This window comes from Heloderma suspectum, chromosome 3, assembly GCF_057233095.1.
Source record: "Heloderma suspectum isolate Gila_16-S chromosome 3, 16-S_ref, whole genome shotgun sequence".
Classification (NCBI taxonomy): domain Eukaryota; kingdom Metazoa; phylum Chordata; class Lepidosauria; order Squamata; family Helodermatidae; genus Heloderma; species Heloderma suspectum.
In genome coordinates, this window is record NC_139460.1 from 238,917,409 (window position 1) to 239,205,475 (window position 288,067).

The 288,067-nt window shown below is 43.2% G+C and overlaps 1 protein-coding gene across 4 annotated transcripts; it reads left to right on the forward strand.

Annotated features, from left to right (window-relative positions):
• Positions 1-121,853: 121,853 nt before the first annotated feature.
• CHST15 (carbohydrate sulfotransferase 15) lies at positions 121,854-243,430 on the forward strand. 4 transcript variants are annotated; one of them, XM_084845969.1, is made up of 9 exons: positions 121,854-122,230; positions 137,747-137,988; positions 211,177-212,235; positions 213,726-214,065; positions 219,733-219,867; positions 223,736-223,892; positions 236,936-237,092; positions 239,106-239,253; positions 242,800-243,430. In XM_084845969.1, exons 3-9 carry the CDS (start codon positions 211,693-211,695, stop codon positions 242,988-242,990), a joined length of 1,671 nt encoding a protein of 556 aa, XP_084702095.1. In that variant the 5' UTR covers positions 121,854-122,230; positions 137,747-137,988; positions 211,177-211,692; the 3' UTR covers positions 242,991-243,430. The 4 variants fall into 4 exon arrangements, with proteins under 4 accessions (XP_084702095.1, XP_084702094.1, XP_084702093.1 ...); XM_084845968.1 differs by having other exon boundaries at positions 137,747-137,866; XM_084845967.1 differs by lacking the exon at positions 137,747-137,988 and having other exon boundaries at positions 121,854-122,323.
• The last annotated feature ends 44,637 nt before the right edge of the window (positions 243,431-288,067 follow it).

Here is a 288,067-nt window from a genome sequence, read left to right on the forward strand (position 1 = left end):
GCTCAGTGTCCACCCTGACATTCCCCTTGCTCGTGACCCCCTTCTATTCCCCTCCCACACTCCTGTTGTGTGCACCTTATCTCCCCATCTGTAGGAGTGCAGCAGGAGGGAAGGAAAGTGGTGGTGGAGATAGGAAGGAAGGAAAGGCAGTGGCGGCAGGGGTGAGGAAAGGTTGCGGTGCGGGGGGGAGAGGAAAGGCAAAGAAAGGAAAGACTGCAGTGGTATTGGCAGTGGCTGGGGGTAAGTAAGGAAGGGGTCAAGGAGGCGCTGGTGGGTGCACTTGAGGGTCTTGGTGGGTGCCAGTGCGTCCACAGTTAGCGGTGTTGCTGACCCTGGGCCTACCTGCTTCCCGTAGGCTCCCCTTTACAAATCCTCCCCCCGCAATGAATAGCGTGGGGAGGTGAACAGAGAATGTGACAGGAGGTTCAGGGGTAGGAGGCATGATGCCATTCTTCCCCACCATACAATTACGTGGAGGGGAACATCTGAATAGGGTACTCAGTGTCTCAGTGACTTCAGTAAGACTGAATTTGCTGAAGTATAAACATACCTGCTTAAGTAATTCGTAGATGACACATGCTGTGGTTCTCAAATTACTTGCCTCCATTGTAATCACCAGTTGAGATGATGAAGTACCAATAGGTTTCTGTTCTTTTGGCCGAGGTGCCAGTGGAAAGTTTATGTTATTTCATCCTGTGAGGTTAATGGGGCTGTAAGAAGACTAAGTTAGAATTGCAAACTACACCCCAGTTTGACTGTGGCCCCCTAACACTTGGAGAACACATTTATGGAATTCCTCCAGGCACAGTGAATGATGTGCTATCTTTGCTGGCGGACAGTGAGGACTCACAGGTGCTCTGAACGTTTATTTTTATTGGCAGCTGCACTCTAAAACAGCTGGAACAAATGTAGCACTGTTGCATCCAGTCTCAGAGCTGATTCTGCACTGTTAAATAAAAAGGATTTGAAACCTCACCAGGAGGCTTTCTCCAAGCATTTGTTTTATGGTTGTTAATTGATTCGGTGGTGTATGGCCAGAAGCAGAGCTTATTTTTTGGACATAATCCCATTAACAATAATAATATGTTCTTGTTAATATTCTGACGGGAGGGAAATCTGCAATAATTTATTTCTGTAATGGACAGATACTCTAGTATCAGCAAAGTGGCCATTATTATGATGGATTGGTTGTATGGCAGGGGGGCTTGTATACTGTAAGGACCTTTGGGGGATGCAATGTGCATCTCCAAATAGGGCTGGGAAGGACCCTTGTCTGGAACCCAGTCAGTTTAGACAATGCTTAGCAATAGACCAAAAGTCTGACTGCGTAGAAGGCAGCTTCCTATGTTTCTGTGCTTTTGTGTTTTCTGCAGACTTGCTCATTTCTGCTCCTCAGGTGACATATCTCTCAGCGAACACTGCAGTGTGTTGCTCTCACTGCAACATGATCCCAAGCACAGTGCTTCTGTTGTTTCCCATAGGAGTAAGTGGCAATAATGACCAAAAATAAAAGTGTGCACCCAGGGGCACCATTTGGGTGGAGATAAAGAGAGCTGTTGGCTATTGGACAGTATAGAAATGTAATAAAAAACTAAATATAAAATAAAATAAACCAAGGGTGGGGTTCCTCTTTTAGCCAGAGGGCCAAATTAAATTTCAGAAAAGTTCTTTGGGGCATTAACTAAGCCTTAAGAGAGGAATTGCAACCTTTTAGAATGGGAGGGAAAACTGCACAACAGCCAGGAAACCACTAAATAATTGGTGGTTGGGGGAAAGGCGGTGGGGCCAGGGGAAGGGGGCATGCCCATCTGGGGAACCCCAGAAAGGCGGATTTGGCACCTGAGCCTGAGGTCCCCCCAGTAGTGTAGTGGCAAATTGAGAAGTACAGAGTCTCTTCATGATAGTCACAGCCACGCCCCCTCACAGCCACGCCCCCTTCTAAGATTATACAACTTTTTAAGATTATACAATAAAAGTAAGCTTTCAGTAATTTCGGAGTTCTGTTCTGTTGAGTGATGAATGCAGGATGAGGGCATGTCTTTTTGAGATTCAGCAAGAAGGCAGTAATAGCTGCCAGAAGTTCCAGTTGATCACCCAGAGTGCCAGAAACACAACTTGTTATATTCTCCGTAGAGCAGCAGTTTGGATTATTGATCACTGTTTTGGTTTCTTTCAACATTCTGTGGGCTCTGTGACCACTGACTTCATAACGTTTTTTCTTTCTTTCATGAGTACAGAATCCATAGGCCAGTCATCTCTTATGGTATTTTAGTTGGATCCAGACTTAGTCATGCTTAGAATAGACTCAATGAAATCAGAGGACCTTAAGATAGTCATAAGTCGTGACTAACTTTTCCCATTGATTTCAGTGAGTCTATTCTAAGTAAGACTAAGTCTGGATCCAACCCTTTATGTGGCCTTCTGAGCAATGTCTCAAACTTGGGGAAAGCACAGTATACAAAAACACCCCTCTGGACCCACATTCTCTTGTTTGAGAAACAACGGCTACTGCCGCTGCAAACGTAGGGCATGCTCTCCATGCAGACAGCCAAGACAAAAGAGGGAAACAAGCCCCCAACTCCCTTGCTCCTTCCCACAGCGATGATGGCTCCCTCGCCTCATAACTTTCTGCTAATCTGGTGCTCACGGCCACAGGGAGCTGCTCCGGCTGCCATTGGATAACAATGCTCTGGCTGCCATTGCTGCTCCGGCTGCCATTGCACAACAGCATCTCTGGCTCTTCCAGCTGCCTACCCCACACAGCAGTAGGCCAGGAGTGGGAGGGGCCCGGCTGAGACCCGGCTCCAAAAAAAGTCCTGGGTTTTTGTCCTGGTGAGATCCCCCACCACTGCACCCCTGGGTCCCCACCCTTAGTCTAAAGCTAGTCCCAAACCTGTTGACCCCAGTTTTTGAAAGTCAGTTCTGCTCCCATGTATAAGCTCTGCCCTTTCATTTGCATAGTCGTATCTGTAGTTCTGTTCCTTGGTCACACTTGAGTGTGACAAAATGTTTCAGAATTGGTACATATATAAAATGCTTGGTCCTGACTGATGGGCTCATTTACTGGGATAATGAAATTGTTAGGGTCTTTTCCAATGAACTACAGTCTGGAAATTTGGCCCACGCATGGATGAAGGACCTCTCTTCCCTAGGAATGGCTTCACTTCTTAAGGCCATCCAAAAAGCTGAACTCTGGTACACACATAGCCTAAGTCATACTGATTACTAGATGAGGCTGAAAATGGAAACTTTTAACACAGGGGTAAGGAACCTGTGGCCATCCAATTCCCATAATCACTGACCACTGGCCATGCTGGCTGGGGCTGATGGGAGTTGGAGTCCAACATATGATTTGGGGTTGATGGGAGTTGGAGTCCAATATCTGATGGGGTTGATGGGAATTGGAGTCCAACAACATCTGGTGTATAAATTTTACCTTGCAATGTAGGTCAGCATTCTAATACAGAATAAGAAAGAGGTTAGTTTCTTCTTCAGGTTTGGACTTGGAGGATGGAACACTTCCACATACAGTAAGCAACATATATCAATGCTTGCAGGCTACAAGTTTCTTTTACTAGTATGCACATGTGTGAATTACAATGGATGCCCTGAAATGGAAGAATCTTGATATTCACATGTGGAAGTTGGCACTCCCAGGTAAAGTGTGTGAATATTAGCACTCAGTAGTATATGCCCCCACTAGTCAGACATACACGATTGAATTCTGACAATCTCATATATGTGGCTGTCAACATTCTCTGCAGCATGCCTGAGTTTCTGGACATTCACAAAATTGGTCTGGAAAAAGTTTGGACATTTTTCTATATATCTATCAATCATCTCTTCTTTTCAAAATGGGGACACCAACAGACAATGGAGAACTTTCAGCATAGTAGGGGGACTTCTAAGGAATGCAGAAGTATCAGCCTGTACATTAAACAAAAGGGGGAAGAAAAATAAACTCCTCAAAACAGCCAAAATGGACTGAGCATGCTCAGGGCCTCCAAGAGCTTTGGAACGTTGAGGCTGTCAGTTTAATTATTTTTTTTAGAAAGGGTGGAGCGGTTGGAGAAAGAATTTATCTGTTTAACCCCTAGAAACATGTCTATGGAGGGAGGATTAGCATAAGGTGGATGTACTTGATAAAGTTAAACATCTCCTCTCTCCAAACTATATGAGGAGGTTTCAGGAAAGAGGAAAGGAAAAGGGCGACCTTTTCTCTTCTTCACTCTTCAGAATCCTCCCCTGCCCTACTACGTAGTCATATAATGCTTAGTTCAGGGCTGGCTGCCAGCCCCAAATTTGAGACCTTTTCACAGGGACGGTATATAGCACAGACGGTGAGAAAAATGAGTATTTTTTTCTACCATCACCCCCTGCTGAAATCTCCTGCTCCCCTCTGTGAGCCCTGAGGGGCACTATGAATCTTTTGTTCCAAGCTGACTTGAGCCCTGAACAGGGGGAATTCTGTTAGACTCTGAGGATACAATACCGCATTCTGTAATGTATCGTACTTGTATATATGAGTTGTGAAGGCCAAAGTATACACACCCACGAAACACAAGCTTTTATTTCTCTTCGATAATAACAGCTACGGCCAGGAAAACATAGAATGTATTGGCATTTTGAAATTCAGCTTGCCAATTGCTGACACTCAAGCTCTGGTCAGTTTCAGTCATGGTTTTCAGAGAGGAATGAAGAGCAGAATAAGATGTCTTCATCAAAACTGTTCCATGTGAGAAGTACGTGGACTAAATAAAATGGTAATAGTTTCCAGATGGGGCCTATTCTTCTGTGCCTGCTTGTACCTGTACATCCGTGGGCTGGCTTAAGCCTTGCATCACATTCACATCATCTTCATCTTCATCTTCATCTTCCCTATGGTCCACCAACATGTTTTCAATTTACAAAGCAAGAGCACATACTCTTAACTGTTAAGGCATCACTAATCTGTGTTAAGCAAGTATATATTCCTCTTGCTCAAGAAATGAAATAATGTCTTGCTGGATCAGGTACTAGCTGGTCCATGAGAGTGCCCCATGATCTGATTGCCATAGTAATGAGCCTTATATTAATACAATGTTTTGAAGATGTATGGTTAGTCAATAGGAAAAAAGTGCCTGGTTTAGGTGAAGGAATGTGTCAGATACAAGAGTCAGACAAAAGGAAGCAAAAGTCTGACATGGATTCACAAAGTGACTTTGTAGTGCTAATCACTGTCTCTCAGCTTCAGTTTTCCATTTACGAAATGTTAAGGGCACAATCTTATGCATGTTTAGATAGAAAAAAAAGTCCTACAGTTCTAGCATGCCCCAGACAGCTATGCTGGCGGGAGCATGCTGGGAGTTGTAGGACCTTTTTCTGTCTAAACATGCATAGGATTGCACCCTAAGCCATCTCACAGGCAGTGGTGCAGCTAGGTAATTTTAGAGCCTGGACATACGGTTTTATAGGGGACGGGGGCTGGCTTTAGACGGCCATGCTTGTGTTACTTCACCTGTGGAGCTCACAACTAACACTTCTCTGTCTCCCCTCAGCCATAGGGTAGCCACTTATGAATTACCAAAACAGAGGACGTAAATGTGCAACCCCCCCTGCATATGCTAATTTGTATGTATAGATGCAAATTATAAATAATTACTCTAATTTAAATAGAAATACAGCACATCTCACCATTGTCCAGAAGACTGTGCCTGCGTGACTTGTGTGCCTGCCTGTTCAATCTGCTGTCTCAGTCCTAAATGCTGATGGGCATTTAACATTTCTTCTGGTTCTTTATCTTTAGACTGGAATTGGACAGGGCAGCTCTTGAAATATAGGAGCCCTTCAAATGGAAGACTGTCCTCTAGCAGTCTTTCAAATAGAGGATTGCCTTCTGTAAAAGAAGACACATGATTACTTCTACGTCAACTAGAGTTGTGCACAAATGGCCTCTTGAAATTCTCCACCTTATTTGTGGGCAGAGAAATTTGGAGGATAATTTCATCAAATTTCTCCAGGGAAAGGAGAAATTCTCAAAAGTTTCTCACAGGTAGGGCTCCCCATTGGCAGGGCTTATAGCACAGCTTCTTTCTTTCTTTCTTTCTTTCTTTCTTTCTTTCTTTCTTTCTTTGTTAAGGGTTTTGGGGATTTTTGTGCTGCAGCAACATCAACTGTGTTGGCAGGCTGGCCCCCATTTTGCATCCACCACTGGGCGGGCAGTGTTCTGAAAGCTCCAGGGATGAGGTGGAGTTAGTACTCTGTCAAAATCTATCCTCCAATTTCCTGGAAATTTTCTTCCCCCATGAAAGGGATTTCCATTGTTCTGCCCCATTTTGGGGTGTTTTATAATTTGTTTTTGAGCTTACCTAATCACAGCTAGCCTCCCAGACTGCCTGCATGTCCTGATCTGAAAAATCCCCACAGGAGGAATTACCACATGATGCCTTCCACTGGGTTTTAATTGAAGTGAAGGAAGCTGAGCGGGCTACAGGCTGCCAGACGGACAACTGTTAGGGATGTACGAATCCTATTCACCCGTTCGTTCTGGGGCATCGGCGGTGGGGGGGAGGCACTCTGTCCCTCCCCCTGGAATCCTCCCTGGACCAGATCCACTCTGCGGCAACTCTGCGGAGCCACCAGCCGGGGCTGGCCGCAGCTGGAGCTCCGGTCGTGGCCAGGCTTCTGCGGCTGCAAATGGCAGCTGTCGTAGCGGCCACCATTTGCGTGCTTGCAGTCAGCTGTGATAGGCTATGTAAATATGTAGCCTACCATGGCTGACTGCAAGCACGCAAATGGCAGCTGCTACAACGGCCGCCATTTGTGGCCGCAGCAGCCCGGCAGCGGCCTGCTGGGAGACCAGCCGGAGCTGCCGCCGCCGCATCCGCCGCATCTGCCTCTGCTGCATCCGCTGCCAGATAAGCTCTCTCTCTCTGTCCCAAGGGGATTCTACGGGGTGGCGTGGGGGGGGGAGGCCATTCCGCCACAGATTCCAGGTCCGGCCTCACTGGACTCCATGGCGGAATTCTCTGACATCCCTAATGATTGACTGTACAATAAAAAAACAGGACACTTATGCTCACTCCTAAGTAAGGTAAGCCCAAGAAACCCAAACCCAACCCATGAGAATTTCTCAGAAATTTCTTCACCATTGGATTTCTTTTCGAAAGCAAATTCTCTTCTATCAAATTGAATGAGAATTTGAAAAAAAACGTGGGAGAAATTTTTGGCACAACACTAACATCAACCACCATCCTGTGCTTTACAACTGCTTCTGCATTTCGTATAGGTTAGAACATCACCACCACCACCATTCATATATATATATGAACTTAAGAACATAAGCAGAGCGGAACTTCCGGTCAGAGCCAATGTCGCCCTCGCAGCATCCCGTGGAGTCTCTGCGGGACGCTATCTCAAACAGCTTTTTAAAAGGTTGAAAAACCTTTTCATCTCCCCCCTGGAATTAAAAGGGGGGGCCAAGGCAGCATCTGAATAACATCTTGGAGAAAAGTACTCCCCAAGAGGCAATGGGGGGGGGGGCTGGATTCCAGGATTATCTTCCCAGAGCTTAACCATCGCAAAAAGCTGAGCTGAAACTCCTATTTCATAGGAGAAAACAGGGCTGATGTGTTCCATTGTAATATATGGATTAAGAAATATCAACAACACTTGAAGGATGGTTTAAGAATATCAACAATATTTGAGAATATTTGAGGACCTCCAAGATTTGTTTGAAGAGAAACATGGCTACACCAAGGAGAAGGAAGGGGATTGCATCACCGCCCACTCCTCCCATACCTCCTTTGCCAAAAGCTCAGAGAACAGAAGATATAGGGGAATTATTTACTTTGATAAAAACTTTATCTTCGCAATTTGTGGAGCAAGCCAAGAGATTGGATTTAATCCAAAATTCCATCACCGCCCTGCAAGGAGCTGTGGATTTAATTAATGCTTCCTGGCAAAAAATGGAGACGAAAGTTAATGAGTTACAAGATAGGCTGACAATGAATGAAACTATGACACAAGCTTTTTTCAAAAATATCTCTGCCAGAATTTCTCAACTGCAGGCCTTCACGCACAGATCCAAATGTACATATTATTGGGATTAAAAATCTGCCTAGTGATGTAAATTTGCCTACCTTTGTGGACAAGCTTTTTCATGAGATACTCCCTGTGCCATCTGATTATTTACTTGATATTGAGCAGGCATTTTGTGTGCCAAATGCTAAAGGGACTGACCATACGATTATAGTCCAATTTGCAAGAGTCTCCACAAAGAATTATATCCTGCGTTTGGCAAGAGAGGTTGGAAGTCTTTTTTGGAAACACGATAAACTTATGTTGTTTCCAGATTACATCAAAGAGGTGGCGAATAAAAGAAGGCAATTCATCAAGGCAAAGAATATGGCAAAACAAATGAACTTACAATATTATGTAAAATATCCTGCTACATTTAGCATTGTTTCTGAAGGTCAGATGAAGAAATTCCTAAGTCATGGAATGGCGGAGGCATGGCTGAACGTAAAAATGCGTGAGATTTCTGTTCCAGTCCCATGAACTGGAATTTTTAAATAAGCTTTGTTAACTGTTTATGTTTAATCTACATGATTCAGGCTAGGCCAGAAGATATCTGATTATACATATATTAGTTTACCTTCTTTCATGTTTCTTCTCTTTTTCATTTTTCTTTAAATTCTCTTTTTCCAAAATATATATATGATATGATGTATTTAAATATATTATTTTAGGGTGTATTGTGCACACTTAATTATATATCTAGTATAAAATATATCACTGATTGTTGTAAGGTTGCTTTTAAGCTTTATTATTATATAACATCATAATTTCATATTTTTTAAAAATCACTATTATTATCATCATCATCATCATCATCATTACTATAAGATTACTCAGTAAGATTTTTGGTTGGTTGTATTGTTAAGCTTTATTATTACTATTATATTTTAACTTAAGGGCAATATATGGTTACTGGGAATGAATTGTAGGCCTGCTTTCTTGTTATAAGATTGATGATATGATATTGAAATGTAAGGTTGATTATTAAATTGTAATACTGCTGGTGATATAGGTATAGTTTTTAAAATAGAATGGCATCTGAAGCCCCTGGGTACTGGAGTTTAAATTTAATCCTTTAAAAGAGGAGAGGGAAGAAAAAAAGGAAAAAGGAAAATTTCTTTACTTTGCTTTGCTTTCTCTTTCTTTCTTTCTTTTCTTTTTCTTTTTGTTATTGTTGCATCCTCATAAGAATATTGCATTGTTGGGAAACTGTAGTTATTGATCAGGTTGTTGGTATTGTTTATTTCATTTATAAAGACAAAATAAATAAAAAGTGTGGTTTTTTTTTTTTTTTAAAGAACATAAGCAGAGCCGTGCTGGATCAGATCGAGGGTCCATGTAGTCCAGCATTCTGCTTACACAGTTGCCAGTCAGCTGCCCAAGGGGAACCCACAAGCAGGACATGAGTGCAACAGCACCCTACTGCCCATGATCCCCAGCAACTGGGATACATAGGGATACTGCCTCTGATACTGGAGGTAGCATATAGCCATCAGGACTAGTAGCCATTCTTTGATATATTCTGAACATGTGCAGTTTTGTATTTGAAACTCACTCATAGCACCATCATGGCTACAAGAATGAAATAGAATTTGCTTTGGCTGCCCTGATGCCCTCATCATCTGCCACTGTCTGGGTGGTCATCTGGGGCTCCAGCGGTCTGTAGGGCACTGGTCTTTGGCCCAAAACTCCAGCCCTAGTTGCACCACTGTTCAGAGGGTAGTTTTGAGGCAGGGCTAGCTCATGATAGGGCCGCTTAGGGATTATTAAAAGTATGACAAAATAAATAAATAAATAAATAAAGATATTTTGCTGCCTGAAATGTAGCCCAAATTGTGCCCCTACCTTTAAAAGTTTTATTTATTATGCACAGTCAGTTTCTGCCTTCATCTCCCCCATTGTGTTGCGGGTCCTTTCATCCTGCTACATGGCAGGACCGGCCTTGTGTTGAGGCTACATTAGTAAATGACTGGGAACACAGTCTATGAATAAATAAGAGCTGAATGTTATGCCGTATTACTATTTTAACATGGTATACCTTGCTTCTCTGTTGATACTTTATCTTTTTAATGCTTGTTATTATCATTTTAATACAAATATACAATAAAGGCAAAGACCGTAAAGCCCTTATCACCTAACATCACAATTCTCTCAGGCCGTTTTAATTAGGGATGTCAGAGAATTTCACCACGAATCTCAGGAAGGCCGGATGCCAGCGCATTCGGCCCCCCGAAATCGGTGGCGAAATGGTCTGCCCCCCCACCCCCCCGGGACGGGACTTACCTTTGGCAAATCTTCCTGGCGGCGGCGGCTCTGGCAGCAGCTCCGGCGGCGGTTCAGCGGCGGCTGCGGCGGCCAGTCTTCCGACCGGCTGCCGCTGCTGCCATTTCCAAGTTAAAAAACAAAACAAAACAAAAAAAGTGATAGGCTACGTAAAGATTTATGTAGCCTATCACGGCTAAATTTTAAAAAACACCGTGACAGGCTATGTAAATGTTTACGTAGCCTATCACAGCTGAGTAAAAAAACAAAACAAAAGCACGTATGCAAATGGCGGCGCCCATGGGCACCGCAATTTGTGTTGCTTATTTTGGCACGTCTTAGTCTACGTAAACATTTACGTAGACTACGGCGAAAATAAGGGGAACGCAAATAGCGTAGACGCTATTTGCGTACACGCGTTTTGTTTTGTTTTTTTACTCAGCCATGATAGGCTACATAAAGATTTACGTAGCCTATCACGGCTGACTGCAGGGATGCAAACGGCGGCGGCTATGGCCGCCGCCATTTGTGGACCCAGCCGGACAGGATTCGGGGGGGAGGGGCGGAGCGCCTCCCCCCCGGCCAGAATTTCAGGGGGAGGGACGGAGCGCCTCCCCCCCACCTCGAATCAATTTCGTTAAAAGGTAAGTGACTTTCGTACATCCCTAGTTTTAATGGCAGTGGTGAAGGAAGTTGTGGTTGATTGCCATTTAAACAATTACTAGGTGTAGCTAAAATTTCCCTGGCTTTCCCTGACTTATAATGGACGATGACACTGCTCCGTTTTCTTATTGTCGCTCTTGTAATGCTTGTAATTATTTATTATTTTATATTGTTCTTAACTGTTTTTATAGAATCATACAATAGTAGGGTTGGAAGGGGCCTACAAGGCCATCGAGTCCAACCCCCTGCTCAATGCAGGAATCCAAGTCAGAGCATCCCTGACAGATGGCTGTCCAGCCTCATCTTGAATGCCTCCAGCGTGGGAGAGCCCACCACCTCCCTAGGTCAATGGTTCCATTGCTGTATTGCTCGGTCAGGATGTTTTTCCTGATGTTCAGCCGGAATCTGGCTTCCTGTAACTTGAGCCCATTGTTCCGTGTCCTGCACTCTGGGATGATCGAGAAGAGATCCTGGCCTTCCTGTCTGTGACAACCTTTCAAGTACTTGAAGAGCGCTATCATATCTCCCCTCAGTCTTCTCTTCTCAAGGCTAAATATGCCCAGTTCTTTTAGTCTCTCTTTATAGGGCTTTGTTTCTGGTCCCCTGATCATCTTTGTTGCCCTCCTCTGAACCCTCTCCAGTTTGTCTGCATCCTTCTTAAAGTGTGGTGCCCAGAACTGGACACAGTACTCCAGATGAGGTCTAACCAGTGCTGAGTAGAGGGGAACTAGTACTTCCCAGAATTTGGAAGCTATGCTTCTATTTTGGAAGCTATGTGCATGCACTGCAATGGAGAGAACAGCTCTGATAGCGCCCAATAATAGTCTTCAGACACATGTAGGAAGAAAGCCAGACTATGAAGCACATGGTCTTCAATGTCTATATACTAATGCCCAGAGTATGGGAAACAAACAGAACGAACTTGAACTCTTAATACAAGAGGGAAATTATGACCTGATAGGTATAACTGAGACTTGGTGGGATGACTCTCATGACTGGAATACAGCAATTGAAGGATATAACTTGTTCAAAAAGAACAGGAGGAACAGAAAGGGAGGTGGGGTTGCACTATATGTGAAAAATACATATCTCTGCACAGAAATACAGGAGGAGGAGCTTGGTAGCCCCATCGAGAGCATCTGGGTTGAAATAAATGGAGCAAAGAATAAAAGGAACCTGGTGGTCGGAGTCTGCTGCCAGCCACCCAATCATGGAGAAGACAAGGATGAAACTTTTGAAAAGCAAATAGCCAATGTTTTAAGGAAGCATGATGTAGTAGTAATGGAGGACTTCAATTTCCCCGATATTTGTTGGGAGACAAATTCTGCAAAACATGGCCCCTCCAGGAAATTCCTGACTTGTGTGGCGAATAACTTCCTCCTACAGAAAGTAGAGGAAGGAACTAGAAGATTGGCTATCCTTGACTTGATCCTAACCAACAGAGATGACTTAGTGGATCAAGTAGCAGTTACAGGAACTCTGGGGGAAAGCGACCATGTTGTACTTGAGTTCTTGGTTCTAAGGGAAGCAAAAGCCGAGTGTAGTCAAACGCGTACCCTGGATTTTAGGAAAGCTGATTTTCATAAACTCAGAACAATGATCAGTAAGGTCCCATGGCAAGCGATGCTAGTGAGAAAAGGAGTCCAAGATGGGTGGGAGCTTTTAAAAAAGGAAATTCTCAAGGCACAATCACAAGCAATTCCAACAAGAAGAAAAGGTGGAAGACAACAGAAGAAGCCAATGTGGCTTCACAAAAAGCTTAGGGATGACCTGAAAACAAAAAAGGACACATATAGGAAGTGGAAAGAAGGCCAAGTAACAAAGGAAGAGTACAGGCAGGTAGCACAGAATTGCAGGGATGGCGTCAGGAAGGCTAAAGCTGAGAATGAGCTGAGGTTAGCAAGGGATGTTAAAAACAACAAAAAGGCTTTCTTCAGCTACGTGCATAGTAAAAGGCAGAGGAAAGAAATGGTGGTTCAGCTATTAAATAAGGATGGCAAAACGATAACAGATGACAAAGAAAAGGCAGAGGTGCTCAATTCCTACTTTGGCTCAGTCTTCTCCCAAAAGAGGGTCTATGACCCCCCTGGCAAAGGCGAAGTACAGGCTGAAGGGGCAGGATTGCAGCTAGAGATCGATAGGCATATGGTCAAGGAACACCTCATTACTTTGAATGAGTTCACATCTCCAGGGCCAGATGAACTGCATCCTAGAGTCATAAAGGAACTGGCAGAAGAACTCTCAGAACCGCTGTCTATTCTCTTTGAGAAATCATGGAGGACGGGGGAAGTGCCAGCTGACTGGAGGAGGGCTAACGTTGTCCCTATCTTCAAAAAGGGTAAAAAGGAGGAACCTGGGAACTACAGACCAGTCAGTCTGACATCAATCCCTGGGAAAATTCTGGAGCAGATCGTAAAGCAATCCATCTGGAAGCACCTTGACAACAATGCCGTGATTACTCGAAGCCAACATGGATTTGTCAAAAACAAGTCCTGCCAGACAAATCTGATCTCATTTTTTGATCAAGTAACCTCCCTTGTAGACCGTGGGAATGCTGTAGACATAATATACCTCGACTTCAGCAAAGCTTTTGACAAAATGCCCCATGATATCCTGATGAGCAAACTAGCTCAAAGTGGGCTAGATGAAACAACGATCCGGTGGATCCACAGTTGGCTACAGAATCGGAATCAAAGAGTGCTTATCAATGGGACCTTCTCAAACTGGGGAGAGGTAACGAGTGGGGTACCGCAGGGCTCAGTCCTGGGCCCAGTGCTCTTCAACATTTTTATTAATGACTTGGAGGAGGAGGTGCAGGGAATGCTGATCAAATTTGCAGATGACACAAAATTGGGAGGGATAGCTAATACTTTGGAAGACAGAAACAAAATTCAAGTGATCTGGATAGACTGGAGCACTGGGCAGAAAAAAACAGAATGACATTTAATAGGGATAAATGCCCATTTCTGCACCTAGGAAAAAGAAACCAAATGCACAGTTACAAGATGGGGCTCAACAAGATGTTGATGGCTCAACAACACTACAAGCGAGAAGAATCTTGGAATTGTTGTCAATCACAAGCCGAATATGAGCCAACAATGTGATGTGGCTGCAAAAAAGGCAAATGCACTTTTGGGCTGCATTAATAGAACCATAGAATAGTCATAGAATCATAGAATAGTAGGGTTGGAAGGGGCCTACAAGGCCATCGAGTCCAACCCCCTGCTCAATGCAGGAATCCAAGTCAGAGCATCTCTGACAAATGGCTGTCCAGCCTCGTCTTGAAGGCCTCCAGTGTGGAGCCCACCACCTCCCCAGGTAATTGGTTCCCACCAAGTATCAGTTATACCTAGCAAGTCATAATTTCCCTGTTGTATTAAGAGTTCAAGTTCGTTCTGTTTGTTTCCCATACTCTGGGCATTAGTATACAGACATCGAAGACCATGTGCCTCATAGTCTGGCTTTCTTCCTACATGTGTCTGAAGACTATTTTTGGGCGCTATTAGAACTGTTCTCTCTGTTGCGGTGCATGAGCCTTCATCCACTGTTACCCCCAACATTACATCTCCCTTCCCTGTAGGATTCAGTTTAAAGCCCTCCTGATGAAGTTCTTCATGCTGTGGCCAAACACATTCTTCCCATCCTTTGTGAGGTGCAACCTGTCCCTTGCCAACAGCTCATCTTCCAGGAAGTATGGCCCATGATCCCAGAATCCAAATCTCTCTCGTTGGCACCACCTTTGTAGCCAGTCATTCACCCGGAGTATTTTTTGTTCTCTTTCTATCCCTCTTCTAACTACTGGAAGGATGGATGAGAAAACTAACTGGGCCCCAAATTTCTTGAGTTTCCTTTCCAAAACTTCAAAGTCTGACATGATTTCTTCGTAGCTCCGCTTGGCGGTATCATTTGGTGGCCACTATGCCATTTGCATCTCTGACTTTTGCCGTGATAGGCTACATAAATATATACATAGCCTATCACAGCCTCCGCAGGGACGCAAATGGCATAGCAGCAGCCATTTGCTGCTATGCCATTTGCGTCCCTGCCAAGAAGTGATAGGCTACATAAGTATCTACGTAGCCTATCATGGCAAAAGGCAGGGACGCAAATGGCGTAGCGGCCACCATTTGTGTCCCTGCCTTTTGCCGTGATAGGCTACGTAGATACTTACGTAGCCTATCATGGCTTGGCAGGGACGCAAATGGCGGCCAGCGTAGCAGCTGCCATTTGTGGCCGCAGCCCGGCAGCAGCCGGAAGACCACCTGGAGCCGCCGCCAGAGCCACTGCCAGATCCGTTGCTGGAGCCACCGCTGCCAGGCAGGCTCCGTCCCGGCGGGATTCTGCAGGGTGGTGGTGGGGATTGCCCTGTTCCGCCATGGATTCTGGGGAGCTGGATTCCGTGGCGTAATTCTCCAACATCCCTAATCCCAATAGGATTGCGCTCTAAGTGAAAAGTGGTGCACATTCAGGCAACCCCCCTTAACTTCACATATACGCTAATGGAGCCTGAGCTGATGGTAACTGACCAAGAAAGAGATCTTGTAGTTTTGGTGTACAGCTTGATGAAAATGTCAGCCCAGTGAAAAAGGCAACTTTCGTGTTGGGGATCATTAGGAAAGGAATCAAAAAGAAAACTGCCAATATCTTAAAGCCCTTATGCAAACCTATTGTTCGACCACATGTGGAATAGTGTGTATAGTTCTGGTCACCACACCACAAAAGGATATTGTAGAGCTGGAAAAGGTGCATAAAAGGGCAACCAAAATGGTCAAAGGACTGGAGCCATTCCTTTATGGAGAAAGATTATAACATCTAGGGCTTTTTAGCTAAAAAAAACGTAATGGGAATAAGGGGGACATGACAGAGCTGTATAAAATTATGCATGGTGTGGAGAAAATGGATAGGGAGACATTTATTTTCCATCTCTCAGAATACTAGAACCCAGGAACAATCCATGAAACTGAATGGTGTGAGATTCAGAACAGATAAAAGGAAGTATTTTTTCACACAGCACATAGTTAAACTATGGCATTCACTATGTAGCGATGTAGCGATGGCCACCTACTTGGATGGCTGTAAAAGATGATTAGATATATTTATGGAGGATAAAAGCTATCAATGGCCACTAGTCCTGATAGCTATAAGCTACCTTCATTTATACTAGTTGCTGGGGAACCCTAGCAGGAAGATGCTGTTGCACTCAGGTCCTGCTTGTGAGCTATGGGTTTCCTATCAGATTTCTGTGATCAGTGTGGGCTATCAGTGTGCGCTTTCAGCATGGATTGCCCTGAGGCAAAACTTGGCCAGTGTCTCAGATTTGGTAAAAGAGTGCCAGTAGCTTGGCAATGTATTTCCATGGGATTGTTGGTCTAATTGTTAGACCATTTCTTTTACGTTTTTTGAATGAATAGAAAAAATCAATCAGAGAAGGGGGTAGACCTTTCCCTCTCCCTGTTAAGGACTCAGTAAGCTAACACCATTTTGGAGGGCTGGCTGTCTCCCTGGAGATTTGATATGGTGGCAGTGGACTCTGGCCATCTATTGCAATGTTTAAGGGCACAATCCTGTACATGGTTAGACAGAAAAAATGCCTACAACTCCCAGTATGCCCCAGCCAGCCATGATGGCTGGGGCACGCTGGGAGTTGTACACAGTTTTTTTCTGTCTAAACATACATAGGATTGTGCCTTAAGCTGTGCTTCCCCCCTGTGTCTTGGAGGTGTAGTAGAATGCTTGAAAAATTCATGACAATTGGATATAAAAATCAATGGAAAATACCAAATTTGCAAGCAGAAAAAGAGCCACTGGGCTTCCCCTTAACATAAATGAAAAAGAAAAATCAATGAAAATGATGACAACAGACAATTCATTATGAAATGAATGCAAGTCTTTAAAATGAACAATGACACAAATGCAGTTTTTAATAATGAAAAAAAAATGACTTTTTTTTCTTGGGCACCCCTAGTTGGCCACTGCTGGATACTGGACTAGAGATACCTTTGCTGTGATCCAGCAGGGCTCTTCCTAGGTTCTTATGTGCCTCTGGATATGTACCCAGTTTACCTCTGGATATGTACCCAATGTTCATCCAGCCCTCACTGAACTCTCTTGATATGCTGTTGATATGAATGTGGATACTTACCCCATCCAGAGCCATCAGATGTTACAGAAAACTAGTTGTGCATGACTAGAACTGGATTGGGGCCAGGCTTGACTCCCTTAGATAAATCACAACAGTGGCAAGAATTTGATTGGAAGATGTATAATGCTGTGTTCTGAAGGATCAGACTAGGCAACTTATTTAAGAAGTAGTATAAAAAAATCAGAATTGCCAACCAAAAGAATTTTCTAATGTCTTGGCTTAACCATTTAGCCACAAGGCAACAGGGAGAAGATAAAACTTCATTGCATCAGCAAACCAGGTAGCCATTGGGATGCTCAGGATACTTTCTGTCAGAGGGCTCCTTCACCCTGGGCTTTTATCCTGCGATTGAGATTGCTCCTTCATGGAAGTTTGTGGGCTCTTTACATGATGCAGCGATCATCCCAGGCATCTCCTGCACTAAATGCCCTTTGTTCCATTTTTAAATAGATCACAGATAATGAGCTATCAAATTACCCCATTGTGTTCCGCTTCAGTTCCCTCTGTCAGAAGAGTTAAAGCAGCAAGAAGAGGAGTGAGATCAATGAAAGATAATGGAAGACTTGGATATGGGGAGAAGGGGGAGGGGGGAAGGAAGCATGTATAAAGGGAGTCAGTTGTGAACCTGCATTTAAAACAGAATCAGAAAGCCCCGTTTTAAATGCAGGATTTTAGGCTGGTGTAGAGATGCTCAGAGCCTTATTTAATCCAAAGTGACCTACTAAATTTCCCAAGAAACAGTTCCATAGTAGTAATGGCAAAGGGCATTGTAGTGCTCTTGAGCACTTTCCATTCACTACAATGGCGGTTGCACGATTGTGCTCATAGGCTACTGGCAGCTGGCTACTGTTTCTACACTGTTATTTAGTGGCAGTAGCGTTGCAGGATACTCCTGGGTTTACTGAAAGCTTGAATTTACAACTGGCTAGGCTTAGCAATTATTGTAAATACAGCTTTTCAGTGCAGAATCCTTTCCACTAATGCCAATTTCTGCGTTTGGAATAGAATCACAGCATTCTTCTTTTATTAATTTTTATGGTGCCATTGGGAAAATTTTAAAAGACCTATAAAGCCTAGTTTAGAAACTCTCCAATTATGTTATCTGTTTAAGTAAATTCATACTCTGGGAATTTGTAATATGCTGTAGACTTGAATGAGCTGGATAGGGCAATTACTGTGCATAATGTCAGCCTTGCAAAAATCCTGGCTCCTAGCACAACGGACGCCATGGTTCTTCTGAGGGCTGATTACGCCAAAGCTCACTCAAAGGATTTTTTTGTTCATTGACTCGCTTGGACTGCTAAGAGCTCCCTTTGAGCTGCCACAAATACAGAGTCAATTGCAAGGCACACCAACATCTTTTCAAAGGTGGTGCTGCAGTTTTAACAAAGTGTTAACTTTGGTAGCTAATTTCATGCTGGGAAGAACCTGTTCAAAATGACATGGCTGTTTAGGATGGAGGGAGTGGGCTTATTCCAAGAGGAAAGGGGAGATGCCCTTCTGTTTATCAAGGGCCCTACTGCTCTTTCTGCTGAGTGTCCCAAGGTCCTGTCCCGATGGCACCACAGGCTTGGCCTATAGTAGGCAATGCTGCAGTTGTTGCTTGTTTCGAACTGTCCAGGTAACCCATGCAACCCCACCCACACAGAGTAATTTAGGCTGGTAAAAGTGGCAGTGCAGTAAACATAGGAATTTTCCTTCCAGCTCATCAGAGGTATCCTTACCGCTAGGGATTGATGGACTCATTGGAGTCCATACTCAGCGGGTGCTTGGCCTGCGTGAGCACACCACAGCTCCCCGCTCCTCTATGTGAACCACCATCTTTTACGCAAGATGGGGCTCTATATTTTCGTAGATCTTTTGTTGTGCGCAATGGTGGCCAGAAAGGGCCATTTCCACAACATTAGAGGCCTCTAATGTTGTAGAACTAGCCCTTTCTGGCCACCGTTGTGCGCAACAATAAATATATGAAATAGAGCCCCATCTTGCATAAAGGGGGCTCTATATTTGTACTGGGTAGCTGGGATGGGAGGGGGAGAAAGGATCATTCCTTTCTCCCCCTCCCATCCTGGGTCAGCTATGTGGGGGCAGCAGCTTGATGGGAAGAGGGTGGCAAGAGGGGCTTCCTCCTTTCCTCAAGGCACTGCCTTTGCAGTAGCTGGAATGGGAGGGGGAGAAAGGATCGTGCCCCCCCCCCAGCCGAGCTGTGCCTCACATGGTGGGAACACTGCACCAAAAGCCCCCCCCCCAACTCCTTGAGAGTTTGCAGGAACAGGACGAAATTCAATATACTGGTTCCCCTTATGCGGAGGCGCAAGATGCACTACTGGATAATTGTGTGGCTTTGCTTTTCTATGGAAAAGTGAGGATTTAATTGCAGGTGAAACTGTTTAGGAACCATGCAGGAAGGGGGGATGCTTTGGAGTCGGAGACACAGCTGAATATGGTAGAAAAACAGCTTTGCTCAAGGTCATAAGAACATAAGAACATAAGAAGAGCCATGCTGGGTCCATGTAGTCCAGCATTCTGTTCACACAGTGGCCAAACAGCTGTCAACTGGGAACCCACAAGCAGGGCATGAGCGCAACAGCACCCTCCCACCCATGTTCCCCAGCAACTGGTGTACAAAAGCATACTGCCTCTGGTACTGGAGGTAGTACATAGCCATCAGGACCAGTAGCCAGTGATAGCTTTTTTCCTCCAGGAATTTGTCTAACCCACTTTTAAAGCCATCGAAATTGGTGGCCATCACTACATGCTGTGGTAGTGAATTCCATAACTATGCATTGTGTGAAGAAGTACTTCCTTTTATCTGTCCTGTATCCCACTAGTCAGCTTCATGTGGTGACCAGAACTGTATACAGTATTCCAAGTGTGGCCACACCATAGATTTGTATAGGGGCAGTATGATATTGGCAGTTTTAATCTCAATCCCTTTTCTAATTATGCCTAACATGGAGTTTGCCTTTTTTACAGCATCTGCACACTGGGTTGACATCTTCGTTGAGCTGTCCACCAGAACCCCAAGATCTCTTTCCTGGTCAGTCACTGCTAGCTCAGATCCCATCAGGCTATACTTGAAGATGAGATTTGTTGCCCCAAAGCGCATCACTTTACACTTGCTTACATTGAACCACATTTTCCATTTAGATGCCCACTCTCCCAGTTTGGAGAGATCCTTTTGGGGCTCTTCACAATCCCTTTTTGTTTTAACCACCCTAAAAAATTTGGTGTCATCCTCAAACTTGGCCACTTCACTGCTCACTCCTAATTCCAGATAATTTATGAACAGGTTGAAAAGCATTGCTCCCAGTACAGATCCCTGTGGGACCCCACTATTTACTCCATTGGAGTAATCCCCATTTCCCTCCATTGGGAGAATTTACCATTTATTCCTACTCTCTGCTTTCTGTTCTTTAACCAGTTACTGATCCATAAGAGGTCCTGTCCTCTTATTCCATGACTGCTAAGTTTACTCAGGAGGAGTCTTTGATGAGGGACTTTGTCAAAAGCCTTTTGGAAGCCCAAGTAAACAATGACTACTGGATCACCCCTGTCTACATGTTTATTGACACTCTCAAAGAACTCTAAAAGGTTATTTTAGGAAAACAAGCCACTGTGGGTGGGAAAAACACCTCATAGATGACACGCTAACCCATCATGGGTTGTTCCAGAAAACAGCCCATCATGGGTTAGCATGGCATGTGAACCTAGTCCAGGCAAGAGGAGGCAGCTGCCACAGTCAGCACATTCTGGATTCCTTTAAAGGCAGCAAGTGAGAGCCACAGAGAGATAACCTATAGTCAGCACATACTAGGAACTTCTCCTTCACCAAACCACACTGAAATGAACAGGAGCTGTGCAAAAAGCACAGGAACACTCTTACACTGCTTCTGTCCATCTCAGTGGAGCTTGTGCAGGAGAACCTCCTAGTGAATTGAGACCCCTGATAAATTAGTTGGGTGCTGTTTGGATTTTCCACCTCAAATCCCAATATGTCTTGGGCTGCCCCTGAATCCTTTTGACTTTGATCTACTCAATAATCTGGTTTAAATAGATTGTTAATGAGGCTGTTAGATATGACACGCTGAGGATTATTCAGACAATACATGTAAAGTTAAGCCACTGTTTCCCATTGCTCTTGAAATGAGCTCAGCATAATTTAAAGAAGCAGATTGCTGTGGAATATGCTAAGGAATCTCAGATCTGATCAGAGCAGAAGAAAGTGATGTCTTCGTTACAGACTCTCATCCTTTTAAGTTATTCATAGTTCATCTTTCCAATAATACTTTACACTTTTCCCCAAGGTGGGGAGGATCTTTGAGGTATTGGTATGTAACGGGGATCTTTGTATTTCTGTTGCCTTTGGGGATCGTACCATGTTCCCGACAAAAGCGGCATGAGGGACGTGCAAGTGCTGTGCTGTTATGTGCTGGAATGAAAACGCAGAAGGCGAAGCAGAGTGCCAGGGATGAATGGCAGCTGCGTCTTGCTTTGAGGAAGCTGATCAAAAAGCTTTCTAAGCATCATGCTCTCTTGTCAGGCTTCAGATCGGCAGGGATACAGGCACACAGATGAGGACTGGTTTTCAAGACTTCCAGGGAATACCTCACTTCCACAACCAGCCCCAGAACATCTAGGATTAGGGGGATTTCCAGACAGTTTTTGGACCAAGGCCCATTGGCTGTGTTCCTCAGGGGAGAAGAGAGTAGTGCAAGCACAAAGCTCCCTGTGGTAGGTTCTGAAGTAAGGGTGTGAAACTATGCATTGCCTTGGTAAATGTGTATTCCCAAACTTGTGTTTGCTGAAGTAATGAAAATGCAAGGGCATGGGCATTTGTGGGAATGAATGAATGCGGGGGGGGGGGAAGAGTGATTAACCCCTCCGTGTCTGCTATATTCCACCTGTAACTTTTCTCTATGCTAGTGATGCTCAAGAGAGTAGGAATAAATGGGACACTGGTAAATGGTAAATTCTCACAATGAAGGAATGTAAACAGTGGGGTTCTGCAAGGATGTGTAGTGGGATCAATCTTAACTTGAGAGCCAGTGTGGTGTAGTGGCAAGAGTGTTGGACTAGGAGCTGGGAGATCCGGGTTCTAATTCCCATTCGGCCATGGAAGCTCACTGGTTGACTTTGGGCCAATCACAGACTCTCAGCCCAACCCACCTCACAGGGTTGTTGTTGTGAGGATAAAATGGAGAGGAGGAGGATAAAAAGGTAAGCCGTCTTGGGTTCCTTGCAAGAGGGAAAAAAAGGCGGGGCATAAATGCAATAAATAAACAAACAAACAAACAAATAAATAAACTTGTTCATAAATGATCTGGAATTAGAGGTGAGGTGGCCAGGTTGGCTGATGACACCAAATTATCTAGTGGTTAAAACAAAAAGGGATTCCAAAGAGCTCCAAAAGGATTTTTCCATACTAGGAGAATGGGTGTTAAAATGGCAAATGTGGTTCAATGAAAGCAAGCATTAAGGGATGCATTTTGGGGCACAAAATCCCAACTTCACATATACGCTGGTAAATTCTGAGCTAGCAGTGACTGACCAAGAAAAAGATCTTGGAGTTGTGGCGGACAGCTTGATGAAAATGTGGACCCAGTGTATGGCTGCTGTGAAAAGGGCAAATTCCATGTTAGGAATTAGGAAAGGAATAGAAAAATAGAAAACAATACTGCCAATATCATGCTACCCTTATACAAATCTATTGTGCAGCCACACTTGGAATACTGTATACAGTTCTGGTCATCAGGGGGAATAGAAATTGAGGTGGCTGCTTTTACTGGGGCATGCTTGTTTTTGTGTGTCCATGTGTGTTTTAGTTTATTCCCATATGTAGATCTGAGGTAAGTCTATAAACAAGAACTCTGCTACAGGGCCTTTTAGGACCCATTATGGATGTACTGTCTGAGGGCTCCTTCACACCCGGCTTTTATTGTGCAATTGAGATTGCTCCTTCATGGAAGTTTGCGGGCTCTTTACATGATGCAGTGATCATCCCAGGCATCTCCTGCACTAAATGCCCTTTGCTCCATTTTTAAATAGATCACAGATAATGAGCTATCAAATTACCCCATTGTGCTCCGCTTCAGTTTCCTCCGTGAAAAGAGGAAAAGCGGCAAGAAGAAGAACAAGATCAATGAAAGGAAGACTCAGATATGGGAGGAAGGAGGGGGAAGGGGGTGGAGGAAAGGGAAGCACCTGAAAAAGGGAGTCCATTGTGATCCTGCATTTAAAATGGAAGCAGAAAGCCCTCTTTTAAATGCAGGATTTTAGGCTGGTGTAGAGATGCTCAGCATGGTAGTTTGCCTCTGAGGGCATCTTAAAGACAGGCCTAGGCTGAAAGGTCAAAAGTTGAACTTTCACCAAATTGGGAAGGGAGTTGGAGGCAAAAGAGGAAGAAAACTGTCTCTTTCATGTTTGGGGTGGTAGTGGTGGGGCTTCAGAGGCTGACAGCAACACTCCAGGAGTAATCACCAAAGAAAGAAACAAGCTGCAGTCATCAGAATCAAAGCAGTTATATAGGAAACGCATCTTCCTGTTTATGCCTGACTATTTCTTTGCTTCCCGGAATCAGTTCCTGTGTGTCAGCAACCCAGGACCTCTCAGCTGGGGAGCCATTCTCAAAAGCATGACTCAATAAAGTGTCACAAGATAGTCCACTGCAATCAATGGTTGCTTCTCAAAATAGCCTGGAACTGTTGCTGCCTCGGGCTAATGGAAGTTGTGCATAGATGAAGCAGCAGTTTTAGGATGTGGTGACAGTCACCCCACCAGCACCCACATGCAGGCAACCTGGTGAAATGTTCAGTGTTTGTCTAATCAATTAGCCCTCCCTCCTAAAGTGTGCTCAGCACATGTCTTCCAGATAATTGAACTTTAATTTATTTAAATGTAATGGGAAACTATATGAACAGGAACGGGAAGCTAATTTAAAATTGTGCGAAAAGCAATCAATATGTTTAACAGATTCCTTCATCTTTTCACACTCTGTTGGTGAGAGGAAAAAAATATTTGAAATGTAAGCATTTCTCCTAGTATTACAGAAACACAGAGCTTCTGGTATCTTACATTTAATCCTCAAGAGCCCAAACGAAGCTATGCTGTAAAAAGGAAAGTGTCCTTTGAAAATACAAATAATCTTATTCAGAATGCATAGGGGGTGGGGGAAATGATAACTCAGCCATCTTTCACCGGCAATGTACATTTCGGGATTCTTTAGGGAACCCAAATGTAAATGCCTCTGGATTTTATATGTTGGCTTTGGTAAGGTCAGGAAATAAAGTCACACTGTTGCTCTAGAATTGGTATAATGACTAAATTCAATTTGTGAAAGGCAATGAGAACTCCTCCATTGCAAACTAATGCCTTCTTTAAATACTGGAGCAGAACTGTGTAACAGTGTCATGTGGCTTGGATTCTAAGATAGGTAAACTTAAGTAAGCTCTTGGAAGGAAAGTTTCTTCCCCCATCTTCTGCCCTGCAGCAATCTGCTCCCCGAAAAAGCCTCGCTGGGGTCAATGTGGGATGGGGTGTGGAGGGTTGTTCCTGAAAGCCTCCTGAACAATGTGGGATGCAGTGTGTGGGGGCTGCTGAGAGATGGGGAAATCTCTCCAAATCAGGCTTGGATCCAAAGATAAGTCAAAATATTAATGGAGGATAGTTTCCTATTTCCTGCTCCCTGCAGCACCCCTTGGCACCCCATTCTGTATTCAGGAGGGCCATTCCAATCATATAGAGTACCATTTCGGAGGGTGCTGCTGGCTGCAGGGGCGAGGATAGGATGAGAAACTTTCCTTCCATTAATTTTCTTAAGTTAACTTCTTTAGGACCCAAGCCAGTGTCTTTAGCTAGATAGACAAAGCTTTACCTGTCTAGAAACCTCTCTTATATCACAGTGCAACTCAAGGTCAATTCTTTCCATATTGAAATGTTTGAAAGGGAAAACAAAACAAAAAACACCCACTTCCAGACTCTCTCTGAATAACGAATGTCATACTTCTGCTCTCAAGTGTTGATCTCCTATTATAGACCTTCCAAGTTTCATCTATTAAAATGCATATACTTTCCTTTTCTTGGCTCACAGCCAAATACAAATAGATCTAATTTGGTTATGTATTTCTAAAGCTGCAGGCTAGTTTGAAAACCCAGTGCACAGTCAAACATCTAATTGCATTTGATCCAATGAAGAGGAGAATGTTAATGTATATAGTTAACCTAACTGAACAATGGGGAAAAGTTGGGTTTTCATTTTTTTTTATGTTTTCCATTTTCACATATTCTTTTTCAAAAAATCCATACCACTGTGAAAATCTCAGCAACCAAGAAGTAGTCTGTGTTTTGTTAGTTCTATTTATGTTAGTCCACTAAGAGATTTGTGGCTAAAACACACACATTACCAGAAAAAAGGACAAAAGACGACACTGATTTGCATAAAATTGCATATGCTAATTTATATGTCTACATGCACATTTAGAAATAATTACTATAATTTAAATAGAAGTACAAGGCAACTCGCCATAGTGGGGAAGACCGTGACCCGTGTTCCTGCTCAGTCTGTTGTCCAGCTGTTGAGGGGCCCAGCTCTTCCTCCTGATGGTGCTTTATCTTTAAACCAGGCTTGGACAGCAGAGCCCTTCAAATAGAGGACTGTCCTCTGTAAAACAGGGCACATGGCCACCTAAATCGTTTCAATAAGGGTATGGTTTAACCTTTCTGGGGCCATGCATGCCTGACTTCTCTGGCTGATTCAAAGTACTTTTGGGGTAAATGTCATAAGACGTTTATAATACATCTTTCTTCTATTCCTCTGAGGCCTGTATGGATCAGGGAAAGCATTGGCTGCTATCTCAGTGCAACATTCTGAAGCATGTAACTACTCACTCTTCTGCTATCAGTGGCGTCTCATTGGCATGGCACACAAAACGGAAGGTTGCAGACGCCCAAGGATGAGGCAGGTCATAGCGTTCTTTGCGAGGACTATGTGAAAAGAAGTGCTGAGCCAGACATTTCTTTGTTTTGTTTTGTTTTGTGTTCAAGGGCACCTCATGGAAGTATGGAAGATTTCGCTTTGGGGGATGTTGAACAGTGTCATTCTGGCATGGGGCGAGAATCCTCTCCCCCTGCCCCAGAATGGCACCTACCGCTGATCCCTGGCACCCAGGGGTCATTCATACAGTATGCCACAGTGCAATGACAATGAAAATAGGGAAAGGTTAAAAAAGAGCCAAACGCACACTACGTTAAGCATGCATTTTTAAAAAGTGTGACTAGCACTGCTCACATCCCTCCACCCCCACCCCAGGAACCTTGATGGCATACAGGAAGGAGTGGGGGGGGAGTTAACCTTTTCCTCTTCATATACATTTTTCATAGAAAACTGTGCTCCCCTGTGTAACTGTGTAATGATGCTTTTACAGCAGATAGTATCTTTGGGGGGCGGGGAATAACAGCGGGGAGGGGGTTATTACTTTTGGCAGGGAAAAGGCATGCAGAGGAACAAGTTAAAAACTCAGTTCTTCATGTGCCATGGTCCTGATCCAGATTGGGAAACTCGATGGCTGCTATTTCTGGGGAAAAAAGGAAGTGGACGGTGCTAAGCACGCTTTTAGAAATGCATGTGTAATATAATGTGATGTATGGTTGGCCTGCAGTAATAATGTTATGTTAGACTTCTGTGCTTGCTTTTAAAGAATAATGGTTTAATATGGGGTGGGCAACATATGGCCCTTTGCAGCCCTCCCTGACCCCCAAATTCAAGGGAATTTTTTTTAAAAATATGAAAAATGGTGCCTGTAGCACCAAAAGGATCAAATCTGGCTTGTTTGCCACCTAATTTTACCCTTGGAGAGCACTAAATGGTAGGGTCACCAGAGGCAGAGCCAAGCAATCACACCATCCATCCATCCATCCATGCACATACACCCACCCCGTATCCATCTATATGTCCAAACACTTTCATGTGCTGGAGATGCCCCAATTTCTTATTCCAATAAGCATTCATTGTGGGCAATGTATGCTGCTCAAGACTGACTGAGGAAGTTTCGTAGGTGGTGCAAGGGTTGGGAGCTTAGATTTCAAAGTGGGTCTCAGATGCTTATCTGTACACATGGAAGCTTTCTGTACTTTCTGTCCAGGATGTAGTAACTAAATAATTCAATCTCAGAAGAAATATTCTATATCTCCCTTACACACAACATATATACAAGAAGATGTAAATGTTTGTATGAGTATGTACCGGGGAGAGGAAATGAGGCAAATTCCTGCTTACACATTCTATCTTGTATCTCGTGTACATCAGCATTTGTTTGGAACTGGGTAGCAAGATTACCTATATCTGGCCAAGAGCATTCTGTAAAAGCCACAAAAATCTTTTGGGTAAGGAAAAAAACAACCCTGAGGTTTCCTTTTGACTCATAAGAAAGGTATGAAATGACATCAGCTCAGGCTACTCTGATTTAGCTGCTGCAGCGATGACAAAAATGCCACTGCTAGGCCACTGCTGCACTTGCAAATTCCATTTACAAATTGAGATAATTGCACTAGTCTTCCTTTCATGCAGCTAAAGAGGGCTGAAAGTTGTTTAATTCAAGCTGAGGACAGCTGAAAACATAGGAGAACGATTAAGTGATCCCACACAAACCTGCGTCTTTAGCCCAGTTCCTTCTTGTGGATTAACATAACTAAAAGCAAGGAAGTGTACAGCACATAGTTGGTAACAGTAAGGAAGGTTTGGCCTCCTTGTTAGAGCAGTCCACTCTCTTATTTAAAAAGAGGAAGTTTGCTTTTTAAGTAATTTGCACTTTTAAACTATTCACTGTTTCTCATTCCTTTGGTGTGGTCCAAGAAGGACTTGATCTTTCACAAGTTGCAATTTGAGTCACATAATTCATATCCTGGAGTAAGAATTAAAATAATTGCTGGCTAGAACAAGAGCTGTTGTCTGATGTGTTGACCTCAGAACTGTAATTATCTCAAGAGAGTTGTGTGCTGAATTTTTTTGCAGCCTGATCTGTCCTAGAATTTCGGCATTGTGACCTTCAGTCAATTAACTTCTGTAAGGTCTCTGCCCCAGTAATAACCTTATTCCCCTGATTGTTCTACTTAGACCTCACTCCCACCACTTTTCTCAGCACATTTTAATACCACTCGTTACCTCTCCTATCTCAGCAGTTCCCTTACCTACAAAACTGAAAATATTGCTGGCTCTCCATTCTACCTAGAGCATCTCTGCACCACCCTTAAATCCTGCATTTACAATGGGCTTTTTGCTTCTGTTTTAAATGCAGTATCACAACGGACTCCCTTTACACATGCTTCCTTTCCCCCCTCTCCTTTCCCCCTCCTTCTCCCCCTTATCTGAGTCTTCCATATGTTTCATTGATCTAGTGTCATGAGCGCCCTGGCGGCCTCTTTCAGTAGACTCCAATAGCCAACTCAAGACACAGATGAAAGGATTCTTTTCAAGGCTTTAATCCTTTTACAACTTAATGACTCTTTCAGATGCTAATCACCAGCGACTAAACAAGGAACAGCAGAGTGGCCTATGCGCCGAGTAGGCAGTTGGAGAGTCACTTGAAGACCCTGAACTTATGGGCTAGGGAGAGATCCTCCCTCTTTCCCTTGGGTCCATGGGAGGTGGCCATTGCTTGCGCGCCAAACGGGCGCTATGCCTCCTTTCCATGCCCTCCATCGCTCATCGCTCCCTGCATCTGCGTCGAGCATCTAGCAAGCCTCGTTCCTGCACTTTCTCACTGCTAGGATCACTATCTATCTCAGGAATGCCGGCAGGAGGAATCTCTGCCAGCTGCTGTGCCTGTCAGGGATGAGCTGGCTCCTCTTCCACGGATTGCTGATCCTCCTCAGAATCAGAACTGCTCTGAGGTTCTATCAGCTCAGTTTCCACCCTGACATCTAGCCCCTCTTTTTGAGGCTTTCCCTTTTTCACGGAGGGAACTCAAGAGGAACACAAGTGGGGTAATTTGATAGCTCATTATCTCCGATCTGTTTAAAAATGGAATAAAGGTCATTTAGTGCAGGAGATGCACTGGAGGTTAATGATGTCATCTAAAAGGCCGGCAAACTTCCCTGAGTGAGCTAGCAGGATAAAAGCTCCATCCGAAGAAGCCCCTGGTGTCAGCCTAATTCGTTAAGTCTTGCTCTTCCATCCTCTAGATATTGTGGAAACCTGGAATGACAGTTGCATCAAGTGCACAGGAAATGGTTGAGGCCCCTTGAAACAGACACATGCTGTGAAGATTATTGGGTAGAAGCAAATGTACTACTTTGAAGGAAGGAAAACATCATTTAGGCATTTCAGAACAAATGGAAAAATAACTCTTTCTGACTGAATGGTAGGTGGATGAACTTACAAAACAATCCTAAAAGGGAAGTAGTAGATCACCCACCACTTCCAAAGCCCTCCTGGCTCATGTCACAGTTCTTAAAGATTTCCCTCCCATTGCTTCCAGCTGGAGGGGAAATACCTATGCCAGCCTGAGGCTGACATGGGCAAAGGACGTGATCCTACAGACTCATGGGAACCTAGGAAACTGCCTTATATTGAGTCAAATCATTGGTCCATCTAGCCCAGTATTGTCAACATTAACTGGCAGAGACTCTCCAGGTCTTTAGGCAGGAGGTTTTTTTTCCAGCTCTACCTAGAAATGCCAGGGATTGAACTAGTGGTAGGGCAAAGCCCATGCCCTACCACTGAGCCATACCCTCTGCCCAACTCAGAGATGGGTTCCTCTAGGGGAGCTGATTCCCAGCAAACCTTGTTTTGGGGCCTACCACCAGGGGGAACTCCCCCTGCAGTAAATTTATACCCATGGAGTTTTCTGGGGGCACAACGGGGGCCTCTGCATCAGACTTCCCTGAGGGATTTCTCATTGGAAGAAGAGCTTGAAGTTTTGAAGCAAGATGTCTCCAGGGAACAGGTTGCCTCAGAGGACCCTAGCACTACCCAAGATGTTCCTGGCCCTGCAGGGCTGATGCCTTCAGGTCTACCTCCATGAGAGGCAGAGAATTCAGCTTCTGAGGCAGGGAGGGATACTGAGTGACCACCTAGCCCCCAAGAGTGTTGTTTCCTCAAGAGGCAGGATAGTTGGCCTCCTTTAAGAAGAAGTGCTGAGCTACAAAAGAGGAGGGATGGATTCCTCGGGAGCAAGGCCTGTAATGACCTGCAGCTGAGCCCTGGGTGGGGCTCAGGAGAATCTGGTAGTATAAGTCTGAAGTATCAGGTTAGTCTTTGCTGGAAACAATCCTTTCTTTCTGCTCTTAGTATCCTGTTTTGTCCTGGCCTTGCCATGTGCTTGAACATCTCTGCTGCTGACTCTGGACTCCTGCCTGACTCTGCTTTTTATATTGTGTTTATACTTGAATGCTCTCCTGTATTTTGACCTCGGCTGGGCCTCAGACCTCTCTTCTGGACAACACTTACTGGCTTGGTGAAACTGAGCTTTGACCACTGTCTGTATCTTGACCACTCCTGACTTAGCCTGTTCCCTTTCTGGACTCAAACCTTTGTGCTTGGCTATTTGCCTGCTTAGTTGACTTCCATATTTGGATTTATACCTGTATTTGCATAGCTTTGAGCCTGATCCCGCTACAGCAGGGCACAGACATTCCCCTGCCCAAACTGGTGAAGTTCTTTACTGACAGAGGGGCACTTCTGCCCCATCCTGGCCCCTCTCAGGTGGCTGTCTGAGGGGATCTGATTGCAATCTTAGATAGAAGCATAGGTTGAGAAATGTAGGTAATGTCTGTTGAAAACCATAACAACCTTGGTAAACACAACCTTGGTAAACACAACCTTGGTAAACACAACCTTGGTAAACACAACCTTGGTAAACACAGTTTGAGGAAAAAATTCCAGGGTACAGGTGTACAACAAACTCCTTAGTTTGATTTCTGTAGTTTGAAGAGGTATAACTGTTTATGTAGGCATGTATATATTCTTTGTTTATGAGAAACACCTATATCCCACCTTTCTATGTTTAGGGGGAAAAATCCAAGGTGTCTCACACAATATCGTAAAACACAAACACGTGCGCACACACAGCAAAAAGTGACAGATAAAATCCAGTTAAAACAAAACTCTAATGCATAATCATGAGCATAACAAATCCATAATATATCCAGCAAACAAAATGCTTGCAGAATAAAATTATTCTTACATTTTTCTGGGATGACATCAGAGTGGATGGATCTTCCTGGACAGGGATTTCTACATCCTTTCAAATTGAAAGTCAATCAGCCCAATTCCACCCCTCCCACAAGCGTGTCTACTCCTTTGCCTTCTCTGCCAGTCTTACCTGAGAGAAGGTAGAGGGTTGCCAGGTAGCCGGCAGGACAGAGGGCTATGGGAAGCCCTGCAGGTCAAATTAAACACTCCTCATATCTGCTGGATGATGCATTGTCTCGAATGGCAAATGACACTGTCTGTGCATAATTTCCTGCTGGATCATGGGGCTTAACTACAATGCTTCTGGAGACATACTCGATTCTGTTTCCCAAATAACCAAGGGCTCCTTCACATGGAGCTTTTATCCTGCGAGATTGCTCCTTCATGGAAGTTTGTGGGCTCTTTACATGATGCTGTGATCATTCAAGGTGTCTCCTGCACTAAATGCCCTTTGTTCTGTTTTTAAATAGATCGCAGATAATGAGCTATCAAAATTACCCCGTTATGTTCTGCTTCAGTTTCCTCTATGAAAAGAGAGAAAGTGGCAAGAAGGGGAGTGAGATCAATGAAAGATAATGGAAGACTCAGATACAGGGAGAAAGAAGGGGTGGGGGAAAAGGAAGCACGTGAAAAAGGGAGTTGTTGTGATCCTGCATTTAAAATGGAAGCATAAAGCCACATTTTAAATGCAGGATTTTAGGCTGGTGTAGAGATGCCCGAAGTGTTTTTGTAACCAGACAATCCTCCAGGTTTTTATTTCAATGCAGCTACTCAGTCCTAGAACATCTGAAGTATCTCTTGTTTCACCAGTGTGTAGCCAAACATTTGTGACTAGTTAGCAGGGCTCCAGTTTTGACAGCATGGCTTCCATGTTTGCTTTAAAATGGAAGCAGAAAGCCACATTTTAAATGCAGGATTTTAGGCTGGTGTAGAGATGCCCGAAGTGTTTTTGTAACCAGACAATCCTCCAGGTTTTTCTTTCAATGCAGCTACTCAGTCCTAGAACATCTGAAGTATCTCTTGTTTCACCAGTGTGTAGCCAAACATTTGTGACTAGTTAGCAGGGCTCCAGTTTTGACAGCATGGCTTCCATGTTTGCTTGTGCTCTTTCACCAAATAAACATTGGTGATCACTAGTTCAGCCTCAGACACTCATGAAACAAGCATTAAAATGGACCTGTATATCTCCTTAGCGATAGAATTCTCTACTGTTCAGTAATGAATTAAGGCCCAGAACACATAACTCAACTATGGTTAGTGCTGACCTTGGTTTATTGCTTTAAGCCTTATTAAATTCTAAACATATAATGGAATTTGAGTGTGAATAGGGAGAGGAGGTAACACCTGCTCATCTGCTTGCAAGCAAGATTAATGGACAAAAGGCCTTACTCATGGTTTGATCAGTGTAGATTCAATGTTTAACTGTGGCTAATACATACCATTTAAAGAACTCAAATGCAAGAATATGTCACTGCTCCCTCTGTACCTGAGGACTGGAAACTGGCCAACTTAACACCAATTGTTAAAAAGGGATCTAGGGGAGATCCAGGAAAATATAGGCTGAGAAGCTTAACATACATTCCAAATAAATTTATGGAAAGCACTACTGAAGATAGAATTATCAAGCATATAGAAGAATAAGTCTTGCTGAAGAAGAACCAACATGGTTTCTGTGAAGGTAAGTCCTGTCTCGCTAAGCTTTTAGTGTTTTTCAAGGATGCCAGCAGCATGTAGATTGAGGTATTCTTAGGGCCAGCCCTAAGATAAATGGTGCCCTGGGTGAGGAGTGCCTTTGGTGCCCCTGCTCCCCCCCAGTAGTCAGTTTTGCAGGGCCACACAGAGGGTCAATGGGGTCTGGTGTAGGTATGATGTCCATCAAGAATGACATTGCTCAAAACCTAGGTCTCTTAGCCACTGTGCTACAATTTGCACAAGCCAAAGTTTGAAGCCCCAGGGAAATGTATTAAGAATGCTGCTTTAAAAATTATTCATAAATGATCTTGAGTTATGGGGTGAGTAGTGAGATGAGAAAGTTTGCTGATGACACCAAACTATTCAGGGTAGTAAAAACATAATGGGATTGCATAGCGCTCTCAAAAGACCTCCCTGAATTGGGTGAATGGCTAATAAAATGGCAAATATGGCTCAATGTAAGTAAATGTGAAGTGATGCACATTGGGCCCCCCAAATCCTAACTTCTCATATACACAGATGGCTTCTGAGCTCTCTCAATAGTAGAATCTGGGATCATCCAATGAAGCTCAATGTTAGGAGATTCAAGACACATAAAAGGAAGTAGTTCTTGACACTGCACATAGTTAACCTATGGAATTTGCTAGCACAGGATGTTGTGATAGCCACAATTTTAGATGGCTATAAAAGACGATAACACAAATTAATGGAGAATAAGGCTATCAATGGCTACTAGTCATGTTGGTTATCTGCTACCTCAAGGATCAGAGGTAGCATGCCTCTGAATACCAATATTTGGGCAGCAACAGTGGGAAAAGGTGTTTGCCCTCATGCCCTTCTTTGGGGCTTTCCACAGGCATATGTTTGCTAGTCTAGATAGGCATTTGGTCTGATCCAACAGGGCTCTTATGTTCTTTTAATGTTCTCGATGTCAGGGGTGTTTATGAGTGCAGGGAGTGGGATAGCAGTTCAGATTCTGAAGGAGAACCATCAGACATGGGGGAGGTGTTTTTCCAGGCTAGTCCAGATATGAGTAGGCCTGCTTCTCAGGCTATAAATGTACAGATGGCTGAGCTTGAGGCCTCTCCTCACCGCCCTGCCCTGTGAGAGGCAGCGAACAGGAGTATGACCTAATAGATGCCAGATACAGGTGCAGAGCAAAGAGAGAGAAGGCAGGGGTGGAACTTAGACAGTCTACCCAATTGGCCTTGCATGAAAAGCTGGGCTTAGAGGCCTCATGGCAAGAGAGGGACCTCCCCCACTTAAGTTAGGCTAGCGAGACCGCCTCCCTCTTCAAATGGTGGGCAACTCTCGTAAATTCCATTTGAATCCCCTGAAGGCATTCCTTTGTAGATGGAGAGTCTCTGAGAATTTGCATCTGTATGAACTTGTGAAGTAATGGATTAAAAGCTGTAGACTGAAGGCTCTTGTCTGTGTATGTTTGGGCGTTGAAGTGAAGTGGGGGCTAAGGGAATCCTAACACTCATTATGGTATGAAAACCAACTGTGGTTAGGTATCCATATGAAATGTATAACCATGATATAGGAAAGCAAACCATATATAGGTATAATGCCTGCATAGGGCCAAAGTATAGACTTCCTTTTTTTCCTTTCTTCACCGTCATTGTACAGCAAGACCAATTTTTGTCCTTCTGTATGAAAAAAATAGTTTTTTTGGTGTCATTTGAAATACTAGTCTATATGGACAACGTGGTATGCCAATATTCTTTACCACTGCCAATTCGAGAATCATGTAATAGTTTCAGGTAAATCATGTCATAGTTTCAGGTAAATAGTTGTGAAAAGAACTAAAGGGTGGGGTGGGGGGATGAAATTGCAACTGAACTGGACAGTTTAGTTTCATACAATAGTGTAGTGGCAAATTCAGAAGTGCAGGTTCCCTTTCGTGACAGTCACAGCCATGCCCCCTCACAGCCATGCCCCCTTCAAGATTACACAACCTTGTAAGATATACAGCCTTCAATTGGGATCCCAAAACAGTGCAGCTGAGAGTAAGGCAGGAGTATTTCAACTGGACATCTGAGAAAAAATGCAGGGGTGTTAAAATCTTTTCCACCCACCCACTCATTCACTCAGTCAAACACAAATATTTTAGGTTTTCAAAATATGATACTCTATGGATGCTTCACTTTCTCAACTCAGCCCTCATGGACAGATCCCTTGCACACTTCCTTAGTGCCCCAACATTACTCATTAGCTTTCCCTTAGCTCCTTCATTATATCTCCCTCCTCCCCCTTCAGCAGAAATGTCCACACACCCAGCTGGATTGAACTACACACACACACACACACACACACACAGTGGTGTAGTGGTACATTTGGAAATGCAGGATCTCATTGTGACAGTCTTCAGGGGCAGTCCAAAAATTTCAGGCAGCTGTGTCGATCCATATCAACAAACCAGTTCTAGGAATTTTCATCTCCACCAGGAGCATGTCTTTGGTAAAGCGAATAGGACTTAACTGCCCATTCCAGACCAAGTCATCCCAAATACTTTGCATTCCAACATGGAACAATATATTGTTGCTTGGAAAATTCATTCCCCCCACAGCTACAGTGAGGATCCCAGCTAAGCTCAGAGGGAACAGGGAATTCTGAGGCGGGTGGCAGATGACATCAGAGTCCCTGCTAATGAAAAAGTGCCGGGGCTGTGTCCCTGCGAGCCCTGCCTCCACTACGCCACTGGTTTCATAGTTAGCAATCATAGTCTGCTCTGAGATAATTGAACCTCACAGTCAAAAGAATGGAGACAGATGTTTTCAAACCTGTACATCAGAGATTTTGCCTTTGATTGTAACAGTTTTGCATATGAAAAGAAACTGTCTATAGTGTGTGATAGGATTTAATTTTTGAGGTAAAAATACGTGTTTCACATGAAAGAGTAATCTTGAAAAGGAACAGAGCTTGCAGAAACTAGCAAGATTAAAGATACTTTTAAGTAAAAAATTAATGAGTTTTTCACTTTGTAGAGTTTAAATTCAGGCTACAACACAAAGGTTGTTAGGGTGTGTGATGAACTATTAATACTCACAGTTTTTTTGTTCTTTAAAAAAGAATCAATTATTTAGATTTTTAAAATCTTTTTCAGTAATAATAATGCTCAGAAATGAATGAACTGAATGGACCTAAGAAACACCCACATGTGCAAATAGTTTTAAACAGCCATCTAGAATTTAAATGTTGTGCGACTTCTTTTGTTTTATATCAAACACAGAGAAATCTTAGGCACACCTTCTGAAAGGAGGCTGTTCATAATCATTCCCTCTAAGACTAATCTTGTGTGGTGAGTACTGACATGATTGAAGCCAAAATGGGGACACCGAAAAACAAGAGGGAGATATCAGTATGCTCAGAGAAATCCCAAGGTTTGTAGAAATAAAACAAACACACACACACACACACACGCAACCTTAAATGGGCAGCCCCATCCCAAAACAACTCCATGAGGAGCAAGCATGCTCAGTAGCTATGGGATATTAAAAGTCAGTTGGAAAAGGAAGAAGAAAAACTGGGGTGGAGGGAAGAGGAAGTAGAGTGCTATGCTTGAGCTCCTTACAGCTCATAGGACCTGCAGGTTGGAGTGGCTATCTGGGAGCATTCCTGCTATGAGGTGAGGACATATTGTAACATTTTTGCTGAACTACTGATACCTTTGAAGGTTAATGTGTTACCGCTCCAGCATCCGCTTTCCTGGTTCAGCTGAACTCTGAGACTGGAAAGACCCTCTTGACAATGCTCCATATCACTCTTCATCCAAAATATTTGGGTTATCCACACTTTGAGCCCGCATCTTGTGTCCATCAGTGTCCACAGTTAATTCACAGACTCATCCGGTAGTAGCAAAACCACTAAATGGGTATGGATGCTAAATGGGTATTCATTTGGCCCATTCAATCATATCACAGGGGTTCATATTTCTGTATATTTACTGAAGCCTTTGATGTTTCCACTCCATTGGAAAGAGTGCTCATTACAGCGTACTTACTAATATGTGAACTGGTAATCAAGAAGCAATAAGACAATTCTTAGGAAGGATGAGGGAAAGCAAATGGAAATATATAAGCCAATTAAGACCCAAGAAATTGAGCAATCATCCATCATTCCATTATGGCTATGGTAAGACGGGGGAATTGTCAATAGCCAAATGGGATTTTAATTAAACTTTTTAAAAGAAGTCACCTTGGAGGAAAAGAAAGCAATTTGTACCCCAGAGGCAATTCTCTACAGAAGGTTATATATTTCTCCCCAAGAATTCGATTTATTTTAAATTAGTGTTTTCTACTCTAACTGAAGTTATCTTTAGAATGAAAAACTACAGAGAGAGCAACTGAAGTGCTTCTTGATCTAGCTACTAAAATAGAAACTTGTAAATATTTGACCTTAGTGGTTATTTTGCAATTTTTCATGCCTATGTCAAAGTTAAATCTATTTTCACACAAAAATGTTATTCATAAACTACACCATGAGTGACCTTTTGTTTTTCAGTGTTATAACCCAGTAAGGACATTTTCCTTAGGGATGGAGAAGAATTTCTAGAATGAGCTACTCCATTTCAAAGTGCTCTAGTGCTTACAAGTTGAGTCCATCCATCCATATTTTGTTTCTTCTCCATAAAGGGTCAGTGCTGGCCATAATATAAGCCAGTCCTCACTTTCCCAAACTTTCTAAATTGTGAGAAGGTGTGGGAGGAGGAGGGTCAACTGCAGCCAAAGATGAAGGCTGCTTCTAAATTGTTCTTGCTGCCATGAACTCTAGTGAATGTAGAGTGTGTCTCTTGACTCATCAACCAGGACTGTGTCTCTATGACAATGGAAGGAAAAGCAAATGGAGGAGTACTGGATTCTTTAAAAGGGATCAGCTTTGCTGCGATTTGGTCCATGCAGGGCTCCACAGGGAGTGTTCAGCACCAGTAAAAATACTTCAATCACAGGACATATTTGCTGGTGGGGCTGGGGGTTGGAGTGAACATCATCTGACTGGCAGGGGCTGCTCATCCAATAAGACAGTCTTCCCCATCTCTCCCCCCTCCTTTCTTCTTTCCTCTGAAGGTCCAGATGCATCTGCATTTCAGGAGCAAGCCTCATTGACCACAATGGGAGTTACTTCTTAGTAGACACACATATGCTTGTGCTGGGAAAGATGGGGGAGGGGGAGGACACAGGGATGGGAAACCATCCTCCATTCTAACTGCAGGAACTCTATAAGGACAGTGTGAAGTAGTTACTTCCTCAGGCAGTAAACCAAACAACCGAGAATTGGAGCCTCGAGCTTGTGCTTTAGAGCATTTAGGGAATGTGCTTTAAACTGTGCCATTTCAATTGAGGGGGATCTCTGTAAATTCTGCTGTGTGCATTCAGGGGACAAGCCACATTGAGCACAATGGGAGTTACTTCTGCGTAGACACTAATTGGTTTGTGCAGGGATGGGAAACACATAGGAAGCACTGCTTGACCGAGGTCAAGGTGAAAGGCGGATTCCTGGGCAGGGCTAGCATACCAGAGGGAAATGAGAGGATTGGGGCACACAGCAACTATACCACTGAGAACCCAACTTGAGGAAAAGAATTGGACTTTAAGCAATCTCAGGAAATCTGATTTTCCCCTGATAAGCTCTGGGGTGGCTGCTGGATGGCCACGATGTCAGGTATCCCTAACGACCTCAATATGCAGCCAGCTGAGAGTAAATCACTGGTGGAGACACCCCCCCCCCCACCCCAGAGGAATAAAAACATACACAGTTCCCAGAGATCCTATCAATAATGGAGTATTCCAGCAAGCTCAGAAATCTTCATTATCTGGACACTCAGGGCCAGCACTTGGCTTTTGCAAGCCCATTCCACTGCTGTTCTACCTTCTCCCCCTCAACTTGTAGTTGAGAAAGGGAGGAAGGAGGGGAAACTGGCAGACAAGATGGCTGATGAAACTTCAGTCCACCAGTTTGTTGCACCATCTTTATCCAAACATGGACACCAGCAAAGGAAGAACAACCTGACCCCTGAATAGAAATGTCTGGCTAGCTGAACATGAATGCCTGCTTACAACTCAGAATGTGTTGAGCATTACAACACTGTCAAACCGCTCTCCCTCCTCTGCCTTTACAAACGACCCTTGCCTTTGCTTGTGAATCTCTTGACCTTTTCTTTGTATGCCTGTCTCTTATTTCTGATCGATGGGAGCCACTTTTTGGGACATAATGTACTGTATGTCCGGAAAGTGAGGGAAAAAAATATAGACTTGGACTCTAAGGCTGCAATCCTATACACACTTACCTGGGTGTAAGTCCCATTGAACTTAGTGGGGCGTACTTCAGAGTACACCTGTATAGTCTTGCTTTGTAAGATCAGTTAAGTTGAGGGAATTCATAGAAGTTCAGCTTGCCATCCCCTCCTCTTGTGTGTCCCCCCTGTGTAGGGCAGAGATGCAGAGGCTCAGGGCCAAATACAGTCCTCTGGGGCTCCCCAGATGGTCATGGCCCCTTGCCCTTTCCCCCAACCCCAGTTGGGGGTTTCTTGACATTTGCAGTTTTTCTCCCATATTGAAAGGTTGAAATGCTCTCTGGGAAGTAACAACTTTAAGCTAAAATATGCTGGTATTTTTTGGTATTTTCTTCCTGCCCTTTTTGCCATCAGCCCCACCTACCCCTGAGCTTCTTCCAGATGGAATTCAGCCTTTGGGCTAAAAGAGGTTCAGCATTCCTGCTATAGGGTCAGGGGCCCTCCTGAACCAGGTGGGATGGATCACTGGGGGCAGCTGGGGGAGAGGGGACTCACCCCAAATTGGGCTTGGATCCTAAGATCAGTTAACTTAAGGAAGCTCACAGAAGGAAAGTTTCCCATTCCCTACCCCGCCCATCAGCCCACCTCTGGCCCTATGCAGTATTGTTCAGGAGGGCCCTCTAACCCTCAGGAGGGTGAAAGTGGTTGGTGAGGTTTTCAGGGATGGAGTTCCTTCTACAATACTTCCTACAGCCTCCCCCCAACCTCCATGCACACACATAAGGATCTTCCCCCATCCAATCCAGAATTTCATCAGGTGCTTCAAAGCAGGCCCACAGCAGGATCAGATCTGGAAATCTTCTGGAGATGTCCCCACAAGGATTGGGAATAGGATCATATGCTCTTATCGTTTCACTCAAAAGGCAATGATTGAATTCTTAGGGGTATGGGGGCTATCTTCTGGGATGGGCCGTCTTAGCCACTGTTTCAGAAGGCTCCGAGCAGTGCTGAGGGAGAGACATGATTTACCCCCCACCCTTATATCTACTTGAGAAAAGGGTTTTATAATCTCTTCGTTCCCGCTGAAATCATTAAAAACATCCTCAGGCATGGTGGAATCAACCTGGGATTGTTCCTTGAATGTCCCCACAAGGAACGCCAGTAAAAACATCTTGTTTCTTCTCTTACCACCTAATACGCCTTTGGATGCTTATCAAGGCAAATATTTATGGATGAACAATTTTTTTTTTTTTAGTAAATCAGGACACTGATCTATTTACTGTCTTCTAAAATATGTCCTTTTCTTTCTGAACTGGCAATTAAGGGTTCTTCTTTCCCAGGCTTTAATGTCTGTCACTGCACTTCCATCATTGCTGCCTTTCATGTCAGCCCCTTTAGCCGGATCCCCTTATGTCTGCTTGAAACTCTGCCACTAGAATAATTGCCAGAGCTCCTTGCTCCAGCTGCATCAACGTCTTCTTTGCTTCGCTCATCTGCCACTTCAAACAGGCTATTTATAGTCACCTTCTGGACTTCTCACATTGCTGCCACTCGGCCCCATATATCAGATGTAGGCGTTTGCTGAACTCTCGCATCTTGAGTCTCGGCTCTGCTGGGCAGGCACCAGTTAAGGATGCCACCACTCAGTGCAAGAAGAACTGAACTTGAGACCTACCGCCTGTACTCCATGCCAGGACTTGGCTCTTGAATATACGTTGCACAACACAAATGCATAATGGTAACTTCCTCACTCTTGCAACTCCCAGCTGCTTACTATTCTATAGACAGGGGCATGCAAGGAGCAGTACAGACTTTATGACAGCTCATTTATAGGCCCGTCTTCACTCAGAAAAACATATTATAGCCTGCTAGATCAGCCTCCTTCAACCTGGTGCCCTCCAGATGTGTTGGAATGCAACCCCCATAATTCCCAGATAGTCTGTAATACCCATGCTGGCTGGGAATTATGGGAGTTGCAGTCCAACAAACTTGGAGAGCATCAGGTTGGGAAAGACTGGTCTAGATCATTTTCAAATCGAAAAGAGTGTCAGAAGCAAGTCCATTTGAGCTAAAGCTGTTAACATGTGAGCATGCCTCTGATCATTCCTCTTTTCCTACCCTTCTACTTTAGAGGCAAAGTATATCTAAGTGGGGTTAGGGGATACAGCTTCCATGCAGGCTTCAGTTGTGGGACCTCTCCATAGACAGTGTAAGGAAGGACGGAGGTGGGGAGTGGGAGTCAAGTTGAGAAGTAAAATATGCCAATTAGGAGGTTTATGGTGGGGAAGCTCCCTTAGGGCGCAATCCTGTGCATCTTTAGACAGAAAAAAGGCCTACAACTCCCAGCATGCCCCATCCTGCTATGCTGGGGCATGCTGGGAGTTGTAGGCCCTTTTTTCTAAACATGTATAGGATTACGCCTTTAATCTAGGAAGTTGCCCGACACAACTGGCTGGTTCATGCATCATGATGGCTCCTGTGCAATCACCTTGGGAGCACACTGGCTTGCCACACCTGCATAGTGGAGCTGTTTGTATGAATCACCAGCGCCTTCACATCTGCTTTATACATGCAGCCTCCACAGTGTCCAAGATGATCCCATGGGCTGGGGTGTTGGGTGAGATTGGGTTGGATTTATTTATTTAATTACTACATTTTTATGCTACCCAACAGCCAAAGCTCTCTGGGCGGTTCACATAATTAAAACCCTAAAATGCAACATGATCAAGCATAATATAAAATCCTATCAATTGCACCTTCAGTGATCGGAAGTCCCCAAACTTGGTGTCCTCCAATCATCCAATCCAGGGTAGGAGAAGCAGCGGAGGTGATCATTGCCTCCTTGTCGTCCCGTTCTGCAGATTTCATTAGACGGGCTTTTTAGCCCATCTAGCGAGGGCACTTTGGAGGGAGAAGGAAGGAAGCTGGAAGAGGTTCAGGATAATTTGTATCTTGGCCTCTCTCCTGCCCTTCCTGCCCACTGGAACTCCCCCTTTCCTCCTCTTCCTCCTCCTCCTCCTCCTCCTCTGAGCTCACTTTTCCGACCTTGGAGGGCAGCCAGTGTAGGGGAGGAGGGTTCTCTGACTCCCCTTTCTCAGCTTGGAGAACTGTCTCTGCCCTTGGAAGGAGGAATCCAAACAATCCTATGGTCCCTGGGACTCTCGCTTAGGATTGTTAGGATAAGATTGCTCTCTTGGGGCATAATCCCAAGTTCCTACAACTCCCAGCTTTCCCCAGCCACTGTGGCTGCGGAGTTGTAGGATTTTTTTCTGTCTAAAAATGCATAGGATTGTGCCTTTAAAGGTTTAAAACAGAATAAAACCATGTAAAAACCAGGGTAAACGCCAGCAGATTTAAAAACACAGTGACACATTTAAAAACAAAATGTATGGAATCAAAAGCCTGGGAAAAGACAAAGGTCCTCAGCTGGTGCTGACAAGTAGGTGCCAGGTGAGCCTCTCTAGTGCTATGAAGAAAACTGGACTAGGCAGACTTTGGCATCTTGAACAAGAAACATGGGAGTCTAATTAATTGTGACACCCTCTTCTTCTAAGTGCCAAACTACACATTCTGCTAATCACATACGTGTCGCTGAGCCTTATTTTTTCTTTACTCCAGTGTAACTGCACATGGTCCCAATTCAGTTTGTGACCAGACCAGCACACTCTGAGGGCATTTCTACATGGGCTTTTGTTGTGCACTCGTGATTGGTCTCTCATGGAAGTTTGTGGGTCCTTTACATGACGTCGTCAACCTCCAGGGTGTCTCCCATGCTTTCTGACCTTTATCCTGGTTTTAAAAAGATCGGGAATTGTGGTAATAAATTAATCTGCTTTAATGGTCATGTGTAATTGTGCAGTTCTGTTATACCAGAGAGCCATCTAGTGGCTGTATAATGAAATATGAAGAACTTGCAGCCAAAGGATGTTCCTGAAAAAAGCCTGTGTTAGCCCATGTAAGGAGCTGTTCTTAATCCCACAAGGAATGTGGAAGCAGAAGCCCTGCTAAGTTGACGGATAAAAAAGCCTGGTGTGGAAAAGCCCCAAGAGGGAAGGATTAAACCTTACCCCCAGCTGAAATTCCACTATTTCACTCGGTTGGAGTCAATGGAAGCTTTTTTCTTTTTTTTAACCTCCCCTACCTGGGGTTGGGTGGGGACAGATTTGCAGGGGGGAATGTGGGGGAAGCTTTAATCCTTCTCTCCTGGATCATGCTGGTTCCAGTCTGAATTGGGGCCACATGCAGTTTCACTGGGGTAAAGAAAAGTATCAGGCTCAGCTATGCCTATGTGATTAGCAGAATATGTAGTTTGGCCCTAATCAGGGGTGTTCAGAGTCCTGGTCTTATGAGGCCCTGGTGCTGGATCTGTTCCTCAGAACCCTTAGTGTCTACTGGTGCCAATGGAAGAGGTTTTTTCACAGCTTAATTGCCACGCAGGAGGCAATTTTCAAGGGGGAGTGGTGCACATGCTGCAACGCTCCCTCCCTCCCCCCCGCAAGGCAATTATGGTTAGAAAAAAATCTTCCTGTTGGTGTGAATGGCAGGTTTTTCCAAAGCTTAGCAGCAATGTAAGGAATCAAGGTTAGGGGAAAAAAAACTTCCCTTGATGCCAATGGAAAGATTGTGCTGGAACCTTTTAAGTGCCTTACAACGCCTCTGGCCGTAACTTTCTCCCATTCCCGAAGAATCCTCGCTGCAATTTCCTTGCAGGTTTCAACTTGTGATACTGATTTGCGAACGTGATGCTTCAGAAGGCTGAAAACAGGGAGCCCGCTGGCAGGCTGTGCATAGGGTGGCCCAGTGGCACATGGAGAACTTGGGAGTGATGAAGTGTTTGAGCTAGTTGGCCTGTAATTAGGTTCATGTGAGTCAAAATGTTGTGGCTTTCTTTCAGGCTTGTGATGCCAGGTCCGGTGGTTTGTAAACGGGCTTGAAATGCCAGGCTACACTAATTCTGTATCATCAAACTATTCCAGGTATTTGGCTGAGCTAATCTTGTACAAAGAAAGAAAGAAAGAAAGAAAGAAAGAAAGAAAGAGAACAATTTGTGCCATAAGCCAAGATCCTGCTGCTTCTGGAATGCAAAAGGCACATCCACACATCTTGCAGCAATCTGCAGATTAGAGATTATTAGATAAACATTGCTGGATGCTTCTTATTTCTTTTTATGTAACTGAAAGAAACCACATCAATAGAAACCACTTACTTTTCAGCAGCAACGGATAAGCCTTTTCATGTACAGTATATGGAAATAACAACTGTCTGCAATTGATTTTTTTCTTTTTTTGGTCAGACCCTTAAAAGAGCATTTGGCTCAATCATGTCATCTCATTTAATGTACAGGCTCAGGTTTCTATGGTTTTACCAACAGAAGCTTCCTTTAATTTCTGTGAGGAATGTTCAGAAAGTAAGAGATGGAGGAATGTATTTCGGGCTTTAAAACATTCTGGAAGGGGTGGGGGCTGGCATCATATGCTTCACTGTAACCGCAAACTGGATTTGTCACTTATTGCAGAGCCCGGACCAAATCTGGAAGCTGTTATAATAACAAGCTAAGTTATCGCTGTTAAGTAATCTGTTACTCTGATTACTTCACACACCTTCCAGATCTAATGGAAATAGTGGCACCTATGTGGAATGTCTCCATGAACAGCTATGTAGAGGGTGTGACCTACACTTGATTTGGTGGGACCACTTTGATAGATGCACCTTCCCAGTAGCAACTCACAGGAGCATGGAAGTTTTTTAAAAAAGGGGGGGCACCGAACCCACATAAACCATGCCTGGGAACAGCACCTGTCAACACTCACACCAGATCAGATGTTATGACTTCCATGCGGTTGTGTTCAGCGAGATGCTGAAATCTATATGGAAGGTTTCAGAGCATGTGTACTAGGCTTATCTCTTAGTATGCCTCTGCTAGCTTCTTCTAATTGTTTTTCCACAAAGTAAGTCAGATACATTTCTCTCTTGTACCTGAAGCTGGTCTGCTGCCATGGCCAAGCTGACTTTCCTCCACCTGAATTTTTCCAGCTGAAGCTGCTGAACCCAACGCAGAGGCAACCATTTCAGATTTTGTGCTGGGGAGGTAAGATTCACACAGCAAGGTTCAAAGGCTGACTGTATTCAACGTTAAATTGTGAAGAATTTGTTACATTAAGAGCATCTATTGCCTTTGCTTTATTATAGGTATGGGGTAGGGAAACTTTTTTGTCCCAAGGGGTGGGGTGCATTGACATTTCAGAAGCATGTCTGGGTGTGTGTGGGGCATTCCAGCAGTGGGTGGGCCATAGGGATGGCAGAGAATTTCTCCACGAATCTCCGGGAGGCCGAATGCCAACGCATTCGGCCCCCCGAAATTGGTGGTGAAATTCTCTGCTGGCCCCCCGCCCCCCCCCCCCGGGATGGGACTTACCTCATACGAATGTCCCTCTCACGGCGGGTCCCGGCGGTGGTTCGGCAGTGTTTTGGCGGGGGCGGCTGGTCTTCTGACTGGCCGCCGCCGCCACCATTGCAAAATAAAAAAGGAAAGTTAAAAAAAAAAACACGCACCCGTGATAGGCTACGTAACGATTTACGTAGCCTATCACGGCTAGATTTCCAAAGTCAGCCGTGATAGGCTACGTAAATCGTCACGTAGCCTATCACAGGTGACTTTGAAAAAAAAAAAAGTGCATACGCAAATGGCGGCGCACATGGGGCGCCGCCATTTGCATTCCTTAGTTTGGCACATCTAGTCTACGTAAAGATTTATGTAGACTACGGCGAAAATAAGGGCAACGCAAATAGCGTTGCCTTATTTTCGCTGTAGTCTACGTAAATCTTTACATAGCCTAGACGTGCCAAACTAAGGAACGCAAATGGTGGCGCCCCATGGGCGCCGCCATTTGCGTACGCGCTTTTTTTTTTTTCCAAAGTCACCCGTGATAGGCTATGTGACGATTTTCATAGCCTATCACGGCTGACTTTGGAAATCTAGCCGTGATAGGCTACATAAACCGTTACGTAGCCTATCACGGGTGTGTGTGTGTGTGTTTTTTACTTTACTTTTTTTTTCGCGGCCGGGTAGACGGGGCGCTCCTCCCCGGCCTGAATTTCGGCGGCGAGGGATGGAGCGCCTCCCCCCTGGCCTGAATTTCGGCCAGGCGAGGCGGGGTGCCTCCCCCCCTCGCCTGAACTTTGGGGGGAGAACCGAAGCGCCTCCCCCCCACCGCGAAGCAAGCTGCGGGACCAGGTAAGTTCCTTTCGTCCATCCCTAGACTGGGCCACAACCCAAAGTGGGTGGGAGCAGTCCCACTCTCTCTCATGCATTGCCCACCATTTATGCACCCCATTCATACACACATCCCATCCATGGCAAAATGTGTCATAAAAATATGAAGTGTTATCAATACAAATAAAACAGTTATGTTTTTTAAAAGAGGCATAACTCTTTAACCATGGGAAAGGTATAATGGTGTGCCTTTACCATGCATATCTAACACAGAGACCCACTGAATTGTTTTAATTTAATCAGTCTTTAGAGCACTGACTTGGCTCCCGAGGATGAATAATCACGTGTGTTCTGAAAAACAGATGGGGTGACTGCCCTCCTCTTCTGTCCCTGATCACTTTAATCTGAGAGTGTTTTCCCCTCTCATCCCATGACTTCAGGGATAGAGGCCCCTAGCTCAACATGGCATTCTCAGCAAGTGAGGCTTAAGAGGCCTAGGTAGCATCCTATATGAATGTGTTCTAGATTGCACCCTAGAATGCCAGTCTGATGTGATGTCTAATAGGGTGGTCACAGGCATTGCCAAAAAAGAGGACAAAAGAGGACATACGCTCATATACACACACACTCACAGAGAGAGTAGATACCAATGTAGAAATAGATACTGTAATTTAAATAGAAATACAGTACATTTCTCCATGGTGGAGAAATCTGACTAGGTGACCTCCATGCCTGCTCAGTCTGCTGTCCAGATGCTTACTGTGGAAGGGCAACTTCAAGGATCCTGCTTTCCCTCCTTATGGTTCTTTGACTTTAAACCAGACTTGCCCTAGACACCTCTTCAAATAGATGATGCCTTCAGATAGAGGACTGCCCTCTGCCAGCTCTTCAAATAGAGGATTGCCCTTTGTAAATTAGAACACCTGGCCAACCTAAACTCCCATTCCTGTTCTCTTCCTTCTGTCTAGGAAATGCATTGCTGAGAGGAGATGCCAGATTCTCCATCTGTCCTGCCTGCCCACCCTTGCGGACAAGTGCAGTCAATGATGTTGTGTACAGTTGCAACTGACTGGGAACACTGATCATCACTTCACCTATAGTGAAATGCATCTGTGAATGACAAGGCTTGTGTGCCCTCAAAGTGTGTGTACAGCAGAGCAAATAACAGAGCCCTTATAGCTTATCCCAGCCTTCCCATAGCTGGCGCTGTCTAGATGCTTTGGACTACAACTCCCAGCATTCCTGCCCATTTCCCATGCTGGCTGGGGCTGATGGAAGTTGAAGTCAAAAACGTCTGGAAGGCACCAGCTTAGGGAAGGCTGATTTACCCAAATGAATCCCTTTTCTCTGACTTAGCTACATCTTGAACTTCCCTTTCTAAGAATAAGGACATAGAATAAGATGAAGGAAAGGACATAATCAGCTTGATGTCAGAAAGGTCTTCTCTGTTATTGGCACTAACTGCTAATGATAATATTTTGACACAAAATGCATATTGTGCTGATATATGGGCTGTTCTTAAAATAGTGGCAGCCTTCAAGTACAGATGGAATTTAATAAGATGACTTTGACTAATTTACAAAAAAAGTCAATTCCCCTCTATGATATGTGTATAGATATTTATATAGATATAGATACACACACACTCTAGTTTTCAGAACCTCAGGGAAAATAGCAAGTGATGCATAATACCTTATTAACATAGTACTTATGCTCATAAGGGTTTTTAAACACCTACTCAGTTTTATATTCCAACCATCTGCTTCTTAGCCAAAAACTGATGGTTTGAAGAAATGTCTGAGTTTTGCAAAAAAGAAATCATCGAATGCCAATGTCACCTGGGTTTAGTAGCTTTGAAGTGAGAGTCTGTTTATATTTAATAAGAGGCTGTTGTTGAAATGTTAAGAGGCACTAAACTCATGTGTAGAAGAGGGTGGTGGCCTTGCATCTGGTGTCCCAAATGTTTCCTGTGAAACGTGTTTCCTTTATATCCTGCTAATGACAGACTTTGGCAAAATGTTTTTGCTGTGGTTAGGAGAACTTAACAGAAATTCAGGGAATTTCTTGGGCCAGATTATCTTTGGGTTACCCTAACAACACCCTGCTATTTTCAGTGGCAATTCTCATGCTGCTAGTTTCATATATCTATATATCTATATGTTTTACCATATATATCCCAGGTTTTACTAGACCAGAACTTGTGACTCCCTCACCCACCGAAGCTGAATGCAACCCAGCACCTGCCCATCAAGGACTCAATAAACCTCCTGTTCTGGCTGTCTACTCCAGATTTCAAAACAAGGAGAGTTTGTCAAGCACCTCTCAGGTCTGGCGAGCTGCGTTCAGTTCGTTGGGTTGCAAGTTGTGCAGGCCTGGACTCGATCTACCCAAGTTACCTCCCCCCACATACTAAAGCACTAGTATAATCATTTCTGGTTTTTCTGCACAAACATACTTATATCCTCTCAACTGGCTGATAGCAGTCACATCTGGTTTTCCTAGAGCAGCCTTTGCCCAACCAAGTGCCCTCCAGATGTTTTGGTCTACCACTCCCAGTACTCTTGTCCATTGGTCATGTGAGCTAGGGCTGACTGGAGTTGTAATCCAAAACATTTGGAGGGCACCAGGTTGGGGAAGGCTGCTCTGGAGTAACCCAAGTTCAGATGTCAACGGTGGAGGCCGGTGGCGCCAATTTCGGTGGAGCTGTAAATCCATTCCAGTCAGAACCACCCAGAACTCTGAAGGAGCTATCCAAGGTACTGAACCATATCCCTAAGCTAGGTTCGGCACCTTGGATAGCTTCTTTAGAGTTTTGGGTGGTTCTGACTGGAATGGATTTACAGTTTTAGTTCTGTCTAAAACCTAGAATGGATTCATGGCCATCAAAATTAGAGCCACCAGCCTCTACTGGATCTCAACACTTTGGGTCATACTGCATCCCATGGCCAAGCAGCTGAGGCAGAGAAGCAAATGGCACTCTCCTCCCTCCCTCCCTCCCCATGTCATGGTGCATAGTACCTGAAACTAATCAAGTTATTCTGGCACCTCAGCTGAAAATATGACCAGTGCCTCTCTCCCTACCTGTTATGGAAAAGCGTGACAATAATAAATAACTAATAATTGGCTGACCTTTTATGACACCCCAAATCAGCTGTCTGAGGTTGCTGCCTCACTCCGCCTAGTTTTTTGCGTGTTTCTGCCCATTGCAAGAGCTTGAAATTCCTGCCCTAAGGCTTAGTTAATGGCAGTATGAGCTTTAAGCTAAAACCTGCTGGTGTTCTTGGGCCCACTTCTTTTGCCTTCAGCCCCCCTTGGGGTTTCTCACCCTTAGCCTAATGCAAGGGCTGGCCCCACAGGAAATAGATATACCAGGGCAATTTTGTGAGGAGAAATGCAAACAAACTCTTTGCTGTCTGGGAGAACAGGGATAGAAATATGCAGATGACGTAGCAGAAATTCCAAGGCTGGTCAGCCACACTGGATATTCCAGATGATGAAGCATCTAGAGACACGGTCACTACTGTGTTTTTCCTCACAGTCTAGTTATTTTGACAGTAACCCTATCTGGTAATGGAAAGAGCAACCCAACATGAAACCCTCACATTGCCAGCATCATCTCCTGAAAAAGTGTCTGTTTTCTGACGCTGAGTTTGGTGGGTCTGGGAAAGAGTGAGAGATACAGTCTCTCAGATACAGAGATACAGCAAGATACAGTCACTGTGTTATACTTGTGGGTGCTCTAGAACATGCATGAACACCTGAATTTTATTTATTTTGCACAAACTCCTAGCCCAGGGTATAGGATGCCCGAGCCTGTACGGCAGTTGACATTGCCACCACTGGTGATATCGGTCTCCCCAGAAGGAGTGTGATGCTGGGCCAAAGTGATTTCTAGATCCCATGGACTTGAAAGGAGCAGAGTGCATATTTGTGGCTGTGCACACAGCCCCTTGCAGTATTGCATGGCACAGTGCTATGGACTAAGGGGCTAAGATCGTGGGCTAAGATTAAAAAAGCTAATGTTGGATAGATAATTCATGGATAATAAACCTAATTAAGAAGACTTCCTGTTATCTTGACAGCCTCCTCCTTCCTGTCTATATCTGGGTCCACAGAGATGTGGTTTTTCTGATGCTGAGAAGGACTCAGTCATTTTACATTCAACACAGTTCCTTTATAAATAGATGCTCATAGACTATATTTTAAACATTCATTAACAACAAACACGTGTATTTAAGACAACTATAGAAAGAAATTGATACCTTGGTATTTGCTGACAAAGGTTACAACAGGAAAGAAAACAAGACAAAGCACAGTGCATATATTAGCAATACAGATTTCTGCCAGCAGAGATTACTCCTTCCCGGGAGCAACCTCACCCAGAATCTTCTCTTTACTTCTTTAGTTTTACACTTGAACATGATATGTAATATGATTGCTCACTGTTCTCTGATTGGCTATTGCACTCTTTTAATCTCTTTTAATCTCTTTTACTTCATATTTATTCATATTGGGTGACAATTCATTTTTACTTGTACGGTTCTCTATAGTAATTTCCCAACTTGTCCTTTGTGGTTTTGACTTAACTGAAGCATGAACCTTATAGAGCAAGAATGTTGCTTGTAATGTTCTCTTTTCCCCAGATCAAGCTTCCTGCCAGTAATATGTCAAAAACAAACTTTGATTCAGACATGTCTCTTTGATATGCCTGAAATGACCATTGCCTTAAAATTGCCTACACAAAATAGAGAGTGAAAAGCTTGAAAAATTTGGTGTTTGGAGCAATGAAATGCGGGTGAGTTGGAATATGAATATTTTGAGGATAAAAATGGATAAAATCAAGGTGATCAGAACACATAGACAACAAGAAAGGAGGAGTCTAGTACTGTTGAAATAAAGAAGAATACCTTGAAAACAGTTACTACAAATGGATGTATAGAACTGAGATGGAAAGAGCCAATGAAGATGTGGGTATCAGAGGTAATAACTGATATGATAAAATAAAGGAGAAGCTTTAAAAAGTTGCAAGATAACGAAAGGCAACTAAAGAATCAAAGTATTAGGAAAGCCAAAGAAAGATGGTTCAAAGATGCAACACCTTTATGAATTCATTATTACAGGACAGGTAGATAAGGCCTATCAAACTATTTTTAAAATAAGTGGTAAAAAGAAGACAAGTCTAACTATTAGAAATGAATGAGAAGCACTGTTGACAGAAGATAAAAGGATTGCAGAAAAATGGAAAGAGTATGTAGAAAAGTAGTCCTGAGGACTGTGTTTAAATATGTCCATGAACATTGCTTAGGGAAGCTTGTGTGTATATATATTTCTCTGCAAAGATGCATTTGTTATTCAGCTGAGCATGCATCTTTGCAGTGAAACAGATTTGTGTAACCATTTTAAAGTGATGTTATTAACAACTCTCATGCTGGAAGAAAAAAGCTTGAGCCTTGAGGAGTGTGTGTGATGACATAGTATATTACTCAATTTTGTACTATTTGCAAGCTGGTTATATTGTTTAGGGCATAGTAGGTTAGCCAGATATGAAATGCGTGATGCCAGGATTAACAAAATAGCATACAGACGGTAAACACTGTAGTATCCTGTCTTCCCTTTTCGTTCGTTCTCTCTCTCTCCACCCTTTTCTGTTTGTTTTTGTCTTCCATCTTTCTTTTTTGCAGCTCCCTTTTCACCTTTTCTGAGCTATTATCTTCCTCTTCTTTTTTCTTTCCCAAATCTCTTCCCTCACCTCTGGCTGTGCTTCATTTGACCAAGATGATGACTCCAAGCAGCCTTTCTGCAGTTATCCCTGGTTTGTAAAGCTGATTCCTTCTTCATACTGCCTGTTTCCCAGCGTAGGCACACTGCGGACTGGGAAAAATGTCCCTAACAGCTTCTAGGGTGCCCAGGTATCCCACCTTACAGAGGATATTCCTCTGTTTTGGAGAGCTAGCAGAGGACAGTTCTCTATTTGAAGGTGATTCTTGAAAGGCTGTCCAGTCCAAGTCTGATTTAAAGTCAGGAACCCTAAGGAGGGAGAGCAGCAGAGGCCTTGAAGTTGCCCATCCAGTTAGCACCTGGACAGCAAACTAAACAGGCATGCAGGTCACCTGGTCAGTCTTCCCCATGATGGTGAGATGTATGGTATTTCTCCTTAAATTATAGTTATTATTCCTACATTTGCATCTATACATATAAATTAGCTTATGCAAATTTATATACATTTGTATTATGTTTTCCCTCTTTTTTGATACTGTATTTCCTCTTTTGGGACAATGCATAAGTGGTCACCTTACCTTAGACAGGCCCTCTAGAGATCTGTAGTTTTCTTTCTCCAGTGATGTGACCAGTCACAGAAGTAGAATGCCTCGACTGGCAAATCTGATCACTCAGTGCCCAAGTCATCCCACAACCCTCTGCCATTTTAAGTTTTGACGGTCAGCTTCATCTGAAAGCTGGGGCTCCTCAAGTAAGTGGTCGATGCTTCCATCTTGCAAAACAATAGCTTTACAGAACCAGGCACCCTTACTATATTGTATTTAACAAACAATAACAATGTAATGCTGCAAATGGTGGATCTAAACTAGGCTATCCACCAGTGTTGGGAGATGATCAAAAACTGGGGCCTGAATCTACCCTACAAGGTCGATTTCATGCTGGGTCTGCTGTATGCCAATTGCCAAAGCATATTGCAATGTTGTGATAGGGAAGATGGCAAAGTTTTCACTCTGAATTTTTGAACCATGATGATACATATTTGCATTTTCTTGGGGTACGATGCAGGCAAAATTAAGCACTTTCCCCATTGATTTATTTCTTGGGGTACAATCCTATGCATGTTTAGATGAAAAAAAAAAGGCCTACAATTTCCAGCATTCCCCAGCCAGCATGGGTGGGGAATACTGGGAGTTGTAGGACTTTTTTCCATTTAAATATGCATAGGATTGTGCCCTTCAACTTGTATCCTGCCTGTCATTCAGCAGGTCTTTAGTTCAGTGGGAGAGATTTAAGCTTGTGCTGAACTCTTCTGCTGAAGTCAATGTGCTTAATTTTGCCTTCCCCGACCTGGTGCCCTCCAGGTTCCTGACCCAGGGATAGCATTCCTGACCATTGGCCATGCAAGATGGGGCTGATAGAAGTTGAAGTCCCAGACATCTGGAGGGTACCAAGTTGGAAAAGCCTGGGCTACAGCAGGGCCTTTCCTTTTAAACCCTTCAGTAGAACAGCTGAATTTGGGGAAGATTAAACAGGAGTGCCTTATGGGGAATGATTCACTTTCAGTGGTAGAGTCAGGTTGGTCCAAGCCATGGAAATCTTTAAATGCTTTTAACTTCCCCAGACTACAGGACTGGGTGGGGTGTAAATTCAAATTGGTAAACATGCATATAAAATATTGCCTTGGTGGGTGTTTGCAGAACTCCCGTGGCATGATCTCAGTGCTCACTTGCACTGCGTTGGATTGATCTAAGCCAGCTACAGCTCCCATCATCCCCAGCCAGCAGTTGTAGTCCAATACATCTGGAGGGCGCCAGATTGTGGAATACATCTGGGCATGTATCCTCTGTGCAAAAACACCCTAATGGTACAATGTGAAAGGAAAACAACTCAACCTGGAACTGTGAAAGACCCTTGTAAAACAATTCAGGTCTTTCAGCCTCCTTGATTTAGTACTTTAATCCTCTTTTCCAGTTTGGAAATTCCCCCACATGGGAACATTACCTCAGCCATAAAATAGTTCCCAACAAGCTCTGCCTAAGTGCAAGCTATGCAGAGGGTAAAAAACAAGTACAGACTGCTAACCTCTAGTTCATCCAAAAATTAGATTCCATCCCTTTTTGGACACACTCAGGCTTTTGAGCTGCACAAACATTGTGTGTGTGTGTTGGCAGAAGCAAAATAACTTCTGCAAAATAGATATATTGCACTCAATCCTCTGTTTATAAAAGACCGATGCCTCCATAAAGTGTGGAATAGAAGAGAGGAGAAACTAAAAACAATGAGATGCATCCCATTCTTTCCAGACAGATGGAAAGTTACACATTGGGCATGAGGCTTCATGTTGATATTTCATACCACTGAGGGTTGAGTCATACCATGCTGATAATGGAATGTATGTACAGTAGTTACAAGTATATATGTAATTGGCTCCTTAACCAACTTCGTCTGGAAATGATCCTGATCTTCCAGTTGACAAAAACCACTAAAGAACAAAACAATTCACCATTTTATATTGCTACATACTGCTGGAGAAAGTTAAGAGACAGCATTCAAATTTAATTAGATCACAACTTTATTAAGCATTACATCATCAGCAAAACATAGTGTAAGGTCACATTATTTGTTTTCTTTTTTGAGTTTTTTTTTAATATGCATCCATAAATGTGTGTATATCCATAGCAATGAATACACGTGAAATGCAGTTTGTTTATTTATTTATTCCATTTCTGTACCACCCAATAGCAGAAGCTCTCTGTGCAGTTCACAATTTATATTTTCACAATAAATGAAAATACAACTTACCAGCAATGATACATAGGCATCAACAGAAGTGGACCAGATATCCAAATAAATATCCATTTGAAAATGGTGTATAAATGTCACCTGTTCACATGTTGAAAGTGTTATAAGGTCCATTGTGTTATAGGGGGTGAGTGTTTATCCTTCCAGGGTTGTAATATCAGTCCTTTAGCTGTCAAGAGGGCATGGAGAATCCATTTTTGCTGACCATTTGTTAATCTCCATGAAGCAGGTAAATAATTTAAAAGAGCATGTACATTAGTGAAGATTAAAGATTATTCCAGTCAAAATGTATCTGTATAATAACCTCTTCCTCCCCAAAAGAAGGGGCCGCGGTGGCTTAGTAGTTAAGACGCTGAACTGCAGACCGGAAGGTCAGCAGGTCAGCAGTTCGAGACCCGAGTGCTGCGTGACGGAGTGAGCTCCTGTCTTCAGTCCCAGCTCCTGCCAACCTAGCAGTTCGAAAGCAAGAAATTGCAAGTAGATAAATAGGTGCCGCTTCGGCGGGAAAGGTAACAGCGTTCCGTGCACCTCAGTGTTGAGTCATGCTGGCCACATGACCACGGAAGCGTCTTCGGACAGCGCTGGCTCTTCGGCTTAGAAATGGAGATGAGCACCACACCCTAGAGTTGGACATGACTGGTTGGGGACACCTTTTACCCCAAAAGAAACTACTGGACATTGCCAAAGCATATGTTTAAAAGAAGCATTACCTGTATTGCTGGCTTAATCCTTACTGTGTATTAGATAGGCAGTAAAAACTGCACTATTTCACTGGGTCTTCGATGGATTTTAATGTTCTTGGTTGTTTAAAAAATGTTTTGTTTTGGCTTTTATTCTGCTGTGATTTTATTTATAGTATTGTTTTAAATTGTTCATCAATTTGAGGGCTTTGGTAGACAGAAAAGTGATTTATAAATACTAATACTAATAAATAGGGGATAGATGTGGTGTGTTGCAATGTGGCTTCTCTCCATTTTCTCACTAAACCATTAATGGTTTAGGTCCTAAAAGTGTATAAAGTACAAATCAGCTTGTTCTGAGGTTCATCAAAAGCAGTAAAAACTGGGATATGGATGTAGGGACGCTGATCAAAAATGCCCACTGGGATAATTGTTTTACTGCAGGATCATAAATCAATTCACGCTTAACATTTGTTTTTATCATTGGCTTTTATACGTGTCCTGTATATACTTTTGTTAGCTGCCTAAAATATTTAATCTAAGCAGAAAGGCAACATATAAATGTGTTAAAATAGATAAAATGAAGTAAATAAATACAAGAGCTAGCTTTGAGAGTGACCTTCCAATAGTGTTTGGACCTGCAGAATACATTAAAAAAGGAGACAAATGCTAACATGTGCAGAAGAGAGGAAACAGGCTTATATTTGGAGGAAAAAGGAAACTCTTATAATGTGACCATGTCCCCAGGTAAGAAAATTTGGGAACTTGGTTTCTACAGAATCAGCAACCTAACAAGACACACCCAACATCTTACTGCTTGCAATTCTGGGTATTTCCCCACCACATTGTCTTCAGAAGCCCTGCCCTGTCTTTCAACATCAAGGGAGGCATACTTAGAATCATAGAATCATAGAATAGTAGGGTTGGAAGGAGACTATAAGACTATCAAGTCCAACCCCCTGCTCAGTGCAGGAATCCAAGTCAGAGCATCCCTGACAGATGGCTGTCCAGCCTCGCCTTGAATGCCTCCAGTGTGGGAGAGCCCACTACTTCCCTGGGCAATTGGTTCCATTGTCGTATTGCTCTAACAGTCAGGAAGTTTTTCCTGATGTTCAGCCGGAATCTGGCTTCCTGTAACTTGAACCCATTACTCCATGTCCTGAATTCTGGGATGATCGAGAAGAGATCCTGGCCTACCTCTCTGTGACAACCTTTCAAGTATTTGAAGAGCTCTATCATGTCTCCCCTCAGTCTTCTCTTCTCAAGGTTAAACATGCCCAGTTCTTTCAGTCTCTCTTCATAGGGCTTTGTTTCCAGTCCCCTGCTCATCTTTGCTGCCCTCCTCTGAACCCTCTCCAGTTTGTCTGCATCCTTCTTAAAGTGCGGTGCCGAGAACTGGACACAGTACTCCAGATGAGGCCTAGCCAGTGCTGAGTAGAGGGAACTAGTACTTCCCGGGATTTGGAAGCTATGCTTCTATTAATGCAGCCCAAAACAGCATTTGCCTTTTTTTGCAGCCACATGACATTGTTGGCTCATATTCAGCTTGTGATTGACCACAATTCTAAGATCCTTTTCTCTTGTAGTGTTGTTGAGCCAAGTATCCCCCATCTTGTAACTGTGCATTTGGTTTCTTTTTCCTAGGTGCAGAACTTGGCATTTATCCCTATTAAATCTCATTCTGTTGTTTTCTGCCCAGTGCTCCAGTCTATCAAGATCACTTTGAATTTTGTTTCTGTCTTCCAGGGTATTTGCTATCCTGCCCAATTTTGTGTCATCTGCAAATTTGATCAGCATTCCATGCATCTCCTCCTCCAAGTGATTAATAAAAATGTTGAAGAGCACTGGGCCCAGGACTGAGCCCTGCGGTACCCCGCTCGTTACCTCTCCCCAGTTTGAGAAGGTCCCATTGATAAGCAGTCTTTGAGTCCGATTCTGTAGCCAACTGTGGATCCACCTGATAGTTTTTTCATCTAGCCCACTTTGAGCCTACTTGGCAGATATAAGGTTTTTCTTATGCCACCACCCCAGCTGTGAAACCCTCTCCGTAGGGAAGTTCAGTTAGCCTTGCCTTTGAATGCTGTTAGGCAGGCAATGGAGACTTCTTTTTTTCTGCCAAGCTTTTAATGGCTTTTAAAACGGTTGTTAATGCTCCTCTTTTGATGCAGGATTTCAAGGAAAGTTGATCCTGGATCCAAAGTCTGTGTTGTTGTTGTTTTTAAATTGTATTGTTCACAGTTATTATTGTGTTGAGATGTATATTTAGTGTTGAAAACCACCATGACACCCTTTTGAGGGCCAAAAGGTGGTGTGTGTGTGTGTGTGTGTGTGTGTATATATATATATATATATATATATATATATATATATTCCCCATGCTGGCTGGGGAATGCTAGGAGTTGTAGGACTTTTTCTGTCTAAACATGCATAGGATTGTACCCTAGATCTTGCAGAGAGGGTCCTATTTTCAACCAACTGCAAACATCACTCAAAACCACAGTTCTTGGTTTAAACACTTTCACTTTAGATAAAGATGGTGCAAGACCACACTAAGCCCAAAGTCATCTTCTGGAGCTGGTACCGCTTCTTGTGTTACATGGAACATTCATCTCAGACTTAAACACCTCCTGCCTATTATTTGACCATTGCTGGCCTATTCTAAAGAAATGAAATGTGATGGGCTAATAATCTATTGTCGTTTAGATCTCTACTTCGGGATATATATTCTCTCCAGTTATAAGACATTTGTTTATGGACTGGATAGAATTTTATCTTGAAAATGTCTAAAAAACCAAATAAACACCAATTTAGGGAGCAATCCTATGTATGTTTAGGGAGAAAACAGTTGTACACGCCCAGCATTATTCAGCCAGCATGGCTGGCTGGGGAATCCTGGGAGTTGTATGACATTTTTCTGTCCAAACATGCATAGGATTGTGCCTTAAAAAGAGGATCCGTTTTACCTATGTTGGTAACATTGCTCTAGCTATTTGGTATTGAAAATAACCAGAACAAATTATCTTAAATGGACGGCTTTTAAAATGTTGAATATCTAAGAGGCCTTTAAACCTTCCTGAGATTCCTGGCTTCCCTCCGCCCCTACCAACTTCTTTAAAATGGCATCTCTAATAATCTTCTCAGTTAGTACTGTACAAATAATGGAGGTGTGGTTACACAACTGGGCCTACAATTCTATCCTAAATAAGAGTCTCTCTGTGTGTTTGTGTGCCTGTGTGTGGTTCCTAAATGTGACTCTTACAAACATTTTACAAGGGTGGTTCGGTAAAATTATGAAAAGACATTCTCAGGCCTATACAGGCCTTTTTTTAAAGATGCTGAGACTCCCTGGGGGGCAATATCATTTCGCTCCTCAGCTAGAAAAAATATAAATATGTGTGAGCCACTCCTTGTGAGAGGCCTAGGGCAGTAACCCCCATTGCACCCCTCCACCAAAGTTGTATGGACCTATAGGGAAATTGAAGATCTTAAGAAAATTATGGGGTCTAATTGTTCTAAGCAGCAGATGAGGTGGTAAACCCACATCTCAAGCGTAGTGGTTCCAACGGCAAGTGGGTATTCAGATAGGGGAATATTCCCACATGGGAAAAAATTCCTACCTATAGAAACTAGCATATCAGGGAGAAACCTAGGCTAGAATCATTTTCCTTGACAACTAGCTTTTTATGTACAGGGACTTTTTTCCATGGTGACGTCTTCAATCATGTTGAGTCCCTATCTATAGTCTTCCATATGTTTTGGCCTACATATCCCATCATCTCTGGACATTGGCCATGCTGGCTTGAACTGCTGGAGGTTGTAGTTCACAACATCTGGGGCACCAGGTTGGGCAAGGCTGGTCTAGACACAGGTTTACCTTCTCATTTCCTGTTTTGGAGAACTAGGACTGTAGAAACAATTATAATAACATATTGTTTCAGATTCTCCAAAAGATAATCCAATAGGTCATGACACCATATCACAATCAGAAGAAAAAGGCAGTGAAAGGACATCATTTACTCATAGTCATAGCAAACATATTATGAAGGAAACTGAAACAAGTTTAAACTGCTGATTCAATCTCTGTCCTTCATAAGGGAACGAATAAACAGGAAATAGGGTGTAGGCAGATTATTATTGTTGTTGTTGTTGTTGTTATTTATATAGGGCCATCAATGCACATGACACTGTACAGAATATTAGATTGGAGAGGGTAAAAATAAAAAGAGAGAAGAGTAAACAAACAAAATACTTTCAAGCATTTTAAGAGTTCAAGTATGAGTGTTTCCAGGCAGCCTCTCTTGGATTTGGATAAAAGATGCAGATCTCTTTTAAGGCCCATCACAAGGACTTTGTTTTGAAAGATTTTATTTATTTATTTATTTATTTCATTTCTATACCGCCCAATAGCCGAAGCTCTCTGGGCGGTTCACAAAAACTAAAACCAAACAACACACAATAAAACAATTTAAAATATTGTTGTTGTTGTTGTTGTTGTTCAGTCGTTCAGTCGTGTCCGACTCTTCGTGACCCCATGGACCATAGCACGCCAGGCCTTCCTGTCCTGCACTCTCTCCCGGAGCGTGCTCAAGTTAATTTAAAATATATAGAACATTAAAACTACAATATAACAATACAACCACAATAAAACCTAGCAGCAGTACAGGAGTTTAAAATACAGATTTAAAACAGCAAAGATAAAAATTTAGAAAGCTAAAATGCCTGGGAAAATAAAAAGGTCTTCACCTGGCGCCGAAAGGAGTACAATGTAGGCGCCAGGCGAACCTCACTAGGGAGCTCATTCCAGAGCCGGGGTGCCACAACAGAAAAAGCCCTCCTCCTAGTAGCCACCCGCCTTACTTCCTTCGGCAGGGGCTCACGGAGAAGGGCCGCTGATGATGATCTTAAGGTCCGGGCAGGCACATATGGGAGGAGGCGATCCTTCAGGTAACCTGGCCCCAAGCCGTTAAGGGCTTTGAATGTTAACACCAGCACTTTGAATCGGGCCTGGAAATGGACTGGCAGCCAGTGCAGCTGGAAAAGTACTGGCGTAATATGAGCTCGCAGGCCAGTCCCTGTTAACAATCTTGCTGCCCTATTTTGGACCAGCTGAAGTTTCCGGACCGTTTTCAAAGGCAGCCCCACGTATAACGCATTGCAGTAATCCAGACGAGAAGTTATCAGAGCATGGATAACTGTAGCTAGGCTATCTCTGTCCAGATAAGGGCGTAGTTAGTATACCAGCCTAAGCTGATAAAAAGTGCTCCGTGCCACTGAGTTCACCTGTGCCTCAAGTGACAGTTCTGGATCCAAGAGCACCCCCAAACTATGAACCTGATCCTTTAGGGGGAGTGCAACCCCCTCCAGAACAGGTTGAATATCACCTAGCCGGGCAGACGAACCACCCACTAACAGTACCTCCGTCTTGTCTGGATTGAGTTTCAGTTTATTAGCCCTCATCCAGTCCATTACCGTGCCCAGGCACTGGTTCAGAACAGCCACTGCCTCACCTGGTTTTGATGAGAAAGAGAGGTAGAGCTGGGTGTCATCCGCATATTGATGGCACCTCAGCCCACACCTCCGGATAACCTCCCCCAGTGGTTTCATGTAGATGTTAAACAGCATGGGGGATAGAATAGAGCCCTGTGGAACCCCATGGCACAATTGCCATGGCACAGAGCAATAATCCCCCAGCACCACCTTCTGGAATCGGCCATCCAAGTAGGAGCGGAACCACTGTAGTGCAGTGCCTCCAACTCCCAACCCAGACAACCTATCCAGAAGGATACCATGGTCGATGGTATCGAAAGCCGCTGAGAGGTCCAGGAGAATCAACAGGGTCGCACTCCCCCTGTCCCTCTCCCGGCAGAGGTCATCCCACAGGGCAACCAAGGCAGTTTCCGTTCCAAAACCAGGCCTGAAGCCCGATTGAAATGGATCTAGATAATCCGTTTCATTCAAGAGTGCCTGGAGCTGTCCTACAACCACCCGCTCAAGCACCTTGCCCAGGAAGGGGATGTTGGCCACTGGCCTATAATTGTTAACATCCTCTGGGTCCAGGTTAGGCTTTTTCAGGAGTGGTCTAATTACTGCCTCTTTTAAAGCAGCAGGCACCACTCCCTCTCTCAAGGAGGAATTTACAACCTCCTGGACCCAGCCGGACAACCCCTCCTTGTTTGATTTAATAAGCCATGAAGGGCAAGGGTCAAGCACACAAGTGGTCGATCGGACTTGGCCAAGCACCTTGTCCGCATCCTCAGGCCTCAGTAACTGAAACTCATCCAATAAAACTGGACCAGACGGTGCTCTGAACGCCTCTACCAATGGAACTGCATTAATGGTTGTGTCCAATTCATGACAAATCTGAGCGACTTTATCCTCAAAGTGCCGCGCAAACTCGTCACAGCGTGCTACCGAGGGTTCCACCATCTCTCTCCCTGGCCCAGAATGTAACAGGCCGTGAACCACTCGGAAAAGCTCTGCCGGACGACACTGAGAAGATGCAATGCTGGTGGAAAAGAACTGCCTCTTTGCCACCCTCACCGCCACAGAGTAGGCTCGATAGTGGGCTCTTACCTGTGTTCGGTCAGACTCAGCACAAGTTTTCCTTCACCTGCGTTCTAGCCGTCTCCCCTCTTGCTTCATTGCCCTCAGCACAGGTGTATACCAAGGAGCTGGCCGGGCTCTGCTCAGAGGGAGAGGGCGCTTGGGTGCGATCGTGTCAACCGCCCGAGTCATCTCTGCATTCCACAGAGCGACCTGGGCTTCGACAGGAGCACCAGCCATACCAGCAGGAAAATCCCCCAGAGCCCTCTGGAATCCATCGGAATCCATTAATCTCCGGGGGCGGACCATTTTAATAGGTCCCTCACCCTTGCAGAGGGGAAAGGCCGCCAGAAGTCTAAACCTCAGCAGGAAGTGATCTGACCATGACAAAGGGACAGATGTTAATTCCTCTACTTTCAGATCACCATCCTCCTGCCCAGTCGAGAAAACCAGATCAAGCGTGTGTCCTTTTATATGCGTTGGGCCGATGACATGTTGGGACAGCCCCATGGTTGTCATGGCGGCCATGAAGTCCTGAGCCGCCCCGGATACAGCGGCCTCGGCATGGAAGTTGAGATCCCCCAGGACCATCATCCTGGGGGTCCTCAACACCAAGTCCGAGACCACCTCCGGCAGCTCAGGCAGGGAGTCTGATGGGCAGCGGGGTGGGCGGTACACCAACAGAATCCCTAATCTGTCCCGGGTACCCAACACAAGGTACAGACACTCAAGATCTGCACTCGAATGAGCAGGAAGCCTGGAGAGGGAGATTGAATTCCTATAGACCATGGCAACCCCCCCTCCCCGACCCTCAAGTCGGTGTTGGTGCTGCACTGAGTACCCAGGAGGGCACAGCTGGGAGAGAGTGACCCCTCCCAGTTCCCCCACCCAGGTCTCAGTAATACATGCCAGGTCAGCCCCCTCATCCACAATCAAATCATGGATGAGGGAGGTCTTATTTTGGGCCGACCTGGCATTCAGCAGCATTATATTGTAAGATTAAGAATTATAAGATTAAGATTAAGAATGGCATTATATAAAATACTTTAACCTGCAACAATATGACTTCCAAAACCTGATGTTTCTGCCTCTTTGTCTCAGAAATGTATTGCCATCTCACTAATCCAGCATATATTGAAGTCATTTTTTTCCCAAATAAAATGAAGGATAAATGGTGTATCCTTCAGTGAATGAGTATCTATGACTTAGACCAGTATTTCTGCACAGGGTTACTGGTTTTTAAAGCTGGGGCCTACTTTTAATAATGGGTGTTTTTGGCTAGTTCTATGAGAATAATAATTTTAAAAAAGCACAGTACCCCTTGTTAGCATGATTAAATATTTTTGTGGACCTTTCTTTTTCAACTTGAAGCAGGAATTTGTAGTTAACAGTGATCGCTGCCATACCCTGAGGAGCAAACGCGCCTTCTCTCCTGTAGACCAGCCTGGATGTTAAAATCAGCAGGGGAGGTCCTGTTATCACTATCACTGCCCTTGGAGGATTGTCAGGCAGTGGTGCATGAAAGGGGCTTCTCTGTCGTGGCCCTGAGACTGTAGAATTCCCTCCTCTCTGAGGTGTGCGGCACCTTAATTGTATGCACTTTGTTGGCAAGTAAAGATGAACCTCTCCTTACCCAGGCCTTTGGAAGTGGATGAAGCTTTCGGATTTTGATTTGAATGAAGCTTTTAATGGTAGTTTCAAGTTGTTTTAGATTGTTTTATCCATATGTATGTACCCTGCCTTGGGACTGTAAGGTGAATGGCGGGCTATAAATTTAAATACCGGAGTCCAACTTCTTGCCCTCACGACATTTTCCTGGACTGCTACTTTAGGGCTTTACCAATATCCAAACTAAAGTAAGTACTGCACTGCTCAAACGTTTGCATACCATTCCTCTGTTTACTCCGTGAGGACCTCACACAGACTTGCTTGTGATGCACTTCATTTGCTTGGGAGTTGCAAAAAGATCTATAGAGTTTCTGTGTAAACTGATAGGATGGGAGGGGAGGGCACCTACAGGATCAAATTGAATTTGGTAAAATGGAAACCAAGACAACATGTTTGTATTTCATGGACAGTGTTCACAGTTCCAAGCAGAGTGGACAACATGTCTGAGAGGATACTGTAATGGAGCAGCAGTGACAGGCACTGGCCCAGTTTGATAAACCTCCAGAGGCTCTTAACTAGGAATGCAATAATTTTTTCAACTGCTAATGCAGTTTCCATTTTTCTCTAGATTCTAACATACTGGCAGTGGCCTGGAGTGAATGCCGAGGTTAGGTCAGCGGGGAGGAATGAGTGACTACATAGGAGTTTGCTGACGGTGGCAGGTCAAGGAGTTTGAGTAGGACAAATGAATTCAAGGGGGTTGCTCCATTTCTTCCCCATCACTACAGATGCCTTCTGCTGCTCTCCTGTTTGTCCTCCCTACAGCTCTCCATCTTGTCTCCAGATTCCTTCCTTTTCCTTCCTAGGTCAATCCCTTATATGGTAGGTATTTTGGGGGGTGGGATGGGAAGGAAGCTTTTGCAGCCAGATGACTGGTAGTTCTGCATCACCTCACAGACAAACACAGAACGTCCTTTTCAGCAAGAATGTATAATGTGCATATGACATTTTGATTTTACAATACTCTATAAAATTTAAAACAAGTATATTGAACTTTGGATATATTGTTAGTACTGAAGGATTTTTGTCTAGGTGCTAAATGAATAAGAAAAATCTGTTTTGATTTGCCATCGGGATTCCTTGTCTTTAGAGAACATAGCCATGCGGAGTGTGATTTACTCAAGCTGCCCATCTCATGTGGCACTAAGGACTGCTTCTCACTTTCTTTTATTTTGTCATTCTGTTGTACATGTTGTATTCAGGCAGAGACGCCATGTTGTAGTGCCATGTTATCATGCTACAATATGCAGTTTTAGCCCTCCATTCTGCTAACTCTGACACATGTATATAAGAAGTCTGTGGCTAGTCATAATTTTATTTGCTGCACTGCAGGTTTATGCAAATTAAATGTCTAGCATTCGCCTTTGGACAGCCTTAGTCTGATTTGTTATACATTATTGGTAATTACATAGCAAAGACAACAGATGATAATCAGTGGTAGATGACTAGAGGCCTTTGCTTCTGAAAAAACAAACAAAACCCAGCCTCTGTGCCTTTGTGCATCTGTCATCTATTTTCCATCTTATAAATGGCCTTCCTGTGTTCGGTGAATACAAACAGAATGAAATCAGAGCAGAGTGGGTCACTATTTGCCCACATGGAATCAGAGTCAAACTCTAGATTCCACACACACACACACACACCCCTGCTCCACTTTTCCTAGATAGCAATAAGGTATCCCTGCTTATTATACTTGTAGAGTCTTTGGCATAGCAAGAAATGATGCATCTAGGCCAAGTCATAAAACAGAAAGTAAAAGCACTGGCATTGTTGTAAGATCTCCAGCAGACAATGCTCTCCAGTGTTTAACATCCTTTGGCAACAGACAGCATGTTCAGATGACTCCGCTCAGGACTATAAACCACTTGTAAACACCTACTACAGGACTGGATTTCGTTCCCATTTGGCACACAAGTTTGTATCATTAAAGAAACAATATATTAGTGGGTGCTGGAAAGGTGACTGAAAGTCATGTTCACATCTCATTTATGGAGAATTATTTTTCTAGCCTAAAATTTTTAATCCTTGCTAAGCATAAGCTAAAATCTAGGATCTGAATCCAAACATTTCAGTTTCTAAGGCTAGATCTACACTAGTGCTTTTTGTTGGTATTGAAGCTCACTGATGTTGAGGCACATTGCACATTGCACATTGCACATACTGCTTTTCTAGCATTATTTCCCACTTTTTATTCCATATTATCCAAAATACCGCAACAGATGTTATTGTATGTGCTACAAGGTATAAATGTGCAAGAGAGATATAGCATTACCATGATGGGATCATATTGATATAGCATTACCATGATGGGGTCGTATTGACGTGAGGTGTAGATCTGGCCCGGGAGCACTCCATTTCAGATCTAGGTATAATCTGGGTTGAAATAAATATTTGAAAAGAATATCACATTTGAGAACTTCATAGTGCAATCCTATACATTTCTATTCATATCTTACTCCCAGGTAAATCTGTATAAGATTGCAGCTTCAGTAAATTCACATGCTTGAATCTGAATGCAGAGCCATTAACTGACTTGATATATTCTAATTACCACTTTGACCAGAATTCGTGCATTTCAAATCCAAATTATAATTTGTTTTAACAACAGTGCATGGAAGTCGATTTTAAATTTCTTGAAATATAAGAATATGGACATGCCCCTCCTCCCCCCAATACAGGAAAATAAGACCCTGTCTTAACAGTGATGGATCAAACTTTAATTTTAAGTGATAAAATAAAAAAAAAACAGAGTTATAAACATGGAAGGAATTGATATGTCCTATAACTGCAGGCCCACAAGAGGAATCAGCAAGTCAACACACTACAGAGGGTCTGGCATCTCTGAAGTAGGGGATAAGCTGATAACATTTTATTGGGAAAAGAAGCATTGTTATATTAACCAGTGTGAGCCACTGTGGTGTAGTGGCAAGAGTGTTGGACTGGGAGTCGGGAGATCCGGGTTCTAGTCTCCACTCGGCCATGGAGGCTCACTGGGTGACTTTGAGCCAGTCACAGACTCTCAGCCCAACCTACCTCACAGGGTTGTTGTTGTGAGGATAAAATGGAGGAGGAGGAGGAGGACAATTATGTACACTGCCTTGGGTTCCTTAAGGAGGAAAAAAGGCAGGATAGAAATGTAGTAAATAAATAAATAATATTAAAAGAATTCAGATTGGACACAGACTGGAAATACACAGATTTGGCCATCCCTACCTTTGGTGGATGAGATTTATTTATTTATTTATTTATTTATTTTCTAGCCCACCCTTCATCCTAATAGATTCCAGAATGGTGTGCAGTAATAAAAGTACATTATAATAAAAATAATAAATCCTTTATTACATTGTTGTTGTTCAGTCGTTCAGTCGTGTCCGACTCTTCGTGACCCCATGGACCATAGCACGCCAGGCCTTCCTGTCCTGCGCTCTCTCCCGGAGCGTGCTCAAGTTATTACATTACCTTCCCTATAACATAAAACCGAGAGATGTAACAAAAACCATAAAACTGCAGACAGAGGCAATAAAACCATTTTAAAATGCCCTGGCAAATAAAAGTGCCATAACCTGGTGCCAGAAATATTGTAATGTCAGCCCCAATCAAATGTCCTTTGCAGGGCCAGCCCTACCATTAGGGAGAGTGAAGCAGTCACCTCAGGCAGCAATTTTGGGTGTTATGAAAGGGTAGCAAATGGTTATTTTGTTGTTATTGTCCTTTTATTGCCAGGGATGGGAGAAGTGCTTGTAGGATTTTCTGCCTCATTTTCTAGCTTTGGGTATTAGGCACCTTGATTTAGGTGAGTGGCGGATCTCATTTGCTGCTCTGCCTCAGGCAGCAAAATATTTTGGACCAGCCGAGGTGCTTAGGGAGGATGTTCCAAAGTCAGGGAGCCAGCACAGGAAAGGCCCTCTCCTTTGTAACATACTGATGGTACTCAGAGAAGGGACTTATCTGCAGATACGGAAGAAAGATGATATGGCAGGAAGGTCTTGTTTTCTTCATTTTAACCCAATTATACTTTTGAGGAGAAAGAAAACCAAACTAATTATGTGAGCAATCCTATGCTCCATGGGAAGGCAACTGAGGGGCCATTCGATATGGCAGAAGTGCTGCTCTTGTCGGTGGAGAGAGGGGCCTGCTTGCAGGATGGCATATCCACTGATGGAGGTGCCCCTTGGGTAGCAGGTTGAATGCTACACTGTAGGCTAGGGGTGAGAAATTTCTTCCAGCCTGAGGGATAAATTCAATTTTGGAGAAGCTCTCGGGGGCCACATTCCAGTGGTGGGCAGGGCCAAAGGCAAAAGGGGTGGGGCCAAAAATTCCAGCACATTCCAGTAAAGCTCTAACTGCCAGTAACTCAGCCTGAGGCACTTCCACCTTTTAGAATGGGAGAAAACTGCACAAAATCCAGGAAGCCACCCACCAATCAGTGGTTTAGAGAAAGGGGGTGGGGCCAGGGCAAAGGGACGTGGCCATCAGGGAACCCTGGAGGGCCAGAGTGGATTTGGGCTTTGGATGTGGCAGTTGTTCTGCCATGGAATTTCCCATCCAACCACACAAACACCATAGGATTGCCCATAGGAGTTTGATAAAATCACATAAAATCCTTTGGAGAACATAGTCCTAAAATGCATCTTATCTGCAAGCCTTTTTACTGTTGCATTTGGTCATAATGTGCAGGTGTGACCCGCTGGTATATTTTTCTTTAAAAATCCTGAGTGGGAATATTCCTGCACATGCTCAGTAAAGGAGTGAGATAGGGAGTGGCCACCATTTTAGGCAGTTACCAAAATGCAGGTGGAAGAAGCTTGCTTTCTTCTCTCTGTAAGACCCTGAACCCTTGAGACAGGTTAGTAGGGAGGTTTCCTTTTGGATCTTTTTTTAAAGAGTCTTTTTTTTTTTTAATAAACAGTATGCATTCCTTGTCGTTTTATGTTCTTTTATATTATATAAAGGGCTGTTTACAAAGTTGTTCCTGTGTTGCTGGATCCTGGTCCACTTTGAGAAGATTGCTGCGGAGACTGTTTTCGTTCTTTGGCCAGCAGAAAAATCAAGCTTCAGAGAGAAGTTTTATTTATATTTTTGTTGTGAGCTTAAGCTGAAAGACAGAACTTTGGGAGATCTGTGTTCTGTTTTATTGTTTTGGTGATAAGTGAATTGTTATGCATGTAAGATTATTGCATGTGCATTATTATTGTTTTTAATTAAGAAATTAAAATGATATATGTTAATTGTCCCTGTACAAGGCCTTTGCTGTGAGTCCCTTTAGAGACCCTGAAGAAAAGTGTTACACATGCACAAACATATACACGTTTCATAGGATGTCTGTCCATGGTTCCCCATTTGAGACCTCAGAGACAGCTCCATATAGGAACTTTTTCCAACAAAAGGTTTTTTGCACTAGCTTTCCAATATGTCCCCAAACTGGCTCTTATGCATGTTTCGCACAATATGGTATGCATGTGTAAGAAACATGTTATGTGAAATTGCTCAGAGGCAATTTACTGAAGTCAGAGTAGAAGCTAAGGCATCCTTACTTTATTTGTATGTATTACATAGATTTCTGATACTCTGTATAGGCATGGATTGTTTGATATACTAATACAATATGGGTTCCTCTTACCCAAATGACATTGAGAAGGCAAACTAATTTGTATCAGCAACACAGTAATAAAAATAAATTGTGCCCTTTTTGAAAATTAGCCTCTTTCTCTAGCCTGGTCTACAGAGCAATTTTTGTCAACAGTTATATTACTGTTAGCACACTACCATGGTTACTAATGCCTGTCAAGAGAGTTTATATGAATAAGCACAATGGAAGATATTAGTAATGTTAATAATGGCTGTTGTCTCTTGGCATGTACTTCCACAGCCAAAGGGTAAGTATATATATCATAGGAGTAAGGAAACAGTATAACAAGCAAATGCTGACACATCTATTAACTTGCTTCAGAGTAATGATTATTACAAGGGAAATCAGAAAATAATGACTGAGGCTTTGCAAAACTAAAACAAAAATCGGAACCCATATTTATTCACTCCTGTCCTTAGCTGAAGGCTATGCTAGGAAAGCACTTTGGCTGTAGCAGCAGATAAAAGGGACTTCTTAAATTCAGCATCAGTAAACTTTATAGTTAACTGCAGGTTCTTGCAATTCATGAGGAAGAGTGGGAAGAGCGACTGAAAAGAGAGACCTGGACCAAGGTGTGAGTGGAGAGAAGCGGCATGCCATAAAATGGTAGGCACTGGGCTCACTGAGAGGCATGGATGGCGCAAGTTGAGGGACCTTAGTAAGGACTGGTGATCCAATGGATGGAAAGGAATGTGTGCAGGGGAAGGAAGCTCAGCAAGTCACAGGGCCACCTTGCCTTCCTATTGAATTGGACTCCGTCCTATCTTCTCACTATGTATACAACTGGCTGGCACGTCCCAAGGTTTTAGCCAGTGCTAGAATTTACCCAATCCTTGCATGTGTTTGGGTGTGTGCATCTGAATTTACCTTGATTTGCAGACTAGGGGCGGTATCCAATGCTGCTGTCGTGCTCCTGCTGTTTCTGTTGTGCCAGGAGCACCCAGAAGAAATTTTGGAGAAATTCTCATGGGTTGGGTTTGGGATTCTTGTGCTTACTTTACTTATGAGGTGGCCAGGGAGCTTAATTGCTTATAGGGTGGCCATGTACAGAGATTCATTGTACAATAATCTCTGTGGCAGCCTGCAGCCTCTTCAGCTTTCCACACTTTAGTTAAAGCCATCATGAGGAAGACACCATGAGGCAATTCCTCCCATGGGGCTTTTTCAGTTCAGGACAGCAAGTGGCCTGGGAGGCTGCAGAGCAATGGAAAGATGTGTAATAGAGAGAGAAACCACACACAGCACCCTCGGCCAGCTCGTACTATTTTGTTGTTGTTGTTGTTCAGTCGTTCAGTCGTATCCGACTCTTCGTGACCCCATGGACCACGAAGAGTGGCCTTCCTGTCCTGCGCTCTCTCCTGGAGCGTGCTCAAGTTCATATTCATTGCATCCGTGACGCTATCTAGCCATCTCATCCTCTGCCGTCCCCTTCTCCTTTTGCCTTCAGTCTTTCCCAGCATCAGGGTCTTTTCCAGAGAGTTTTCTCTTCGCATTAGGTGGCCAAAGTATTGGAGCTTCAGCTTCATTATCTGTCCTTCCAATGAGCACTCAGGGTTGATTTCCTTTAGGATGGACTGATTTGACCTCCTTGCAGTCCAGGGGACTCGTAAGAGTCTTCTCCAGCACCACAGTTCGAAAGCATCAATTCTTCGGCGCTCAGCCTTCCTTATAGTCCAGCTCTCACAGCCATACATTACTACTGGGAAAACCATAGCTTTGATTAGACGGACCTTTGTCGGCAAGGTGATGTCTCTGCTTCTTACTCTGCTGTCTAGGTTGGCCATAGCTTTCCTCCCAAGGAGCAAGCGTCTTTTAATTTCATGGCTACAGTCACCGTCTGCGGTGATCTTGGAGCCCAAGAAAGTAAAATCTGTCACTGCTTCCATTTCTTCCCCTTCTATATGCCAGGAAGTGATGGGGCCAGATGCCATGATCTTCGTTTTTTTAATGTTGAGTTTCAAACCAGCTTTTGCACTCTCCTCTTTCACCCTCAACAAGAGGCTCTTGAGATCCTCTTCGCTTTCTGCCATTAGGGTGGTATCGTCCGCATATCGGAGGTTGTTGATAATTCTCCCGGCAATCTTAATTCCGACCTGTGATTCATCCAACCCGGCATTTCTCATGATGTACTCTGCATATAAGTTAAATAAGCAGGGTGACAATATGCAGCCTTGTCGTACTCCTTTCCCAATTTTGAACCAATCGGTTGTTCCATGTCTGGTTCTTAGTGTTGCTTCTTGACCCTCGTACAGGTTTCTCAGGAGACGGGTAAGGTGGTCTGGTACTCCCATCACTTTCAGAATTTGCCACAGTTTGTTGTGATCCACACAATCAAAGGCTTTAGCGTAGTCAATGAAGCAGAAATAGACGTTTTTCTGGAATTCTCTTGCTTTCTCCATGATGCAGCGAATGTTGGCGATTTGATCTCTAGTTCCTCTGCCTCTTTGAAACCCAGCTTGTACTTCTGGTAGTTCTCGGTTCGCATACTGCTGAAGCCTAGCTTGTAGGATTTTGAGCATCACCTTGCTGGCATGTGAAATGAGCGCAATTGTGCGGTAGTTTGAACACTCTTTGGCGTTGCCCTTCTTTGGAATTGGAATGTAAACTGACCTTTTCCAGTCTTGTGGCCACTGTTGAGTGTTCCAGATTTGTTGGCATATTGAATGCAGCACTTTAACAGCATCATCTTTTAGGATTTTAAATAGCTCGGCTGGAATACTGTCATCTCCGCTAGCTTTGTTGTTACTAATGCTTCCTAAGGCCCACTTGACTTCACTCTCGAGGATGTCCGGCTCAAGTTCAGTGACCGCACTATCATGGCTATCAGGGACATTCAGATCTTTCCTGTATAGTTCTTCTGTGTATTCTTGCCACCTCTTCTTAATCTCATCTGCTTCTGTTAGGTCCCTGCCTTCTTTGTCCTTTATCATGCCCGTCTTTGCACAAAACGTTCCCTTGAGATCTCCAATTTTCTTGAAGAGATCTCTAGTCTTTCCCATTCTGTTGTTTTCCTCGATTTCTTTGCATTGTTCATTTAAGAAGGCCTTCTGGTCTCTCCTTGCTATTCTCTGGAACTCTGCATTCAGTTGGGTATATCTTCCCCTTTCTCCCTTGCTTTTCGCTTCCCTTCTTTCGTGAGCTACTTGTAAAGCCTCATCAAACAGCCACTTGGCTTTCTTGCATTTCTTTTTCTTTGGGACGGATTTTGTTGCTGCCTCCTGAACAATGTTACGGACCTCCGTCCATAGTTCCTCAGGCACTCTGTCTATCAGGTTTAATCCCTGAAATCTATTCCTCACCTCCACTGTATATTCAGAAGGGATATGACTGAGGTCATACCTGAACGGTTTAGTGGTTTTCCCGACATTCTTCAATTTAAGCCGAAATTTTGCAAGAAGCAGCTCATGATCTGAGCCACAGTCAGCTCCAGGTCTTGTTTTTACTGACTGTATGGAGCTTCTCCATCTTTGGCTGCAAAGGACATAATCAATCTGATTTCGATATTGACCATCTGGTGACGTCCATGTGTAGAGTCGCCTCTTGTGCTGTTGGAAAAGAGTGTTTGCTATGATCAGCATGTTCTCTTGGCAAAACTCTATTAGCTTTTGTCCTGCTTCATTTTGTACACCAAGGCCATGCCTGCCTGTTATCCCGGTGATTTCTTGACTTCCTGCTTTAGCATTCCAATCCCCTATGATGAAGAGGACATCTTTTTTTGGTGTTAGTTCTAGAAGGTGTTGTAGGTCTTCATAGAACCGATCAACCTCAGCTTCTTCGGCATCAGTGGTTGGGGCATAGACTTGAATTACTGTGATGTTGAATGGTTTGCCTTGGATTCGTACTGAGATCATTCTATCATTTTTAAGATTGTACCCCAGTACTGCTTTTCCCACCCTTTTGTTGACTATGAGTGCTACTCCATTTCGTCTAAGGGATTCTTGCCCACAATAGTAGATATGATGGTCACCTGAATTAAATTCGCCCATGCCTGTCCATTTTAGTTCGCTGATTCCCAAGATGTCGATGTTCAATCTTGCCATCTCATGTTTGACCACCTCCAGCTTACCTTGATTCATTGATCTGATATTCCAGGTTCCTAAACAATATTGTTCTTTACAGCATCGGATTTTCTTTTCACCGCCAGACACATCCACAGCTGAGTGTCCTTTCGGGTTTGGCCCAGCCGCTTCACTCTTTCTGGCGCTACTTGGAAATACCCTCTGCTCTTCCCCAGTAGCATATTGGACACCTTCCGACCTGAGGGGCTCATCTTCCGGCGTCATATCTTTTAGCCTTGTGATACATTCCATGGGGTTTTCTTGGCAAGAATACTGGAGTGGGTTGCCATTTCCTTCTCCAGTGGACCACATTTTGTCAGAACCCTCTGCCATGACCTGTCCGTCTTGGGTGGCCCTGCACCCAAGCCAGCTTATGGCTTCACTGAGTTACGCAAGCCCCTTCGCCACAACAAGGCAGTGATCTATGAAGGGGTCGTACTATTTAGGTAAGTTCAAAAACCAAAAGAAAAGCAAAATTCTGCTCAGAAAAGTGGAAGCCTCAACATAGTTGATGCTGTTGTTATTTGCAGGAGCAGTGCAACAAACCAAAAACCCTTAGGAAAAAACAAAGAACCTGTGCTACAACCCCTGCCAATAGTGAGCTCTATCTATGAGACACTGTTGGAGAATGTATCCTCCCCTAGGAGAAATTCGGTGAAATTGTTCCCCCAATTTCTCTGCCCACAAATACACTGGAGAATTTTGAGAGGCCATTTGCACACAGCTCTAGTTTTAATATTTCACATGGGGTTCCAAAATGGCTGACAACAGCAGCCTTATCTTTTCCACTGTTTGATTGACAGGATGCTTCCTCTAACTTCACAAATCCATTGGTAGGCAAATACCCCAAAATCTGACCTTGTCTCTGATTAAGCACCTGGGAAATGTAGAAGAGTTTGCAGTGGGCTGAGTAACAATGGCTCCCTAAAATTCTCCACACTACTTGCAGGTAGAAAAATGGAGTACCCAGCATTTTGCACAATATTTTCCAGATGCGTGTGGAATTCCTTTACAGTTGCTGGGAAGAGAAAATGCTCAGAAACTTATTTTCTGAGAAATTTTGGCCCAGCGTTAAGTAGGCAGTAATGAAGATCAAGAAGAATAGGTAGTATCTGACAAGTTCACTGGACTGTGGCTTCTATGGAAAAATGCTTTGTGGTTTATTCCGGGCAGAGTCAGAAATGTTTGAGAACATCTTGAAAAACTTACCATCTTGTCTCTGTCGGCATCTTGGTGCTTTGGACATGCCTGAGCAAAACGATTTTGTTTTCTTAGTATTAGAAAATTGCTTATTGTATAAGACAACATGGAAAAAGGTATTGACTCCACATTTATGGAATATCATTTTCTGTTGTAATACACTTTGACTGGGAAAGGGGGAATTATTTTACAGCATTCTCTATGTCGCTGAGTGGCGTGTATAAACATGATGCAGCTAGAAAATCAAAATTAGATATATGGGGAGATTAAAGTACTCCCCATCAAAAGCAAGCAACTACCAGTGACTACAAGATAGTGATTAGAGTATCCCCAGCTGCTATGGCTGTAGAGTAGATAACACCCATGCTGCCTTCCCATTATTGATACTACAGATATGCTGTTATAGTCGTCTTTTTTGCTTCCCCATTCCCAAATGGTGGGATGTTCAGGTATGGGCATCAAGCTCATGGATTGAAAGTGTCAAATTTCTTATCCAGCAGATGCCAAGGACTATTCCTATAACTTTGCACCAAAATCTGCACAACCTGATTTGAACAACAGACCAGAACTTTTACTTCAGGCGAAGCTGTTTCTGCGGATCTAGTAAATTAATTTGTTTTATCTATCTGATTTTTACCCCACCCTTCCTCCAGTTAGCATAGGGCAGCATACATTGTCCCCTCTCCCCGATGATCATCACAACATCCTGATTAGGCTATGAGATAGTGACTAGCCCAACAGGTTGTCTGGTGAGCTTCATGGCCAATGAAGGGATTGAACCCATGTTTCCCCAGTCAAAGGCCTACATTCTAACCACTGTGTCACACTGGCTCTTTAGGCCAGCCAGCCTTTCCCCAGCTGGTGCCCGCCAGTTGTTTTGGAGTTCAGTTCCCAGCATTCCTGCCTACGGTCCATGATGTCTGGGGTTGATGGGAGTTGAAGTCCAATATATCTGCAGGGTGCCAGGTTGGGGAAAGCAGCTCTAGGTCCTTAATGAGTTGTTACTTGAATATGATGTCATATTTTCTCCTGGCTTGCTATGTGTGCTATGCATGCACACATTTTTATTGTACGCATCCCTTCCTCACATCACAGGCGGAAGGTAATGCTAAGGCACACAGAAAATGGGCCTGTAGCAGGGTGGGGTGGGGAGCTAGGGCTGCCCTATCCCCCTAAATTTTCTCTGCCCCCTCCTAATTTTTTAAAAAGACAAAGAAATACTGTATTACAGAATAAATACAGAAATGGTACAAATTCTTTTATAATTGGGCAGTGCCACAGTCGAATCTGCCCACAGATTCCTAATAGTATATGCAACTGAGGCTCCACCTGAGATGAAGGAATGTTTGACTTATGTGAACAGTTGTACATATTTTTTTTAAGATGGGGCATGTTGCTCAGATTGGTAAAGGCAGTTATTTAAAACTCCTGTTGGTTCAATGATGGACTGGACACTTGGATTCAGTTATGGTTATACGTTTAGAAGCAGAATTCATTCTTTCCACACTCAAAAATTGTAAAAATTCAAATTTCATCAGCTCTGGTGGTGGAGGCTGATAATTAACAGGGTCAGAGCAGGCATGGACAGCAAAGTTAACCCTTTGCTCCTCTGAATCAGTCCTAAAAAAAAGTCTCTTCTGAAGCTGGTATTAGCTTTGGGGGGAAGTCTCACTTTGACACCTATAGGGGGGATTTTCTCCCAGTGCAAATGCCACCTTCAGAGGAGGAATTTTCCTCCGGACTGCAGCAGAAGATGAAATGTTTCAATTCCTTCTCCATGTCTGCTCTGATCTCATTAGTTATCTCCCACTCCCCAGCTGATGCAATTTGCAATTTTTTTTTAATTTGCATGTTAGCCAAATCTAGTTTGGCCCTAAGCCTATACCTATATAGCAGCCTTTCCCCACCTGGTGCACTCCATACTGTGAGGGTTGGGTATAATTTTATTTATTTATTTATTTCATTTCTATACCGCCCAATAGCCGAAGCTCTCTGGGCGGTAATGAGAGTTGTGGTCTAACAAAACTTGTAGGAAGGCAGTTGGGAAAGGCAGGTTAGTCACATTCTAGTTCTGCCATAAAATAGTTTTAGGGTGCAATCCTATGCAGGTTTAGATTTAAAAAGTCCTACAACTCCCAGCATTCCCCAGCTAGCTATGCTGGGAGTTGTAGGCCTTTTTTTCTGTCTAAACCTTGCATAGGATTGTACCTTTAGTGAAAATAATGTGAAAATAATGTCTACAAAAGATTTCTGTTTGGGAGGATGAAAGCCATACCTGCAGTATGAAAGCAGAATGGAATTCAGAAGGCTAGGAAAAGGTAAAGCCATCTGGGACAAACAATGCAGGTCTTTAAAAAAGTTCTTCACCTGTATTACCTATCCCATTCTTAATATCATCTAAATGTGAATCAGCATTTCAAAGAAGATACTGCATTAAAATAGCTTTTAAATAGCTTTCCCAAAAGTATCATTCAGAAAGAGTTTAGGGAAAGTCATACCTTTGACATGTCTTTGGAAAAAAACACCATTTAAAATGTTTGCAAATTAAAAAGAGATTTCACTTCCCTGCCTATGTGTTCCATAAACAAGAGCTGAATGCAAGAAATTATGGAAATAAATGTGCCATGAAAGTTGGCTTTTTTATTATAAGGCTAAGAATAATCATCCAAGATGTTACATCTTTTACTGATCTGAAATGTTGCAATGTTGAAAAGGCTAACTTGCAATCGGTTTATTGTAAATAATTAGTTATTAATTAATTATTAATTATATCCAAGTAATTATTCATAATTACTTATGAACAATGGCATTCATAAGTAAACAATATTAGGCATAGTTTTTAGACCTTTAAAAATATATCTGCCTTTGTCAACATTATAGGAAAGGATACTGCATCTGCTTGATTTCGGAAGTGTATTAGATTCCATATAGATCTCCCCCAAGACCAGGGGAAGTGGCTGTTGAATGACTTACATCACTGGGAGTGTCATATGGAGGCCCTTTTAATGAGGGAGCAAGTGATGCAGGAACTCCTTTCCCTTGCTTTCATCTGTTGTGACTTCATAAAGGCCAAGCACCACATGCCTCTGGTCCTGGTTGGGCAATGATTGCATGGGCAAGAGCCATGCGATCAGTACCAGGCCTTTAAACGTTGCAGCACTGCCATGGGACAAAGGCACAGAAACGCAAACTCCCACACCGCTGCTGGAATGGACAAAGGGCATTTTTAATAGCCTAGTCCATATAGCAGATAGCACATTTAAACCGATGTGGCCTGACTGTAATCCCAAGCATTCAGCTATAACTATGTTTTGGATTGAGCTGCCTCAATAGACATTTAATCCTGTTTGATCACATGCGCAAGAAACAGCCACCCATGTCACAGATGTACCGTTTGTGCACCATCCATTATAAAAGATAATGTCACAAATGGCCATAAAGCAGATGTTCAAAAATATATATCTAGAGAATAAAAAGCCATTAGTTTTAAAATAGAGCTGGATAATGTATGTAGCTTATTGTTAGGTAGATTTTAATCTGATGTCCCAGTAATGGCACTTAGTAATGGTAAGTATTTCCTTCCAAAAGACTTCCCCATCAATCCCCCTCTCTTCCTCTGAACTGAATGAAATTAAGTTCCCTGTGCATAGCCCTAGGCTGATGGGTTTAGTGAATTTTCCTCTGTGGGAGTTCAGAGGCAAATGCCTCAAGCCAGACTTGCACATTGTGGCCACTTCCTTGCCCTGTGGCTGCTCATCTAGCAGATGTCTGACTTAGTTGCTACAAGCAAAAGCTGTGATTTTTGCACATCATTGCTCATCTCTCACATGTGTGCAAAACCTCAGCTTCTATTTATGGAGAATGAGTCAAGGGTCCTAATTCACTACAATCAACAATGCATTTTTTAAATAAATGGCTGTTGCATGAAACAAGCAAGAGGTGTCCTTGCATGTGCAGTGTTTTAAGACTGCTGGATTGATTAGGAAGTATTCCCTTAAAATGATGGTGGGAAACATGAGGCTCTCCAGATATTTTAGTCTACAATTTCCATCAGCCCTAACCAGCATAGCCTTGCCTTCCTGGGCAAAGTACTTGAGCGGGGGATTGCCAGTCAACTCCAGAAACTCTTGAATGAAACTGATTACGTAGATCCATTTCAATTGGGCTTCAGGCCTAGTTTTGGAATGGAAACTGCCTTGGTTGCCTTGTGGGATGACCAAGAGAATAATAGAGAGAGTGTGACACTGTTGATTCTCTTGGACCTCTCGGTGGCTTTCGGTACCATCAGCCATAGTATCCTTCTGGATAGGCTGTCTGGGTTGGGTGTGCTGCATTGCAGTGGCTCCACTCCTCCTTGGATGGCCAATTCCAGAAAGTGGTGCTAGGAGATTATTACACCGTGCTTTGGCCACTATGCTATGGGGTTCCACAGGGCTCTATCTTATCCGTCATGCAATTTAACATCTACATGAAACTGCTGGGGGAGGTTATCCAGAGATGTGGGCTGAGGTGTCACCAATATGCAGATGACACATAGCTCTGTCTTTCTTTTTCATCAAATCCATGCAAGGGAGTTGGTGTTCTGAACCAGTGCCTGAACGCAGTAAAGGACTGGATGAGGTCCAATAAACTGAGACTCAATCCAGACAAGAAGGAGGTACCGTTAGTGGATGGTTCATCTGCCCGGCTAAGTGATGTTCAACCTGTTCTGAAGCATTGCACTCCCCCTAAATGTTCAGGTTTGTAGTTTGGGAGTGCTCTTGGATCCAGTATTGTCACTAGAGGCACAGCTGGACTTGGTGGCACAGAGCACCTTTTATCAGCTTAGGCTGATATACCAACTACGTCTTTATCTGGACAGAGATAGCCTAGCTACAGTTATCCATGCTCTGATAACCTTTCATCTGGATTACTGCAATATGTTATATATGGGTGGGACTGCTTTTGAAAACAGTCTGGATACTTCAGCTTGTCCAAAACAGGGCAGTGAGACTGTTAATGGGGATTAGTCCCAATTCAAAGTGCTGGTTTGATCTGTCTCCCAGGTTACCCGAAGGATCATCCCCTCCCGTGTATACCTGCCCAGACCCTAAGATTGTCTACAGAGGCCCTCCTCCGGGTTCCCCCATCAAATGAGGAGAGATGGGTGGCTCAATGGTAGCACCGCAGTTGTGGCATGCCTTCCCCAGAGAGATGTGTCTGGTGCCTATGTTGTGGTCTTTTTAGTGCCAGGTGAAGACCTTCTTATTCTCCCAGGCATTTTAGTTCTTCAGTTTTTGTTACTTCTAAGCATGTTATTGTATTTTTATTTCTTTACACTGCTGTTAGTTTTTTTCTTCAGTCTTATACTGTAGTTTTAAACTTTGAGAAGTTTTATATTATGTTTTATCATGCTGTACTTTATAGCTTTGATTGTTGTGAACCACCCAGAGAGCTTCAGCTATTGGATTTTATAGAAATGTAACAAAAAAATACAAAAAAATATTTTAACTATTTATTTATTACATTTCTATACCACCCAATTGCTGAAATGATTTGTAGGCCAAAACATCTGGAGGGCCACAAGTTGCCTGCCTCTGACTTAAATACCAAATAGATCCTGTACTTTTCAAACTAAGTTTTATCTCAAGCTGCAGATCTGTACAGAGCTTCCTCTGTTGCATCTCTCCTCCCAGACCAGAGGGAGTGGCAGTTACTCTTATCTGTTTAATCCTAGAATATGCAATTTGTGTGTATCTAGAAGCACACATATCTTTACACACAGAGCCTATTAAATGCGGGTAGCCTAGGAAGTTGGCAGCATGGCAATGTGAAAAGTCTTACAGCATAACATAGATGCACCAAGGGTTACTAACAAGATGATGGTGGCTGGCTGGCACTGTTATATTTTTCAGCAGGTTCAAGGCTAAACGATGTGCTAAGTTACATACATAGCATGCAGCTGATCCTCACTATTTTTTTTTTTTAACCTTGAAGTAAGCATGCCAGACCCTGATCTGGACTGGGACCACTACACACAGGTAGGTGAGGTTTAAACCAGTGGTGTTAAACCACTTTCAGCTCGAGGGCCAAATTCAATTTTGGAGAAGCTGTCGGGGGCTGCATTCCAGTGGTGGGAGGGGCCAAAGGCAAAAGGGCCATGAGGGACCATGTGGTATGAGAGACCAATACTGTGACATCTTTTTAAATCCTTCATGTCAACCAAAGTTAACCCTGAGGGACTTTTTAAAATTTTTCCGGGCCCATTCTTCTGGTAATATAGAACTGTCTGTTTTTTATCTAGCTTTTTTATTTTTAGTCTCAATTTGCTTTAGAGTAAGAATGGCCAACCTGATAATGTGGTTGCATTATAAAACATTTTTTTTAGGCTGAAATGCCTTATCCAGAATTAATACTACAGTGTCACTCTGTCCATTGGAATCTGAATGTGATTAAAAAGAGAAGTGGGCCAAACTCCTGCTGAAATTGTAGATGGTGGCAATGTTTCCACATAAGAAGCCAGGCTTTCTGGCTTATCCTTGTTTACTGTGAAAGAGCAGCCAGTTGTCAGTAAACGAATCCTGGCTTGTTTGGGAGCAACAAACCAGGATCTCATGTTCAGACATCACAATAACTTATCCCTTCCTGGTTTGATTTACTGGCAAGAAGGGTGGAGTGAAGCAGGAGTGAATGGACTTCATGGAATCCTGGTTTATCATTACATGCAAATGCGTCCTGTGAATATGATGGAGCATATCTAGCTGTATATATGCTTAAGAATCCATAGTTCCTACATTTGTTGGCAGGCAATGGCATTTTTAATTAAATAAAACTGCAGGACAGATTCTTGTTAAGAGTCAAGGAAGTCACTGACTCCTAGAAAAGGAATCTTTCTACTCAGGTCTTTTTCAGAACGCTTGCAAATTCTGTTGAGTTTAGCTCTTCAGTGTTATCTTGCAAGGCTCCTTTGAAGCCACTGAAAAGAATGAGAAATCCATATTATTTTTTCCTAGAGGATCCTTTGCATTGTACCTTGCAATGTTCCATCAACTTACCAATTTACAGTGTGCATGCTCTCAGTGAATATGCATTGTTGAAAGAGATAGTAAAGCTCTTATCTCATTAATGACTTGGCAACAGTATAAATGAAAATGAATACTAATACAGTCAGAAGTAACCTTGATGCCAAAGTGAATTCAGTGTTGGGAGGATTGTTCATATTCAAATAGAATTTGTGGCCTTTTTTCTCCCTATCTTCAGTGTTTGCACTGCATGTGAAAATTCAGGTAAAGATAATTTCACTAGCTTTAAAAAGAATACAGTGGGTATCTATTTGTAATAATTTCATGTGCATAATAAAATAAATTGCCTTGGGACAAGTTCTCTTTTGGAGTAATTCCATTACCTGTCAGTGCTTCTTTTAATATATTAGAATCAAAAATGAAGTTGAACAGATGGAGTTCTTAATGGGAAAATGCAGGTCCACTGAAACATTTGGTATATGGTCATGATGCTATTACGTTTATGTAAAAGGTGGGGAAATTAAATTTTAAATTTTCCCTTTACATGTGATAGCATCTAGCTCTTTATAAATACCAGCACTATCTTAATATTATCAGGTTTTCTGTGAATAGACAGTAGAAACATTTCTTGCAATTTGTACATCAGCAAACTCTTTAGTTGTCTCCAAAGAGCAAATGTCCTTGGGGGCATGAGAATTGTATTGTTAAAGTTTACAGCAAATTTTATAAGGTATGAATTTAACAGCATAAACAAATGCAAACAGAATAATACTCTAAGTACAGTCTGGGTGCACTGTGGTTCTAACAGAAGGCAACCATTTGGTGTTTTTTTCAAGCATTTGCAGTTAAGATTTGGTACAGCATCACTATAAGTGTATGTGGTATGTTTCTTGTTTGTACTGTTTTCACAAAAAAAAAAGGAAATTGGCAAGATAGTAAGCACAGAAGCACATGCTAAGTTCACCTTATTCAACGTGTAGCAAAATTTGTCTGATTTACTTTGAGGGATGTCTGGAACCTGAAATGGTGGTGACTAGATTTCCAACTCACAGAGCTGATAGAGAAGGATACCATGGTTGATAGGATCAAAAGCTGCCAAGAAGTCAAGGAGAGATCAGCTATGTTATTCTCCACCAGCCTCTTTCCTGACAGAAGTCAGCCATTAGGCTGACCAAACTAATGCCAGGCCTGAACCTGAATTGAAATGGGTCTTCTTCAAGAGAGCTTGGAGTGGAATGCCACCATCTACTTGAACACCTTGCCCAAGCTGGGGGTATTTGTGACTGGGCTACAGTTGTTACTATCACCTGGGTCCAAGGATACCTTTTTCAGGCATGGTCACACTACCACCTTCTTCAGTGAAGCTGGGACAACTCCCACTCTCAAAGAGGCATGAATGAATCCTGGACCCATCCAGTCAATCCCTCTGTGAGATGTAACCAGTCATAATGGGCCAGGACTGAGGTTGGCTGAAACCATCCCAAGCAGCTTGACAACTACAGCAACAAACTGAAATCTATCCCATAAACTTAGAGCTGATGGTACTCTGAATACATCCATGGAGACTATCTCAATTACAGCATCCAGATTGGATCAGATATGAGTGCTTTTATCCTGGAAATGTCTAGCAAATTTATCACAGCAGGCTTCTGAAGATTCTTGCATTTCTCCCATTGGGCCTAACTGAAGGAGACCCAGAACATGACCTGGAACAGTTCTGCTGGATGACTGCCCAGTGATGCAATGGTGTTGGGTGGTTCTGGTGCCTCCATCACTGCCAAACAGTAGGCTCAGTAATGAACTCTCATTTGTTCTCTGTCATACTCTCACTATGAGTCTTTCACCACTTGCAATCAAGCCATCTTCCAACCTGCTTCATTTTCCCCAACTCACTGGTAAACCAGGGAACCAGACAGGCTCTGCATCAGGGGGGAGGACACTTTGGAACATGTGGGGTCAACTGCCTGTTTCATCTCTCTAGTCCAGCCTTTCCCAACCTGGGGCTCTCCAGATGAGTTGGACTGCAACTCCCATGATTTTGGGAGTTGTAGTTCCAACATATCTGGAGGGCACCAGGTTGGGGAAGGCTGCACAATTCCATAGTGATGCCACATGCCAGCACTTTGACAGGGGTATCAGCCATGCCATCCAGGAACTCTCCAAGGATTACGGATTGTTATGAATTTGGGTCTTTGCTGATCGTTCCAGTATTTAGGAAGTATAGTTCCAGTATTTTGGCTGCCAGTTAACTACCTATACACTTCAAACAAAGTGTACACCAAAAATTGTTTTAGGTGGATTCAGTTTTGGTTTTGTACTAACAAGAATTAGTAAAAGAAAATCTTTTTGATCCATTTTTCATATTTATTAGAATATGCTTATAACATCACATCAAAATATATTGTGTATATAAAAACACTTTTTGTTGTTAAACAGAGCATTGCTAAAAAAATCTTTAGATCTTAATAGCTTAAAAAGGAGAGATCTCATTTTAAGTACCAAGTTCCCCATTCAATACTGAATAGGCTATTCAGCTGACAGGTACACAGGCCTGTTGAGCTTCTAATAAGAAGCTCTCGCATTCTAAAATCAGCACATTTTAATACCTTTTTGTGTAGAAATTACCTCAAAACTAATATCTACTGTCCCAAAGATTAAGGCTCACACTCTTAATTATTTCATTGTTATTAAACATTCTTTAAAAATTAGAACATAGATACAAGGCCTACATGTACACCTTTCAGGCTAGATAAGCTCAATTTTGAATGATACATTTGAGAAGATAACTGCTTACTCAAAATTTTCCAATTAAACTTAAGTCTACAATTTTTTCTAGACATCTGTAGATCAGGTTTTTTGATGTTCATACCTTACACAATATTTTTTGCTCATTCATAGACAAGCAAAAACTTTAAGTACACTTTTGACCTGGAATAATGCAGTCTCACACTGTTCATTACTCAAATATTTTTTGGCTTTAACTCAGCATTTTCTCTTTGGATACCATCCAGGTCAACTTGACCGTTATTTTTTATTTCAGTTGCCTAGAATTCATTGTGCACCTTGTTTTCCGGTGTAAATCTTCCATTTAATACAATTACTGCTTTTTACTTATTTACATTTTCAGTGTCTTAATTATTTATCATTAACATTTGGTATTTACATTTCATAATAAGACATCTTACATTGTTTTAAGAAAATGGATTTGCGTTTTTTCAATAGTTTTCCCAGCAAGTCCAATAAAGCAAAACCAGCTACTTCCTAAAAATCCAGGACACCTTCAGGATTCCATAAGCCTCTGGGACCAGAAAAGCCTAACTGATCGCCTCTGTGATGTGGAAGATGTGGGTTATGGCAATGGCATGTCAGCAAGTGCAGCTTTTTATGCAGGGATGAGAAAAACAACATCTGCTAAAACTCTCACTACAGAACTATAAAGCATGCAGGGGACTTGCCCTTTTTTTGGTATGTGGTCACCCTAGCTTCCAGCAGAACAGAAATTCCCCTGGGAAGTCCCTGGTTCTGCGAAGATGTTATTGCTACTGCATAGCCTGGGAATTAGAGAACATGCAGCACAAAACAATACCTTTGGCTGCAGGTCAGCTAACACAGTAGAAGTTATCTGATGCAACCATAATGTCTTGCTCAAGATTAGAAAATGATTTTGTGCCTTTGAAAGCTCTTATGTATCCACCTGAATTGTACGTTTGTATATGCTTTAGGAATAGCGGGATAAAAATAGTCCCGTGTAGCACATTGTGGAGTTTTTGTTGCTAAGGGCTCTGTTGCTTAGAAATCCAGTTAACTACAGTCCTTGAAATGCAAAGTAAACTTGCATTGGCTTAAACTTCACAGTGCCATTAGTCTTTATTTACTACTGTTGCAATTTTTCTCCATATTGTGTCTGAGAGAGGCAACCACTTCCTCCAGCATAAATGAGACAAATGCATGTTAAGATGTCCTCTTGCCACCCTGATTCTTGGACACGGGGAATGAGTCAGATCAATTTTCAAGACACGGAGGTCCTGTTTGATGTTCAAAAACTAAGCCCCATCAATAATAGATAATGGCCCCAAATGAAAATTGCAGTACATTTTTTTAAAATAAAGGAATTAGGTGACTACATACAGAGGTGGCTTGATCTTTTATTTTGTGGCATCATAGCTGGTTTGACCCTGTGATCTGCACTTAAGAACAGACTTTCCGTCTTCAGATCATGTTCAGACCCCGATGGACTGACTGCTGGTGTGTGTGTGTGCATGTATGTGTGCCACAGTCTTTTGTTAAGGAAGGCAAATGAATGGTAGTTATATATAGATGTTTGCAGGTCTTAAAATAATACAAGTTCCGTGTTTTCATGGCACAAATGTCTAAAAGGAACCTCAGATTTCTTCTGTATTAACCAGTGGCAGACCTCCACACACAAAAATCTTATAAAACACCACAGGGATAGAGGTATGTATGTATGTATGTATGTATGTATGTATTTGATTTTTACCTTGCCTTTCTACCAACAAATGGTACTCAAGGTGACTGAGCAGCAGATGACCAGCAAAGCTCCTGTATTTTTAATACAGAAGAGTAAATGTCAGCCGGTGTAGCTTTTTATGTAGAGCTACATAAAAAGCTGTGGGCAACTTCAGGGGGCCTGGGGGCGACTTTCCACCCCTGGACCCCACATGGGCTGCGCTCCTGCCACTGCCACAGTGCCAAATTTGACAGCACAGCAGCAGCCCCAAAACAGCAGTTTGCCACCAAATTTCAGCAGCCAACCACTATGCAGCCTTAGAAAGGAAAAATTAGCCTGAAAACAAGTAGTTTGCCACTGATATGTGCCAGTTTTATCTGCCACCACTTTAATGAATTTGGCAATATGCGAGTGGCACACATCGGGAGGAGGGGTGCATGTAGTCTGCATGTTGCCCACTCTTTATGTAGATGTAGAATAAAGGAAAAACTCCTAATACCTTCTCCTACTCAGCTGTAACAGAAAACAAACTTTTGTCATTATATAAGTCAATCTCTGGCTTCTATCCCATCGTCATCCATCCTGAATTTTTGGTGAGTTTTTAGAGGTCCGCCTGTCTTTAAAGCTGGGGTAAGCAGTAGGTAGTTTGGGATCTACTGGTAGATCTCTGGCTGATTTGCAGTAGATTGATAAGGATTTCTGGATTCTAGTTGTTTAGCAACAGAAGCAACAGAATGATTCCCCACCATAAACTATACACTGGAACCCGTGGAGCTGGTGGCTCTGATGTCAGTGGGGCAGTGAATTCGTTCTGGGTTTCAGTCAGAACTCTAAAGGAGCTTCACACCTTGGATAGCTCCTTTAGAGTTCTGACTGGTTCTGACTGAAACCTGGATCGGCTTTATCACCTCGCTGACATTGGAGCCACCAGGCTCCACCGGCTGGAATGAATAAAGAAAACCTTGGAGTATTTTTGTCTGGAAGGCCTGTGAGTTCCATTCATTTCTGTGACTCCAAATACAATTATTTAATTCTAAGTGTATTTCTTTTGCACCAAGCTTTGGTTGGTGGATCTAGGGGTTCTAGTAAAGAAACAAAGTAAATCCCGCAAGCCTGAAGTCTGTTCACCTCTGCTTTATAAGGTATGTCCATCCTTCATGAGCAAGATTAGGCCAGTGCACAAGAGAGGGAGGAGACACACTAGACGTCTTGTGTGTGAACAAGTATCCCAGCCTCCATCTTCTTTTATGCCTAGTTTGCCTTTCCAGAGACAAGACAGCAACCAAGGAACAGGCTGGGCCATAGAAGATGGGCAGGTGGGTGTGGGGCAGGTGAAGCCAGGCCTCTATCTAACTTCTTCCACTATCCCCATTTCCCTGTTTGCATTGCTCAAGGGAACAAGGAAGAATTGGGCCTGGCTGACCATTTGCCAAGTCCAGACAAGCAAGAAAGCATATTATGATTTGAGGGTAAATTGAAAGCACATCCTGTGGTTGCTTAGCAACCACAGCTCAGATTTCCTCCTCCTCTGGATGACCAAATATCTGGCTCAGCTGAATGGGAGCTGGAGAGGCAGGCAGCTTAATATCTGGACTAAATATCCCATCTGTCTATTAGGCAGAGTATCCCAGCATTCAAAGTTCAACCATTGCCATTTTTCATGCAAGGTTGAGAAATTACAGAAATTGGATCTATACCAAGCTGCCTGAATCAGCAAGAAATTAGCCAGTGTGCAGAAGCCCTGCAATTCTCCTTTGTTCTTTCAGTCACTAAGTTCATATTAGCCCATGAACCTGTGGTATACTGAGGCAGGCCCATGAACCATCTATCCCAGTACTTACTACTCTACATGGCTATGGCTTGCCAGGTCCTCAGACAGAGCAAACGTCCCCCCTCCCCTTTTTAGCAGGAATCTCCTCCCCCTTATAAGGAGGCACCCTCTTCCCCTTGACAGGCCTTGTCCCAGGTTTGAATCAGGAGCTCTTGCACTCTGCATGAGTATCATAACCCTAGACCAACAAGCCAGTCAAAGGTACAAGTGCCTTATATCCCTGAGCAGTGATTTTCCAGAATTTGAACCCACACCCCTGTTTTGATTTGTAATTGGGCCAAACAAACTGAGCTATTTCCTATTTTCTCCCCAAATCAGGAAATAGCTCAATTTAATGTGAACCCAATTACAGGTCAAATTGTCATGCTCAAAATGACTTCATTGGTAGAGCAACAGGGTCCAATCTGCCCCCTGCAGGCTGCCTCAGTAACCCTCCAAAGCACCTCTCACTCCATTCTACCCACATAGCTGGCTATTTCCCCAGTGGCAGTCAGTGGTGCAGCTGGGCCTGGACCTTGGGGCCGAAATCCAGGGCCACCCCCAAGTGACCATCCAGAGAGTGGCAGGAGATGGGGGCATCAGCAAACACGCCCAGCATCAGCACCTAGGCTGGCATGGGTATTCCTGGACCCACTGGGGCTGATGCTGTACCGCAGCATCCTTTTGTTCTTATTTTTAAAAATATTGCATAGTCAGGCATATGCATGGTTACAGAGCCTCAGTGTATTATTTTTATTTTAAAAATATACATAATCCCTTCCTACAACAAAATAGTGCTTTTTCCCAAGTAAATGTATTTAGCATCAGGGCAGCACACCAAACACCATGTTGCCCCAATCTGAGTTTAAAAAGAGAAGCTGCACCTGCTCAGAGATTTCTCATTTAGAAGAGTTGGCAAACTCTCTCTCTCTCTCTTTTTTTTTGCTGTAATATGTCAGGAATATAGAAGCATTTGTAAAGCATGGAATAGCAGGTGCGGCGGGGAGGAAAGGAGAAATGGTAGTGGTGTGCTTCACAACTGTAGTAATATACATGACTGACTAAAGCTCCCCCTGCCACCCCCATTGTTCAGCCCAGTATGTAAAATTACCTAGCTGTACCCCTGGTTGCAGGGTCAAGAGGGAGGAAGGGAGGGTGATCTCCCCCCCCAACTCCTGGAACACTACTATAGCAGTGAGCTACTTACCAACAATAGCCCTGGGAAATGTAGTTGTCCCAGAGCAACTGATGTCCATAGAATGGCGGTAGCCCTGGAAAACTGCATTTCGCAAGACTGCTGCTGCTGTAGCTGTGCTTTGTACACCAGAGTGGGTAGAGAAATCTTCTTGCCTTCTTCTTTCCACCACTGGAGTTGCATGTAAGCTTGGGGATCTGGAATTCAGATAGTGGAGAAAGGGTTGGAGAAGGGAGAGTTCGAAGGAGAGAGGGCAGGAGAGGAAAATAATTCGATTCATCTCTGGCTTGGATTAAAACTCTAGCCGGAGAAGAAATCAGAAGACCTCACACTCACCTTGCATTTAAGGAGAGCATTCCAAATCAAGTTCACATTCTGACCAAGGAAGAACAGTTTTCAGCAACATCTCTAATTTGAATTCTGGACCTTTAACAGCCTAAATTAGAATCACATTCCTGTTTAAGCACATTATCAATATGAGGAATTTGAAGAATTACAAAACACATATAATAGCAGAGCTGCCAATATTTTCCAGGATACTGACGGAAAGATAGCAGCCCCTGTCCCCATCTGTAGAGCAACAACAAAGAATGAGACCTTTATGGTTTAATTAATTCTTCCACAGTCAACCAAACCAAAGCCCACACATGCCTAAATTCCATTTCAATCCCATTTTGCAGTTCTCTGTGAGAGAGGTGAATTTTACAGAGCCTGCTTTCCCATGTTTCTATTAATATTCTTAACCTACACATTTTATTACAGCTAGAGGAGGTGTTCAAAATGACTATGTGATTGAAAATATGTGCCAAAAATTAATAGGTATTCAATAAGTTTATCCTTGAAATTGTACTCAAGGAACTGTTGCAAAACGAAACTATTTCATCAAAGCTCCTCTTGCGTCAATCTGCTGTCTTGCAGGACAGGGCTGGGCAGGCATTAATTTCAGGGGATCTATTTTATTCTTTAATAGAATCCTGAGGTCTAAGGATGGGTGCGAATTTGGTTTCAGTTCAGTTTTTGATTAGAATTTATCAAAATTCATGAAATTCCCCATATTCAGGACAAGAACTTCTGAATTTAAACAAGTATGACATGGGAGAAACTGAAACTGGCAGGTTTGTCCTTTTGGGCCCAGAACTTTGAGTGCTTGGCTCTTTAAAATATGGGTTAGAATTCCTGTGTCTTCAACCATGTTAATGCTTAATAATGGTTGCCACCTTTTTTTCTGACAGGCTCCTCATCTTAAATAGCTGTAGTGCAGGCAGGTCCTCTCCATGCTGGGAATACCTGCTGCACCTATTGAATGTAGGTGGCATAGATAGGTGAGAATTTAATTTCAGTTTGTTTTGGACAAGAATTTACCAAAATTTGTAAAGTTTTTCATATTTGGGAGAGAAAGGACTTGAGATGCTAAAAATATGAATGCAGAAGAAAACAAAACTGACAGATTTGTTCATCCCTACCAAGATCCACCAACTGGAGCAAAGTGCAAACTACTGGCTGGGTTGGTACTGGAGTCAGATACAAACTGGTGGCTCAGGAGATGGAGCCAATTACTTGCACACCATGAGTTATATAATAGGATGACCTGCTTATATGAGTATAAGCCTACATCTGAGTTACTTTATTCTAATGCAAAACTTACAACTGGCGAGGAGAAATGCACAATAACCTGGTAAAAGGCAACCATCAGTACTCCTGTTTTACAGGTGAGGGATACTGAGGATGATAAGCAAGTAGCGCAAACTAGCCTTGGCATAGAGTTTTTTCTCTTGCAGTTTCACTTGCTGTGGTTAAACTCTTGCTGATCCACTGCAAATCATCCAGTGATCTACCAGCAGATCCCAAGCTACCTTCTGCCCACCCCTGCTGTAGTGTACCTCTTTCACATACAAAATGCTCCGGGAGTCTTATTTTATAAGGACCATATAGGTGCGGGTCAATGAAATTGCCTCCCCTTCCCACGGGCAATTGCTCCAGGCACTTCCTCCTTTCCCAGTTTGGGTGCCAGAAATAAGCCTGAGAGAAAAGTGCCTAGAGCAATGAACTGAGTGAGAAGTAAGGCACAGATGGGGCGAGGATTCAACCTCCCAACTCCTAATTTTACATGTGAAAAGGTGGATACATGAAAAGAAAACTCTGTTTGCCACCATCATGTCTAGTAGTTTGACTGAATACAATAAGACTGTGAGTGAGGAATAGAGGTGTTCTTGTCATTGATACAAAGACTCTGAAACGAATCTCCAAAATGGCCCAGTTCATCACTGCCACCAAGAAGAAATGCCGCTGCTTTTTGATATTTTTGGAATGACAAAATAAATGGTCTTGTCCAGTAAAGTATTATATTAAACAGTATATTCCATTACAAACATTTGTGTGTAACAATAAGTATGCATATGAGTTTTACGCAGTGAGGTTCAAATAATTTTTAAAAAGTTTATAAGCTTCCTCTCTGGCAATATATATATTCATCAATTGAAAAAACCCCGCATAGTTGTACATATGACTCCTTTTTTGTGAGGCGTCCTCACACCAAGACTCCCTCTACACATGCTTCCTTCCCCCCTCCCGCTTCCCGTTCCTCTCCCCCTTATCTGAGTCTTCCATACTTTTCATTGGTCTAGCTCCTCTTCTTGCGGCTTTTCCACTTTTCATGGAGGGAACTCAAGTGGGGTAATTTGATAGCTCATTATCTCTGATCTATTTAAAAACGGAATAAAGGTCATTTAGGTTCAGGAGATGCCCTGGAGGTTCATGACATCATAAAAAACGCCTGCAAATTTCCATGAGTGAACAATTGCAATAGCAGGATAAAAGCTCCTTGTGAAGAAGCCCTAAGGTGCAAAACTTCCAGGTAGCCAATTAAGTATTACAATGTGATTTGTGAGCAATTTGCAATACATGGGTAATTTTATGCCATTAGCCCCATATAACGGGCCATAAAAGATGCTGTTTTGGAATTTTGCCACTGATATCCACGGATACGGGCTTCATAGAGGTTGGTTGAACATGTTGGGCTGCATCACATCCTCATCCTCTTTCCTCATTATGGTGTGGAGAAGGAAAGGGAAAGCACTTCTAGGACTCTGTTTCTTAGACCAGGGATGGGCAGAAGGTACATCTGAACCTACTGGTAGATCTCTGGGTGATTTGCAGTAGATAGGCAAGGATTGCTGAGTCCCCACTGTATAACAGTAGCAGCTGCAAAATGATGCCACTCCACCCTAAATTATATTGCTGAAATAAAGAATGCTCAGGGTAACCTGGCGTGGATTTTTGTGTAGAAGGACTGTGAGCTCCATTCAGTTCTTGTTGTCAAAACAAATTCTGGGCTCAGAATTCTTTAATTCTAAGTTCCTTTGCAACAGGCTCTGGCAGGCGGATCTTGGGGTTCTAGTAAAAACCGAACCATTGGCCTATCAGACATGCCAGCTGAGATTTTGGCCCACTTTTGAGCCTTTGCTGTGTTATTTGTAACTGAACTCTGTGTGTGTGTGTGTGCGTGTGTGTGTGTGTGCGCGCGCGCGTGCGTGCATGCATGTGAGATCATAGAATCATAGAATAGTAGGGTTGGAAGGGGCCTACAAGGCCATCGAGTCCAACCCCCTGCTCAATGCTGGAATCCAAGTCAGAGCATCCCTGACAGATGGCTGTCCAGCCTCGTCTTGAAGGCCTCCAGTGTGGGAGAGCCCACCACCTCCCCAGGTAATTGGTTCCATTGTCGTATTGCTCTTACAGTCAGGAAGTTTTTCCTGATGTTCAGCCGGAAACATATAAGGTTTATATAAGGTTGTATCTAATGGTGGCATTGTGCTAGAGGAAAAAGATATATAAGGTTGTATCCAATGGTGGCATTGTGCTAGAGAAAAGTATTTCCACCCATGCAAGGCAAGACATCTGATTTTTGTTGTTCCCCCTACCTACTGTAGTTTCCCCACATTCCATGAAAAGCTGCTCCTGAGGGTTGGGAGCAGAACCCTCTGGAACAGAATGGGATGTGGTGCAGAAGGCTGCGGTAGGCAGGGGAGGATTCCCTGCCTTGTGCTTTCTGCAAGTGCAAACCCATCTTGAGATCTCACCCATAGGCACAAAAATAGCTTTCCATGCTTGTTGTGGTGCATTGTTAGGCCAGTATTTTTCATTTAAGTTGAGAAAATAGTTGAAAGGGCAGAAAATTCAACACTCCCTCTTGGAGAAACACAACTAGATAACCCATGTGTGTGACTGAGCTTATACAGAGCGATTTATGATAGATCATCATGCTTGGAGGAACAGAACATACTTTCTCTGAAACATAGCTCAGAGTTATTTTGATTACTGAGATGCCTCAGATTTACACATCTTAAACATCCAGATCTCCTGCATAAACTAAGCCATGAAAAAAGGAGCAGAACAAGTTACAGGGGAAAAAAGTTTGTCACGGTACAAAGGAATACCAACATAAAATGCACTACATAGTGCCTTGAACAAGCATGGACTTAATGGGTTAAGGAAAGATTGGTAAATGGAGAGAAAAAAACTATACTATTCAAGGGCAACATATAATAGATCTCTGCTCAAATTTTAAAGGCTACATTTTGTATTCAGGAGATTGGGAGGAATAAGAAATAAACAAGGAAGGACAAATTATGCTGGGTACTGATGCACACACAAAATAGTCCAGTGACCTACAATTCCTTACCTGTGGCACACAGATTAAAATATGTTCACATACCTAATATTCTTGAGAATTTTAAATGCTGCACAAATGAGTGGAGTAGTTTATTCTGCAAAATATTAAAGAAAATCCGTGCATGTCAAATGCTGAGTTGCCTATGTTACTGGCATAAGCATTGGGTGTTGTGGTATATTTTCCAGACCTGAACGTCTTTCCATGTTCCCCATGTGGAATGGTCACATCAAAGCCTTGGCTGGCCAGTACAGAAAAGTGGTAAAGTTAGTGGCTCAGTCATCTTTTCATATCCTAGTATGAACAATCCCTAAATGATATTTTTGTTGTTTTCTGGGCCAAATTCAAGGTGTTGATTTTGACCTTTAAAACCCTATATGGTTCCGGCCCAGCCTATCTTAAGGAGCGCCTCCAGCAACACCAGACAGGCCGCTCAACAAGATCAGCCTTGGATGGCCTTCTCTCTGTCCCATCAGCCAGGACAGCTAGGCTGGTGAGGATGAGGGAGAGGGCCTTCTCTGTGGTGGCCCCCACTCTGTGGAACTCCCCTCTTTAATGAGCTTCTGCCTCGAGTTGAAAACTTGGTTGTTCAGGCAGGCATTTGGGGTGGGATAGGGAAATTTTAGAAAATGATCTTTTAATATGTAATTTTATTGTTTTAAAACTGTTGTATTGCTGTACATCGCCCAGAGTGGCCAGGTGACCGGCCAGATGGGCGATTACAAAATTTAATAACTAACTAACTAAATAAATAAATTTGTGACATAGCAGCAACTTGTATCTTTCATATCTCAAATAGAAAAAGCAGTTGGAGGAGAGGCAGATAAAGACGGAAAGGGTTGAAGAGCCTCTCTCCTCACCCCGACAACCCCACCCCCACCCCAGCCTTCCACTCAACCTGCAGCTACCTTACAAGATAAAAGGAAAAAGTCGCACAACACTACATGGAACTACATACCTGTCTTTCAGAAACAAAATATGTGAAGTGATTCCGACAGTGAGGGAGGGACAATCACGAATCCACTGGCAAACTGCTGCTGCTGCCTTTGTTGTTGCTGCTGCCTGACAGTAAGAGCAGGGGGGAGTGGCTGAAAGGAAAGTATGTGATAAGGGTGCCATGCAAACAAACCCATGAAGTATGGCATAAACACAGAGGGAACTCTTATCTAAGGAATGATGGGTTTTAAAAAAAAAATTCTGAATTTAATTCCTGCAAAAGATAGTGAGCTGCATGAACTTAGCGAAGGCACAGAAATGGGTTCCTTTCAGTTAAATCTATTGCAACTCTTGTTGGTCGCTGAAGGAAACACCTGTTTAGGCAATTATTCAAAACCACTGCAAACTGTATGTGAAAATCAAGAACCATGTTGCTGAACATGCAGCTTTTACAAGGCATCACTCTTACACATGTAGAGCCGGAAAATCGGCAGCATACTTTTCCACAGACTATTATTTAAAATTGCCATGCTTCGTTGGTCTTAAACCATGTGCATGAAGGGCTCAACCGACAAAGAAAGAAGAAAACTCCCCCCCCCCGACTGTTCCTGCCTGATTAACAGAACTACTAAAATGTTTTTAGCAACACCATTTTTTTTAAGGACTTGTTCATACTAGAAATTGCCTTGAGGCAAGGAGGAGTCGATCATATGAACAGGTTTTCTCTGCTTGGGTTACCCCCTTCCTAAGCCCATCTGTAGGCAGTTTTGAGTTCACAAGGCTTCAACCAGAGGCAGTGCAGGAACTGACAACAGTCCAAGCCATTCCCTGCCTTCTTCCTGTGTTTTGGAGAAAATGCGTCCTGATGCGCACATGGTTGGCCAGAGTCCACAAATGACCCAGAACTATGTGCTTTAAAAAGGAGCAGCTACATTAAGAGAAGGAGCAGGATCTCCTGTTCAAGGTCCTACTTCTGGGCCTTCAGCAAGCAATCAAGGGTGAATGGCTCCTTAGGCTGTCATCATGCCCCAATGGTCCTTTTTTACAGGGACAGACTAGATTTTCTGAAAAGAGCCCTTGGAAAATGGCCATCCTTATTTTTCCTTTGGGAGAGGTTTTGGAAATGCCTTTCACAAAAATCATCACGATGAAATGTGGTTGTTGCCCTCTCCCTACTTCAGGCTTATGGGATCCACTTTGTTTTTTTTACTTGAGCCCTGAGATCTACCCATCAGAGTCTGGTACATAAGGAACACAGGAAGCTTTCTTAAACTGAGTCAGACGATTGGTCCATCTAACCCAGTATTGTTGACACTGATGGAAACAGCTCTCCAGGGTTTCAGGCAGGCGTTTTTCCTGCCCTACCTGGGCCCCATCTACATGAACCTTTTACTCCAGGGTGGTTGCAAGTCAAGGTCCTTTGGGACATACAACATAGTCACCACTACGCAGCCATCCATAGTTTTCTCCTGGAAAATGCAGATTTCCAAGGAGGTGTTTTGCTGCAATGTTTTTGGTTTGCTGCGGGTTTCCTGTGGTTGCCAGCCATCTGTCTCTTCCCCAAACCAACTTCACATTTTGCGGTGGGCATGTTGTAGGCATGCATAGTGTTTGCGTCCCTGTGTGATGCCGCTTTACTCCCCCCCACCCCTTCACAGCTGCGCAGTTACAGAGACACAGAGAGGCGTTTTCATTTATTTAATCACAATTTTGCACATTTTTGCAGCTTTGTATCTTCGCAATGGTTGCTTTTGGACTCAGTGCCCAAGGGCCGGGGGGTCTTGGAGGAGGACCAACTTTGCTCTGGCCACCATTTCGGAATGGCGGGTAGGCACGTACCGCTCACGCTTGTGAGTGTGAACCATCGCGAGAGTCTCAGGCTGGGGAACTGACAAACAGATGGCATGGAAATGAAGGTGCACAGAACACCCACTTTTTACCTTACGAGGGATGGAAAGACACAACAGAACCCCTAAAATACAAAACAGCCAATGAAGTGTCACACCCCCACGCTCGCGGGACTGCACAGTTGCGCATTGAAGTATAATGGCAAAAAAAGGGGCACAGTGGAGTCCGTTAGGGAAACCCACAGTAAATCGCACATGTATCCCAGCAGAAGCTAATTCTGAAATAAAGCTGAAATGCTGCGCAGTTGCTACAGAGTGAAGGGTGAAAGTGGTGCCATGTAGATGGGACCCTCAAGATGCTGGGGATCAAACCTGGGACCCTCTGCATGCAAAGCATGAGCTCTACCACTGAGTTATGCCCCCTCCCTGATAAAAAGAAATACATGTAGAGTTAAAGAACTCTGAGCCCAGGAATTTGTTTTGAGTAAGAGAACTAAATGGAGCTCACTGTCCAATACAATAATTCACTCCTGGTTATCGTCTCCTTTACTCATTTCAATCAGTATAGTTTAGGCTGGGGGGGCACTCGTTTTGTTTCTGCTATTGTTAAACAACTGGGAGTCAGAATTCCTTGCTGATCCACTTCAGATCACTCAGAGATCTACCTTTTGTCCTACTTCTCTGAGCAGTGAGAAATCTGGGTACAGCATCTATCTAGGTTTTGTTTCCTTTGGAAGGAGGTCACTCGAGACTTTTGGCATTTTGCAATATTTGACTTTATTTACAAATATATAGTTTAAGCATAGGTGGAAGCACAGCTTAAACATTCCAATGGGCAGCCAAAGCCCACTGTTCCCACAGCAGAACTCCAGTGGCAGGCAGCCAGCAGCCTAAGATGCTTACAAAGCCTATTCAGCTCTCTGTGTCTCTGTGCCTTTTTCAAACTACAGTCTCTCCCAAACTGCAGTGTCTCCTCACATGCAAACACCTATATCACATGAACCTTAGCTGGGGTGAAGGGACTGCTTTTCCCCCTTTCAGGATTTTTCCCCCTAGCCATTGAGAGCCATCAACCCATCTCCCTAACGAAAGAAACCCAGGTGGCAACTGCGCTTAGAACTATTAAGGCAGTATCCAGCTCCATTAATCCTCTCCTGTCCAAATTCCTAATCTTACAACACTGTTTCCCAGGTTCTAGACTCCTCTCCTGGATATATAGATGTTCAACCTGAATATTGGTGGGTACATCTTGTCTCCAGTGCACAGGCATGGAAATTAATGCTGTGTGGCACAAATACATTAGGGACTAAGGCTGAAATCCTATTCACACTTACCTGAAAGTAAGTCCCATTGAGCATAACAGGACTTCTGAATAAACATGTATAGCAGGGGTGGGCAACACATGTGGCCCTCCATGGTTGTTTGCACAGCTCCCACCCAGACCCTGCCACCACTGCCATCGCTGCTGCCATCCCCAAATCCCAGCAGAATCACTGGGATTCTGATGCTGTGGCCACTTCTGCAGCCACCGCAAGGTTCCTGGGTGGCCAACACAGCCCCAAACCCTCCAAAGTTGCCCAACCCTGATTGCACTGCATGTTCCACTGAACTGAATGGGACTTACTTCATCCTTAGGACTGTGCTGCATGGTGCCATATAGTGTAGAGACTGTCATCCCAGGACTGTAGCTGGATCGTTTGGGATGGCTGATAATCAATATGTTATACAACAGTTGTGGTTTTCTAGTGCATCTTTAACCAAAAGACCCACCCTATTTATAATTTCAAGAGTAAATGAATTGGAGAACGGTTGTAAAACTGAAACTGTATGAACAGGCAGAGAGAGATATAGTTTGTCTCTGTTGCCATCTTCTGCCCCTTATATTGCATAGTTTGTAATGATTACTCACCTCAGTAGCCTCTGTGTCAAAACAAAGCTAAAAGAAGGCAATATAGTGTAGATGGGGCCTTCTGGCACTGGGCCAAATTTCTGAAAGCATGCATCCTAGATTTACTTCACTAGTCTTTACTCCTACAGTTGTGGAGGACCCTGACTATTGGGAAACATTCCATCCAGCAGTCAGGAAATCCTTCATAATCATTACTTCTGGTTGTTGGACTAACGTTACATTCAGGAGCAGTGTAATCATCAGATGTTGCATAGTAAACTACTCCTTTGTTGGTGCCCAGTGATCTTAATTGGCACAAAGTGGTTGGAGGAAGCAGTTGTCTCATTACCTCTATCCAGTGGAAGTAGCACATGCATTTCAGTAGGGGATGCTAGCATGTCATTTTGCTACTGCCCAACATCTGGAATAACTTGTTTCTTGAACCTTGAGGAATGCAGCTCTGCACTGGTTGGCATCTGGCTAGTCATAGTTGGAGAAAGTGTTCTGTACCAGATAGACTCAAGCAATGCATTTCTCATGTTCTTAGACCCCTGAGTGTGAGACCACATAATATCTATCTTTGTCGTTAAGTTGTGTCCATCTCTTCGTGACCCCATGGACCATAGCACACCAGGCCTTCCTGTCCTCCACTCTCTCCCGGGGTGTGCTCAAGTTCATATTCATTTTATCAGTGATGCTATCTAGCCTTCTCATCCTCTGCCGTCCCCTTCTCCTTTCGTCTTCAATCTTTCCCAGCATCAGGGTCTTTTCCAGAGAGTTTTCTCTTTGCATTAGGTGGCCAAAATATTTGAGCTTCAGCTTCAGTATCTGTCCTTCCAATGAGCACTCAGGGTTGATTTCCTTTAGGATGGACTGATTTGACCTCCTTGCAGTCCAGGGGACTCGTAAGAGTCTTCTCTAGCACCACAGTTTGAAAGCATCAATTCTTCAGCGCTCAGCCTTCCTTATAGTCTAGCTCTCACAGCCATACGTTGCTACTGGGAAAATCATAGCTTTGATTATACGAACCTTTGTCGGCAAGGTGATGTATCTGCTTCTTACTAAGCTGTCTAGGTTTGCCATAGCTTTCCTCCCAAGGAGCAAGTGTCTTTTAATTTCATGGCTACAGTCACCGTCTGAGGTGATCTTGGAGCCCAAGAAAATAAAATCTGTCACTGCTTCCATTTCTTCCCCTTCTATATGCCAGGAAGTGATGGGGCCAGATGCCATGATCTTCGTTTTTTTAATGTTGAGTTTCAAACCAGCTTTTGTACTCTCCTCTTTCACCCTCAACAAGAGGCTCTTTAGATCCTCTTTGCTTTCTGCCATTAGGGTGGTATTGTCTGCGTATCTGAGGTTGTTGATAATTCTCCCGGCAATCTTAATTCCGACCTGGGATTCATCCAACCCGGCGTTCCTCATGATGTACTCTGCATATAAATTAAATAAGCAGGGCGACAATATACAGCCTTGTCATACTCCTTTCCCGATTTTGAACCAATCGGTTATTCCATGTCCGGGTCTTACTGTTGCTTCTGGACCCTTGTACAGGTTTCTCAGGAGACAGGTAAGGTGGTCTGGTAGTCCCATCTCTTTCAGAATTTGCCACAGTTTGTTGCTATCCACACAATCAAAGGCTTTAGCGTAGTCAATGAAGCAGAAATAGACGTTTTTCTGGAATTCTCTTGCTTTCTCCATGATGCAGCGAATGTTGGCGATTTGATCTCTAGTTCCTCTGCCTCTTCGAAACCCAGCTTGTAAGTTCTCGGTTCGCATACTGCTGAAGCCTAGCTTGTAGGATTTTGAGCATCACCTTGCTGGCATGTGAAATGAGCGCAATTGTGCGGTAGTTTGAACACTCTTTGGCATTGCCCTTCCTTGGAATTGGAATGTAAACTGACCTTTTCCAGTCTTGTGGCCACTGTTGAGCATTCCAAATTTGTTGGCATATTGAGTGCGGAACTTTAACAGCATCATCTTTTAGGATTTTAAATAGTTCAGCTGGAATACTGTCATCTCTGCTAGCTTTGTTGTTAGTAATGCTTCTGAAGACCCACTTGACTTCAATCTTGAGGATGTCGGGCTCAAGTTCAGTGAGCGCACTATCATGACTATCAGGGACATTAAGATCTTTCCTGTATAGTTCTTCTGTGTATTCTTTCCACCTCTTCTTAATCTCATCTGCTTCTGTTAGGTCCCTGCCTTCTTTGTCCTTCATCATGCCCGTCTTTGCACAAAATGTTCCCTTGATATCTCTGATTTTCTTGAAAAGATCGCTAGTCTTTCCCATTCTATTGTTTTCCTCGATTTCTTTGCATTGTTCATTTAAGAAGGCCTTCTTGTCTCTCCTTGCTATTCTCTGGAAATCTGCATTCCGTTGGATATATCTTCCCCTTTCCCCCTTGCTTTTCGCTTCCCTTCTTTCCTCAGCTACTTGTAAAGTCTCATCAGACAGCCACTTCACTTTCTTGCATTTCTTTTTCTTGGGATGGATTTAGTTGCTGCCTCCTGAACAATGTTACGGACCTCTGTCCATAGTTCCTCAGGCACTCTGTCTATCAGGTCTAATCCTTTAAACCTGTTCCTCACCTCCACTGCATATTCATAAGGGATATGATTTAGGTCATACCTGAATGGTTTAGTGGTTTTCCTTACGTTCTTCAATTTAAGCTGAAATTTTGCGAGAAGCAGCTCATGATCTGAGCCACAGTCAGCTCCAGGTCTTGTTTTTACTGACTGTATAGAGCTTCTCCATCTTTGGCTGCAAAGTACATAATCACTCTGATTTCGATATTGACCATCTGGTGATGTCCATGTGTAGAGTTGCCTCTTGTGCTGTTGGAAAAGAGTGTTGGCTATGATCAGCGTGTTCTCTTGGCAAAACTCTATTAGCCTTTGTCCTGCTTCATTTTGTACACCAAGGCCATGCTTGCCTGTTATCCCAGTTATTTCTTGACTTCCTACTTTAGCATTCCAGTCCCCTATGATGAAGGGGACATCCTTTTTTGGTGTTAGTTCTAGAAGGTGTTGTAGGTCTTCATAGAACCGATCAACCTCAGCTTCTTCGGCCTCAGTGGTAGGGGCATAGACTTGAATTACTGTGATGTTGAATGGTTTGTCTTGGATTCGTACACAAATTTAACTCCATATACCATCTATCAATATTCCTTCAGATGGACATTTTGACATCTTGCATATTAGTAATCCCAAACGAGGCCAGGGAGGAGCAGAGTGGCAGATCTCCTGCCGTATCACAAGCCCTGCCGGGCCCGGCTCATGCCAAAAGATGTGAGAGCGGTGGTTTCACAATTCCTCCTTGACAGCAGAGTGTGTATCAGATTAGTCATGCTGGCTCCAGGACTGATGTAGCTGATGGGCCCAAATTGGGCCTGTCTAGGAGAATGGAGCACCTCCTCTTCATTCCCAGAATGCCCTGATTTCAGGCTTTCTAGTAGTAGCTTCCCACCTTCCTGGGTGTAGTAGGGTCTTTTGCCATGGCAGACCTTTCTGTGGCGGTGCTCCTTTCCACTAATGGAGGCTGGTGGAGACCTAGTAAAGTACCATGTTAACTTCCTCCCTCCATCAACATTGGAGGGGCTGTTGGTGGTGGGAGAATTGCACTCTCAGTTCTTATGGGCACAATCCTATGCACATTTAGACAGAAATAAGTCCTAAGCTATGCTGGCTGGGGAATGCTGGGAGTTGTAGGACTTTTTTTCTGTCTAAAAATGTATAGGATTGCACCCTATATTTACTAGGAAGTAACTCTTCCTGAATACAACTGAGCTGATTTATTTCCTATCCTAAGTAAGAGTGCTTAGTATTAGCATTAGGGGTTTCACAGCCTCTTGAGAGTTTTGATAAACAGTGTTTTTAATGTATCAATAACAGCACCTTGCTTTTATATAACACTTTGAATGTTCAAAGCACTTCACATACATTGTTTATTTCTTTATTTGCTAAATGGATTAAAAGATGTATAAGCTGCCTTTTAGAGTAAATTCTCCCCAAGGTGACATACAACCAAACTTAAAAATACAAAACATAATAAAACAATAACTTTATCTCAGGATTCTTTATTTTTATTTATTTGAAAATTATGCGCTGCTTTTATTCATAAAATAAACTCAAAACAGTTTATAGAAAAAGTTAAATGCATGAAATATGATACAAACAGTTCAAAATATCAAAATCAAATTCACCAAGAGCAAGATAAAACAATTCAGTATAAAAAGAGAAACACAACTTTAAATCACACTAAATGTTTGGCAAAATAATAATGTCTTAGTGGCTTATCTGATGCTTATGAGAGAGGGACCCAACTGAACCTGTCTAAGGAGGGAGTTTCATAACCTGGGAGACACAATAAAAAAAGCCCTGTCTCATGTCTCCACCAATCATGCTTCTGATTGGCCTCCAACATTGCCTCCAATGTTGCACGATGTGGACGGACTGGATTGTATTTATCTATAACAACATTATCTTTATAACAACACTGTAATACTATCTCAGTGTTGTAGTGCGGAAAGTGGACTGGGACATAGGGCTGGTTTGCATCATCAAAATAAGCTACTGTGGCTTATTTAAATCATGGCACATGCGGGGTGCAGTTTCCATAATCATCGCCCAGATGCGGCTTGTTGTGTCATCCGTACCCAGGGAGCATGGCTTGTTGGAGGGGGAAACAACTCTCCAATAAGCCATGGGCTGTTGTAGGGTTACTGGAGGGTTGTTTCCCCATCCAACAATGCATGCCACCCAGGCCTGGATGACATGACAAGCTGCACCCCAGCGGTCATTATGGAAATCATGCCCTGCACATGCCTAGCGTGCACCTTGATTTAAATAAGCTTATTTTGATTGTGTGAACCAGATCACAGTCACTTGCATAAACCCCACTCTGGAGAATTCATGGCATATATTTGAAGTTTCATGTCTTCATCACCGTCTTAAAATCAAAATAGACAAGATGCAGGAGATCCATGATCAGGTTCCACTAGCAGTACCATGATGTAGCTGCTTTGAAGATAAGAGAAGTAGTGCTTAGAGAGGGTATTTTACTCTTTTCTCCCATGTTGTTTTCTGAATCTGAGGCCCTATCTACACAGGGGATTGATTGTGGTGCTACTGAAGACATACATGACACATGATGTTCCCCCCTCTCCACAGCAACTGCCATAAAACCCGCATTTCTGCAAAGTTGTTTTGTGACTGATTTTCCCATTGCATCAGCTTCACTGAGGTTTGGGAGTCTGTGTGACCCCAACTAGCGATATTGGCTTAGGAACTGTCTGTTGGGGAGCAGCACTGAGAGGACGAAGAGAAAGTTATGTCATCAAAGGGTGGACATGAGGAGAGGAGGTGGCTTCACCCTCCGCCAGTTGTGTTTTGTTTTTTCCGAAATGAGCCTTACTCCTGCCCGAGAAATTCAGCACTTTGCTTTGGGATGACTTTTCTTTTTTAAAAAAATCTCCACTTCTGTGCTGAAAATAGCCCACTAAACATGTCTACTCAGAAGTAATTAACATTGTCTTCAATTGTACTTACTCAGCATGGGGTGGGAAATTGCCTTTTGTTTTAAACTTCTGTTTTTCTGGTGGAGCGGACCTGCGCATAAGGTTCACAACTTAAAAAAAAAAAGCAGGCTGTGAGACTCTACCCACATATGCCTGAACTAATATGGTTCCTCGTCCAGTCTCCCATGCAAAAGCAGTTCTTTTTGTTTTGTTTTGTATATGCTGCTTTAATTGACTGTGTGTGCCACAGCAGGAGCAAATTTGAATTGCTCCGTGTAGATTGCCCCCTGATCGCATGTCCCAAAGCTATTCGCTTCGCAATAGAAAATATACCAGGGAAACATACCTCATGGGTACCTGTATGTTTTGTCCTACAGAATTAAAAGGGAGCCAGTGTAGTATGTTGCTTAAAGTGTGGACTGTACAGAATTCTACTCAGATATGATGCTTACTTGGTCATCTTGGGCCAGTCACTCTCTTTCAATGTAGCCTACCTCACATGATTGTTGTGAAGATCAAACAGTTAGGGAAGAGCTACTACATTACATCAGCTCTTTATGAAGAAGTTAATTATCATAATGTGATATTTTGCAGATAAATTTTCCTTGACTGACTAAGGTGGCAGTTCTGTGGTTTTTTGGATCACAGCCATTACCTGAATTAGGCCATGCACTTAGTATGTGTAATGATGCCATCAGCACTGAATACTAAGAAATCACTCAAGGCTAATTTAAAATTGAGGTGTTTTAATTTTTTTTAATGAATTGATTTGTTCTATTAATGAAGTGATTAAGGCTCCTGTCTCCCGAATTACACATTCAAATATTGTTTTTAATATTGGATTATGGCACTGAAAAGGTGGTATGAAGTGTTTAACAGAAGCAGTTCCCTCAAATCTCTGTAGCATTCATGCAAGTCTGTATCACTTCAAAGCTATTTGGATCAATTCCCACTTACTCTATAATTCGTAAACAGTGATAAAATTGTTATAATTAATTAAATGTATCTTTAAACTAATGCTCCTTGTCTGTAGTGATGTGATCATACCTGGTATGCTTTATTTTCGTCCTGGAACTTTATTGCCTGAAAGATGTAGACAAATTGAAGAGAATTCATGGAACAGCAATAAAAATGAGGAGAAAGGACTGACGATAGTGACTTATGAGGAAAGATTAGAAAGAGCTAAATATGTATAACTTGGCTCAGTAAGGGTGGAGAAGGAAATGTTATCCTTCAACAAGTTGTTGAGGGATGCAAATGTTATGTCAAAGGGATTTTTTAGTGTGGTGCAAGAACATTATGACTAAGAATAAGAGGATCAAACTAAGCACTGGACATTGGAATCTGAAAGTTATTTTTAAAAGGGTGATGTATTTTGTGTTTTTCCTATTCCATTTTGCCTCAGCCTTTATTTAGAACAAACTCTAACAGAGTTTGGATTGAGTACCTAGGGTCCATGATTTACTCCATAATTTATGAGCCTCCCAAGAACAATTTTGTAAGGGAAAAATCTGGTTTTTCAGATTTTAAAACATTAACTTGTTTCCACTAAAAGGGGGCTAGTAACCTCTCTGGAGTTTGCCTATTACAGTGCTTTCTGAATATGCATAGGTAACAGGCATAATCGCCATAGTGACATAGTGACAAGGAAGCCTATGTAACTGTACCGAGAAAAGAACAACACACAGGAATTTTCTTCCTTTCAGTTCTTATGGCACCAAAACATACTTAGATCTCAGCCTAAGAGCTGTTTCTGATATTAATAATTTCCACTCATGGCAAGTCGTTTCTGTGATGATGAACAGAATGTTGGAACTGGAAGGACCTACACCCATTTTGGCTTGTAAATCAGACATTAGTAGGTAGAGGCACCTGTGGGATTCCCAATGAGTGCATTTCTGCTTCAGAAGAGCCAAGTTATAAATCCTTCTGTCCTTATGATTTCTCTTTCCAGTATTAAACAAAATCTCTCTTTTCTATGCTAGATTCAGTGTGATGGAAATGTGGCACAAAGGTGGATATCTATTTGCTCCAATGGGAGCTTCCCCCCATGGAAACCACAGGCTCAGTTTTGACTGAGCCCACAGCAGGGGGCAAAGAGGTAAACCCATTACCCACACACTTCAAGATCCCTGTCCAGATCTCACCCCTCAGCAATGGCTATTTCTGAAAGAAAAATCTTTCACTTAAGGGCAAACTACATGATTAATGTCATGTGTAGGTTCAGCCTAAGATTGTAAGTCTGAGATCAGGTGCTATATCTTTTATATTCAGTGCCTAGTTACTATAGGTACTTTAGAAATAATAATAGTAGTAACCTTTATTATAAGTCACACAAATAATTACTACACTGCTGATACAGATACATATGCCTGTGTAAGAGTTTTAGATTAGTAGCAGCAAATGATAGCTCCTCTCAAGTGCACTTATGTACTAATAAGTAATTTTAAATTAACATGATTCTACTCTTAAGAGTTTGTGTGGTGTAGCCAGTGTGGTGTAGTGCAGGGGTGGGCAGAAGGTAGATCTCCAGATGTTTTGGTCTTCAACTCCCAGCATTCATGACCATTGGCCATGCTAGCAGGGGCTTCTGGGAGATGAGGTCCAAAACATCTGGAGATTTACCTTCTGCTCAGACCTGGTGGAGTGTGAGTGTCAGATTAAGACTGGCAAGGCCCAGTTTCAAATCCTCACTTAGTCATGAAACTCCATGAGTGACCTGTGCTAAATCACCACCTCTCAGCCTAACTTACCTGAAAGGGTTGTTGTGGGGAAAATGAGGGAGAAGAATGTATGTTATTGCCTTGAGCTCTTTGGATGAAAGGTGGGATGATGATGATGATGATGATAATAATATAATTATGTCCCTATTTTCACCCTTGGTACCAACATCACTTAGAGGGTATTACACATTTTACTCCAAATTGTTGCAGGAAAAATAAATTTATGTCAGGTCTGAAAGATCTGAAAACATGAGCTAGAAAGTATGGTGTGTAAATTGCTTTCTAAATAAAATTCCTTTTCAAAATGTATCCTATGAGACATCATCTTCTTTTGAATGGACAGCATATTTAATCCAAAGCAGGAACAAAGAAAACGTAACATTTTCAAATTACATGCTTAATTAGTGGGGCCGGTCAGGTGTTTTACTGAGAGGATAGTCTTAAAATCCATTGTGGTAAATGTAAATCCGATCCTATCATTTAATCCTTTTTTTAAACCATGGGAGTAGGTGGCAGTCACTTCTCAAACAAAGTTAATTTATTCTTGATCCACCCAGAACTATACATAACCAGAGAAGAATAAAGGCTGAATTTGTGGGAGATGTATTTCCTTAGAGTCTCTAGGCAGTTATTGTAAATGATTTTTGTAAGCAAAGCACTAACTCAAAATGGTGCTTAGATCAAGACTGTAATAACAGTCAAAACAGTGATCAGTGTGGTACAGTACATAAGAAGATTCAGGTTTGAAAGTTCAAAGATTCAGGTTTAAATCAATACTTAGCAATGAAGCTTAGTGGCTGACCTTGGGTGATCTCTCGTCCAGTTCACAGTTGATTGTGAGAATAAAGAAATGTGTAAAGTATTTTGCATTTTAATGGCCATAGTAAGAATAATACCCAGAGGGGCATCATATATATAAAAAACAATGGACAGTGCACTTGTATACATGCATACTCAGAAGAAAGGGAGGGAGCAATCCTATGGCCGCCAGTCAGTGGCTAGACAGCCATAGGATATCTGGTTTCCCAGGAATCAACCTCAGAGCCTGTGCTCTGAGGTCGGTTCCAGGTGAACCAACCTCCCCCCACTTCTGCACTGCCTTGGAGGCGGTGTGGAACAGCCCTGTCCTCCGCGCTCGCAAGAGGAGTGTGGAGCGGCTGAAAAGGGGTGTGTCTAGGGGCGTTCCAGGGCCAGGAGGGCAGAAATGCCTGTACGACACATCCAATGTGTCGTACAGCAGCCTCCTCCCCCGCTCCACCTTCCCGCGGCTAGTCAGCTGAAATCGGCTGTCTAGCTGCAAATGCAGGGCAGGAGAAGCGTGGAGGGAACGATCCCCTCCGTGCTTCTCCTGCCCTGCATTGGATAGGCGGTTGCCTCTGAATTCAGAGGTGGCCGCCTATCTGCATAGGATTGTGCCCTAAATTGAGTTCAGTGGGACTTAGTGAGTGCATATAGGATTGCAAATTTACAGAGCAATCCAAAGTGGGCCAGGGAGGATCACCATGGCAGATCCACTGCCACATTCCAAGTCCTGCTGGTTCATGTCAGCCAGGGTGGAAGTTACAGAGCAACAATGGTTTTTGTTTTTTGCTGGGTGGGTTTTGTTTTGTTTTTGTATTTTTCACTATGCCAGCTGCAGGCTGATGTAGCTGATGGGCTCAGATCAAGTCTGTCCAAGGGAAACAGAGTAGCTTTGGATCCTGCGAATCAAAGGCTGCCTCTTTCCTGCCCTCTCCCTGCCCACAGAATGCCCCAGTTTGGGGCTTTCCGCTAGCCACAGTGCTGGCAGAACTGCCAGTGGGAGCATACGGCTCTTGTGGGCACAGTGGGGACTTCCGTCATAGTGACCCCCCCACACCAACACACTAGCGCTGCTCCTTTCTACCAGTGGAGGTTGTTCTACCAGACAGTCACCAATATGCCATCATAACAAGGGGGGGAGAGTAGTAATGTTTGCAGACTTAATCATAAAATATCTATAAAAGCAAGCAGAGGTCTATGTAGACAAAAGACAAATTATAGGCTACTCAGATCATTCATGCCTCTGATCATTACCCCACTGCATATCATTCATCAGCTTTGCATTGAGCTCATTATATTTCATTACATTTAATTAGAATTCTGCCTTGAAATGGGCAGGTCTGAGGAAGCCTCCCTTCATCTTTAAAGATGCCTCAGGGTGCTCACTGGATGTTAATTTTGGCTTTTCTTGCTCTAAAACCCACATCTGCCTTGCAAGCAGCCTCATCAGCAGGTCAGTGTGGCATAGGTGAAAAACCCCGCAAGCAAGGCAAAATAAATAAATAAATAAATCCCACTTGGCTCTAATATGAGGAACCAGGAAAGGAACAGAAACACTGGGTGGATGTCAAACGATGGGTGAAAGAGGTGGCGACAGAGAAGCAGCACTTTGAACTGTGCAGCACCCTTCCCTTCTGTGTCCAGCACCTGGGCATTGGAGCTGATGCTCTATCTCTCCCAAGGGGCTGGGTGCAAAAACCTCCACCAGCAAGGCTGGAGGCAGGGAACTGTCGGCACTGAACCTGTACCCCCAGACTAAAGAGGCAAGTGGGGGAGAGATCTTTACGACAATGGAACAAGAAGCGCATTGGAGTATTATCTGGATTTTCATGAAATCAACTTTGGTCCATCAGGGACACACAAAGCAAGATAAGCCGAGTGTACTGTACTTTTAAAATATGGTTTTCAGGGTCCACACAGCACTTGAAAAGAAAATACTTCTGGGTAGGGCGAGGGGAGTAGAACTGAATATCATCAAACTGGCAGGGGCCGCTCAACCAATGAGAGAGGCTTGTTTCCTGGCCCATGTCCAGGCTCAAGCCTGCTACTACATTAGTATGAATGGAGAGCAACTATTTTTTTCTATGTGTGCAGATTTCCCCGAAGAAGCCAACGCCCCCAATTATCCAGTGCAGCTCCCTATGAGAGCATCCCACTCCCCAATTTCACTGCATTCCAGCAATCTGCTATGGAGTTATTGCTCCCATCCCATTCTTCCCCATGTGCACACTTTTGCCTTAAGAAGCCAGAATCCCTAGTTCTCAAGTGCAGCACCTGAAGGCTCCCTATGAGAGCCCATTCCACCCCATTTTGGCACACCGTTGTGGAGTTATTGCTTCCATGCACACCCCTTTCTCCTTCTCTGGGCACTTTCTCCTTACTTGCAATGACAGGCTCCCAAGACCTTGCCAGATTGGAGGAGGATCAAGAAACAACATCAAAGAAGCGACTTTACATACTATCAGAAATGCATTTTAACACAACAGTATAGAAGTGAAGTACTACAAACATCAGAGAAGTGCATCATAACGGGAGCTAATTACTGGCGAAATAGGAATGCAGGGCAATTCTGAAGGCTGGAAAGGCTCAGTGAGGTCACAGCCAGGTGAAAGACACACCCCTGGGCAGGGCTATCATGCCGAAGTAAATGCAGAGGACAGGGGCACAGAGCACCAGAAACACAGAGAACCTGAATTAAAGAAATAAAATGGAGTAAAAGTAGTCTCAGAAAATTGGGCTTTTCCACGAGAAATCTTCTGGGTGGCTGCAGATTGGCCACAACATCATCTGCTGTGAACAACCTTGAAATGCTCCCAGTTCACAGCAAATCCCCTGTGAGGTCAGCCCCCAGGCACAAGTCCATGCTAGTAGTCCACAGATACTATAGAGCCTTGGGAGATGATCTATAGCTGAAGCATGCTACATTCTTAGCAATGCTTGGCTTGTTCGTTCATTCAGTTCTCTGCCTCTGCAGCTTGCACTGAATCTGAAGCAAGAAAAACAAACAGGAAGGCACAAATCACGGAGGGAAATAGGCAAGAGTCCTCCAGGAAAATGTTTATTAGGCCCAATGCATTTCAGAATAAAGCCTTCTCCAGGGCCACTGTAAACCTCTTGAATAACAATTCTCAGTCTGGTCTGTAAAGCCCTGTTGCAGCAGCTGCAGCAGTGCTGAGAATTGTTATTCAAGAGGTTTACAATGCCCCTGAAGAAGGATTTATTCCAAAATGTGTTGGGCCTAATAAATGTTTCCCTGTGGACTTGGGAAGCCTTTTTCTTCCCCTGTGCTGAATCCGAGGGCAATACGGGAGCAGTGGGCATCTATCTATCTGCACTGATTCCCTGCCTTTCTTTATGTTTTTAATAAGATCTGAACTACATGGATTACTTTGAAGATGTAGCTAGCAGTGACATCTTTTTTTTCTCTAAAGTAAGTGCAAAGGCCCCAATCTGATTGGGATCCTACCATGAGGAGTAGGAGGGCATTAACCCGTTGCACCCACTGTACAATCCATTGTTTTAATGGATTACTTTTATATTTATTTATTTTTGGCAATGAAAATTACAGATCTGGATTGGGACCACAGCAGGGGGTAGAGGAGAGGCAATATGGAATGGAAAAATAGGGAGCCAACTACAGAAACTGAATAACATGGTAGGAGTGCACTCCATTCTTTCTTATTATTTCTCACAATAACTTTTTGTCCAGAAACGAGTCCGTGGGCTGGTGTGCATGATTAAATAAGCCACCGTGCCACACACAGGCAGCCATTGTGAATATTCATGCTACGGACACGGCTTGTCATATAATTCGAACTCAGGTGGTAGGGATTGTGTGAGGGTTAAACAACCCTTGCATAACCCATGGCCTGTTCTAGGGTTATGCAAGGGTTGTTTAACCCTCGCACAACTCCCGTTGCCTGGGTTCGGATGACACAGCAAACTGCAGATGTGGCTTGAATTTTCAAAAACTGCTTGGCATGCACTGGCATGTGCCACAGCTCACCATGGAACAAGCCATGGTGGGCCACCATGATCATGCAAACAAGGTCATTGTGTCTGCCACAGCATATCTCCTATATGATTCCACATAGTTTCTTGTTGCTTTGCCCAAGCCCTATAGCCTCCTTTCCAGTTTTTTTCATCCATCCCATTCCCTCTCCCGCATATCTTCCTCATTATTCCTTCTTGCCCCACCCAGTTCCAAGGATGCAGCTCCATTATATTCTTTGAAAACTACTTAATGAGATCTGCAATTGACAATAGGATTTATTTCTGAACTGGCACTGCCAATTTGCATTCATTCCTTTCTTTCTACAGCATTCATGCCACTAATTTCTACATGTGATGCAATCAAATTTGCATTAAATGTTTATAAAGCACCGATACCAGCCTCGGTGTTGCCTCCAACCTGAAGAGGAAGCATATAAACAAACTGGGAGTACATGGGCAGTTATAGGGCCAGCTCCAGGCTTTTGAGGGCTCTTGGGTATGACACCCTCAATGATCCTCCTTCCTCAGCAAGTCTACCTACTCATTGCCATTTAGGGATGGTGGAGAATTCCACCACGGATTTCAGTGAGACCGAATGCACTGGCATTCGGCCCCCTGAAACCTGTGGCAGAACGGCCTCCCACCCCGCGCCCCCACCCGCAGATTCCCCCCCGGGACGAAGCTTACCTGGGGCGGATGTTCCGGTGGCTGTGGCGGTGGCTGCGGCTGGTCTTTCGACTGGCTGCTGCGGCCGCCATTTGCATCTGCTGTTTGTCATGATAGGCTATGTAAGTATTTACGTAGCCTATCACGGCAAGCAAAACAACAACAACAACAGCGTATGCAAATGGTGGTGGCCACGGCGGCCGCCATTTGTGTTCCCTTTTTTCGCTGTTTTAGCCTACGTAAATATTTATGTAAGCTATTACGGCAAAAAAAAGGGGAACGCAAATAGCGTAGTGGGCGTTCCCTGTTTTTTTCACTGTAATAGCCTACGTAAATATTTACGTAGGATAAAACAGCGAAAAATAGGGAACGCAAATGGCGGCCGCCGTGGCTGCCGCCATTTGCGTACGCTGTTTTTTTGGGGGCCTGCCGTGATAGGCTACGTAAATACTTACGTAGCCTATCACGACAGCCTGGCTGGAAGCAAATGGCGGCTGCTACGGTGGCCGCTATTTGCATCCGCAGCAGCCCATCGGCGGCCGGAACTCCGGCTGCGGATGGCCCTGGCCAGCTGCTCTGCGGAGCCGCTGCGGAGCAGAACTGGCCAGGCAGGATTCCGGGCGGGAGGCCCGGATCACCTCCCCCGCGTCGAGGATTCCGGGGGGAGGGATGGAATACCTCCCCCCCACCGCGAATCACATCCTTGAAAAGGTAAGTGACTTTTGTGCATCCCTACTGCCATTGTCACCAGCTCTTATGGTTCCTCGTCTTCTTTCTCATTTTTTCAACCACTTACTTGCTTGACAGGCAGAGAGCCAGTAAACAGCTAGCAGCCAGTGGCATTTCCTGCTCATCCTTACCACCACCATGTTGTCTGAGCCAAAGTAAGAGGCAGGTGAACAAGCAGGTTGCAACGGTGAAGAGGAAGAGCAAGTGCAGGCGACCCTTGTCAGTGGACCCCTGCTTGGCTGTGGGCTAATAGCTGGTGGGCACCTAACTGCCCCTGCACTGTCCTCAACTTCAGTACTGCCCACAAGCCATTGGAGCTGGAAGTCCAAGACAAAGTGTGCAGTATGTGAGGGCTGGAGCAATTGTAACTGTAAGCCATTGTAAGCAACCACAATATTTGAGAATGTAGAACATCTTTACAGGTTATATGGAATGCAAATTAAGGGAGGAGCCCTGATAACCATGACTAAATTTGTAAGAGTCTTAATTCTTCTCCGAAATGTAAGGGTGTTTTTTTTTTTTAAACTTAGACTTTGTAAAATACTTCCATTGCGATTATGCCTGTTTATGAGTAGAACTGAAAGAATATCTATGATGAAGCAGGGCACACACAATTCTCCTTGCTCCTATGTAGACTGAACTAATTTTGGTAAGACTTGTGGATTACATAAAGAGAAGTGCTAGCAGCCTGTGGCATTCAAATGAGTCAAATGTTTCCATCATAGAGATGTCTGGGATGTCTGGAAAGCCAACAACAGCTCTCTGCCCTCTGTCCTTTGGCTACCCAGAATTAAATGTTTCTCTACAGCTAGAACACTGCTGCTGCATGAATCCAGTATGTCTCAATCAAGTTGTCTTGAAGCCAACAAACAAAAAGCAAAACAAACCTTTGCACTTCAATTTTGGATTCTTCTTCTTTTGTCGAGTCTCTTTGTTGTTAACAGGCCTTTCTGAGATTGCCATTTATTTTACTAGCCATACAAGGGTTTTGTTAGACTTTGAGATGGAAATGACTTACTTTCTGGTTATTATATTTTCACTTGCTGCATTTTTCACTTTCTGATTTGCCTCTGATGGATTTGAGTAATAAAACCCTTACAGAAAAGCTTAATACATGTCTATTCAGAATGAAGTCCCATTGAGTCCAATAGGGCTTACTCCCAGGGAAGTGGGTATAGAGTTGCAGTGTAGTCATCTCAGTTGGCAAGGGCAAACTATTTAACAGTGATTTTCTTTGTTCTTAAGATCAACAGACCCAGACAGGCAGGCAAAAGCCTGAACATATGACAAGATCAACTTTTATTTTATTTTGCTTTCCACTGAATTCCTATCTTTTGAAGACTTGTTAAACTGCTTTATTTTGGGGTGGGTTTTTAGCAGCAAGGGTTTGTGGACTTCTGTTATGTATTTCATATAGCTATATGTTAATAGCTTTTTATTTGGCTAAGGAAGTGGTTTTCCACGTGCAGCCTGCAGGCTGTATGTGGCCCCCTGGCCAATTTTCCATCCCCCTGCCCCCAGACCACTGCTGAATTTCCTGACAAAATGTGTCACTGTGGTAGCAGCAAAAAGGTGGTGATTTTCCTTTAAAACAACAAGACGCATGGAGAGAACACACTTTGTTTTCAAGCAAAATCGTGTTCCCAGAAGCCTCAGAGTTGTAGTCCAACATACCTGGAGGGCCACTGGGTTGGGAAGGCTGTTCTAGGGTGTACTTTCTGTTGATGAGGGGTGATGGTGAGGCAAACAGGTCTGGCCAGCGTACTCACATCAATGTTGCGAACAGTGGAGTCTTCTTCAGGGTTGCATGACAGATTCTCAGGGCTTCCTCAACCACCGAATTGATGTGGAAAGGGCTTCCTGGAGGTGGTGAAGCTGAAACACATAGGTAGAAGCACTGAATGAGTAGATGGCCTAACAAAGCCTGACATTATTTTACTTGCTGTGTATTTCATTCTTAGAACAGCGGATTTTCATGATAAGCACATCAATGTTTTGTATCTTTCATGCCTTTCAAATTATAAAATGGGATGGATTTTTCTGTAGAATGGAGAATGATATCTCTCTTGCTCTTGTTTCTTACAAGAATCACATCTGTGTCTCTTTCAAGCTATAATTCCACCCCCACCCTCGCAGAAGAGATCCGGCTGAGGCTTTGGTACTGCCATATGCTAGTGACACAAATTGTGTGGGTGACTAACAAGAGCAACTGAGTTGTTGGAGGCCAAAGTATGAGTTTAAAGCCATCTAAGTGCAACCACCGTTCAATAAATTTACAGCCTGGGAGTCACAGGATAGGATGCGTGACAAGGAGATTTCATATGTAGCAATTAACTAGAAAATTGTTCATAAGCAAAACGTTTCCTTCCTTCCTTTATTTATTTAAATAATTTTTATCCCACTCTTCAGCCAAAAATAACAGATTAAACATAAAAAAGACAAAGAATGCATTGTGGGCTATTAAACGGAGGCATAATCTAGACAAGACAGAATACTTTTGCTTAGTAGGAAAGCTGATCTGGGCTTGGAGTTATAGACACGGTGTGCACAATCACCAGGTGGTTAACAAGCCACAGGCACTTGTTAACCCTGTTGAGCATACTGGTCACATGCCCGATTTGTCGTCCGAACCTGCCAAGGGTAGGTTGCTGCTATGGTTAACAAACCACCCCAGAAGGACTTGGCTGGTGCTGGTAAGAGCAGCTGCACTCTTCCCAGTGCGAGCCACTCATCACTAGCATTTCTGCTATAATCTCCGACTTGGACATAGGGGAATTCCTCCAGGAGGTGGAGCTTGAAGGCCATGTCCTACCCCTTGGAGGAACCTAAGGAGGCTCTGCATTCCTGCTTTAGTCGGTGCAAATGCAATGGCCACAGTGGTTTCTGGTGTTCACATCTCACAGTATATTACATCAGTTCTTTTTATTTGCACTGGTTTGCATTGCTTTTATCATGCAATCATCCTGTCTCATTCATGGAATTTTAGGAGGGGTGGCGGTCCACACATTGTAATTTTATATTGGTAACCTTCCTGTTTTCCCTTCACTTCTTGAAGCTCTTTTCTTTCTTTCCACAACTAATCTGTCAAGGAAGAAAAAATGGAATAGCTGCACAATGCCTTTTGATTTGTTGTGCTAGGGACCTTCTGTCTGGAAGCACCTTGAATGGATATGGCATACAAAACTAGCTTCAGGAGCCCCAAAAGTTTCTTCAAGCTGCAAGCAAGTAAGAGTAATATCCAAAGTGGCCCATAGATGCTCAATGGAATTTGGACCATCAAGGCCATGGTTTGGCTGGCTCCAAGGATTTTATGCAGGAGATGGAATCAACATGGGGATACCTCTTTTTCTAACTCATTCCTATGCATGTTTACTTGGAAATAAGTCCAGATGCAAAAATGGATCAGCATCCTGCTGAAACGAGGGGTTATGGCTGTTTTGGGTAGTGACTGTTCAGGTTCTATGTGATTTTTAGTGGTCTTAGCTGCCCAGTCTTTGCAAACTGCATGCCACCTGTTCAGATGAGGATTCAGATAGCAGAAACAGAGAGTTCTAAACTAATAGACAACCCCCTCTCACCTTACACTCTAGCATTGCCTTCTCATATTACTTCCATGTAGGAAAGGCATGCATAATTACATGTGAGATGAATATGTACAGGTATTTTCTACCACATATATACCTTGGGCCAATTGTGCAGACATTTGACAGTTCATTACACTTGTATACTTTTTCCTACACAGGCAAATACGCCTATAGGGCAATTGCCATGAGTGAAGTGGACTTCGCTATTTAGTATCCTAAATAAGAGGTGACTGGGCAGAAACGTGTTGGGAAGTTACACTCTCAGTTCCAAAACTCTTTACTCCTAGAATCTCTGTAGGGGAATGGGGGGATTATGTATTAGTTTGGCCAATGTGTTTTCCCAAACCTGTGCCTGCTGAGGCAACATGAACAGGAAGGGCATTTGTAGGGGAGATTTGGCAGGTGAAATGTGCTTGAACCTACTCTTGCTTGGTAATTCTCCTCTATAACTGCTGTCAGGATTTTTTCCTTTGCTCAGCTTACTTCTGGTCTTAGAGAGAGGAGGGGATGGTGGATAATTCCCCTTTGCTAATTATTGTCTGCAAAAGCCCTCTGCACTGCATTAGTTTTACAGTGATATGGGGAATCCATTTGTCTTGTATGTGCCCCCCCTGCCCTAAATACAATTTCTCAATAATGAGTTAAAGGCAATGCTCAAAAAGCATTATTTTTCTCTAACAGGCTCGAGAGATATGTTTTTATCAGAAGCTGCCCCTAAATTTTAGATTTCTCTTGCCCAAGCTGCACATTTTTCAGAAGCAGCATAAGACATTTGAATTCAAATGGGCTTTTGGTGGTCATGAAGAGACAGGGACAGAGTAGGAAAATTAGCATATTACTATCATCCCAAAGTTGGTACTACTCAAGCATGTCTAAATGATTGACTGTGAAGGGTGCTTGCAGAGACTGGCGGGTTACAGATTGGCTGTGGCTTAGATGGAGGGCTGTGAGGGTGCATGGCTTGGTAAGAGTGTCAGGGACTTGGTGGGTCAGATTAGACCTGCATGCTGGGTGTTCCCAACCTGCTTTATGTGTTCCTTCCAGTGCTGAAACCTAGCTCAATTTAAGTACTGGACATTTTGTACCTATTCCACATGATACCACTTCCAGCACTACTGGTTGAAGCAGAGTGGGTAGAAGGTGGATCTAAATCTACTTGTAGATTGCTGACCAATGAGAACTCTGGGTAACAATGAGTTGATATTTGAGGGCTGCCCCTCCCATGAAGCAGAATAAATCCCTTGCCTCAAGCAGTGTATCTGGAAGGGCTCTGGACTGAATGAGCCCCACCACCACTGGGAAGGCCATGTGCCTTCCCTGCTGCTGCTGCCAGGCCCACACTGATGCCTTGCTCTGACGACAGGGTGAGTGGGCAGGCTGGGTGGGCAGCAGGCAAGTGAATGGTGTAGTTCTCCAGAAAAGCAAGCTGATGTCTCAGAGACGGGTCCCCAGAGCGAGGCATTGTCGGCTACTCTCCTCCTGCAGAAAGCAGCCAGTGCATGGTCCAATCTACATGGAACGGAATGAGAAGCGCTTTCTGGTTATATTTGGATTTTCATGAAATCGCTTTGATCTGTAAGCGGCACACGAAACAAGAAAAATGGAGTATGCACTACCTAAAAACCTGCTTTTACGGGTCACACAGCACTTGAAACTTCGGGGTTGGGTGAATGGTGTCCAGGGAACAGAATTGAACGTCATCAAACCCAGAGATGCTGCTCAGCAAATGAGAGAGGCTTGTTCCCTGCCCCTGTCCACACTCTACTGCACAGGGAAGCTTAATGGAAATGCTGAATTAAGCCCCTGTAGTTTACCCCACACCTCTCCCATCTCATCCACCATTGGGCTATTGTGAATGCCTGGAACAGTGCTACTGCACTATTCTGAATGGGAAATACAGGCTGCATACTGTGAATGGGAAAAGCAGCTACTCTGCTATTGTGATTGCCCAAAACAGCGCTACTGCAATACTGTGAATGGGAAAAAGAGGCTAGATATTGTAAATGGGAAAGCAGCCCTACTGTAAATGTGGAAAAAGAGGGAATGGAGGAAAAAAAAAGGGAGTGGCCCCACCCCTTGACCAGATCACTGTCAGATCACAGCCAGGTCACAGAAATAGGCACACCAAGGATTTAATGCGGGGGGACGGGGCACAGTGCAGTAGAACTGTGTGGGAGCCATGTTTAAGGAAAAAAGATTTTCTGAAAATGCGCCTTTTCCAGAGGGAAGCTGTGTGGTTGCTGCAGATCGGCAACAGTGTCATCTGTCGCAAACAACCCTGATGTGCTGTGTCGTTCTGCACTAAACCAGCCTTGTAGATTGGGCTTAGATCTGTGGAGCGGCCTCTCACCCAATGCCTCCCTCTGAGGACCCCACAGAGCAAGGCATCAGGCAGACTGTCTGGGGTGTCCTCCTGCTTTCCTCTTGTGGTTGCAGGAAAGCAGTTGGTGCGGCTCTTCAGAGAGCCTCCCAGGCCCCAATGCTTTGCTTTGAGGAGTTAGTGTAGAGAAATAATAATTTTCTGATGATTTGTTTATGGGTTTACTTCAAATCACCTATTCACAATTTTGACAGGTTCCCAATTTCTGCCTACTAAAATTTGCCATAGGTCAGGAGATGTGATTGCCTTGATGCTGAGAAGTATATGTGTGTGTAAAATTAGCACAACAACTACAGTGACAATAGTTTAAAATGAAATAAAGTATTTTTCTTATAAAGTTTCATTATTCAGAAATAGAAAGAAAAGATAATCTGTTGATGGAGCCTATGTCCCTCCTTCACCAAAAACAAGTTCTCTTAGAGACAGGATAGAAGGAAGGAACACCCCTCCCCTCTACCATGAAATCTCCTTTTATACAGAGAGCCAGTGTAGTGTAGTGGTGAGAGTGACGGACTGGGAGCAGGGAGATCTGGGTTCTAGTCCCCACTTGGCCATGGAAGCTCACTGGGTGATTTTAGGCCAGTCACAGACTCTCAGCCCAACCTACCTCACAAGGTTATTGTTGTGCGAATAAAACAGAGAGGAGGAGGAGGAGAATGAAAGCCACCTTGGGTTCCTTGCAAGAGGAAAAAAGGTGGGATATAAATGCGATAAATAAATAATACCTTTTACCTAAGCCAGTTATTATGCACAATTATGCCTTAGGCTTAGAGTAAGAGCCCCTTACTCTAAATAAGTGCCCCCCCATCTACTAACGTCACTGGTGACGTCTTTGTTAATTCCAGAGAAACTCAAAAAGTCCTCAACTTCTCCTTAAGCATCCTGTCCCTGTACCCTGCAGCTAGATACTTACCTTAAAATGGTGCATTAACCACAAAGTTTCCCCTTAAACTTCTCTGTTTAGCAAAGTCAAGTGACCCTGCTTCCCAACAGTCATTTCCCAAAATTTACTTTGGTTCAAACTAGGTGGGACTGGTGGGAGATTCAGGACAGATAAGAGAAAGTACTTCTTCACATAGTCCATAGTTAAACTATGGAATTCACTACCACAAGACGTAGTGATGGCCACAATATTGGATAGCTTTAAAAGGGGGTTGGACATATTCTTGGAGCAGGAGGCTATCAGTGGCTACTAGTCCTTATGGCTCTATGCTGCCTTCAGTATCAGAGGCAGTATGCCTATGTATACCAGTTGCTGGGGAACATGGGTGTGAGGGTGCTGTTGCACTGATGTTCTGCCTGTGGTTTCTCATGGGTAGCTGCTTGGCTGCTGTATGAACAAAATGCCAGACTAGATGGTCTAATCCAGCATGGCTCTTCTTATGTTCTTAGGCCTATAGAACCAATCTTTGATTAGGCCCACAGAGCCAATCTTTGGCTGCTTCAGCTATCCATCCCATACCTATTTATACTTTTATGTTTTCTACGCTGCTCTTATTTGTAAGCAAATCCTTTTGGCAGGTTCATATAGCCTTCTGCCTTAAATAAGCTCAATTACAATGCCTTTTAAAACTTCTTACATGAGGTGATCCTGGATCCTACCTGAGCTGCTGCAGCACAGGTAGATGCCTCACTTTGGGGAAGGACTACTCAGAACAAGGCACTAGGGAGAGGGGGAACCAGGGACGGTGGGGAGGTGGCAGGGGGAGAGGGTAGAGGGGTGACTTCCCACCTCTGGCCACAGGATGTCTTGCACCAGCCATGAATTTTTGTGTGGAAGGCCTGTGAGCTCCATTCAGTTCTGGTACTACAAATTCCTGACTTCAGAATTCTTTTAATTCCAAGTCTGTGTCTTTTGTGCCAGGCTCTGGTGTGGTTGGTAGATCTCGAAGTTCTAGTAAAAAAGGAAGTAGACTCTGCAAACCTGGGGTCTGTATGGCCCTGGCTTAAAGTACTGAACAAGTAAAAATTAGTGTGCTGCACACTATATTTGGATCATGTGACAGCAGCACTTAGATGTATTTTTCCTGCCTGTTCATCTGTGCATGTGCAACTGTGTCATGTGAGGGTCCGGGCATGCTCATTCCTACACAAGGGTGCTTTCCTCTGAGGATTTAATGGCATGTGAAGCTGCCCTTGGGAGAAAATAAGATCTCTTATAGAATTTTAGGTTGTTAACTGGTGAGTGGAAGTGTTTGGAGAGATGGGCAGCAGCTTACGTCGCAGCGCTGTGTAACTATATTTACCCACTTTTGAAACAGGTAACTGCTGCAGGGAACTCTTGATTTGGGCGAGGCTCATGCCATGCCCATATGCGTTTCCCCTCTCCCCCTTCGTAACCTTGGCCTTCCACGGTATCCTTCTTTGGGGATACCGAAGGCTGTGGGGAAGGGCCTCTAGCTGACGCCACAAAATAACGCGGTCCAGTTTTCTTCGCGGCGTTGTCGCGGCGGTTCCACCCTTGGCTCTGGCGGCCGCAACTCCTGTTCTGGAAAGCGGCGAGGAACTTTCATCAAACTTCCTTTATTTTTAGCCTGCGCCGGGGCTTTGCGGACGCTGGTTGCCAGTCCTCGGGGGACTCGAGGGCGGCTGCAGCGTGCTCGGAAAGTCGTCGCCCGCAGCTTTGGGCTGGGCTCTGCTGGTGCTTGGCTTGTGGCGCTCGCCGCCGTTGCTGGTAGCGACTGGCTGGCGGTGGCTGACGGACGGCCGCCGCCTCCTTTCAGCCCCGAACGAGCGCGAGGAAGCAGCGCCAGCCGCCGTAACGCCAGGCTATTAGCTTCGGCAGTTTGCTGAGGGGAGGCGGCAGGTCGGACGCGCCACGCCCCCCTCCCTCTTGCTCGCTTTCTCTCTTCCCCTCCGCCCCTCCTTCCCTCACCCGCTGCGTGGTGCAGCGCGCGGCTGAGGAGCGAGCGAGCGTTTGGAGGCGCAGCACCGCCGCGAGCCGGGGCGGAGGAGGGTTGGCGGCGGTGGCTGCAAGCCGACTCGACCCTCCCCTGCTCAGCCCCTCCACGGGAAAGTGCGAGGAGAAGACAGAAAAGCAGAAGGAAAAGAGGCGTGAGCGGAGAGGAAGAGCGCAGCGCAGCGCAGCGCGCCAAGCAGGCGGGAGCCTGCGCGAGGGAAGGAAGCGGCAGGGGCGGGCGACGGGGATGCTCTGAGGCTCGCGAGCCCCGCTGAGGGGGAGAAGTTGCTGCCGAGGGAGGAGGCCGCCGCACGTGCCCACCAGCGTATTGTCTCGGACCTGCAGCGCTCGGCGCGGGGAAAGCGCCCCGCAAGGTCAGTATCGAGAGAGCGGCGAAGGCGAGAGTCGTCGCGCCGGCGGCGGCGCCACCCAGGGTCTCCTCCTCACTTTGTGGGAAGTTGTGCGGAGTAAGTCACTTGCGGGGAGGTGAGGTGGGGGCGTGGGGGGGGGGAGAACGCGAGGGTTTCAGTCGCGGCGCGGTCCCGTGCGCACGCGTAGGAGTGTGACACATGCCTGGGAGGTGGGTAGCGGGGGCGCAGCGCACTGCCCATCCCGAGAGCGCGGGGTGGGGTGGGGGCGCAGAAGAAAGCCTCGTTGTGCCACAGCGGAGCGGAGCGTGACCGACCGGGCATGGGGAAGCGTGGGTGAAAACACGCAGGAGACGCCTTTGTCTCTGGGTAGTAGCCCATGTTAGTGCTGCTTAGAGTAGAGCCACTGAAATGAATGGGACTTGTCAGTCGTGACGTCTCCAGTGGTCTAAGTGGGACTAAGATTGGATACTACCGTCTGCACCCTCCTGGCAAGACACACGTGTAGGATTAAAAAACAAAACTAGCTTGACCCGTGTCTTAGTCAATTGTTGTATTCTTCCAAGGAACTCAAGGCAGCATACGTGCGGAGTTACCCGGTGAGCCTCATAGTTGAGCAGGGATTTTAACCCAGTATACCGTACTGACTAAAAAGCTGTGGTGGCTGTATGTTGTATGTCAGAAATTCAAAAAGGTTAGAATAACCATTGTATTTTATTTATTTATTTATTTATTTGATTTATTAGCCGCCCATCTGGCCAGCTACCCTGCTGCTCTAGGCGGCATGCAATACTAATAACAATTTTACATAATGCAAACTTACGCAGGGCTATGGGAGTGTTGTAGTTGGTGATGAATGTGAGTGAATTGTGTTTGCAAAATTCCATCACAATTTACTGGTTCTTTCTACCCTTTTCAGTCTGCTTTCACCACTGGCTGTTGTACTACTGCTACCTGCTTAACACCAGCAGTAGGATAGAGAAATCAGATACACAATGTGCTGACATGGAATGACATCAAAAGCCTGGTCTTGATTGGGATATTTGCACTAACACTTGCAGAATGCTGAGTTCGCATGCTGCAGATGTAGCTGTATGTAGAAATTATATATGCAGGTGGGATGCTTGATTGTAGATATGTAGAATTCTTGACATGAGGTAGTGGAATAGTGGACATTCAGTTAGGATCATATAGGCAATCATTGATACAGAAATATATACACAGGAGTATACTTAAAATGATATTCTTCCATATTATATATTACATATGAAAGTACATATGATATATATGAGGTTCTGTCATACGTTATAATATGCACAGAAAACACTGTATTGTTAATCAGCAGTATTGACTTTATCATGACCCGGGGCATTTTTATTTTACTGTGTTCAATACTGCGCACATTTATGAACAACGTTTCTGCTATATCATTCGAGCTTTTGAATGAATACCAGCTTTAATAAGCTCTCTTGATATGTGATATTATTAATAATCTTTACAGTATATTAGATGATCTAATAAGTGGTTCAGAGGCATCTGTACAGGATGGAAAGGGGGTGCCTATGTGGGTTTATCTGGATATGGATGCATGTGTGTCGTTGATTTGTGAATGTGTCCAGAGGTGGTGTTTCTAAGTAGTAGGGATGTACAAAAGTCACTTACCTTTTCATGAAAGTTGATTCGAGGTGGGGGGGAGGCGCTCTGTCCCTCCCCCCGAAATTCTGGCCAGGGGGGAGGTGCTCTGTCCCTCCCCCCTGAAATTCTGGCCGGGGAGGGAGGCGCTCCGTCCCTCCCCCCCCGAATCCTGGCCGGCCGGGTCCGCAAATGGCGGCGGCCGTAGCCGCCGCCATTTGCGTCCCTGCAATCAGCCATGATAGGCTACATAAATGTTTATGTAGCCTAGCATGGCTGAGTAAAAAAACACACAAAAAAACGCATGTACGCAAATGGCGCCCATGGGCGCCGCCATTTGCGTACGCGCGTTTTTTTTTTTTTTACTCAGCCGTGATAGGCTATGTAAACATTTACGTAGCCTATCACAGTATTTTTTAAAAATCTAGCCGTGATAGGCTACGTAAATCTTTACGTAGCCTATCATTTTTTTTCTTTTTTTTTACTGGAAATGGCGGCAGCGGCAGCCTGTTGGAAGACCGGTCGCCGCCGCCGCCAGAGCCGTCGCTGCCAGGAAGATTCACCCAAGGTAAGTCCCGTCCCGGGGGGTGGCGGGGGGGTAGCAGACCGTTTTGCCGCTGATTTCGGGGGCCCGAATGCACTGGCATTCAGCCTCCCCGAGATTCGTGGCGAAATTCTCTGACATCCCTAATTAGTAGTGTTTGGGGTGTTTGATAGTGTGAGGAGAGCTGTGACTCTGCACACAGTTTTGGTCGGTTGCTTGATTAGACTTCTTGCCAAAAAAGCTTTCTGGTTCATTTGTCTTTAAATGGCAGAACCAGTCACACCATTTATAGAAAGGTAATTTGCGGAACGTTCTGACACAGAGCCCTTAGTCACTGACTAGTGTATATGGTAGTGGTGTTCACAGTGACAACTTGCTGATGAACTTGAGATGTTTTTAACTCTCTCCTCCTTTCCATCTTCTGTAAAACAGAGCATGACAGCGACTTCATGGAAAAAGGCATTACAAAAGGCAGGAAAGCAGAGCATTATTTTGCATTTGTCATGAACCACTAACTCCTTTACTAAGTAAGGTTTTAAAATCACCCTTCCCATTGCTTAATAACTTCTAGATAATAGCAGTGATGTGTGCAGTTTGTTGTGCCTATTTCTTAATAGACACATCCATTTGCACGTTGTAAGCAGGAAGAAGGCAAAAGGAGAAGGGGATGGCAGAGGATGAGATGGCTAGATAGCACTGATGCAATGAATATGAACCTGAGCACACTCTGGGAGAGAGCGGAGGACAGGAAGGCCTGGCGTGCTATGGTCCATGGGGTCACGAAGAGTCGGACATGACTTAACGACTGAACAGCAACAACAACAAGGGGCACTTGGCTTAAATAAAAAAAGTAACAGAGCCCTTTCAAAATGTTATCTGTCTGGAGAAAGGCCTTGGAGGAGCTGCATAATAATGATGATAATGTATTTTTGCTGTCATCTTGCTGGGGTTTATGTTAGGTTCAGCCCAATGTGGCTGAGAATAGTTGATTAGCTAATTACATCATATTTAAGGCAATTTTTCTGGGAAGAATGGTGAAACAGCTTGTATCTGAGAAAGGGATTGGTTTTTTTTCCATTTAACTTGGGTACGATAGATACAGTATGCCTTCAGGTAAAAGTATTATGTGGATATGACTATTTGCAAATGAATATATTTAGATAGTAATGAAGGATGCTTGTTGAATGGATAGTTTTAACAGTTCATTTTATTTGGCTTCAAAATTCAGTAACAAGTTATTAAGGGAGCAATCCTATGGCCGATAGTCAGCAGCTAGATGGCCATAGGATATGTGGTTTTCTGGGAACCGACCTTGGAGCCCACGCTCTGAGGTTGGTTTCTGGAGAACCGACCTTCCCCCCTTCTGTGCTGCATCGCAGACAGTGTGGAAGAGCCCCCTGCTTTGCTCTCAGAAGAGGAATGTGGAGTGGCCAAAATGGGGAGTTCTGGGACGCGGAAGGCAGAAATGCTGGTAAGACACATCCTATGTGTCGTCCAGCAGCCTCCTCCCCTGCTTCACCTTCCCGCGGCTAGACAGCTGAAATCAGCTGTCTAGCTGCAAATGCAGGGCAGGAGAAGCATGGAGGGAGTGATCCCCTCCATGCTTCTCCTGCCCTGTATTGGATAGACAGTCACCTCTGAGTTTGGAAGCGCCCGCCTATCCCCATAGGTCTGCGCCCTAAATGGCATAAAATTTTTGATCAGCTAATTACTATCTAAACATAAGCATTGCTATGTATCTTTTCATTTTACCCCTATAGAATGAGAGTTGACCTTTAGATCATGTTATTATTGGTAGACTTGAAAGACAAATATTGGTAAACTTACTTCTTTGGGATCTTCATATACAGAATACTGGCATTTATTTTTAATTCATAAGCCATGACTTCCAAGACTTCTTCCAACTATTTTACATTTCGTATTAATTAATACCTATTCTGGATTTGTAAAGAAGTGAAGAACCTTCATTGTCTGGAACCATACGCACATCAAATACATAACTCCCTTGTTTTCTGACATGAAAAGCCATCAGCAGCTTGGGCTAATTGAAGGAACAATCCAGATACTGCATACGGTAGTGAAACTGTTCGCTACAATTTTTTTTCATCAAGAGTAAATATTTTGGAGGTATGACAGGGTCAGATGTGCTTATTTGTTCATTTTTCTCTAGACAAATGTTTCACTGACTGGTATTAGTCTTTAGACTTTCCTAAATTATTATGGAAAGGAACTCCTGAAACCACCAGTTATGGAAATTACTAGAGTTCATTAAATGTACTGGATATCATTGTTCAAAACTAGCCTTCTCATGGTAATGATCCAAATACTTTCACATGATATCCTAAAATATTCTGTCAAATTCTCTGTCATTATCTTATTCTCTCCTACAGTTGGGCACTGAGTCAAAATAGTCATTTGGCTCTTTACAAGCTAAGAGAAGAAAATTAATTTACATGGTAAAGAGAATGTTTTGCTTATATAAATGTCACCTAACACAACAGTATTTTAATGGACTTAGACCCTGAGGGGATCCAGGAAAACATTCCAGTGTTTATAAATATAGTCAACTTGGAGCCTAACCCTAAACTCTGAAGTCTACCATTTTACAGTTTAGAAGCTGGTACAAAGTTTAAACGAAAATCCAACTGTGGTTAATGCTGCTGACTTAGCTTTCCTGCATTTTTGCTTTGTTTTGTTGACTGTGGGTTTTGATATAATTGATATCTTGATAGTTGTGGTTTTAGTTGTTGGCTTTGAAATTGAAGCAAGTAAATATAAATTTGGAAACATCGTGAAAAGAATATTCAGGATTAGTCTTGAAAAGAATAATCAAAACTAGTGGTAGGTTTGAGAAACCAAATCTTGAGTGTAGTTTGTACGTTACAGACTACGTACTATTCAGAGGGTCTTTGCAAGGTCAACCAATGTTGTAGGGGAATTGGTAGTAAGGTGATTAAGGGAGCAATCCTATGGCCTCTAGTCAGCAGCTAGACGGTCATAGGATATGTCGGTTTCTGGGAACCTTGTAGGCCCCTTCCAACCCTACTCTTCTATAAGTATTCTGTGAACTGACCTTGGAGCCTGCGCTCCGAGGTTGGTTCCCTGAGAACTGACCTTCCCCCTCTCTCACGCTGCCTCACAGGCAGCTTGGAACGTCCCCACGCTCCGTGCTTGGAAGAGGAGCGTGGAGTGGCGAAAATGGGGCGTTACTGGGGGCATTCCGGGATGGGGAAGGTGGAAATGCCAGTACGACACATCCTATATGTCGTCCGGCAGCCGCTTCCCCCGCTCCGCCTTCCCGCAGCTAGACAGCCGGAATTGGCTGTCTAGCCACGAATGCAGGGCGGCTGAAGCGCGGAGGGGACGATCAGCCCTGTGCTTCTCCTGCCCTGCATTGGATAGGCAGTCGCCTCCAAGTCTGGAGATGGCCACCTATCCCAGTAGGATTTAGCCCTCCATTAGATGTTGCTGAAATGAGGACAGAAGATCCTGATGATAACTGCTTACCTTCAAGATGATGTAGAGTAGTAATCTGGAAAGTCCCCAGTTCATTATCGCCTAGTGCAGCCTTCTCCAATCTGATGACCTCCAGATATTATGGACGACAACTCCCATCATTCCCAACCGTTGGCCATGCTTGCTGGGAGTGATGGGAATTGTAGTGCATATCATCTGGAGGGCATCATGTTGGGGAAGACTGGCCTAGTTGCATGGGAGCAACTGCAGTGCTGTTCTTTGTTGCACCAGTGGGTAACATGAGACTCTCTGGACCATGTAAGAGGACCTTGCATTTTGTGGCTCTTCCCCATGCAAGCATCAACCCAGCTTATCAAGGGCATGGCATGGGCAGGGGCTGTAGCCTGGGGTCCTACCTCATGGTCTGGGATTTCACACATGACCCAGCAGTGCAAGAAGAAATGGTGCTGCAACAGCTACCATGCTGCCAGGAGTACCAGGGCTTTAGGCAGCCACCATCTCTGAGCTTCAGAACCCTGTTCTTCAGTATGGGAAATGATATTGGTCTACCTTGCAAACTTGTTTTATGGATTATTGAGAGAATGTATGTGAAGTACTATATGATTGCGAAGTATTGTTATAGTTATTGAACTCCCAGTATGTCTAAGCTGGCTAAAACCTGCTTATCCTAACGATAGCAGTCCTCAGGTAGCTGCCAAAGGCAGCAGAATCAAATTTCTAGGCAGCACTTGTGTCTTAAGTACCAGGGATTTTTGAGACCTGTTATATTTTCTATCACCACCTATCATCTACATTGCAATGTGTGATGAGATTTGTAGAGGCAGTAATGATGCCTCTGGCACCTGTTGCCTGGCTGATGTGATGTCATGGAATGACTATAAACATTCTGTCTGCTGAAGGAAGTTGTTAGTCATAGAAAATTCACAACAGTGCATCCTCTGTGACTTCAAGCAAAAGGTCAGTTCAGCTGAGGAAACCTCTCCACAAACTCCAAGGACAGGGCAAACTGTTTGGATAAGGTAGTCAGGCAGAATGAATAGTGGGAGACACAATATGAAGCGGTTGTGGGAGAAAGGGAAGGGAGCAGCTGGGAAACAAAGGGAGGAGTGGTTGGAAGACAGGGGCAGGGGAGGCAGTGAACTGAAAAACAAGAGACTGAAGAGAAGGGTAGGTGGAAGAGAAGGGTGCCTGAGGAAAGAGAGGCAGGGATAGGTATAAACAGTATATTTAGGTAAGGATCCATATCCATGAAGGGTAAGAGTTTTTCCTCAGAGGCAGCGCATCATCTCAGGGCAAATTCCCCCCCGGCAGACTCTTAAACCATAAAAGGACATGTTTTATTTGAGGTCAATTCCTCCTCTTCAGTCTTTTTTAAAAATAATCAGCCCTTGTATATACTATTTATATCTCTCCTTGTGTCCACTGTCCAGAATTAGCTGATAAGCATATATAGCATAACCCTTCCCCAAGTCTCATTTGTCCTTTTCTGATATAAATCAATAAGTGCTTTAGGAAATTGACATTAGGAAGGTTGTTGAGACAGGGACTAATCTTTCCCCTCACTTCTTACACTGGTGTCATCACTATCTGGAGCAGGGGAAAAGACATCCCCAACTTTTACTTACTGCCACAGAAGTCAGTGGAAACCCTTCAGTTCTAGGAGTAAACCTCACAGGGCTGCATCTGAAGACATCCTTTTGTTGGGGCAAGCATCTGCTCCTCATTCCAGATCCTGGCGACCCTAGAAGTGTCAGGAACAACTTTATTAGAACCCATCTAGCACCACCCCCACGCTTGCAAACTCAGACTTTCAACATAATCTTCTTTCTGTAGGGGCAGAACCTGTGTGTGCTTGGCTGTATATCATAAGGACCTCCCTCCTTCCTACCCACCCTGAGTTTGGTGTGCTGCCACCATGCTGGGGCTGTGCGTTGTGCTCGCCCTTGCATCCAACCATCTAACAGCCCTATCCCCAGTGCATGCTGGCTGTTAGGTACCGGATTATGAGGCATGGGAGGCCCTCATGTGAACTGGCAGGGTATGTAGCATTGCCTGTGACACAGTGGCAGCAACACATACAAAGCTCAAGAAGGCAGGAGGCAGGGGAAGACTCCTGCTGCACACACCAAGACATGCACTTGGTGAAGGTACATGTCTTGGTTATCAGCTAATTCTGAAGCACAGAAGAGTTGTTGAATCCAAACTGGCCCTTTATGTTATAGATACAAGTAGTAAATTTGTTTTTAAGAGTAAATTGATTCATCTTAACGGGATTAATGGTTTTTTCTTGGCAACTTCATAAATAAAAATTTTCCACATAGTTTCCTAAAAGATTGCTTTCCTTTCTTGAAAAAATACTTTTATTTTAAAACTCTCACAGAAAAACAAAATTCTCTGCGTTTCTAGAGGATTATCATTATTGGAAAAGTGAATATTTAATTGCTCAGCTTTAATGCAGCAAACATACTTTATGTATTTCTTTGAATCTCTCTAATTAATTATAGTACAACGGTTCATTCAGGCTTTGCAGGGAATGCTACTTTACCAATCAATGCTATGATTCATGATGTGATGTTCTCCCATGTTAAAAGGATGCATTTTATCAATGACTTTTTAGTCTTAGCTTTTTCTTGATGCCATTGGTGCAGAGTTTAACTTCTGCTGTTAAATTTTTTTCTAGTTGAAACTTCTAATTTCTTACAGGGCACTCCTATACACCTCTATTCAGAAATAAGTCCCGTGGAGTTCAGTGGTGCTTACTTCTAAGTAGACATGTATAGGACTGCACTGTTAGTTCAGTGGAACATATCCAACAATATGTAAGTGGACTGCTGTTCATTCAGTGAGATGTCCCTTCCCCTTCCTCCTCCTGCAGCCCCCTGTGCACCCCCCAGAGTTTGGAGCTGCAGGAGGGAGGGGGAGTCTGTTCCATCAGTGGTGTCTGTTCCACTGGTGGATGGACACTGTTGGATGCAATCATTATCGTTAAGGTTTTTGTTGCTGTTTAATTATGAATTATACTCTGATTTTTTTTTTTTTTAGTGAATTAAGAGGTCTGGGGTGGGGAAAGGAGTGGCTTCCTAAACAGGTGTTAAAATCACTTCCATTTGGATTGATCATAAGGGAATATTTGCATTTGATATATTTGTTTAATATGGGAATATTTGTATTCGGTGTAGCAACTGTCATACTTAATCATTCATATAGTAGATGGTAAGCTGGCAGGCAGGGTTTTGTTGTTGTTTGTACAGCATGTAGTTGGCTTTAGTGCTTCATAAATTCTTATGCGATAACTCCATTGCTTAACAGTAAGTGTGAACTTTTTCTGGTTCTATGTGATCTTAAAGTTTAGGCTTTTTTTTTTTTTAATTAAAAGGAACATTTATTTTTAGATACTGGAACTATTCTTGGATAAACAGATAATTTCTAAATTTATCATGCATTCACACATGGTGCATTCTTTATTGTTGTTGAACAAATGGAGGGTCAGGGTGGAAACTGAGCCGATAGAACCCCAGAGCAGTTCTGATTCTGAGGAGGATCAGCAATCCGTGGGAGAGGAGCCAGCTCATCCCTCACAGGCACAGCAGCTGGCAGAGATTCCTCCTGTTGGCATTCCTGAGATAGTGATCCTAGCAGTGAGAAAGTGCGTGAACGGGGCTTGCTTGACACTCGACGCAGACGCAAAGAGCGATGAGCGATGGAGGGTGCGGAAAGGAGGTGTAGCGCCCGTTTGGCGCTCAAGCAACGGCCGCCTCCCGTGGACCCAAGCGAAAGAGGGAGGATCTCTCCCTAGCCCAGAAGTTCAGGGTCTTCAAGTGACTCTCCTTCAAACGGGGATCAACTGCCTACTCGGTGCATAGGCCACTCTGCTGTTGCTTGCTTTAGTCACTGGTGATTAGCATCTGAAAGAGTCATTAAGTTGTAAAAGGATTAAAGCCTTGAAAAGAATCCTTTCGTCTGTGTCTTGAGTTGGCTATTGGAGTCTACTGAAAGAGGCTGTTAGGGCGCCTCCTGACATGGAAACATTTTGATGATTGGAATGTAAGGAGCCACACAGTCCTTTCAAATGCCTTTTTTTGTGTATGAATTTTTTTTGTGGAATGCCAGTTCTTAGCCTAGGTTGCACTTTCCTGCTCTGCCTAGGATCAGTGGCAGAGAATTAGGATACAAACCAGGTGTTGAGATTTTATTTTATAACTAGCAGAGCAGTACTGAAGCCCTGACACAGTATTAAGGGCATGGTATTTAAAATGGTTTCCCCTTAAAGCAGGGGTGGGGAACCTGTGGCCCTCCAATTGCTCTTGGACTACATCTCCCATAATTAGTGACCATTATGGCTGGTTAGGACTGATGGGAATTAGAGTCCAACAATATCCAGAGGGCCATAGGTTCCCCACCCTTGCCTTATTTTAATAAGGGCTTGTTATTTACAAGTTCCCTGGTGACTTGGACACCTGGTTTGGAGAACACTCCCCACCATAAGTCTAGCCCTTCAAAATGAAAAAAAAAAAAAAAAGCATTGGTCATGCTCAGTTCAGTGTTGACTGAAGTTTGGAAATGATAAAGTTACTACTTCTGTGACAGAAACTTCCTGCTTTGGTTTAGAAAGAGTCTGTTTTTCCTGTTTGTATTGATCAAGAAGACTCAGGCAATTAAAATGACAACTCAGCAGATTGTGTGTGGCCTGTGAATGTGATCTTTGTTTTTGGAGGGGCCTCCTAGCTCCTTCTATTTGCCCTTTCCTTGCCCTGAGGTTGAGTCATAAAGGAAGGTGTGAAGTGAACTCTTAATTAGATGGTTGCAATTGCTACAGCTGCCTTATGAGACAGTAGGCTAGAAATTGCTTTTGTATGGAGCATACCTGAGGGATATGCAGGGCTGCTTATGATTACTTGGTGAGTATAAAGGGTATTTTACTAATGCTCAGAGGCCATCTACTATTTCAGAGGCTAAGCCCTGGCAGTAACGATAAGTTCCGGCCTGTGTTCTAGCTCAGCCTTCTTCTGCCTGGTTCTCTCCAGATATTTTGGATGACCCTCTAAACCCCACCCAGCATGGCCAATGGTGAGGTATGATGGGAGTTGTAGTCAAAAACATCTGGAGCACACCAGTTTGGGGAAGACTGTTCTAGCTCAACTTAAAAGAGCAAGGGGGAGAAAAGTGGAGATAGGAGGCTCAGTATTGTGCTCTGCACAATTTTGTTGTATATAATTGCCCGAGGCGGGGGACACACACACAGGTTTTCTTTTTCTTTGGTCAGTTATATTCTGTTAAGCAAAAGCTCCCATGTAATGGTTGCCATGATTTTTCACTATGTGCCTTTGTGCTCCTTTTGAAATTACATTATGATAAAAATAAAAATGGTTCTAATTTTCTTCCTCTAAGTTTCCTCCTCCTTCTTTTAAATTAAAAATGTATAAGGTTTTTTAACCTGTGCTTTCTGGTCTGAGATTAGAGCTGCTGCTCCTTCTTAAAAAGAAGTAGTTTTTAAAATTCCCTTGTTTATTAATAGGCATACTCATTTTTTATAGGGGTATTGCATGCGGGGCATTGTGAGAAATTGTTTTAGTCCTCAGATAGGTGAAAGGTAAGGTTTGTCAAATAGGTGAACAGTCCAAAAATTAAAACAAGAAAGCACAGCATAAAACAATATAAAATACGAAAGCTTAATGCCACAATATAACAGTACAGCCAGAATAAAATATAGCAGCAATGCAGAGATTTAAAATACAGATTTAAAACACCAGTGCTAAAAGACTAGGAAGCTAAAATGCTAAAATACTGGGAGAATAAAAAGGTCTTCACCTGGCGCCGGAAGGAGTACAATGTAGGCGCCAGGCGAACCTCTCTAGGGAGCCCCTAGATGCTCCTTCCAAGTTTTTCTTCTTCTGTCGGTTTCGAATGCATCTTTACCCTACATGAGATTTCAAAGAACTGTTCCCCGTCTTAGGGAAGCAGTGGGCAGGGAATAGGTTGAGAATCCCATAATTTCTCACTGCTGCTTCACTCCAAATACTGCCCCCTCCCCCAGTTGAAGTGGCTTTTATGTACTTTAAAAAAAAAATAACCATCAGGATTTTGTTACAAGCATTTTTGCCTAGTTAGGTTCTAAGTATGTGCATAAATCCATGGGAGAGAACTGTAAAGTTTCCAGTGGTGTCTCTTAATGGTTCAATAATTTTGGCTATGAAGTAGTTTCAGAAACCTCCTGTAAAAGCCATTTCTGTCATTCCCTCCCTCCCCCGCTTCAGTTGCCTGTTAAATGAAGCCCCTTCCCCCCAAAGTCAGTTTTTTTGTCTCATAATTCTCCAAAGAGCTTATCTACTTTGGATGTTCTTAGTTTATTGAGTTCATTTTTAATGCCATGTTCAGTTGTTAGCTCAGGGTTGGTTGGTTGTTCCTGTTGAGTATAATTCAGAATGAAATTGTTATCAAATCAAGGTAGTGTAGTGTTTCCTAGGTGTTTGTAAGTATACAGGTTTTAGGGCCCTTTCAGACAAAGTGATAAGGATCCTGAGATTCATTAAGTTCTTATTTTGCTATTAACTTCTTATTTCTGCTTGGTTGTCACTAGATGATTCCAAGTTTTGGTCCTCCCCCCCCCACAAGTTTAATTGGGTTATTCTGTACTTAACATTGTTTACGATCTGTGAAGAGCATCCTGTGTTGTCTTCTAATATTGTGCATTATTTTCTATAGTCTATCTAAGCATATAGAAGAACCATCCTCAGCAATAATAAGCAAGCAAAACATAGGAAAAAAGAATAGAGATTTTGTTGTTGCTGAATTTAGGAGGCGTGAGGGAGAGCTCTCCCATGATCCTATTGAACTAAGTATATAAGCTAACAAGGCATCCCGCTGGAGCATTCAGAAGACACACTGAAGTCCATTGATGACATTCTTGTTTTAGTCATGTGATTGATAAAGTTGCATGAGAGAGAGAGACTTTAATGCTAATATAATCAGGGGACAAGCTGTACTCGTTACACAGACTTGCCAGATGTTTTGGTTTAACCCCAACAGTTTGGGTTTGTGCCTCTTTTTGGCCGCTCGTACAGCTATAATATCGAGATTAACTAGTGCCAGCTGTTAAAATTTCTTTCCTATGAGGTTCAGGACAGGGGTCCATGATGCTATTATCATGAACATTGAGAGGAAAAGACCAATATTTACTTGTTCACCTTGTAAGAATTACTATTAAGATCTTAAGACTATTACTATCTTGAAAATTCTTGGCGTATTTCATCACTGCTTGAAATTGTTGTGAAACATGATGACTCTTGTGAAGAATGAGTTTTTGAGAAGACAAGTCAACTATATGGCCATAGTTTCGGAGTATTAGCTGTTCCAGGTCTAGGAAGGGGAAACTGAACAGATGAGAACAGTTCAAAAGTAAACTGGATGGTTTATACCTGTACTATTAGTCTCACTTGCTGTGTTTGTGTTTCACTTTTGAAGTCTTACAGGTAGAGCTCTTGTTGATTTCTTGAAGAGTTAAGAGCTGCACATCTCCTCCTCCTCCTCTGTTTTGTATCATGGCTATATACAGTTTTATTAAGTCTAAGCATTGGTAACAATAATGTATATTTCATTTGAAAAGTATGTTTCAAATACATTATTCCCTTCTTCTATGATATTGTTTCTAAAACCAACCCATTACAATTGATATTTGCATTTTTCAGTTTAGAAAAATAGCTTTCTTAGATAAGCCTGTCCCTAATCTGTAGAAAAACTGATATAACTAACAACACTGAATTCTGTTAGTTACAAATCTTATACACATTCCATTAATGCAGAATATAAGGCCCTCCAAATGGTGAGGCGGGGAAGGGATGTTGGAGGAGAATGTGGTGGAGGAGGGTAGGGTTATGGGTAATATCCTACAGAGCCCTTGCACAGGCGGCCGAAGCCTGCTGGCCCCAGTTAGCGTGCAGCCCCTACTGCCTGCCGCAGCGATGTAGCACTTATTGGGGGAAGCGCCTGCAATGAATGGATATGCTCGTTCCTGGAAGAGGCGTGACCTGCCCCTTATTTATTATTTATTTTTATTTAATACATTTCTTAATCGCCCATCTGGCTGGTTACCCGGCTACTCTGGATGATGCGCACAATATAAACAATAAAATTACTCAGCTTCCAGGAAAAAGCATTTCCACACATTGTGGCCACAACATCGCTGCTTGCTGGCGGTAGAAGCCGCACATGCACAGGGGCCAGCAGGCTTCACAAGGCCTCTGTAGGATACTACCCTCTGTGTCTGCCTCCTGTCTGCTGATGCTTTGCTGGAAATTGTACTCTCCTAGCCCTACTTTGACTTGGTGAAATGGTGGCCAGGAACTAGAGACACATGGAGAAGGAGGAACAAATAGTTCTTCCTTGAGTGGCACAACTTGAAATTGGCTGTTATTGAACTTAGTTCTATATATTTCTTTTCCATATGTTCCACCCCACATGCTCCATTCAACATATGGGGCCTTGCTATGGGTATCATTGCTGGATGAGAGATGTCGAACAGCCACTAGGATCAGGGCCTTTTTGGTAGTGGCATCTATGGAATGCTTTTCTGATGGAAGTTCATCAGGCTGTGATATACGTATTTAAATGCTAGCAAAAACATGGCAGCTCCACAAGGCTTTTAGCTGACCATTCTCTTAACTTCATTATTTTAGTGATGTTATCTCTGTGCCTGATGTTTTATATATTTGAGTTTTTGTAATTTCATATTGGATGTTTTATGTGTTGTTTGATATTTTATTTTGTAAGCTGGTTTTTCACTTCGTGAAAAAAGGCAGGATACAAGTTCTTAAATAAAATAAAACTATTGTTGAATTATGAATTTTGAGTTGTTTGGGAGCAAGAAAACAGGATCTCAGGTTTGGACATCACAATAAGCTATCTCTTTCTGATTAGTTTTACTGCATTCTGCCATAAGGCAGGGAGAAGGGTAAATACACACTAAAACTCATACTAGTTTGAAAGCTTGCCAAAGTATGTAACGCCTAAAAGGCTCTCTGTTTCAAAAAGGCTCTGTGTTTCAACAACCCCTTGCAGCCCCTTAGCATATCTCGAGATGTAAAATATCCAGAAATTTTGAAGCCTAGGGGGAAAAAAACATTTTTTTCTGGGTTTTTTTGGAAAAAACTGATTGGGAGAAGCATTGAATATATGCAATACTTTTGTTTGTGTGCTCTTTAAAGATATAAAGCCTCTTACCTTAGGAACATAACATATTATATATAACTTGGTTTGTTCATAAAATTATCATTAAAATTAAAAGCATTTAAAAGTGAACTTAGAAAGCAATCCTATGGGATTGCTGCTCTGTAGATGGAGGGCCCCAAGATCAGACCCCTGTGTCTACACTAAGGCAGGCAGGGTGGGCGGAACGATAGAGGTGTTTTTGTCTTCTGTTCCTGCTGTTTAAGCATATTTAGCTAAATGGGCCTCTGAGCCTGTCTAGCTGACTTATTTCTTAGTATGAGGGGATGGGAATGGAGAGGCTCATGGATCCAGCAGATCCATGGCTCGCTGTTGCCCACCATGATGCCTCCTTTTCTCCATTCCCGACCTTCCTGTCGTGACCTTGAAAGAGGAGCCGCCATGGAGCTTTTCATGGCAGCTGGGAGGGGGGGTGAATCCTCATGTGGAGGTTGTAGCTGTGTCTATGGCCTGCAGTTGGGGGAATCCACCATATCTTACATTCCCTGGGACACCCTCCCCAAGACCAAAGGATTGCTTCTGTCAATAAATTTGTAATCATTGTCTGAATATTTTATACTTTTAAATTTAATACGAAACATAATAATTTTACAATAAAACCAAGTTATGCATAATATATTTTCGGTTTGTATTTTATATCTGACCAGAGGGAACTTGCAAGTAGTCCCTGAATCATCCTGGAAGATAGAAGAAGCTGGAAGAATTGGGAGGCAGAGGCAGTCTCGTGTACAGCATCTGCTAGAGAAAAGATTTCTATTTGGTATTGTGTACGTATGCAAAGCTACTAAGGAAGATCACTGGTTTGAAGGCCTGAGCTGCAATGCTATGCAACTGGACAAAGTGGGATTTCTAATAAACTTGGCATAGGAGTGGAAAGAAGCCTACAAGAGTAAATATAATACATGATGTATTATGCAGTCATAGTTTTTAATATCAGATGTCAGATATTTTCCCTCGCAGCTCTTTAAAAAAAAAACCCTTTTAACACAATCTGTTTGATTAATGGTTATGATTTACTTTTATCCGTCATGCACTAACTGTCAAAATGCCAGTTCTTCTGCTTCAGCTCTGTCCATTTGCCTTTCATATGTCTAGTCATTAACCACCACCCCTAAGAGATTTTACAGCTGTTGATGTTTCCCAGGCACCACCTAATTCAGTATTCTGTAGGCTTGTGTGTGTGTGTGTGTGTGTGTGTGTGTGTATATATATATATATATATATATATATATACACATCCGCTTGTATTGGGGGTTTCCTACTTGTGGCAAAAAGTTATCCATCTTTGCTATAGCCAGCCTTTGGTGATGGAGATGTGAAGTCTGCAAAGCCTGTGTAATGACATTGTGTGTGAGGAATATATGTATATACTAGCCTTATTCAGGTGTTCAATACTTGAATAGAGCAAACATGTGATGAGAGGAAGCATTCCAGCTCCACCCCTCTCTGTTGCATTTGTCACCCTCAACTTATCGAGGGTGACTGCTGTATCCATGGAGGCTGTCCATGGATACAGGAGGTTCTCCTCTTCAGACAGTTGCTTTCCATGAGTAGAGGGTGATGAACACGACCAAGGAGAGGGATGTGGTTGGAACGCTCCCTCTTGTCACATGTTTGCCCTATTCAGGTACAAAATGCCTGAATAGGACTACTAGTTTTTTGATATGAGATAATTTCAGTGCTGGCTGATAAGGTGGGAAAGAAAGCAGTAATGGTTGTTATCAAGCAGTGACTGATGGCAGAGGGGCTTTGGCCCTTTCTAGTGTTGATTTCTTGGAAGCTGCTGTGGCAGGGATAGTTGGTGCCAGGGTTGATTTGATTTAAATCATGATTTAAATAGCTTCTCTGAATGACTCAATTTTATGATTTAAATCACAGTTTAAATCACTAGTGAGAAAGATTCTAGTTAATCATCATTTTTAGTAGACGTACATTATTGTTCAATATAACCTCAGTACATATTCAGAGATGTAGGTTTCATTAGAAGGTAGGTACACATGCAGCAGGAGTTTCCTCAGGAGTCTGGCTGCATGAATATGTTCTGTTCACTTTTGGTTTCACTTTCTATTCCCCTCCCCTACCCCTTGCATTTTTATCCAGACTCTTCCTCCTTGTTCAGATCTATTCCATCTCCCCAAATTCTCTGTTCATTGACCTTCTCTATCTTTGCAGTTAGTGAGAGGCAAGGTCTTGAGAGAGCAAGAACTTCTGTACATCACCTGCAGTACAGATAACTGATCAGGTTATCTCCATCTCCATAAACTGCTGTTAACATATTAAATATAATTAGAAGTTTTATTATTAGTATTCATGATGATATCTTTGACCTAGGATCCTTTTTTACTAATTGTTTTAAGAAAATTTTGAAATCTGACTCATAAAAAAAAATGCGATTTAAATTTTTAAACATCTTTTTTTTTTAAAGATCACTGATTTTTTTTTAAAATCAACCCTGGTTTCTGCAGCATTGTACAAGTGTACAACTGGTGATTAGTCAGCAGTACCCTGAATAGATATGGGGCAATGGCCTTTATAGAGATACTTGAAGATTCCATTTGGTCTGCATTTTTAAGTGAACTTATCTGGTTTGCGCTTCCCAGACAAATATGCAGGTTGGAATAGTTATCCTTTTAGTTTTGCACTTCTCTGAATTTTGTGATACTGTTCTTAGATAGAAAAAACTACCAAATTGTGTGCAAAAGTCCATCTTTTATGATAAAATGCATATGAGATGTATATTTTGTGACTTAGAAAAAAAACTCACAGATTTTTGGAAATGGGACAGAATGAACATTTAAATAATCTGAACATGACATGACCTGGAACTAGACTGATTGATCCATCCCAACTTCATCATCTTTCTTTCTTTCTTTCTTTCTTTCTTTCTTTCTTTCTTTCTTTCTTTCTTTCTTTCATTTCTATACCACCTTTCTGAAGCCAACCAAGGCAGTTTACAAAGATTTCAGAAAACAAAAACTGTAATCAAATAAAAGCACAGTAAAACATTACAACACCGTTAAAAACATAGCAAAAGCCAGGGTGTTATATGAGCTGCCCCCTACCTTTGTTGCCTCCAGAATAAGGCTGCTGGTAAATTCATAGTGCTCCCCTTCCTCTCATTTGCCAATCGGTGGAAGTGACTGTTTAATACTTTCTGCCCTACCTCCCTGGCTGCCGCAACATGAATAAAATGCATGCAAGATAGTGAAAGAGAAAGAGCAGTCTGTTGTAACTTGACGGCTCCTTTCTGGTTTCTTGATGCTTTACGAGTAGGTTTTATCTTAATGTCACTGTAATTCAGTTTTGTTAAATCAAATTTAAGTAATTTTATGATTGAAGCATTTCCCATAAATGTCTCTTCCAAGCCACTTGCTAAAAATTGCTCAACACAGTTTTAGTACATCAAAGTGTTCTCACTAAATAATGTATAATTTTTGGACTGGACATGCTACAATTTGGAATATCTCACTCTGGCACTATACAATGAAATGCATAAAAAGCTTCTGCTAGGATTTAATAGTTATTTAATGGTAGCCTTTAAGTGGGCATAATTATTTCAGTCTTTCAGGCTTTTATCCTCCAGCTCTGGTACATTGTATTGTAAATGACAAAAGCTTTCAGAATGTGTTCTCAAATATTTTGTGTTCAATTTTGTATCCTCCCTCTTGAGGAGATTTTGCTATTTTAATTTGTTTTCCTATATTTTTAAAAGATGAGGGGAAGGGGGAGACAAATGTAAGGTACAGGAATGGCACTTTGACATATGCATCACTTGGAAATATGTTGATAATACTGAATCAGTATTAGTCTGTGTTTAAAAGAAGAGATTTGCAGATAAGTTGGAGTGTAGCATCTTAAAAAAATACTTACATAATCTAGAATGTCATGGTGAAAGTGTGCAGTTTTTCCTTTGAACATACCTTTTAAGATTAAACCAAGATGGTTTACTTGTATTAGGAACATAGGCCTTCTACCAGGTCAGAGTATTTGCCCACTTAGCACGGTATTATCTACTTACTGGCAGCTGCTCTCCAAGGTCTCAGGCAGGGGTGTTTCCCAATATCTCTTCCCTGATCATCTTAACTGGAGATGTCAGGAATTTACCTGCATGCAAAACATGTGCTCTTCCACTGAACTATGGTCCTTCCCCGAAGTGTATCTAGAAAGAACAGTAATAATTATTCCACAATAGCATAGTACCTGGGGCAAGTGATAGTAAATACAGTATTGTTTCAAATATATAAAGGAATCAAGGAAAAACAGGAAGTCTTATCTTTTGAAGGACCAGAGACTTTTCACACCATTAGCACTGCAGTTTGCTACAGAAGATGTAATCCCTAGAGCAGGGCATTAAACCTTTTTAAGCCCAAGGGCTGAATTCAGTTTTGGAGAAGCTCTTGGGGACTGCATTCCGCTGGTGGTCAGGGACGAAAGCAAAAAAGGGTGGGGCCAAATGACCAGAAATACCAAAAACACCAGTATATTTTAACTTGAAGCTCTTATTGCCAGTAATTAAGTCTTAGGAGAAGCATTTCAACCTTTTAGAATGGGAAAAAACGGCTAAAGCCAGGAAACCACCAAGTGATTAGTGACTGGGGAAAAGGAAGTGTGGCCAGGGGGTGGGGGCATCTAGGGAATGCTGGAGGGCTGGATTTGGCCCCCAGGTAGGCTAGATTTGGCCAATGGGCCTGTGGGTCAACACCCTTGTCCTAAATCTGTGTAAAGGTAAAGGTAAAGGTGTCCCCAACCAGTCATGTCCGACTCTAGGGTGCGGTGCTCATCCCCGTTTCTAAGCCGAAGAGCCAGTGCTGTCTGAAGACACTTACTTGGTCATGCAGCTGGCATGACTGAACAGGTGCACGGAACGCTGTTACCTTTCCCGCCAAAGCGGTACCTATTTATCTACTTGCAATTTCTTGCTTTCGAACTGCTAGGTTGGCAGGAGCTGGGACTGAAAACGGGAGCTCACTCCGTCACGCGGCACTCGGGTCTTGAACTGCTGTCCTGCCGACCTTCCGGTGTGCAGTTCAGCGTAGACTCAGACATTTGAAATCAATAAGTGTGGCATATTTAGAGAATTGCATACCTCAGTTGTATCAAAGTGTATGGAATTTGTTGTTTAGTGCTGTGCCTTTTTCAGAATCTGGAAGACCAAATCTTGCTTGCTTGCCAGGTTTTACAGACCCCATGACTGCAGTCAACTACATATAGCCATTTCCTTTTTTAAAAGAAATGAAACTAGAAGATGCTTGAGTTTCTATGTTACCAGCTAGGGTACAGGAGCTATTGCACTATTACTGTGCCCTCACTACTCCTGCTGAGTTTGAAAGAAGCAGTAGAGCTGGGCTCTCCAGTGCGGTACTCACAGACACCTCTCTTGGCACCTGCAAGGCTCTCTGTCCCTTCTGATTTTTATTGTGTTTCTTAGGATTCTTTGTAACAAAAAAATAACCAGGAAACTGACATGCTGCAAAAGCATTATGCTGCTTCCAGCACCATCTTTATGTGGGTTGAAAAGAGTGTTCTTGTGTTTTGGAGCTCTGCCTTAAACTTAAGTTTTTGGGCAAGTTACTTTTCTCTTAATCTCTTCAGTTTGTCTTCTGGGAAATTAGTGTTTTGTGACTGGCTTTGCTCACCATGGCAGCCATTTTATGAATGGGCAAGCCTTCCTCTGACAACCATTTCGTGAGAGCACCCATGATACTCTCTCGAAATTCCAAATGTGCCCACTGCCCCCCCCCCCAAATAGTGGGTAGGACTATTAATTTGAAGTGAGGGCTGCTGGTTCCAGTTTCAGTGGGGTGGTGATTGCATTCTGGTTTTTACTTAGAACCAGCCAGAACTCTAAAGGTGCTATCCAAGGTGCTGAACCCCATTCCCAAAATGGGTTCAAAATCTTGGATAGCACCTGTATTGCTCTGGCTGGTTCTAACTAAAACCCAGAATGGAAGCACCTCCCCTCTGAAACTGGAGCCACCAAACGCCACTACTAATTTCGTCACATGTAACACAAGCGCCATCCTGTAGAAAATTATCATGTCAGGAAAAAGTGCTAAGCCCGGCTCTCTTTTCAGTATACACAGAAGTTTTATTTCTTGAGAGGTAGTCCAGATGTGTAAGTCCCACCTGCAGCCTTAAATAATGCAGACCAGGACATTTTTTCTTGTTTTTGCTGATTTTGCTCCTTTGTGTAAATTGGCCCATGGTAGTCCTTACATAAGTCAATATTATCTCTCTATTGCAGGCTAGGGTCTTAGGCAGAAAGTTAATAGCTTGTCTAAGACTACCCAGTGGGTTCAGGAATGAGGTAAGATTTCAGTCACAAATCTCCTGCTCATAGCTTAGTGTGTTAACCACTGGGCTGCGCTAGTTTTCATTTTTTTGCTGCACTGTTACTTAGTGTATGATTTTACATCTAGTGCAGTTTTGTTAACATCAGTAGTGAGCAAAGGAACAAGAAGCTTCAATGTTTAATTTTAAATGGAAATACTTCCCTCTGTTTTAGAAACGATCAGCATTCAACACTGAAGGCAGTATCAGGAATATTCCATGAGGAGTGCTGTTAATTTGGATATTTTAGTTGCATGTGGTTTTCTACAATTTGCATAATATTTTCATGAATGTTATAAATGCTAAGTTGTAAATGGAGAACATCTCACCCGGTGTTCTCATTTCACCCAGAAATGTGGAAAACCTGACTCGGACCTTTTAGAACCTTAACACAGATTTAGAAATCATGGGTATATTTGAACTTTTAAAACTTTTCTGCCCCTTTATCATCATTTCCTATTATATTTTAAAACTTATCTCTTTCCATAAGAATTATATTTGTAGAACCTTTATAAATATAAACATATTTATTATTAAAATCATGAAATTACTGTTTTTAAATAACTGAATATATAATCTTTCTCTTTCTGTTTAACCTTTTATGCTCTTTTGGGCTAACTCTGTTGCTTTAACTGCTGTAGTTATTGTTTAAAATTGCTTGGCTTTGGTACCTGGTTCAAAATTTCACCTTTTTTAGTAGTGATATTTGATTTGAAGATTGGAACTCCCAGATGAGGTAACTGGAAAACAGTATCAAAATGGTGCAATCCCCAAATATTCACATTTTGTTTAGAAAATGTTGTACTAGTGGAATTATTATGGAAATTACAGCTGCTGTGTATGTAGGAAGGTCCTAAAAAAAGAATAGTGTTCAGAAAACATTTTAATTAGTATGATACTATTTAAACTCAGTATTCTAATCAGGATTCTTGTTGCATATCTGATTTTAATTGGAGTTGTATGGTAGAGACTCGGTGTGCAGTGTCACTTTCTGAAATAGTATTTACTCTCTGTATATACCCATTTATTGGTAAATTCTATTAGTTAACATTTTAACTGAAATTTTATTAAGTTTTTAAGGTAGATGAATGGATGTTATTAGCCCATAAACATATTAAAAGCCCACAGCATCCTCACATTCATTTTGTGGCACATGAATGACCTGAAAGAACAGAAAAACACTCTCCCAATTAGGGATGTACGAAAGTCACTTACCTTTTGACGAAATGTGATTCGAGGTGGGGGGGAGGCGCCCCGTCCCTCCCCCTGAAATTCTGCCTGGGGGAGAGGTGCCCCGTCCCTTCCCCCCGAAATTCTGGCCGAGGGGGAGGTGCCCCGTCCCTCTCCCCTGAAATTCTGGCCGGGGGGAGGCGCCCCGTCCCTCCCGCCGCAAATCCTGGCCGGCCGGGTCTGCAAAAGGCGGCGGCCGTAGCTGCCGCCGTTTGCGTCCCTGCAGTCAGCCGTGATAGGCTGCGTAAATGTTTACATAGCCTATCATGGCTGAGTAAAAAACAACAACAATAACCATGTGTACGCAAATGGCGGCGCCCATGGGCGCCGCCATTTGTGTTCCTTATTTTGGCACGTCTAGTCTACGTAAACATTTACGTAGACTACGGCGAAAATAAGGGGAACGCAGATAGGACAGATGCTATGCTATTTGCGTTCCCCTTATTTTCGCCGTAGTCTACGTAAATGTTTACGTAGACTAGACGTGCCAAAATAAGGAACGCAAATGGCGGCGCCCATGGGTGCTGCCATTTGCGTACGTGCGGTTTTTTTTTTTTACTCAGCCGTAATAGGCTATGTAAACGTTTACGTAGCCTATCATGGTATTTTTTAAAAATCTAGCCGTGATAGGCTACGTAAATCTTTACGTAGCCTATCACGTTTTTATTTTTTTTTACTGGAAATGGCGGTGGCGGCAGCCGGTCGGAAGACCGGCCGCCGCAGCCACTGCTGCCGAACCGCTGCCAAACCGCCGCTGGAGCCGCTGCCGCCGCCAGGAAGATTTGCCCAAGGTAAGTCCCGTCCCGAGGGGGTGGCGGGGGGTGGCAGACCGTTTCACCACTGATTTCGGGGGGCCGAATGCGCTGGCATTCACCCTCCCCGAGATTCGTGGCAAAATTCTCTGACATCCCTACTCCCAATATACAAAGGTTTTCCTGGTTGGTTCTTTGGTTTCTTACAGTTTCAGGGGCTGGGCGATGCTCTTTGGCCATAGTCCCTCACTGTTGCAAGGGTATCACTATACTTACATTATTTTTCTGCTGAAGTACCATTATGATCTGCAGATAGGTGAGGGTTTAAAGCAGGTCTATCCCATCCAGCAGGCATAACTCAAGGATAGGGGCTTACTGTAAGACCAGTTGAATCTCAACAATGGTATTCTATAAAAAGCTTTATGGGGACTGTCTGCTAAAATAAGTGCAATGAGGTAGATGAACAAGTGCATTAAACTCTGTTGAGTACTCCACTCATTTATAAGAACCCACTTCACACATATTCCTGCTCTAACCCAATACATTTGGTAATCACTGAGTTTTATAAAAATAAAGTTTAAATATTAATTTTATAGAAACAAATACATTTTTCATCTTGAAAAGAGTTCATGGTAATTGTGCTTTTCAGTTAGACACAACATAATAGATGTATTCAAACATTTAGTGGTTTCATTTTAGATCTCTTCCATAACATCCCGCTATGTTGACCATATTCTGTGTATACATAAAGGCATATTTCTTCTAACTTCAAAACTAAATATTGTAGCATATTGTACATTGTAGCAATGAATGGGTCCTTGGCCCTTGCATCTATAGTCTAGTTTGGCCTTGCTGACTAAGAAACATTTACTCATGAAGAAAGAAAGTGTAAAAAAAAAAATTGAGAACATATTCTCCCTGCACCCTTTTTTTAAATAACTGTGAAAATATCTTATTTAAGGATTATTCTCAACTTCATGCAATTAGGTGGCAAATAAATAAGGGTGCAATCCTATGCGTGTTTGGCCAGAAAAAAGTCCTACAGCTCCCAGCATTCCCCAGCCAGCCATGCTGGCTGGGGAATGCTGAGAGTTGTAGGACTTTTTTTTCTGTCTAAATATGCATAGGATTGTGCCCTGAGTATAATGCTTCATTGAAAGGATTTAAATCTGGGCTAAAAAGGACATTTAATGTTAATGTTGCATGCATTCATAAAGCTTTATTTTTTCAATTAGTTCTGGACCAACTCATGAGTTACATATTTTTGTGTATGTCCAGATACAACCAGATTTGTTCTATATATCTTCCAACTGGTTATTTTGTTATGAGGTTAGTAATGGTACAGCAGGACTCACAGTGCTGGTTCAGATGTAACACTTATGTAAACCACAGTTTAGCATTATGAAAATAAGCTACAGCAACTTAGACTTGCATACACCTCCTCTTCCTCCAGCACGGCCAAGAGGGGATCAGATGCTTTCACTCCATTTTAGATTAACTGCAGTTTAGCATGTCGCTCAAACTCTACACTGTGGTTAATCTTTATTATGGTCACTGGAAACAAGCCAGCTTGGTAAACCATGGCTTGAAGTTGGCCTGTTTCACCATGAATAAGAATAACTACAATTTATCAGGTTGGGGTGACACAGCAAACCATGATAAATAGAAAAGAGAAGCTAAAGCTTTTGAACTTCCCATTGTGGTTGTGTTGGGGCAAGTGAAGGAAGTGTATGAGTCCAGGGCTTAGCATTATGTATGAACCAGATCATTTGTTGATACTGGCTTTACTGTTCTTCTACCACATTAATGATCCCGTTCCACAAGGAGATATGTATGGCAAATCCAATATTCACTTGTGGCCTTTTAGTTCACCTGGGAAAGACACTGAAATTTCATATTATCAGCTATCTTTGATGTTACCTAAGGTAACCCACTATTGTGTTTATTGGTTTCGGGCCGATTTTCATCAGTATCTTTAAAGTTGTTTTCAGAAGTTTAGGTTGTTGGCCAGACCTTCAACAAAGTTACTGTTTTATAAATCAGATTTCAAAATGCTTCTCTAAATGGCACCTGGGTTTTGCTGACTTTTCACTCTTGACTTTCTCAGTTTTTCTCGTCACTTTTCTTTATATGATTCTCCTTGTCAGCTTCTCACCTTTTGTGCCCTGCTATGGCAACTATATACAATGGAAAATGTATGTACATAATTTAGACATGCCTGTGACAGCACCAAGGAATGACACATTAATTTATAGTCACACTGCTCCAGAATTGATTGTGGGTAAAATATTCTTCAAATGCAAGGTTAACCCTCCCCCCGTGCCACTGCAGCTAAACCTTTGAGGAGGGTGGAAGATTGCTGGGAGACAAGAGGTGACTTGGGATGACCTCAGTTTGACCTGGTTCACATGATCAATTTGAGCCATGGTGGCTTAAAGCCATGGTGGCTTGTGGCACATGCTGGGTGCCCATTGGCACCCATTCCATAACCCACCCTCCACTCATAGGCCCATGGGCACCCGGCATGTGTGGCAAGCCATGGGAGCTTATTTAAGCCAGCATGGCTCAAACTGATCATGTGAATGCAGCCTTTATCTTGCAGTCTACACCTGGATCTTGCAAGTTTGGGGGACAGGTAGTAGGACTGTAAAAGCTTGATTTGTTTTCCCTAACCATGCCTCGGGGTAAGCTGGCAGCATGTCAGGGGTTCTGCTTCAACATAGACAGTAAAGTTGACTCCTAAGTAGTGGATGGCAATCTTAAACAGCCATTTCAAGCCTTTAAGTAGACCCTCTCTTTCAGCATGATTCATTTTACAGTGCTTGAGCAATGGACTCAAGCACATACCACCTTTCATCAAAAAAAGAAGAACCCAGGACAGTTTGTTAAAAACAAAACAAATCATAAGAACAACACCTCCCCAGTAAAAACATAAAATACAGTCAACATACAGTGTCTTGCATAAGTATTCACCCCCTTTGACTTTTTCACGTTTTGTTGTGTTACAACCTGGAATTAAAATGGATGTAATTCGAATTTTCTGTCACTGATCAACACAAAATAGTCCATAATGTAGATTTTTCTCCCCACTTCAACAAATATTTATGAAATTATTTACAAATAAAAACCTGAAAAGTCTGGATTACATAAATATTCATCTCCTTTGCTGTGACACCCTAAGTAAGCTTTGGTGCAACCAACTACCTTCAGAAGTCACAGAATTAGTTGAATGGAGTCCATCTGTGTGCAATTCAAGTGTCACATGATCTCAGATTAAATACACCTGTTTTTGGAAGGCCCCAGAGTTTGTTGGAGAGCATATCTAAACAAACAGCATCGTGAAGACCAAGGAGCTATCCAAACAAGTCTGGAATAAAGTTCTGGAGTGTTGGGTTATAAAAAAAAAAATCCCAAACTTTGAACATCCCCCTGGAGCACTGTTAAATCCATTATTACAAAATGGAAAGAATATGGCATAACTGTGACTCTGCCAAGAGAAGGCTGTCCACCAAAACTCAGTGTCCGGGTAAGGAGGGCATTAGTCAGAGACGCAACCAAGAGGTAACTCTGAAGGAGTTGGAGAGTTCCACAGCTGAGATGGGAGAAACCGTCCATGGGACAACTATCACTTGGATGCGTCACAAAGCTGGGCTTTATGGAAGAGTGGTGAGAAGAAAGCCATTGCTGAAAAACCCCCATATCAAATCCCATTTGGATTTTGCCAAAAGGCATGTGGGAGACACAGCAAACATGTGGAAAAAGGTTCTGTGGTCTGATGAGACCAAGATTGAACTTTCTGGCCTTACCACAAAATGTTATGGATGGTGCAAAGCCAATAGTGCTCATCACCCTAAGAACATCATCCCCATGATGAAGCGTGGTGGTGGCAGTATCATGTGGGGATGCTCTTCCTTGGAAGGGACTGGAAAAATGGTCAGGATTGAGGGCAAGATGAATGGAGCCAAATACAGGGCATTTCTAGAGGAAAACCTGTTTCAGTTTGCAAGGGACCTGGGACTGGGGTGGAGGTTCACCTTCCAGCAGGACAATGACCCTAAACACACAGCCAAAGTTACACTGGAGTGGTTTAAAAACAAGAACCTGAATGTCTTCGATGGCCCAGTCAAAGCTGCGATTGAGAATCTGTGGCAAGACTTGAAAATTGCTGTTCACCCATCCAACCTGACAGAGCTTGAGCAATTTTGCCAAGAAGAATGGGCAAAAATTGCAGGATCCAGATGCTCAAAGCTGGTAGAGATTTACCCCCAAAGACTTACAGCTGTAATTGCTGCCAGGTGCTTCTACCAAGTATTGACTTGGGTGTGTGTGTGAATACTTATGCAACCAACAGATGCCAGTTTGTTTTTGTTTAATTACTTCTTGTGCCATAATAAAAATATTTTGTACCCTCGAAGTGTTAAGTATGTTGTGAAAATCAGATGGTAAAAATGCCAATTAAATCCATTTTAATTCCAGGTTGTTTCCACATTGTTCCAGATGTGGAAAAGTCGAAGGAGGCTGAATACTTACGCAAGGCACTGTAAACCCAGAACAAAACACCAATTAAAACAGCAGACTTAAAGCATTACATCAATTATATTAACAGTTTACAGAATTAAGAAAATATATGGCTTAAAACATGATAGACGTTAGAGATGTGGTTCTTGTGGAGTAGATTATATGCACATTTTTTTGGCATTGTGCTAAAATTAAATCTTACTGGAATCTGGTTGCGTTTTATATAGAGCAGATAATGGGGTATAAGCTTCCAGTGGAACCTCTTAGGATGATTATTCAAAAGACTGTGTGGGAAAGGTGGATGTGGAATTAATCTTTTGACACTGGCAAAAATTTCAATAGCTTCATTTTGGAAAGAGGGCATTTCCTCTCCCTCCCTCCCTCCCTCCCTCCCTCTTTCTTTCTTTCTTTCTTTCTTTCTTTCTTTCTTTCTTTTTAGGGCTGTGGCAATAATGATGAAATTAACTTATCATATAAGGGCTAGAGAAGGACAAATGTTTGAGGATAGCTGTATTAAACGATGGAGTGTCTTGGTTATGTTTTGGAATGATACATTTAGAGATAATGTTCGTCCTATATTGGTTGTTTTCCCTGCTCTTATTTTTGTTGTTGAAAGATATCTAAACATGTATTGTTTGAGTCTTCTATATTGATTTTTAGATTTTATTTTATATGATTACATAAAGATTTTAAACAATGGGGGAAAACAAACAGCAGACAGATATGGAGAAGCATTTTAGTTATTTCTGTATTTTCAAGCATAAGTGTGCGGGGGGCTTATATAAGTACATTTTATCTTAGGGGTTGATAGAAAAAGAGAAACAGCAAAATCGAGTAGGCCATGAAATAGCAAGGAAGAGGAGGTGGCGGAGGCAGTGCATTTTCACAGGAGGAAGGTCTAGCAGCTCTGAGTGATGTATAATCTGAAGAGGAATAAAATGGCATTTAAAAAAATAATTTGGTAATAGCTTTACAATCTCATATGGCTAACTCTTTCAAATCAATACAGGGAATGGAATAAGTGTTAAGGGAAAAAGATCAAGAAAGAGATGAAAGCGGACTGGATCGTGCTGCACCACATTGCTTATGACAAATGTGCAGATCTTGCGTTTAGCGGTGGTGCCCAAGAAGGTGAATACAGACTCATCCATAATCTGTCCCACATGAAGGAAGCATGTGTTAATGATGCTATAGATCCAGAGCTGTACCCATTGTGCAGTTTTTAGGCCTTGGAGCTTTTTTGGTAAGGGGTGATTGATGTAAATTCTGCATTTCCGCTTTTGCCTATATATCCTGATGACTTTGATGCTCTGGGATTTGCATTCAAAGGTGGGTTTCATTGTGAAAAGCACTCCCAATAGGATGTTCTATTTCTTGTTCAGCTTTTGTGTTATTTAATTCAGTTTTAGAACAGAGTTTGAAGGAAAGAAGAGGGAATACAACCGTGACACATTACTTAGATTATTTTCTTATTGATGGTTGAGGAGGGATTTCAATGTGCCAGGCTACATTAGCTATATTACAGCACTTCACTGAGAAATTTCAGACTTCTCGAGTACAGGAAAAATAGGCTTAACTACCAAGCAGGACACTTACAATGTTGGAACATTGAACAAGTAGGACTGCTGTTTATGGTTGTGAAGCTACAGCCCAACCAACAGGGTTGCAGGTGGCTCCAATGGGGATACCTGCCTCTCCCCACAAGGTTTTTAAAATTATCTGAGAGTTTTACCAGTAGAACATATTGACTAGCTATTAATGGTAGTCTCCCTGGGCATTTCAGTAGGATATATTACAACCACTAGTCCCCATAAGGTAGCTAGAGTGTTATTCCCTATTTACTTGATAACGTTCTTGCCTGTTTAATCCTAGCTATTGGTGTCTGCCTCTTTATTCCTTCCCCCTGCAAAATGATTCTCATCTGATTTGTAGGAAGGATATTCTTTGTAAGCATGCCAGGAATCCTTGTCTCTTTGCTGTTGGCTTTGTTCTTTCTCCTTAATCAGCACCATCAGTCTTTTAAACATAGTCATGTATCTGGTTAATTTTCACATTCAGATATTTCATTAGATAACTGCTGCAGAACAATCTATAAGTGACAAAACATTTTGGTTAAGTCATCTCTCAAAAGGCAGAGAAAGTTTTCAGATATGGAAAGATCTATAATATCAGCAATACAAAGCATCACATTTCTAGGCTACTAGATGTGCCCTGGTCCCCCTCTCATCCCTGTAGAACTACACAATCAAAAATATGACCCTTGATTTAGCTATGGGGCAAACGTGAAGAAGCAACCTTCTGCGTGCCTGTTCCTAGCTGGGTGAGGAAATCCTTGTACAAATGAATGCAGCACACCAGTGCTACAAGCAGGTATTTGTATACTCCAGTTCCACATGTGTGCTCCCTTGGGAGTCATTGCGTACATAGTCATAGTCATTTTATTTGTATACTGCATGTCCCACAATACATGGTGCTCAAAGCGGTTCACAAAATATAAATACTAAAGCCATATTTATAATATAACCTTAACTCAAGTACATAATTGTAATTACATAATTATAACTTAAAACCTATTAAAATCCCTGATGACCAGTAGGGAGTTGTTTTCTTCTAACTCCTCCTCCTGAGGGCAGCTGCCTTAGGAAGGCTTGGGTTGGGTGTGTGGCAAGGCAGGTGGAAACATTCAGGTCTTGATGAAAAACACAGAAGGGCTGTTCACAGAACACAACAGCCCACTGTGGGTTATTTAACAAACAGTGAGGCTGTGGTGCGTGTGGGACACATGCGGCCACAATTTTGAATATGCAACCCCCGCTTGAGGGTTGTTATGTCATGCAAACCCGGCGAACGTGGGTTATGCGAGGGTTAAACAAGGTTATGCAAGGATTAAACAATCCTTTCATAACCCTAAAACAGACCATGGTTTATGTGAGGGTTGTTTGATGTTTGCTGGGTTGTTTTACTCTTGCTGGGTTTGCATACCCAAATTTGGCGCCTGTGGGTGTTGCAGTTCATTGTGTGTTAAGTAACACACAACAAGCCACGGTATGTCAACTGAATCTGGTGAGAGTCTCCCTCATCATTTCTGCTACACAGATTCTTACACAGATTATGGGAAAATAAGTTAAAAGTGGAATTATTGCTCCTTGGACTGACCTGCAGGGAGTGATTAGTAAAATCTGTGGAGAATTAAGAAGTTATAGACCTTTTAAGTGTACCATTGTTAGAGTTTCAAGATCTCATTGATCCTGCACCAAAGGTTTTCTTCCACAAAATGGCAGCTGGCTGTTTTGTTCATTCCGCTGGTCTGAGTCACTTGTCTGAGTTTTGTTTTGTTTCGTTTTTCTCCCTTTCAGCAGTATTCAGTAGCTAAATGTAGTTTACTGTTAAGCCACAGGCACAGATCCAATGAGAAGCTGCGGTGGGACTTATTTGCCCCCTATTACATTTTCTTATGCCCAGTAGGGTTTCCTTCTGATTCAGAGAGCAATATCAGAAGAGGGATATTCTTCAGGACTGCAATAGGGGAAGAATGGCATAACATGCCTGCTGCCATCCTGATAATTATCAAGCCCTCTCCAGCTGATGATATTTGCCTCTTTAAAAAAAATCCTGCATATTAAATGCAGAGACTCATTGAACATCACATCTAGTTGCAAATAGCACGTCTTACTTTGGCCCTAAACTTCTGAGCAAACTGATACCTGGCATTTACCGTCTTGAAACCATACATAATCATTCTTGATAGAAAAGAAAACATTCCATGATTTAACATCAATCCAGTTACTACTCAATATTGCATTACGTTTGGTGCCCTTTTAGTATGTGTCCTGACAGTTGCCCAAGCCAAAGTGCTTGTATTACCCCACCCTAATCACACCGTGCAATTCCTGTAAGAAAATCATTGATGGTGCATGTCATGGACCAGTGATGCCCTGTTTTGTGTGTGGAAGGGAACTCAAGCAAAATAGTGTGCTTTTTTTTTTTTTCCCCTTCCCTTCCAGGGACCATCTCAGCTGCAAGCAGGTGGAAATCCTCCCCCCTCCCCCGCTTCTCTGGCTGCTTCCATCAAACCAGCCTTAAAGCTCTGTGGGTCATAGAATCATAGACTAGTAGGGTTGGAAGGGGTCTATAAGACCAATGGGGTCCAGCCCCTGCTCAATGCAGGAATGAATCCAAGTTGAAGCATCCCTGAGAGAGTGCTGTCCACTTCATCTTGAATGCTTCCAGGGTGGGAGAACCCACTACCTCTCTAGGTCATTGGTTCCATTGTCGTATTGCTGTAACGGTCAGGAAATTTTTCCTGATGTTCATCCGGAATCTGGCTTCCTGTAACTTGAGCCCATTATCCCGTGTCCTGCATTCTGGGATGATCGAGAAGATCAAGTGTCCACTTTTAGGTAGTGTGGGGGTTGACTTTTAGATGTGAGGTGGGTATCCCAACAAGAAAAGAGACCACAAAGTTTCAAACAGTGAAGATTAACCACATCTGAATAAATATTGGTGGTTGGGGGGTTCTGCAAAGAGGCATTGATGCTCACCTACATATGATGGCAGAAGATCTGTCTAAAAATGCCAGTCTTTCCCAATCGTCTGTAAAATAGGGTGTGTGATTTAAAGCATAAAAGATTAGATCAGGTTGCTGAACCTTCCCTCTGCCTGCTGTTTATACGTACATGCACAGTTTATTCTCTCAGGTCATCCTTCAAGCTGGTTTCTGGTGCTAGAAGTGAGCTTGACCAGGAGAAAAGCAGCTGAAGGGAAGGACTCTGTGCATGTGTGCGCGCTAAAAGTAGATGGTGCTTTAAATCTGTTTCTAGCAGCTACGTCTTTTCCCCATTTTTTACCCTACAGTAGGTGCGGAGACCCCAATCCAGATTAGCATGGGAGGCCCCCTGCACCTACTGTAGGGTAAAAATTGAAAATATGATGTAGCTGCTAGATATTTATTTATTTATTTATTTATTTATTTATTTATTTATTTCTATACCGCCCAATAGCCGAAGCTCTCTGGGCGGTTCACAAAAATTAAAACCAAACAGCACACAATAAAACAATTTAAAATATAGAGAACATTAAAACCACAATATAACAATACAACCACAATAAAATCTAGCAGCAGTGCAGGAGTTTAAAATACAGATTTAAAACAGCAAAGCTAAAAATTTAGAAAGCTAAAATGCTAAAATGCCTGGGAAAATAAAAAGGTCTTCACCTGGTGCCGAAAGGAATACAATGTAGGTGCCAGGCGAACCTCACTAGGGAGCTCATTCCAGAGCCGGGGTGCCACAGCAGAAAAAGCCCTTCTCCTAGTAGCCACCCGCCTCACTTCCTTTGGCAGGGGCTCACGGAGAAGGGCCACTGACGATGATCTTAAGGTCCAGGCAGGCACACATGGGAGGAGGCGATCCTTCAGGTAACCTGGCCCCAAGCCGTTAAGGGCTTTGAATGTTAACACCAGCACTTTCAATCAGGCCCAGAAATGGACTGGCAGCCAGTGCAGCTGGAAAGGTGCTGCGTAATATGAGCTCGCAGGCCAGTCCCTGTTAACAATCTTGCTGCCCTATTTTGGACCAGCTGAAGTTTCCGGACCGTTTTCAAAGGCAGCCCCACGTATAACGCATTGCAGTAATCCAGACGAGAAGTTATCAGAGCATGGATAACTGTAGCTAGGTTATCTCTGTCCAGATAAGGGTGTAGTTGATATTCCAGCCTAAGCTGATAAAAAGTGCTCCGTGCCACTGAGTTCACCTGTGCCTCAAGTGACAGTTCTGGATCCAAGAGCACCCCCAAACTACGAACCTGATCCTTTAGGGGGAGTGCAACCCCCTCCAGAACAGGTTGAATATCACCTAGCCAGGCAGATGAACCACCCACTAACAGTACCTCCGTCTTGTCTGGATTGAGTTCCATTTTATTGGCCCTCATCCAGTCCATTACCGTGCCCAGGCACTGATTCAGAACAGCCACTGCCTCACCTGCTTTTGATGAGAAAGAGAGGTAGAGCTGGGTGTCATCTGCATATTGATGGCACCTCAGCCCACACCTCTGGATAACCTCCCCCAGCGGTTTCATGTAGATGTTAAACAGCATGGGGGATAAAATAGAGCCCTGTGGAACCCCATGGCACAATTGCCATGGCACAGAGCAATAATCCCCCAGCACCACCTTCTGGAATTGGCCATCCAAGTAGGAGCGGAACCACTGTAGTGCAGTGCCTCCAACTCCCAAGCCAGACAGCCTATCCAGAAGGATACAATGGTCGATGGTATCGAAAGCCGCTGAGAGGTCGGGCAGAATCAACAGGGTTGCACTCCCCCTGTCCCTCTCCTGGCAGAGGTCATCCCACAGGGCGACCAAGGCCGTTTCCGTTCCAAAACCAGGCCTGAAGCCTGATTGAAATGGATCTAGATAATCTGTTTCATTCAACAGTGCCTAGAGCTGTCCTACAACCACCTGCTCAAGCACCTTGCCCAGGAAGGGGATGTTGGCCACTGGCCTATAATTGTTAACATCCTCTGGGTCCAGGTTAGGCTTTTTCAGGAGTGGTCTAATTACCGCCTCTTTTAAAGGGGCAGGCACTACTCCCTCTCTCAAGGAGGAATTTACAACCTCCTGGACCCAGTCGGACATCCCCTCCTTGTTCGATTTAATAAGCCATGAAGGGCAAGGGTCAAGCACACAAGTTGTCAATTGGACTTGGCCAAGCACCTTGTCCGCATCCTCAGGCCTCAGTAACTGAAACTCATCCAATAAAACTGGACCAGACAGTGCACTGAACACCTCTACCAGTGGAACTGCATTAATGGTGGTGTCCAGTTCATGACAAATCTGAGCAACTTTATCTTCAAAGTGTCGTGCAAACTCGTCACAGCGTGCTACCGAGGGTTCCACCGTCTCTCTTCCTGGCCCAGAATGTAACAGGCTGCGAACCACTCAGAAAAGCTCCGCTGGACGACACTGAGAAGATGCAATGTTGGTGGAAAAGAACTGTCTCCTTTCCACCCTCACTGCCACAGAGTAGGCTTGATAGCGGGCTCTTACCTCTGTTCGCTCAGACTCAGCACAAGTTTTCCTCCACCTGCGTTCTAGCTTCTTCCCTCTTGCTTCATTGCCCTCAGCTCAGGTGTATACCAAGGAGCTGGCCGGGCTCTGCTCAGAGGGAGAGGGCGCTTGGGTGCGATCGTGTCAACCGCCCGAGTCATCTCTGCATTCCACAGAGCGACCTGGGCTTTGACAGGAGCACCAGCCATACCAGCAGGAAAATCCCCCAGAGCCCTCTGGAATCCATCGGAATCCATTAATCTCCGGGGTCGGACCATTTTAATAGGTCCCTCACCCTTGCAGAGGGGGAAGGCTGCCAGGAGTCTAAACCTCAGCAGGAAGTGATCTGACCATGACAAAAGGACAGATGTTAATTCCTCCACTTTCAGATCACCAACCTCCTGCCCAGTCGAGAAAACCAGATCAAGCATGTGTCCTTTTTTATGTGTTGGGCTGATGACATGTTGGGACAGCCCCGTGGTTGTCATGGTGGCCATGAAGTCCTGAGCTGCCCCGGATATAGCGGCCTCGGCATGGAAGTTGAGATCCCCCAGGACCATCATCCTAGGGGTCCTCAACACCGAGTCCGAGACCAGCTCCGTCAGCTCAGGCAGGGAGTCTGATGGGCAGCGGGGTGGGCGGTACACCAACAGAATCCCTAATCTGTCCTGGGTACCCAACACAAGGTACAGACACTCAAGATCTTCACTTGAATTAGCAGGAAGCCTGGAGAGGGAGATTGAATTCCTATAGACCACGGCAAACCCACCTCCCCGACCCTCAAGTCGGTGTTGGTGCTGCACCGAGTACCCAGGAGGGCACAGCTGGGAGAGAGTGACCCCTCCCAGTTCCCCCACCCAGGTCTCAGTAATACATGCCACGTCAGCTCCCTCATCCACAATCAAATCATGGATGAGGGAGATTTTATTTTGGGCCGACCTGGCATTCAGCAGCAGCACCACCAGACCCGAGGGCAAACTGGTAAGGCTGCCAGGAACCATCAGGTTGGGGGAAGAACAAGAAGAGGGGACAGCTGTAAGGTGTCTAGCCCCTCTTCTCCTCAGCTGGCCTGTTAATCTCCCAACGCCATACCTCCTCCTGCCCGTGACCACAGTTATGGTGGCACCCCCCCGACCCCCTGAGTTACCCAATAGTCCTCCCAGGCACATATTAAAATGTTAGGGTATAAAATGTTCAACAGTATAAAATATAAAAGATAAAAGAGATAAAAGAGAACAGCAGCTAAGAAGGAGCAGATAAAGTCCACGTTTGCCCCTTTCTCCCTTGTCTTTAAAGCTGCTGCCCTCTGCTGCTGCTATTTGCTGCTGGTGTCTGTGGCTGCTGGTGTCTCTGGAGAGGCAGGTGGGTAGGTCTTCAGGTCCTGTTCTATGCGACTCCAAGTGCGACGCTAAGTGCGCACTTAGCGTCACACTTGGCGCAACGCTGAGGCGCTGCCTCTGGCAGCCCCGCCTTAAGTACCTGTTTGGCGGGGGCAGAAGCAGGCTCAGGATCCACCTGGTGCAGCTGCTGGCTGGTCCTCCTTCCCCCAGGCTCCTTCCCGAGCAGCCTCTGGCAGCCCCGCCTTGAGTACCTGTTTGGCAGGGGCAGAAGCAGGCTCAGGATCCACCTGGTGCAGCTGCTGGCTGGTCCTCCTTCCCCCAGGCTCCTTCCCGAGCAGCCTCTGGCAGCCCCGCCTTGAGTACCTGTTTGGCAGGGGCAGAAGCAGGCTCAGGATCCACCTGGTGCAGCTGCTGGCTGGTCCTCCTTCCCCCAGGCTCCTTCCCAAGCAGCCTCTGGCAGCCCCGCCTTAAGTACCTGTTTGGTGGGGGCAGAAGCAGGCTCAGGATCCACCTGGTGCAGCTGCTGGCTGGTCCTCTTTCCCCCAGGCTCCTTCCCAAGATACGGAGTTAAAATACTGGCTGCGCTCTTTCTCTCGCTCTCTCTCTCTCTCTGTGTGTGTGTGTGTGTGTGTGTGTGATCAGTATGGCCCCCACCCCTGTTGTTCTTTATTTTTGTATTTAATTTACACAATTGATATACATTCCTACATCCAATAAAATATCCAAGTGGAGAACAATACAATGGAAATAATAATAATAATAATAATAATAATAATAATAATAATATACTGAATTAAAACCTTTAAAACCAGATTGTGCCTATGAAACCATAGCTAGTTAGGGAAAACTTGTTTAAACAAAAATGTCTTCAGCAGGCATTGCAAATGAAACAATGTTGGTGCTTGCCTGTTTTGCCAATTTTTTTGTCAATATGCAGTGGTTCTTTTGGGATATTCGGAAGCAATGGACACACTAATGGGTGGAGGAAGGAAGTTTATTTAGATAAGGTAGGCTAATAAAGCAAGAAAAAGCAGGACAATGCACTAAAAGCATAAAGCATATGTCCCTTCAATCATTGAGAACCCTGTATTCTTATCAGAGATCAGTAAATCAGATAGCTGTGAAGAACAGCTCCTTTGGCCTGGCCTGTAGCACTGGTCTTGGCCTTCGGTGGGGTTCTGAATTGGGAGGGTCCCAGGGATTTCTATACTCTCCCCTTGAGCTGTCCCATTCTGGATATGATCCCATGACTTCATCTATTATGAATTCTTGTAGACTGGAAAACAACCAGCCTCAACATTTAGCATGAAGTCAGCCCAACACAGATAGCTGCCATCTCTGCTCTTGGCTGGCCTTGAGAGTCTGCCAGAGTCTTTATCTACCAGCTCAAGCACAGCGTCAACAGCCTTAACCTTGGAAACTAGCATAGCTACCCACCCCATCAGCTCAACAAACAGGCACAATGGCACTGTAGACATGGACAGGGGAAATCTGTGCACCACTGAGCCCTCCATATGCAATGGTCTTCCATGTTTCTACTACACTGCCTGACATCAACAAGCAGGGAATTCTGTAGATAGGGTGTCAGGAGCGCCCTAGCTGCCTCTTGCAGTCCCCTCCAATAGCCAACTCAGGACACAGATGACGAGGATTCTTTCCAAGGCTTTATTGCTTTATTACTTTATGACTCTTTCAAATACTAACCACTAGCGACTAAGCAAGGAACAGCACTGGGGAAAGATAGCAGAGTAGCCAGGTAAGGCAGTTGGTCCCCGTTTGAAGGAGAACCACGGAAGACTCTGAAGTTATGGGCTATGGAGAGATCCTCCCTCTTTCCCTTGGGTCCTTGGGAACCCAGACCATTGTTTGAGCACCAAACGAGCGGAGTGCCTCCTTTCGGCGCCCTCCATCTGTCATCACTCCCTGCGTCTGTGCCGAGCATCCAGCAAGCCCCCCTCCAGCACTTTCTCACTGCCAGGGTCACTATCTATCCCAGAAATGCTGGCAGGAGGAATCTCTGCCAGCTGCTGTGCTTGTGAGAGATGAGCAAGCTCCTCTCCCATGGATTACTGTTCTTCCTCAGAATCAGAACTACTCTGGGGCTTTATGGGCTCAGTTTCCACCCTGACATAGGGAGCCATTACACTAAAGGCTCTAGTCTGAGTGGACTCCATGTGGAACCACCAGGAGTGCCTCATCTGATGACCTCAGTGACTGGGCAGTCTACTAAGGGATAAGGCACTCTCTCAAATAACCGGGTCCCAAGTTGTTTAAGGCTTTACACACTGGTAACAAAACCTTAAACCTGGCCTGGTTGCAATTAGGCAGCCAGTGTAGTTTCCTCAGTAGAGGTGTTACATGCTGAAAAAGGGCAGTTCCGGATAACAGTTGAATTGCTGCATTCTGCAGTAGTTGTAGCTTCTGGACCAACCTTAAGTGCAGCTCCACATGGAGCACATTGCAGTAATCCAATCTTGAAATTACTAGTTCATGTTCCACTGTGGCCAAGCTGACCAGGAGAGGCTGCAGCTGGTGTACCAGTTGTAGCTGGTAGAAAGCACTCCTAGCTGCCATGGCCACTTGGGCCTCCAGCAGCAAAGATGGATCCAGGAGTACCCCCAGACTACGAACCTGATCTTTCAGACACAGTGCAACCCCATCCAGAACAAGCAATAAATCTATCTCCTGGACTTGGGAACCACTCAGCCACAGTGGCTCCATTTTGACAGGATTCAACTTCAGTTTATTGGCCCTCATCTAGGCCATCTCTAAGTGATGGGCTAGGTGATCCAGGCACTGACCCAGGACTTGCATAGCCTCCCCTGATTCAGATGTCACAGGGAGATAGAGCTGTGTGTCATCAGCATATTGATTGCACTTTGCTCCAAATTCTCTAATGACTGTTCATATAGATGTTGAACAGCGTTGGGGACAAGATGGTACCCCGTGGAATCCCATAGCTCAAAAGCCAAGGGGCTGAGGAAAGTAACCCAGTATTACTTTCTGAAATGGACCCTGTAGGTAGGACTGGAACCACTGTAATACAGAGCCTCCAATGCCCATTCCATGGAGCTGATCCAGGAGGATGCCATGGCCCAAAGCCAATGAGAGATGAAGTAGAATTAACAGGGTTGCACTTCTGCCCTCTCTCGATGAAGGTCAGCCATCAAGGTGACCAAAGCTGATGCAGTCCTGTAACCGGGCTGAAACTCTGATTGAAATGGGTCTAGATAATCCCCCCCCATTACATGTGTTTGGCACAGACATGCATTTAAAGGCCACGTTCTACCATTATGTGAAGTCTGATTCTCAAACTGTAAACTCAGAAGTGAATCATAAACATTTTCTGATACAAGCCCTTAGCAAAAGGAACACTGATGTGGTTTGCATGTAATGGCAATTCCTGGGTTGTTTAATGCATGAACTGCCAATATCTAGCAGGAGCACACGAGTGCGCTGCCTCCCGCATGCTCGTCACTTCTGCTTTCAATTAACAACCCAGGAATGCCCCAGTCTTGGGTTATTATCATGATGTCTGAACCCAGAAACTCTGGGTTGTTTGGGGGTTAAGCAACCCAGAGTTAACCCAACAACAAACCCATGGGTTGTCGTTACGTGTGAAAAGGGCCTCCGAAGCAAACTACATGTTAAGCTAATAACATAGTAACAAATCTCTTTTATTTATTTATTTATTTATTTATTAAATTTATTAATTGCCCATCTGACTGGTCACCCAGCCACTCTGGGCGATGTACAACCCACCATAAAACAATTTAAAACAATAAAATTTTGCCATAATTTTTTTTTTTTTAAATATCCTAACCCACCCCAAATGCCTGCCTGAACAACCACGTTTTTAATGCACGACGGAAGCTCATTAAAGAGGGGGCATGACGGAGTTCCCTAGGGAGGGAGTTCCACAGAGTGGGGGCCACCACAGAGAAGGCCCTCTCCCTCGTCCCCACCAGTCTAGCTGTCCTGGCTGATGGGACAGAGAGAAGGCCATCCGAGGCTGATCTTGTTAAGCGGCCTGTCTGGTGTTGCTGGAGGCGCTCCTTAAGATAGGCTGGGCCGGAACCATATAGGGTTTTAAAGGTCAAAACCAACACCTTGAATTTGGCCCGGAAAACAACTGGTAACCAGTGCAACTCCTTCAGCACTGGAGTGATGTGATCTCGCCGGCGGCTGCCTTTAATCAGGCGAGCCGCCGCGTTCTGTACCAGCTGCAGCTTCCGAACCGTCTTCAAGGGTAACCCCACGTAGAGCGCATTACAGTAGTCTAAACGAGAGGAGACCAGGGCATGTACTCCCGATGGGAGCAGATGGTCGGGAAGGAAGGGGCGCAGCCACCGTATCAGATGGAGTTGATACAGCGCTGTCCGGCTCACAGCCGACACCTGAGCCTCCATGGACAGCTGGGAGTCCAAAATGACCCCCAGGCTGCAGACCTGGTCTTTCAAGGGTAGCTGTACCCCATTCAACACCAGGTCAACATCCCCCAGCCTCCTCTTGTCTCCCACCAAAAGTACCTCGGTCTTGTCAGGGTTCAGCTTCAGCTTATTCCTCCCCATCCAGCCACTCACCGTCTCCAGACATTTGGACAGGGATTCTACGGCCAACCTTGGAGAAGATTTGAATGAGAGGAAGAGCTGCGTGTCATCCGCATATTGATGACACCGCACCCCAAACCTCCTGATGATAGCCCCCAGTGGCTTCACATAGATGTTAAATAGCATCGGGGAGAGGATGGAACCCTGTGGCACCCCACAAGTAAGTGGCCACGGGTCCGAAACCTCCTCTCCCAGTGCTACCCTCTGGTACCTGCCGGAGAGGAAGGACCGGAACCACCGCAATACAGTGTCTCCAATGCCCAACCCCTCCAGGCGGTCCAGGAGGATACCGTGGTCAACGGTATCAAAAGCCGCTGAGAGGTCGAGGAGAACAAGGAAGGAGCATTCACCCCTATCCAGAGCCCTCCTCATATCATCCACCAAGGCGACCAAGGCCGTTTCTGTCCCATGCCCAGGCCTGAAGCCCAACTGAAATGGGTCTAGATAATCAGTTTCTTCCAAGTGTGCCTTCAACTGCACCGCCACCACCAGCTCAATCACCTTGCCCAAAAATGGCAGATTTGAGACTGGGTGAAAGTTGTTCAGAACTTGAGGATCCAAGGAGGGCTTCTTTAAGAGCGGTCTTATCACTGCCTCCTTGAGGGCTGATGGCATCACTCCCTCTTCAAGGGAGGCATTCACCACCGCCTTGATCCCCTCACCCAGTCTCTCTCTGCAGCTCATAATGAGCCAAGATGGGCAAGGATCAAGTAAGCAGGTGGTCGGCCTTACAGATGAAAGCACCTTGTCCACTTCATCAGGAAGAAGAAGCTGGAACCGATCCCACAAAACCGGTTTGCCACAGGCCGCCTCTTGCTCACTAACTGTATCCACAGTGTGCAGAGTAACACACCTAATCTGATCAATTTTTTCTGCAAAGTGCCTTGCCAAAGCCTCACAGGAGGCCTTAGAATGCTCCAGTGGTTCCGGAGCCACAGGACTGACCAGGCTCCGGACCACTTGGAACAGCTTCCTGGGGCAGCACTCTGCAGACGCGATGGAGGCAGCATAATATTCCTTTTTTGCTGCCTTCACCGCCACGTGATAGGCTGAAGATACAGCTCTAGCCCGTGTCTGATCGTCTTTGGAGCGAGACTTCCGCCACCGGTGCTCTAGCCGTCTCACCTCCTGTTTCAGAGCTCGTAACCGCGGATTGAACCATGGTGCAGTCCGAGCCCTGTTCAGGGGGAGAGGGTGTTTCGGAGCCACCCGATCTAATGCCCCAGTGATTGCGGCATTCCAGGCACCCACCAGGGTCTCGACCGAGTGGCCGTTGGCATGCCCCAGAGAATCCCCAAGCGCGTTCAGGAATCCATTTGGATCCATAAGACGCCTGGGGCGGACCATTTTAATGGGTCCTCCACCCCTGCGGAGGGGTTGTGGAACCGAGAAGTCCAACATCACCAGATAGTGATCTGACCATGACAAGGGGGTGGTGGATATACCCCCGACTTCCAGATCACTCCCCGCTTCTCCAGAAACAAACACAAGGTCTAGTGCATGACCGGCTACATGGGTGGGCCCAGTTAGAATATGGTGCAGCTCCCAGGAGGCCATGGTCTCCATGAAGTCCCGAGGTGCTCCTGTGAGGATGGCCTCCGAATGTACATTGAAGTCCCCCAACACCAGTAAGTTAGGGGACTGCACACGCACATCAGAGACCACCTCAAGCACCTCGGCCAGGGAGTCAGTCGTGCAGCGGGGTGGACGGTACACGAGCAGAATCCCCAGACTGCCCTTCGGGCCCAACCTCCAGTTTAAAATCCAGATTGGGCCCCGTGCACCTATCCTAAGTAAAATAGAATTTTTGAAAATAACTTTGAGAAGCAAACTGGTGGTGGGGGGAGGGTTAATCCTCTGCTCCTAGATGTGGTAGTCCTGATCTGAATTGGGGCTCTGTGTCCTTACACTAGAGAAAAGCAAAAGACAATCCTTGGTTACGTGTTACTCAATTATGAACTTGTAGTTTGGCTGTCAGAGATCGGAAAATAACTGTGTGTAAAGAGTGTGGGCCTCTAAGCTAATACACTCTCAGGTATTAAAAGAGAGGGACTTCTAAATGCATTTCCCCTAGAAACTGAAGCAAACCAAAGTGTATTAAACCCATCACTCCACATTCTTTTCTTTTTAAAAAGAAAAGAAAAAATATTTGGAGCCTTGAGAAATGTGTTTATATGAAATTGCTTCAGAAATTGTACTTTTTGTGATGATTTTAAGGAAGTTGTCTGTCATTGGCTAAAAGAATCCAGTTTATAAAAAGCCCCATAATGGAGGCATTTGGGACTATAATTCCTCATCAAGTATGTGTTTTGAAGGTAGCTCTGTTGAATTGGATGGTTAAGTAACGATAAGAATGGCATTGTTGACAATGGTAGTTTAAATTATATTGTATGCTTTAGCTAAATATATAGCGGTGAGAGTTGATAAAAAAGAAAAGAAAAGTGGAACAGGTTTCACAATGCTTGAAGAGAGATATCTTTAACCTTATAGTTATCTATGTGATAAAGGGTTGATTTGCACATGCAAGATTCGTGCTTCCCCCATTCCCCTATGCAATATTTCCAGATTATCCCTAGGTTGGGAACTTTGTGGAGAAATGTAATGTGGTTGTTCACTGCCAGTTCACACAAGACAGGTGTACTCTGTTGCAATGTCTGTCACCATGGCAACTAGGGCTGGATTAACACTGGTGACCTCCCAGCGCAGAGGCATGTTCATGAGGAGCTACATGGGAAAAACATGACAGATTTAAATGCAAGTGTGAATCAGACTGTAGTATAAAACAAAAAAACTAGTGCCCTTTTTTAACAGTTGCATTAAGCATTTCTGAATAAGACATGCTGTCACCTCTAGAATACCTATCTTAATATTTGCACTATTCTTACATTGTTGTATTAAAATCACATTACCTTTCTGTTATAAAACACATATAAGTGGTTTCTTATGTTCCTAGCTTTTTCTGAATGATAGAAGAATGTGTTCCCAAAAAACACTTTTATGGCATGAATGTTCACCTTTTCTGGATCCTGTTTGATGTCATTGTTTTCCCTAGCTGCTTCTCTTTCATTGCCAGTATTTGTTATTTGTTATTTTGGTTATTATTTCTTTCTACTTCCTGAATTATCCATATTGGTGATCCCAGTCCATTCAGGGATCCTGTTGTGAATGTGATGACATTGCAATGTTACATATCTAATCAGATTTGGCTATGTGCTGACATGACTGAGTTCCCATTTCTTAGTTCCCATTTCTATCCTATCGGGGTCTGGGTCAGATATTGGGTTTGATGCACACCTCTATTTATTAGTATACAGAAACCAGGGACCAGTATGAATGAAGCTATTGCAACCTCATACATTACTCAGAATGTACTAAATATAGTCATTATAGGTCCTGCACACTCTTTAGTCACTCATTCCTTAAAATGTGTTTGCAAATGCCTTTTTGCCATCCTTTGTGCGTCTTGCCAATCATATTTTATATTGTGTCTTTGCCTCTCTTACTTTGTCTTTGCATGATTGTGCTGCCATCTCCAGCTTTCCACTTCTTATAGGCTTTGTGTTTAGATATTAGATCAGCATGAATCTCAGTTTGTTTGTTTTTCCAGTAGTTATGGTACTATGGCTTAAGGAGATTCTTTTCCAGGGAGGAAAAAAATAATACCCAACCCAACACTTCCCCGGAATCTTTCCCATTTAGATTGGTTTCTCATTAGATCTTCCTTGCTATTTCCCTAGCTTAGCTAAAATAAGATTTATTAAAGTTCACTGTCTTTGTTTTTTTCCTTTTCTTCTCTGTGTAATTACTTTATTTCATTTGTGGCCTTTCTCACAGTCATAAACACAAACATCTTATGATTGCTTTCATCTTGGCTACATCCCACCTTTACATTATCAATTATTCCTTGCTTTTGAGAATAATTTAAAGATCTAAAGTTCTGCATCTGAGGCTTGTACCAAAAGTGTCATGGAAAAGGTGCATTTTGAAGGTGGCATCATGCAAGTGTTTGGGGAGGCAATTCTAAGCAGTGGAGGCAGGTGGCTCTGATTTCAGTGGGGCTGTGATTCCATTCTGGGTTTTAGTCAGAACCAGCCAGAACTCTAAAGGAGCTATCTGAGGTGCTGAACTTTATTCCCAAGATGGGTTCAGCACCTTGTACAGCTCCTCTAGAGTTCTGGCTGGTTCTGACTAAAACCCAGAATGGAATCACAGCCCCACTGAAATTGGAGTCACCACCCTCCACTGGTTCCATGGGTTGTTGTTGTTGTTCAGTCGTTCAGTCGTGTCCGACTCTTCGTGACCCCATGGACCATAGCACGCCAGGCCTTCCTGTCCTGCGCTCTCTCCCGGAGCGTGCTCAAGTTCATATTCATTGCATCCGTGATGCTATCTAGCCATCTCATCCTCTGCCGTCCCCTTCTCCTTTTGCCTTCAGTCTTTCCCAGCATCAGGGTCTTTTCCAGGGAGTTTTCTCTTCGCATTAGGTGGCCAAAATATTGGAGCTTCAGCTTCATTATCTGTCCTTCCAATGAGCACTCAGGGTTGATTTCCTTTAGGATGGACTGATTTGACCTCCTTGCAGTCCAGGGGACTCGTAAGAGTCTTCTCCAGCACCACAGTTCGAAAGCATCAATTCTTCGGCGCTCAGCCTTCCTTATAGTCCAGCTCTCACAGCCATACATTACTACTGGGAAAACCATAGCTTTGATTAGACGGACCTTTGTCGGCAAGGTGATGTCTCTGCTTCTTACTATGCTGTCTAGGTTGGCCATAGCTTTCCTCCCCAGGAGCAAGCGTCTTTGAATTTCATGGCTACAGGACAACAAGGGGGAAAGGGCAGAGTATTTTTAGGAAATTGGAGACCTTGGACAGTGGAGGTTCATGGAGTTGGAGAAATGAAGATATATGGGTGTGAGGCCGTGCAGGGCTTTGAAAGTAAGGACAAGGAGCTTGTGCTGAATCCAGGGGCAGACATAAGCTCATGGAGAGGTATCACGTAAGCAGAGAGATGAGAGAGGTGAATGATTATGGGAGCAGAGTGCTGGATAGACAGGAAGGGACCAAGGTGATAAAGCAGAAGACTGGAGAGGTAGTAGATTGAAAGTCTAGGAAAGATATTATTATCAGGGCAAGAGTTGGCTACAGCATGAACCAGTGTTTTGCCAAGGGGACAGAGAGGAAGGGCTGCATTTGTAGGTTTGGAATTCAACATACAGTATTGAACAGCATGAGATGGCTAGATAGCATCACTGATGCAATGAATATGGACTTGAGCACGCTCCGGGAGAGAGCGCAGGACAGGAAGGCCTGGCATGCTATGGTCCATGGGGTCACAAAGAGTCGGACACGACTGAACGACTGAACAACAAATTAAACAGCATCTATATGATACATATACATGATATACACCATGTATATGATACAAGATATAAACATCTATGTTTATATTCTGTATCATACTCATTCAGTGACTTAATCTGTTTTTGCCATGTTTTGGGGATACTTTTCTGTAGTAGGTGTTCGATGATAGAGTATTTTGGGTAGGTCAGGATGTTTTTTTGTCTTTGGTTCAAGCAAAACTAAGACAAAACTTTGTGTATGCAACTTTGCGTATAAGACAAAAGTCATTCCACCTCAAGTGCCCACCAGAAAAATCACCCTAAGTCATGCATTAAAATATTTATGGGAAGCATGAAATTTCACCGTAGTGGGATAGAATAAATGTTAAAAATACAATAAAAGCATAAAAACACATTAAAGGGCAATAAAAAACGGCAGTAAAGAAACAATGGACTAAATGTGTAAAGATGAAACCCCTCTAATAAAATTACCAAATCAAGCAATTTAAATAGGACAGTTTTCATTAAAAAGCTATTAAAGGCAGTATAGGACTGACTTTGCCCTAAAAGATAGTAAAGAAGTTTCTCTCTTTGATGGTCACCTGTCTCACCTCTGAATGGGGTCTCTGAAGAAACATTAATTTTACCATTTTTATAAACTTTATAATTTAGAATGACCCCAGTATACAACGTACTTTGAAGATGTGACAGTTCAGGGATTATTTTGGTTGCCTTCTGGAGGTTATAACAGGTGGCAGTAAAAGGACCAGGTTGGAATTTTGGTTCTCTTTTCTCATTCACACTTCCAAGTTGCCAACTTTTATCTGTCTTGGCTCCTATGGTTTTAATAGCTGTATGGCAATGGCAATGAGAATTTCACCAGGTGGCAATTTTTTTACAATTTTTCTTCATCTGTTGAATTTCTGCCTATCAGCTGTTAAAAGCACAGAAAGCTCATGTGTATGTGCATAGGGAGGGGAGGAGGTTGGCAGCTTGATATGGGTATGAATGTCAGTAATAAAAGTTAACACCACTGAAAAATAATGTTTAAAATGTACTAATGAGCTTGCCTTGGCTTGTTTACTGATGGCAAACGAACACTGTTTGATGTGCGATGTTGGGATTTGTCTTTTCAGCAAAAGGGCAAGCCAGAAACTTTCTAGCTCATTAAAAACTGTGTAGAACCAGTGAAGCTTTTCCTGTGGCTTCTTTCCAGCTATGCTAAATGTGGAGAGGTCAAAATATTTGGGTTTTTGTGTGTGTTTTAATTAGTATTCACTGTTCTGTAAAATTGTCTTGGTTATGCTTCATATCATGGTATGTCCAGACTTAACAATTTTCCATATTGAATTAAATATGTGTAGGTGACATAACTCATGCAGAGGATTTGTGTCAAATGGAATATCGCGCCCTACACGAGTCATCTTTTTTACAAAATAATAATTTGCCTTTCCAGTGTTCTGAGAATTGCACAAGGTAACATTTGGACCATACTTAGGGATTTTAAAAGCCCCCCCCCCCCAATGCTATGGTTCCAGTCCAAATTGGCCTCCCTGCACCTACTCTAGAGTAAAGATGAAAAAAAGATGTAGCTGCTAGATATACATTTAAAGTTATTTTGGTTCATAGTGTTTGATCGGCCACTTGAAAACAGGTGTGTGCTGCAGTGGTGGCTTGTGTTGGGTTTAAATGTGGGGTTAAACAAACATAGAATTGTGTCCTGAATGTGCATGGTACATTACAGCTTTGAGAGTTGTATCTCAGTCTCCAAGGCATGTATCACAACAATATATTTTTCATGCTTCCTTTCCCTGCCTTTGAAAATAAGTATGTGGGCCAAGCAGTTGTGGAAAGTTATGACATAGTGCATATGCATTATCTTTCACTGCAACATCTTAGGCCTTATGTAAGATTTTGCATTGTGTTGCATCTTACATATTCCCCAACTCAGTTTAAAAGGGGTGTGAGGGTTGAGCTGGGGTTTATGCTTAACATGAGCATAAACCCCAGCTCAAACCCCGACCTCACCAGTTGTCATTCTGATTCAAGGCAAATATTGCATAGGCCTAATTCCAGAAGTGGCTTAGTGGTTAAGACGCTGAACTGCAGACTGGAAGGTTGGCAGGTCAGCAGTTCGAGACCTGAGTGCTGCGTGACGGAGTGAGCTCCTGTCTTCAGTCCCAGCTTCTGCCAACCTAGCAGTTCGAAAGCAAGAAATTGCAAGGAGATAAATAGGTACTGCCTCGGCGGGAAAGGTAACAGTGTTCCGTGCACCTCGGTGTTCAGTCATGCCGGCCACATGACCACGGAAGCGTCTTCGGACAGCGCTGGCTCTTCGGCTTAGAAACGGGGATGAGCACCGCACCCTAGAGTCGGATACGACTGGTTGGGGACACCTTTACCTTTAATTCCAAAAACAGTCAGTTCAGACCTCTGGCAAGACCAATCTGTCCCCCTGCCAACAGCTTTCTGGATGAAGAGATGGGAGCAAAGGAGGGGGGGATGTAAGAGAGAGAACAGGAATGGCATAAATAGAGAGAAGAAGGTGCCCTGCCCACTGCTGCCTTTGGCTCCACCCACGGATGGCATGAGGCCCTCAGGAGACTATCCCAGAAGTCAGGGCTGGCCCTACAATGATGCAGCCTGATGCGGGCACATCAGGTGGCGCAGAATGGGAAGAGTGGCAAATTGCACCACTCTCCCCACCCAAAGGGTCTGCTGCCTGCTTAGCTAGCTGGGCGGCCGGCCAGCCAACCACTCTCCCCACCGCTGCTGTGCTGCCGCCTCCCTCCTTCCCTGCTTGGCCAGCTGGATGACCGGCTAGCCAGCCAGCTGGCCAACAGCTTGTGCCTGGGTGGTGGTGGTGGCTCTTCCTCCCTGCTCACCAGCCAGCCAGCCAGTGGCCAGCCCCTCCCACCTTCTTCCCCAGCCGAGAGGTTCCTGGCAGACTCGGCTGAAATACCACGAGAAGCCCCAAATTCTCGCTGGAGTGACTGAAACCTCTTGCATGTCAGGATTGATTCTGAGTGAATGGAGATAGTTAGCAGTTCAGATTCAGAAGGGGAACAGCCAGAACCAGGGGAAGCATCTTCCCGAGTGAGTTCAGATATGGATAGGTGTGCTTCTCAGGATGCTAACACCGGATGGCTGGGCCTGAAGCCCCCCACTTTCCCTCCTCTGTGAGAAACCAGCAGGAGGAGGAGAGTGCAGGGTGTGACTTGAGGGATACTAGACTGCGGCGCAGAGCGAAGAGGGGAAAGTTAGAGGCGGAGCTCAGACGGTCGACCCGGTTGGCGATGTGTGAGGGTCGACGTAGAGGAGCATCACTGGAAGGAAGGGGCTTATTCTAGCCAGCAAGTTCTTGTTTGAAACTGCTGGCAACATCAGAGCTCCCATTTGGATCCCCTGTTGTCATTCCTTTGTTGCCTGAGAGTCTTTGAGGATTTGCATCTGTAATGAACCTGTTGATAGTGAATTAAAGGTGTGAGACTGAAGCCTCTCTTCTTGTGTGTGTGCTTGAGGAAAGAGGGGGCCAAGGGAACGTGACATCGCGATATTTCTGATGACTCTCTCAGGCGACCCACAGCAGGAGCAGAAGGTAGGAGCGACCAGCAAATGAGGAGGAGGGTGGAGGCCCTGCTGCTGCCACCTGGGCACAAGTTGTTGCCCAGCTGGTTGGCCATGTCACTAGCCAAGCAGGGAGGGAGGGAGGCAGTGGTGCCCACCACCACCACCCAGAAGACACAGGATGGCAGTGCCAGCAGCAGCACCGTCGGCTCACTTGAGGTGGCAACATGCCTTGAGCTAGGGCTGCCAGAAGTAATGTATCCCTTGACAGAAAAGACGTTTTCCACTCCTGTTTTGAAGGTTTCCTGTCCCTCTTAAGAAGGGGTGGTGGTGCAGGGCTTAAGAATGAGTAAAGAATTGGGGAGGGGCTGGAGCTCAGTGTTTGATAGGGATGGCAGAGAATTCCACCACGGACTCCACTGAGGCTGGATTAAAAAAAATCTGGCCTCTGGAGTCCTTGGAGGAATGGGTCCACCTATCTCTGCCTCCTGCCAGACCTACGCAGAGCCAGATCCTCCTCGCCGGCCGGCTTGGTACAGCAAGCGATACGGCCGCCATTGCCATGCCGTATTGCTGAGCACTCACTGCAGGAAGGGATCCAGATGCAAATGGTGTCTGCTACGCCATTTGCGTCCCTGTTTTTGCATGTGATAGGCTACGCATTTGTATTTACCTAGATATTTACGTACCATATCGCATGAAAAGACGGATGCAGATGCCATTTGCATCCGGATCCCTTCCTGCAGTGAGTGCTCAGCGATATGGCATGGCAATGGTGGCCATATCGCTTGCTGTATGAAGCCAACTGGCTAGGATTCCGGGGGGAGGAATGGATCGCCTCCCCCCCGTGGACCCCCTTCCAGGCTGGCAGGTGTGGGATTCGTATATCCCTAGTGTTTGAGCCCATGAACTGCTTGCAAAAAGTCACAGTTTCATTCCCCAGCATCTCCAGGTAGGGTTGGGAAAGACCCCTGTCTGATATCCTGGAGAGAGACTGCCAGCCAGTATAGATACAGTCAGGGCCAGAAATATCGGAACAAGGATAACTGTTTTGGCAGTTGGCCTCTGTACACCACCACATTGAAATTGAAAGGAAACACACCCAGATGGGAGCGAAGTCAGGACCTTCAGCTGTAATTCAAGGGGTTTGACAAAAGTGGGGCATCAACCATTCAGGAAGTATAGCCAGTGGCATACACACCCACCCATCGTTAGTGGCTCATAAGTAATGGAACAAACCAACATCATTTCAAACTTAAGGATCACCTTTAATACCTGGATGAAAATCCTTTGCAGTCAATGACTGCCTGAATCTGGAACCCATGGACATGACCAAATGCTGAATTCCCTCCCTCGAGATGCTTTGCCAGGTCTTTACTGCAGCTGCCTTCAGCTGCTGCTTGTTTGTGGGTCTTTCTGCCTTCAGTCTTGTCTTCGGTAAGTGAAAAGCATGATCTATTGGGTGGAGATCAGGTGACTGACTTGGCCATTGAAGAACATCCCACATCTTTGCCTTCAGAAACTCTTGGGTAGCTTTTGTTGTATGTTTGGGTCATTATCCATCTGCAGTGTGAAGCGGCGTCCTATCAGTTTGGCCGCATTTGGCTGAATCTGAGCAGAAAGTATAGCCCTATACACTTCAGAATTCATCCTGCTGCTTTTCTCAGCAGTCAGGTCATCAATAAACACCAGTGACCCAGTTCCATTGGCGGCCATACATGCCCATGCCATAACACTGCCTCCACCATGTTTGACAGATGATGTGGTATGGTTTGGATCATGAGCTGTTCCTTTCCTTCTCCATACTTTTCTCTTCCCATCCTTCTGGTACAAGTTAATCTTGGTTTCATCAGTCCAAAGAATCTTATTCCAGAACTGGGCAGGCTTTTGTAGGTGTTTGCTGGCAAAGGCTAATCTGGCCTTTCGGTTCTTGAGCGTTACCGGTGGTTTGCACCTTGTTGTGAAGCCTCTGTATTTACATTCATAAGGCCGTCTCTTGACTGTAGATGTTGACAATGACATGCCTACCTTCTCAGAGCATTCTTGACCTGGCTAGATGTTGTGAAAGGGTTCCTTTTCACCATGAGCAGAATTCTGCAGTCATCCACTTTAGTTGTCTTCCATGGTCTGCCAGGCCTTTTGCTGCTGCTGAGCTTGCCAGGTAATTCCTTCTTTTTCAGGATGTTCCAAACTGTTGTGTTGGCCACTCCCACTGTTTTTGCTATCTCTCTGATGGGTTTATGTTGTTTCCTCAGCCTAATGCTGGCCTCCTTCACTTGCATGGACACCTCTTTGTACCTCATGTTGGGAGTTCCAGTGAACAGCTACCAAATGCAAATGTAACACTCAGAACCACCTCCAGGCCTTTTATCTGCTTGATTGGTCATGGGGTAACCAGGAAACAGGCCACACCTGGCCACGCAGCTGCTTTTTAGCCATTCGTTCCATTACTTATGAGCCACCAGTGATGGGTGTGTGTGTATGTCACTGGCTGTACTTCCTGAATGGTTAGTGCCCCCACTTTTGTCAAACCCCTTGAATTACAGCTGAAAGTCCTGACTTCGCTCCCATCTGGGTGTGTTTCCTTTCAACTTCAATGTGGTGGTGTACAGAAGCCAACTGCCAAAACAATTATCCTTGTTCCAATATTTCTGGCCCTGATTGTATATACTATACAGTCTGTATATTCTATACAGTCTGTATATATACTATACTGTATATACTGTATATACTATACAGTCTGTATATACTATACAGTCTGTACACTGTATATACTATACACTGTATATACTATACAGTGACTGTATATACTATACAGTCACTGTAGATATACAGTATAGTAAGAGCTAGATGGACCAATGGTTTAACTCCATATAAAGCAGCTTCATATGTGTTCAGGATAAAGCTGCAATTTGCATTTGAAATACAGAACAGGACCTGAGCATATATTCCAACTTTTAATTCTGATCTCTAATCTGTTACTGTTTTGTATTTTTAAAATTCCTCTGTCCTTTGAAAATGGATGTAGGAAAATCACTGGTGTCTGAATTTGAAAGGTAGTATTTTGTCTTTAAACCGTTTCATTCCAATATATCAGTGTTCAACTGAGTTTTATTGCAGACAAACAATATAATTATATACCCATGTACATATGTACAGATGCTTTAAGGATGTTTCCATGTGCTCAGGATTCAAATCTGGGGATCAGGTTTTTAAAAATATTCCCCACCCCCCAAAAAATAGATATTTCCAAATCAGGCAGTAGGACAACAAAGGAGCAGAGCTACTTAAGTAATCTGATTGTTAAACATGTCTTAGTTTTGCATAAATGGCAAGTGTGAACTTTTCAAAGAGAACAGATTAGATGCTTTTAGTAACAGAAGTTTTTTTTTTTTTTAGCAAAAATATGAAATTTACAAAATGGATTGTACAAACCTAATATAATAAGTCAAATAAAATATTACCACTATCATATATATGAGCTATGATAACACTAATAATTGCAAAACTAAAATATATGTTTCAGCCCATAATTTTTGTTATATCTCTTGTCACAGTATGGAATAAATGGAAGCCACTTTGTTACAAAAAGACTTCTCTATTTTTCCTTTCCTCAGTCTTATGTAGGGTATAGTCTTAGCTAGTATTAAAATACCCTGTACACTTCTTGCCCATTCATCAAATGACTATTGATTTCCTCAGTACTTAGTGATTATTAATTTAGCTGCAATAATTAAATGTTGCAGTTAAGTCTACGATTTAAATATTGCAGCTTCATCTCCTGAAGAGTACAGCTATGATGATTCATAATATAAACAATTTAGGATCAAGCTACACATTATGTTAAAGGCTTCTTTTAATGCAGTGCTTGGTGTTTCCTCTGTATTTTTCTTCATAAAAGTAGCTATCCCCCCCCCCCCCTTGGGACTGCTTCCCCAAAGGTGCTATTTGCAGAATGTAATGGTTTCAAGGTTGACTTCAGAGGGAAATTTTCAGCCTGAAAAATGTCTGACAGAAAGGGTTATGTCTCCCATGCCAGTCCAGATTGAGAGCCCCTGTGGATGCTTTTTATAAAGAAAAAGGCATGTGGACTCCCAAACATGGCATTCAAAGATGCCCTTAATGCAGGAGTGGGGAACCTGCGGCCCTTCAGATATTGTTGACTCTAACTCTTGTCAGTCCCAGCCAGCATGAGTAATGGTTTGGGATGATGAGAACTGTAGTCCAGCAACATCTGGAGGGCCAGGGTTCCCCACCCTTGATTAACGTGATGGGTTGGTGAGACATAATGGGAAATCATGGACATAAATGGCCATAGGAAATTTCAGCATGAACATTTATGGAAACAGTAATATATTTTAATAAGCTTCCGCCACACATTAAAAATGTGGTTGTTTAGGCAGGCATTTGGGGTGGGTTAGGGTATTTTTAGAAATACGATGTTTTAATGTGGAATTTTATTGTTTTAAACCATTGTATTATTGTACATCTCCCAGAGTGGCCGGGTGACTGGCCAGATGGGCAACTAAGAAATTTAATAAACAAACAAACAAACAAATAAATAAAACACATGCACCATTGGATTTGGCTCTAATTCTGGAGTTTCCACTATAGAGATGGAATTTGAACTTGTTTGTTTTGAAAAATAATTTTGGCTTGTTCCTATAGCAGGAAATATTCCATGGCCAGGGCCCAAAGAACCATGAAATTATGATTTTGAGTTCAAGATGACTTTAGTCCTTTTTTCTTAATCATAAGCCTCCCCACCATGTGACAAATTGCTTTTGGAACATAGCGCAGCTTCAAAATGAGTTTGTAATATTGCACAGGTTGTGTGAGCCTAAGAAACTCTTTGGATCTTGGCCATATCTTTTGAAATTTAAAATAGTAAATCTGGCTAGAATGAGTGTAGCTTTTGTTTGTTAAGTTGAATATTATATTGCTCTTAAAACCTTCCCTTCCCTTCAGGATCCTTAACATTTTGCATATTATTTAAATGTAATTCATTAGTTATTAAGATTTAGTAATATTTAGTTATTACTGCAATACTGTACCTGTTTACCTGGAAGTAACCTCCATTAAACTCAGTGGGACTTACTCCTGAGTAGATATGCATAGGATTGATCTGTTAATCAGTTATAAGTCAAGGAGTAAGTACACAAATAGAGAGGATTAATAGCAGCTATAGAAAAATCAAAGAACAAAAAAGCTGCAGAATAGATATGGTTTCCATCTTGTTTTGAGGAAACTGTTAAGGAAAATGTTCAATGCTTTGGGATAGCTTTTCTGTTACAGGTCACTTAAGGCTTAAGTGAGCCATATCTATTGTGCAGCTGTCTTTTTTGATCCAGAGAGTAAATACCCATACTGGGTACATCACAGTGAATTCAGTGAAACTCACTCCGTAGAACTTGCTTCTGAATAAAAACTATTAACATCATGTTGCACATAGTTAATTGGTTAACACTTAGTGCCGTATCAAGATGCATGACAGTGAGTCTTTGAACAACCTAGTAAGAGGATGTCTTTAGTGACTGATTTAGCTTGGCCGCTTATGAAAACATACTATAATTGTATTTGGCTTACCTGGACTCTGTGGCAGGCCTAACTGAGGTCATCTTGCCTTCAGGGTCAACCTCAAGTAGTTTAAAGTCATGTTTAACCTGGCTTCTTATTGGGTGTGCCCCTGTACTCGGTTCATTACCTTTCTAGTTAATTAGTCTTTTACACGTAGTCACAGTATACTCTACTATTTCAGTAGAGTTACTGATAATGAGTTTGTTTCATTGTAGCTGTTTTGCATGGTTTTCTAGTAAGGCGATGTTAAGACCATGCCAGTATATCATTCTTGCACGAATGTAGGCAATAAATAAAAAACTCAACTTCCTCCCCCTCAAGCAGTCCTTGAGATGATGAACTTCCTTTTCAGTTTAGTGTGCGAGTTCCACAGACTTTTACCCCATTTGCTTTGGAATGTTGCTAGACAACAAGGATCTATATGGGTCTGTCCCATCTAATGTGCTTAGGGATGCCTGTGGATTTCGTTCACACTTTGAAGTGAACTGACCTGATCCACAACGTGCAGACTGGAATGTAAGTCATCATTCAGATTTTGCACTTCTCTGAATTATGTGATACAGTTTTCAATTGAAGGCCCAGAAAAAAAAGGAAGGCCCAGAAAAAAACCTCCTCCCTTTTTTTCCAAGGAACTTTTTTTCTGAAAAATTGAGCAGTTTTGGTTTTTGAAATATTTTCTTTTAGAATTATGACAAAAATGTTTAAGAAATGGTGTTCATATATTGCTGCCCACTCTTTATTCCATCAAAATGTATTATTTTAAATAAAAAAATAAAATGAGATCTAAAAACAATTCAGTAGGAAGACTTTTATAGGAAAATGAGGAATGTACAATTTCTGGAAATGTTGATGCCATCAGGGAAAAAACATTTTGATACTCACTGAGAGATTATCAGCACAGTTATTGTTATTCCACCTATGTTTCTTAAAAACAAACCTTAGGTCTTGGGTCTGTGGAACTCACTGCCACAGTTTTTAATTAAGTTCCAAATCTGTCCTCGCTGTCTGGGAATGCTGCTTCAGCTAAAAAAATAATTAACTGCTACCACCAAGAGAAACCCACTAGGACTAAAGAAACACAGTAACCTAGTTCTTATGGCATAGGAATAGAATTGACACCACCAAGATGGCAACTTATGAATCACCAAAAAAGAGGAAATGCACCACCAAAAAGAGGACACCAATTTGCATAAAATTTGCATATTTATTTACAATATTTATTTATCGCTTCATATCTAGAAGAGATTTCAGAGCGGTGAACACAAAAGAAATACAATACATTTTACCATAATGTGTAAAACTTTGACCAGGTGACCTGTGTGCCTTGCTCCCTCCGCTGTCCAGGTACTGCTGATAGGCAACTTCAAGGCCCAGGTCTTCCTGCTGATGTTTATTATGTTTAAACCAGACTTGGACTGGACTGCCCTTCAAATAAGCTCAAAATCATCACAAAATAAATTATAAAACATCCTGAATGAGGCAGAGCAATGGAAGCCTCTTTCATGGGGGAAGAAAAATTCAGGAAATTGGAGGACAGATTTTGGCAGAGCACTAACTCTCCTTCATCCCTGGAGCTAGACACAACACTGCCCCCACCTGCTTTGCGGTGGATGCAAACTGGAGGCCAGCCTGCCAAGACAGTTGATGCTGTTGCAGAACGAAACCCTCCCCAAACCCTTAACAAAAAAAGAAAGAAGCTGTGCTACAAGGCTTGCCAATGGGGAGCCCCACCTGGGAGAAACTGTTGAAAATTTCTCCCCCCCCGGAGAAATTTGGTGAATTTGTCTCCCAAATTTCTCTGCTCAGAAGTAAGGTGGAGAATTTCAAGAGGCCATTTGTGCACACCTCTAGTTTTTAATTGTAATGATAATTTTATGAGCAAACCAAGTTATACATAAGACATTTTATGTTCCTAAAGTAACAAAGTAACTTTAGATCTGTAAAGATCACTAAAAAGTAAGTATTGCATATTTTTCAATTTTCCCCTAAATTAGCCCCCCCCCCCCCCCCCCCGGAAAGCAAAACATTTCTGTACCCACCCATGGCCTCGAAATGTCCAGAAATTTTACATCTCTAGTCCTCAAATCAATAAACTTACTAAAATGCATATAACAATGCAGATTTTAAGATACAAACACCTATTTTGTAATAAAATACATTTAAAATGTGATTTAAAAATGAATTTGCGTGTGTGTGTGTTTTTTTAAATTGCAGATTAATGCAAAAATGGGATGGGACAGATTTATGAATGACCAGATTAAAAACTACCATTGCCCAGAAATAGATTGATCTGTCCATGTCTGAATGTGCCATCCCTTGCTAATGTGTTGCTACCATATTCTTTATGCCATACTTTCTCTTAGTCTCATCCTTTTCTCCTTTTACCATCTTGAAGCAGCTTATTTTTGAAATGGGTTGCAAATATAGTGGCATATACATCTGGCCAACTATTGGTGCTTTTCCAAGAAACCTTAATCCTTGTAGAGTGGCAGAGAAAGCTCATAGCATACTTTCTATTGTCACTTTAAGGGCCATTTGGTAGATGGTGTAGCATCTTGCTTCATAGCATTATCATATGAGTCTTAGTTTACCTTATGCACCTTATTTGAACTGTCATTTTCTTTCTTTCTGATAAGGTAAGGTATACAATCATAAATAAATAATGTTTTTATGACCTGTTTAGTGGAATTCTGAGGCCTGTGGTTCATAGTTGTGATGCAGCTGTATAACTGCTATGCAGGTTTGTGGGTTTTCTTGGAGACATGAGTAATAATCTGGATGGCCTGAAAAGCTATCTTGTTTACTAGAAAGCAAGTTCCATTAAGATCAGTGAAATCTATTTCCCAAAAATATTCTGGGGGTTCAAAAGCAAATTTCTTTTCCGTTTTCCTGTTCTTTGTACATGCAAAGTCCACTAAGAACAGAGAAGGAGAATAGTTCTTCATATGATCCATTCATTTTAGCAGGTACCCTGTTGGGAAATGATATGCCTCTTATTTTGTGTGTGTGTGCAATCATACCTGTGCATTCATACATATTAATCAGGTGCATTTGGTGTGTGTGCAACATGTCTTTCCAAAGATATGTTAAGCCTAATTTGTGTTTGGACTCTGTGTATATAGGCAAGAAAGAAAAGGGATGATAAACTTGTGTCTGCACAGGTTTCTATATCATATTCTACTCAAAATTGCTCAAATACTTCAAGAGCTGGTGACAGCTATGGTTTCTATGCTTCACTGATACCTGGGTAAAAGGCATATGCCTAAAATCAAATGCTGTCCTGTTTTTCAACTATTGAAGGTTTATAGATTCATCTCATTAGCCCATATTTATTTATTTATTACATTTATATCCCGCCTTTTTTCCTCTTGCAAGGAACCCAAGGCGGCTTACATTATCCCCCTCCTCTCCATTTTATCCTCACAAGAACAACAACCCTGTGGGGTAGATTGGGCTGAGAGTCTGTGACTGGCCCCAAATCACCCAGTGAGCTTCCATGGCCGAGTGGGGACTAGAACCCGGATCTTCCGGCTCCCAGTCCAACACTCACCACTACACCATGCTGACTATAAATTTAGTCTAGGTTAAAAATCCCTTGATAGCCTTATCCTCATCTTTGTTCTTAACAACTGAATGCTTTATTGTGGGGCAGGGTAATTCTATGTCTTTTTAAAAAGTTTACAGTTAATGTCACCCCCTGTTTTTTTTCACTAAGTGGCTAATGCAGATAAGAAAGACCACTCAAGACCCATGCCCCAAGAATTAAACATATGCTTATCTAGCCTTCTAGGTTTAGATCAAAAACTATTTTCATAGTCAGTTTTTTTTTTTAAAGGTCTCACCATTGACTTATCTTTGCAAAGGCCATGCAAGAAAGATGTTATGTTGAAACCTGAACCTGGATGCAAGCATGGCACCAGTGTGCTGGCACCTAATGCTAGGGAGGGAGGTTTTCAAATAAACAAGTCTATATTATAGAGATGTAAAATTTCTGGAAAGTTTGAGGCAATGGGAAAAAACTCGCTCTCCCCCCCTTTCAGAAAAAAATGGAAGTTTTGGAAAAATAGAAAAATAAGCAATACTTATTTTTTTAGCACTTCTTTACAGATCTAAAGTCACTTTGTTGCTTTAAGACAGCCTTCCCCAATCTGATGCCGTCCAGATATTTTGGACTTCAGCACCCATCAGCCTCAAGCAGCATGGCCAATTGTCAGGAATGTTGGCCACTGTAGTCCAAAACATCTGGAGGGTACCAGGTTGGGGAGGGCTGCTTTAGGAGCATTAAGCAGCCTTTCTGTTCATAAAGTTATTTTATGTATGATTTCGTTTGCTCGTTAAATTATCATATTTTAAAACTTTTAAAACTAAACTTATTTAGTACATTTTAAATTATTGTCTGAATAGATTAGAACTACATTAAATGATTGCTACAGCATTAGAAATAGAGGATTCTACAGAACAAACCCAAGCTGTCAAGAATGTACATTTACTGTCAAGAATGCACAGTGGTAACTGTGCATTCTTGTGCGTTCAGTGGGAAAATAAGCATAAACGTCTGTCAGTAAAATATACTTTAGATCAATAATTTTAATAAGGAATGAAAGAACTAACTATGCTGGGAATCTTACAGAGAGGATAAAACAATATTTTTCCCCATGGCTTCATTATTTCCAGACATTTTATATCTCTATTCTTTCTGTAAAAGTGTTCTTATTACATAGTTTTCAGAAATCATTTTTGGGGGAGTAAAAGCTGGGTAACAATATATAAATACTTGTCTTAAATTCTAAAAGAAAATATTTCATAATCCAAAGCTGTTCAATTGTTCCGATTTTTCAGAAGAAAACAAAAACAGTCTACGGGGAAAAAAACAGGGAAAACCCCGTTTTTGTTCCTGAAATTGTCCAGTTTTTTTCCCCCCAGGCCTTCACATCACTAGTCTCTAATGGAGTAGGATCTGTGAAGAAAGGAGGAGATATTAAGTTCAAGAAAGCAACAAGGATTAGGTCTAGGAACACAAAAGCCAATGAGCAGCAGACAGGTAAATAAGCAAGACTAGGAAGGAATACAGAGAATGTGGCATGCTCTATGGAAAGATTCACAGAAGCAACAAAGTCTTCCAAGCATACATACTGGCAGAAAAATAAATAATTGTGCATTTTGCATACATGTTTGTGTACGTGGGTCCATGTGGAGGAAAAGCAGTATTTGGGTAGGCAAAATGTAATATGTGAAGAGCTCCAAGTTCCACAAGTCTTTCCAGAAAATAAAAAGTATGACCCCTCCTTCCTACCTCATGTTATACAATAGGTCCATGTCATACTCCCTCTTCCTCTCCCTCTTCCATGTCATACTCCCTCTTCCATGTTTGCATAACAATTCTTGAATATTTTAGTTGGCTGGAAATATCAAGGACATTGATTTTTTTTTTCCTGGCCAAAGCCCAGTTCTATAAATCAAGTGGAAGATCCCTGTGTTCTGAAAAAAAGGCTGAGAATAAGTACATCATCTTTCACACCAATGTGAGTTAAGTCAGGGAAAAAATGTTGGATATTTTTTGTGCCAGTTTCTATAATGTATTTCCTTTAGCTGTCTTTAGGAACTCTGTACAGAGATTTGAGAAGTGTACAGAAATGTAACAACTTGACAAGCCAAAAATACAATAATAATAAAAAATTATAATGAATAATTGTTTTGTTAGTGCTGGGAATATGAGGCCAAATGTTTTGCTTTGAGAGTTTTCTGAATAATTGTGACCATGAGCCAGACCATAAGCCAGATTTTTTGTTTATTTGTTTTTTTACTAGTGTACCACATGAAAAGAGTGATGTGCCTTTTCATCTAATACTGCATATAACCTTGAAATACTTTACTATAGTGTGCAGCTTGTGTCATTAGCAGCTCGTAGTTGAAAAACACAGACATTCAGCATCAAAAACCTACTTGAAAATTGAATTCAGGCATAAGATAATTTTGCATTTCCTTGCATTTTTTTTTGGATTTTTTTTTGCTACTGAAAATTATACATCTCAATCAAAATGTTATGGTGAATTGACAGTGCAATCCCATGCATGTCTTCTCAGAAGTAAGCCACATTGTTCAAATATGAACAATGGCTCCAAGTTCCACAAGTCTTTTCAGAAAAAAAATTATTTAATTGAATCTTGTTACTAAATACAAAAGTTCTCATTGCCAAAACCTAATTGTCTGAAAGTTAAGCTACTCTCAGTTTCAACTGCCATGCAACTTGCATTTCGGTAGCCATTTCTCCCCTTACCAACCATGATATCTAGGAATGCTCGCCAACAGTGCAATTCTGTACATGCCTGTTCAGAAGCAAGTCCCATTGTGTTCAGTGGGGCTTACTCCTATGTAAGTGGTAATAGGATAGCAGCCAGAGTAATGCAGCATCATCATCATGTTATAGATTTCCATTCCCACTGATGGGAAGAAATAGGAAAATTTTCACAACAAATGACTGTTTTGTGTGGTGTGTACTCATAAACTATATGGCTGGAAGGGGTAGAATTCCTTATGGAATTGTAGTTTCAGCACTATCTTCATGGTGGATGAAACACATAGCCCTGTTCAGAAGCTTAGGGCCAAAAAACAGACATTATTTTAAATCTCTAACAGCTACATCTTTTACTCTAGAGTAGGTGCAGGGCCCCTGATCCATATCTTAAAAGCCTTCTACTCCCCACACTGGGGTCCCAATCTGGATTAGCTTCCATGCATTTACTCTAGAGTAAAAATGAAAAAAAGGCATAGCTGTTAGACCCAAATTATTTAAACATTATTTTTTTATTGAGTTTTAATGACATGTTTCAATGTGATCAATGAAGACATAAAAACATTCTAACAAAACACAAACATAACATAGGAAATCCAGTTACAGTCAACAGGGATCATAGGAGTTTCAGTGTGTTAAGAACCTTATATTTATCCACAGAAGTTCTTCAGGGGTTTAAGATTCAGTTGTAATTATCTAAATGTATTTTTCCATATCTGTCCATGACGTAGTGGTGGTTTTCTTTAGGAACCTTGTCATGGACAGATACGGAACAATACATTTAGATAATTCAGTCAACACAATATACCAAAGGTAGTTATACCACATGATTATTAATAAGATCTGTAGATTCTTTCCAATTCTTTGCTATTAATTGACGAGACACTACCATCATAAAAGTCATCATTTCTTCAAGAGGCTCTTTCTTCAGCTATAAATCTTGCTGATTGATCTTGGGGCATTTGCACAGATCAGCCTAACCTATCTCATGGGGTTGCTGTGTGGAAAAAAATGGTGTTATCCTATTTATGCCACCCAGATCTATTTGGAGAATGAGTAGGACAAACTAAGATGCAGAGAATGGCAGCTATATTTTTTTGAAGGGCATACCGATGGAGATAATTACCACAGAGTATTAGAGTAACATGTCCAGAGATACCTTGCGTATGAGAGAAAATTTATTGACCTGCATTTTAGTGTTGTTACAATGGATCATTTCTGTCATTTCTATCAATTTCAGTTTAATTCAGATTTTGATAGAACTTTTATTCTGTTATATTACAAAAGAAAATATGATAGCTTTGCTTAACACCCCCTGTAGTAATAAATCCCTAAATATGCAAATTACTTTGGTATAATTTGTATCATGATTTGTTTCCTGTTGGTCTCTGTGTATTCTTGCTGTCATTCTGTATCAACTGAATACTTCAACGAGTTGGGAGTGAAAATTAATTACCATGAACAGCACATTATAACATTTAAGCCTGTGGTGTATTTAGTCCCCATTGATGAGGAACTGAAATATCAAAGGCTTTCAGTACTATTTAAACAGATACAAAGTTTGTGCTGTAAAAACGTACAGTTCGTTAAGAAAATGGTGCAGCAGTGTTTTCAAGCTGTCGTTATGAGAATGCAGATGGAATGTGTTCTTAACCACAACTCTTTCCTTCTAGTTACAGTGTATCAATCATCTCAAGGGTAGTGTGGGTTGTTTAGGAAGATTGCTCAGTGTGGCTACGAGATTGGGAAAACTATATATACATTTTTAAACACATATAACAACACTGAACATTTTTACTCATACTTGCCATTTGTGTTATTTCTTTCTTTCATAAATGTATTAGCTGAGGTAGGTTATAGAAGAGGTACTGCACTATACATATTTTTATGTTCAGGTTAAGGTAGTTTTTTTTAAAATAGCATTATTGTTGATAGGTCATTTAGCTTAGGTGTGTGACACTTCAGTAACATAGGATAGTTTCAATCAGTCTTGTCAGACTGTTGTGTGAGAGGCATGTTATATGAACTCAGCTTGAACAAGGGGTTGTGATATTGGGGCTCTGAGAAGATAATATTGTACTGTGGCAGTAGCTCTGTAGTGCATTTTTCAGTGCTTTACCATTATAAAGGATGACAACGTAGGTAAAGTTCTATTATATAGAATTCTTGGTCAGTAGTTTTACAAGCCTGAGATTAGTTTGAAAAGTTCAGGTTGAATCTCCAGCTAACCTGACTTTGGGTGTGCTGTTCAAATGTTCTCCTTTATATAATCTAGTCGGATGTATATCTTTATTTTGAAAATGAATCACAGAAATGGAGGAACAGGTTCTGTTGAAAGACAAATAAAAAAGAATTTGTGCCAAACCAGAGTCTCCTGTAATAGAAATGAAAGTGTCATAACTTGCTCTCCAAGGAACAAACTTAGAAACAGTGATCCAGTGATTTAAATAGTTGCATCTCCTTGTGATATCTATGAAGCTATGCTGATTTACACAGATGGCTTCCTTTTCTCTCTAAATGTAGCAGTGATAAATTTGAACATATTGGGACAGAACCTTTTGGGACAAATGTAACAACTTGCAGGGTAATCTGTTAACTCATTATTTAAGCAAAATTGCTGCCTTTAGTGGAAAGCTTTTTGGCCTTTCTAAAAACACTTAACTATGATTGCAAGTTTATATCAGAACAAATGTTAGAGAGATGTGTATATATTTTCTGACTGTTACCAAATGTTCATTTTCCCCACATGCTGTTAGTTTTTGCCTTAAAGGAAACTGTTTGACAGACATTTTAAAATGTTTTTTCCTGTGAGTTGAATTTTGTGAATTTTTATATTGAGCAGAGTGAGGGAGTACTCTAGCATGAGAAGGTCACTGACCTGCATAACTTGTCATGTGGGCTTTCAAAACCATTACTCAAGCCTTTTTGTGGTGAGGTTATAGAGGGCAGTAATTTCTCATATAATTGATTTTATTTTTGGCAGATATTTGATTGCTTAGAAGTAAATAGCTACAAGTTCATGCACAGTTTATTAGCAAAATGTTAATCGGAGAAGCCCAGTATGTTCAACATTCAGCTGAGTCCTATCTCCGACAGAATCTGTCTTCTTTTTTAATATGGTTACAGGGAACACTCGATTCCATTGTTACAACAGCTTCACTGGCAACTGTTCTGTTTCTGGGCAGAATTCAAAGTGTTGGTTATGACCTATGAAGCCCTACACGGCTTGGGCCTAGGCTACCTGAAAGACTGCCTTCTCCCATATGAGCCTGCCCAGTTCTTAAGATATTTGGGAGAGGCCCTTCTTTTGAGAGCACCACCTTCAGAGCTGCGTTGGTGGCAACACGAAGGGAGCCTTCTCGATGGCCGCTCCCTGGCTGTGGAACTCCCTGCCAAGGGAGGCTAGGTTTGCTGCCTTTCTGCTGTCCTTCCAGCAGCAAGTAAAGCCCGCTTTATTCAAGTGGGCCCTTGGTGTGTAAGCAAGTCTGTTGAATTGGATGCAGTTTTATTCTGTTGTTGTTGCTGTTGTATTTTATTGTGTTTTAATGTATTTGCTTATAGTTTTTATCCAGTTTTATTAGTGATTGTAAGCTGCGTTGAGTGCCATTTTTGGTAGAAAAGGAGCATATAAATCAAATAATATCTTGAATTTACATTTATTGTTCACGTAATTCATTCACAGAAGTGACGCCATGCACAGCAGTTAAAAAGTGTTTCGAACTGGGAAATATGAATACTAATGGGAAAAGTAGCTTTGGACCTTTTAATTTGCTTGAATCGAAGAATGCCTGGGAATTATGTAAACTACTTTGAATGGGGTATATGTGCAACACAGTGTTCAGGGCTAGCCAGAACTTATGCAGTTTTCAGGGTGGTCTTTTGGAAGATACAATGGATGTAGTGTTTGACCAGTATCTTGGAAGGGCCCCCAAACACCTGATTTCCATTATATTGATGAACTGCAACAGAACATGGTGGCACATCTTCTCACAGGCCCGGTTTGCATGTAACGAGAAGGCATCATGGGGAATTTTCCTGTGGGGCTTCTTGCCACAGTAGTGTCCACCATTTTTGAATATTTGGGCCATGGCAGGCGCACACTGTAGCTTGCCATTACATGTGAATCTGGTGAGGGTGGGTCGGGGTGGTTGACAAGTCACCCACAATCCTAAAATAGCCCATGGGTTCTGGGTGGCTTGTCAAGCACCCCAACAACTCACCCCCACCAGGTTCACAGGTAATGAGAAGGTATGGCGTGCCCCCACTGCAGCTCGAATATCCTGGCAGTTGCGGGGTTCTGCAGTTCATCATGGCTTAAATAAGCCACAGGAGGCTGCAGTGATTAAAAAAACCCCACAAATTTATTAATCGCCCATCTGGCCAGTCACCCAGCCACTCTGGGCGATGTACAAAGTATATAACAGAACAGTTATATTCTACAGTTATATTTTATTAAATTCTACAATAAAAACACCATATTTCTAAAAATACCCTAACCCGCCCCAAATGCCTGCTTGAACAACCATAATGTGCGGTGGAAGCTCATTAAAGAGGGGGCATGGCAGAGTTCCCTAGGGAGTGAGTTCCACAGAGTGGGGGCTACCACAGAGAAGGCCCTCTCCCTCGTCCCCACCAGTCTAGCGGTCCTGGCTGATGGGACAGAGAGAAGGCATCCAAGGCTGATCTTGGTAAGCGGCCTGTCTGGTGTTGCTGGAGGCACTCCTGAAGATAGGCTGGGCCAGAACCATATAGGGTTTTAAAGGTCAAAACCAACACCTTGAATTTGGCCCGGAAAACAACTGGTAACCAGTGCAACTCCTTCAGCACTGGAGTGATGTGATCTTGCCGGTGGCTGCCTTTAATCAGGCGAGCTGCCGTGTTCTGTACCAGCTGCAGCTTCCAAACCATCTTCAAGAGTAACCCCACGTAGAGCGCATTACAGTAGTCTAAACGAGAGGAGACCAGGGCATGTACTACCAATGGGAGCAGATGGTCGGGAAGGTAGGGGCACAGCCGCCGTATCAGATGGAGTTGATACAGCGCTGTCCGGCTCACAGCCGACACTTGAGCCTCCATGGACAGCTGGGAGTCCAGAATGACCCCCAGGCTGCGGACCTCGTTTTTCAAGGGTAGCCGTACCCCATTCAACACCAGGTCAACATCCCCTAGCCTCCTCTTGTTTCCCACCAAAAGTACCTCAGTCTTGTCAGGGTTCAGCTTTAGCCTATTCCTCCCCATCCAGCCACTCACCGTCTCCAGGCATTTGGACAGGGATTCTACGGCCAACCTTGGTGAAGATTTGAATGAGAGGCAGAGCTGCATGTCTTCCGCATATTGATGACACTGCACCCCAAACCTCCTGATGCCAGCAGCTTCACATAGATGTTAAATAGCATTGGGGAGAGGATGGAACCCTCTGGCACCCCACAAGTGAGTGGCCACGGGTCCAAAACCTACTTTCCCAGTGCTACCCTCTGGTACCTGCCGGAGAGGATGGACTGGAACCACTGCAATATGGTGTCTCCAATGCCCAACCCCTCCAGGCGGTCCAGGAGGATACCGTGGTGAACGGTACCAAAAGCCGCTGCGAGGTCGAGGAGAACAAGGAAGGAGCATTTGCTCCTATCCAGAGCCCTCCTCTTATCATCCACCAAGGCAACCAAGGCCGTTTCTGTCCCATGCCCAGGCCTGAAGCCCAACTGAAATGGATCAAGATAATCGGTTTCTTCCAAGTGTGCCTTCAACTGCATCGCCACCACCCGCTCAATCACCTTGCCCCAAAATTGTGTGAACCAGGTCTCTGTGAGGATTACTGTGAGTTTAGTAGGAAAAAGATGCCAGACAGGTAGTCCATTTGTTCAATTCGAGATGTGCTGAATGGACTGTGAGGTAAATCTTCATTCTCCGACTTGGCCCAAGGAAACGCTTACCACTAAATCCACATTTCTGAACAGAGTTGTCACCTGACTGCCTCTATCATGGCTTCGGGCTGTTTTAAAGGCCCTGAACCTTGTTTATACTGACTAATTTATACTGACTAATGCATTTGCAGGGCATGGAATAATGCCTTGAATAACCAGCAGGGAGGGAACAGCTGGCTGGGCCAGGGAAGTGATTAATGCCTCCTTGCGAGAGGGAGTGGTCCCGGGCCACCTGAAAGAGGCAGTGGTGAGACCACTCCTGAAGAAATCCTCCCTAGACCTGGAAAACATTAATAATTACAGGTTGGTTACAAATGTTCCATTCCTGGGCAAGGTCCTTGAGTGGGTGGTTGCCAATCACTCCAGACACTCTTGGATGATACCGATTATCTGGATCCATTTCAGTCAGGGTTCAGGCCAGGGTTTGGCACAGAAACAGCTTCGGTTGCCCTGTATGATGACCTATGTCAGGAGAAAGACAGGGGGAGTGTGACCCTGTTGATTCTTCTTGATCTCTCAGCAGCTTTCAATACCATCCACCATGGTATTCTTCTGGGATGGCTCTGAAGTGGGATTGGGAGGCACTGTATTGCATTGGTTTCGCTCGGCCCCTGGATTCTTCAGTATGTGGTTCCATAGGGGTCAGTTTTGTTCCCCATGCTGTTCAACCTCTACACGAACCCATTGAGTATGGTCATCTGAAGTTTTGGAGTGTGCTGTCATCAGTATGCTGATGACACACAGCTTTATTTCTTCTTTTCATCTTCTTCAGGTAAGGCTGTGGAAGTACTGAATCAGTGCCTGGCTGCAACAATGGACTGGCTGAGAGCTAATAAGCTGAAGCTCAGTCCAGACAAGACTGAGATGCTGTTGGTGGGTGGTCCTTCTGACCTGATGGAGGGTGTTCAACCTGTTCTGGATGGGGTTGCAATCCCCCTGAAGGAGCAGGTCCATAGCTTGGGGGTCCTCCTGGAACCAGCTCAGGTGGCCTCAGTGGCACAGAGTGCCTTCTACCAACTTTGGTTGGTGGCCCAGCTATGCCCCTATCTCGACATGGATAACCTGGCTTCAGTTGTCTATGTTCTGGTAACCTCCAACTTAGATTACTACAATGCACTCTATGTGGGGTTGTCTTTGAAGGTGGTTTGGAAGCTGCAGCTCGTGCAAAATGCAGTGGCCAGATTTATAACTGGGACTGGAAGGTCCACACCTATAAGACTGACTCTGACCTGCTTGCACTGGCTGCCTAAATGCTTCCAAGCTCAACTCAAGGTGCTGGTTTTAACCTATAAAGCCCTATATGGCTTGGGACTGCAATACCTGACAGCATGCTTCTCCCAGAATGAACCTGCCCGTACTCTAGGTTCAGCATATAAGGTCCTTCTCCAAGTGCTTCCTCCAAGGGATGCTTGGAAGACAGCAAAGAGAGAGAGGGCCTTCTCAGTGGTGGCCCCCATCTGCGAGTTCCCCGATGAGGTCCACCTGGTGCCAACATTGTTATCTTTTTGGATGTGTCTTTAGTTATGACTGACTGTTCAAAGTTGGTTTTAGTTATGTGTGGTTGTGTATGTTTTCTGTGTGCTTCTATGTAAATGGCTTTTAAACTTTTTATATTGTATTTTAATGTTTTAACTTCTGTAAACTGCCTAGAGAGCTTTGGCTATGGGGCAATATAGAAATGTTGTTGTTGTTGTTCTTGTTGTTGATAGTAATAATATTAACAACAACAACTCATGGATTTCATATGCATTCCTTATTCTAGTTTATATTGGCATCTTTGAAGAGCCTGTGAGGAGGGTGTTACATCAACTGTAGAAATATGGCATCCAACTCAACACTTGTAAGTGTAATTTCATTAAAACAAACAACCAATAACATGGACTGATCAACACCAAAGTGTATTTAATGAGCCGATTGGCCACTTAGTACAATTTACCGGTAATGACAGATCAAAATGTGTCATTACCCTTTATTCTGCATGTAGATGCCTCCACAAAGGATTTGGTACAGCTCTCTACAAATAGCAAGAAGGCCAATTCCACGTTATTGGTCAAGAACATTAAAAGCAGCAGGGAAATATTATCTGCACTCAGGGAAATGGAATTCTTGGTCCTGAAGTAGCTGGTCACAGAAAAGAATTATATTATGCACTTCCTTTCTCTGTGCATAGTGATAACAGCCCCTTAATATGTACTGTATGTATGGATGTATATATGTAGCTTTTCCTCTGTAAAACATAATTTCACAATCTACCAGTAGGTAGGAGAATTGATTGATTTTAATTCTATGCATCTCCTAATGTTTAATCTAGTTGGGAAATCAGATTTATACTAATCAAGCAAACTTGTTACTTTACATAATTGGCATAATTTATTCTGGTCACACAATTTGAACTTTTATGATACATTATTATTCATAGTCTAATATAGCTGTGAGACATCTTTTCACTTAGTTACTCACATCCTTTATGTATATTCGTTATTGCTCTTGAGGATAAAATATTAATAAAAGGGGAACATTTGCTGCTCCAAGAGAGCAATTGGTGTCTACTGCATTACTTAAGGGACCTCTGAACAGCAATCTGTATCATAAACATCATAGACTGGACTCTCAATTGCACAGATATTTCTGATCTCACATGCCAAACACTAAGGTATGAATAAAAATTGTGTTCCTTGCGTAAGGTAGTTATGAAACTTGGACAAACAATATATTTGAAATCTGGAGAAGGACATCAGTTGTGATAAATTGGTATGTGTTCTTCCCAGAGCTATTGAGAAGAAAGAAAAATATAGCATCTCCCAAACACATCACACTGACATGATAGCTGCAGGGGCTAAGGCTGTAGGAAGACACATCTAAGCCCTGAATACACAGTTTTTTTCTGGCTAGCTGGAAAGCTAAATTATGGATATGCCTTATTCAAACTGCTTTGCTGGATCAAGTCCATCTGATCTGGAACATTTTCCAACAGTGGCCAATCAAATGCTTCCAGATGTTCCTGAGCATGACATGATAGTCATCATGATAATTCCTTGTTGTTTGTCCCTAATATCTGGTTTCGGGGGTTACTGCCTCTTCTGCATAGAGACTCTGTTTAGCTATAATAGGTAATAGCTATTAATAAACCTTGTCTCTATGAATTTATCTAATCCCTATTTTAAAAGCCACCTAAGCTACTGATCATCACCACATCTTGTGGTGGTCATTTCTATGTTAATGAAATGTTTTATGAAGAAATACCTCTCTGTCCTGAACTGCTAATCCACTTCTTGAGGTGGCTAAGTTATAGGTCCAGTTTGCACATCACAACAACCCAGAGTTTTTCAAATCCTGGATTGTTGTGACTGAGCAGAAGTGAACAGATGTGCTACCATCTGATCACTCCCAGTGGGACTAAACATTGTTTAGCATGATGTCTGAACCAGAAATTCTGGGTTGTTGGTGGAAAGACAACCCAGAGTTGGAATGGAGCATCCCTGGGTTGTTTAGCTTCTTCCGCATGCAGTAGGAGCAATTGTGCAGCAGGAGCCAGCAAGCTTTGTTGCTCCCATTCATCCACAACAACTCAGTGTTTAAAAACAACAACACCATCCTGTTGTGATGTGCAAATCTTGTCCTTTATATTATATGAGAGAGTGCATGAAACTGCGAGCATCAGTGTGCAGGTAGCAGCATTCAGATGGATTTTTCAGCTTTACAATGAGTGAGAGGATAACTAATCATTTGTCACCTGCAGTAATTGCAGCAATATCCAAGTAAATTGTATATCATCATCATCATCATCATTATCATTATTATTAATTACATTTCTATACTGCCCCATAGCCAAAGCTGTCTGGGCAGTTTACAAAAGTTAAAACATTAAAATATAATACACAAAGTTTAAAAACTATTTGCATAAAAACATATGGACAAATAACATATAACTAAAAACAACTTTGAACTAAAAACAATTTTTTTAAAAATGCAACAATAAAACACAGCTTAAAACAACACAGCTTGAAAATAGTATATAAAAGCAAAGGGAACAAGAGTTCTAAAAGGGGAAGGCCTGCTGGAATAATAGAGTCTTTAATGCCTGCTTAAAAACCTTCAATGAGGTTGGCAGGCGCATTTCAATCGGCAGGTAATTCCACAACTCAGGGATGGCAAAGGAAGAGGTCCTCTTGCTTGTGGCTGCCAGTCTCACATTAGGCAGCCACAGCAGAGAGCCCTCAGAGGACCTTAGGTGGCGGACTGGGACGTAGGGGAGAAGACGCTCCCTAAGGTTCCTTGGACCTAGACCATGTAAGGCTTTAAAAGTAAGAACCAACACTTTATATTTTGCTTGGAAACAAATTGGCAGCCAATGTAAAGATTTTAAAACTGATATAATATGGTCTCCACGGGTGTCCTAGAGACCAACCTGGTTGTCATATTTTGTACCAGTTGAAGTTTCTGAACTAAATATAAAGGCAGCCCCAAGTACAGCACGTTAGACAAATCAAGCCTAGAGGTTACCAGAGTGTGCACCACCGTTACCAGGTCCACGTGTTCCAGGAACGGGCGTAGCTGGCGTATCGGCCGAAGCTGATAACAGGCACTTCTCACCGTTGCCTCCAACTGGGGTGCTAGGAGCAGGGTTGGGTCAAGAAGCACCCCCAACTAAGAACTTGTTCCTTCAGGGGGAGTACAACCCTATCCAGAACTGGTTGATATACCTCAATACCAGAATTAGGACCCTTCATGATGAGGACCTCTGTCTTGCCTGGATTCAGATTCAGCTTGTTCTCCCTTATCCAGCCCATTACTGACTTCACACAGTGGTTCAGAGGAGTCATACCTTTTTTGGATAAAGATGGTAAGGAGAAATAGATTTGGGTGTCATCAGCATACGGATAACACTCAGCCCCAAACCTCCTGATGATCTCTCCCAGCAGTTTCATGTAGATATTAAACAGCATCAGGGAAAGAATGGAACCCTGAGGGACTCCACATTATAGTTCCTTTTTCAAGGAACAACTATCCCCGAGCGTCACCATCTGGAACCGTCCTGACAGAAAGGAATGGAAACACTGCAGAGCAGTGCCCTCAACCCCCAACTCCCTCAGGTGATCCAGAAGGACACCATGGTTGACGGTATCAAATGCTGCTGTGGGATCCAAAAGAATCAACAGGGATGCACTCTCTCTATTGATTCCCATCACTTTAATGAAGAGCTGTTCTGATGAAGAGCTTGAGACAGCCAGCACTAGGTGCACAGGCAATGACACAAATGTAGGGATGTCAGAACAGGTCGGTCCCCCGGACTCTGGCTTGCTTACCCACAAGCTGGCCCAACTTGGTCTGCATTGAGTCGGGTCAGCTCATGGATTTTTGTTGTTTTGTTTTTAATTACAATTTACACATTTCGGCCATAATGTTCTTAATTTGTGCATATTATGGTTGCAGTTTGCACAAATTAAGCAAATTATGACCAAAATTTCAAAAAAATGCAATTTGCATAAATGGTGATTGAAGGGGAATAAACCTGAGAAAGTTCCTGGATTTTGGGAAAAAGCCAAGCTGGGGGCTCCAAGGAAATCCGGTGAGCTCCCAAAGGGCTGGATTTCCCCACAATGGCCATCCTTACACAAATGATTTATAAGTCTAATATTTTCTTCGTTGATACCTCTAAAAGAGCAAATTTAAACAATGAAACTACACTTACAGTCATGGCCTTGGGTTTGCAGTTCTAAGTGAAAGATGTGGATTGTGAGATGTATATTTTAAAGTTGATTTATATGCTGAATCAGGAGGATATACTAAAATATATAGTGGATAGGCCCAAGAGTTAATGTGGTACAGTATGGTGGAGCTACTAAGGTCATGGCAGAATCTACCGGAGATAATTTCGATTATGATAAGATGCTAGTGCAAGATTTTGACATACATGTTATGTTTGTGATACTTATATTAAATAATCAGCCAACCATCCTTTCATATATTAGGATTTTTTTTTACCATGCGTACCCTAGGAAATGTCTACAGTATTCAGCATGGATTAGTCCTTATAGACAGTAGTTGCAAATCCCTTCTATTAAATATTTGTTTGTATAGCATAGGTAACACAATAAAAGCAAGATTACACATATTAAAAACAATTGTTTAGTCTCTACCAAATCATTAAAATCTTACTTGAGCTTTTTATTTGGTTTTGTACCGGCATGACAATCACAGTTATTTCATATACACTCTGTGGCTTTTGGCTCGTTGGTGACATATAGTTTCCTCTTGGCTTAGCTATGGTGCTTTCCTTTTCAGAAGTAGGGCTTGTCACCTGGACCTTACAAATTCATAGAAATGATACTTCCACTAATAATAATCAATGTTTTTTCTTCTTCAATATCCGGACAGTTACATTAAGGTGGCCAATATTGCCTTACTAAATTAATCATGTAGCAAGGATAGGTTGGCAGAGTTAGAATTGTTCTTGGAACTGGAGAGTGCAATCTTACTGGGGTAGGCGGCTGCCTCTGAACTCAGAAGCAACCGCTTATCCAATGCCTATCCAGTTGTCCCCTGCATGATTCAGCCGCCCTGCTTTTACAACTAGACAGCTGATTTCAGCTGTCTAGCCATGGGACCGCGGAGCATGGGAAGCGGCAGCTGGATGACATGTAGGATGTGTCGTACTGGCATTTCTGACTTCTCTGCCCCAACGCGCCCCCAGGACCACCCTGTTTTTGCCACTCCATGCTCCTCTTCCGAGGACAGGGCCCTTCTGTGGAGTGCAGGGCCCTTCCGTGCTGCCTATGAGGCAGCGTGGGAGGGGGGGAAGTCGGTTCTCAGGGAACCGACCTTGGAGCGCGGACTCTGAGGTCGGTTCCTGGGAACTGTCCTATCTTATGGCCATCTATCCGCTGACTAGCGGCCATAGGATTATGCCCTTAAAGTCTCATTTCATCAGCGATACCAACTTCCTTGTAGCATTACCATGGTTTTGGGCATATATTGCTTCCTTATTTAAATTGTTTTCTGCAGCTGCTATTGCAGCAGTTAACTGGTTCTCTCTCACCATTTTCTAATACTTTTTATCAATGTTTCATTCTTTAAAAATCACCCTAATGCAGCTAAGAAGTTCCAGATATATAATACTAAATTGCATGCATAAAACTGAATCCATTTCAAACAAGTACCAAACTGTGGATGCCATCTGCATTGCTTGCACATTCAAATGCTCAAACTCATCACACTTAAATATGTTTTTAAGCATTCCAATAAATTCCAGTGGCGTTCCAATAAATCCCTATTCATTTTATTTCCATGTGACGTGTCACAATAAATTTACTTGTGGAGAGGGGAGAATGGGCAGGACTTCACAGCTCGGCATTCTGTAATATAGTTCTGACAGTTCATTTCTGGAAGAATGAGAATTAATATCAGTCATATAAACTTTGTCTTGCTTCAGTAACAGCACCTGCAACAAAACTGGTCTTTGAAGAGACTGGCATTGGGACTGCCATTGAAACTACTTGGAAATTTCAGTTAGTACAAAATTCAATAGCAAGATTACGAAGGAGGACTGGTCAAATGCATCACATTATGTCAGTCTTGAAACAATGGCACTAGCTACTGGTCCATTTCTGAGCACAATTAAAGGTGCTGATACTTACCCTTTAAAGCTGTAAATGGCTTAGGACCCAGACACCTGAAGGACTATGTTCATGAGCCTGCCAGATATTAAGGTTATCCTTGCATTCTCCTGCCTTTGTAAATGAGACAGGTGCTGACAGTGGAAAGGGACCTTTCTGTTGCGGGAAAACAACAGTAGTGAAACACTTCTCCCAGGAAGGATATCCTGTATTGACCCTGCTCTTTTTTGATGCCAAATAAAGATTTTTTTATTTGACTAGGTCTTTTAGTGTAATCTTTTAGGTCCTTTTAATCCTGCAGTTTGCTGTGTTTTTACTTGACTGTACTGCTGCAGTTTTTAAATATTTATTTTTAAAAGATTTTAAAAGAAGTATTTAAGAATTATAAGCCTCTTTAAGTAAACATTCACAGACTGATAAAGCGAGATACAAATATTTGTAATAAATTATACACACTCGACTATTTTGGAGCAAACACAGTTCTAAGAGTTAGGCTAAAAATGGATGCCTGTGCATTTTCAAAAGCTTTTGTTTGTTGCAATCAGTGTCAAGGTATAATTACATATAGAAACATTCTTAAGCAGCTGAATCAAGAGTTAGAACAATACACAGTTCTTCTTATTGGGTAGAAGTTCTTTGCTGGATGTCCTTTTGGGATTTGTGGCTGGTGAGGAAAATTTCTAAATGTTCGAGAGGAGCATGTCATAACCAGTACTAGAGGTTACAGATCCGGTGTAAACAACTGTGAGGAAGCAGCTCAGGCACTAATAGTTTAGCATCTGGACTGGCTAAAATCCCACTTTTCCTTTACATAGACCATGTGCAGCCACCCAGCTAAAACTTGTATGCAGTAAGCAGGGGAGAGCTTGGATTTCAAGAAGGAACAGTTTCCTCAAGTACACCCATCAACCTTAAGGCAGCTTGGGAATTAGCCTGTTGTTTGCCTTGTTAGGTGGATCAAATCATATGGGTGGGGATTGATTGTAATGAATAGGTGTAGGAGATGGGAGAGACTCCTGCTGGTGTGGATATTCTTTTTGAGGCTTTCTTGGAGCTATTATTCGGTACTGTATTGGGTAACATACTACAGGCCATGCAATGATGTAGTCTCTTGGCATCTAATGAATATAACAGAACAGTGCTAATGCATACATTGTTTATGAGATTCCTCTAAAGTATGCAATGAGCTAAACACATAGATCAGAAAAAGACCACATATGTTCTCTGGCTACTTGCCTCCTTCTTTATCTCCACTCCCCCACCTTTTTTTGCTTGTAGTCTTCTGCAGACTTTTAGATTTGTAGTTCTTTGAAATTTAAAAAGCTGATTGTGTGCCATTGAGTTACACTCCAATCTGGAAAGCAAATAAAATATTCCAAGGTGTATTATATTTTTAGTATTTTTCCCCAAATCCCATCTGATACTGATTCATTCAAGACTCCACTTCTAGAATTTGCAAGATTGTGAACAGGTTCTTTACATGTTACCAGTGCAATATGTATTGAAATACACCTCTCTATGGCAGTGTGAAGATATGTGATCATATCTTTTGAATAATTGCTGAACTGCCCCAGCAGTTCCCCAAAGCCTCTTCCAAGGTTCAGGAGACCCTCCTGAATGGGGTGTGCAGTAACAGGGGCAGCTGAGGGGGAAGGGGCAGTTGGACAACGTCTCTTGCCGATTTTGGCAATGCTCCCTCCCTCTCAGCACATGGCACCACACCACACCCCATTCAGGATGGTCCCTGACACTTGGAAGAGCCTTTTTGGGGAGCTTGGGGGGAAAGGGGGTGGGAAAGTCAACTTCTATCCATTCCCTTCCATTGGCATGTCTCTGGATTCAACCCACTAAGATCACAATTAACTTTTGATATCCTCCCAAACTTCCTTTAAGCTGTGAATAAAATTTTCATTGTGGAATTTCTCGTATATGTGCAGCCTTATACAATATTTATGCACATTTATGAACAATTGTCTGTGGCGTTAAAAGAAACAAAATATGTAAACTGCTTGTAACTCATTAATTTTTCTACTCTGACCATCTGCAAAGCATTTAGATCCAACTATTGTTCTACATTCTTGAAGGCAATTGTACTAGCAGTTTAGTGACTTTGTGATTCCAATCACAAGAGGTAATAATTTCAATACATTAGATCATCCATTAATCAGTCATCTTGTTGACATTAATTTGTCTACAGTAAAATAGCTATAAAACTTATAGGTGTAAGGTACTTTGAAATATAAAGTACAAATTCTAAAATACAGAGCTAGCAGGTTCCTTAAGTGACTCTTGCAAAAGTTACTAACTTTGGCAATGTCAAATCCCATTCTTTCCCATTGGTGCAGTGAGTTCTGTGGCATCCAAACAAAGGGATTATAAAGACGGAGGGAGAATCAGAGGGGAATAAAGAACAGAAGATCAGACAGATGGGATTTTACAAACCAAAGTATATGACAACGCAGTTCGGGCTTTCATAAAGTGGCATAAAAAGAGAGGGAGATGTGTGAAGCAAAACAGCTACTAAGAATCCCTCACCCTGACCCCTTCTAGTAATACGATCATGTTTTCATTCATACCTCTGCAACCGTGTAGGTTACATATGAATAACTCACTCTTCCATTTAAATGAAAGGTATATCCTTACCCAGAATTTCTTTTTAAAACAGAGAGATAGAGAGAGGGTTCACACAACCTGATGGGTTAGTGTGTCATCTGTGAGCTGTTTTCCCCACCGATGGTGGCTTGTTTCCCTTCAGACAGCCCACTCCGAGAACCCATGATCTGCAATAGGGGTTGTTTTACCCACAGTGTCATCCGTCACGCCAGCGTGGGTTATAGAGATCGCCTACAGAGCTGCTCAGCAAGAGCGGCCAAAAACGCTGCCGCTGCTCTGCTCCTCTCGAGTGATATCTGTTCCCGAGATCTGCCTAACAACAGATTGCACTGCCGTCAGTGCTCCATCCCCTTCAGTGCTTGACTCCTCCCTCCCTCCCCCCTCCCTCCCTCCCCTCCCCTCCAACGATGAGCTCTGCAAAGTTGCTTTCACTCGCATAAGTATGTAATCGGTGGAGTGACCTTGAGCAAAGTTGTTTTCCTACCACATTCAGCTGTGTCTCGAACTCCAGAGCATTCCCCCGTTCTGTGCGGTTCCCAGACAGTTTCACCTGTGGTTAAATCCTCACTTTTCCATGGAAAAGCAAAGTCGCGCAGTTATCCAGTAGTGCATCTTGCACCTCCCCATAAGGGGAACCTGTATATTAAATTTCGTCCCATTCCTGCAAACTCGAGTTGTGGGCCCCCACCCCCTTTTGGTGCAGAGTTCCCACCATGTAAGCATCCCTCCTTTCCAGTCAGGCCATCCTTCCCAACTCAGCAGATGCTTCTTCCCCTTCCTACAACCCATGAGACTGAACCTCCCCTGAAACTTTTCACCTCCACTGTCGGCCCCCAACCTAGTTATTGAATGCCCCCCCAACCCAGAATGGATGCCAAATAGTGCGTAAGTAGATTCAAAGCAGTATTAAGCAAGCCCAGTTTTAAGCAAGCCAAATAAGTCGCTTTGGATGCCAGTAAAAAATTCTTTTTATTCTGTGTTGTTGGTTTGCTGCTGGTGAGGGGGGAGTTGCTAAAGTCTTGGAAATTGGGGTGGCAGGTAAGGAATCAGAGGTGGGGAAGAGGGGCTAGGAGAAAGTAGGGAACAAACAGGGAAGCGGATAAGTATCAACTTGGGCTTGAGAACAGGGGTTGGGGGGGCGGGGACTGGAAGAGGCAGAAGAAGATGCCCCTAGCATGAAGCAGACCAATCAGAGACAGGCTGCTGATGGAGCAGCTGCACAAGGGATGGTGGGATATGATTTTTTTTTTCACTGCAAAAGAAGCTGGGATACTTGGCTGGCTGGGAGGGAGGACTATAGGAGGAAGAGGGACAAGAGTGGGGGAAATAAACCAAGCTGTGTAGCTTATTTGCCTGATCGTGTGACAGGAGCACAGTAGGTTGTTTGCAAAACAACTGACTGTGCGTAGCTTATTACCCACCATGGGTTAGCATGACATATGAACAGAGAGAGAGAGAGAGAGAGAGAGAGAGAGAGAACATTTCTAAATGCCCCTTCTAGGTGTGCCTGATTCATACACAGAACCTCACTCTGTTATTTGTGGATTCAGTTATGGAGTTTTTCTGAGCATACAGTACCTCACCTGTAGACCCATTGGATCTTGGCTGGTTGCTAATACAGAATGTTTTAATCTTAGAGGCGCATTTGGTAAATAGAGCATATTGTTTGTTATCTTGTAAGTAGGAAACTGTATGAAACTATTACACGTTTCATATCTTACATCTGCCTTTTATGTACACTAGAGTTATATTATAACTGGAATGTGCATAAATACCTTCATTGCCAATGGTGTTATGAATCTGGGTAATTTACATGCCGTGCTCTTTGTCATCTGTGTTTTATGAATCTGAGTTATTTACATGCAGTTCTCTTTGTCATCTGTGGCAAACTCAAGCCTGAAGTTTTTTTAGCTGACTCAAAAGCACCCATAAACATAGTTGTTGTAAAATGATGTATTATCATTCCAAAACATTTTGAATCCTCTCTGATTTCCTCTGGGACAAGTTCAGACAATCGTCTTCTAACTGCTCTGAAATGAAGCTTGCAAAGATCTTGTAAAAATATTCTTCCTAAGCTTGGACTGGGAATTTCACTGTGTTTGGTCAGACAGCCTCAAGGACGGAACATTTTCTTTGGTCCCAGAGTTCTGAGCTGTGCCCTGTGGGCTAGCTGAGGGGGATTGCATAGTGTCTGTGAGTCTTAAGACATCAGTTTTGGGAGGCCTTTGTTTCCTCCCTGATAAAGTGTTTTCAGGTTCATTTTTGGAAATCAAAATGGCAGCTGCCACAAAAAATGGCTGCTTCCTTTGCTATCCTGTAGAGGCTGCCATTACAGTGGGCTAACTTTTATACTGTTAACCACGGAAAAGGTTCTTCCTATACAGGGTAAAGAGAATCTGAGGAGGAGAAAAAAATAAGGGGAATTACTGGAATTTCACTTGAAATGGAAAGAGAATTTGTAGATAAACCCATTTCCCATAGACAACTCATGAAATAATTTCCTCAAGAAAAGGTAGCAATATAAATGATTTGTTTTTATTTCAGTGTCTGAACTAACCATTTATTAAATAAATAAACATTTTATGAAAGTAAAATTAACATCTGCTAAAAACTTTAAGGTAATCTACACCCACACTAAGGGAGCAATCCTATGCTCCCTAGACAGCATCTGGGGGAGATATTTCGGATTCCTGGATCTGAGGCTGGAGACAGTGCTCCAACCTCAGACCCAGGAGTCTGAGCTCCCCTCCCCTTCTTCCACCCACTGTCATCTGGCACAGAGGGAACCACACCGGCTGCCTGTATAAGCTCATAAATGTGAACTCATAAAGGGGTGAAAGGGGGCATATGGTAGGTGGTGAGGGGAGGAGACTGGGGACGCGGGGATATGAGCTATCCCCAGCCATCTCCAGCCTCCTTCCCTCTGCCTTCCCGAGACCTCCGTTAGACATGCAAAACGCCTGTCTAGTTAAAATGCAGAGTGGGAGGTGCAGGATACTTGTAAGCCTCCAACTTTAGAGGCTTACAGGTACCCAGGGCGGATCAAATAGGATTATGCCGTAAGGCTGTAAAATGATACCTATATCCAATGTATTGGACGTTATTGGACATAAGCCCAAGAGAAATAAGTCAGGCTTATTTTTGAGTAAATATGCACAACTTCATTACTAAATTCAGTTCTCAGTTGCCTGGAGAAGCTAGAATATTTCTCAGAATATTTTGCAAGTCTGAATATTAAAACACACACCCCAAACTTTTGAAAACTGTTTTAACTATTTTTATATTTATTAACTATTCGTTATGTGTAAAATGCATATTAAAATTGGATTGAGTTTTCACATATCTAGTTTATGTATACTGGGTTTAAGTAGGAGAAAGGTTTGTCATACTGTGTGTGTGTGTGAAAATTAAATGAAGCGGAGGATTTAAACAGCGAGAGAAATATTATATCAGCACATGCCAGGAAGTTCACCCACCAGGGGGGGATATCTTTATTTAATTTGGGCTTGTAAAGGAGATAAGAGAGGAATATATTTGTTTTATAAATTTATATACCGCATAACAAAATAATTTACCAAAGTAGCATACAATACAAAGACAGAATCACAACCACAATAAAATACCTGTTTTACATTTGGCCACCCTATCTCCATGTTTAGTGGCAGTGTATATCAGGATGCAGTCCTATCGATTCTTACTTAGGTCTAGCAGGACGAGAGTTTTAACCTTTCCAGGTCTTACTTTTTACTATCAACTTCCTAGGTTGTTAAAAAGTGCCAGTGGCTCATCTCTCCAGGTACTCCTCTGCCTAATGCCACAAAATCTGCATTGGATGCAGTGTTAAGATGGATTTTAAGAGTTTGTTGTTGTTGTTGTTCAGTCGTGTCCGACTCTTCGTGACCCCATGGACCATAGCACGCCAGGCCTTCCTGTCCTTCGCTCTCTCCCGGAGCGTGCTCAAGTCCATATTCATTGCATCAGTGATGCTATCTAGCCATCTCATCCTCTGCCGTCCCCTTCTCCTTTTGCCCTCAGTCTTTCCCAGCATCAGGGTCTTTTCCAGAGAGTTTTCTCTTCGCATTAGGTGGCCAAAATATTTGAGCTTCAGCTTCAGTATCTGTCCTTCCAATGAGCACTCAGGGTTGATTTCCTTTAGGATGGACTGATTTGACCTCCTTGCAGTCCAGGGGACTCGTAAGAGTCTTCTCCAGCACCACAGTTCGAAAGCATCAATTCTTCGGCCCTCAGCCTTCCTTATAGTCCAGCTCTCACAGCCATACGTTACTACTGGGAAAACCATAGCTTTGATTAGACGGACCTTTGTCGGCAAGGTGATGTCTCTGCTTCTGACTATGCTGTCTAGGTTCACCATAGCTTTCCTCCCAAGGAGCAAGCGTCTTTTAATTTCATGGCTACAGTCACCGTCTGCGGTGATCTTGGAGCCCAAGAAAATAAAATCTGTCACTGCTTCCATTTCTTCCCCTTCCATATGCCAGGAAGTGATGGAGCCAGATGCCATGATCTTCGTTTTTTTAATGTTGAGTTTCAAACCAGCTTTTGCACTCTCCTCTTTCACCCTCAACAAGAGGCACTTTAGATCCTCTTCACTTTCTGCCATTAGGGTGGTATCATCTGCGTATCTGAGGTTGTTGATAATTCTCCCGGCAATCTTAATTCCAACCTGGCATTCATCCAGTCCGGCGTTTCTCATGATGTACTCTGCATATAAGTTAAATAAGCAGGGAGACAATATGCAGCCTTGTCGTACTCCTTTCCCAATTTTGAACCAATCGGTTGTTCCATGTGTGGTTCTTACTGTTGCTTCTTGACCCTCGTACAGGTTTCTCAGGAGACAGGTAAGGTGGTCTGGTACCCCCATCTCTTTCAGAATTTGCCACAGTTTGTTGTGATCCACACAATCAAAGGCTTTAGCCTAGTCAATGAAGCAGAAATAGACGTTTTTCTGGAATTCTCTTGCTTTCTCCATGATCCAGCGAAAGTTGGCGATTTGATCTCTAGTTCCTCTGCCTCTTCGAAACCCCGCTTGTACTTCTGGTAGTTCTCGGTTCGCATACTGCTGAAGCCTAGCTTGTAGGATTTTGAGCATCACCTTGCTGGCATGTGAAATGAGCGCAATTGTACGGTAGTTTGAACACTCTTTGGCGTTGCCCTTCTTTGGAATTGGAATGTAAACTGACCTTTTCCAGTCTTGTGGCCACTGTTGAATGTTCCAAATTTGTTGGCATATTGAATGCAGCACTTTAACAGCATCGTCTTTTAGGATCTTAATTACCTCAGCTGGAATACTGTCATCTCCGCTAGCTTTGTTATTAGTAATGCTTCCTAAGGCCGACTTGACTTCACTCTCTAGGATGTCCGGCTCAAGTTCAGTGACCACACTATCATGGCTGTCAGGGACATTCAGATCTTTCCTGTATAGTTCTTCTGTGTATTCTTTCCACCTCTTCTTAATCTCATCTGCTTCTGTTAGGTACCTGCCTTCTTTGTCCTATATCATGCCCGTCTTAAGAGTTTTAAGAGTTGCAGAGTTACAAAAACTTATGCTCACAATGACCAGGTTTGCATGGTCACTGCAGCCCATTATGGCTTATTTAAGGGTGGTTGTAAGTGGTTTGTTAACCATGGGAACAACCCACCCTTGTTGGGTTTGAATGACACAACAAGCCATAGTTGGGTCTTGAATATTCAAAATGGCCGCCCAGATGTGCCACAGCCCACCATGTCTTAAATAAGCCACAGTCAGCTGCTTGATTGTGCAAACCAGTCCTGTGTGTCATGCTACCATTTTTTTAAAAAAAAAAATTACTGAATTAGGAAAAACCTTCCTTAGATTTGAAATTAAGTTTTCCATTATAAAAAAGAATATCTTGCATGGATATATTTTGTTAATATATAGTATTGAAGAATGTACAGCTGAATTTTATATCAGTGAGCAGCCCCTCATGGGAAAAAAAGGTGATAGAGTCTTTTCTCATGAAGAGAGATGGAATGTAAATATTCTAGTGTAGACCCAGATTACAACTTGGGAGAACGTAGCTGTTCAAGCAAACATTTTCTCTCAAATCATACATTTCTTCTGCTGTAGCCTCCAGTGGCTATCTTTCACAGAGCACTAACTACTTACTGTAAGAATGCAGTCCTTACCCACTTACCTGGAAGTAAGCCCTATGGAACTCAATGGGATTCAATTCTGACTAGATACATCATCCGTCCATCTGTCCATCCATCCATCTTATGAGTCACCCTATAGCTGAAGCTCTCGGGATGATTGTGACATTCCTTCCCAGGGTTCCACCTTTTCCCCAGCCTCCACCTCTGAAACTGAGAACCAGACCCCTCAGGAACACCTGCTTTCACTTTGGGACAGCTGTACCCACTGTCCCACAAGCAGCCCTTTTACCCTCTCTGGGTTCCAGAGAAACTCAGTATGCTCAATTGGTTCTTTCAACCTACTGCAGGAGAAGTAACAAGGATATAGATATAATAAAGATAGCGTAAAATCAATTAACATATGGGAATTTGGATTTTTAAAAACAGACAAATATTCATTTAAAACATGAAAAGTTATAAGTTGTTATTATTAATCAATGGTTGTTACTAACTTCCCTGCCTACTCTATCCCTTCCAAAATCCTGTACACAAACCCCACTAATTAGATGTTGCTTCCATGATCCCTAAGGCCCTATCTCAAGAAAATCCAAGAAGTAACACTGGAGAAAGAAAACTCTGAGGAGAACTTTGAGGTTTTGAGCATGAGAAAAGAAGTGGAATTCAGTCAGGAACACCACAAGTGGTAGGAGAAGTGGGATACGAAAAAGTGTGTTTTACTATGTCACAAGTGGTCACAAGTGGTGGTGGGATCCAAAATAAAGGGATCTGAAATAAAGAGGCTTTATTTCCTCAAAAACCACAGAATAATAAAGTGACGGAGACATTTTCAGTCACAAGAGGTGACAAAGAAGAAAGAGTGCACTAAGGCAACAAAATAGGGATCCTTAAACCTATCTCAAGAAACCCCAAATAGTAACATTGTTTGGGGAAAGAAAACTGAGGAGAAAATGGAGTTTTCGAGGATAAGAAAAGAGGTGGAACTCAGGCAAGAATGTCACAACAACATACAAAGATACGTGTACAGGGTTGCACTGGAAGAATTGCTTATCAGTGGCTTTCTGGCACACAACTCTGCAGGTTTAGCCTTTGCATCTTACTCTCCCTTACCCCCTCAAGCTGTCTTCTTGTCTACCTATTAATAATGTAAGAACAGACATAGGTAGGTGTTGCTGAGCTGCACCATAATTTCCTTTTTCCAAATGATAACTGCCACACAGATGATATGGCGATGGCTATTTTAGCCACTAGCCTAGATAGCTTTGAAAGGTTAGGCAGCTCATGGAAAAAAGATCTGTCAGTGGTTATAAGAGTTTTATCTAGATATGACAGCTAAATGGAAGCTCTGTGTTCAAAAATAGTACATCTGCGACTACCAGTTGATGAGGGCAGCAGTGGTTGATTTGTGTTGGATAGCGGTGAGAGGAGAAAATTCTCTCATAAAGAATATTATTGCTAGCTGTGGCACTGGATGGGAGGTCTGGGAGGAGGAATCAGCATTGGTCATTCTTCTGGGAAGCAAAGCAAGCAGGGAATATTAAGCTCATGTGCTTCTAACAATGCCTCTCAGATGATTCTGAGAGAAGCAGCTTGACTTGCCCACCCTAAGCTTGGATTTACTTAAATAGGAGGGGCTTATGTCTGTGCACTGCAAGCTAGGGATATATGGACTGTGTAAAATCCGCCATGTCTGTGTTTCGCAGATTGTCAGGTGCCTTTGTTCCGTCATCCACTCACAGATGAATGCGATTTTTTTTTTTTGTCATGCGGAAAAAATATGTAAATAATTACGTAACTATTACGTACTTTATCTTAGTACATAACATTTAGCATATTGTCCCCCGTTCCATTCAATGTTTCCTCAGCAGAAATGTATGTATTTTCCTACGAATTTATATGTGTACATTTCGGGAATGTAAAAATCATCCGAAAGTCCACGGATTCCGTGTGGCCTGAGGGGGTCACTCTGCAGCGGATTCTGCAGGTCGGATTCTTAGAAATCCGAGCTCATTTTAGTCTGTCTTGAATTTCTCCAGCATCCCTACTGCAAGCTGCTTCTTTTACCTGCTGAGAGTTATTGTGGGGAGGTACAGTGGCTTATGATTTCCCACTTGCTTCCCACAGTTCAAGGATGATTCGTCCACCAAAAGTCACCACACTGCATCACTCTAGTTCCCCCAGACCTCCGAGGTAAATCAGGACTTTTCAGATCATGCATGCAAAGGTAGAAAGAATGAAGCAGAGCCAATGGCTGCCTCAAAGAGTCTGTTGATGATGCTTGCAGAAGGAGGTGGGGCTAAGACAGAGTGTTTGCCTTTCCCAACCACAAGTAGCAATGGTTCTGTCATGGATGAAATGCACCTTTTATTTTCATGCCTTAATGCTGCTGCAAGAAGTGAATGGACAGATCTGGAGGCTGGTGGAAAAGGGGAAATGCATTTTTCTGCAGTAGTGCTGGGTTGTAGTGGTAACGGGTAGTGGTAACGGGCAGTGGTGAGCAAAAAGTTCCAATTCAGAATCTTTATGGCTGACCAAAAAGACTTCCCTTTTTAATCACACACAGAAAAAGGGAAAGGGTAGGCAAAAGATGCCAGCAGAAGTCCCAAATCATAACAACAGTGTGCATTGTGTATTCTATTTATTAAAAATTGGAGTGGCAGCAAAGTGGCTGCGCATTGTGGGATGTAGGGTGGGTTTGAAGCCACCCCTGCTGTGCTGTGTTCGGACGACATGCCAGCCTGTGCTGCAGCGCGGGGAATTATGCAAATAGCTGTCCCATGTGTGGCACACACAGGGGTGGGGGTAGAAGCTGCGATGGCTTCTTTTCCGTACATGACGTCCAAACTCAGTCATAACCTCTCTCTCTCTCTCTCTGTCTCTCTCTCTCACAGCATTTTCTTGCCCTGCTCCACAACATTCTTTTCGAAAACAACTGCTAGTTTTCTAAAAATCTCCCCCCATTCTCTGAGAGTGTCTTTCTCTCTTTCTCTTTCGTATCACGCTGCTGCTGCTTCTCCTCTTCCTCCTCCTCCTCCCTCTCCCTCTCCCTCTCCCTCTCTCATACACCCACCCGCCCACACCCACCCACACCCCTACCTGTACCTAGTCCACCCAAGGAGGATTCATCCTGTTTCTCCTGGGAGTAACCACAGAGGAATCCAGTGGCTGGAGATGGGTGCTTGCCACATTTCCCACCCCAAGGAAGGACATTTCCAGTAGCTGAAACTTATGGTGAGGCAGAGGCTTCTCTTTGCCAGGAAAGCAGCTAGAAAGGGGGAGACCAGGACACCTGGGTTCCCCCTTCTGCTTTGCTGTGGCCACTATTCTTCTCTCTCTGCTGGAATGTTGCTAGGATAACATCACCATAGTGATAATCGAGATAAGATTGACAATTAGCAGCTAGAATCATGCAGGCTTGCTGCATGCAAAAGTGTAAGGATTAAGTTGTGCCTGTTTACTTTTGAGGACTTACTTGCAAGGAGTAGCTGGTTGCCTCAGAGTATTTTCTTGCCGCTCTTGGAAGAGCCAGAAAACACAAGGTTAGGATACTGTTTCATGTATCTCTGTGCCACCATTGAAGCTGAAAGCCCCCAACACAACAGGCTCCTTTTTTTCCCTCCAAAAACACATTCTCAAGGAAGTTCCCAACTGTGAATCTGCAACAAAAAAAGTTAGACATTAAGCTCAACAAGCGGCAGTAACAGTGCATATATAGGAAATGTTTCTCCCTGGTGAAATGCTTCAGCTTGTATTTCGCTCCCTCAGATAACTGCTTTCTGTTTGGGTGTCTCATTTTGGCACTACAAAACAGAAGATTAAGATTGAAATGGTGTATTTCAGCATTTTGAGTACAGCCCTAGTATATTCCTGAACCCTTAACAACGACTGTTCTTCCCAACACACACTTTTTGGTTTCTGTTCCTCAAATGCTGTCATTGTGCTATTAGTTTTTTCTTTCCTCATGTGGGGAAAATTCCTCATATTGCCTCCATTCTTGTCCCACAGATCCACTTGGCCTAAAAGATGGCCCACTGGGTAATCTTGGCCCAGGTGGTTGCTTAGTTTCATCCTTCTTGCAATCTGCAACTCAGTCGTCATGTAACTCCTAGTATAAATTTGCCACCTGACACTTCCAATCATACCTTTCCTTGCTCTTTCTCTCTCTATCTCAAATATTTATATCCTGCCTCTTAATCGCAAGGTTTCTTGAGGCAGCTAACAATAACAAAAAATCATCAATGCAAAATTAAACAAAGAACATCACACAACAAAGTCATTTCAAAAGCATGTATTGGACCCCATTAAAAACCAAATGGGAAAAAGCAACATTTGTAATTGTTTCTAAAAATCACCCAAGGGGAAACTTGATGGATGAGCAATGGGGGAAGTGACAAATCCAAGGGACCAGACTTGTTAGGCCTTCTTTCCTGTTACCATCCTCCTTACCTCAGATGATGGGGGCATGTGAGTAGATGAGTAGAAGATCTCCATAGTTGAGCACGTTCCTATGGGTGCATCCTGTCCAAAGCTGTTCTGGTGATTTAGACTTTGTTATTCCCAGCATGTTCTTTCCAACTCTGAATCTTATTTCCCCCTTGCCTTTAACACTCAATTTAGCAAAGATTTTTCAACTAGTGCTAAGTTTTCAGCTATTGATATTCCATTGCTTAATAAAGTGATGGAGGGAGCAGTCCTATGGCCTCTAGACAGCGGCTAGACGGCCATAGCATATGCTGTTTTCTGGGAACCGACCTCGGAGCCCACGCGCCAAGGTCGGTTCCCAGAAAACCAATCTCCCCCCACATCCTCACTGCCTCAGAGGCAGCGCGGAGAAGCCCCATCCTCCGTGCTTGCAAGAGGAGCACAGAGCGGCTGAAAAGGGGCGGGTCTGGTGGCGTTCCAGGGCAGAGTGAGGACCTGCGTGTACGACACATCCTATGTGTCGTACAGCAGCCTCTTCTCCTGCTCCCCCCCGCCCCCAAGGCTAGATAGCTGAAATCGGCTGTCTAGCAGAAAAAGCAGGGCAGAAGAGGCATGGAGGGAACGATACCCCCTGTGCTTCTCCTCCTTTGCTTTGGATAGGTAGTCGCCTCTGAGTTTGGAGGTGGCTGCCTATGTAGTTAGGATTGCGCCCTAACACTTTGGTATGATTTCTGGGCAGATAATCTGTATTTGCATTCTCTCTCTGTTTTCTTTTAGATTTCACAACAAACTCCTCCAAAGTGATATTATAAAGATGAAGTTTTTCAAAGAGTTCATCCATCTTGAAACCTACATTTAAAGGAACAAAATGTTTAAACTTCAAAAGAATCTGCATTCTCACATCCCTAAATTTGTTCTCTTTTGATGAAATCCAAGGACAATGAACTCATTTTGTTTTTTGTGTCTCTTTGCTCGCTATGGTAAAATCCCATTCTTGTTTTGTTCAGTGGGAAAAACCTGAGCTAGTGTGTTAATTTTTTTTTTATTAATGTTCTTCCCTCATTGATCCAAATTCTATATGCCCAGGTCACATGTAATGTGCCTATAAGACATCAACATATTTGTTTCAGTGGTTACTTGTTTTGGTTAGGCTTTTTTTTTTAAACATTTCAAGGTCTTCAACTGACTCCGCAAGAATTTTTTGATGGCTTGTGGAAAATGACTTTCATCCATTTGAACTGCCTCTCTAACTGCTGTAAATGGCTCCTTCCAACAATACTTTAGCAGACTAATATGAGGCATTGCATTCATTGTTGCATAGCATTGTTACCAAATGACTTGCACAAGCAGTGTTTCAGGTGCCGGAGGTCAAATCACAATAGCCAAAAGTGTCCTCTGTGTAGAGGAGAAAATAAAGTTCTGTTGCACGTGGATAGCAAACAGATGAACTTGCTTGCAGTTTTGGAAGTAAGGACTGATCACAGTGATAGCTGGACTGGACTGTTTTGCTTGAAGAAAGGGAAACTATGCAGCTTAATATTTGGAGTATTAATAATGATGCTAGTGATGGCATCATATATACTGACTGGAGCTAAGCGTGGCTTCTTGCTGATGCAGCCAGCACTCCGTTATGGACCTTTCACCAGCAATTCAAACTTAATGGACAATGAGAGTCTCTGTGATATGAAAGACCATTACCAAACATCTAAAATGAATATTTCATATACAAAGGATTATTCAAGCATTAAAGTAATTATTGACAGTATTACTTCAAACATTGAGTTCATAACCAGACCTCTTCCAGACTTGGAAGATCTGCAAAAACAAGAGATGCATGTGAGTATTAAAGAAGGAGAAATGTTGGCATTACTAAAAATGTCAGACATGACCATGCATTGGAATATCTCCTAAACACTGATCAGTTACATCATTTAAGTCAATATGCCTGCATTTACTGACTGGGGATCATGCAAATATATTTCATTTTAGGCTATCAATGCAATTTTACAAGGTGGTGGACAATCAGTCATGCCTCTCTTCATTAATGCATGCTCCAGATATTGCCGTGTAGGTACTGTGGGTGAGAGCAGTAGTATGGACAATCTCATAAGTATCTATAATGCCTCCTTGCTCTTTGTACCAGTATCTTAGCTTGAAGCTGACTAAAACACACAAGTTGCAGCCTAGCAAAGGCTTGTCTGGTGCCTTCTACATCTCCTCTGGTGAGGTTTCAAGAGGCAGCTGTGTAGTTAGTTGAGTGGGCAAGAGCAGTGGCTTATATTAGTGGGTGGGGTTGCACACATGTATAAGTGCCTGGTGCATCTGACTTTATGGGGTGGAAGAAGTTATAGGAAGTGTATAACTGTAGACAGATCTGGCCCTGAAAGAGGTGACTTTTTTGTTATGGGGTGGTATATAAACACATGCATACAAACCAGCTTTCTGCAATCTGATGCCCTCCAGATATCTTGGACTATAATTCCTAGCATTCCTATTAGCCATGCTATCTAGGGCTGGTGGGAGATGAAGTCCAAAACATTTGGAGGGCACTAGAAGGCTGATATAAGCCATAGTGAGACGTGGAGGTATGAATCCTAGACATGAAAACTGGTTTATCTCTACACACTTTATCATAACCTAACAGGTGTAGAGGAGACAGAGAGATGGCTGCCACTGCTATGCTATTGCTAGATCAGATCTGAAAAGAGTAAGCAAGCAAAGTTCTATGGATACTTCATCTTGGCTAGGCTAGGTCTTCCAAGGTTGTGAGTTGTCAAGAGGGAGTGTATAGGTCTTAGGAAATGTAGAGAGTTAATGGATAGTTGCGGCTGCATGGGAAGCTAATCAGAGTTGTAATTATTATAGGCCCTTTGTAGAGTAGTTGCCATGCAGAAGCATGTGAGGAGACCTGCTTTGTTACATGGTGTGTGATTCTTATCCCTAAGTATTCCTTCTGTTTGGGTTTTATAATTTTCTTTTACATAAATGAAGAGAATTCCATCTGCTCTAGGAAGTAATATCTTATAATAAGTTCTTATATGGAAGAAGGTATGTGTGTGTGTATACACATACACACACATGTATATACACACACATACATATACATACACATTCACATACTTAATTCAGCCTAGATAATCATATTTAAAAGCCAGAGTATACAAAAATATTCCTCTTCACTGACAGCTCTACATATTCTCTTGGTCCTGTTTACGTGTAGTGGTTTTAGGGTTAAAATTTAGCATCACAATTATTGGAATATGAAAACAATCGAGTATAGCTGGAAATGCTATCTTAAACTAAAGCTTTTATTCTCTGTATTGCAGATGTTTTCGGTAATTCCTAACAAGTTTCTTTCAAACAGCAAGAATCCTTGTTGGTACGAAGAATACAGAGGAAACACTACCAGAGATCCTTATTCTACAAACTCATATGCCTTGTATTCTAAACGTTTTCGGACATTATTTGATTACCTCAGAAAGGTATTTTGGAGCCATTTGTATCATTACAAGGACAAGCACTACCGGCTACGTTGTCTTCCCCATTTCTACATCATAGGCCAGCCAAAGTGTGGAACAACAGACCTTTATGACAGGCTCAGGTTACATCCTGATGTGAAATTCTCAGCCATTAAAGAACCTCACTGGTGGACAAGAAAACGGTTTGGTGAGTAAACACCCTGTCTGAAATTTCAGAGTTGTGTTTGCCGAAATGAATGCTTAACTTTCCTTAGGAAGCAGTATCTCTTCCATTTTGAAGTTTCTTAGTCCCCAGGAAGCAATAAACTTAATGCTGGAAATCAAGAGATCTGGCTTCATTGTCTGGATCTGTTGCAGGTTGTCTTGGATACACAATGGAAATGCCCTTTTTAACATCACATAACAAGCCCCAGACCAACAGCCTAATTGAGAAGCCCACCACCTGGAATTGCTATGGACAAATGTTCATGGCGTCATTGATACCACAGCAATACTTTTATAGTAAGCCTATTGCTGTGAACTTATTTTGCCTGAAGCAAAAAGTATTGGTATAAAAAATCTTAGTATTTGTTTATTTATAGGATGTCTAGACTGCTGCTGCTCCCGAAGCTTATACAGAGCAATTCCATAAAGCAGCCTAAAATTGCACCTTACAATTTCAAATAAAACTAATACAGCAAACCTAGCAGTTTGCTGCTGTGATAAGAAGACAGATGGATTGGTAACTGGTTAAAGAACAGGAAGCAGAGAGTTCTCACAATGGAGCAATGTAAGAAGTGGGGTCCCACAAGGATTTCCATTGGGACTGTGCTTTTTAACTTGCTTATAAATGGTATGAAGTTAGGGGTGAGCAGAGAGGTGGCTAGGGTTGCTGATGATACCAGATTATTTAGCTTGGTAAAAACAAAAAGAGATTGTGAGGTGCTCCATAGGGATCTTTTCAAATTAGGTGAATGGATATCAAAATGGCAATTGCAGCTCAGTGTAAGTAACTATAAAATGATGACATTGGGGCAAAAAATCCTAACTTCACATATATACTGATGGGGTCTCAGCTGGTGGCAGTGACTGACCAGGAAAGGGAGCTTAGGGTTATGGTGGGTTTTTGTTGTTGTTCAGTCATGTCCGACTCTTCGTGACCCCATGGACCATAGCACGCCAGGCCTTCCATTAGCCTTGTGATACGTTCCATGGGGTTTTCTTGGCAAGAATACTGGAGTGGGTTGCCATTTCCTTCTCCAGTGGACCACATTTTGTCAGAACTCTCTGCCATGACCTGTCCGTCTTGGGTGGCCCTGCACGGCATAGCTTATGGCTTCACTGAGTTACGCAAGCCCCTTCGCCACAACAAGGCAGTGATCCATGAAGGGGTATGGTGGGTAGTTCAATGAAAATCTTGACCTAGTGTGCAGCTGCTGTGACAGAAGACAAACTCTGTGTTGGGGATCATTAGGAAAGGGATCAAAAATAAACCTCCCAATTTCTTTATACCTTTATACAAATTTGTGATGTGACCTCACGTGAAATATTGTGTACAATTCTGATTGCTCTATGTCCAAAAGGATAGTAGGGCTATCAAAGTAGAGTTGCAAAAGGTGCAAAAAAAGGGCAACCAAAATGATCATGGGGGTGAATAATCTCCTTTATGCATAAAAGTTACAATGTCTGGGGCTTTTTAATTTAAAAAAACAGCAAGAAAATGGGGGACATGATAGAGTTGTATAATATTATCCATAGTGTGGATAAAATGGATAGGGATACTTTTTTTTATCCCTCTCTTGTTATGCTAGGACCCAGAGTCATCCAGTGAAGCTAACTAGTGGGAAATTCAGGAGACAAAGGAAGTGCTTGTTCACACAGTGTGTAGTTAAACTATGTAATGTATTTCCACATTATAAGATTGGTGATGACCAACAACTTAGAGACTTTTCAAAGGAAATTAGACACATTCATGGAAGACAAGGCTATTAATGGCTACTAATCATGATGGCTATATGCTACTTTCAGGATCAGAGGCACTATGCCTCTGAATACTAGTCACTGGGTAACAAGAGCAGGAAAGGGTTATTGTCCCATGTCTTGTTGTGGGCTTTCCACAGACATTTGGTTGGTCACTGTGGGGAAACAGCCTGTTGGACCAGTAAGCCTTTGGTCTAATCCAACAGGGCTCTTCTTATGTTGTTATGCATCCAGGGCCCTGATGTAGCATCAGTCTGGAGCGATGCTTCATTAGAGCCCCAGATCGTTGTAGGCGAATTTAAATCGTAAGTGCTTGGGTTCTTGTACTGGACAGCTGCTAGTTTTCTTTGGCCCAGTGCCAAGGAAATGGCTGGAGCTGGCATTTTTGGCTGGTGGTAGAGTGAAAAGTGGGTCCTCCTGTGGGCTTGGGCAGCTGGCAACTGTGGACTCCTAAAATTGGGTCTGTGTCTGTTGACTACATATAAAAGATTTAGCCACATGGCTGGGGCAGATTGCATGGGTTTTCTCTGTGAAGGAGGGTACCAGTTGCATGAGACAGAGACATGTGATTAGCCTGCCCGGTTGGTTCAGTTTCATAGCTTTACATCATGGAATTTGACTCCACAATCTGTATTGGCCCAATTTGAAAGGCTCACACACACGGTGCTAGTTCTTATCTGATGGTGAGCTCATTGAAGGACTTAGTGACAACAGTATGTAATATCTGTCTTGCTTCAGTGCCAGTTCAGCAGGAATGAATGTTGGAAGCAATTACAATTAATGTCTAAAACTAGGGCCAGCATCAACACCTGGCATCTCTGAGCAGCTGCCTGTGGATTCTGGGTGCTGACACAGTCCCTGCTATCATTCTTCTGATGGATTTGTTAGGATATAGAGATTTAGGGAAGCAGATGATGATGACATTGATAATGATTGCTTTCAAAACTTGCAAGGGTCAACATCTAGACATTTCAAAGCAGTTGAGAATATATTTTCATTAATTGTATTGTTATAACGGTAAGATTTTCCCCTTCATCCCAGTTGTGTTGGCATCTCTTTGGTTCTGCTCAGTATGTCCCAAGACACAAGGGAACAGCTGAGCCCCTGTGGGTTTGAACATCTGTGTTTTGGCTATTTGTTAATGCTCTAGATGGCTAGTAGTCATCTAGAGGTTTATACCACATAGAAGAGTATTTTTGAAATGGGCACAGATTGAATTGTGCAATTTCTCCTCTATCTGTCTTCAAATGAAGTGCTAGAAGGAATACTTAACAGAGCTTCATTTGTCAACAAGGGGCTCAACAGAAGGTTCGAACAAGAACCCTAAGCTTTTCAGATGCAGCTCTTCTTTGGGATTGCTATTCAAGCGCTAGTGAACTAAAGCAGAGTGAAATCTACTAAATTGATCTGACTGGATGCCTTATTAAGGCAACAGAGGCAACAAATGCAGTAAAAGTCAGCTGAGCTAACTTCAGCAGGATTTTAAGTAGTATGTGGTTTTCTTTCAAGTATTTTCCTCCTCAGTACTTTGTCTTCTGTATGTGTTATTATGACATATATGCAATTATGTCAAATAAAGTATAGTTTGTTAAAAAATAATTGCTGCCATGTCTTTAGGCCAGACCCAAGGAACGGCTCCAGAGAATGGTCTGAAAGCACCAGATGTGGATCAGTTTCTCAAGCTGTAAAAGTCTGAGCTTGACCAGTACCTGGATGCGAAGTTGCCTGGGAACACTATGTATGTTGCTTTGAGTGTGGGGGTGGAATGCAGACATGACAACAAGTCATTTGTAACAACATGTAAGGATCCCCACCAACCAGCTTCACCCATGTCATCTCCTGGAGGATAAGATGGCTGTGCTTAATCAAGGGTTCTGTCATATAGAGGGGAGCCATCATCCTCAGTTAGCAGACAAAGATATTCATATGATGAAGCATAGTTAAAATATTTAAGTGCTTATCTTACAGCATCAGTCACATTAATGCTCCGTTTTTTCCAATGTTTCCCTTTCATATGCAGAATGTCAAGTCATATAACAAGCAGGCTTGCCTCCAGATTTTGCATATATCTGGAATTTGGCTGTTTATTTGGGGTTCTGACAGGGCAGAGCACACTGTGGAATTCGGGAGGAATTCATTAAATTTCAAGGCATGCTCTGTCTTGATACATCTTCGGTTCCCCATCATGTCACGCCTCACTCTGCCTGTCCAGAGACCTCTAAGCTCTTTTGTGAGGTACTAATAAGGACCGTGCTGCACACCAAGGCCAAGAGATCTCTGCCTTTCACAGTATTAATTAGGTTCTCTAGGCCACCAGGAGGAGGGCATGGAGAAACCAATCCAAAGCATACAGGCCATACTGTGCTCACATACAGAAGCATTCAGATGTAATGTAGAGGTTGTGTGAATCAGGTGGTCCTCACATGGAATAACACCAGGGCCAGTCCACAGTGTGCAGAAGTCTCCACATCCTGGTGTGCATGTGGCTATGTCCCCTGGTGTGATTGGGGGCTTGAACACTTCAGGTAATAATCTATTTTCAACCAGAATCCACTGTGCTTCCTGGACTTCCTTCAAAATTCTCTTGGATAGATTCCTTAGCTCTTTCTTAGAAGTCTTCTTACTTCTCTACAATCTGTTAATGTTTCATTCATTCATTCATTCATTCATTCCTACAGTGATTCAACTAGGCCTTGCCTAATGTGGGGGCACTATTTATTTATTTATTTATTTCGTTTCTATACCGCCCAATAGCCGAAGCTCTCTGGGCGGTTCACAAAAATTAAAACCAAACAGCACACAATAAAACAATTTAAAATATATAGAACATTAAAACCACAATATAACAATACAACCACAATAAAACCTAGCAGCAGTGCAGGAATTTAAAATACAGATTTAAAACAGCAAAGCTAAAAATTTAGAAAGCTAAAATGCTAAAATGCCTGGGAAAATAAAAAGGTCTTCACCTGGTGCCGAAAGGAATACAATGTAGGTGCCAGGCGAACCTCACTAGGGAGTTCATTCCAGAGCCGGGGTGCCACAGCAGAAAAAGCCCTCCTCCTAGTAGCCACCCACCTCACTTCCTTTGGCAGGGGCTCATAGAGAAGGGCCGCTGACGATGATCTTAAGGTCCGGGCAGGCACATATGGGAGGAGGCTTTCCTTGGCTCATGGTTTTCTTACAGTTCTCTGCCTAATGAAACACCCATCCTCCAGGAAGAGAAGTTTCCTTTAATTGAAATCTTCCAATAAAATATTTTATTGGATCATCTTTGTGCTCTTTCTGCTTCTGGGTTACAGGCATGATTCTGTTAAGTAACCTTCATGCTAATTAGTAACCTTCATGCTAATTACCACTCCTCTAGTTAACTGATTCTGCAGTCTTCTTGCTAAGGTTACACACTTTAGATACATCACTAAGAGCTTTCTCCCAAGGGAAAATCTGTTACTATGTGGCCAGGGTTGTGATTAAACAACAATAATAAAATGTTCCCTTCAATGTAAATGTAAAAAAAAAAAAAGACATTTAGATGCCCATGTGTAACAAACATACATTTATCTATTTCATCATTTATACACATCTGTGCATGTTCACACATGATGATGTACGTGGGCACTACACCCAATTTCAGACACAGAATTGATGACATAGAATTGTTTATGCACCTTTCATTTATGTTGTTATGGCTGCATCCAATGGTAGTCCTCCTAACAGATCCTTTGAAATAAATGGGACTTCAATTAGACTACCATTGGATAGAACCCTTAATTAGCATTCCTATGTATCCTATATTCTTTGAACGGGGTCTTTCATTGTTTGAAAATGCTGGTAAGTAGAACAACCCAGTTTACAACTGTTGTTTACAGACTTTCCTTTTCATTCTTGTTTTCAGGGATAATTCGTCTGAGGGATGGATTTCATGATCGTTACCCAGTGGAAGATTACCTGGATCTGTTTGACTTGGCTGCTCATCAGATTCAGAATATGCTGCAGGGAGACACTGACAAGATGAACAACATCATCATTGGTATAGCAACTACTGCTTATGGGGTATATGTTGATGGCGCTAATCTTACTCTAACAATATTTGTGGCTATCTATATCAAGACTTCTCTGTATCTTAGCAATATAAATAAATATGAGAAAAAAATGTAGGAGAGATGATAGCATTTTATTGCAACAGCTTCTGCTGGTAAAATGAACATCATAAAATGGGTCTTCAGCCACTGATGAAAAGTAGAAAAATTCTGTCTGAAAAGACCATTATAAATCTTTAAATTTTGTGCTTTATGTTTTTCAGTGTAAATAGAAGCTGTTTAAATTATTATTTAGGGTGCAGTCCAGTGCATGTTTAGATAGAAAGCCCTACAACTCCTAGCATTTCCCAGCCAGACTTTTCTGTCTATACATACATAGGATTGCACCTTTATTCTCTTATTTATAAAATGTATTAGTTGCTTTCCCTACAATATGGCACTCATGGCAACATGTAATTCATTTAAAAACCATCATATAAAATCATTATATAACTGCAAATAAATATGAAAATAAAAACCAAACATGCTCAGAAGAATCTGTTGAAATGCTTTGTAAATAAAATTGTCTTTACTTGCCAGTGGAAACTAGATATGAGTCCTCACTATAGAATCATAGAATAGTAGGGTTGGAAGGGGCCTACAAGACCATCGAGCCCAACCCCCTGCTCAATGCAGGAATCCAAGTCAGAGCATCCCTGACAGATGGCTGTCCAGCCTCATCTTGAATGCCTCCAGTGTGGGAGAGCTCCCTACCTCCCTAGGTAATTGGTTTCATTGTCGTATTGCTCTAAGAGTCAGGAAGTTTCTCCTGATATTCAGCCGGAATCTGGCTTCCTGTAACTTGAGCCCATTATTCCGCGTCCTGCATTCTGGGATGATCGAGAAGAGATCCTGGCCTTCCTCTCTGTGACAACCTTTCAAGTACTTGAAGAGCACTATCGTATCTCTCCAGTCTTCTCTTCTCAAGGCTAAACATGCCCAGTTCTTTCAGTCTCTCCTCATAGGGCTTTGTTTCCAGTCCCCTGATCATCTTTGTTGCCCTCCTCTGAACCCTCTCCAGCTTGTCTGCATCCTTCTTAAAGTGCAGTGCCCAGAACTGGACACAGTACTCCAGATGAGGCCTAGCCAGTGCTGAGTACTTCCTGGGATTTGGAAGCTATGCTTCTATTAATGCAGTCCAAAAGAGCATTTGCCTTTTTTGCAGCCACATCACATTGTTGGCTCATATTCAGCTTGTGATCGACAACAATTCCAAGATCTTTCTCGCCTGTAGCGTTGTTGAGCCACATATCCCCCATCTTGTAACTGTGCATTTGGTTTCTTTTTCCTAGGTGCAGAACTTAGCATTTATCCCTATTAAATGTCATCCTGTTGTTTTCTGCCCAGCGTTCCAGTCTGTCAAGTTCACTTTGAATTTTGTTTCTGTCTTCCAAAGTATTAGCTATCCTGCCCAATTTTGTGTCATCTGCAAATTTGATCAGCATTCCCTGCACCACCTCCTCCTCCTATGGGTCCTATTCTACACGCCCCAACATTAATTAATTAATTAATTACATTTCTATACCATTCAATAACTGGCGATCTCTATGTAACTAAAGTAAATGACAGAAGTTTTCCTGGCATGGAGATGCAGTAATAGAGGAATCCTTTCTCACTTAAATTTCTGCCAACTGTGCAGCTGTTGGAGACATAGGGATCTCTGAAATGTAGCAATCATAGATATGGGATTTCATTTTGTTAGGTGTAAGAAGTGAGATGGGGTGGAAGGTTCTGCAGGAGGACAATGGTGTTCTTATCCACCTGAGATAAGAAGAAAGCTTAAGCTGTCTTAACCTAAGAGAGAGTATCTGATGTGGTCTGACATATCCTGACTTCGTAAATTGATTAGCCCCGATTGTTTTGATGTGATCCAACAGGCCTAGTGCTCTTTCCAGAAACAGATATTGTGCCCCAAATATTCTTGGTGCATTGTTTGTACCGAGGGCACATGCAGGCATAGCTATGGTGTATATTATAGTCAGAGAAATCTTCTAGGGGGAAAAAAAAACCCTACTTCAGATTGGTAGTGTACACTTCTTCTTTGGAGCAATTGCCTTCTATTACAGGTTTTCAGGGAGATGATTTTTTGTTTAGGAAACTGTTTATGTTAGCTCTTCTTCAAGTTTCCAGGGAAAAACCTGAATTAATATGCTCATTTTAAAAAAAACTACCTTGTTAAAATACAATTTAGTCAAGAATGCTTGTATAGAATATATGAAAATCAGAAATTTGCTTAGGGAACAACGTTATTAAACTTCAGATGATTAAAAAGGGGAGATATAATTAAAACTATAAACATTCCGCTAACTTTATCAGGCAATGTAATTTTCCAATCAAAAAGATATCTGAATCAAATTGTTATTAGGCTATAATTATATTGCCAGATGAACCCATGGATGTTTTGGAAGCGTTACACAAGACACTATACTTGGAGCTCCAGGCATTCTAGATAGGATTTATTTATTTATGATCATTATTATGATAAATTCAGCAGAATGTTTTATGAAAGCACATGATTTTATTCCATTAATCTCAGGAAAAGGAAATTCTACAGGCAATCTCTAATAAAAGTAGGCAGTTTAATCATATGTTATGTGCTTTTAGCTGCTATGAAAAATTGGTATATTTTGGACTGTGCTGTTGTGATATGATATATAAATGCAGCAGTGGTTAATTTATCATGGTTTGAGTATGGCTTCCTCCTCACAAACATTAATTCAGAACTCTGATGTGGTGGGGAGATGCTAAAACAGGTAGAGGTGCTAAAACAGGTAGAGATGCAGTAAGAAGTGTATTTTTTGCTGCCATGGCCAAGACATTAACATTTTAGGGAAGCTGGTGGAAAGCTGAAAGTTTGGATAGTCACAACGTATTTTGAAGAGTTGACTGCCAAACATAAGCTATGACAAAATAAGCAGTGGAAATCCAGACCTCTGATGGAAGCTATGCTAGCAAAGGGCTAGCAATGCATGAACCCACCCCTCTACCCATATGTGCTCCCTGGGATCTAACTTCCCACATGGTGAGCCCCTGTGTTAGTTAGCATAGACAGTACTATTTCTGTACAAAAGATTGAGTGGAAGAGTCACTGGTGCTATACTGTTGTAACTCTTGTCTTCATCTGTTATTCCAGCATAACCGAGTGAATGATCTGAGGTGCTGATTCACCATCATTATGTGTGGGAGATAGATAGGTTCAAGAGTAATTTCCATTGATACAGTCTCCCCTAAGGATTAGAGAATAGCATATAGAGTCAGTTGAACACAGCTAAAGGAAGGGCAGAAACATTTTGTTTGCTAGCAAGTATAGGAAAAATGTAACTCTGTACAGTGGATTTTATAAGGGCTGTGGCTCATTCATGCTGATGAAAAAAAGAAGTCAAGGCTAAGGGAGATTTCTCTAAAAAATAATACAGGGCAATCCTTTGCATGCTTATATGAAAGTAAGTCCTATTGTGTTCAGTGGGGCCTACTCTTGAGTAAGTGTGTTTAGGATGGTAGCCATATTCTTTAAAATGTAGAATTCTTTACACATACACACACATACACCATTGGAATGTAAATTTGGTGCTATATAAATACAAATGTGCCCAGTCAAAATTAAACATATTCTCAAACTCAACATTTTGGGGCTTTCATGTAAAAGCTATTAGGACAAACTGTGTTAGTTACAATTCTGTGCATAAATAGATACCAAATCTCTGAAATTTACCTAGCACATTGCTTTTAACGTTCTGGTCCTGCAAAGCATTTATAACATTGCTGAGATTCAGATCTCTAGAATGAAGGATAACAATGTACAAGTTTTGTTCTTTCTAGGAGAGGCGAGTGCTTCCACAATGTGGGATAACAACGCTTGGGTTTTCTTCTACGACAACAGTACAGAAGGGGAGCCTCCATTTTTAATACAGGACTTTATCCATGCCTTCCAGCCAAATGCAAAGCTTATTGTTATGCTTAGAGATCCTGTTGAAAGGTTAGCACCCAATATTTACAAACTTTCAATTAAATGTATTTTATTTAGTGCTGTGCCAAAAATTTCTTCCATGTTTTTTCGACCATTCTCATTCAATTTAATAGAAAAGAAATTGCTTTCAAAAAGAAGTTCAAAGGAGAAGAAATTTCGGAGAAATTCTCTGGGTTGGGTTTGGGGGTTTTGTGTTTACTTTACTTATGAGGTGGCCATTGAGCTTAATTTACTGATAGAGCGGCCATGGAGTATACAGAGATTCATTGTACAATAATCTCCGTGGCAGCATGTAGCCTCCTCAGCTTCCCGCACTTCAGTTAAAGCCATCATGAGGAAAACATCATGAAGTAATTCCTCCCATGGGGCTTTTTCAATTCAGGAATGGCAGGTGGCCTGGGAGGCTGCAGAGCAATGGAAAGATATGTAATAGAGAGAGAAAACACACATAGCACCCTCAGCCACTTTGCAGTAATTAGGTAAGCTCAACCCCCCCCCCCAAAAAAAAACAAAAACAAAATTCTGTCTCAGAAAAGTAGAAGCGTCAATGTAGATGATGTTTTTGCCACTTACAGCTCTATCTGTGAGAAACTGTTGGAGAATTTCTCTTTGCCTAGAAGAAATTCTGTGAAATTGTCCTGCCAACTTCTCTGCCCTCAAATAGGCTGGAGAATTTTGAGATGCCATTTGCACACAGCTCTAATTTTATTATTCTACTTTGTTCTTATAAATAGTAGCTACCTGCCCTGGGAATTCTGTTACTCAAGGACAGCACCCCCCCCCCCCAAACACTGCCATCATCTCATAGAATTTGTTGGTTAAAACAAACAGCAAGCAACCACTAAACACCTTATTTTTAATATGGCTGATTCAGTCTGGAATATTAACACATTTTTGGAATAGGCATTGGTTGTTTTGATAGAGAATAGATAGAGATTTCATGGTTTGATAAACCATGAAATCTCCTGGTTTAATCTTTCATGCATCCTGTGGTGAGAGGAACAGTGGAGGTACAGTCCTGCCTGGGGTTGGAGTTGGGTGGGGAATGATATCTTACCAGGCATATAAACTGGCTGTTCATAGGCCAGTCTTCCCCAATCTGGTGCCCTCCAAATGTGTTGGATAGCAACTCCCAGCGTCCCCTAGCCTGTCACAGGATATGCTTCTCTCCAAGTCAGCCTTTTTTCTCTCTCTCTCTTTTTTTTTTTTTTTTTACAAATGGGAGAATACCTGGCAGCACATGTTGTGGTATAATGTGTGACAACAGTTTCCCCTGTCATTAACATTTCCTGCACTTGAGCTTCATATATAAAAGCAAAGTATAATAATACCAGAGCCATTACCCTCCTAAACTCCCTCTATATTTTTGTGGGGAAATAGTGATAGGATACACACAGACCCCACCACCCTGATGTGAAATATTTTAACCATTTTCCCCAGCTTTTGTCCAGTGGCAATAGATACAGTTTCCATTATGCCATATTATGTTTTTCAGTCACAGTGGATAAACCCAGTGCTATACTGCTGAACTATAAATACTGAATTCCAAATAGTCATGTAGCATACCTTTGTTCTGTCATACTCAACAGAAGTCTTTGACTGGTGGGGTCAAGACCCACAAGTTCATTCCATCCTAACCTAAAGTGGGTTGTACCAGCACCAGCAGCGCCATTACCATTTTCTTTCTTTTAGATTTCTTTTTTTAATATAAGGAGACTGTGGGGGAGGGGAAAGACTAAGAAAGGAGAAAGACAAACCTATGTGGTTAAAAAAAATGAAGATAGTCTTACATTGTAGATTGGGGTTAAAGATGGATTCTAGGTCTGAAGAAGTTGTGTACTGATACACAGCATCCATTTCCCTGTAAACTAGTTGACTTTCAGTCGGTTTGAACCATAGAGTTCTATAACGTTTGACCACATCATCACAGCTTAGCTGTGAAATGTCTTCAGGGTGGGCATTATTGACTAGTGGGTATTTTGCTTTGGAGAAAATTGTGAATTCTCTTGGCTGCCAGGAAAGAACGCAAGTGAAGTAGCCACGGCTGTGGTACAGCCTAGATATTCCTCACTGGTGCCATTCCCCTTAATATGTTAGCAGTGGCCACAATATAGAACACTTCCTTGGCTTGCACACGTTTTCCTTTCCTGGTATGTGTACCAGCATCAAGACTAATTTAGTAGTTGTTTTATATTTTGATCTTGGAATATAGCACAGCACTATGGCAGCCAAACCTGTAGTCACTTATCTGGGCCTATTCAGATGTACATGAGGGAGGGAGGTTAGGGTAACTATGAAGGGAGGAATAGCATAACCACAACACATGTACCTGTCACATGACTGGGAACCACGCAGCGCCACATGGTGTCCATAACCACCCCCTCTGTAGTTACCTTAGCCATCCTCCCACTGTCACTTCTGGTCCCAGCAGCCCTTGTACCATGAGAACATGCACGCTGGCTGCTTCATTCATTGCGATGCTCCAGCGATCATAGAAAAAGCTTGCACCAGCTAGTAGTGGATGCTCTAGACCACCGTCTCTATGGTCTTGACCTAGAAACCATCCGGAGCCCATTTTAAATACTGGGGAGAATGACAGATGTGACGGTAAGCCACCCCAGGGCTCCTTAACCCTGCTGCAGGGGGGTGGTTAGCCAGGGTGGCTTTAGAACCATGGTTAGCAGGTTTTTCTACCCCCACACAACATGCAAATTGTGGTTTGCAGAAATTCCCTGATCATCAAGGCTTAGCATGATGTCTGAACAGGTCCTCTGTGTCTTTCAGCCTTATTGTCTCAGTAGCCCTTTAAATCCAGAAAATAGCTGCCATAGCACTGCTTGAGAATATTGTGCTTTGGTATATTTGGCTCACTCTCTCTGCAATGGTCTTTGTTATCCTGGTGTCTTTTTCCCCTTTCTCTTCCAGCATTAGAGAGACAAGCAGGCAGGTATCATAGCTCAGTGCTGTGTGTTTCCCAGTTATGGGAAACAACTCTGTACCATGACAGCAAGGAGGGAAAAGGAGCATTCAGGCTGCAGAGAGCAGTGGGCACTAGGGGATGACCCTTGAACATTTATTTGCAAGCATGATGTCACTTTACATTTTGCTTCCATCAAACAGCTCTTCCAAAATCCTGGGGAATATATCAAGGGTAAAGTCTTTATGCAGGCTTTCCCAACATGGTGCCCTCTAGATTGTTTGGACTACAACTCCCAGCATTCTTGTCCATTGGCCGGCTGGCTGGGGGTGACTGGAATTGAAGTAAAAACCATCTGGAGGACACCAGATTGTAGAAGACTGCTTTTTGCCTATGTAACTGAAATAAGAAACTTTGGATGACAGAAATCGTTCCACTTTTTTTGCTAGCTTCTGTTTCTTCTGTAATCTTTTCTAGTGAAAAGGCAGTCATGTGCATCTTAGTTAATTATGATGGATTACGGTAAATGGTAATGGCATCAAGTAAGCCATAAGTAGCAAGAGAAGCTGAAATCCTTGTTGGCAAAAATTTTGTTTTCATGCAAATGTCCGTGGACCCACGGCCCAGCTGGCTTCCACCAGAAAAAGAGCCTTCAGTGTGGTGGCCCCCTTCCTGTGGAACTCCCTGCCTTCAGAGGTCAGGCAGGTGCCAACATTGTGTTGCTTTCAGTGCCTCCTGAATATATTGTTATTTTGAGAGTCCTTCCTTGAGTGACCAGCTGCAGTTTTATTAAATTCAGAATTTATTTCTTTTAAATGTTTTAATTGTTTTAACATGGTGTTTTATTCTTTTATCTTTGTTCTTCACCGCTTCGAAATCTTTTGATGTGGAGCAGTATATAAATATTGTAAATAATTAAAATAAAATCAATAAAAATGTCTATCAAAGCAAAAAACAAACAAACATGTGGGGAACATATACTAATTATATAGCTTTCTCAGAAATGGAGAATTAGTAGGCAAGAATGAATATTTTTCAACATGTGATGTTCTTTTAAAGGATCTTTGGATCAAGAGATTCATAGTCACTCCATTGTGCACATGGAGTTCACATGCAAGTGGACTTTTCTACTCACTTCATTGGGGTTTGGGAACAACTCTTTTCCCAGTTCACAGGTAACAAGCAAGAATACTAGTTCATGCTACCTGATTGAGGAGGAGTTTCTAAACTACTCAGGAGGTCATCAGCAAGCAAAAGCTTAGTGTTACATCCTGAACTGGGATTCCTAGTTTGTTGCTCTCCTAATAAACCAGAATCTGAAGCCAGGATTTGTCCTTGGCTTATGATTCCTGGCTTGTTTGAGAGTGACAAGCCAGGAATCCTGGTTTGGATATAACACTATGCTTTTGTTTGCTTGTGACTTCCTGATTAATTTCGCTGCTTCTGCTGGTTGGAGTAGCCAAGCGGGAATGATCAGGCAGCATAGACCAACATGCTTGCTCTTTACTGATAAGCCAGAATACTGAAGAATTCTGACATTGTTGTGTTTCAACGGGCTCTATATATCTCTAACAACTTTTTGGAAAATCAATTTCATTCTGTTAGTAAATCCGCAATGGAGTGGAGAATGGTTTAGAAATGATCTATCAAGAGAGTCTGACACATACAAAAGTAGAACATTTAGGAAAAGAGCCTCTAAAGGTAGGTTTAAATCAGTTAAGGGGTTCAGGAAAGTAAATCATACAAGCCTATCGAAAGGCCATTGTTCTGAACCAAGATATAGGTATCTCATGCCAAAGAAACTCTTAATTATAATATCTCTAGTTGGTTATAAGAGTGATTCTGTATTGGTCTTTTACAGTTTACATGCTAGTGAACTGGATAACAAATGGGAATGGTCTTTTCTGTAGCAGACATGTTGCGCAAGGTTGTGGTTCAGCGATAATCCAACGCTGCCATTGTGCACATGGCCAGGCCTGCTCATTCTGGTCTTCATGCTGCCCCTACCACTTGTGGAATGGTGGTTTAGCACTTCCAGAGGCAAGTCGAAAATAGTGGAAATGCTAGTTTCTGGAAGGGGGCAGGTTGGCAGAGCTTGCATAAGGCAGCACTGCTGACCTGCTCCCTCCCAGAAATGAGTGGTTCTTTTTGATTCGGGGCTTGCCTCTGGAAGGGCTAAATTGTTGTTCTGCAAGCAGTAGGGGCTGCTTGCAGACCAGAATTGGTGGGGCTGGCCATGTGTGGATCAGAATCAGCAGCCGGTTCTGCTGGTGGATGGGCAGCATTGGATTCTACCTATAGTCTGGGAAATAGATTTGAAGTTGATCCTAAACACAAATTATACTGACAAAAGGGGATAGATGGCAGATCTCAATTTCTTGTGGAATGCCCATTGATATCAAGATAAGCAAACTATGGGCTGTCATGTGTTTAGGTATAATGGTAAATAGTAGTATTATACAATAGTAGTCACAATTGGGACTAGCTTTAGTCACAGTCGTAATTTAATCTTGATCTCTATGTGTAAAAGGTTATGGTGGAGAAGGGATAGAAAGTTGGCTTCCTTTTTATAACTTTAGACATGAATTCCAAGGTAGAATTTCATCCTCTAGTTGTAACAGATGGTTTTGTATTTGATCCATAGAATAAGACAGTATGTTGTTTATATACATCTGTTTAGAATCAGGAAAGTTTGGTATCACTTTCCTTGTTATCTTAGATTATAATGGGCCGGAATTCCCAATGTGGGGATGATATAATTCATCATATGATACAATTGGTTTTAATAAAAGTTATACGGCTGACAGAAGCAGAGATGAGTAGACCTGTATGGGATTGCACTGTAAGAAAAGTAAGGATGTTTTAATGCTGCTATTTTATTGCTTAACACTACCATCCAATACACATTTTTGTTGTTCAGTCGTTAAGTCGTGTCCAACTCTTCGTGACGCCATGGGAGCACGCCATAGCACGCCAGGCCTTCCTGTCCTCCGCTCTCTCCTGGAGTGTGCTCAAGTTCATATTCATTGCATCGGTTATTGCTATCTAGCCATCTCATCCTGTGCTGTCCCCTTCTCCTTTTGCCTTCAATCTTTCCCAGCATCAGGGTCTTTTCCAGGGAGTTTTCTCTTCGCATTAGGTAGCCAAATATTTGAGCTTCAGCTTCAGTATCTGTCCTTCCAATGAGCACTCAGGGTTGATTTCCTTTAGGATCGACTGATCTGACCTCCTTGCAGTCCAGGGGACTCGTAAGAGTCTTCTCCAGCACCACAGTTTAAAAGCATCAATTCTTCAGCGCCCAGCCTTCCTTATAGTCCAGCTCTCACAGCCATACATTACTACTGGAAAAAACATAGCTTTGATATACGGACCTTTGTCGGCAAGGTGATGTCTCTGCTTCTTACTATGCTGTCTAGGTTGGCCATAGCTTTCCTCCCAAGGAGCAAGCATCTTTTAAATTCATGGCTACAGTCACTGTGTGCGGTGATCTTGGAGCCCAAGAAAGTAAAATCTGTCACTGCTTCCATTTCTTCCCCTTCTATATGCCAGGAAGTGATGGGGCCAGATGCCCTGATCTTCGTTTTTTTTAATGTTGAGTTTCAAACCAGCTTTTGCACTCTCCTCTTTCACCCTCAACAAGAGGCACTTTAGATCCTCTTCACTTTCTGCCATTAGGGTGGTATCGTCTGCGTATCTGAGGTTGTTGATGATTCTTAATTCTGACCTGGGATTCATCTAGCCCGGTGTTTCTCATGATGTACTCTGCATATAAATTAAATAAGCAGGGTGACAATATGCAGCCTTGTCGTACTCCTTTCCCAATTTGGAACCAATCGGTTGTTCCATGTCCGGTTCTTACTGTTGCTTCTTGACCATTGTACAGGTTTCTCAGGAGACAGGTAAGGTGGTCTTGTACCCCCATCTCTTTCAGAATTTGCCACAGTTTGTTGTGATCCACACAATCAAAGGCTTTAGCATAGTCAATGAAGCAGAAATAGACGTTTTTCTGGAATTCTCTTGCTTTCTCCATGATCCAGCGAATGTTGGCGATTTGATCTCTAGTTCCTCTGCCTCTTCGAAACCCCGCTTGTACTTCTGGTAGTTCTCGGTTCACATGCTGCTGAAGCCTAGCTTGTAGGATTTTGAGCATAACCTTGCTGGCATGTGAAATGAGCGCAATTGTACGGTAGTTTGAACACTCTTTGGCATTGCCCTTCTTTGCAATCGGAATGTAAGCTGACCTTTTCCAGTCTTGTGGCCACTGTTGAGTGTTCCAAATTTGTTGGCATATTGAGTGCAGCACTTTAACAGCATCATCTTTTAGGATTTTAAATAGCTCAGCTGGAATACTGTCATCTCCGCTAGCTTTGTTGTTAGTAACGCTTCCTAAGGCCCACTTGACTTCACTCTCGAGGATGTCTGGCTCAAGTTCAGTGACCGCACTATCATGGCTATCAGGGACATTAAGATCTTTCCTGTATAGTTCTTCTGTGTATTCTTTCCACCTCTTCTTAATCTCATCCGCTTCTGTTAGGTCCCTTCCTTCTTTGTCCTTTATCATGCCCGTCTTTGCACAAAACGTTCCCTTGATATCTCCGATTTTCTTGAAAAGATCTCTAGTCTTTCCCATTCTATTGTTTTCCTCGATTTCTTTGCATTGTTCATTTAAGAAGGCCTTCTTGTCTCTCCTTGCTATTCTCTGGAACTCTGCATTCAGTTGGATAGATCTTCCCCTTTCTCCCTTGCTTGTCGCTTCCCTTCTTTCCTCAGCTACTTGTAAAGCCTCATCAGACAGCCACTGTGCTTTCTTGCATTTCTTTTTCTTTGGGATGGATTGAGTTGCTGCCTCCTGAACAATGTTACGGACCTCCGTCCATAGTTCCTCAGGCACTCTGTCTATCAGGTCTAATCCCTTAAATATATTCCTCACCTCCACTGCATATTCATAAGGAATATGATTTAGGTCATACCTGAATGGTTTAGTGGTTTTCCCTACGTTCTTCAATTTAAGCCGAAATTTTGCGAGAAGCAGCTCATGATCTGAGCCACAGTCAGCTCCAGGTCTTGTTTTTACTGACTGTATAGAGCTTCTCCATCTTTGGCTGCAAAGTACATAATCAATCTGATTTCGATACTGACCATCTGGTGATGTTCATGTGTAGACTCGCCTCTTGTGCTGTTGGAAAAGAGTGTTTCCTATGATCAGCATGTTCTTTTGGCAAAACTATATTAGCCTTTGTCCTGCTTCGTTTAGTACACCAAGGCCATGCTTGCCTGTTATCCCGGTGATTTCTTGACTTCTTACTTTAGCATTCCAATCCCCTATGATGAAAAGGACATCTTTTTTTGGTGTTAGTTCTAGAAGGTGTTGTAGGTCTTCATAGAACCGATCAACCTCAACTTCTTCAGCCTCAGTGGTTGGGGCATAGACTTGAATTACTGTGATGTTGAATGGTTTGCCTTGGATTTGTACTGAGATCATTCTATCGTTTTTGAGATTGTACCCCAGGACTGCTTTTCCCACCCTTTTGTTGACTATGAGTGCTACTCCATTTCTTCTAAGGGATTCTTGCCCACAGTAGTAGATATAATGGTCACCTAAATTAAATTCACCCATGCCTGTCCATTTTAGTTCTCTGATTCCCAAGATGTCGATGTTCAATCTTGCCATCTCATGTTTGACCACCTCCAGCTTACCTTGATTCATTGATCTTACATTCCAGGTTCCTAAACAATATTGTTCTTTACAGCATCGGACTTTCCTTTCACCACCAGACACATCCACAGCTGAGTGTCCTTTCAGCTTTGGCCCAGCCGCTTCACTCTTTCTGGCACTACTTGGAAATACCCTCTGCTCTTCCCCAGTAGTATATTGGACACCTTCCGACCTGAGGGGCTCATCTTCTGGCGTCATATCTTTTAGCCTTGTGATACGTTCCATGGGGTTTTCTTGGCAAGAATACTGGAGTGGGTTGCCATTTCCTTCTCCAGTGGACCACATTTTGTCAGAACTCTCCACCATGACCTGTCCATCTTGGGTGGCCCTGCACGGCATAGCTTATGGCTTCACTGAGTTATGCAAGCCCTTTCGCCACAACAAGGCAGTGATCCATGAAGGGGCCAATACACATTACCTGGGAATAAATTCCAACGAACTCAGTGGGGCTTGCTTTTGAGAAGACATACATAGGATTTCACTGTTAATTGTAGTTGGGTTTTTCTCTCTCTCATGTTTTGATTGTTGCCCTTCTGTTTGTAAACTATTTTGGTTATAACTTGTTACAGAAAAGTAGGGCTGTGCACCACTTCAGTGTGAATTCGAAAGTGGCTCGGTGTGATTCGGACCACTTTTGTCCAAATCCAAAGTGGGTCCGGAGCAGTCCAAAGAAAATCGGGGCTGATTTGGAAGCTCTGAATTGGCCTCTGAAGCAGGTTGGGGGCGGGGGGTTGTCTGGGTACAGCCCTACAGAAAAGTGATATATCATCATAATTCTTGCTGATGTTCTTGCATGCATGGAAGTTCTGAACGTGCCTATAGCCAGATATTCCTCATTGGCACCATTGCTCTTAATATTGCACATACACCCAAGGAATCACTGGATGTTAACATCAAACATTTAATAACATAAGCAAAAACCCAATTTTGTAACGTCTACAGTGTAAACAAACAGAAGTAAGCAATTCTTAATGTTCCTGATGGGAAATGATCACTAACTACATTTCAAAATGTAGGCATTGACCTATACATTACTGAAGAGCTTGACTCTTGTATACCTACGATGTTGCATTGCAATGTATTGCAATGTTAACTATGTATGCTCTCTTGAACATCAGTGTGCCCAGCTTCATGTGACTAGAATGTGCTCTTGTCCTTGGTGTCATCTTCTCTTTTATGGCGTATATTTGGATATTTATTGTTTTCATTCTTTGGGGCTGGAGAGCTGCCTACAATCTAGAGAATGTAGTTAAATCGTGTTGGCAAGGGAAAACCATCCAAATGAAATAAACTGCTTATGTAAACCATCCTCCCAGCTCAGTTTCCCAGCCCCTTCTATCCATCCTATGGCCCTATTGGCAAGAGCTGTTGGCTGTTGAAGTGTGCTGTGTCTGCCTCAATGTTACTTGAGATAGACACAGCACACTTCAACTTCCTTGATTTAAGAATGCACCCTGTAGCCTTTTTATACACATACATTTCTGCTGGGATAGTAGAAAAAAAATTACATTAAAAAGTGCCTCATTTAATGAATAGGCTGGCTCCATCCTTCCTGTTTTTCTCACATCTTCCGGTTTCACAGCCAACTATTTCATGCACAGTAAAACAGGCAGCTGCCTAAGGCAGCAAAATACTAAGCACAGCCAACTATTTAGCGCCTGTTTATTGTTAGTGAAATAGATGCTGGGAGTGGCACATTTCTCTTCTTACTATTTATACCTACATGCAGTTCCTTCCATTCATACGTCGCAGTATATGGGTCTGTTCCTCTCCTAATACACTCTGCATAGCCATAGTGATAGGTAAAGCCGCCTGTCCCACCTTGGCTGGTCTGACATCTCTGCTACAATCTCTTTCCCTTTTTCCCATGATGATAAAGAGAGTGTTTGATTCATTATATGAAAGGAACAACAAACTCATTTTCAAGGTAAAAGCAAAACACTGCTAGAAGTCTACTTTAGGGTGTTGTTATCTTTAACATGCTCTTTTAATGAAAGCTGAGAACAAGCTGAATTGAAGTGCATCACATTTACAAGATCAAATTATTGTTTTATGTTTATGGTCACTGCCTTAAAGAGAGTAATTTTATATCCAAATAAATAGCTATTGCTATATTTTATAAGTAATCTCCCATTCTTGGGTGTAGAACATTTTATTGTTGGCCCTGGAGACAAAGAAGAAACAAAACATAGCTAAGATGTGATTCATTTATTGGATCAGTAGGCTAAATCCAGTGTCACATGAGTAGACTCTCTTGTACAACAGGAGTTTCCCTTCCGCTCCTCTCTCCTGCAGCCCCCCTGCATGCCCCCCCATTTGCTCTGGACGGTCCCCCAACCCTCTGGAGCCAATTTGGAATGTGTGTGGTGGGCTACAGGGTGGAGGGGAAATTTGATCCACCAGAGGTAAGCGTTCCTCTGGTGGAAGGACACTATGGATACAAAGCAGTGTTTCTGAAGAGGAAGGGCAGGACCCAAATTTTCTTCTGCAGGTAAATCTCTTAATGGAAAAGTATACATCTAATATTTGGCCTAAAGAGCAGAAATGCTATACCAGCCACCTTGGAGAGACAAATATAGCTGCTTGCTAAAGTTCCCTGTAGAATTGCCTATAGGGATAGACGAAAGTCCCTTACCTGTTCTCGAAGCTTGCTTCGCGGTGCGGGGGAGGCGCTTCGGTTCTCTCCCCGAAGTTCAGGCGAGGGGGGGGAGGTGCCCCGCCTCGCCTGGCCGAAATTCAGGCCGGGGGGAGGCGCCCCATCCCTCGCCGGCGAAATTCAGGCCGGGTAGAAACGCTCTGTCTACCCGGCCGCGAAAAAAAAAGTAAGAACAAACACACACACACCCGTGATAGGCTACGTAACGATTTAAGTAGCCTATCACGGCTAGATTTCCAAAGTCAGCCATGATAGGCTACGTAAATCGTCACGTAGCCTATCACGGGTGACTTTGAAAAAAAAAACGCGTACGCAAATGGTGGCGGCCCATGGGCACCGCCATTTGCGTTCCTTATTTTGGCACGTCTAGTCTACGTAAAGATTTATGTAGACTACGGCGAAAATAAGGGAACGCTATTTGCGTTGCCCTTATTTTCGCCATACGTAAATCTTTACGTGGACTAGACGTGCCAAAATAAGGAACGCAAATGGCGGCGCCCATGGGCCGCCGCCATTTGTGTATTCGCTTTCCCGCCCCCCAAAGTCACCTGTGATAGGCTACGTGACAATTTACGTAGTCTATCACGGCTGACTTTGGAAGTCTAGCCGTGATCGGCTACGTAATTGTTATGTAGCCTATCACGGGTGTTTTGTTTTTTTTTTTTACTTTTTTGTTTTTTGCAATGGCGGCGGCGGCAGCCGGTCAGGAGGCCGGCCGCTGCCCCCGCCGAACCGCCGCCGAACCGCCGGGACCCGCCGCCGGGAGGGACATTCGCAGGAGGTAAGTCCCATCCCGGGGGGGGGGCGGGGGGCCGGCGGAGAATTTCCCCACCAATTTCGGGGGGCCGAATGCGTTGGCATTCGGCCTCCCGAAGATTCGGGGAGAAATTCTCCGCCATCCCTAATTGCCTAGCAAGGAAAGGGCCACATCTCAATTGTATTGTTCTTACGGTGGTGAAGCCTCTAATACTAATTGGCTCAGCTTGGATGATTGGCTTGCAATTGACACAATTGAGCAAGTTTATTAACATGCCACTGCTCAAGAAACAAAGATAGCAGAATATTTGGAGAGCAGCTTCGTGAAGGAAGGAAAAGTTGTCAATATGTCCGGGATTCAAACTTTACATGGATCCTATGGTCAGATGTAGCTTTCTGGAGCAGGCACAGGTTGAGGAATCTACTGCAGGAGAAGAGAATTAACAGTCAATGAGACTAGAGGAAAGGTGGCTCAATGAAGAGTCCAGGGTAGACAATAAACTGAAGAAGGGGTAATTGGAGGTACAGGAGGTTTGATGGAAAGAGCAGAAAAGATGGGGAATTTTAAAAAAAGGAATGGATAATGTGAGTGGGTTTGAGATTAGTGTAATTCAGGTGGGAGGTAGCAAAAGCCATGAGAATGAACAAGAGCATGAAGGAAGACAATATAAAGGAAGCAATATGGAACCAAGAACTGTGTCTTGTAAGCTGCTTATAGATATTTGGGAACGTGTTGAGTTAGCAAACTTAGACCTGCCTGACAATTGGTTTTAGTTTTTCTGGGGTGAGGCCTGCCTGAAAAGAACCTATATCATCTGAGCCCTCAAGGTTCTGCTGGAGAAAAAAAATACAAAATTAACTACAGTGATTTACTGTTTATAGGAACTTACTATACAAATAGCATTATTTTTCTTCTTCTCTGAACAGTACATTTTAATTTTCAATACGATGGCATGGCTTGACTGCTGTAATTCATTCCAGTTGTTCCTGTGTTGTTTCATTCACAGATTGTATTCTGATTATCTCTATTTTGCAAATGCTAACAAATCTGTAGAAGACTTCCATGAAAAAGTGTCTGAGTCACTGCAGCTCTTTGAAAGTTGCCTCATAGATTACTCCCTGAGAGCCTGTGTGTACAACAACACTCTTAACAATGCCATGTCGGTACGTACATTTCAATTCATGCTTGATCAGATTATTAGACAATAGAATATAAAGCCATTACTATCACACATCGGAATGTGTACCATACAAATATCTTATAAAATCAAAAACAGGGTTAATCCTAATTCTCACTGTGGTAGTAAATTTGTGTCTGAGTTGTATCACTTCACACTGCAGTTGGGGTGTGTGTGATATGATGGAATGCTTCGCCCCTACAAACAAAAATCCTTCCACATAGAAGATTAGCATGTCAAGAAGAAGGCTAGGCTGGAGACAGTGCCAGCTCCAGATTTCTGAGGGCCCCTGGGTACCTTGCCACTGCCACTGTCACCAACTGTTTTTGCTCCTCATCCTCTTTTTCATCATTGCTACTGCTTGCTTGCTTGACAGGCACTGAGCCAGTGAGCAGGTAGGCAGTGGCATCTACTGCTTCTCACTACCACCACGGTTATCTGGGCCAGAGCAAGAGGGAGGTGAACAAGTAGACTGCAATGGTGAAAAGGAGGAGCAAGTCCAGGGGGATCTGTCAGTGGGCCCCTGCTGGGGTGTGGGCCCACAGCAGGTGCCCAACCATGCCTACCTTTGATGTTGGCCCTGGCTAGAGACATTCTTTCTGACATCTAGATGTCTAAGTTGAGGGTTTTTTTCATTTTGTTTTAGGGGGTTAAGAAGAGAGCATTCAATCATGAGTGAGTGCCCAACTGTAGCCTACATTGGTACAGCCCAGGCAGAGGGTTCCTTTTTCATGGGTGAGATTTGTATGTTCTGGCCTTGTTGATTAAGTTTGGCTATCACTAATTCATTCATTGTTTTTTGCTACATCTTTGGCAGATGAATCAATGTGAATGTGGAAAATGACACCAATATTGTGAGAGTAGGAAGGGTCCATTGTGATGGGGATAGTAGGACAGTCATGAGGCTGAAGCGTCTCTTGCGGTGGGGTGTTGCCTAGGGTTGCGGAGGTAGCCATTGCACTGCAGAGCTATCGATAGCTCATATCGGTGACCCTTTCGCATCTGCCTTTTCTTACAAGGACAGCAGATTATGTTCCAGGCTAAGGCTGGACCTTAGTGGTGTCAGGGGGAAATTGTGGCTGGCTATCCATGCCAGTCTCTCTCAGCATCTCATAGAGTGGGGCTAGAACTTCCCAAGTTCCTTCAATAAAGTTGTGGCCTGTTTAATCCCATGGGAGAATAATTCAATGGCCCCTAGACAGCATCTGAGGGACCATAGAGTAGTTCAGATTCCTGAATCTGAGGTCAGAAACAGAGCTCCAACGTCAGACCCAGGAGTCCGATCTCCCTGCCCCCTCCCCAGCACAGCTGGTGGGGGGAGAACCACACTGGTTGCCTCTCCAAGTTCACAAAAGCAACCTCAGAGACAACGGAAAGGGGACAGGTCTGTGGATGGGGAGGAGACTGGGGAAGCGGGGATACAGACTATCCCCAGCCTTCCCTAGCCCCTTCCCCTCTATCCCTAGCCAGATGGCAAAAATGCCTATCTAGCAGAAATGCAGGGTGGCAAAAGCACCGAGGCAATGATCCATGCACTCCTCCTGCTCTGCATAGGATGCCCATCAACCTCCAAGTTCGGAGGCTGATGGACATCAGGGGGACATTGCACCCGTACTGTATTCTTGCTTCCACTGCAAATTCATTTATAGTGCTTAACTTCTAAAACAGAGGTGGGCAACTGATGGCCCTCCAGATATTTTGGCTTACAACTCCCATGACCCCTCACCATTGGATATGCTGGCTAGGGCTCTAAAGGGAAGTGGCTTGTGTTTGAAGCAACACTAAGAAAACAGAAGCGTTTATGCCTTGCTCTTCTAAGATGCCATAAATGTAACTTAGCATCATGAAGTGCAATGTTTAAGCTTTGAGCCAATAAGAATAGTTCCACTGAAGTACAGAAGGACGTATAAAATTGCTTAATTCATATGTACAGGTTTGCATGTTAATATTTCTTGCATATTTAACTCAAACTGTTTATCTTTTGTTTCTATTCTTTTAGGTAAGGCTTCAAGTTGGTCTGTATGTTGTTTTTCTCCTGGATTGGCTGACAGTTTTTAATAAAGATCAAATACTAGTTCTCCGCTTGGAGGATCATGCATCCAACGTTAAGTTTACTATGCACATGGTGTTCCAGTTTCTGGATTTAGGTAGGAATTTTTCTGAGCCTTCTTACTTAAGCACATCAGTCACCCATTAAATAAAATTGCCATATATTTTCTAAGGCTCCTTCTATATCCTCCTTCCTTGAATGCCATCAGTCTTAATGTCTATCCTCAGCATGGCTGTAAAGACACAGATGGTAGCAAAGAGGGGACAGAAAAGTTTCACCATGTGGAAGAATTGGGACGTGGCACATTTTGATAGAGCTTTAAATTTGTTATTTTGGTCAGTTCATTTGCCACCCATTGGCCGATTCAACTTCAGAAATTGAGGCATACATTCAACTTCGGAAACAGAGACAATTCAAAGTAATTATGCTTTTGTGGGTCCCATCAGTGTCTTACAAAAACCTTGTAAATCAGTTGCCTGGCTGCTTGATTTACTAGAATGCTTTGTCTGTCAGGCATATAAAAGCTGGATATGCTTGTCTTTTATTTAATTCAATAATATTAGAATTGACTACGTAGTTAGTCTGCACATGCCAAGAATATATATATATATATAGAGAGAGAGAGAGAGAGGGAGGGGTTGGTGTAAAGTGGCACAGCAACAAAGCAACAAGGAGGCTCTGGATCCACTGTGGTTGCAGTCAGTCTTAAGGTAAAGGTATAAGAAAGATAGAATCATAGAATAGTAGGGTTGGAAGGGGCCTACAAGGCCATCGAGTCCAACCCCCTGCTCAATGCAGGAATCCAAGACAGAAAGACTAACAACAGAGTATTCAAAAAATATATTTTAAGCTAAACGTTTCGGCTTCCGCCCTCATCAGTAAGAATCTATCTATCTATCTATCTATCTATCTATCTATCATCTATCTAAACTTAAATCCAGCTTTCCAGTGTTTTTTTTTAACCAACAGGTATGCTATTTTAATGTAATTATAACCCACCTGATCACATTACCTTTAGGATCACTTCATACATGTTTTTCTAGACAGAAAACAACTTGCAGGCATGTTTATGAAAACTGCATGTACAATGTGAGAAGTTGCAAATGCACAGATATATTATTTCTTTGTTACATTTCTATGCTGTAGATATTATACTATGCTATATTACTATATATAATATAATAATATAAATGTTATTTATAATATATAATACTATATTACAGTAATATAATACTATATTACATTTCTATACTGCCCAACAGCCAAAGCTCTCTGGGTGATTTACCACTATTAAAACCATAAAATATAACGTAAGATGCACTATAAAAGTTTAAAACCACAGAATAAAATAGAAGTTAAAACCAAAATAAAACCTAGCAGCAATACAAAGATTTAAACTACAGTAACAGGTTTAAAACAGAAACTGAGAGACTAAAGCGCCTGAGAAAATAAAGTCTTCTTATTTATTTTTTATTTCTTATGTTTATTTCACCCAAGATACTGAGTGGTTGTCACAAGTTATGGCTACACGCTTTCCCCACCTTCTACATGGGAGTAATTTAGTGATATCTATATAGGAAATGACCTTCTGTGAACCAGACCTTTGTGGGTTGTGTAGAGTCTACACTCTAGACAGACTAACATGGTCTGTTGTACTGAAGATGAACTTTTAGCGGATGAGAAACCCCCTTCCATCCCCACTGGCCAAAAGCATAATGTGAGGTGGGACCAATTTCAACAGTAAATTGAATGTGCATGAGTGAAATATATATTAATTGACATCAGGTAACTCTATCATAAGGGACTAAGTATTCAGAAATAAGGAAAAATAATTGTTACCCAAGAATATGCATTCATGATTCTTTTATACCGTCATAAATTGGTTTTAGAAAACTATCAGCCATGAGGAATAATTCCTGCTACTTACTATGCAAAATGACTAACTGATACATGGGAAAATTATGTTGTGTCTTAAATGCAATAAAGTTTTAAATATTTAAAAGCTATCTAAGTACCTAGAGTTGTATGAACCTGTAGGAATTGGGATGCTGGAATAGAAGGTTTTCTGTTCAGGCACCAGCAGGGGTACCCTTACATTGCATTCTTCTCTCGACACATATAGGGTGCAATCCTATGCATGTTTGGACAGAACCCCCCCCCCCCCCCGCAACTCCTAGGGTGCCCCAGCCAGCATGGCTGGATGGGGAATACTGGGAGTTGTAGGATGTTTTTCTGTCTAAACATGCATAGGATTGCACCCATATTTACTTATGGTTTGCACACTGCAACTTGTAGGTGGAATAGGAAGCATGCTTTTCCTGTTCTCCTTGCTTTTTTGTAAAGCATTGCTCCCTTTGCAGTGAGATGCCTGAGCTACTCCTGCATCTGGACCTCATGCATCTAAGACCAAACTCCACGTGAAGTTAAATACATGTAAGCATTTGGGGCAAAATCCAATGCCACTTGAGCAGATTCTCCTCTCCTCGCTACCTGAACCCCCACCCTCCCAATCTCTTGTCCATAATGTCCTCCAACTCTCCAGAACAGATTTTTGAGGTCATGTGGGAGGTTGGCGGAATTACCCTCTTCCCTGTCTCACTGATGGAAGCTGGTTAATTGGATACAACCCTTAACGTGCATGATTTTTCTTGTTAAATAGCATTTTGGGGAAAGGAGGTAAACGGAAAGGAGTCAGAAGCATGGGGAAGAGAGGATTAACTCACAGGCTGCTGTCCTACCTAAAATCACCCCCTTTTCAAAGCTACTATAAGTCTCAGTGGTGGAAGCTTCCATTACAAGCTTCCCTCTCAGGTGTAATAGTCTTGGGGTGATTTTTGGAAGACCACAACATACATGGAAAGGGTTAAATCCACTCCCTACATGCTGTGCAGTCCTGATCATGTTTCTCCACTGCGATCCCCACCCCACGGATTCTATTTAAAGAACAAAAATCATGTATGTCAATCATGTACACACTGTCGTGTGTAATTTAACCCTAATTGAATGGGAGCAGTTGTGGGTTCTACTTCAGCCTAGGGATGTCAGAGGAATTTAGTTGGGGGCAGGAGCTCAGTGACCTTTCATTGGCTTGGCCCCCCAGATTCCATTCCATCTTCTGCCAACTGGCCCAACTCAGTGCACTGTGAGTCAGGCCAGCTGGCGGAATTTCTGTAATTTTTTTTACCCAAAAAAAACTTGTGCAAATTTTGGCGGTAAATCATGCAAATTACAGCCATAATGTGTGCAAAACATGCAGATTTGTGCAATTTATAGCCAAATTTGCATAAATTATGCAAATTCATGCAATTTGCAGCTGATTTGCACAAATTATGGCCAAGACAAAAAAAATGCATTAGAAATCCATGGAACTCAGAAAAACCATGGACTTTCACAAAAGCAAGCCAAGTTGGGTGTGCCATGGCAGTCCAGTAGTCCCCAAAAGGCCCCGGTTTCCCAGTGACTGACATCCGTACTTCAGACGTTGCAAAGAAGAACAAGCCACTCATGCTTAGTGTTTGAACCACAAGCTGTAATATTCAATGCCACATTTGTACCTTTAATGTTCTTTAACTTGGGAATGTTGGAGAAATTCATAACAAACATTATTCATGCATTTAAAAAAAAATGGTTTTTTTTGCCACAGGTGCCCTAACTGAAAAACAAGAAGCTCTGATTACCAAGAGTCCTGCATCAAACACTAGAAGACCTGAAGATCGTAATCTAGGTCCTATGTTACCTCTAACAAAGGAAATTCTACGAGATTTCTATCAGCCTTTCAACAAAAAACTGGCTCAAGTTCTTTCTGATGAAGCTTTTTTATGGAAAAAACCTTGATCTGTTCATTTCAGTGTCATAAATGCAGCGCTAAGGGAAAATTTTATTTTTCTTAAAATCTTGTTTTCAGGTGCAAGTAATTACCCATCCTGAAGTCCCAAGAAAACCTATTGCAGTTAAATCTTCCTCCCCCTGGTTAGCATACAATATGTCAAAGGAACTATATCAGAACAACATAAAAGCTCCATGATTATCAAATCTCTTCTACAGCTTTTTTCTTCCTCCTCAAAAGAACAGTGTGCAAATAGTTTTGGTATGAATAAATCTTACATTCTCTGGTTGTGGTTTCAAAATATAATTTTTATGCTATTACAATACAGAAATTAGCACTAGCCACCTAAAAATGCACATTCTTTCTCATTTTTAATCTATGTCTAGCATTCTTTGGAAAGTATTCAAAATACCTTTTTACCATTAAAAGTTAATTGATTTTAATCCAGAAGTCTGCTTTATATTTCAACAAACTCTTCAGTATGCAATCTCTCCACCTATAATAAACCTATTAAATCTGCCTCAACTGTGATGTGAAATAGAGAAGGAAAGCCAAGTGACTTGTTAATGGATTGTTATGTTTTATTAGGCCCAAAACAGAATTAATTAGGGATGTATGAAAGGCACTTAGCTGGTCCCGCAGCTTGCTTCGCGGTGGGGGGGAGGCGCTTTGGTTCTCCCCCCGAAGTTCAGGCCGGGGGGGAGGCGCCCCGCCCCGCCAATAGCGTTGCCCTTATTTTCGCCATAGTCTACGTAAATCTTTACGTAGACTACCCGGGACCAAATAAGGAACGCAAATGGCGGCGCCCATGGGTGCCGCCATTTGCGTACACGCTTTTTTTTTCTTTCCAAAGTCACCCATGATAGGCTACGTAACGATTTACGTAGCCTATCATGGCTGACTTTGGAAATCTAGCCGTGATAGGCTACGTAAATCGTTACATAGCCTATCACGTGTTTTTTTTTTTTTTTTACTTGTAATGGCGGCAGCGGCCGGTCAGAAGACCGGCCACTGCCCCTGCCCCCAACGAACCGCCGCTGGGACCCGCCGCCGAGAGGGACATTCGAGGGAGGTAAGTCCCATCCCGGGGGGTGGCGGGGGGGTGGCGGAGAATTTCACCGCCAATTTCGGGGGGCCGAATGCGTTGGCATTCAGCCTCCCCAAGATTCGTGGAGAAATTCTCTGCCATCCCTAGAATTAATCCTTTCATTGTAACAGCAGTGTAAGGAAGAATTTTCTCAAGGATGACTTACTGTAAATATAAATACATCACATCCCTCTGTAGTATCTAATAAGTGAATGAAATGTTTTAGTTGAGAAGACAGAGAAATTTGAAGATCTTTTGGGTAACGCTCTCATTAAAAGCTACTTCATACTTTTCCAGTAAACCATGATCTGGGGAAGAATGGTCCAATCTTGCTACCTGCCAGTGACCAAATAGGGCAGGAGGGCCAATGCAAAAATAACTGCCACACTGTCAGGTCTTTTCAGGATGATCACTCACTCAGTTACTATTCTGCTGTGTCACTAGGGATGTACGAATTGTGTACCTTCGATGCCGCTTGACTTCCGCAGTTTGCGGCCAGTGCTCTGATCCGCCATTCACAAGCCCCCAGAATTCTCTTTTTTTTTCCACTCCGAAAATTACGAAGATAAATCCGTACTAACAACCGTAACTCCGGTGCCCAGCCATCCCTGTGAGTCTGCATAACTTCTGTAAGAATGGTGGTTTTTCGTAAATACTTACTTTTTTTTAATTGAAATCCTCCATCTCCGTTTACTTTCAGCCAAAACACTTTCTCTTCCTAGGGGCTTCCCCAAAAAAGGCTGTCTTAGGTGTACCTGAGTGATAAACTATTTGTTTAAAGCAACGCTGTTTTAAAGAAAGAAAAAACCTTTAAAAATGACCATGCCGGTCCTGGAGCCATTTGCGTCCCTCTGCTAGGCCGTGATAGGCTACGTATATATTTACATAGCCTATCATGGCTAAAGCAGGGACAGAAATGGCGTCCCCTACACCATTTGCGTCCCTGCTTTAGCTGTGATAGGCTACGTAAATATTTATGTAGCCTATCACGGCTAAAGAGGGGGCGCAAATGGCGGCCGCTACGCCATTTGTGTCCCTGTCTTTTGCCATGATAGGCTACGTAGATACTTATGTAGCCTATCACGGCAAAAGCAGGGATGCAAATGGCGTAGCGGCTGCCATTTGTGTCCCCGCTTTAGCCGTGTTAGGCTGCGTAAATATATACGTAGACTATCATGGCCTAACGTAGGGACGCAAATGGCATCCCCTATGCAGGACGCCATTTGCGGCCGCAGCAGCCCGGAAGACGACCTGGAGCTGCTGCCGGAGCCACCGCCAGGTAGGTCCGTTCCGGGGATTTTGGGGGGTGGCGGGGGGGGTAGTCCGTTCTGCCACAGACTCCAGGGGGCCGGATTCTAAAGAATCCAACCTCACTGGAGTCCGTGGCAGAATTCTCCAACATCCCTACCAGCTATCATTGTTAGATCTAATCTTATCAATTGAACAGATTAGCATTAGTTTAGCTATGCTAAGGGAGCTGCTCTTCAACTAGTTCATGAACTACTACCTACCACTTGACAGGAATTAATCTATAGTTGAATTCCTAGTTGAGGTCACTGGAATCTTATCTTGAAGGGTGTGTGCCTTATGAGGTAAGGGGCAGTTCAGGAATACATAGGGATTCTGATGAGTTATGTGTGGCACTTGCATTGCCTTGGTACGGGCAGTTGAGGTCCTGAGTGAGGCTTGCAGTGATGGCATGGGTGAGGGTGGGGGGAATCCCCTTTTAGCTCCTTATGCATAGATAGCTCCAGAGGAAGAGAGTGAAGCTGTCTGGAGCTTGGATGGATGTTAGGTGATGTTCTCCCTCTTGCCTACTGATTTAGAATATCGAAAGGGGTAGGCAATACAGGACCTTCCAGATGTTTTAGATTACAGCTTCCATCAGTCTGAGCCAGCATGGCCAGTGCACAGGGATTATGGGAGTTGTAACCCAAAACATCTACAAGGCACCAGGTTGCTATTAAGTGAAGAAGCTGCTCTGTTTATGCAGGCCCTGAAAGCCTGAGAGTATAGTCTGCCTGGTGATGTTTTAGTTATAGATCCAAATAAGAGGGAAGTGAGCAGCATTTTCCTCCAGTGTTCCTTGCAGAGTACCCACTTGGATCTGCAAGAGATGGGAAAGAGTGGACCCAGGAGGGAATGATTGCTTGTTTTCCAGCAGCACTGGATATCCTAGAAATACCAACACCCTGCAGGGTTTCATGTCCCCAAGCCCACAGAGAACTGAAGGCCTAGCCAATTACTTGGTATCCCAGTTCAAAGCAGCGTAACAGTTACTTAGATAAAGGAGATGGATAACTGGTTTCCAAAAATGTATTGATTCCAAACCAGAATGGGAATATAAACTTGAACATATCAAAGACGAATGCAAGCAGGTGTAGAAAATAAATGTTAGCTTACACACAAAGGGTCTGTTGCTAAGCAGGCACAGATAAAAGTACAAAGAGTCTTGTGGCACCTTAAAAAGCTAACCAATTTATTCTGGCATAAACATCCATGGACACTGTCCATTTCATCAGATGTGGCCACAAAAGCTGATGCCTGAATAAACTGGTTAGTCTTTAAGGTACTGCAAGACTCTATTGTTTTGCTGCAACAGACTTAACACGGCTACCCCTCTGGAAAATGATCGAAGTATACCGTCGTGCACTGCTAAAAGCAAGGAAAAAGGAAAGGTTCCTATTGTGCAGGCACCAGGTCATTACTGACCCCTAGGGGGACGCCTGCTTACGTTGGCATTTTCATGGCAGACTATAGTGGGGTGGTTTGCCACTGCCTTCCCCAGTCATGACTACCTTTCCCCCAGCAAGCTGGGTACTCATTTTACCGACCTCGGAAGGATGGAGGGCAGAGTCGACACGAGCCGGTTACCCAAGACCCGGCTTCCGCTGGGATCGAACTCAGGTCATGGGGAGAGTTTCAGTTGCAATACTGCCGCCTACCACTCTGTGCCACACGATGAGGCTCTGCCAAAAAGCAAAGCAACTAGAAAAACCTCAAAGGCAAACATCACTGCAGGACTCTTGAGGGGATTAGGATGGTTTGAGGTTGTCAGGGTGGACACTGAGCCCATAGAATCCCAGAGTAGTTCTGATTCTGAGGAAGAGCAGTCGCTCCAGGGAGAGGAGCACGCTCCTCTTTCCCAGGACCAACAGCTGATGGAGATTCCTCCCACCAGCATTCCTATTTTAGTTAGCAGTCCAGGGAGTGACCAAACAGATAGCAGACTTGGTGGATGCGCGATGCAGACGCAGAGAGCGGCGCCAGATGGAGGGCGCGGAAAGGAGGCGAAGTGCCAGGTTGGTGCGCAAACAACGGCTGCGCCCAGAGGCTCCAAGGGAAAAGGGGAGGGACTCTCCCTAGTCCTTATATTCAGGGGTCTGCCAGTAATTCCCTTTCAAACGGGGCCCAACTGTTCCAACTTAGGGCATAGGTAATGTGCTGCTCAGATCTAGTTGCAATCGGTATAGTTGTTAAGTTGTAAAAGAAGAATAAAGCTTTGAAAGGAATTCCTTTGTCTGTGTCTGGACTTGGCTACTGGTTTAGGCAGAGAGAGACCTCCAAGGAGCCCTTGAGAGCGGTTATCACAGACTTATCTTCTTCAATTCACCAATAAAGCTATATGGAAAAATCATGCACCCCACCAAATTATGCACTTACACCCACCCTCCCCTAATGGGACCAACATGTAGCGAATTTCCACACCTCCACCACTGAGCAATGTTGAGGTAGATTAGAGATGGGAAATTCAATACATAATGAGCCCAGTGCATAGCTGGTTCTAATGATATACCGTTATTATGCACAGGAATGCAGATTATCATGGTATATATATAACCTAGGTGATTTCTTACTTGGACGTGTTACTGATAAACCTGAGACTGACTTGTATGTATACTTCCTTAGGAATATAGTGTAATAATATTGGTGATATCCATATAATTACGATTTTATAAACTTACTATCTTCCCATAAAAAAGGAGACACCCAAGTAGGGATGTACGATACGACTCACCTGTTTCATTTCGTGACATCCGTGGTGGGGGGGGAGGTGTTCCGTCCCTCCCCCCGAAATCCTTGCTGGCTGGCTCTGCTCCACAGCAACTCTCTGGAGCTGCCGGCCGGCCAGGGCCGCCCACATCCAGCCGCTGCTGGGCTGCGCAGGGCTGCGCAGGGACACAAATGGCGGCTGCCGTAGTCGCCGCCATTTGTGTTCCCTTTTTCTCCCCCATGATAGGCTATGTAAATATTTGTGTAGCCTATCACGGCCTCTGCAGGGACACAAATGGCGTCCCTGTGTTAGCTGTGATAGGCTACGTAAGTATTTATATAGCCTATCACGGCAAAAATTGTGAAGCGAATGGCGGCCACACATGTGGCCGCCATTCGCAAAGCAGCGCGAACGGCACCAGGTAGGTGCTCCGTTTCGCGTGACTTTCGCGGGGTGGTGGGGTGGTGGGGCTTCGTTCCGCCACAGATTTCAGGGGGCCGAAATGCACTGGCATTCAGCCTCACTGAGATCCGTGGTGGAATTCTCCACCATCCCTACACCCAAGTTAATGTGCAGTCAAGCCAACAATAATGATAGTAATAAAATAAATATCACAGGAAATGAGAAATAGTGGCAAGAAAAAAATTTCCACCACACATCAATAAACTCCTGAGTTAATTTTTTTAAAAGGGTTTTAACAGCCTGCCTGATAGTAAGCAGTGATGTTAACTAATGGGCTTCCTTAAGGAGCCACCACTGAGAAGGTCCTAACCCATGGCCTGCTAGCTTTTGTCTCTCAAAAGATGGTATCTGAAGCAAGAAGAGCTGCCCACAAGATCTTTAAAATCCTCTCTCAAGGCTGTGGTCCTATACATACTTACCTCTGAGTGGGGATGCATAGAACTGCATTGTAAACTGTTGAGTGATAATTCTTTAGTATTATTTCTGTTCAAAGATCATCTTGTTCCCACATGCCTCACATTTTTCACCCTACTGTTTTCAAGAGTAAGTAGATAGTGGTAACCTATAGGACATTGCAATCTGTCTTGGACTGAAACAGTAAAACAAATGCAAGATAGTCGTGCAGCATTATCATCCCAGAACGCACCCGGCTGTCTTGAAATGACACTTTGGCTTAAAATGTGAGGGCTTCTTGCGTCAAGGATTTGATCTGTTGCCAGGCTGCTGGTCGAGTTTCATAACTATCAAAATACAAAATAATTACGGTTTATCTTTTAGTTCCACTATTTCCCCTTCAATTACAGGAATCAAGGAAAAGCCAGAGATATGGTCTTCTCAAAGTTACTAAGGAAAGGGTGGATTTCAAAACAAACTTTGACCTCTTATTTGATGCCTTCATATAAGACTAGGTAGGGAATATGCTTTCAGCAAAGCTCCCTGTACTAAATGGGTAGTTGGAAGAACAAAATACGTAGCATAATGGCACCATTTTTTTTTAAGTTAGTCTTGTACCAAGATAAACAGACTTTTATATTTATGAAGAAATCAAGACTTTGTTGCCTGTGTTTGAACGTGTCTTTCTTCAACTTAATAAGCTCAAGACCAACAAAGAAGTTGCTTCAGCTTTGGATCTGTCATCTTGCCAAGAATTAATCAAGTTTCCCAACTAAGCCAGATGCATTTTTTTTTAATGTAACGATGCTAGGGATGGGCGAACAAGCAATTTTCACAATTGTCCAGATTCTCCAAAAACCAATGTAAAGCTTGTCTTGCCTCATTTCCTGCATTCGTCTGCACACTTTAACATTTCAGTCAAATGGGAAAAGTGCACATTTTGAGCCAGAAAAAAATGCACATTTTAAATATATAGAGCGTACCCCAGATGTCCTCTTTCCATGAAGTAAAGCATAAAAATGTGCATTTTTGAAAATGCACATTTTTTTCAAGCGTGAATGCAAATTTGGGAATTTGTGAGTATATTCTAAGAGCGTGCTCTCCTGCTCGTGTTCAGGGTTGTGATTGTGGCATGTTTGCATGATTTGAGAAAATTAACGAAATTCTCATACATCTACAGGAATCACTAAATGCTTTGCTGGAAAGTGATGTACATCAGATGCCTCATGCGGATTGAACATTGACATATGTTATCATGTTACCCCAATGCACTTTCCCTGGTGAAAGTGCATTCAGATAGTGTGACAGAGAAAAGGCTTATGTTGTGCTGCCATCTCGTGTCCACTGTGGAGAATGCTTTTCTTTGCAGAGAATGTGTATAATCAAAGGAAATGCGTGTTATTATTTTGAACACTTTCCATATTTCTGACATTGTTTCTACCCAGCTTGGACCTGTAAAGTGGGAAGGAGGTTACGTTTCAAAGTACTCTTGTGCAAATCTATGTCAAGTTATGGAAATCTGAACTCTTCAGCCTGGATACTGGTGCATTTTTTGTTACTTCATTACAGCCAGGAGTACTGAAAACTGACATGTACTGATTGCTGGTATCTTTTCATGGTTCAGATTAGCTGATTCTATGAGTCTGTTCCATTGTTTGAATATACATACGGTCTGTGAAAGAAGCCTGTCATAGATGTTGAAGAATATGTAGAGCTTCTTTTTCCAGTAGCTGAGCTGAAGTTTCTCAGGGCCAAACTAAAAGTTCTTCAAATGGAGACAGTTTTCTTTTTTAACCTCCCCTATGGTGGTGGTGGTGGTGGTGGTGGGCTGGAATTTCAGGCCAAAAACAGGAGGGGGAAACTTAAATCCACCCCTCCTGAATCACCATGGTCTTGATACAAATTGGGCCTGCATATGCTTATACTAAAGTACATAAGCAGAAAGTTTAGTTTGGCCCTCAGGAGAAAATGTCTGAGGTTTTTCTCTTTCTCTCCCCCCCCCCCCCGCCACTCTCAGGAAAAGAAGGCAACCTTGCAGAAATGTCTTTGAATATTCAGAGAAATGACAAATCTATCCTAAAAACATAAGAAGTGACTTGCTGGATCAGACCAAGGTGCATAATACTAGAACCCAGGGTTATCCCATGAAGCTGATTGGTGGGAGATTCAGGACAGATAAAAGGAAGTTCTTCTTCACATGGCATATAGTTAAACTATAGAATTTGCTTCTAGAAGTTGTGGTGATAGCCAGCAACGTTAAAAGGGGGTTGGACAAATTCATGGAGGATAAGGCCATCCATGGCTGCTAGTCTTGATGGCTATATGCAGTCTCCAGTATCAGAATCAGTATGCCTATGTATAGCAGGTACTGGGAAACATGGGCAGGAGGAAGCTGTTGTATCATGTCCTCCTTGTGGGTTTCCCATGGGTACCTGATCGGCCACAGTGTGAACAGAATGCTGGATTAGATGGACCTTGGTCTGGTGCAGCATGGTTCTTCTTATGTTCTTACATTCACCTGTTCCATTTTTTGGAATGGAATCCTAGCCTCCTAGAATCCTAGGAGAATCCTAGCTTCCAGCAGGTTCCAAGTGGTCCCTCAGTAATTGGACCCAGATTTAGTCATATGTAACGTATACCCCCCCTTCATGGATCGCGGCCTTGTTGTGGCGAAGGGGCTTGCGTAACTCAGTGAAGCCATAAGCTATGCCGTGCAGGGCCACCCAAGACGGACAGGTCATGGTGGAGAGTTCTGACAAAATGTGGTCCACTGGAGAAGGAAATGGCAACCCACTCCAGTATTCTTGCCAAGAAAACCCCATGGAAAGTATCACAAGGCTAAAAGAGATGACGCTGGAAGATGAGTCCCTCAGGTCGGAAGGTGTCCAATATACTACTGGGGAAGAGCAGAGGGAATTTCCAAGTAGCACCAGAAAGAGTGAAGCGGCTGGGTCAAAGCCGAAAGGACACTCAGCTGTGGATGTGTCTGGTGGTGAAAAGAAAGTCCAATGCTGTAAAGAACAATATTGTTTAGGAACCTGGAATGTAAGATCAATGAATCAAGGTAAGCTGGAGGTGGTCAAATATGAGATGGCAAGATTGAACATCGACATCTTGGGAATTAGCGAACTAAAATGGACAAGCATGGGCGAATTTAATTCAGGTGACCATTATATCTACTACTGTGGACAAGAATCCCTTAGAAGAAATGGAGTAGCACTCATAGTCAATAAAAGGGTGGGAAAAGCAGTCCTGGGGTACAATCTCAAAAACGATAGAATGATCTCAGTACGAATCTAAGGCAAACCATTCAACATCACAGCAATTCAAGTCTATGCCCCAACCACTGAGGCCAAAGAAGCTGAGGTTGATCGGTTCTATGAAGACCTACAACACCTTCTAGAACTAACACCCCCAAAAGATGTCGTTTTCATCATAGAGGATTGGAATGCTAAAGTAGGAAGTCAAGAAATCACCAGGATAACAGGCAGGCATGGCCTTGGTGTACAAAATGAAGCAGGACAAAGGCTAATAGAGTTTTGCCAAGAGAACACGCTGATCATAGGAAACACTCTTTTCCAACAGCACAAGAGGCGACTCCACACATGGACATCACCAGATGGTCAATATCGAAATCAGATTGATTATGTCCTTTGCAGCCAAAGATGGAGAAGCTCTATACAGTCACTAAAAACAAGACCTGGAGCTGACTGTGGCTCAGATCATGAGCTGCTTCTTGCAAAATTTCGGCTTAAATTGAAGAACGTAGGGAAAACCACTAAACCATTCAGGTATGATCGAAATCATATCCCTTATGAATATACAGTGGAGGTGAGGAATAAATTTAAGGGATTAGACCTGATAGACACAGTGCCTGAGGAACTATGGATGGAGGTCCGTAACATTGTTCAGGAGGGAGCAACGAAATCCATCCCCAAGAAAAAGAAATGCAAGAAAGCAAAGTGGCTGTCTGATGAGGCTTTACAAGTAGCTGAGGAAAGAAGGGAAGCGAAAAGCAAGGGAGAAAGGGGAAGATATATCCAACTGAATTCAGTGTTCCAGAGAATAGCAAGGAGAGACAAGAAGGCCTTCTTAAATGAACAATGCAAAGAAATCGAGGAAAACAATAGAATGGGAAAGACTAGAGATCTTTTCAAGAAAATTGGAGATCTCAAGGGAACGTTTTGTGCAAAGATGGGCATGATAAAGGACAAAGAAGGCAGGGACCTAACAGAAGCAGATGAGATTAAGAAGAGGTGGAAAGAATACACAGAAGAACTATACAGGAAAGATCTTAAATATCCCTGATAGCTATGACAGTGCAGTCACTGAACTTGAGCCGGACATCCTAGAGAGTGAAGTCAAGTGGGCCTTAGGAAGCATTAGTAACAACAAAGCTAGCGGAGATGATAGTATTCCAGCTGAGCTATTTAAAATCCTAAAAGATGATGCTGTTAAAGTGCTGCACTCAATATGCCAACAAATTTGGAACACTTAACAGTGGCCACAAGACTGGAAAAGGTCAATTTACATTCCAATTCCAAAGAAGGGCAATGCCGAAGAGTGTTCAAGCTACCGTACAATTGCACTCATTTCACATGCCAGCAACGTTGTGCTCAAAATCCTATAAGCTAGGCTTCAGCAGTATGTGAACCGAGAACTACCGGAAGTTAGGGATGTATGAAAGTCACTTACCTTTCCGCGGAGTATGTTGATGGTGGGGGGGGAGGCGTTCCATCCCTCCCCCCGGAATCCTTGATGGCCGGCTGTTCTCTGCGGTAGCTCTGCAGAGCAGCCGGCCAGGCCCAGCCAGGCCAGAGCCGTCCGCAGTCAGATTTCTGGCCGCGGGGGGCTCTGAGAAAACAAACAAACCCGTGTTCCATATTTTTGCCTGTCTTAATCTACGTAAATATTTACGTAGACTATGACGGCGAAAATAAAGGGGAACTCAAATAGCGTAGTGAGCGCTATTTGCATCCCTTTTGATTCACCGTTTTAGGCTACGTAAATCTTTACGTGGGCTAAAACGGCGAATCAAAAAGGGGCGCAAATAGCACCTGCTACGCTATTTGTATTCCCCTTTATTTTCACCATCATAGTCTACGTAAATATTTACGTAGACTAAGACGGCCAAAAATAAGGAACGCAAATGGCGGCGGCCGTAGCCGCTGCCATTTGTGTATGCGGTGTTTTTTTTAAAACCCAGCCATGATAGGCTACGTAAATCTTTACGTAACCTATCACGTCTTTTTTTTTTTTTACAAGACTGCAAATGGCGGTGGCAGCCGGTCGGAAGACCAGCCGCCGCAGCCGCCGCCGCCGGAGCTGCCGCTGCCCGGAAGATTCGCCCCAGGTAAGTCTCGTCCTGAGGGGGATCCGCAGGGGGTGGCAGGGGGGGTGGCAGGCCATTCCGCCACGGAGTTCGGGGGGCCGAATGCACTGGCATTCGGCCTTACCGAGATCCATGGAGGAATTCTCCGACATTCCTACTGGAAGTACAAGCTGGGTTTCGAAGAGGCAGAGGAACTAGAGATCAAATCGCCAACATTCGCTGGATCATGGAGAAAGTAAGAGAATACCAGAAAAATGTCTATTTCTGCTTCATTGACTATGCTAAAGCCTTTGATTGTGCGTATCACAACAAACTGTAGCAAATTCTGAAAGAGATGGGAGTACCAGACCACCTTACTTCTCTCCTGAGAAACCTTTAAATCTTTACGTAGGCTAAAACGGCGAATCAAAAAGGGACGCAAAGAGCACCCGCTACGCTATTTGCGTTGCCCTTTATTTTCGCCGTCATAGTCTACGTAAATATTTACGTAGACTAAGACGGCCAAAAATAAGGAACGGAAATGGCGGCGGCTGTAGCCGCCGCCATTTGCGTATGCGGTTTGTTTGTTTTTTTTACCCAGCCATGATAGGCTATGTAAATCTTTACGTAGCCTATCACGTCTTGTAACCCCCCCCCCCCCGACAAGACTGCAAATGGCGGCAGTGGCAGCCGGTCGGAAGACCAGCCGCCGCTGCCGCCGGAGCCACTGCCGCCCGGAACATCCGCCCCACGTAAGTCTCGTCCTGGGGGGGATCTGCGGGGGGGTGGGGGGGGTGGCAGGCCGTTCTGCCACAGATTTCAGGGGGCCGAATGCACTGGCATTCGGCCTCACCAAGATCCGTGGCAGAATTCTCTGACATCCCTATCAAGAAGCAACAGAAGGAACCAGACATGGAACAACCGATTGGTTCAAAATTGGGAAAGAAGTACGACAAGGCTGCATATTGTCGCCCTGCTTATTTAACTTATATGCAGAGTACATCATGAGGAACGCCAGGTTGGATGAATCACAGGTCGGTATTAAGATTGCTGGGGGAATTATCAACAGCCTCAGATATGCAGACGATACCACCCTAATGGCAGAAAGCGAAGAGGATGTAAAGAACCTCTTGTTGAGGGTGAAAGTGGAGAGTGCAAAAGCTGGTTTGAAACTCAACATTAAAAAAATGAAGATCATGGCATGTGCCCCATCACTTCCTGGCACATAGAAGGGGACGAAATGGAAGCAGTGACAGATTTTACTTTCTTGGGCTGCAAGATCACCGCAGACGGTGACTGTAGCCATGAAATTAAAAGATGCTTGCTCCTTGGGGGGAAAGCTATGGCAAACCTAGACAGCATAGTCAGAAGCAGAGACATCACCTTGCTGACAAAGGTCCGTCTAATCAAAGCTATGGTTTTCCCAGTAGTAATGTATGGCTGCGAGAGCTGGACTATAAGGAAGGCTGAGCGCTGAAGAATCGATCCTTTCGAACTGTGGTGCTGGAGAAGACTCTTACGAGTCCCCTGGACTGCAAGGGGGTCAAATCAGTCAATCCTAAAGGAAATCAACCCTGATTGCTCATCGGAAGGACAGGTATTGAAGCTGAAGTTCAAATATTGTGGCCACCTAATGCGAAGAGAAAAGTCCCTGGAAAAGACCCTGATGCTGGGAAAGATTGAAGGCAAAAGGCGAAGGGGACGGCAGAGGATGAGATGGCTAGATAGCATCACCGATGCAATGAATATGAACCTGAGCACACTCCGGGAGAGAGCGGAGGACGGGAAGGCCTGCTGTGCTATGGTCCATGGGGTCACGAAGAGCTGGACACGACTTAATGACTGAACAACAACAAAGTATACCCATTGGAATCAATGGGGATTAATTTAGTCATGACTATGTTTGATTGACCTTTGCCAACACCTGTATCTGAAGGATGTGCAGGTTTATGTAGTCTGGATAATTTACTGTACTTTACTGTTCTCTGCATGGCAGACTGATTCATATACATTAAAACCATAGTTTATCACTACAAACCAGAACAGCCATGCTACAGCTGAAGTTAACACAATTTTAGGAACAATCATATTATACTGAGAGCCACAGGAATAAGCTTCACAGTGCTAAAAACTATCATACTTAAAATGACAGCAAAATGCAAAGATGCCAATACTAACATATACTTATACATATTCTTAAGGCCTCTGGAAATTTGTAAGAAGTATTTGCCTTGAACCAAAAAGCTATTAAGGATGCAATACTATGCATGTTTAGCCAGAAAAAAAGTCCTATAACTCCATGCTGGGAGTTGTAGGACTTTTTTTCTGGCTAAACATGCATAGGATTGTGGCCTAAAGTGGATGCCTGGTGAGCCTCTCTTAAGAGGGCATTCCACAACCTGCAAGGTGTCTCAGTGAGTGATTTATGTGAGTTTGCTGCATTTGGAGCTTTTAGGGGCACATGACATCATAACCATCCCACAGCCACCCTAGAGTTTTGCACCCAAAAAATGTTTTTTCTGAGACTACTTTTAGTCTGATAGTTTCCCTTAATTCGGCTTGTCTGCACTTCTGTTGCAGTGTGCACCAATCCTCCGCATTTACTCCGGCATGATAGCCCTGCCCAGGGGCGTGTCTTTCACCTGGCTGTGACTTCACTGACCCAGTCAAGTGGTGTTTCCCCAATGTTTCTGCCATTTTGTGGCCGGCTGTCAGAGTTCTGAGCTACTTCATGGTATTTACTTCACCTTGCTTATCACTAAACTCTGGTGCCCATGCCTGCAAAGTATAGATGTGCTTTGGGCAGCCTCTAACTCTTTTAAAAAAGTAAAGCATAGAAGCACAAGGTTGAAAAAGCACATTAGCGCTACACCATGAATCCAAAGTAAGCGATCTAGGGTCACCAACCACAGCTGCCTGTGGACTGTAAACTGTATGGATCTTGGCCATTCAAAGTTGTTACTGCATCAGGGGCCAAGGCTTACACTGATAAAAATGCTGTTGGGTGAGAAATACATATACTCCATGAGAGCGCGGTTCCCAAAGTAGTTACTGGGGAACTCTCAGTTGCACATTTAAAAGATATCCCTATTGCACTATAGCAAAATAGTGCATTTGTGTAGCAATACCTATACCCCCTATAAGTACCATAGTGAAATAGAGCATTTGAATGGGAGTAGCTACACCTGCTATTGTGATACTGCCATTTTAGAGGGACAGTAATAAAAACAAAATTGGGGGAATTGGGCATAGGTTGCAGAGGCAGGCACTAACACACAGTGATCAGAGAAAGCTGAATGGGTGGAACAACATGAGAGTGGGAGGGAGTGGGTGGAACAGGCTCTCTATGTGATGATGTGGATGAGACTCCACCCGGTAGTCACCCAAACAATTCGCGGTAAACTGCCGTGTGACCTGTGGAGAGCCCCAGGCTAGCTTTCGGATAATCCAGGCTTTCAAGCCCCATGTGTCCCCAGACGGAGCAGATTCAACTCCAGAAAAAACCACGGCAAAGTGGAGAGTGAACTGAACCCATCGCCATGGAAATCCCCCCACCCCCAGGAGAAGAGGAAGAGGCTGAAAAAGCCTTTTTTTTCATTGTTACCCCTTCCATATTTCAGATTGTGGGGGCATAAAAAGAAGGACCTCAGCTGATGATCTCTGATATTGTATAATAGCAGCAAGCATACATTTGGTTTGGCAGGATCAGTCGCTTTACTCCCCCCGCCCCCCGTCCCCGGCTGGCAGACTGGAATGTTCATCTAGCAAGAGATTCCTTGCGGCATTTTCCTTGTTATGTTAACAAAAAGAGGCAATCTTGCCATGGCCTCTTTGATGAAAAGTAACTATGTTTCCAAGATGGCTCTTGGGTGTGAACCTTCCCTGCCCTAGGCTGGCGCTAATGGTTATTTTCAACAGCGACAAGCTCCTGGAGCCCCTTTCTGTGCCTGCCGTTGCGACATGAACATTTGATGAAATCTCTGCCTTGTCCCTCCACTGTATCAACAGAATGGTGCTTCAAATGACTCATACACAAGTCAGCTTGGTGGGGGTTTAATAGACTGTGGAGCAGAAAACTGCTGGAAGCCATTGGGGTCCTGTGGTGTGCAAGATCAGAATTTGGAAAACAAAGGCCTTCTATCAATCGATGGTGTCGGATTGTTCTGTGGGAAAGAGAGGGGCATCTGTTCTTTTCTGGGGGACTGTGATGCAAGCAACCAAGGCAGGCTTTAATTAAATGACAGACCTTAAGGGCACATGTGGAAATCCTAGCAATAAGAAAAAATAGACACTGCATAGGAAAAAAAGAAAGATACAGATGCAAATATTAAGAAGCTGACAGTGGCTACAATCTGCTCTGAGTTCCCTGTGGTCTTAACAAAAAGTGTTGCCAGTTGCATACAGAAGTGACTGAACACTAGGCTGGTGATAGCCTTCAGTAACATCTGAACCCACATGTATTTGGGGGATGGGAGGGATAATGCCTATTATACTAACATGGCAAAGATGGAGGCAAATATGATATTAGAATTGGTTAGGGATTGAGAATAAAAGTATAGTGGAGCTATATATATTTACAACAGGGGTGCACAACTTGAAGCTCATGGGCCGCAAATGGCCCTCTGGTGCTCCTGGTGTGGCCCGTGGAGCTGGCAGGAACCTGCTCACTTTTCTCCATAGCCCAGCTAATCAGCTGGACTGTGGGGAAGGGAATGCTGTTCCTGCACTGCTATTAGCACTGCCATGATAGCGATCTTGCTGGGGATTGCTTGGCCATGGGAGAGGTGAAAGTTGTTTCACCCTCCAGCTTTCACGATTGCTGTTTTCCCACCGCTAGTAATGGCAGAGAAACATCAACCATAGTGGAGTTTGCTAGGGGTTGGGAGAGGCTTTTGCCTCTCTCTAGATCTCAGCAAGCAGGGAGCAAAGGTTGAATGTGTGTATGAGTGGGGGGAAGTGTGTGTGCATGAATGTATATATGTATGTGTTTGTGTGTGCATGCACACATATGTACAACCCCCCCCCCCCGAAACCAACACCAGATGCAGCCTCTCAGAGCTGAAGAGGTTGCATATCCCTGATCTACAGTGTGGCTACATTTAGAATTCTCTGTGCTTTGGAGAATATCAAAATTTGCCATTCTAGAAGTGGAGGAAGATGACTTTCTACTATCCAGTGATGATGGGGCTTTGTCTCAGGGGGAAAGAAAATGTTCTACAAGCATTAGGTACTACTACCTATGTTGGCGCCCTAACTACCCAGTACCTGGTGTACCATCTAAAATTAATCTCCAGGTTTGCTACTATAAAGATAATCACATATTTCTTTACTTCTCTTCTCTGCTAAATCTTGATTAGTGCTAGATATGGAGCTGAATAGTTTCTCGCTTTTAGATTTTGAGAGAGAAAGCACCCATTGCTTCGTTATCCGAAAAGGCCTTGCTGCAACCTGACAACTTTTTGCACCAGGCATAGTCTAACCTAATTTGAGTCTCACTTCCTCCATTCCACGTTAAGACTACTGCCAAACTTTAAACTCAAGCAGAATTGTCATGACCTGCAGACATATTTTTCTCTCTCCCACCCCCCTTTTCTTCTTTTTAAATTAATGTTATATTATTTTTTGGCTTAATATTCATCAAACATAAAGAAGAGCTCTGGGAAATTAAAAGGTTTGCTTCACGCCTCTGTAACTCCTTTGGTTAGCCCTACTGAAATCGTGCCACGGTTGCTGTGTACTGTTTTGGTTGGTCTATCTCCAAAAAGATAGAGCTGGAAAAAGTACAGATAGGGCAACTAAAACAATTCAGGATTTCCTGTGAGGAAAGGTCAAGTATTTGGGGCACTCAGGGAAAAAGTGCACAGGGGTGAGGAAGTGTAGAAGGGCAGTGGTGAAGTGGAAAATGTTAAAGTTCAGGCACTCATCGTGACAGTCTCCATGCCCCCCCCCCAAGTCCAAAAATGCAGGCAGCTGCATTGATCCATATCAAGAACACAGGTATTTTATATTGTATATAGTTTTTATGCTGTGCTTCTGGTTTTAATTTCTGTGAACCACCCAGAGAGCTTTGGCAATTGGGTGGTATATCAATGTAATAAACAAACAAACAAACAAACAAACCAAATCTACTTCCATGAGGAGCAGGTCTTTTGTAAAGCTGATAGGTCTTAATTTCCCATTAAGGAAATTAAGCCACTTTGCATTACAACAGGGGAAGCTCACAACTATACAGTGTTGCTGAGAAAATGGATCTTCCTGCACCAGCTACTGTGAGGATTTCATCTAAGCTCAGAGGGAAAAGGGAATTCTGAAGGGGTGGTGGTGGTGGCAGATGATGTTAGTGCCCCTGTGGGCTCTGGGTCTGCTACACCACTGTGGAAGAGACATAATAGATGTTCTCCATCAACATCCCTGATCATCTCTGGTCCTGAGTCAGGGGAATCTTCAATGTAACTAAGGCAAAAGTCACCCCATCATAGCCAGCTTTACAGGAAGGTGCAAGAGTATGACAACTCCCATCATTCCCAGCCAGCTGGGATGATGGGAGCTAGCTAGAGTAGTGGATCTAGCAACCCAGGTGACTGGTTCACTGCAAGCCTGTCTGAGGGTAAAAGTCTCTGCAATGAACCCTATAAACAGGTGCAAGTATGAACAAATTCTCCCTTATTTTTCTAATGTGTAAAACTTAAGATCTTGGGGGGGGGGGGACTCCTTAAAACAACAGAACAGTTTTGGGCACTCTGTAAAAGGTTGTGCGGTGTTGTGAGGATTACATAGCCCTGCTATCTGCCATGCAACAGACCAGTGAATTCTAGCTCACTTATGGTCAGATATTAAATCCAACAAGCTGTTAGCTCAGCTCCTTGGCAAATCTCTAGAGGGTACTGTTGATTTGTTTTTAGTGTATCATCGTCAACCCAACTAAAATGTGGCTGTTTCAAACCCAGAGTTTTAGGTACAGATTTGAAATGTATTGAAGTCGAATGTGGGAAAACCATTCTGCTACAAAGCAGACCTAGAACACTAGATGTATACTGTAGGTACGTGTGTGAGAAGGAGAGAGATGGAGGGAGCAATCCTATGGCCACTAGACATTGTTTGAGGGGCCATAGGATAATGGGGATTCCCCCCTCCAAGATCAGAGACAGTGCTCTGACCTCGGAAAGGGGATTCAGAGATCTGTCCCCCCTATCCTTCCCCCTTGCAGCTGGCAAGGGAAGAACTGTGCTGGCTGCCCATCGAGGTAGGAAAATAGGAAAATCGACCTCGGTGGGGGCAGGTAGGGATGTTCCAGTGGGCAGGGAGGGGAGGAGACTGGAGATGCCAGGATACAAGCTATCCTGAGCCTCTGTCAGCCTCCTTCCCTCCCTTTCTGAAGCGCTGTTACTAGATGGCCAAAAAAGCCCATCTAGCAAAATATGCAGGGCGGGAGGATATGGAGATTAAAATTGCCTCTGCCGCTCTGTCTGTCCCGCATTGGATGATCAGGTTCAGGGGTTTCCAATCATTGAGGGCACAGTCAAAAGGATTGCATCCTAAGGCTGCAATCCTATACACATTTAGCTGGGAGTAAGTCAAACTGAACAACACACAAAGAGAACCCATGCTTTGTTGTTGGGTTGTGAACTGTGGGTTGTTCATGGTTAACAAACCATGGTTTGTTAGTATGTATGGGTTCACACAACACAGCAACCCACATTTCAACAACCTATGGTTCAATGAGAACCCACACTCAACCCATACTCAAACTTGAGTGTGGTTTGTTGTGTTGTGTGAACCCAGCCATGCATAGGATTTTACTATGAGAGAAATTACCACAGACAACACTGCAAAAACACTTCTTCAGGCTCCTGAAGTCAAGGGGGAAAAGGCCTGAGCACAAATGACCTGCCAAAATTCTACACAGTATTTGCAAGTTGTGAATTTTTAGAAAATTCTCTTCTGAGAAGTTTCAGCTCAGTTAATACTGAATGAAATTATGTTGTTAGTTCATATTGATGGATGAAGTAAGCAATGGCTAAGAGAGGAGGACTGGAAGGAGTTGGGCCAATGCTTCCTTCAACAATATTAAAATAATATCAAACAATATTAAAACTGAACCCACAGTTTTACCTGAAATACTCACCCTATTTACAGGGGGTGAAATTGGGAAGGCTATTTTACCAAATATTCTGCAGGGCAAGACTGAAGTTCTCTAACAGTGTAGGGGGAGCCTGAAAAAGAAAACTGTAATTGTCAGAAAACTGGCAATTCATAAGATTTCAGCTCAGCTCTATCAAGAATATGCTTGAAGAGTATATGCTTACCAATCGGGTTTTGCTAGCTTTATAAAAAAGTTGAAAAAGGAAAGTGGAAATTGTGCATGTGACATGACAGAATTTCCTTCCATTTTTTGGAATTTAGTTCATTTATAGGGTTAAGGGTGCAATCCTATGCAAATTTAGACAGAAAAAAGGCCTACAACTCCCAGCATACTGGGAGTTATAGGGCTTTTTTCTGTCTAAACTTGCATAGGATTGCACCCTAAACCATGTGTGCACGTGTGCACGCATGTGCACATTAATTTCAGCCAAAAGGTTAGAGGTCAAAAGCTTAGTTAGAATGTAGAGGTCAGGATGTTTTACTCAGGAAGCAGCAGGTTACAAAGTTCAACAGAAGGTCAGAGGAAGAGAAGAAAAATGTTTTACCTCAAGAAACAGAATCTTAGTTGGCAGAAATGAACAAGCAAGTGCCCTCCTGATTTGTTGGAGTTGGGAGAGGAAAAAAATTAACTGTAGAAGATAAAGGCAAAAGCAGAAAGGCAGAGGAGCAAAGAAAGAGAAGGATGGAAAGGGGCCAAAGTCCTGGAGGACAGAAAGAGTCAGTGCTGCTGGAAGTGGAGAACTGATTGAGAGGTGGACCACTGAGAGAAAGTTATTGCTTGAATTCGGGATTTGAATAAAATAGGGACATAGTCTAGTTTGATGCATTTCTCCCTGGTTGTTTTATTACCCTATTTATTGCTCACGTGGTTTTGTGTGCGTATATCCATTCAGTCTTTAAAATATTTTCCTATTGACATTTTTCTTCGGTAAAATTTAAAAAACTTTGTTATTTGAAACTTTGCAGTCTCTCTTTTTTTCATCTACCCCCCCCCCATTAAATAAAGTTTTAAGGCTGGTTTGGTGGAGGCAGCTAGAGAAATAAAGACTTCCACCTGGTGGAAGCAGAAAAGGCCACAAGAAGGGAGAGCAAAATGGAGTGGGGCCCTACTGTTTTGCCCATTTCCCCTCACACTTCTGGAACAGGTTGTTGCTGGTCCGTGATGGTATGCACCCTTTCTTCATTCCGTGCAGGTTTAATCTTCTTTCCACCATAGATGCATCTAGCTCTGCAGAAGCTTTTCTGGCCTCCTTTAAGGCAGGGGTGGGTTTCTGGGGGTTGAGGAGGCTATATTGCCCCTTGGAAACCAGCAGGGGCCATACTCCCCCCCGGAAACAAGGCGTGCATGCTGTTTGTTTCCAAGTAGGATCACTGTGAGTTTTGCCAGTGGCATGATTTCAGCAGCAGCGGCGGTGTGGCAGGGGAACCCGTTGGGGGGCTGTGGCAGTGTGAGACCAGTGTGAGGCCTGTCTTCTGCAATGACAAGTTTAGCAGATGGCCCTTTCAATAACAGCCCTCATTTTGAAGGACTCTTAGCCTTCAAAAAACCTCAGCTCCTTTGAAATCCACAGGAAAAAAAGTCCCAGATTTAGCAAGCCTGGAAGCACTTTGGGAGACAATAAATATTCCCTTTCCTTTAACTGGTCTGGCAGGAACATTGTCTTTTGCAGATGCCTTAAAGCAGCATGAGGAGAACAGCCAGGGAGTACAAAGTAATTATTTTGGAATCCTTGTAGATGACAGTGGCAGTGCATGGTTAGGCAGGGAAGGAAGCCACAGAAAATGAACAACATAAACAAGATCAGGAACGTGTTACTTGTCTTTTAACCTGTGCCTTGCCTTTGAAGGGGTGTTTACCACCTGTGGCCAATTAAATAAATTAATTGATGTAGTAATACATGCATTTCTCTTGAGCATAAGAGTCCACTGGATTTTCCCATTCCAGCTCTCTTTGATGCTCTTGTTTGAAGGCTGGCTCCTTTTTTTATTGTTACCCCCTGAAGTTTCCACACATGGCAAACAAAGCACAGAATCTGTGTTACAGGCATATTTTTTGCTGTTTCCTAAGACTCCTTAACAGATTTTTCTTTTCTGCACAGGGTACCGAATGCAGTTGCCCTTTGGTTACACATTGCAAACATCAGGAAATTGATGGAAGCCCATATGCCCTATACTCCAGGAGATCTCAGCTTGCTCCTTGTTACCAAAGTAGCAGTTGCCATGGTAAATGTTAAGCGCATGTTGCTGATGGCATCACAACGATCTTGGACACTGAACACTTTTGTGAGCCAAGCAAAGCCAAGTACTTCCCGTATCCAGCAATGTTGTTGCTGTTTTCTCAGATTCATGGGAGCAGCTGCTCTGGTCTTCACTTTAAGCTGTTATGTCCTGCAGATTTGGAGTCGGATCCAGGCTCTGCCTTCAGTGGACATGAGGACTCTGCTCAAGGAAGGTGCCTCTGCCCAATTTTGGGGAACCCCCTTTCTCCTAGCAGCTCAGCACACCTCATTCAGCACGGTGCCCTAACCCTCTGGATCCAACCCATGAAGTGTGCTTTAAACTTAGTGTTTCTTTTTAAAATGGGGAATGAGGTCCACCATATACATTATGCTTTTAAGGCATGCACCAAAGATGCTTTGGTGTACATTGGTAATATTTGGTGTACATTCAGTATACATTAGTAAGTGCATATTTTAGGGGTATGTTTGTACAGAGTGTGAATGTGACACAAAAGTGTTTGCGAACACACGCATTACATAGATATGCTCGTCAGGGTTCCCTGATTGCCTGCAGCCCCATGTTTAGTGGAGGTTTGCCTGTGTGAATGTGTAAACTGGACCTGATATACAGAGAAGATTTTCCCTCAATCTGATGGGATTCCTTTCCCTTACACTTGGACTCACAGCAAACTTCATATAAAACATTTGGTTGGGTTTCTCTTGTCCTTCCAGCTTTCCCATATACTAGTAACCTTTCTGCCAACTAGGATATGTGGGGATGCATTTTGCTGGCCAAAAGGAAACTCCCAAATGGTTTCCCTACTTGGTAACTAAACCTTACCATTCTGTCACTGGGAAAGTCAGTCTGCAGATGTTCCTGTGTTTTGTAGCAATCCTCGGTACAGATGACATGGTAGTGGAGAACAAGAAAACAAGAGGAAATCCTTTCCGATGGTGGAGAAGAGACAGCAGATTCAGAAATGGCCTGTGAGTTACAATGAACTATGATATTTCCTTAATGTGGGGAAGAGGGGGAAAGGGAATATGTTACAGTTTCTAGAATATTCCAAGACTGAGGGCCAAACTTCATATATTGTTCGTTAGGTAACTCCACCCTTAAGTGCAGTGGAGGCTGGACAAAGCCAGCATGGGCCCCCAGCCCAGATCAAAACCCTACCATGGTGGATAGGAGGCTTTAAGCCACTGAGCTCTGCTGTGGGCTATCTGGGTAGGGAGCTGGGGCCTACAATTTGCATTGCAAAAGAAGTCCGGTGCATTTCAATGGGGCTTTTCTGCAGTGCAAATTACAGGCACAGGGTACCAATCTGGATAAGGCTCATGGGGGGGGGGGAGTGTTAAAGCCCAGTATGCTAGGGACCTGGTCCTGATTGCCCCCCACCAGTGATTTTTTTTTTTTTTTTAATTACACTTAAGGGCAGAGCTACCTGACTGAAGTCATGAGAACTCTGGCCCTCAGGTGCTAATTTCTGGGATCTTGGGTTAGGAAATTTTGAGATACTTAACAGTTATTAAAGTGTACTCCTGGCCAAGGGTGAATAACTTAATTGGGCTGTGGGCTTTATGACTTCCCACCAGCCCTCCACAGGCCCACTGACATCATTTGGTTCCTGGATAAGGACACTGGATGAAAAATCCACCCAGCACATTGGCTGGGACCCTGTTTTGCTGTGTACCAGCTTCCCCATTGGGGGAGGATGGCATGCAGTAAAGCTGGCCCAGCTGAGCTGGCAGCTGGAAGAGTGCTCCAGCCACCAACTCAGCCAGGAATGCTTTCCCATTGGGGAAGATGCCATGTGAGTGAAGCTGCCCTGACAGAGTCAGTGGCAGTAGCCATTGGCTCATCCAGGACACTCAGCCCATGTGGTGCCCTCACCAGTGGGGAAGGTAGTGTGTGGGTAAATACCTGGGGCTTCGCACATTATGCATCATCCCATTGGGGCTCTATGTGGTGCACGAACCATCTCACCAGTTCCTCCTAAATCAGAGATAACGGTGGGGATGCCTCCAGGAGAAGGAATCCATGAAGGATCGAATCTGCAGGGTAGACGCAGAACATCCATGGGCTGGATTAGGCCCATGGACCAGAGGTTCACCTCCCCTGTCTTAGTCCCATATATGGTCTGAAGTTCTTTATTATTTATTTATTTATTTATTGCATTTATACCCCGCCTTTCTCCCTCTCGCAAGGAACTCAAGGCGGCTTACATTATCCTCCTCCTCACCGTCGTATCCTCACAACAACAACCCTGTGAGGTAGGTTGGGCTGAGAGTCTGTGACTGGCCCAAAGTCACCCAGTGAGCTTCCATGGCCAAGTGGGGACTAGAACCCGGATCTCCCGGCTCCCAGTCCATCACTCTCACCACTACACTACACTGGCTCTCTTTAATAATGGCCATTTGGCTATTTCTGGAATCCTGGCACTATTTGATTGTTGACACATGGTATCTGACGATGGATTGGATCCAGACTAATACTTTGAATTAGTTAACCAATGGGAGTTAAATTATAAATGGGAGTTAAATATCAAGTCAAATATCCAGTGTCAACATCAAATACTATTTCCTATCAAAAATATTGGATTGGATCCAGATTTAGTCATACTTAATGTGGCTCCAAACCAATATTTTTTTGATAGGAAATAGCATTTGATGTTGACACTGGATATTTGACTTGATATTTGGCAGTCAGTGTGGGCAGGATTCAGCCCCTTCTGTACCCAGAGATCAAGTTGTAGGTGGGCTCTGTATAGGAATGTGCAGAAGCAAGACAACAGAAGGGCAACATTAGGATAATTATGTGGATTATGTTGAAAACTGCCTCTGGAGTACTTCCAGAACTGAGAATCTATTCATTTCTATTTAAATGCTGGCTTAAATGAAATCCTATGCCAGTCAACAAACTTCCAAGGTTATGGTTATGTGAACAGATCAAATATGCTGGGTGTTATAAAATTGCTCAAGTGATCCAATTACAGGGTTTTCTGGGAATTACTTTGAAGAAGTGCTGCTAAATGGAAGTTTAAGCAACACTTCAGGGATATATTATTTCTGCAGAAATTTCTATGCCTCTTTGGCCAATGTTAATCAACATCCTGGTAGGCAAGGATAACACTGAGTTATGGCCCAGGAAACTATCTACTGGACTGGCCTAAGTTTGATTTGAGAAGAGTGCTGACTTGACTGAGATTTCAAGGGCAGTGCCCATCTGGCAACGTGAGGCCTCTCTTTCCTGAGCCCTGCTTGGGAGGAGGAAGCTAGAACCACCAAAAAAAACCTGGATCTGGGCCCTGCTAATGTGCCAGGAGGAGGTTGGCTATAGCACTCTTAAACTGGCGCATAAACATTGCTGATGCAACACCTCGGGCCAGTTCCTGCACCACCATGGGTTATTTAACCATGACAAGCCATGGTGTGTGTGGGCAACATTTTGAATATGCAACCCATGTCGGGTAATATGCAACCCATGTCATGAAAACCTGGCCACTAAGGGCTATGTGCGGGTTAAACGACAAACCAAGGTTGTTTGGTGGCAAGGGTCATCTAACCCTCACATAATCCTCAGTGGCCATGTTCGCATAACACAGCAACCCCCAAGCGTGGTGGGTGGGTGCATAGACAAAATGTCACCCACGTGCATTGCTGCGCATTGTGGGTTAAACAACCCCTGATGAGCCCAACATGTCTGGCAAACTGGGGCCTCACCTGGCTCAGTTCCCTTTGACCTCATAGCTGGGCAGCTCCCCTGCATTCTTGAAACCCTGGCTCCCTGACCTATTTGACAAGGGTCCTCTGGTCACCAGTCAGAGGAGAATCTTCACGTCAGCCAGCAGTGGTGGCAGAAACAGTGGATTATAATCTGGACGTTGAGAGATACAGAAACATAACTTTAATTACTCTCATGCAGTATGTGTTTACAGGCGCCTTGTTTTATTCATCGTTATTTTCCCCTGTGGTTCTGTCTTGTTATCTTTCTTGTTTATGGCCAATGACCGAAACAAGTAACAACATTACTTCTTCCAGGATTAAAAAGAGAAATGTATTTGCAGAGAGGGAGAGAGAGAGAGTTTGCTATTCCCCTTCTTCATACAAAAGAATACCCCGCTAATAGAACAGAAGTGTATTTCTTTGAGGTTTGGGATGCATTCAAACATACATAACTCAAGTCAATGATCCAACTGAGAAAACACACCCACCACATTTTGCTCAAATGTACCCCCCTGCCTCAGCTGTTCTGCTCTTCATGGCTGTTCTTCATGGGTAATGAGAGTACAGCCTCTTCCTCTCTGCAGATTCACTGAATACCTGAAGAGAAGCCCAGTGCATGCAGCCTCATATGTGCTGATGGCTCTGCCCATGCAAGCATGTTCCCTACTCAGCAGCAGGGTTGCCATTCATGTGGACAGAGCCCTCCATGCATTCAATTCTCTCTGCAGAGACTGCTGCCACCCTTCTTTCCATGTTCTTTAATCATGTTAGTGGAACACCTGAAATGGATTATAGTCTTCTCTTCAGGATCAAACCCAGGGAAACTGGTGCTTCCTCTTTGCAACATAAGCCAAGCATGCAGAGTACTGATTGGCTGACCCCTGTAATGTCACAAGTCCTTCCCTCCCTCCTGCAGCAGTTTTTCTACTTTTAAAAGCGTTGATTGTATCTTTACAAAAACAAGCAAATGCATGATTGTGCTGTACTTTTTTTTAAGTACAAAGCTTGGAATGGCAAAGCCAATGATTGCATCATTGTTGGATTGGCTGGCCAGTACCTCTGTCAAGGAAGGGAAAGTTGGGCTGGAGCTATGGGAGAAAAAAGAGCAGCAAGCCCTGATTCAAAGGAACATCTATATAAAGCCTTGTTGTTGTTGTTCAGTCGTTCAGTCGTGTCCGACTCTTCGTGACCCCATGGACCATAGCACGCCAGGCCTTCCTGTCCTGCGCTCTCTCCCAGAGCATGCTCAAGTTCATATTCATTGCATCGGTGATGCTATCTAGCTATCTCATCCTCTGCCGTCCCCTTCTCCTTTTGCCTTCAGTCTTTCCCAGCATCAGGGTCTTTTCCAGAGAGTTTTCTCTTCGCATTAGGTGGCCAAAATATTTGAGCTTCAGCTTCAGTATCTGTCCTTCCAATGAGCACTCAGGGTTGATTTCCTTTAGTATGGACTGCTTTGACCTCCTTGCAGTCCAGGGGACTCGTAAGAGCCTTCTCCAGCACCACAGTTCGAAAGCATCAATTCTTCGGCGCTCAGCCTTCCTTATAGTCCAGCTCTCACAGCCATACATTGCTACTGGGAAAACCATAGCTTTGATTAGACGGACCTTTGTCGGCAAGGTGATGTCTCTGCTTCTTACTATGCTGTCTAGGTTTGCCATAGCTTTCTTCCCAAGGAGCAAGCGTCTTTTAATTTCATGGCTACACTCACCGTCTGCGGTGATCTTGGAGCCCAAGAAAGTAAAATCTGTCACTGCTTCCATTTCTTCCCCTTCTATATGCCAGGAAGTGATAGGGCCAGATGCCATGATCTTCGTTTTCTTAATGTTGAGTTTCAAACCAGCTTTTGCACTCTCCTCTTTCACCCTCAACAAGAGGCTCTTGAGATCCTCTTCGCTTTCTGCCATTAGGGTGGTATCGTCTGCATATCGGAGGTTGTTGATAATTCTCCCAGCAATCTTAATTCCGACCTGTGATTCATCCAACCCGGCATTTCTCATGATGTACTCTGCATATAAGTTAAATAAGCAGGGTGACAATATGCAGCCTTGTCGTACTCCTTTCCCAATTTTGAAGCAATCGGTTGTTCCATGTCTGGTTCTTACTGTTGCTTCTTGACCCTCGTACAGGTTTCTCAGGAGACCTCTTCCACCTCTTCTTAATCTCATCTGCTTCTGTTAGGTCCCTGCCTTCTTTGTCCTTTATCATGCCCGTCTTTGCACAAAACGTTCCCTTGAGATCTCCGATTTTCTTGAAGAGATCTCTAGTCTTTCCCATTCTGTTGTTTTTCTCGATTTCTTTCAATTGTTCATTTAAGAAGGCCTTCTTGTCTCTCCTTGCTATTCTCTGGAACTCTGCATTCAGTTGGATATATCTTCCCCTTTCTCCCTTACTTTTCGCTTCCCTTCTTTCCTCAGCTACTTGTAAAGCCTCATCAGGCAGACACTTGGCTTTCTTGCATTTCTTTTTCTTGGGGATGGATTGAGTTGCTGCCTCCTGAACAATGTTATGGACCTCCATCCATAGTTCCTCAGGCACTCTGTCTATCAGGTCTAATCCCTGAAATCTATTCCTCACCTCCACTGTGTATTCATAAGGGATATGATTTAGGTCATACCTGAATGGTTTAGTGGTTTTCCCTACATTCTTCAATTTAAGCCGAAATTTTGCAAGAAGCAGCTCATGATCTGAGCCACAGTGAGCTCCAGGTCTTGTTTTGACTGACTGTATGGAGCTTCTCCATCTTTGGCTGCAAAGTACATAATCAATCTGATTTCGATATTGACCATCTGGTGATGTCCATGTGTAGAGTCGTCTCTTGTGCTGTTGGAAAAGAGTGTTTGCTATGATCAGTGTGTTCTCTTGGCAAAACTCTATTAGCTTTTGTCCTGCTTCATTTTGTACACCAAGGCCATGCCTGTGTGTTATCCTGGTGATTTCTTGACTTCCTACTTTAGTATTCCAATCCCCTATGATGAAGAGGACATCTTTTTTTGGTGTTAGTTCTAGAAGGTGTTGTAGGTCTTCATAGAACCGATCAACCTCAGCTTCTTCGTCCTCAGTGGTTGGGGCATACACTTGAATTACTGTGATGTTGAATGGTTTGCCTTGGATTCGTACTGAGATCATTCTATCGTTTTTGAGATTGTACCCCAGTACTGCTTTTCCCACACTTTTGTTGACTATGAGTGCTACTCCATTTCTTCTAAGGGATTCTTGCCCACAATAGTAGATATGATGGTCACCTGAATTAAATTCTCCCATGCCTGTCCATTTTAGTTCTCTGATTCCCAAGATGTCGATGTTCAGTCTTGCCATCTCATGTTTGACCACCTCCAGCTTACCTTGATTCATTGATCTGACATTCCAGGTTCCTAAACAATATTGTTCTTTACAGCATCGGATTTTCTTTTCACCACCAGACACATCCACAGCTGAGTGTCCTTTCGGCTTTGGCCCAGCTGCTTCATTCTTTCTGGCCCTACTTGGAAATACCCTCTGCTCTTCCCCAGTAGTATATTGGACACCTTCTGACCTGAGGGGCTCATCTTCCGGCATCATCTCTTTTAGCCTTGTGATACGTTCCATGGGGTTTTCTTGGCAAGAATACTGGAGTGGGTTGCCATTTCCTTCTCCAGTGGACCACATTTTGTCAGAACTCTCTGCCATGACCTGTCCATCTTGGGTGGCCCTGCACGGCATAGCTTATGGCTTCAATGAGTTACGCAAGCCCCTTCGCCACAACAAGGCAGCGATCCATGAAGGGGTATAAAGCCTAGACTTTCCCAAAGAGTTGTGCAATGTAAAGATAACTGAGTACCACAAGAGGGCAGGATACATTCAGGAATAGATTTTTAAAGTGTATAAGAGGGAAAGGGAAGGAGAGAGAAAAGGTTCATGCATGAGATAGTATATGAGTTGGTGTGTCTAGAAAATGGTTAAAAAATTAGCCAAGCAGACCCCTTTCTGACTCACATTTTATGCAGAAGCAAAAGTCACATTTTATATTTCACTTCCAGTTTGAACTGCTGCAATGCACTTGACTTGGGAATTACAGCTGGTCCAGATAGTGTCTAGCTGGTCACGAATAGCAACCTACTACTCTGGTGTTGAAATTTTTTTGCCCATCTTCTTATTGGTTTCTCTGGGTACAATTCAAAGTGCTCTTACTGAATTTTAAAGCCCTAAACAACCTAGGACCGTGAGACACGAAAGACCACTTTCTCCTACAGTATATGAGCCTGTCCATGTGTCGAGTTCTTCATCAGAGGCCCTGATGCAGGAGGTGCCACTACCTGAGGTAAGGCTGGTAATGCCAGGGGAGAGAGCCTTTTCTATGGTGGCACCCAGTGTCAGAATCCTCTACCTAGCAGTACTTACTTGGCTTCTTCTCTTCTTGTCAGCAACAGGTCAAAACAATTCCATTTGTCTGAACTTTTGACAAGGAAGATGAGGTTCTACCTTTCTTTTCTCTGCTGCTGTTTTAGCTTTGTTATGCACTGCTGACCCCAGTTTCAGTGATCGACACCCAACTTGCAGAGGAAGAGGAATGGGGCTGAAATTCAAAGCAAATTGTGGGTGCATGGAGGTAAAATTGTAAACAACCACTCCAGAAACTGTTTAAGTCAATAGAACAGCCTTTCCCAAACTGGTGCCTTCCAGGTGTGTTGAACTACAACTGCCACAATCCCCCAGCCAGACATGCCTGGCTGGGGGATTCTGAGAGTTGTACTCCGACACAGTTGGAGGGCACCAGGTTGGGGAAGGCTGCTGTAGAATGTATTTATGACTTATGTTGCATGGATGTTAAGGCCTTAACTAAATATTTCAATGCCTTTTGGTGCATCAGTGAATTTGTAAGTGTTTAACTCTTCTCTAAAAACAAAGGATTTTTAAAAAAAGAATAATTTAGAATAACAGAAATCCCTAGATGTTTGTTATATTTTAATTCAGAAAGGAAAAACTGTACTGATGATCTTCATCTGAGGCCCTACTTTATGTCCTACCATCAAGTGTGGCTAAATTGCTGGGAATATGGAATATTTTCTGTGGCAGCACTCTGATTATGGAATTCCCTCCCTAGGGGGATTTGACTAGTTCCTCCTTCATTGCTTGCCTTTCAACGAGCAGTAAAGACATGTTTGTTTTGCTCATTGCTTGCCTTTCGATGAGCAAGACATATTTGTTTTGCTCAGCACTTAATGATTGCTAATGAGGAGCTGATTGTTGGTTCCACTATCTTGTATTTTGTTGCTTTGCTTTTAAGTTTCTTGTTGAATTGTTTTAAAAAATGGTATTGTGCACTGTGGGATATGCCCTTGTTCGGAGGTTCTCTTAAAAATTATTACCAGCATGTAGGCAACCTGCTTTTCTATACATTTTTAGATCCCTCACACAACAAGATGCTATCTTAGAGTAAGTTTAAATTCTTTACTCTAGATATAGAATGTACAGAGTTTTCTGTTTTTCAGAAATCACTCTCAGGCAAGATTTGTTTTTTGTTTCTTTCCTATAAAAATATCAGCAGAACAATGCAAAATACAAGGCTTATACATGCATAGATTCAAATACATAATAAATTCAACATCATCTTAAGTCAAGGCTTCTAAGCAGAGCAAAAACAATTGTTAATTTCAAACTTACCAAGTTTGCCTACAGGCAACATGTTGGGGGTAGCTGATCCAAAAGGATAGCTCCCATTGTTGAATGTTCAAAAGTTTCTTTATAAACTTCTTGTCTTGTTTTATACATGTCTAGCCTATTTTTAATTCATTTATTTATGTCCCATTAAGCTACATTGCTAAGGATACATTTCTCTTTTAAAATCACTTATGTCTACACAATATCACCTCTTATCAAGATAGATGATTATAACAACCTACATATAAATACATTACAGGATTCCATGATGTGTTACAGGTGTGTTTGCTACACAAGAATTATTTCTCGACTCCATCTTGTCTCATATGTATTTTCAAAATATGTCTTTTGTATTTATGATCTGAGAAAATCCCTCCTGTTACCTTATGTGATCACATTCCTGTTTTTATGATCCCCTAATTGTTGTATTATTCTATTTGTGGAACAGCCTCATCCTCTGTACTCACAAGAGGAGTGCAGAGTGGCCGAAAAGGGGCATACCAGGGAGGGGGAGGGCAGAAATAGGGATGTCAGAGAAATCTGCCATGGACTCCAGTGAGGCTGGATTCAATAGAATCTGGCCTCTGGAGTCCGTGGCAGAAAGGATCCCTTACCTCTGTCTCCCTGCGGAATCCTCCTGGCCGAATCGTCCCTGCCAGTGGCTCCAGAGCACCAGCTATATGGCTGCCATTGCCGTGCCGTATCGCTGGCTGAGGCTGGCTCGGGTCGCAAATGGCGTCCAATATGCCATTTGCGGCCGTAAAGCCCTTAGATTAAGCTAAATGCAGCCACTTGGCTGCATTTAGCTTAATCTAAGAGCTTTACGGCTGCAAATGGCATAGTGGACACCATTTGAATCCCGAGTCAGCCTCAGCCAGCGATACGGCATGGCAATGGCGGCCGTATTGCTGGTGCTCTGGAGCTGGCTGCTGGCTCTGCGGAATCGCAGCAGAGCGGAGCAGGCCGGTGAGGATTCTGCGGGGAGGGACGGATCGCCTCCCCCCAAGGGCGGATTCCCCAGCAGAGAAGCAGGTAGGGAATCCGCCCATCCCCAGGCAGAAATGCCTGTACGACACATCCAATGTGTCGTACAGCAGCTTCCTCCCCCGCCCAGCCCTCCCACGGCTAGAGAGCCACAATCAGCTGTCTAGCTGGACATGCAGGGCAGGAGAAGTGCAGAGGGAATGTTCCCCTCCGTGCTTCTCCTGCCCTGCTTTGGACAGGTGGTTGCCTCTGAGTTCAGAGGCGGCCGCCTATCTGAATAGGATTGCGCCCTTAGTTTTGGAAGAATGGCAGTCAGTTAGTGAATTTGCCCAGAGTCATATGTCATGTATAGAGGCATAACTGTACTAATTTGCTAGAGCCATTGACAATTTTCATTATTTTAGAGTTGGTTCTCATAGTTTCACATCAAACAGTGAAGACCATGTTTTTTGCCACTAACAGAAGCTAAAATAATGCACAGTAGTCGCTCTTCATGCTGTGTACCTTCTAACTGATAAGGGATGCTTCTTTCTGTATTGTGAAAAGCTTATTTTGCTGCTAAGAGAGAAAGGCCTTAGTAAAGGGGGGAGGGCAGCAAGGCAGTTCCTGACAGTTTCCTGACTCAGTGAGCCTTGCTGTATAAGTTCCTGAGCAAAGTGGCCTGTTACCTGTACTTGTCTGAGAGGGGGAAGGCATGCCACCTGCTCAGATAAACAGATTCGCGGGACAATGCCTGTCGCTCCCCTGGGAACCAGAGTGACTGAATGGAGAGTTAAGGGCATGTATCAGCTTTCATTGCTTTTGCTTTCTCTGCATCAAGTTTTCATCAATAAACTCTATCATTCTTTCACACAAGTGGACTTGAGTCATAGTTGTATCCTTGAATCTGTGTGGGTCCTGATTGCACAAGGCCCCAGTTTAAGACACCTTGATATTTGGAGACTTGGAAAATTGGGCAAAACTCTCAGGCATGATTGTAAAACACCAGTGTTCATCCCTGGGGCCTCAAAACAAAAACAGTGTTGATAGTCCATGCACTAGGAATCCACCATGTCAACTACTTGAAAACCATGCTCCAAAAATGGCCCTAGAATGGGATTTACAATAGATTGGCAAGGATTTCTGACTCCCAATTAGTCAAATAGTAGTTATGATGTAATATTAAACCTCTCCTGTACACTGTACTTGAATATATTCCATGAATCAAACAGGACTCCCGGCCATAAGGAATCTTCCTAGTTTCAACTTTATAATAAAGTATATTCATGATGAGGTCATGCTGTTGAGGTTTTCTATACAAGGCTGTTAATCCAATGTATCTACTTTTGGTTTCATCACAGAACTGAGATCCGAGCTCTACACAGAGAGCTTTTCCTTTCCTGCTTTTCTGCTACATAACTCTAGGTGGCACTGTGCTATAGCAGAATAACACAAGTGGGAAAATACATTTCCTTTCACTTTCACAAATAATCCCTTTCCCCTGCTCTAAAAAAAAACTCCTTGGAAAGTGCTCTTAAAAAACGGAGGTGAAACTGGAAGGTGATATTGTTATCTAAAGAAACTGTAAGCAAACATGAGTAAGAAATGAGGAGCACACAGTTAATGCATCGTGTAGCAAAGTTCATTACCGTCCAAGGGTATTTTTAATGTATGGAGGCATCTGCCATAGGGAAGAATGTGCACAAAGCAATCTGCACATATCTTCCTGCCCTGTGAGTAGTTCTATAGCATTGACACAATAATTTAAAAGTAAGTGATAGATCTTAAAGGAACTAACCCAAATCCAAAGGAAATACCACCTCTGTGTATTTGTGAATATAGAGTGCAAGAATTAACTGCAACATCTTTGCAACAAATTGGTTTTAATTTAATATGAGATTTTGCAGGCAACAGCCTATGTTAACAGCTTTTCTTCAAAGCACTGAAGCAACAAAGTTAACCTTGCTCTTCTTCCCTTCCTTAGGGACTTCTCTCCTGCTTTAAGAATTTCTTAACTAATGTTGCTGTGTTTACAATGTGCCCAAGGAACAAAATTCATAATTTACGAAAGGTGTACAACTTAAAGTAGTGGAAAGAAATGATGACCTCTAAAAGAGATTGCTGAATTCTGCTTTCTCCATAGGCCCATTTTGTCATGATATACTTTTCCTAATTTTCATCCAAGGGTCAGCGGATGGAACCTGTGCTTTAGGTTTTCTCATTTCAGAGTACACTGAGGCCCTCTGGAATAACATGTTATCTTGGAACCATCCTTCATGCTGACCTAAGGCTAATGAGCAAAACACATCCAGATAACAAAATGTCAGGTTTACAAAATCAGGCTTACAGATAGTTGCGGAACACATGAGTTAATCAATAGCTCTCTCATTGAGCTCAGAAACTGCAGGCTGAAAAGCGTTGGGGACCTTTTGTTAAACTGCCCTTCAGAGTTTTTCCCACTGTTTAAATCTCTCTGTCTGTCACACACATACACACTAACCTCCTTTTCACCATATGCTTCCCTAACAAACCGTACCAATGGTACCACTCATACTGAACTAGCTAGAACCCCTTTAACAATGGAATCATATGCAAATCTAGTCAGGCTTAAGTCTCATAGTTTTCAATGAAGTTTACTTCCAGGTAAGTGGTATGATAGGTGTGTCTTGGAATGAGGCAATCACCCTCATTTTTGTAAAAATATCCAGTTGAAAAGTCTGATGAGAGAATCACTGGAGGCTCAGAAGAAGGCAGTTTTGTGTGGATCTTGAGCTGCAGTTTAATTTATTTGCCTTGGACTCTTCCAACAACATTTAGGGCACAATCCTATGCATGTTTAGACAGAAAACAAGTCCTACAACTCCCAGCATTCCCCAGCCAGCTATGCTGGCTGAAGCATGCTGGGAGTTGTAGGACTTTTGTCCGTCTAAACTCGCATAGGATTGCCCCTTAAGTCAATATTTATTTATGTATTTATCTATCTATCACATTTATTGCTAGGGAAAGTGGAAGGCAAAAGGAAGAGGGGCCAACCAAGGGCAAGATGGATGGATGATATTCTGGAGGTGACGGACTCGACCTTGGGGGAGCTGGGGGTGGCGACGGCCGACAGGAAGCTCTGGCGTGGGCTGGTCCATGAAGTCACGAAGAGTCGGAAGCGACTGACCGGATAAACAACAACAAAATCACATTTATATCCAGCCTTTCCACCAGACTGGCCTCCAGGGTGGCTTACACAACTAGTTAACACAATCCATTACAAGAACATAATGACAGGAAAGCCACAGCAGCCAGTAAAAAAACAGACCAAACCAAAGCAAAAAGCAAAAATAAAATCCACCCCAAATTAGATGCCACCAAATAAATATGTTTTGAATTGATGCCTGAAATATAGCAATGAACTTTTATTTATTTATTTATTTATTTATTTATTTATTTATTTACTATATTTATATACTGCTCCATATCAAAAGATTTCAGAGTGGTGAACAGCAAGGATAAAAGAACAAAACACATGTTAAAACATTTTAAAAAGAAACAAGTTCTGATAAGGCTGAATTTAATAAACTGAAGCTGGTCACTCAAGGAAGGCTTCCTGAAATAACAATGCCTTCAGGAAGCGCCGGAAGAAACACAACGTTGGTGTCTGCCTGACCTCTGAAGGTAGGGAGTTCCACAGGATGGGGGCTAACACGCTGAAGGCTCTTTTCCTGGTGGACGCCAACTGGGCCATGAGTCCATGTGGAACCAGCAGGAACATGCCCTCTGATGACCTCAGTGACTGGGCAAGTTGGTAATGCCGGTGCACTCTAAAATCCTAAACACACAGAGTTGATATTGCCTTTTGATTTTGGTGCTGGTACTGGGGACAGGCCTGCAGTTTGAGTGCCACCACAGAGATATGCTCTGTCCCCAGTAGCTACTCACCTGTGTGTGTGTTTGGAGGGAGGAACATTTATATCAGGGCCTCAGCTGAAGATCATAACATGTTAGCAGGCTCAGGTAATCTAGTGCTTATTTGTTTAGGCCAGGGGTCCCCAATGCAGTGCCCGTGGGTGCCATGGTGTCCACAGGGCCCTCCAGTGGTGCCCACAAAGCTCTCCCTTCCCTTCCCCCTAAAAAAAATGTTTTAAGAAAAACCTTGGAAAATGTTGGGGCAATCTTCTTTCTCTCCCTTTCTAGCCTTGCTCTTTCTCTCTCCTCTATCCCTTTGCTTTGTATTTCCTCCCCCCTCCCCCAGCCTCTTAGTTCACTATTTCTCTCCCACTCCCCACTTCTTTATCTCACTTTTGACTAGCCAGGCTCCTGCAGCAGCCATTATGTGACTGGCCACATCCACCCTGGGAACCATTTTGTGGTGGTGCCCACAGCAGTTTCTCAAATTCCCAAATGAGCACATACATCCAGAAAGGTTGGGGACTCTCGGTTTAGGGCTTTAAGGCTGGAATCCTTTAGGAGGACATCCTAGGGAAGGCACTCTTGGGGTCATAAGATAGTTTGGATCTATCCATCTGAGGGTGCAGGGGAGAGAGAGAGAGAGCGAGAGCAAGCAAGCACTGCCCTTGCATTGGGAGATACAACCTTGGATGCCCTCCTTCTAGGCCCTCCTGAAACCTCTATGGCTTGTGCTTCTCTGTCATTGGAGCTCTGACTGAGGTAAAGGCAAAAAGGGACCCCATGAGAAGAGGCTTTGCATCCACAGGAGTCAGAGCTCAAGAGATGCCTGAAACGTGGGGGTAAATGTATGCTGACCCTGGAGTTGGCATACACCAGGGGTGAGGAATCTCAGGCTTGCAGGCCAATCTGGACTTCCAGGGTCCCCCAGAGGGCCACACCCCCTTTTCCTGGCCACACCCCATTCTACTGACCGGATGATCTTTTGGTGTTTTTTCAGTATTTGTATGTTCCCTGCCCCCTTCTAACACATTGAAAAGCCTCTCCTGAGCTTTGAACTAAAATATGCTGGCATTTTGGCCCCATCACATTTGCTTCGGCTATTTGCCCACTGCTGGAATGTGGCCCCCCCGGCCCCGAGAGGGCCCTTGAAACTGAAGCCCTTGGGCTGAAAGAGGCGCCCTACCCCAGCATACACAGTTTCCCTCCCATTTATTCCAAAGGGAGGAAAATCTACACAAACGACAACACCAGAACACAAAAATAAAGGAGAACCAAGGCCTCTCCTTCCTCCTTTCTTCAGAGTTTTTGGAGCCTCCAGTATTGGAACCTGCCCCCACCACCTTGGATTGCTCTGGGGAGGTCAAAAATAGCACTTTGAATTGCAATAAATGGCACAATTGTTGTTGTAATCAGGTCAAGAGGTTCCAGTTAAAAACCTGGCTGCCATATTTTATAGCAGTTGAAGTTTCTGAACACTCTTCATAGGCACAATGCATTGTAGTAGTCCAGTTTAATTTATTATATTATATTATATTATATTATATTATATTATATATATATATATATATATATATATATATATAACCATAATTCCTCTGCTCATTTGTCAAAGGTTCAGATTAACTTTCTAAAGCCTCAATAGGATCAGGCTGTTCATTGATATGTAAAGTCAAATTTATTACAGTTTCAGATATCTCTTTAGCTGTTTTTTTTTTTAAATCTATTTGATAGAGGCAACAGCCTTTTAAGGAATCATGCAGTGCTATTATGACAATGTATGTATGTATGTATGTATTTATTTATTTAAACATTTCTTGGCTGCCTTTCAGGGCAGAAGCTCTCCCAAGGAGGCTTACAACAATAAAATACATAAATCAGTTTAAAAATGTAATGTATGCAGGCTACACTGCAAAGATGCTAACAATATGAACAACAAAAATCAGAAATATTTTGGTTTTGAGACTTAAAATAACACTTACTGAATGAGTCATGCGTTATTTTGAGAGAAATATTTCCCAGATTGCTGTTTCTAGTTCTATGTGAGAGCTATAAAGTTCACTGAAGCATCCTTTTTTTCCCCCAGAGACTGGTACCTTTCCAAGGTGTGTAGAATATCATCTTATAAGTCTTAGCATGGAAGAGGAGATATCACATGCAGTGCAAAAGAGGGCCTCATTTATTTCCAGCTGCACACCTCCAAATGATCTGAATTGTGCCTCCATCCTGTGCAAGGTGTGGAATTCTGTTTAAATAACTTAATACCCCTCTGCCCAAGTGGCTTATATATCCTTTTTTTTCATTTGCAGAGGTACACCCTTCCATGCCTGGCGTCATGCTTATAACCTGGCTTGGTAAAACCAGGTGAGAGGCATTAGGGGCCAAAGTTAGAGCAATCCTATGGCCGCTAGACAGTGTTTAGTTGGTTATAGGATTTTTCAGTTTCTGGAAACCGAGCTCGGAGCCAGGGTTCCATGCTCGGTTCCCAGAAACCGTGCTCCCTGCCCCTTTTCCCACCACCTTGTAGGCAGCACAGTTCTTCCCCATCTCCATGCTTGTAACCACAATGTGGAGTGGGTGAAAAGGGGCCATTACCGGGGGAGGGGAGGAGACCATGGAAGCATCGTTACGATACTTCCTATGCACTGTCTGGCCTCCCCATTCCCACTCTGATGTCCCCAGTGAGATAGCCAAAATCAGCTGACTAGCCACAAATGCAGGGTGGAAGGAGTGTGGAGGAGAGGGTCCATCCGTGAGCTGCTCACCCTGCATTGGATAGTCGTCTGCCTTCGAGATATCCTGATAGGATTGTACCCTTAGTTAGGTTAGTCAGTAGAATAAGACACAGGGTGTGAATGAGAAGGGCGGGGAAGAAGCTACTTCAAATCACATGTTTATTATGCTCTAGCCACTCAGGCTTTAGCACACAATCATAAAAACAAATCAGACCATAATAAGACAGTAATTAAAATGAAAAGGAGCAGATCAATAATATCAAGGTAAGAACATGCTATGAAACTGAGGGTCATTATTTTAAGTACTTCTAACAACGTGTTGTAGCACCCGGCAGACTAAAAATTTCTCTCTTTGCCAAGGCCAGCTTGGTGTACTTAGCTGTTTGATATGATACATAATAATCTGTTCCTTCTAGTAAGAATACAATTTTTTTAGAGGGGTATCATCTCTAATATTATCAATAAGGGGGTCCCAATATTGGGTTCTTAATTCTGAGTACAGAGAGCATCCTAGGAAAAAAGTGGAGTAGGTCCTCTATCTTGTTACAGCTATTAGGACATTCTCAATTTGTATTTGGTAGACTAGTATGTTGCCCTTTGACTTCCATCAGTGGTAAAGTATTCAGTCTGCATTCCATTAAGAGACTCTTGAAGACATGTGGACAGGTGGAGGCCAAATATAGGGGCAATTTCCTAGGATATACAGTAAAGTTTCTATACAATACATTCAAGTGACAGTTGAACACTAATGTACTAGTATCCTGGAAATCAGTATCAGCTAAATGCCTTGCAACTTCCAGTCTGGCACTATTATAGCTCTTGGCAGCCAAGTAACCTACTGAGAATCCCAATTCAGATATAAGGTGGCCAATTTTAGTAACCCATGATTCTGGGCCCATTTCCTCGTATGTCATTAGAACAAGAGGAGGGGCCTGTTGGAAAATTATCTTGAGCCAGTAATAAGTGGCTGCTTTCTGGACCAAAGTTCTCACTGAACAGCAGACAGACTCCAGGTGTACCACTGCTTCAGAAGTAGATCTAGGAACTCCCAGGGCTCTTGTTAAAAATTTATGTTGTTCTGAATCCAGCACTGCAGTGTCCGAATGAACCAATACAGCTGCCCCAAACAAAAGCTGGGGCAATAGCTTAGATTTATAGAGTTCCAGAAGGGGCACCACTAGCCTACCACCAAGTATAGCTGCATAACGAAAGATAGCATTAGCCATTATGTTGGCTGTTGACACCGACACCATAGCTTTCAGGTGGGTGGTCCAAGACCCTGAGTTCTGTATCATTACACCCAGATATTTATAGGGGCTAACTTGCTCTAGCTGCTGGGAGTCTAGCTGCCAGCGATATTTCTGCCTTCTCTTTTGAAGCACCATTATTTTAGTTTTAGAATAGAGGACATCTAAACATGCTTTTCTACAATATACATCTGGGGCTCTCAAGAGCCTTTGCAGCCCCACCTGTGTATATGAGAGAAGAATGGCATTGTCCACATATAATAAAATGGAAATACCTTTATCTCTTAGTTGAAGGGGGGAAAACTGTGGGCAAGATAAGAAAGAAACTATGTCATTAATATACACATTAAATACAAAGGGGCTAGCAGACACCCTTGATGTATACCCTTGTTAACTGGAATGGCTTCTGAAAGGCCGCCCTTAGTTGTTATTCTGACTCACAGGCTGGAATTATTATACAGCCCCTGAATTCTTCTTCGTAGCCTGCGGTCTATGTTAAGGAGAGCCAACTTGCACCACAGATGGGGCTGAGATATGGAATCAAAGGCTGCCTTAAAATCAACAAAATTTTAAGACTCTTGATCTGCCATGGTGGAAACCCGCTTGCTCCTCAGCCAGAAGGTTTTCTGAGGATACCCAAGTTTCTAATTTATCCAGAAGGTGTCTCACATCTTATTGACCACATCTAGAAAGCTTAGTGGCCAATAATTCTTAGAGTCAGTTTTATTTATTTATTTTTTACAATATTTATATACCGTTCTTCATCAGAAGATTTCGGAGTGGTGAACAACATGATAAAGAATAAAACAATGGTTAAAAGAGTTAAAACATTTTTTTAAAAAGACAAATCCCAACGAAGTGGAGTTCAACAACTATGGCTGGTCATGCAAGGAAGGTCATGCAAGGAAGTTTTGGAACCTTTCTTGTGGATAGGAACCACTTATTGCTGTTGACCAGTCATCAGGGAAGTTCCCAGTTCTATTGATGAGCATAAATAGGGCAGCTAGTGCTGGTATCCACCAGTCAGCACGATCCATCAGTAGGTCAGGTGCAATCCCATTCATCCCGGGTACCTTTCCCCTTTAAGCTTTTTTTAATAGTGATGCAATCTCATCACAGGAAACTGGGGGACAATCTGGTAAGGATACATCATCCTCCACTGTTGGTAGAAGTCCAATAGCTTCATCATAAAAAAGGGAGTGGAACTGCCTCTCCCATTCAAGTGTAGAAATTACATTACTAATACAGGGATCCTCAGTGCATCTCGTGGAGGAAATTATATGCCAAAACTTGGACCTATTATTACACACCAGGGAATGTTCCAGTCCAAACCACTGTGCAGAGAGGTAAGCATGCTTCTTCCTCTGGATCAATTTTTTGTAAGATTCCTGCAGTTTGAAAAAGTGATGAGTAAGAGGGGCAACCCCTTCATGGATCACTGCCTTGTTGTGGCGAAGGGGCTTGCGTAACTCAGTGAAGCCATAAGCTATGCCGTGCAGGGCCACCCAAGACGGACAGGTCATGGCAGAGAGTTCTGACAAAATGTGGTCCACTGGAGAAGGAAATGGCAATCCACTCCAGTATTCTTGCCAAACAAATCCCATGGAACGTAACACAAGGCTAAAAGAGATGACACCGGAAGATGAGCCCCTCAGGTCGGAAGGTGTCCAATATACTACTGGGGAAGAGCAGAGGGTATTTCCAAGTAGCGCCAGAAAGAGTGAAGTGGCTGGGCCAAAGCCGAAAGGACACTCAGCTGTGGATGTGTCTGGTGGTGAAAAGAAAATCCGATGCTGTAAAGAACAATATTGTTTAGGAACCTGGAATGTCAGATCAATGAATCAAAGTAAGTTGGAGGTGGTCAAACATGAGATGGCAAGATTGAACATCGACATCTTGGGAATCAGCAAACTAAAATGGACAGGCATGGGAGAATTTAATTCAGGTGACCATCATATCTACTGTTGTGGGCAAGAATCCCTTAGAAGAAATGGAGTAGCACTCATAGTCAACAAAAGTGTGGTAAAAGCAGTCCTGGGGTACAATCTCAAAAACGATAGAATGATCTCAGTACAAATCCAAGGCAAACCATTCAACATCACAATAATTCAAGTCTATGCCCCAACCACTGAGGCCAAAGAAGCTGAGGTTGATCGGTTCTATGAAGACCTACAACACCTTCTAGAACTAACACTAAAAAAGATGTCCTCTTCATCATAGGGGATTGGAATGCTAAAGTAGGAAGTCAAGAAATCACCGGGATAACAGGCAAGCATGGCCTTGGTGTACAAAATGAAGCAGGACAAAAGCTAATAGAGTTTTGCCAAGAGAACACGCTGATCATAGCAAATACTCTTTTCCAACAGCACAGGAGACGACTCTACACATGGACATCACCAGATGGTCAATATCGAAATCAGATTGATTATGTCCTTTGCAGCCAAAGATGGAGAAGCTCTATACAGTCACTAAAAACAAGACCTGGAGCTGACTGTGGCTCAGATTATGAGCTTCTTGTTGCAAAATTTCGGCTTAAATTGAAGAATGTAGGGAAAACCACTAAACCATTCAGGTATGACCTAAATCATATCCCTTATGAATACACAGTGGAGGTGATGAATAGATTTCAGGGATTAGACCTGATAGACAGAGTGCCTGAGGAACTATGGACGGAGGTCTATAACATTGTTCAGGAGGCAGCAATGAAATCCATCCCCAAGAAAAAGAAATGCAAGAAAGCAAAGTGGCTGTCTGATGAGGCTTTACAAGTAGCTGAGGAAAGAAGGGAAGCGAAAAGCAAGGGAGAAAGGGGAAGATATATCCAACTGAATGCAGAGTTCCAGAGAATAGCAAGGAGAGACCAGAAGGCCTTCTTAAATGAACAATGCAAAGAAATCGAGGAAAACAACAGAATGGGAAAGACTAGAGATCTCTTCAAGAAAATCGGAGATCTCAAGGGAACGTTTTGTGCAAAGATGGGCATGATAAAGGACAAAGAAGGCAGGGACCTAACAGAAGCAGATGAGATTAAGAAGAGGTGGAAAGAATACACAGAAGAACTATACAGGAAAGATCTGAATGTTCCTGATAGCCATGATAGTGCGGTCACTGAACTTGAGCCGGACATCCTAGAAAGTGAAGTCAAGTGGGCCTTAGGAAGCATTAGTAACAACAAAGCTAGTGGAGATGACAGTATTCCAGCTGAGCTATTTAAAATCCTAAAAGATGATGCTGTTAAAGTGCTGCATTCAATATGCCAACAAATTTGGAACACTCAACAATGGCCGCAAGACTGGAAAAGGTCAGTTTACATTCCAATTCCAAAGAAGGGCAATGCCAAAGAGTGTTCAAACTACCGTACAATTGCGCTCATTTCACATGCCAGCAAGGTGATGCTCAAAATCCTACAAGCTAGGCTTCAGCAGCATGTGAACCGAGAACTACTGGAAGTACAAGCTGGGTTTCGAAGAGGCAGAGGAACTAGAGATCAAATCGCCAACATTCGCTGCATCATGGAGAAAGCAAGAGAATTCCAGAAAAACGTCTATTTCTGCTTCATTGACTATGCGAAAGCCTTTGATTGTGTGGATCACAACAAACTGTGGCAAATTCTTAAAGTGATGGGATTACCAGACCACCTTACCTGTCTCCTGAGAAACCTGTACGAGGGTCAAGAAGCAACAGTAAGAACCAGACATGGAACAACCGATTGCTTCAAAATTGGGAAAGGAGTATGACAAGGCTGCATATTGTCACCCTGCTTATTTAACTTATATGCAGAGTACATCATGAGAAATGCCGGGTTGGATGAATCACAGGTCGGAATTAAGATTGCTGGGAGAATTATCAACAACCTCCGATATGCAGACGATACCACCCTAATGGCAGAAAGCGAAGAGGATCTCAAGAGCCTCTTGTTGAGGGTGAAAGAGGAGAGTGCAAAAGCTGGTTTGAAACTCAACATTAAAAAAACGAAGATCATGGCATCTGGCCCCATCACTTCCTGGCATATAGAAGGGGAAGAAATGGAAGCAGTGACAGATTTTACTTTCTTGGGCTCCAAGATCACCGCAGACGGTGACTGTAGCCATGAAATTAAAAGACGCTTGCTCCTTGGGAGGAAAGCTATGGCAAACCTAGACAGCATAGTAAGAAGTAGAGACATCACCTTGCTGACAAAGGTCCGTCTAATCAAAGCTATGGTTTTCCCAGTAGTAATGTATGGCTGTGAGAGCTGGACTATAAGGAAGGCTGAGCGCCGAAGAATTGATGCTTTTGAACTGTGGTGCTGGAGAAGACTCTTACGAGTCCCCTGGGCTGCAAGGAGGTCAAATCAGTCAATCCTCAAGGAAATCAACCCTGAGTGCTCATTGGAAGGACAGATACTGAAGCTGAAGCTCAAATATTTTGGCCACCTAATGCGAAGAGAAAACTCTCTGGAAAAGACCCTGATGCTGGGAAAGACTGAAGGCAAAAGGAGAAGGGGATGGCAGAGGATGAGATGGCTAGATAGCATCACCGATGCAATGAATATGAACTTGAGCACACTCCGGGAGAGAGCAGAGGACAGGAAGGCCTGGCGTGCTATGGTCCATGGGGTCACGAAGAGTCAGACACGACTGAATGACTGAACAACAACAAGAGGGGCAACATTTTGGTTCTTAAGAATTTGATGCTGCCTTTGTAGCTCCTTTTTTTGTTTCCCTACATTCTTTGTCAAACCAGGGCTTAGGATTCCTTCCTCCATTTGTCTTTTGACGAGCTTCATGGAATATAAAAGGATGAAGTGTAGACATTATCTGGGAGTAAGCATTGATGACCTTTTCTGCTGCCCATGAGTTTAATAATGTTTCTTTCAGTGAAGAAAGTTGTTCAGAATATAATAAAGAATCCAAAACTTCCAAGTTCACATTTGCCCATTTAATACGATGTTTGGTGATTACTGAAGTGGTCATTGGATGGGCGGAGACTGGGGTGGTTGTTTTCTCCCCTGGGCAGGCCACCTGAGGTACAATTGGCTGGTGATCATAACTTGGATAAGAGTCCACTTTAAAAAATAAAAGCAGCTCAAGCAGTGCTGGTGTGACTGCGAAATAATCCACAACACTGGCTTCCAGTTGTTTGATAAAGGTATATTCTCCCATTAGATCCTCCAATGTGGTACCATTTAGGAGGACCAAGCCGGCCTGAAAAATTGTGTGAATAAATAATTTCCCTTGGATATTAATCAGATGATCCTTGGATTGTCTATCTCTCATCAGCGTAGGGGCTT

What these genes read in the sequence shown, in the direction of transcription:
- CHST15 (XM_084845967.1), top strand. Translation starts at nt 211,693, where the DNA reads ATGAGGCATTGCATTCATTGTTGCATAGCATTGTTACCAAATGACTTG. An exon ending in GTGGACAAGAAAACGGTTTG is followed by an intron (nt 214,066 to 219,732) that starts GTGAGTAAACAC and finishes TCTTGTTTTCAG; the next exon opens with GGATAATTCGTCTGAGGGAT. An exon ending in CTTAGAGATCCTGTTGAAAG is followed by an intron (nt 223,893 to 236,935) that starts GTTAGCACCCAA and finishes TTTCATTCACAG; the next exon opens with ATTGTATTCTGATTATCTCT.